Source organism: Ptychodera flava, chromosome 20 (assembly GCF_041260155.1).
Source record: "Ptychodera flava strain L36383 chromosome 20, AS_Pfla_20210202, whole genome shotgun sequence".
NCBI classification, from domain to species: Eukaryota; Metazoa; Hemichordata; class Enteropneusta; family Ptychoderidae; genus Ptychodera; species Ptychodera flava.
In genome coordinates, this window is record NC_091947.1 from 9,560,211 (window position 1) to 9,807,821 (window position 247,611).

The 247,611-nt window shown below is 37.8% G+C and overlaps 9 protein-coding genes across 11 annotated transcripts; 4 read left to right on the forward strand and 5 right to left on the reverse strand.

The window, feature by feature from the left end:
* Window positions 1–2,037: 2,037 nt before the first annotated feature.
* Window positions 2,038–19,323, reverse strand: LOC139119969 (aldo-keto reductase family 1 member B1-like). The gene is made up of 9 exons (XM_070683937.1): window positions 19,196–19,323; window positions 9,646–9,813; window positions 8,629–8,745; window positions 8,249–8,326; window positions 7,769–7,885; window positions 6,922–7,028; window positions 6,280–6,445; window positions 5,384–5,466; window positions 2,038–2,524 (listed from the first exon to the last, which is right to left on the reverse strand). The coding sequence occupies exons 1-9, from the start codon at window positions 19,262–19,264 to the stop codon at window positions 2,482–2,484; spliced, it is 948 nt and encodes a 315-aa protein (XP_070540038.1). The 5' UTR covers window positions 19,265–19,323; the 3' UTR covers window positions 2,038–2,481.
* A 4,807-nt stretch (window positions 19,324–24,130) lies between these two features.
* Window positions 24,131–37,960, forward strand: LOC139119972 (galactocerebrosidase-like). The gene is made up of 15 exons (XM_070683941.1): window positions 24,131–24,317; window positions 25,613–25,681; window positions 26,033–26,185; window positions 26,776–26,940; window positions 28,972–29,138; window positions 30,969–31,086; window positions 31,692–31,854; window positions 32,422–32,562; window positions 32,998–33,086; window positions 33,247–33,336; window positions 34,687–34,828; window positions 35,358–35,532; window positions 36,077–36,234; window positions 36,827–36,903; window positions 37,213–37,960. The coding sequence occupies exons 1-15, from the start codon at window positions 24,171–24,173 to the stop codon at window positions 37,357–37,359; spliced, it is 2,001 nt and encodes a 666-aa protein (XP_070540042.1). The 5' UTR covers window positions 24,131–24,170; the 3' UTR covers window positions 37,360–37,960.
* Window positions 37,961–40,155: 2,195 nt separating this feature from the next.
* On the reverse strand, window positions 40,156–69,262 carry LOC139119970 (protein FAM193A-like). 2 transcript variants are annotated; one of them, XM_070683938.1, is made up of 18 exons: window positions 68,985–69,262; window positions 58,771–58,833; window positions 57,588–57,782; window positions 56,730–56,810; window positions 55,629–55,881; window positions 54,890–55,155; window positions 52,697–52,881; window positions 52,316–52,403; window positions 51,459–51,667; window positions 50,623–50,892; window positions 49,571–50,021; window positions 46,876–47,674; window positions 45,884–46,073; window positions 44,904–45,129; window positions 43,890–44,087; window positions 42,335–43,199; window positions 41,951–42,029; window positions 40,156–41,388 (listed from the first exon to the last, which is right to left on the reverse strand). In XM_070683938.1, exons 1-18 carry the CDS (start codon window positions 69,090–69,092, stop codon window positions 41,292–41,294), a joined length of 4,623 nt encoding a protein of 1,540 aa, XP_070540039.1. In that variant the 5' UTR covers window positions 69,093–69,262; the 3' UTR covers window positions 40,156–41,291. The 2 variants fall into 2 exon arrangements, with proteins under 2 accessions (XP_070540039.1, XP_070540041.1); XM_070683940.1 differs by having other exon boundaries at window positions 50,623–50,790; window positions 68,985–69,243.
* A 5,685-nt stretch (window positions 69,263–74,947) lies between these two features.
* LOC139119973 (uncharacterized) lies at window positions 74,948–92,501 on the reverse strand. Of its 2 annotated transcripts, none has more exons than XM_070683943.1 (5): window positions 92,372–92,501; window positions 85,381–85,712; window positions 83,550–83,699; window positions 82,423–82,494; window positions 74,948–81,001 (listed from the first exon to the last, which is right to left on the reverse strand). In XM_070683943.1, exons 2-5 carry the CDS (start codon window positions 85,685–85,687, stop codon window positions 79,575–79,577), a joined length of 1,956 nt encoding a protein of 651 aa, XP_070540044.1. In that variant the 5' UTR covers window positions 85,688–85,712; window positions 92,372–92,501; the 3' UTR covers window positions 74,948–79,574. The 2 variants fall into 2 exon arrangements, with proteins under 2 accessions (XP_070540044.1, XP_070540043.1); XM_070683942.1 differs by having other exon boundaries at window positions 77,303–81,016; window positions 92,372–92,495.
* A 15,417-nt stretch (window positions 92,502–107,918) lies between these two features.
* On the reverse strand, window positions 107,919–118,466 carry LOC139119974 (NLR family CARD domain-containing protein 3-like). Its single transcript, XM_070683944.1, has 4 exons — window positions 118,051–118,466; window positions 114,353–114,517; window positions 113,839–113,883; window positions 107,919–111,591 (listed from the first exon to the last, which is right to left on the reverse strand). The coding sequence occupies exons 2-4, from the start codon at window positions 114,483–114,485 to the stop codon at window positions 108,569–108,571; spliced, it is 3,201 nt and encodes a 1,066-aa protein (XP_070540045.1). The 5' UTR covers window positions 114,486–114,517; window positions 118,051–118,466; the 3' UTR covers window positions 107,919–108,568.
* Window positions 118,467–120,714: 2,248 nt separating this feature from the next.
* On the forward strand, window positions 120,715–142,339 carry LOC139119975 (E3 ubiquitin-protein ligase RNF4-like). The gene is made up of 6 exons (XM_070683945.1): window positions 120,715–120,906; window positions 127,735–127,879; window positions 128,455–128,550; window positions 131,728–131,890; window positions 135,859–135,970; window positions 136,877–142,339. Exons 1-6 carry the CDS (start codon window positions 120,868–120,870, stop codon window positions 137,024–137,026), a joined length of 705 nt encoding a protein of 234 aa, XP_070540046.1. The 5' UTR covers window positions 120,715–120,867; the 3' UTR covers window positions 137,027–142,339.
* Window positions 142,340–172,679: 30,340 nt separating this feature from the next.
* LOC139119619 (uncharacterized) lies at window positions 172,680–185,773 on the forward strand. Its single transcript, XM_070683463.1, has 7 exons — window positions 172,680–172,785; window positions 174,349–174,634; window positions 180,101–180,174; window positions 180,545–180,821; window positions 183,372–183,442; window positions 184,179–184,464; window positions 185,427–185,773. Exons 1-4 carry the CDS (start codon window positions 172,737–172,739, stop codon window positions 180,733–180,735), a joined length of 600 nt encoding a protein of 199 aa, XP_070539564.1. The 5' UTR covers window positions 172,680–172,736; the 3' UTR covers window positions 180,736–180,821; window positions 183,372–183,442; window positions 184,179–184,464; window positions 185,427–185,773.
* Window positions 185,774–218,922: 33,149 nt separating this feature from the next.
* On the reverse strand, window positions 218,923–224,707 carry LOC139119980 (metabotropic glutamate receptor 2-like). The gene is made up of 2 exons (XM_070683952.1): window positions 222,561–224,707; window positions 218,923–220,390 (listed from the first exon to the last, which is right to left on the reverse strand). The coding sequence occupies exons 1-2, from the start codon at window positions 223,812–223,814 to the stop codon at window positions 219,863–219,865; spliced, it is 1,782 nt and encodes a 593-aa protein (XP_070540053.1). The 5' UTR covers window positions 223,815–224,707; the 3' UTR covers window positions 218,923–219,862.
* A 12,778-nt stretch (window positions 224,708–237,485) lies between these two features.
* Window positions 237,486–243,304, forward strand: LOC139119981 (uncharacterized). Its single transcript, XM_070683953.1, has 3 exons — window positions 237,486–238,995; window positions 240,326–240,592; window positions 242,563–243,304. The coding sequence occupies exons 1-3, from the start codon at window positions 237,900–237,902 to the stop codon at window positions 242,874–242,876; spliced, it is 1,677 nt and encodes a 558-aa protein (XP_070540054.1). The 5' UTR covers window positions 237,486–237,899; the 3' UTR covers window positions 242,877–243,304.
* The last annotated feature ends 4,307 nt before the right edge of the window (window positions 243,305–247,611 follow it).

The window sequence follows — 247,611 nt, forward strand, 5'->3', positions numbered from 1 at the left end:
TCTGGGTATACCTCTTAAATTAAAGAAACCACCATCTGTATTGCGTATGGTTCTAGCGGATCCAGATAAGAGTTTTGTTGTTAACTTCATAGCATTGCAAGTTCGTATGTATATGTATTACTGTGAGTTACTAGTAAATAACCAATTACCAAATGCTACTGGATTCATTTTTACAGCTCAAAAATATACATGAAACAGAAATTAATATTGCAAATAAAGCAAATGATAAACTTTATTTTCATCTGCAAAAATGGTCTTCTCTTATGTTCTACGCAACAAACTGAAGAGTATATTTTTTCTAGATGTACTTCAAGAAATGTATATTCTTTTTAGAATTATTTATCAGTGATGGCTGTTGTTGGTCCCAATAAAAAAGTTAAAATCGTTGCGATACCTGATTCTTTTTGCATCAAAATGTCGACCTATCTCATTTCTCATAGCTAGGGTTGTCCGGCGAATACCTAATCACAAGCGACTGTGATACTAAGGCTATATATATGTAAATTGTGCTGTTCTGATAACATGGTTTTCAAAAATGGGGTAAGTAGATCGGCATGATTTTTTTCCCGAAAATAGTTTTATTTTTAAATATGCGTTTTTCAGGGGTTTAGGGCGGTCAAACACAAGCCACATTTCCAGAAAAATGTATCATACATATAGAAGGAAAAAAACGCAAAAGACATCCTCATTCAAGCAAAAATCAAATGCCAAGTAATGAACGCGTGATTTTACGGGTTTTTTCTTTCTTTTTTTTACTTCCGTGTTTACGTAGCTCCAAAAAGTTTAGGGTCGGCAAGTAATAAATAGGTTAGGTAGGGTTATCGGAACAGCACAATTTTTTTTGTTTAGCCTAACGGACGATATGGCGACTTCTACTTCATATCGGCATGTTCATCACACAATAATCATAAATTTCGGTAAATTTCAATATCCTTCCAAAATTGTCTATTGACACGATCTTCCCAATTGTGAGCAACTGTTAATACGTTATTAGAGCTTTGCTAATAAAGTGCATTTTCATCTGTTCCTGCGATGATTTTGTCAACAAGAATTCCTTTATTACTATATACTTTCTATATGCGATATCGATATAACGACTGTCGATAAATTTCGCATATAGTCACTCATTGACGCGATGATAGCACCAGAAGGGATACTTTTCACGCTATTTGAGCTGTGAGTATGTGTGCCTATCGGGCAACTCCAGCCTTCTTAGAAATCTTTGTCAGCTGTTTGTAACAGTATATAGAGTGCCAATATCAAAGCGATAATCCGAAGGTGTCATCTTTCAGACAGAATGTGTAACTCGGGTAGGTTCACATCACGATATGACCTTACTAATGAGGTGTATTTTTATCATGTCTTTCAGATAGAATGGTTTGGATCGTCGCTATACAATGACCATTCGGAAGCCTATTGTGAGTTATTTTACCAATTCCTCTCCTCTCCCGGTTTGTCCAAATTTGTTTTCATACAGTCGCGTGCCGCTCAAGTTGAAAAATCTACCGATGTAAAATGCAAAAATTGACCCATTGTTTAGGAATTTCTGAACAAAACCAGACTTTAACTACAAGCGTTATGAATTGAAAACTCAAAAAGGTTGTTGATACGGGTCATCCTGGGTCATCCTTTACAAGTCGAACGGCGTCATTCATGTAACAGCCATACGGCCAGCCGGGAGTGGGGGTGGTCTTGACAAGTTTGGGAATATCTCCAGGCTATATAACGTTATTCTTTTGTATATGGAGGTTTCCTACAGCATGGGGGCATTTCCTATGTTATCGACTCATTTGTAGTTTTTTTCGGATAAAAAGTCGACCCAAGTTTAGATTATGTTTCGTAAACGAGCAACCCGTTCGACGGTGTACCAGTATACAGACGATGAGAATAGTCGTAGCTGGATTCAAACAGTTCTCGACTAACAATTTGGAAATATTATTCATAAAAGAAAGGTGACCCGTTTCATTATTAGGTACATACATATTTAGAAAAATGTAAGGGCAGTCACCAAGTCATTAGAGATCAAAAGACAAAGAATTTATGTTTTTTTGAGCATTAGAAGTTTATTTGCATCATTAAAATGAAAATTCTAAACAATTCACTTGGCCTAAAAACACATCAACAATCATGGTACATGATAAAACGCTGTTTATTGTTGATAAAAATGACATCAAGAATGTCCTGTGATTTCATAAAATAATTGAGATTTCCTTGTGCACACAGAAGTGTTCTTATTAGAATGTTTATGTTCCTGGCATATTTATTCAGCTTTACTGTCTTCATATTATCCACAATTTACAGGGTTTTTCCTTTCCATAGTTGTATACTAAGAACCATTGGTGTGAGAGATGAGCAGTCTACCAGACCACAACATATCACAAACTTCCCAAGAGAGTTTCATTACTTTGCATGATTATAAATCACTGAGACTTAATTTCCAATTTTGTCTTGACACTATAAAGACGATTCAGAAAGTTTATTTCACAGCTCACTCTTAAAAGGGTGGTATGGGTGATCGCCGGTCCTGAAATAGAAAATACGGTCAAGGTAAAGATTTTTTGCCGATGATATGGACAAGACAAAGGTTAAGATCATATAGATGATAAAACTCAGCGATGAACGCTTCTGTAAGTTACTATAGAGTTCAGGTCATTTGGAACACCTCTCAGATTCCCATATGAAAACATAAACAGTCATTATGTCAAAGGGCCATTAGGCGCTATCAGCCATAGCAAGAGTGCAAAAAACTTGATAAATTTATGATTATGAATACTGTTGACAAACATTAAATACTTCTGTCATTATTGTACACTTAAAAAAGTACTCTACTGGACTCGAATCTTGAATGATGATCAGTTTCCATGCCAAAGTCGCGTAGTTGTAATACAGACCTATAGACGTTGATGGTATAGATGACACACATAGCATAATACAAGATATAGTGAATGCAGAGGTCCTTTGACAATACAAGTGTATTATCACGGCAGAAGAATTGTTTCAGTATGGCTCATACTTACAGACCCCTCCCTATATACACAGACATTCATCGATAGCAAGCAAAGAAAACTGCCATCTATGCTTGTAGTGCCTTTGCCATTTATCTCTCATACTAGGTGTACACTTATACACGCAGTTAAGATTTCATCACAATTTCAATATATCACACTAAGATAACCCTTACAAACCTGACAACCAAATATGATCAAAGCTGTTAGACAAGTAGATCTGGAGAACAAATTTTTTGACCAAAAATGGAGAAAATTGCCCATAAAAATACAAAATTGCAGATTTCATCATACTTTCAACATATCACATTCAGTTAATCCGTAGGAACCTGTATACGAAATATCAAAGCTATCAGATGAGTAGTTTTTGAAATACAAATTATTTTAACCAAAAATGGCAAAAACTGCCCATAAAATGCAAAATTGTAGATTTCATCTAAATTTGAATGTATGTTTTGATCATCCAAATGAACCTGTATACCAAGTATCAAAGCTATCAGACGAGTAGTTTTTGAGAAACAGTTTTTTAAACTGAAATTGGCAAATTGCCCCAAAAGTACAAAATTGTACATTTCATCGTAATTTGAATGCCATATTTTGATCATCCCTATGAGCCTGTATTATTATACCAAATATCAAAGCTATAAAACAAGTGATTTTTGTGAAAAAAAGTTTGACCGAAAAAGACAAAAATCGCCTTAAAAATACAAATTTGCATATTTCTACAAAATTTGAACAAACCTAAGTTAGGCCATCCCTAGGGACCTGTATACTAAATATCAAAGCTGTCTGACCAGCATTTATGAAGAATATATTTTACCCAAAACGACTTTTTAAAGCTAATTTGCATGTTTTCAACAATGTCAGAAAACGAAAACCAGATAGTTTATCATAATCATATTTTGCATCTACATAACAAATATCAAGTCCGTAAGTACTGCGGTTCTCAAAATATTTGAGTGGACGACATTCTCACAAATTGACATACATACATACATACATACATACATACATACATACATACATACATACCTACCTACCTACCTACCTACATACCTACATACATACATACATACATACATACATACATACATACATACATACATACATACATACATACATACATATATATATGTACATACAGACAGACAGACAGATATACATACATACAGACAGACACCGGAAGGATACCCATCTCAATAGCTTCTCTAGACTATAGTCTATAGTAGCTTGAAAATCATATTTTTGTCATTATTGAACACTTACAAATGTACTCTACAGCTCTCGAATCCAGTATTTATGCCAAATTCACACAGTTGTTTGTAGCACAGACCTTCAGAAATATGGCCAATCATATAGATACACTGCAGCAGCATTGCTCATTAACTTGATGCGCGGTCACAGTACTGCCTCGGCAGATTATTTTCTGTTTAGAGTCTGGCGAGGCAGTACTGTGACCGCTTTCAGTGCAATATGGTACTTGTGTAAGAATATAATAATGACAGAAATATTTAATTTTTATCAAAAGTATTCATAATCATAAATTTATTAACTTTTTTTACACTCTTGTTATGACTGACAATGCCCTATGGCCCTGTGATTATGAAGTGGTGTATGCCTAACTCAATTGCAAGTAGAAGTCATGAAACTGCTGTCAGTCTCTACAAGATGTGAACACCAAGTTCGTATCATATATTCAACAATCGTACAGGTCTCAAGCAATTACACTTGGTCAGACAGGTTCTACATCTTGCAACTATTTTGGATTTGATTGCTTGACCTTGACCATGACCTTGACCATTACTCTAGTCAATCCCCAACGTGGGTAAAGCAAAGAACGTACTATGTTCAAAACGTTCTGGGTCTGACACACTATTAGAGAACGCCTATGCTGGTACAGCTAATATGAGGTGATCTGTACAATTTCCCTTAACCTTGAATAGTGTTTTAAGAACTTTCCACCCCGGATCGCCTAATAGGTCAAAAAATTTCATGAAGTCATTCTTTGACTGACAGCATGATACCTGAATGTTTCACATACGCTTAGTGTATCACAATAGCGGTATTTTTATCCTTGCGAAAGTCTGAGTATGACTGTCTCTTCATTGTGTGTGTAATTTACTCTTTCAATTACTGGATGCAAACTTTGAAGTTTAATCATTTTAGTATTTTACAATTAAACACAACCAAAGTAAACAGTAAACACAAACACTAAAATGTTAATCATCCATTTTGACACAAAGAGAAACTCATTAAACATTTTATAAGCCTCCGTTTCATCTGATCAGTAGGCTCTAAAGAAGAGAACCAATCTATTTTGAACGGTATGGACTCATCACAGAACAGTAAAATACACTATTGGCTAACCCTATACGTACCATTCTATTATACATCCACGGTAGTTACGATTGAACCCAGCGATTGTCTTCATGTCATTATCATTTAGTTCGAAATCAAATACCTGCAATATTAAATCATAAATGTTGTAAAAAAATGAAGCGGAACTTGACATCTTTATAAGGCATCAAAGGCGCCATACAGAATCTATCAGTAAGATTTAGTTATAAATTTATAAAATTGAACTACTCATATCTATGTATCTTGTAATACATTGATTTTAACTTCAATGCAAAATTTCTTTTAATTTTCAACAGAATAGTTAGTTGGCTGATCAACCACAAATTATGCATACAGAACATACTATTGGAGTAAACCAATCAAGACGGAACAATTGATGCCTTGATCAATTCACATGGTAAACACATTCATTTATGAATGAAACTCTCCAGGCTAGCTCACCAGTTTATCAATCAAAAGGTAGATTACACTTTAAGAATGTCTGGCGAGATCCTGAATTAATTCAGACAAGCCACAACAAGCCTTCAGTCAGGCATTATCATGAGACTTGGTGAAACAATGATGTATGACCTTCCAAGCAATAACAAATGGGCCAACGGAAAGTCATGTACATGTATACTGACTGAGTGTGTTTATTAGCAACTCAAATCTCAGTTTTTTTAAACAAATTATTGATGAATTAACTTTCAAACGAACAAATATGAAAATACAGGTATGGACAAAATAACAAGCTGGCTCACAATCGTATCTTTTAAAACATGATATGCAAAGCAAGAGGTAAAGACAACTGAAGATTGAATTGTTCACTAAAAATAACACAGAGAGGCAAACACAAAGAAAACATAAAGGTTCAATATAATTAACAAATAAGCAAAAACATACTAGATAAATGAATTAATAAACACAATTGCTTTACCTGTAGGTTTGCCCTAATCCTTTCTGGTGTGACACTCTTTGGAATTACGACAATTCCCCGTTGTATTTGAAATCTTATAAGAACCTGTGCCACTGATTTGTTGTATTTCTCTCCAATTTCCTTCAACTCAGGCTCATCTAACAAACTGGGATCATCAGGTTTGACCCTGAAGTAATGATAAATGGATATGATACTTAGACTAAATTTGATTGAATGCGGTGGTTGTATAGACTTAATTATCACTTGGCCAAATCAGCCTGTGCTATGGTCTTCATTGTTACTGATCACAGCCATAAGAAATTATAGATCTGACATTGGGTATAAAATTCATTCTGCCACATTGCTGCTGGTTGTTCTGTGGTGATGTGGTGTTGCTGGAGATCAATTATCATTCCGGCATCTTTGCTTTCCGTCACATGAAGAGTAATGTGGCTCGTGTTATCTGTGGCATGCAAATTTTCAACATCCAGAGTTGATTTACTACCTGAGAATGGTTACAACCATTTACTGTTGACGATAATCAGATTTCAAGATAAAGTTTAATGGTATGGTTGCACTGGACCAGTCAATATAGGGATAGGCATCAGATACAAAGAATATGAAATGGAAATCGGTCATACCGTTGTACACCAATTAACTCACCATGGTCTGTTTGGTGAACCAAGGGGGCTATACGCCGTCATGACAATGTTCTTAGACTTGCAATATTCAATCAAACTCTCTTGAGTCAAGTAAGGATGGCATTCAACCTGTCAGTTTGATTGTGAAAGACAAATGACAAATTAAATGCAGTTACAGTGGGCAACATAATAGCTAACAGTCACTTATTAGGTACTAATTCTATCCTTGTGGACACATCTCAAAACAGGACACCTGTCTGTTGCAGACTCGGATTTTGTAGCCAAATTTCCACATTGCATAGAATTTTACATAGATATTAACCCTTGCACCAAAATGAGATGATCCAATCCCATCGTATTCATTGGGAACTGTGGACCTCTGTACTGGCAAGTTGGAAGGTGGAAGGGAGGGGGGGGGGGGGTGAGGTTCCCTTCCCGTTGTAGACACCTTTACCAATCCAGATGGCTTCACTTCAGTTCCAAACCTGCACACTTGTACAAGATTTGACATGCAAGCATTTCATAGCAGTTGAACGTTTCCAATTGAAGGCGCCTTTCTTGATATTACAAACGTGACCTGATCAGAGTTCTTTAATGTAAATATTGACATAAAAACTGGCAGGAGTTGATTTGATGGAGTGACTGTGATTTTATCATGATAACCTTATCTGCTTCTTTGTTAGTCATTTCAAAACTTCTTTGATCTGGACACTGTAGAGTCATATACAACTGAACTTTTCACCTCCTTCTAAGGAGTCCAACCTTCAACAGAATGTATGTACCATTTTGTGGTGAAAGGGTTGAGCTGATATTCATTGACCAGTTTTACACTAATTTCGTTATCACATATTGTACTAAAAATGCCTTACCTGTAGATTGGATACTGAAATTTTTGCAACAGCCAGCACACGATCAATCTGTTCTGTATTGAAATTTGACAAACCAATGGCCTTACAGAGTCCTTCATCGACCAGTTTTTCCATTGCCTGGGATTAAAACATCTGAGTTAAATCGATGCTGAAATTTTCATTTTGTACACTGGGAATGTTATAGCATGCAATTTTCGGAGAATAGAACTTCAAGTTGGTAAAATAGCCATATACAAAACAGTCAATATATTTTGAATTGTTGGTTTTCTTGCTTGGACTTGTCATTTAAAACTTTGGCAAGGGCACTAAAATTCATCCAAATGGGAAAAAAGAAATACCAGACGATTAAATTTGAACAGTGCTATATGGAACCGCCAGAGTATAGATAGATTTGCATTTATGAAAGAGAAATCTAAAAGAGAGCCTAGATTTGAAAAAATTACAAATATACAATATGTAGAACTGACTATGAATACATACCTGCCATGTGTCAATGAAGTCAGTATCAGCATATATAAATTTTCCATTTTCGTCCTTGGGAAACATGTTTTCTCCTCTCTGAAAATAATTACACTTGAATGACAACACGTTGCTTTTACCATTGACAGCAGAATAAAGGTTCTACAGCCGAACAACTTACTGTAACATAATACCAGTTGTTTTTCTTGATGAGATAAAAATTAATGGAACATTGAACAAACATCAAAGGTTCATGAAAACACGTATTGATATATATTTCATAAATGTGAAACGTATATCAAGTATATATTAATCTTTTCTATTTTCAAAATAGCCACTATGAGTAATTTGGTACCTTAGATACAATCAAATTTGTCGTACTAAAACTCTTATGCACTTACAAGGTATGCCATTGGCCAGTGTATCAAGTAGAGATCAAGATAATCCAATTGCAGTGCTTTCAAGGTTTTCTGACAAGCTTTCTTCACATCGTCTGGGTGATGGTCCACATTCCAAAGCTGTATTTGTGTACAAGTGAAAGTGTATACAATTATTAAAATGTACCACTTATGTTGCTCATTCCATTTCAGGAAAAGCGATGCAAACGATCCACTGCTGTGTGAACAAACTGTAAACATATAGCACTACATCCATTTCTTCTAAAAGAAGAATGAACAGTCTGATTGTAAACGTGTTCCAAAATTTGAAGCTTGAACTGACTTGCAATATGTGAATATTTAATTTTGACCTGCTGAATTCATTGAAAGAATGGTACCCATTTTAAATTTTGAACATTGGTAAATTTAAGGTAAAGTTGTTCTTCTTAAGTCACATTTGTATATTTACTCCTCATGTTATTATTCTTTATTACAAAACACAACAGTTCAAAGTTTTTTTTGTGTAAAACTTAAAAACTTCCTTTATTACAATGTGTACAACTTGTGAATGTACAAAATTGAGGAAAACCGTTTTTTACTGCCAAGGCTTGAAGCTCGAATACATGATGTCGAATTTGAATTAAGGCCGTCTAAAGAAAATTCTTTGTTTGCTGACCTTGGATTTTTGAAAAACCTACCAACCAGCCAGGAAAGAAAACAAACACCGAAAAAAACACAAGTGCATTAACATAAGCTCAATTTTTATTTGGTTTCTTTTGGAAAATAATATTTTTATTTGTAACAGTGTTGGCATTGTGTTTGATTTCTTAATTTTCTCTGAAAACCCACCAGCACGCGGATGGCAAACAAAGGATTGTATTTAAAGCGCCCAAGTGAATTTGTAGCAATATATCAATAGCAAGAAATTTTTAAGCAGGATGTTACCGGTAAGATCACTCCTTGGTGTACGACATTTTTATAAAGAATTAGTTGGCTGACAAATATGTAGATATTACAAAACTTAGGTAGACATTACGATACCTTGCTAGTAATAAACAAATCTTCTCGTTTCACTGTTCCCTGACTTAACACTTCATGAAGTGCCATTCCAACTTCTTCTTCATTGCCATATGCGTGTGCGCAGTCAATATGCCTGTATCCAGTTTCAATGGCAAACTTTACAGCATTCTTCACTTCACCTGGCTTGGACTGAAAATAATCAAATTACAAGAAAATGAGAGAAAGAGTTACATTTCTTGAAATGACTTGTAACCCTTAAACTTTGACATCCAGGGTACATATTTTTAGGACATACTATACACTGTTTGCCTGGGAACGTTATTTGCTTGACGTCTAATATGTACTCATACAAAGCAGTTGTGTTGACCTTTGGCATCAAATGTCACATGGTGAACACATTTCTGTACAATTTATATGAATTTCGGTTCTGTGTTTTTATGAATCAGATTAATATTGACATTCTAGGAATACTGGCATCACTCAAATTGCCAAACACGTTATTTTCACTTGAGCCTTTTTCGAAAGCATAGTTTGCAAAGAAATAAAGCCAAATTCTAAGTTTTCATTATTTGACAACTTTTGCATTTTTAAAAATTTTGAAATTGGTTTGAATGTACATTTTGTATTCACTGACAACTTTCTATTGTGTAAGTTCTCTTTGGAACCCTTTGTTGAACATGCAACCATTTCTGTTACAAATTATATATTTACTCTAATACAGCTAAATACTGATTATAAAATACAAATTATAAGTTTGCTATAAAGTTAATGTCTTGTACCTTAGTACCAGAAATATATTCTTTCACATGTAAATGGAAAGCTAAGTTGAGTGTATGTGTGGTGAGGAAAGAGCTGGGTCTTCCTTTGCTAAAATATATAAATATATGGAGGTAAAAATGACCGCAGGTAAATAAAAGCTTATCCCGTGAACATATTTAATTCAAAACTCAGCACATATGACAGATTCAGTGTAATTTTGATACTTATCATGCCACTTCCCTCTTTTGCGGAGGGACAATGATTATGCATACTGTGACATCTGAGTTGTCCATGGCAGGAAAATCTGTGACTTTGTCGAAACAAGTCAGCTGACAAGTCATCGTTGATGACACAGTCCCCACTTGTTAATGGGTACTTTAATTACAAGTCGTCGGAGAGGATAGAGTCCTCTTCATTAATTAGGACTGTGATAAAAATACTTTGATACAGATGGCGCTCAATGGCCAAGAATGAGTTTCATGGTGATGAAAACATAAAACCAATGTAGGCCATCATCCTAAAGGTCATAAAATGAGTCAACTAGGAATTAATCAACAGGATGTTGCAAAACATTTTTGCATCCTATCATAACACTGATAGATTATCACTGGTACCATATTTCATAAAGTTTGATGCAGTGCTTCTGGACATTCACCCTAAAAACAAAAATTCATCATGTAAATGCAAATTAGCAATTAATTTAAATGATACTGCTAAGTGTCATTGAGATCAACATCTGTACCAAGTTTCATCAAATTTGATGCAGTATTTGTGGACATATCACTCTAATTAGGAAAGTTCATTACATATGCAATTACAAATTAATTTACATGACACTGATAAATGTCTTTATTCACTGTTAAAGCAATGTGAGCTTAACATCTGTACCAAGTTTCATGAAATTTGATGCAATATTTCTTGACATATTAGCCTAATTACGAAAATTCAATAATTGACATGATACTGCTACATGTCGTGAAACAAATTGATGTGCATATGTATGACGTAGGTCAATGTCCTTGTACCAACTTTGAATGATATTGGTGGAAATGTGTCTGAGTTATGGCTCTGTACATCAAAGAAAAACGTAACTAAATGGCCACCAGGCAGCCATATTGCATTGGATTGTGAAACCGATTGGCATGCATATTTATCACATAGGTCAATGTCCTTGTGCCAACTTTGAATAAAATTGGTTGATAAATGTCTGAATTATGGCTGCAAAAATCGTAACATAATGGCCACCATGCAGCAAATGTATTAGATTTCACCTTAAAAAAATCGGAGTGCATATGTATGGCATAAGTCAATGTCCTTGTACCATTTTGAATAGAACCGGTTGATGATATGTCTCTGAGTTTAGGGAGTTTACTGAAAATTTGAATCCATTAATTACCAGTTTTTGATCCCATAATCTTTCTAAGCAAGGTGAATGAAGCGAAACAAAAACAAATTTTGAAAATCCGTCAAAGAGTATTTAGCTCACGTGTTCACACGCGTGAGCATATGTCGCAGCGATGTCTGTCTGTCTGTCTGTCTGTCTGTCTGTCTGTTTGTCTGTCTGTCTGTCTGTCTGTCTGTGTGCTCGACATCTCAAAAACTGCTTATCAGATCAGAATCAAATCTCGTACATTGATTCAGTTTGCCTATGGCAAGAACTGATTAGTTGTTGGTGGGTGTGGCTTGCTTACTTTTTGCTCATTTGTTAGAAAAAAACGGATATATGTTGACAACGACTGCACACAATTTGATGAGATTTGCTACAAAAGTTGATCACTGACGATATGATGACTTTCACTTCATCTCGGCATGTTCATTACACAATAATGATAAATTTCCGCAAATTTCAACTAATATTATTATCATATCTTTGAGATATAAGCTTAATCATTAGGATCGTCGCTATGCAATGACCACTTGGAAGACTATATTGTGATTTATTTTCCCCTTCCTCTCCCCGCCCGGTTTCTCCTATTTTTTTCATACTTTCGCTTGCCGCATAGGTTGAAAAATCCAGCGATATAAAACTTCAAAAATTTGCCCATTTTTAGAAATTTCTAGTAAAAACCAGACTTTAATTACAAGCGTTAAGAATTCAAAACAACCTTTACAAGTCGAATGGCGTCATTCGTGACGGCCATACGGCCGGCGGGGGGATGGGGGTCTTGACAAGTTTAAGGATATCTCCAGGCTATATACCGTTATTCTTTGGTATATGGAGGTTTACAAAAGCATGAGGACATTTGCCATGTTACCGACCCAAATGTAGGTTTTTTCGGATAAAAAGTCGACCCATGTTTAGGTTATTTTTGGTAAACAAGCGACCAATCGACAGTACATACCCGTACACATACTAGAGAATAATCCCCTCCCCAATATTACACATGAGCTGGGATCAATGAACGCAAGGAACAACAATATCTGCGCAGCATATGTTGTAGTTTTAGAGTTTTTTGAGCACTTTATATGTTGTATATCTAGATACGTTCACTGCCGAAAGAAAGAATTTTGGTAAACTTGTTCGTAATTAGATAATTTATTCAGGTATGTAAGCGGTCTGAAATCACCAAAGTGCGCCGGCAGTCTGCGCCGGCGCATTTCAAACTGCGCCCCCATTTTGCGCCGGTATATTGCGCCGCCCAAACTGCGCCCTTACTCTGCGCCAAAACACTTTCTCCAAGTGTCACAACATCGAGTAGTCGCACTTGCGTAGCAGGACGCTTTAGCAGTGTAGACTGTAGATATTAATATTCGTGCCCTAAAAAATGCAGCTCGAAAAATGACGTGAATTTGTTTTGGGACTACGCACATACGTACGTGGACCAATGGAGGTAGTTAGCGGACGGTACCATAAGTTACTTCTCAAACAGGAGCTTGCAGTAAAGAATTTTCTTTCAATAAGGTGTGAAAATATATCTTTCGCCAGTAAGATTTTCGACATGTTTTCAGAATGGAGTCTCGGAGGTACGAGACCATGTTATGTTTGTATGGGACGGATTACACTCACTTGGCGGTATCGTGAAAGGACATGGCTTCAGCAGCAGTCAAAATTTGTGAATTTTGCATCGCCATTAAAGGCCAGGGACTTGATACCCGGGATCAAGTTAATCCCTTTCACCTTTGACATTCACGGACGGGATCGAATGTTTATGTCTGTGTAAATTACGGTCACGATTAGTGTGCACTGGAGGTTGTACACAGGCCAATGTGTTGACATGCAAACAACAAATTATACGACACTGAATATAACGGCAAGACCAGTATACATGTACAGAGAAACAACGTTTCATGAAGCCCACAATGCTTGTAGCAATAACAGGTGTACTTCAACAGAAATGACAAAGGTACAGTCAATCCACGACGCCGCTGCAACTGGCGTTACAGTATTACGTTCCGAATTCGGCTTACCCGGGGCTCTGGCTGCAACTGTACAATTATTGCAGCTAAACGATAGCATAGATGTCGTGCCATTGCCAAGATACTCTGCTATTTCCGATCGTTTCGTCTACAGAACTACTAAAAACTCTCTCAATTCGAAAAGAAAAAATAATTATAGTTTGAAATCGGTGCATTAATTTATATTTATAAAAATAATAAAATGTGACATCACCGATCATCAGAAACGTGGTGTTGAAGAACATATATTTTTTGAACAGAAGACTACGGCGACCATTTTCTGTAAGTATACATGTAATCTAACTTTAGCAAACTTGCGAGTCAAACATCCGAAGAGTAACGTCAATATTTTTGGTTTGTTCCACTCATGTTATAAAATAAGTCAAATTTCGGGAAAATATCTGTACATTTTCGATATCTGTGCAGCGCAAATGTGTAAACCGACCCTGCATTTATCCATCCTAAAGACCATGATCAGTTCGCGACTGCATAAACACCCTCCCCTCCCCCTTCTCTCTCTCCCCCCCCCAAAAAAAAAAGTTTAACCATTTGATGTTTTATTTTGCCGACATTTATTTAACGGTTCACGATCACCGCTCAATGTTGATGTCGATTTGATTTACGAAGTTTCTTCGTAACTAGAGACATGTCACGGTCTGGAGCTAGTTTTCACTATAAAAACATTCTGTAAACGTTTTTGCTTCCGAATGGAGGTGACAGGTGACTTCGTGCGTAAAATATTGAATGGCAATATGAATTTCCCCGTTAAGAAAGTCTATGACTTTCAAACTAGTCGTACAAACAACAATAAACATGGCGGAGCGACGATACCGACGTATTTTTTTCCTCGACCTCTGATGAGAGCGACTAGCTCGCTGAAATTTTCCAACTGGTATTGGTAAGTATTTGGCTTTTCCTCGTGTGCTTGGTTATGTACACGTAAACTAATTATACAAAAGTTGTATTCACTGTAAATCAATAAGCCTTTCGAACACGAAAGATATTCGGATATCTGAACCTCAACATCGGTTACGCAGCTCGAAAGTTATCATCCGAAACAGGACAGGAACATTGGTCAAAGCCGGATTTCGTATGGTATGATAGTTATGGAAACAGGCGGCTCATTGTTAGAAAGCATGCAATGCATGATGCTCCCTAGCTTGGTCCTTGGATTGTTGTTGCCTTCCGTCTCGCTCCTATACACCGTCAATTGTCTAACAATCAGAGGGTTCAGTCACATGTGTCTTCAAATTTTGATACATTAATTCTACCAATCATCAAGCACGGAACACATCAAAAAACAATGGTCGCGGCTACGGGTTCAAGGACGTTCACAAGGAGAAATTGTCGCAGAATTGTTATGACTAGCTTTATGGAGAATATTGGCGATCAGCGTATGGTCGCACATCGAACCGACAAGTGTACGCCAAGACAAAAATATGATGTCCGAAGTTTAGTTTTGTTTTATTTAACTGAGTCATCGCCTTTGTTATCGCCTAAACATCCTCGGGTTTTGTTTTTTTTTTTTCGGGCAGACTGCAACATGAATATCTTCCCAATGCATAGAGTGCGGCCGTTCATGCAATCATAGACTCATGTGCTTTGGCAAACGGGCCAAGTTTTTGTACGTTGGTTAGAAACTAATGACAATATAGGTGAAGATGTTACATTAGTCAAATTAGGACAGAGTATTGAAGATTAAATTACTTTCATCGATCGACAAAGAAGAGAAAGAATGAGTCGGTGAATATCGAATCATAGACGGGAGAATCGAGGGTTTATGATCAATTGGGAACGAACATATTGCGATTAATTGACTAACACAACCAGAAAGGAAATTTTATTCAACTTTGAAAAAAAGTCACCGCCTTTCGTTGGCATAGGATTCCATGGCAATGGACCAACACATGATGTCGTTTGGGTCCTCAAAAATCTTCTAAAAACGGCACGACGATAATAACTAAAATGAATGAACAATTAAAAGCCCGTATTTAAATGACACGATATCAGTTGTCGTTTCAGTTTTTTTCCTTTCTGTTAGATGTTTTAGAAATCAAACGGGAAATGCCATATTCTCGGTGCTCCGATTGATCCATCCATTGAGGTAAATTTCACTTCAATGATCCGCCCATGGATGTAAAAAAATAGATGATCCGCCTCAGTAAATATCTGAAGTTTCTACAGGAAACCGCGTCCGTTCACGGATCTTTTTTCGTCTTTCATTTTAGTTTCAAGTTGTTTTATAGGGTAAGGAAGCTAGAAATCCATCAAAACATCGCTCCAGGGTCTATGATCAAAAGTATGAGCGTGTTTTGTCATCAGCTGTCAGCAGGTCGTTTTCCAAACCGCGACAGGGACTCGGAAACCCGCCATAGTGTCACAGGACGCTAGACCTAAATTGTATGTAATTGTGTGCTATCGTTTGGTCAGTTTCAAGGTTAATGGACTCTGAATAACCCAATCACGGTTGTGACTCCCGTTTTTGACATAACTACCGGTATAAATACCCGTCGGGATTGAGTGTCCATGGCGTCCCCTTTCACTTCGACCAGCACTTTGAATCAGTCTGTGAATCGTACGTCCCAGCCCGATCAATCTCTTGCTGATTTTTAAAACCTGGTAAATAAAGTTCTTCGTAGTCAGATATAATATTCTATTCTCCATTATGTAAAGATGAATGTCTCATTCATATTTTATTTAGACGAATATATCAACTTCTTGGTGTTTAGAAATAAGTGTGTTGCAATAATTTCCATCGGGGACTTCAATGATGAATTCACTCAGCGGTTCGCTCATGATACACAGCACTGTACTTCCATGGAGATTGTATCGCTGTTTTAGCAATCACTTTGATCGTAAGTTTTCATTCGACCAAAGTGATGAAATAAATGCTGACAAGCACTAACTATGTACAGACCGAGTTCACTTCACATTCTCACTATCGCTCGCACTTTCAAAGTGAGCACGTACACTTCAAGCCCTCACATTCGCTCTCCTAACCTTGGCCCCACACTTTTCGATTTCCGGTACCCTTACATACCTTACGTCAGGAATTCAGTCACAAGAACGGCCGCATTTGCTGTTTGCACGTTAAATAAGTCTCAGACCCGGTCTCAAATTCACTCGCAAATGTACATCACAAAGCGAAATTGGAGTCTCAAGTTCAGTCGCAAACGTGATCGTACTTTGACTCTTCTATGAACTGAGAGTCTCAGAATCAGTCGCATTCCTTATCATTTGGGGTCGTCAGGAGTTGGAAGTAGCAATTATTGGGCGATTCAAAGGTCGCAGAATTAGAGCAAGAATTACGGTCCACGAGGTTCCGATCAAACAAGGAAAGTATGGAGTGTCCGGTTTACGGCTGCACCGCCTATTCAGACACTGAGACAGCTAGGACACTCTCGCCATATACTGAGTATAGAGTTACCCTGCGAAACGTATAATAGCAGAGATATTTGGCCATCGAAATAGTTTGAGAGTAAAATTTAGCGTCTTTTTTAACTGTGAAAGTATTTACCGACAAGGTTCGGGTGGAAACTACAACAGATTCAAAGGTCGATTTACGATGCAAATGACACTCGACTGGCCGCCGAGTTACCTTCCCTCTCGGGTGATGTTATTTCATACTTCACATACGTGTCGGAAAAATTACTCCCATCCTCCGCATTTTAGCGACACATTTCACCATATTCCCCACGAAAAACATGAATATTTCTTTGAAATCGCCTGACTAAACCAAAATAGAATATACCGTGCTTGACATTGAAACTTCGCAATGGCGCGGCGCAGAGTAAGGGCGCAGTTTGGGCGGCGCAATATACCGGCGCAAAATGGGGGCGCAGTTTGAAATGCGCCGGCGCAGTTTGCAGGCGCACTTTGGTGATTTCAGACCACTTACATAGCTCATTTATTGGCACAAAATATTACAGTGGGTGTGTTTAAGACTGATGATGATGATGATGACGACGGCGACGACAACAACAACAACGTTGATGACGATGATGATGACGATGATGATGATGATGATGACGACGACGACGACGATGACGATGACGATGATGATGATGATGACGACGACGACGACAACAACAACAACGTTGATGACGACGACGATGATGATGATGATGATGACGACGACGACGATGATGATGATGATGATGATGATGACGACGACGACGACGACGATGATGATCGATGATGATGATGACGACGACGACGACGACAATGATGATGATGATGATGATTACTGTCATTTCCTTTTCTCTAAGTGGCTACCTATAAACCAAGCGTAAAAAGCCCTGGCTATTGCGTGCATCGTCGTGGTATCCCTGTAGTGACAAAACTCAAAACTACAATCTCTTAGGTACCACCTTTGTGGGATGTGCGACTTGGCTATGCCTGGTATCTTTGTCGTAAAATAATACCCCCTTTGGCCTTCCACTAACATTCGGGTGCTTTTTAAAGTTTTCTCACACGGCTGAGCATTCATTTCATCTCCTAAGTGAGCCTCGATCATTTAAGTTTGGGTCTTTGTTTTAGAGTTAAGAGTCCAAACTGATTGACAACCATGCATGTGACCTCATTGTACTAGAAACTCAAGCGGCCTTGGTCATACTGTAGTGTATTGTAAGGTTAAGGCCGCTTGTTGAGTTGCTAAGATCATGAAGATAGAGGTTGGTTCATAGCGGAGATCGCACCAGTGAGCGAGGCACAAGTCCTGACAAGTGTCTTTAGCAACAGTCGTCTGTGGTAAGGTCAGTAAGGTACATCACGGACGGCCCCCCGTGGCCTAGGAAAGATAATTTTTGCAACTTTGAGGTGACCTTCCGTCATGTACTGAACCAAAAGCGACCGTACTCAAGTCCATCATTTGAAACGATATAATCAACTTCGCCTGCGCCGGTTGATCAGAGACAAGGTCACTGAGTGACTTTCCGGGAGGGCTACAAACTTGCAACATCGAACTTTTCTCTGGTTCTTCACGATATCGAACTTATGTAAGTTTGAAAACTACAAAGTGAATGTAAGGGGAACCCTGATAACTTGGCTGACTTGACCGTCAACCTCCGACCCACCGGCGGGACACCATGGTGACCAATACTGAAAAAGTTTATGGTAGGCAATAAAGGTCACGGTGTAAAAGATCACTGCTCTTATATGATGTAGTACGGACTTTACACATGGCTTTTTTTAACAGACCACTGAACAAACTTCTTGCTGACACGATATCCGAAATATAGGTATTTGTGCGCTAACGGAAAGTTTTAAATGAGCAAATGTACCAACCAATGAATTCTGGAATCTTCTATTAATCGCCCTCAGTTCGGGGCAACCAGGTGTACAACGTAGGAAAAGTGTAAAATTTGATTAAAAACATTAGATTGCCTTGGGATAAGACTGAAATAGTTGTCCTTACCAGCCAGGTACCCAGGCCAAAACCTGGGATTTCGATGCCTCCTGCGAGCTTGTACATTGGCCATGCCATTTTGAGTTTAGACCAGGCCTACTAAACCGTTAGTCACAGATATGAACATCAGCTGTTACAGAGGGGGTTCAAAGTACGAAGCGTGTTAAAGGTCTACTTACACACAGGTCGAAGGTTAGGGCCAGAAAAAAACCGTTTCTCTGATCTTTTCAGCGAGCTAATAGAATCTACCAGGGTGTTGGTGTTTTTCACTGTAAAGAACCAATAAGTTTTCCGCTTTGAATAAGAGGTCAATATTTTCAGACCAATATCTTAGGAAGGTTCGATACTTTTATACATCGAGTTTCTGAAGAACAGCAGCCATCAAGTTAAGCCTTCCAATATCTGAATAATGCCGTCAATATCTAAATGACCGCCTGTCGGGGTCACTGAATGGAAATTTGCGTGAATAAAGGTATAGTCATAATTCTGTAATGATTATTGATAGTTTATGACCGGTATGTTTTGTGTAGCCCTCTCAAAAACTTGTTGATAAATAAATTGTTCAATAAACGTATTCTTATTAGATGTCTGTAAAAATCATGCCAAACAATAGGAACTGGTTCACCCTTTGTCCTGTCATGCTGAATTTTTAATAGAACTAAAGAAAATTGGCAGAATATATTCTATAAGATCTGATTTGTGTAATTGCTTCGCAAAGTGTTAGCAGATTCTCGAAAATTCTCTCATGGCCACTTCAAAATAATGAAATGATTAGCCAGATAGTATTGGAAAACCAGATATGAACTGTAAATGCTCATGTGTTTCATTGTATATTGCAGTTATGTGTAAATTTGATCCTTTGACACATGTTTGCAACTTCATTGAAAGTATTATGATCATCATAATGAACAATATTCACCACAGATTAAACTCTATAGGTCATTAAGTATTCAAATACGCAATCAGCTGAAATAGAAATAATTACTTTCTTTGACTGCTGTCATTGTATCACCACTTTATATAGCAAGTGTAATTGCCTTTGGTCAAGTCCTTCAAACTATATATTCCAAACTTTGAAAGCTCATTACATATGCAAACTATTAATTAGCTGACATGAAAACTTAAGTGCGAAATGACTTTCAATATTTGTATAACCTGGTATAATCATCAATATACATAGCATGTTATGCCAACTTTGATCAAATAAATCCAAGTATATATCCCTAATTAGGAAAGTTCATTAAATACACAAATTAGGAATTGGCTGAAGCAAAAATGCTTAACGCCTTTCAATAATGTTAGCCTACATAATAGTATCTTTAATGTATATAGAAAGTTCCATCAATTTTGGTCATGTAAATTCAAATATATATCCCTAATTTCAAAAATTCATTAAATATTCAAATTAGGAGCTGGATGAAGTAAAATGCTTAATGACTTTCAGTAACGTCGTATCATAGTATCTTTAATGTACATAGCAAGTTTCGTCAACTTTGGTCTAGTCAATACAGATAAATATCTCTGACTATGAAAGTTCATTAAATATGCAAATAAGGAATTGGCTAAAGTTCAAATGCTTAATGACTTTCAATAATGTTCTATCATAGTATCTTTAATGTACATAGCCAGTTTCGTCAACTTTGGTCTCGTCAATTCAGATAAATACCCCTAATTAGGAAAGTTCATAAAATATGCAAATTAGGCATTGGCTGAAGTAAAAATGCTAAATGACATTTTATAATGTTATAGTATCTTTAATGTACATAGCAAGTTTCATCAATTTTGGTCTTGTAAATTCAAATATATATCCTTACTTTCAAAAGGTCATTAAATATGCAAATTAGGATTTGGATGAAGTAAAAATTCTTAATGATTTTCAATAATGTTTAATCATAGTATCCTCAATATGCATACCAAGTTTCGTCAATTTTGATCAAGTAAATTCAGATATATACGCCTAATTAGGAAATTTCATTAAATATGCAAATTAGTAATTATCTTTCACATCAGCCCTTTAATAACTTTCATAGCTGATATATCTTGATGTGATCAACATTTGTAGCAAATCTCATCAAATTTCGTGCAATCGTTCTCAATGTATATCCGTTTTTTCTAAAATCATTAATTATGCAAATGAGCAAAAAGTAAGCAAGCCACACCCACCAAAAACTAATCAGTTCTTACCATTTGCAAACTGAATCTATGTACCAGATTTGATTCTGATCTGATGAGCCGTTTTTGAGATATTGAGCCCACAGACAGACAGACAGACAGACAGACAGACAGACAGACATCGCTGCGACATATGCTCACGTGTGTCAACACGTGAGCAAAAAACGTCATAATAAGCAAATGTCTCCTATTTTAGGCTCGTTAGAACACTATTGAAAATGTACGCACATGTACCTGGCTGTAGCCTAAGCCTTAGGCATAAAAATATTCAAGTTGTTTGTTTCCGTTGCGCCCCTTATTTTGGTGTGACTAAAAAAAGCAAGAATTGACAAAATCTTGCGTGATTTATTAAAATGTGAAAAAAGGGTTTATGATCTGAAGGTTTTCAATAGGGTAGGTCGGGTTACCCGTAGAGTCTCCAAAAAACTGTTCTACGGGATAAGCTTACCTGACAGCAAGTATATATTTTAGTAGTATTTGCAGCGATATATATATATATTGGACGTAGCATATAAAAAAGCATGGCGGTACCTCCATGGAAAGAAACCTCAGACAAACATGCTGTAAGGGACCGAGAGCACAATTAACTGCAGGGGGGGGGGGTGCGGAAGAGAAAATGGGGGGGGGGCACGAAAAAATGAGTGTTCTTGGGGTGGGCCATTAAAATTCCAGGGAAGGTAAGGGGTGGGCCACCAAAATTTTTTAGAATATTTTTCAGCATTTTTGTTCCTTGTTGAAGCTGGAGTTCCTTGTTAAACTTCTTTTGGCATGTTGAAATACCAAGTCTTAAACCTCACAATGCAGTTGTTATGTGTAAAATGAGCAATATTATTATTGAAAAATGACTTGAGCTTGTTAGACTAACTTGGAGATGAGCAGTGAACACTGTCATCATTAAAATTAATTCATGTCTAAATCAATGCTTCAGCACTGAATGAACTTGTAGATTGTTCATAAGGTATTTGGTAATTTCATCATTCTTTGAGATTAAAATAGCACAACACAATACTGAAAAGTACCTGTATGTGTTACAAGTAGTAAAGCTTGAACATATGTTATTTTGTTTGTTTATTATTTATATATGTATTTGTTTAGTATTTATTTCAAGAATGCAAGAATGTTGTTTCACTAAAGTATATATTAAAAGTTATAAGGATTATATATATGTGTACAACTTTGTACCTATGTAATCTGTCTTTTTTTGGGAGGGGGGGCCACAAAAATTTTGTTGCCGGTGATGGGGGGGGGGGGGCACTAAAATTTTTTCTGGTGTTAGGGGGGCCTGTAAAAAATATGCACCACATATTTTCTCTTCCGCCCCCCCCCCCCCCCCGTTAATTGTGCTCGTTCCCTAAATTGTATGCAGTAGGTTGTCCATGGATGTAAAAAATAGAAGGATACAGGACAGCCCTATAATCCCTTTCACACCTATTGTTATTTCTTTGTCTACGCTGGTCTTTGAAGTTGTGGCATGGTTGCCGCGATCAGGACGGCTCAGACACACCCACTTCACTCACGATATCGTGTACATCAAATTATTGTTGCCAAATTCATAAAAAAACTTTTCAAACTTGTGAAATTGCTTGTGCTGAATGCCCAGACTGAACAGACCTCAAACAAACCAAAGACTGAGAAAATCGACGCATATTTGACCAAGTTATGACTATTCTTTTGAACCGACTCGGATAAAGTCCTCATGTTGTAAAATCACTCTCACTTACAAAGGATCGAGCCGCGGAGTCTGATTTTTTTTTAATTAAGAGGTTAAAGGTATGAACTCTTTAGAAATGTTTGTCCTAAGTGCTGGTTCGCCTGGCCGTTGAAGTTATCGTATTCTAAAGTTGGGCTACAATTGCGGTACGCCGATAATTTGTCCCCATAGGATTGCATGCAAATGCGTTCGTCGTTCTTGACATGTTTCACCCATTGAAGTCACGTTTCTAGACGTTCAGAGACATCGCTGAAAAAACTGTTACGCCAAAAATATAGTCTTATATATAAACTTTCCTGTCTGGTCATGTTTGGCGGTCTGAGTGCCTGGCCGAAAATTCCCTGGTGATTTTTTCGCCGAAGTTCATTGCGTCGCGTCACCATTCTGCACGGGTTGAGGCATTGTTCGAGAAGGGGAAAGGTTATTACACATGCGCAGTTCTTGTTGTACCGTGTTTACGTGAGACAGAAAGTGAGCCAGGAGCTATGTATTCGATTGTTTTCCTCCTAGACGAGCCGCTTATCATCGTTAAGATAGAAAAAGGTTGTAGTATTGCTACAACAACATTACTGGCACGAAAGACGCTATTTTTACGCTGTCTGTGGTAATGCACGAAAAGACTCGACGTTTACCGACGACAACCCGAAGGCACGCTATGAATAAAATAACACGCTAATCCCGTTACGGGATTACGAGATAACGAATCGGCGGCAACTATCCCTTGAACAAAGGATCAAAGGACTGTCCTGTATCCTTCTATTTTTTACATCCATGGTTGTCCGGACAAATCGTGAAAACGGAACAGGCGGCGTAAAAAATAAGGCTTAGGCCTAAGCTTAGCCTTTGCACAAAACTCATCGGACTCAGTAAATTTGGCCCCTTTTGCATTGCGCCTCCTATGATTTTAAAACAATAGCAAAATGACAGCTATAGCTGACACTTCAGCTTGAAATTGCCACCCTCCACTCACCCTCCTCGCACACTATGCACTACTCCCACCCTTCTGACCCCGTACACCACCCTTTTCCCGTCTTTGAGCATATCACATGAGCAGGTCCATTTGTCACATGACTGCACACATGACCTCGACCATTAACCAACATGGCTGAGCTGAATGTCTGCAGCAAGACACTTCTCGGAGTTTTCCTTCGAGTCCTTCTACTACAGGCAACGTTTGCGTACGACATCGACGATTCGAAGGGACTTGGAAGGGTTTTTGACGGAATAGGAGGGATCAGTGGTGGAGGTGTAAGTGATAGTCATCTATGCAATCTTCTCGACTGCATATCTGCATGGACATTTTTCCATTCGTGTATGTACGGTACAGCAGACGATAAAATGAAAACACGTACACAGTGTGGCCATATCGGCGGATTTATTTTTCGAATTTGGTGTTAGCAGGTACTGAATTAACAAAACTACGTTTATGTGATAAAATTACTACAGCTTACATTTGCTCATCACATTTCTAGTGGTACTACGAGAGAGAGCTATTTGGACTTTGACTTGACATTTAACTGGACGAGTCTGAGGTACAGGTGGTTGGGGGCGTAACTGTTTTATGTGTAACATAACTCGCAAATATGTGTGACGAAAGTCTCTTTTAGTACAAATATGAACATTTCATTTGCAACATTTTAATAAAAGTCATTTGTGTTCTGAACACACTACAGGGGCTATCACTGTTTATATTGAGTTAAAAATGGATGATATTTGTTTTTTGTATTATTTGTTGTTTCCGTATTGTTTTCATTGTGAGTACTTGTAATGAAATTCCGTAAGGGTACCTTTGACCTTCAGCTTATTCCAATAGAATGTAATATGTTTTTCATCGACACTACCTAAAGCCAACTCTGACCATACACCCATATATGTAGGATTAGATGTGGTAGATTCCTGTTAGAGATACCCCATTGTTGATCGTAGGGACAGGGCCTGAAGGAGCCCTTGCCTATTTTAGCTAGTTATAAGTATTAAATAGTCCTTCCCTGATACCATTTTTTTGAAAATACTATCTGTCCCTGCACTCAAGGTCCTTATACACTAGATGCATTTGATTGTACTTAATACCCTTCTCTATACTTAGAAGTGTTAGTGAGACGCAAGTTAAACTGCATGCTACATACTCATTGTACTTCCTGTGCACAGATATAAAACCCTATTTATAATTGATTGGTTTAAAAGTGCAGTGAAGAAATCAGGCATTGATATTCCATATCTTTTTTTTTTATCTCTGGTCACCTATTTAAACTTGAGCATGCAGGAAAACTGTAATTTTCACATTGTGTCAAGAGGCCACTTTGAACATTTGTATATTCACGGTGTTGGTATTGGTAAAATTGTCAATGGACTTACACACTATTACCAATCATGTAGCCTATACATACACACTATTCATATTTTTTCCTGCAAATGAAAATTGAAATGACTTGATAACAACAATGCGGTAATAACGTGAGTCTCTCATGGTGAGCTGACGTTTGAGACATGGATGGGCCTGTCAGTGATCATATTCAGAACTCAATTTCTATTATTCATTCTAGGCTACTTCGAGGTTGCTTGTGAATTATTCTGAGCCATACAGGTCACAAATTTTGGACTATCTCTTCAAGGTGAGTAGGAAAGTCATGTTTCTCAGTGTAAAACATGATATTAATATTGTTAAGGTAGTATGCACCTCGAAAGTGAAATACTTAAACTTTTGCTCAAACTTTCCCCAATGAAACTTCCAACCATTTTCTTACCAAATCAAGAATAAAAATCAGGTGTCACTGTGCAAATTTTTGATCTAAAATTTTGGACTATCTCTTCAAGATATAAAGTAGTAAAATCGTTTTTCTTGGTTTAAAGCATGATAAAATGGCAATCTAGAAAAGCTAAGTTTACCGCATTTATATCAGAAAAGAGTCACAACAATAGGCAAACATTATGGATAATGTGATGGGTTGATTTTCTGTTTTTAGCCAAACTTTGGTGCATCATTGCACATTCTGAAGGTTGAGATTGGAGGAGATGCACAGAGTACAGACGGCACAGAGACTTCTCACATGCACACCGCTGATGACGAAAACTACCAACGTGGATATGAATGGTGGTTAATGAAAGAAGCCAAAAAGGTAATGGGCATGTTATTCATTACTGAAAGATTCGACGTTCTAGGGCGCTCTGTACGCTTCCCCCTCTTATGTACAGAGCGCCCTCAAGCGATGGAACTTTCAGTCTAGTTATTCATCAGTAATATTAGAATAAGTATGGTCACACTATTGTCATTGTAAATTCTGAATGAAGCAGGCTATCAATGATTATTTGAATATGCTGCAGATTTTGATGGTCCTTTTAATTGTTGGCTTTCTCGAATATTATTAGCAGAACTCACTCAGGTTTTAGGCAAGCACAATATAGCACAGTTTAGTATAAATCATAGTCAATGTGTCTAAATCTAATCATAGTTGTCTGAGAATGCCATGCCCTGTTCTGTTTCCAGAAACCTGAAAAAAGAAAATGGGAGACCAAATATGGTTTGACTAAGAAGTGGTTTGACCTTATAAAATACCAGTACCCATAGTTGTAGCAGATGATTATAAGTGTTACAACAGTCAGCCATGGTACTAAATGTCAAGCATACAGGTATCAGAGATTTGAATAGGGATCATAAAGCAGTATCACATTCTTCATGCTTATATTTCTTTGTATTTCTATCACCCAGCGGAATCCTGATATTAAACTGTATGGACTGCCATGGGCTTTCCCAGCCTGGATAGGCAATGGTACAACATCGCCATATCACAATCCACAGCTTACAGCAACCTATGTCACAAAATGGATATTAGGTGCCAAAACACACCACAACTTAACAATAGATTATGTAGGGGTAAGTGTCTCACAAAAACCCAGATACTTCATCAGACATACCGGTAGATGACGTGTTTGACCCACTTCAAAAAATATGATCTCACTTCAACAGGGTCTATGGCTTGATTTGAAAGTCCTCTGTCATAGCAAAGTACCTTGAACATACAATGTACTTGGTAACTCACAGATCATAGAGAAACAACTGCATCGTATTTAACACTTGATTCTTGTTTTTACCTTTTAACACACAACCTGCATTGCTGGATTTCCATCATAAATATCAATCCATAAAGCCTGAATCATGTTATACCAAAAGTTAAAATATGCAGCATTTTGACAAAGCAACATGTTACCATAACAATGTTAATTTTCAAGATCACAATATTTTCAAGATTTCAAATTTTAAAGTCAGCATCTCATCTATTTGATTTAAGAGTACCTTTCTACAGACTAGTCCTCATATTTTAGACCTGTTCCAACCAAATTATGCCATAACTGCCGCTGTGCTGCAAGACCCCTTTTGGCTAATAGACGTGATTGAAAACAGTGTGAGTTTGTGTCGATACAACAGTAAAGAAATCAACAGATACAAATGATATCTACATGTATATAATTTTTTTGTCGTATTTTCTCTTGACTTGGCTCACTCCCACATCATTGGTCATATTACCATTTATTCTTTCTTCAAAACCTCATACCTCTACATCCTTGGCAACACAACAGAACTACTGAATACAATAGAGCTATTCTCTGGCATAGTAGCGGAAGGAATTAAACTTCACAATGTCTCAAAAATAATGAATGTGAAGAGTTGATTATAGGGCCAGAAGCTGTAAATTTTAATGATTTTTTAGATAATTTTTGGTTTTCATGTTAACTACAGTTTCTTGTTATACTTTCTGAAGCAGGTTGAGATCCACAGTTTTCAGTTTGTTAACTCAGCCTGTACATATGTAAACTGCATTTTTATTGTCGACAAATGAATGCTGGTCAGGACTGGAATTAAAATGTATACAATTGCAGTGCATTCTACATGTACAGATGCTGCATTGACATGCTAAATAGTAGGTATCGTAACATACTTGTAGAAGTTGAGCAAGAAATTGCAACTGACATACAAAACAAAATAATGACCAAAAAATCATCAAAATTACAGCTACTGGCCGTTCCATGCGAATCCATTGCCTCCATTTCACTTTGGCCCAATAATATCATGCCTAGTTTCAAAATTTAAAATTTTTCATTTCATAATGTGCACAGGAGAAGTCTTTTTTTTGGGAACTAATGACCTTGTGTTTCAGATTTTCAATGAGCGGGACTATAATGTAACATACATAGAAGTGCTGAGACAGGTTTTAGATGCCAGTGGTCTACAGCATACCAAGATAGTGGCCGCCGATGGAAATGGCAAACATGGATGGGACATAACAAGTGACATCTTGAAATATCCCAAATTAGCTAGTGTTGTTGAAAAAATTGGGTATGTCAAAAATTCCCAAAGTCTTGCCTTCTCTTTTACTCTTCACTTGCTCAAAGTAAATAGAAAAAAACAAAAATTGATAGGTTAATATTTCTCTATCAGAGAAGTGGGCTTAGAGAGTCCTCAGACAACTTCCCTATCTCTCACCTCAGCTTGTGATTCATGTTTGCTTTTACCATGCACAGTTCAGCACCATTATTTCAGGAAATATATCCCATAATGCTCCTCTCAAAGCTCTGTGATTGCAAATTACAACTATTAACATATCCAAACTTCACATTAGTCAGAAAAGTATAATTTGCTGTTTCAATCATTCTTCAAATATGTAAACAAAAAGAAAATGATGATCCGAAGATGACCAGGATATCTGAATCACATTTCAGAATATGAACATGGTGAAATTTTAAATGTAAAACATGGTGAAAGTTGGCATGTTGTCACATTGCTGTGATGATGTCACATTGCTATGGCAACAACCAGTCACTATCTTTGCATGCACCCAGAACTCCAAATACCAGAAAAGATATTTTCACCACAATGACTGAAATGGAATAATTACATTAATTTCAGATTTGGAATGAGAGATTGTATGATATTCCGTACATCATGACACTGAGAAAAACTTTAGATCAGAATGGCTTTCAAGATGTGAAAATTGTAGCTTCAGATGCAGGATGGGGAATTGTGGTTGATCTCAATAAACAACCAGATTTTAATAAAACAGTTGATTATGTTGGGTGAGTACATACAATAAGTCAGTTCTAACATAAAAATCAAAATGATTCAGTGACTGCATTGGTGCAGGGTAACCTCACATTTAGGAATTGGAATATTTTTCTAGCCAGCAAATGCCTCAACCCTAAAGCATATTGAAAATAAAACATTGAAGTAACTATTTGATAAGGTACATATGTAAAGGCATTAAATTAATTAAACATTGTCTACACTTTCATTCAGCTCTGGTTCTTGTACAATATGGTCCTTCAGGTTCCAAATTTTTGCAATGTAGCTTTCTTTGATGACACTACGATGAAGATGAGATGACGTTGCACTGAATTGCTTTCACTTGCCAAGTTGGGTAATGTGAACACAGAAAAGGGTTTAGCAAGCAGGGCAGAGGTTTTTAACAATTTTCAGTATATGTTATCTAAAATAAAAAATTCAGGAGTTGATCTGTGACAGTAATATTGATATGTCATGTAAAGTGCAGCTTTTGGCATTGTGCAAATACGGAAGCATTTATCATGTTTAAGCAAAGAATTGTACATCAAGAGAGCACAACTGTTGCGTAATAAATAATGAGTGTTTTAAGTTGTTATTGATGAATTCTAATACTACTGGTGGTGTTGCATGATTTAAACACTTTATCCATAGGTTTCTGCCTTTGGCTTTTAACCCACAATAATTTATGATGTGTTCAGAGCAAACTATGGTGCCAGGTTAAGTTCATGTAAAAGTGAATGAAATCAAATATGTAGTGTAGTCTACCAAGTTAAATTCAAATTCCACTCTCTGTAAAGTTGAGAGCAGGATCTGGTAGTGTAGCAATTTATATGCTATTGCTGAATGTAATGAAATCATTCATGATACCTATTTACGCTGTGGCTTGTCACATTAAAACGTTAAATGTTATGGGCTAGATCATAATGGTGGAAAGCATGCATAGGAAAATTGGCTTAATTTTGTAACTTTGGTAACAATATAACACTTTAAATGTTGCACTTATTTGTCAGGTTTTATCACCATCATCACAGTTCCCCATCATCTCACTGCATGGTTTGCATTGGTCACATCTTTAAAGCCTCGGTGAAATTATGACATCAAACACAGACACTGGTTTTAGAATCATGCAAATTTCAAAGACGCTTTTTGGACTATTATTAATGCACATGATGCACTCTTACAGCAGTGATTGTGTGTATGACCAGTCAGTGATACATCTGCCATGCATTCATTGTAAACTATATATCTACTGTTGCCTTGTATGGGGACATCTGTTCTCTCAACCAAGTTAGTGCAGAGATCATGTAAGTTATAGCTCATCTGGAGGATATGGCACACTACACTTACAGTCAGTCTTAAAACGATGTCAGATTCACTGTCAAAGTGTTTTAGTAACGACCGGTATAGTACCAAAAAAGGCAACCGTAGTGTGCTTTGTGAATTACCAACCAGCTGATCTGGATAACTTCTTTGCCCTCTGTTAGCTTCTGTACTTTTTCATCAAATTTAAAATTACAAGTCACATGTGACTTTTATTCTGCACTTGAATTCCTTCCAGCAAAATATCGATATGTCACGTGTACGACAGTTTTTGGCATTGTGCAAATATGGAGGCATTTGTCATGTTTAAGCAAATAAATTGTACATCAAGAGAGCACAACTGTTGCGTTCTGTAAAGATGATGACAAAACTGGTGAAAGTTAAAGCTTCTTTGATCTGAAAACACTGTAACAAACACTCAGTGTTTTTTCCTTTTTTCTTCACTTTTATGAAGCCTACAAAGTTGTTGATTATCTGTTAAAGAGAGATATCAAGATTTTCTATTTGATGTTTCATTCTGACAGTGCACATTACCCTGGTACCAAGACCGTAGCTGATGCGTTGAAAACCAACAAACCACTGTGGGCTTCAGAAGACTACAGTACATTCAATGATAACACCGGTGGAGGCTGCTGGGCCAGAGTAAGTGACTGGTCAACACATTTTGTCAAGTTTTGAACTCACAGGAAATTGGTTTAACCTTTTTGGAGTTCAGTGTGTTTGTGTGAAAAACTTCTGTATCATATAGTCGACATCATCACCTTAAAGGTAGTGTGTACAGGGTCTGCTGGATCATGAAAAAATACAGTGAGATTTGAGCAATTTCATGATGGTGAATGGTTATCACATACCAAAACAGAATATACCTCACCAATAATGCACAACAGGTATGCACTTGGAGAATAATGGCTGTTCCAGAAAGATTACAAAAATAAGATGTAAAAACCATTGGTGGAAAAGTGTCAAATATGATCAATTTAGAATGATCAAATGTACCTTAGTCTTGAAGTAATGTACAGAAATCAGTCATTATACGATTTACATTTGAAAAAAAAATCACAATTTATAGTTGTGTAGAGTTTCATAAATATAATAAAAATAAGGCAGCCATGATTTCTAATTGCAGAATATCAGTGAATGTCATCTTTTTGAGAAAGAATCATAATCAGAATGCAAAATACAAATTATTGAAAACTTCTATTTTGGAGGTCTTCTTCTTCACCAGTTTCACATTTTCTCATTTACAGATTCTGAACCAGAACTACGTGAATGGTCACATGACAAGTACCATCTCATGGAATCTTATAGCCAGTTACTACGACGACCTGTCGTACAAACGTGACGGTTTGATGACTGCAGTCGAACCCTGGAGTGGTCACTATGAAGTCGCTAGTCCCATATTCCTTTCAGGTATGGGAGAGTTTTGTCTATTACATCATGAAGTTTGAATTTCCTGTACATTACACCAGACATGACACCATACATTGCTTGTTTGTTTGATTCATCTACTCTGGGTTCTCAAATTCGCTTTTGTTCATTTCCTTGCTAAAAATCATCAATGTTGTAGTGTTATTCAATTTACCGTACAATATATCATGATCTTCTTTGTCAATAAACTAATAACTTGTAAACAAGGAGGGCTGTGTTTATCTGTATATGTACAAAATATGCTCTATATTCAAAAAGCTAAAAACTTTGCAAACTTTGTCAAATATCAAAGATTGCAACAACTTTTAACCAAACCATCAATTTGTTAAATAGGATGTGTATGATTCTTCAATCAAAATGTCTAGCACAACGTACTAATAAGTCTGAGTTTTTGCAATTATTTTCATTAGCAGCCATCAATACATTGACTAATGTCAAATTAGAATTATGCGATCTCTGGGTTTTTACAATCAGTGGCATGTTTACATTAATCACAAACTTGCAACTCTTCCATAACAGCCTTAACCTTTTTTCCACATTTCCCTGCAGCTCACACTACACAATTTGTATTTCCCGGATGGACATATTTCCAACATGGTGCTGGTGTTGGCCATCTTGACAAAGGTGGCAGCTACGTTGCTCTTACTGGTGATAGCAAAATGCTTACAATCATCATTGAAACTATGGTTAGTTGTCCAGTAATCATATGGTCTTGTGTAACTATTTTTTCTGTTTAAGACTTTATAATTCCTTCCTTTAAGCCCCAAAGGAGAGGTGAAAGTTATTTATAATCAAGTTCATACCTATTGTCTTTAGTTTGGTCATCATATGTTCAACATTTCCTTAGTTAAAAATTTATTTTGATGATATGCAAAACACACATGGTGGATAAGATTTTCTTGCGAAGAAATCAGAGTTTCAGTTTTCTTTCAAACACAGTACAACTGTAGGGTTAATTTTTTTGTGTATCTTCAGTTTTTGCTTACATTATTTAAAAGAAATTTCCAAAACTTTAAATATGTAGCATAACAAAGGCACCTTCAATATCAGTACTGATCATGAATATACAACCGGTACTGTAGTTGAAAATCTGTCATTTTCTGTCTCTCTTCCCCTCTCATCTAGACCATGATCACAGTGTTTGTATTCGTCCAGCACTTCCCAAGTACACTGTTGAGAAACAGAATGCATCGTTCAAGCTCCAAGGATCCTATGTAAGTAACCTATAGTGACATTTAAGACTCATCACCTCAACAATCGCCCCAAAAAACTCTTATCTCTCATCCTTGCATGCACTGATCCAGACAGATTTTTTGGCCTTTGCTTTTTGATGGTGTTGAAAATTTCATTATTTTTTAAATCCCCACTCAACAGAGGAATATCACTGAACTGTATGTGTGGCATTCTAAACTTGGATTTCAAGGTGCACCGACGACTTTATTTGAGAAACTAGAAAATATAAAGGTAAGACAACAATCACATAAAATCTCACCAGTTCTGATGTGGTGCAATGCTAAAAATCTGTCAGATTAGAAATTATATGTACAACTTCCATAGTCTGAACTCATGTCCATATATTAAATAGTCACCATACTACTTTTGGGGTATGGCCATGTCACTGGTCGGTTTTGAAGTCTTGTAAACCTAAATATACCAAGATATTTGAATGATATTTGTCAGTTATTGCACAGACCCTTGGTGGGTTATTCAGCTCTGGGACTATTCGCCCCATAAACGAGTGTACATAAGCGGGAAACAACCCGAGTCAGGAAATGAAATGGCTATAAAAACCACGCCATGTCACATTCCGTGTCCGATTTCACTGTGAAAATTAGCAAGTTCATTTATCATGTAACCGTCGATCGTTCCCTATCATTCTCAAAATTCATACCTGGTACTTAATTTGCTTCAAAAACGCTCGTTTCGTGTGATTTTCGGCCAAATTCGACAGACACGTCGCTAAAACATAAGCGTGAGCAACATTCCGGTCACCTCACAGTGGACGTTGGGCACCTCCACTTTACTGACGTTAGCGCCGCGTACCCATGAGGGGTGACTGGAAGGTTGTTCATGCCTTATGTTTTGGCGACGTGTCTTCTGAACTCGGCCGAAAATCACACGAAAATTCATATCTGATACTTCATCTGCTTACAAAATGCTAGTTTCCTGTGATTTTCGGCCGAGTTCGAGAGACACCTCGCCAAAACATAAGCGTGAGCAACATTCCAGTCATCCCTCATGGGTAGGCGGCGCCAACATCAGTAAAGTGGAGGTACCCAAGAGGTGCCCGGAATGTTGCTCACGCTTATGTTTTGACGATGTGTCCGTCGAATTCGGCCGAAAATCACACGAAACGAGTGTTTGTGAAGCAAATTAAGTACCAGGTATGAATTTGAGAATGATAGGGAACGATCGACGGTTACATGATAGATGAACTTGCTAATTTTCACAGTGAAATCGGACACGGAATGTGACATGGCGTGCTTTTTATCGCCATTCTGTTTCCAGACTTGGGTTGTTTCTCGCTTCTGTACACTCGTCTATGGGGCGAATAGTCCCAGAGCTGATAGCCCACCAAAGGACTGTGGTTATTGGTAGATTTTTGATCCTTGGGGAAAATTCGTGATGGAATGATGATACAATGAGTGAAGTAATTAGTATAGCACATTGAATCAATGTATACAGTAGATGGTTTCACGACACATTTTTTCCTGGTTTTCCCATTCATCCACTCTGTTGTGATTGTATAATCGCTAATATTAGCTGTGAATTCTTAGTGTCATATGTTCTTGTAACTATCAATGCCTTGTACAGGTTGTGAATGGACAGTTTAGCATACAGTTAGATCTGGATGAAGTGTACACATTGACAACCATGGCAACAGGCAATAAAGGTCATTATCCAGATTCTCCCAAATCTGAGCCATTCCCATTTCCCTATCAGGATGATTTTGAAGGTGAGTCAGAAACTTCCCAAAACGCTACATATTCCGTTCATGGACCACTAAATGATGTTGATGGTATGCTTTTTATCATGAGTGTAAAACAATTTCCAAAGATATTTTTATCTTTCACACAAATAATTCACAACCAAGGTCCAGTTGATCCTGAGTTCCCTGAATTTTCCAGAGAGAACATTCAAATAAACTCATGTCAAGGTGACAGGCACTGAATTGTTTCAGGCTGGGAAACTTTTCTCATGACTACAACACTAGCTGAGAACTTTTGATGTTTAAATTTGACCCGAGCTCTACAAGATTCATGTTTCATTAACGTAGCTTTATACATATGGCTAAGTCAGTTCAGACAGATATAGAAATAAATTTAAAATACAGTGCAGATATCAGACAAGTTATTAGAATGGCACAATACATATATGTTTATTTGGTGAACATGATTTCAGAGTCAAGTTTATTCAAGTTGTTGCTGAAAAATTCCAATTGTGTCTTTACTTTTGTAAACTTCAATTTCGTCATTGTGTCACAGGGTATGCTGAATTCAGTGAGGCGTCATACTTTGCTGATCAGTCTGGTGTCTTTGAAATCCACCAAACCAATGACGTTGAACATGGCAAAGTGATGAGACAGATGGTTCCACAGAGACCGATAGTCTGGTGTAATGATTCTGATCATCCGACGTCAGTCATTGGGAACCACAATTGGTGAGTTCATCAATCTTCTAGCTTCTCCTTGAATGTGTTTATGAGTGTGTAAAAATGTTAAAATGACAGAATATTGCAAAACAAGACACGATCAATTGTATTGAGTAAATTGTCAGCAAAAAAAGCAATGTTATAATAAATCAAATAGGACTACTGTAAATTTGAGTTGCAATTGCTCTGTGATGCATGTGTTAGGAAAGTGAGAAGACAATTTTGATATGTCTTGACATTGTTTGGTGATCCTCAAATTCCATCAGTTACCAACAGTTTCTAGTGTTTAAATATGGCATGTAACACCACAGGGGAAGGCGCATTTACTTAAGTTGATATATTTCCTACTGCAAATGATTTGATGCCTTCGTACTGTATAGTTAACTATTGTGACAATAATTATTTCAGATATTTGAGGTAAAGGCATAGGATGAATATCCTTACCTGTGGCCAAGTAAGCCTTAGTTTTGACCTGTGGATCTATCTTTAGGTTGCAACACAAGTGATGGAGTTGACTTACGACGATCTTATCATGTAATTTTTGTTTGATCAGGACCAATGTGAATGTGTCCAGTGATGTATTTCTGGAAGATGGTTCAGGTGGCATACTTCTCGCTGCAAGGGTCTCCCTGGGAAGTTGTAAACTTCGACAGGCAGTCGGAGTGTTTCTTTGGATTTCACCAGGAGAATTTGAAGTCACAGCGGACCACGGTAAGCCGCTACTTGACATTTCACCCAAGATTTCACCTCAGTACTTCATTATAAAACAAATGCTTTCCCATATTGGATGTTTTGACCCTTGCACAGGTTACCAGGGGTTAAAGGTCAAGCAGTCACAGATATTCAAGTACTCTCTAAGTACCTACAAGTATGCAAGAATTTTCTGGCATGCATAGCCAGATGTACTGTTCAAAGGTCTACATATGAAAGATATTCTGCTTTGATGAATGAATGACTATTGTGAGGTTGCGTTTTTCTTTCCACATGCTGCAAACTTATGGCAAGTTTCACTCAAGAACTTCAAGAAGTGAGAAACATTTAGTACAGTTTTAAAGCTCACTCATTGATAGTGACCGTATCAGGGGGTAAATCAAACTTTTCAGACAGTAGTTAGTTTACATTGGAGAAACTGACAAAAGAATGCACAATACTTGAGATACTTTTGAATTTATAACCAGCTTGAGTCCTTTCAAAATACGGTATTCATAGCAATCATTGACAGACATGGACATATGTCACAAACTGTACCTTGCAATGGTATACATAGTTATACTGAGAACGTACCATGTACCTACCATTTCAGAACGCTGGATTAAAATCCATAAAGGTAACTGTGACATGCAAGCACAGAAGTGGTACAGAGTGTCACTATATGTGAAAGTAAGCATCTTCTTTCCTTTCAATAACATTGTCCTTCCCTCAGCGCATCATTCTTGAAATTGAGTCTTTTTGAATCACTCTCCATGTCAAAAGAATAATCAGTGGTTGTGTGGAAAAGTTAATATCCAGAGTTTCAACAAGGACGTCTGTGAGTAACTCGCGGAATTTCTCTATATGACAATCATGCTCTTAACTAGTCAGAAGGTACATAGTTTTTCCATTGTTGTGCATATAAATGTTGCTCTGTTGTTAGCCCTGTAGATTGGGTTGCAAGATATTCCTAACAAATGTCTGCTGTTTGATTGACAGGACAAGAAGGCCGTCGGAACCCTGAATGGTGAACAGTTGTTTGATGTGACTTTAGCTGATGGGTCTGGCAAAGGGTGGATTGGCATCGGCACCACAACTCACAACTATGCCCAGTTTGATAACTTCAATATTGACCCCGCCAAATAAAGCATTCCAATAGGGTGATACGATATTCATTGTGTAAAGCCTAGCTGAGAAATTTTGTGAGAAAAAAAGTTGAATAAGTTGCACAGTGATATATTCCAAGGTCAACAAGATGTGAAGTCTTGTTGTTTATTGACCTTAATATTGAGGAAGACGCTGTATATTTGCATGGCAGTCTGATAATACTTTTTATAAGGTTATCATGGTGAAAATTAAGAATATTAATTTCCTGTTATATATTTGAATAAATATGAGTACAACAGCTGTGCTTCCATTGACCAAATGATCTTTCAATCACCTATTAAAACTTATCATGCATACAGCTGCCAAGTATTATTGATGTATGTGTCATTAAAGCAAATCAGAGATTTTAACATTAAAACTATCAAGTCGGATATTTAATAGATAATTTAAGTGTTTTTCTGTAGAAAAATTATGTCTAGAATCATACTTTTCTTATCTAGGTGGCTGCATTTTTTTAGCCAAAGCATAATTTAAGGACTGTACTGCTTGTACCAGATACATTGTTGCAATGTTGGAGAGAAATGTCAGGATTTATAGCAGACCAATTCAATTTTTCTAGAATTATAATATTATAAAATTATACCCATGTTTCTTTGATACTTACAGTTTTTTGTTTACAAAGGGCCTTTGAGTGAATGTATGAATGTTGTAATCATTGCAGACTTCATGACACGCAGCATTCTGGTACCATAGAAGCCTACTTATTCAACAAGTTCCAGTTTTTTCATTTTCTTTCGTTTGATAAAATTTTCATGAAACTTTATATTTAGGACAATCTAGATACGTATCCTTGAAAAGCTAGGACAGTGGGGTGGGGAAATTCATCAACTACAGCCAGGGGAGTCGATTGGTTACTTTTCAGATGCCGAACAAGTATGAGATTTATGTAACTCTTTCTGTTCCTTTGTCTGGCAATGGTATGTGATCCACCAATGTGTGCAGATAAATAGGAATAATGTGATCACGGCAGAATTTTCCATTATTCTTGCCTGCTACACTCACATGTTTTAGTTGAACTTTCGATGACGTCCTCAAATGTGCAATATTTTCATAATTTTCTAGAATATTTTGAGACATTCACAGACGAATGACTTCGGCAATTCATTTCACAAAGAAATCTGATCATGTAATGCCGCATCATGTTCAAATGCTGATCATACCCTAGATAAGTACCACACATAATCTGAGATATGATATTCTGTGCCACATGTACTTTTTGAATGAGACATGGATTGATACTTTGCCAATGCAAAAAGTGCCACAGCATTTTGTGGAGAGTATTTTTGTACCACGTCATATCTTAGAATAAATCATTATCATTTATCAATGGCCATTGTTTCATATTTCTCATGTAAATATCTTCTGGGAATTATTGTGTTCATGATCAGAAATACTTGAAGCTTTCAACAATTTATAGTCATGGCTGCTTGGTTGTATGCAATATCTTCTTTTTTTAACAGAGCGGGTCTTTTTCTACTCTGCCACTTGTTCCAGGTTTAATCATAGTTTTTCTACATGTTTACCACATGTTTAATGATGGTTTAATGACACACCAAATGCAATGATACAGTGGAAGGAGAAGACCCCTCAACTGTCTATGGTTAATCCGTGGGAAAGTAGAAAAGTAAGTGAAAAAGTTGGGATTTTAATGTGGATAAAAGACACCATAAAACAAATTTGATTCTCATTACAAACGTCACTTTCACAGTGACCTTGTTGGACAAATCTTGTGAAAACTAAATTTAAATGTGACCAACAGAAAAAGGGGGGACAGGCAACATTTCCATTTTGTAGAACAGAGCAAAATTCCAGACGGATCAGTTCTGTGCCAGTGCAATGGAAAGTGCGCCCTCATCGGTGAATTACTTCCACTGTTAGACAACCAGTGACCTGAATACATGTGGGAAGAGGCATACATTTCCTTTGACACTCATTCTTTCAATGACATTGGTTGGATTGTTGTTTACTCTGCCACCAAGAGGCTGTAGTTCAAACATATTCCTTTGTAATACAGTAAGTTTTCAACATGGCTAGTTACTCTGAGGTTTGAAATTGCTCTTGAGTGTTGCATTATGGAAAAAGCAAAGGTCTCTGTAATAGGGTATTCAATAAAGGAATTCTGGTTGTGCAAAGTCAATACTCCGCGACCTTTGACCAGACAGCAGAAATATTGACATGGTAATCTTTTTATCTAGAATGTTTGTGCATGTTTGTATTTGATAAATCTTTCTCTGTGACTAGTCTTCAGCGGTGAATACATTTTCAAGATGAGAGAATTGTACCAGTCTTCACAAAACCGTGCAATCAACTGATCTACCAGTTCTCATTAGCAATGATGATTTTCACTATACAGCAAATTGGCATATACTGTATGGGAAGCTTCCTCTGCCAATTCTTCAAGTAGGAGATGCTATGGATGATGATCAACATACCATTACTACAAAGAGGGACTACACACGTATTTCAGAGTCATATTATCAAGTATTTGAATCATGATATTTGCCACGCTATGCCCTATCTATTCAACATCTTCTCAACATTTTGTTGAAAATAATTTGAAACAAAACAAGAAAACCCAGAAATGACAGAAAAAATGATTAGCTACATGTTCCTTCAAACCCTCTTTATCCATTAGTATTGTATTCAATTGTTTTTGACATGTGGGCTTGCAGCTGTTGAGGAAAGGATTGGGCATTGCTACTTTGACTACAGGTGGATGTACATACGATATCCAAGTTTGCACAGCATAAATAATTTACACATGAACGGCCTCCATCATATGAAATAGCACTTTTATTTGCATATTATTATAAATGTAAACATCAAGATTCATGGCAACATTGTGGTGATACACATTGCGTTTATACGTCAGTCTGATGTTAAAACACAGCAAACATAAGTTCTGTTGCAACACCCAGACAACTACAGCCATTTTTTGCAAAAAATAACTGATCCACTTGACTCTCACTGCGTTGGCGAAAAAACCCACAGAAAAGAATAACAAGACAAACTGAACTGAGGTTTTTTTTGACATAATGCCAACTACCATTGCCAACCTAAGCAATCTGATTTTATTTGCTTTTTTGCAGCCAGTTTCAACCCTTTCACCACTGTGGTGTGGTATAGCCCCATTGTTTCCAGAAGAGAGGTTGGACCAATGTACATCAATATGGGGGTGAAAGGGTTTACATGTATGTGTCCGACAAGGCTCCCTTCTTTGCCTGCGGGAAACACCTACCTCTGTACGACCACCAATTGGAGTATAGTTTTTTTTTCCTAGTAAAAGAAGTTTTATCTCGATGCATTTTCTTCAACAGTCTCGTCATATGTTCAGTTACATAGCCACAGTATGTTGAAATTCCCCTTCTCACACTTAACAGCAAGATTACAAAATAAGTCACTGAACTCGTTTAGCGTTTATTATAGATTACTACCACTTTTGAGAAAAAACAGGAACAGTCAAGACATTACTTCACTGCATTTGAATCTTTGATGTGTTATTAAGATGCTTAAAATAAAATTTATTATTTCGCACAACTAATTGTACAGTCTACATTTAGCACCTCATTAATGCTTAGGCACTCTAAAATCGAAAGAGAATTCTCCAACAAAACTAACGCGATAATTTTTTTCATCATCCCATTTTCGATGTGATTCTAGATATTGCAAGGGAACATGGACTAATTATAAACACAGCAAGCTCTGCAATCATTTGGTTATAATCAAACTCCCAACACAAGGCTTTCCACACTAGCTTTAATTTTTTGATAATCATTTTATGTACGTTCCCTGCGGCCAAATATATTGTTAAAATATTTTTGTCAAAATCCATGATAGAAGTCAATTTTTTTCTAAACAGATTTCTTTTTTAGCAAGCTAACTTGGTTCCCTGTGCTGTATGAAGTGGTGAGTTAGTGAGCGTGGACTGAATTTTTCTTCAAAGTGATGTCTTTGATGCTGAAGGTGACTTTCTCCTTGTGTTTTGGTGGTTGTGAATCCATGCAGAACCTGTGGATTGGAAAAAAGATAAATATAAGAGATATTTATCCAGCAATTATCTAGAATCTGTGACACATTGTGTACTGCTTTCTCGCTTCAAACTACGTTTTAGAGTGCGTTTGCACAAGGAAAGGAATCTATGCATATATGTGCTGATCAGTGCATACTGCACACGACTCTACACATAGGAAGTGTACGTATGGCAAAACAGAAGTATACGTATGGCAAAACCTGGCCATTGATAAGTATTGATGACACAAGTTGATCTTGAAAAGTGGAAGGGCTTACAGTATGGTATGAACTGGCAAAACTTTTTAACCGTTGTATTGGGTAACCTAGACGGCAAAGATGACGTAGTGTAGTGTGAATATGGATAACAGTTGGATGTGTGTTTCAGGGCTTGCAGTAGAATAAGTGCTTTGGAGTGGAAGGCTTTTTCAACTGTTGCATGTAGCATAACAGATGACAGCAATCTGGTCATATGCAGACTGGGCATTGTAGACACTGTTTGGTCTTGTAGTTATGAAACTGTGGCATTATGCTGTGAACTTTCCACCAGATCACTACTTACTTCTTAAACTCTTCAATCTCCCTCTCAAAATCATCCATCTCGGTGTTATCACTGTTTTCTCTCGGCATAAAAATCTCATCTGCAATGCCCAAACAAAGAGAACGGACCTGATTTAAAGACATCTGAAATATTTGCTACGATACTCAGCATGCAGTCTGATTGACTGTATCACAGTACGTTACTTTTACATGATAAATGAAGCAGTCAAACTAGATTCAGTATGTATTGATCACAATTTGCAATATTTACAGGATATTTATTCACATAGGAAGGTTTCTCCTATTGAAACTGGCACCCTTTCCCTATTCTTGGCTGTCAGTAGGAAAGGCATATAGGTATTTGCTCAAAATGGAGATATGTTCAAGAAGCTGTGCGAGGCATTACCAATTGAACTGCTGAGTTTATCCTTCTTGTTCTTCTTTCGTCGTTTCCCGATGGTGGTACCATTCATCATTGCATTATGTTGATCCATGCCGGAGTCAAAACTGGTACTGGTCCGTGGGCTGGTTGACTGTCTCTGTTTGCTTTGCCTGGGGCTTTGTTGAGGCGACTGAAATTTCTGACTACCATTCTGTACACTGCTGGGGTTGGTCTTTTTCTGGTTGGTCTTCCCGCCGCTGCTTTCAACACTGCTGTTGATGTCGCTGTCAATGCTTGACATTTCCGATGAGTTTCTCAGTGGCATTTTGTCTCTCTTTTTCTGTTTCTTTGACTGCTGCGGAGGAGGAGATGGGGTTGGAAGGGGATGCATCTGCTTCACTCGCTGACTGTTCACCTGCTGTGGTTGCTCTGCTGCCATTGCCATGGAGGGCTGCAGCAATGGCCGACTTGGAGTCTCTTGCTGTGACACCCGTGTATTATCCTGCAGCTGGGCTCTCTTTTGAGTAGATGGCGCCTGCACGCCGTTTTGCTTCTGTTGCTGCTGTGGTCTCACCTGCTGCTGTGGCTGCGCTTTCATCTGCTGCTGTTGCCTGTTGTTGCTCACATTCACATCCTTGGTTTTCTCATTGATTTTCTCTTCAAGGCAGATTCTCTTCTGTTCGTTCACTTTCTGATTGGAACTTGGCTGTTTCTTGCTCCTTGCGTTAGCCTGTTCAACCCTCCGTTCTTCCGAATATTTCTTTGCTTGTTGCATGTCTCTATTTTCCTTTTGCTGTTTTTCCTTCATCTTCTGCTGTTTTTCCATCTCTCTAAGTCTTTGTAACTCCTTCTGTCTTTCCTGTTCCATCCTTCTTGCCTTTTCTTCTGCCTGCATGAAAGCCAATGGGTAGAGAATACAGACATTGTGAGGTATTCTTTCATAATGCTACACTGTTTGCAGGATGAGAACACTAACAGCCTAATACTTACTTCAGCAGTATAGAGTCTGCTGCCATACACACTTACCAACATACAGACATCAAGCTGGTGGAAAAAATAACCTCATGTCCTGTATTGCCACACATATATCTGGCATACTTACACGTGGCAAATAGGTACACAAAATGAATCAATGGATTAGATTACACTGAATAGTGTATCTGTACACTATCCTGCCTAGATACATCTAATTATAGTGTTAGCTTCAACTGTCTTCGACATTCGGTATTCAGTCACCAGAAAATTATCTTAGAGTTGGTTATCCCTGGACAAAATTATCAGAATTTGAATGTGTCTAGTTTGCCTGTTCCCCTTGTGGATAATTGTATTTTCATACAGCATAAGTCTTCCATTTCACATAGATGTCTTGAAAATACACAAATGTAGATTAAAAGGACAGATAAACTATGGTCCTTTAACTCACACGGATTCATATTACTTTTGAAGACTAAGTTACAACATTGCCAAACATAACACCATTGAGTTTGATGTGTACAAGTCATGATGAAACAGGACACACTGGATTAAAATATTTCCAGCACTGTACAGATTAGCTGATTATTACGTGATGGATCTTTACCTTGCGCTGTTTCTGTCTAAGTCTTTTAGCAGCTTTTGCACTGAGCGGCTTCTCCTCAGCCCGTGTGCTGACGTTGCTCTCCTCATTGCTGGGCTTGGTGGCGCCGTTGATGTATTTCAGCAGCTCGTCCACTCCTCGTTTATCCTCGGGAGGGTCTGTGCTTCTGTGATTGTGTGGCAAAGGTTGGTCCTTGGGTTGCTGCAATGATGAGTAAAACAAGCACAAGATTGGTCACATGTCAACACTGCTAACACATTCTTCACCCTTTGAGTGCTAAAATTTTTCCCACCAAAAATTTAGTGCAACATTTTACCAATTCTTACAAATTTTTCTGCAATTGGATAAAATGGACACAACTTGCCATTGGCTACAGTTTTTGATCAAAATTTTGGGAAAATTTTGAAAAAAAAAATTGTCTGGAACTGAACAAATTGCCTGCATTATATTTTATAAAGGCGACAAAAATCAACTTTGGCACTCAAAAGGTTATCTGATATTTCAAATGTCCACTCTATACATATGCTGCATGTATCTCGTCTGTTCAACTGAAAATAATTGGCTGTTACGTTTTTTCTCTTTGGACGCAAAGTATTTGCTGTAACTAACAAAGCATTGTTTGTTTATTGATGAAGATCTGAATGCCTTAACATGTAATATTACAAGGAATTTTGTAAAGTTTTGCACTTCCTTGTATTGGGTAGAATGTATTGAATAGTCCAACACAGAACTAATATTTCGTATGCAAATAAACAGAAAGTTTGAAATTCTGTATTAAAAATAATATCCGTAGTTAACTCAATTTAAAATAATTATAACAGTTATCTATGATTTTAAGAATAGCTCCACTTTTGGTAAGGTTAAAAGAAAATTCAAAATACATGTACCGTACAGGCACTTGGAAGAACATTGTGTTCCATCTGAACAATCTCAACAACTAAAATTATCATCCAACAGCAAAGACTGTGATGAAATGAGATTGGACGACTCATGAAATAAGACAGCAAGAAAATATACCTTTCGTTGTTTCAACCTCAATCGTAGCTTGTCTCTAATTTCAGTGTAATTCTTGCTGGTAGGTGCAACTGGTGGTCCTCCGTGTCCAAAGAACTCACAGTAACAACAGTCGCAGAACTTGCCGTCCTTTTCTTTACCCGATGTGCTTGAAGTACAGTTGCTTTTTTCTGAACAGCTATCATCATCGTCAATGTCAAAATGACGATTACTTTCGCTCTCCGCATCACTACAATTACAACAGGTGATTTACATTAACAATATGTGAATATCATTTCATTGAGTGAACTGTCAAATACATTTATTCTAAAATTTGAACGTTTCATTTTGTTTCCAATGACATGGGTTCAAATGAAGTTTAGAATAGCAATGGCATCTGTGCATAAATTATGTTCCAGGAAGTTCAAACTACAAATTTAAAGTAAAGCCTGCAACACAAGAGAGAAATTAGCTGAGCAAATTTCATTCCAGGCTGTTTTGCTCAGCTAGTTTACTCTTGTGTGTGGTTGATTATTCGCGAGTTTTTGTCCTCTCGAGCAGTTGACAAGATATCCAACGTGCTTGATATTTTTTCCCTCGTGAGGCAAATTCCTCACCGTGTGTGCCTGACAATGTGATTTTCCTTGCATCTTTTTAACTAAAGCATGTGATGGCTGCTGTACTCATTAGAAAGATAGGCCAGTCTGGAGCAGTCATATTTTACTGTCACGTGATCTCCATACACGCGCTTTAGTGAAAAAGATGTGATGAAAATCACATTGTCGGCGCACACGGTAAGGAATTTGCCTTGTGAGGTAAAAAATATAAAACACATTGGATATCTTGCTCAACTGCTCATGAGGACAAACACTCACTAAAAATCGACTGCACATGAGTGTAAACTAGCTGAGCAAACAGCCTTGAATGAAATTTTGCTCAGCTAATTTCTCTCGTGTGCAGCAGGCTCAACTGAAAAGCACAACAACAAAGGGTTTACAACTCACCTGGACATGTTAGACGATGTCACGCCACTGCCACACAATCCGGTGTTTGGATCAATCATTCCAGGGGAGGGTCGGGCCGACAGCTTGGAATGACCATGTACACATCCTTGGTGCTGGTGAGAATGTTGATGCTGATGTTGGTGCTGGTGTTGATGCTGATGGATGTGTTGATGCTGATGTTGATGACCACCTGTCAATCAAATCAATGGTCAGATTAATTGTCAGGATATCTTTTGTCGTCCTGTTACCAAATCATTAACTCGGTTCTGGCAATTTCACAGTCATTGAGTGAGACTTTACTTTCACACAAAACATCAAACTTTACTTACAAGCATGTGAACTCATGCCAAGAATAAACTTTTGGTTTTTGCAGTACAAAGATGAACGGGCAAAATCTCTTTTCTGTATATTATGAACTCTACTACAGGAAATAAATCTGAAGTTATGTTAATTTAATATCTGCACACTCATGGCATCCATGATCATCAAGTTGTGGATTATGCCTGGTTGATGCCAATAGGAATGTTGTTTTGTTTGAAAATAAAACCAATGATGCAAACGGTGAATTCATAATTATTTAGAATTTGTAACAAGTAACAAAGATATTATTGTGATTGGTCGAGACGTGAAAATGACTGTGCTGTATTTGTGATATAGCACAGTTGAAACATAAGTGAGCTCTCTGCTACAGAAAAATTCTTTTGGCGTTTCACTCCAGAATTTCAACATATTGTGGTGAAATTACAGCAATAAACCACCTCAGCAATAGAGGTATACCGCTCTGTTTTGACCAGTTCACTCCCTATGTACTTGCAATTATACATGTCGTGATTTGGTCAATTTATTGTGGTGCTATCTCCGGTGGTTTTTTGCGTAAATACAATGTTCTTGCAACAAGTAATCTCAAGCCACAAAGTAGATCCATAATCCATCAATCATGTATATGTGCACAGTTATTACAGGAAAACTCTCTTTTATTCACTTCCAATTACCTGTATTTCCTGAATGTCTGGTCTCTTCCTGTTGTTTGGCGTGATTAATTGCAGCTTGTCTAAGTAGCTCGGGGGTCAGCTTGTTGGGTAGTCTATCGTGCTGATGGAGTAAGGACTGCTGGGGGTTTAGACTGTGAGTAAACTGGTTGTGTCTAACGCAGTAGTCAAAGTGAACTCCGCTCTCTCCTTTACCTGAAGATTGGTTGAGAACCATCCGATGTCTGTCGGGACAGTTTTCTCCGCACTGGCTTGATTTCTTCTCTCCATTCAGGCTATCCTTATGCTGCTGCTGTTGTGGTTGTTGTTTGTGCTGTTGAACAGTCGGTGTTTTATTTACACTTTGCCCGTCTTTCCCATTTGGAACACTGACCTTGGGTTGTGCTGTTGTCGTAGGATGGACAAACTGCTTCTCTACCTCCGCTTCTCTGTCGCCACTGACTTTCCTTGCATTAAGAGCTATCTTGGCATTCTCGTAGGCATTATTGTCCCACTCACCATACGCATGGTAGATGTGTTCATGCAATGCCTCCTGGGAAGTGAGATCCATGCTCAGCATGGGCAGGTTGATGGCTGTGGTGGTGCTGAGGTTCTGCGATGAAGTAGATGAGTAGAGGTGAGGGTGGATCAGAGACCGGATGGAACTGGGACTGTGCTGCGCGTGCAAGTGGGCTGCGGTTGGATTATGCAAGTGTGAGTAAAGGGAATAGGACGACAGTTTTGGAGTTGTGGCTGCTTCTTGTAAGGCTTCGGCGCAGAAATGACATTCACATGGCTTCTCGGTCTTTTCATTCTTGGCATCCTGAGAGGAGGAAAGAAATTTACATCGTACAAGTCAGAGTATTTTTTCATATGTAAAGCTAATCGGTACGTAGTGTCTGAGAATGTTTTCAACTTTTGACATTTGTGTACCATATTTGCACATAACGGGGAACATTTAAATTACCATTGCAATATTTATTGCTTGCGTTTGTCAAAAGAAATTGCAGTGATGCATTATCCCGTCAAAAAAACTTGAACTATGTATATAAAAAATACCGTCAAGGACAGTGTGCTCACATTCAGTTTGAACTGGTCCATTCAAGAAATATTTAAACCAGAAAAACAAGAATGACAAAAGCAAATAAGGTCTGCAACTTAGGCACTGGAGGTCATCGTATGCATATCAACTTCTATAGCAATGGGACAAGCAGGTCCTTAATACATAAGCAATTGTCAACAAAACAAATTAGCCAGAGAAGGCTTGACAAAAAGAAAAGGTTGGAAGAGTGGGAAAAAATAAAGAGTGGGAAAAAAATATACAAGGGACGTGGTAAAAAGTAATGCTACCTCATCAATCTTCTAGACCCTACCCCCTCCTGAATATCAAATGTTCGACCCCTTGGTTGACCATGTTTACATAAGGCCAGATGGCAGGAAATGTATTTACAACTTAAGGATTTTTTTAATTAATGCTATGAGTGCTATCATTTGAATGTAAACAGCATTAAAATTAGTTACAGATAGTGAAATGCATTCCACTGTGGGGGTGATTATGACATCTGGAATTATGCTGGATCCAAATTTCTCATCAGTTCTTGTGTGTCTTACATCGAAAAGTTGCAAAAATTGATCCGCAATGAAAAAATTTACCTCAGCTTTGTTTTCTGGATCAAATTTTACTACAAATTGATACCAAATATGACAAAATTATGTTCACAGCCTTCAAAGCTGTCTCACAACATATCCTGGGTTGGTGTAAGTCATTTAAGGTCACAAACTAAGAAAATTACCTAAAATATAAAAATTTGGGGGTTTCCCAACACTTTGAGCAGAAAATTTATCTAATAATATCCCTCTGGACTTTTGTACCCAATTACAAAGCTATCAGACAAGTAATTTTGAGAACAAGTTTTCTTGACCAAAAATGACAAAATTGTCTAAAAAATACAAATTTGTATATTTCAGGACAACTTCCACATATCTAACTATTGTCATCCCTTGACATCTGGACACCAAATATAAAAGCTGTCTGTCCAGGGGCTTTAAAAAGAAAATATTTTTTAAGATTTTTTGACCAAAAATGACAAAATTGCCCCAAAACAGTAATTTTTCCAATTTTGTTGTAATTTCAGCAATTACAAGGGTAACACCCTTGCAAACATCCAACCAAAATTTGAGAGCAACTGGGCTGGTGGTTAAGGGGAAGAATGTTTACTTAAAATGAGAAAAATAACCAAAATATTCAGCAAAAATACAAAATTCAAGATAAATTTTCACAAATTTTCAAAGCAATCAAACCAACGGTTCTTGAGTTATTAATTCTTCACCATTTTCACATTTTGTAAGCTCATTTGCATAATTTTGGCAATGCAAATTTCGTTTGAACAAAATCCCATCTATAGCCCAGCATGCATCAACACACCAAATACCAAGCTTAAAAGTGCAGCGGTTCGCGAGTTTTTGATGTTGACGGACATACTATACGTACACACATACATACATACATACATACATACAGACGTCACCAACTTCAGCTTATATGATAACCTAACATTGGTATACCAAATGTGAGCTAAAAATGATACACAGGGGAAAGTGACTATTAACATGCTTGCTAAGCCTTATTTGTTTAATTTTCACTGTGCAAGTATGTGAAAAACATGTGCTCATACCCAGGGGTAAAAATAATTGTCATAGGTGTATAATGGAAGCTTACATTTGTGTCAGTTGCCTTTTCCAAACTCAAGCTTTCATCTCTTGTACATGTCTCACATTCACAGCCGTCTTCTTCTTCCTCTTCTTCTTCCTCGTCATCTTCATCATCCTCATCCTCATCATCCTCATCATCTCCATCATCCTCTTCATCATCTTCCTCTTCATCCTCACACTCGTCATCATCTTCGTCGTCGTCCTCATCATCTTCATCTTCATCGTCGTCATCCTCATCGTCATCAATGTCAACATCGTCATCTGCTTCATTGTGCATTTCCTCTGCTGACTTGAGTGTTCCGTTGGCTTGTTTCTGCACGTCATCCTGGCACTGTCCCATATTCTCCTTGGACGAGTGGTAACACTGGTTGCTCTGATCCGACAAAGCATCATCCGAGTCTAAGCCGTCTATCTTGTTTTCATCATCTCCTGAGAAATGGCCGTTTGGTGAACTCATTCTACAAGAGACATTCGGGAGAAGGCGATGGAGATATTCATAATGGGGTCGGTAAAAATAATTTTTTGCAGAATCCAAGTGGCACATCATTGACCCTACAGAGCTCTCCGTGGCGCAAGAAAAGTTGTAGCCACAGGTAGTGAGACAAACAAAGATTTCAACAAAGTCTTAGATTAATCCTTTTTTTTTGTTGAACATCTCTTATGTAGTCATGACACTCCTGAAAATGTGATAACTCAAAGTTCAACACAACTACAACAAGTAAGGGTAATTTTGATACCTCAAACATTCAATTAGGATTCTTGAGAGGCTGTCTACAGATGACTTATCAAATCAAATTGAACTTGAGGAAAACACTTTGATCTACATGCTCATCAAAAGTGTGCATACTCGTGATCTGGCAATCATTCTGTAGTCCCATAGGAGGGAAATGATTAAACTATGAGGCTACAAAATTCTTGCCGACAAGGAGGCTCAATTTTAATATATGGATTCAACAGGAAACAGGGATGAAGGTGTTATAACTAGGTGATGGAAAATGGCTTGAAGAGCAATGTGTATCAGATGTAGATATTGAGAGTCAAGACAAGAGTGATACTTACCCTGATGTAGTGAGATCATTCCTGGAAAATATCGGAATCATGTCATCCGACCCTCGAGGAGAAGAACACTCTGATGATGTAGATGATGAGATATCTGGCGGATTGATGGACAAGTGATGTAGCGCCTCTAGTGATGTGATGTGGGAATTGGAATCCAAGTTAACGGCACTATGGAGATTGTGGGTTGGAACAGTAAGATCGTTACACAGGTCTGGACTTATCAAACCACAGGTTATCATGTGTGATATACTGCATTCATCACATGGGCACCTTTATGAATGATGAAAAAGAAGGACATATCTGTATTGAGTGCAAGTCTATAGGTATTGTCAGAAAAACAGATTTACAGATTTAACCTCCGCGCAACAAACCCTAGATAATCTGAGAGACTGTGCATGATCAACATTGGTTGTTAAAAATGAACAGAGTTTAATAACATTGGAGTCAGTTTTAATTCAAATAAAAAGTAAAAAGACCAAGTTTATCAAATGCAGAAAGACATCTTGACTTCATGTTGTTCATGCCAGGGTACAACCTTTTTGGGAGAAAATATCTACTGTGGATAATGCGCAAAATCTGGACAGACTGAAGCATGGTACATTATAAAACCAAAGCACCAAAGCACAAATTTTGGATTTACTTGTTCACTTGTTCATCGGCTTGGGTCACTCTACTTCAAAAGTCATCTTCACAGAGGTCTGTATCAGTTGTCAATTTGCTTCATGACTACTTTTGGTAAGCGGCACAACATAAATTACTTCAACCTCTAAAATATTCTATTTCTCATAAACATAGATCTTTACTGCAAGGAATCAACAAATATTTTATTTATTCACCTTTTCCGTTTACACGTTGAGCAATGAAGATCACTCTCTGATGGTTTCTCTCCGTCAAGGAGCTGACCCCAAAGTGCACTGAAATCTGGACAGTTAGTTGGTTTATTTCCTGAACTTTTCTGACTGACTTGAGCCTCTAATGCTCTCCTCTGAGCTTTGAAAAATTCCCAATCTTCCTTCAGCATGCGTTGTTTTGCTTTCAGAGTAGCCTGGAATGATTGAAATTGTCCAAAGAATTGTGAGCTATTTCTTGAAAAAAAACCGAGTGTACTGTGTGAAGATCAAATCTGCAGCTACTGTGTCCTGCTTCTGTTGATTACCAGATAAGTTAGCTATGAAAAGTCTTAATAATCACAAAGACAAAAAAATACAATTTACAACTTTAATTCTGTGAAATTACCAAACAGAATACACAACAAGTAATGTGGTATTAATAACTCATAAATGTTTAGATCTGTTAATGGCAGTACAATATTGAGTGGGCGAAAGTTTCTAAACTACCTGCTTATAATAACTCGTAAGTATGTAAATAGCAGAAATGTAATACATTCCTACAACTCCTTAAGACAAATCCAATTTTTAACATCTCGAGTGAAAAGTAACATGACAGATTTCTGCTCTGCCACTACGGCTTGTAAAACATTACCAAAACTCCACTTATTGTTGCATGACAAGGTTGGACTATTATTTCACTAGAAATGGCGACGAGAGAAGGGTTTTATGTAACTTTCATGCGATGGGTGTCATCAAAATCACAAAATATTAGGTATCTGGATCATTATCGGCAAAGGGATGGGTATTAAACCATGAATTCTCAAAGTAAAAATTTGGACCATAAAGCCACGGAGTGAACTAACCTGTTCCTCATGGAACATTTCCATGAGTTGTTGACAGTCTCTCCAATCAACAGATACGCTGGACATCTCAGTATCAAACTTTGTATACCTGTGAAATAATAAGTGTTGAAGTTTTAATAAGTAAACAGTCTTTAATATAAAATAGTTGTATGAAAGCCCCATATGTGCGGATTTAGCAAGATTTAACGACCGGCAAAAATATGTGACATTCGACATCAGCTCTGCGTGTTTCTTACTTCCAAAACAAATTTGAGCTCCTTGCTGCTGGCCATCATATTGTGGTTGTAACAAAAAGTTATGGCTGTACCAAGTCAAAGAGATATGGAGTGATCCAAAGAACATCTTTTGAAGGTAACAATCAAGGACAAGAGTTTGTCTCACCTGTGGTAGAGGTTTGGATAAGTGTCTTGATAGTAGCAGTCTCTTGAATTTTCCTTAGGTCGTAATTGTTCCATCAACATGGGTAAACTGTTCTGTACCAGAGGATCGGTGTACACTATACTTTGGAAAAGGTGTTTGTTGTGGAACTCCCACGTAAGGTTGAATTTTGACAGATGCTCAGTTTCCTGGTCAGAAAAATGAATTTTTTAATGTACAGTAGCTAATATTAGTAAAACTGCATGAAATTTATTCCTACATGATAATGAATACTTGTTATCTCGGTCACTTTCTTGGGATCATAGCCGATATCCTACAAACAAACATTTTGTTTCAAAACACACTTGCAAAGTAAAACAGTGGAGTTAAATCACTGCACAGAGGTTAGAAGACAGAATGTTGGTTGACAGGGTAAAAACCACAACCAATAAAATTCACAAGATGGTGAATGGGAAAAGGGATAACCAACAAGAATGGGAAGTTCACAGCATAGGGTGCTACGCAATGCCTCACTGGGTAAAAACCAATGACTGTACATGTAAGTTGAAAAGTGTTAAGTGTAAATTGATAGCTGAAAGTTCATTAGAGTGATGTATTCAAAACAAGGAAGTCAAATGCAACAAAGGAATAATGGCATGAGATCTTAACCCTTTAAACTTATACGGTCACCTGTAATCTAAATATGCCCATATATGGTTAAAAGGGCGTTCCTTGGTATTCAAAATGCTCATGTGAGGGCGCTGTTTTTAAAAAGTGGCCACCCGCTTAAAATCTGTGATTGGTTAGATTTTCTCTTACCATGATACCTGTGGCAAAATTGGAACAGGTGGCAGTATACCTTTCAGCTCTAAAGTCAATTTTTGTTGCCTTTATTAAATATACCCTGGCCATATTTCAGATTTTTGCCAAAATTTTGATAAACAGTTGTAGCCAATGCTATGTGATGTCCAATAGGTCCAAAGTAAATATTACAGGAAAATTCATAAAAAATTGGCAACATGCTGCACTAAAACTTTTGGTATGAAAAATTACATACTCAAAGGGTTAAAACTTTTCAGACGGCAATATTTGTGACTTTGCAGTCCGGTTGTTCTGTATATACACTCATCTAAAACACTGACTGTTACTCTTAAATAGAATTGTACATCAATGTGAACAATTTGCCTTCTGCTATATATCTTATCTGGAATGTGGTTCTTCAAGTAGCAGTTCAAAGGTAAACAACATGACAAAGCACAAAAAACTGGCACAACCGGTGATACAAGCAAATAGATGCTCTTTCCAAGGCCTCCCCTACTCCTACAATTACTTCCTGCTGCTCACCATAGTATCTTTTAAATAGAACGATCCTATCAATGTAATTAACAAAATTACAACAAATAAATTCATCTAACTACCACTGTATTCTACAAACAGTGAAATACACACTTGATGGTTGGTAAAGCTTCAAGAACATTTTCCAAACAGCAAATTTAAAAATAAATGTTTTCACTATTTCCTTTGGTGACTTATGCCTACACCACAACCATTACTTTGGTTTTTTTACCAACAAAACCACCTACAAATTTCCCTCCATCACAATGGATAGTATTTTTTACCTTCAGGAAATAGTTATGGGATTACAGGAAATAAATTTCCTGCCTTTGTTGGCATCTCAGCTCTAATATTTGAGCTTTAATTGCAGCACTTTGGGGAAACACTGCTTGCACTTACTCCAAGCCACGAGTGGAAGACGTTAACAATAGCAGTGTTTATGTCTGAAGGCCTTTTATTTCAATCCATTGTAGCCTCTGGATCAGAGTCAACATAATTACACAAACAGACCACACTGTTTGAACTGGCATTCTTGTTCTGCAGGTTCAACATTATTTGTAAGAGGCTTTTTTGTGTACCAAGGTATTTTCATAAACAAATATTTGGGTACTTCTCGAAAAACTGATCATTTTATTAAAATGTAGAATTTCAGAGATGGAGACGTAAATACTGACTCACAAATGAGTTAATCTCAAATATTGTGAATTATCCTCATGCAAATATAAATATCTAAGCATGCCCTCGGCAAATTTGTGCTGCTCTAGTGGGCATACACATTACTTATTTATGTGAAGTGTTACTTGATGACAACGTTTTACATGGCATAACTTTAGTGATGATTCCAAAACCAACAAGAGGAATAAAGACTGTGACTGTACTCACCAACTCAGTAAGTATCTTGGCCAGTGCCCGAGACGCTGAACACAGAGCTCCGTATTCTTCCAATACCATACTAACAAACTGCTTTGCCTGCTGTAGTGTCTTGTGCCCAGATGACAGCTGTTTTAGTAGCCGGACCTTCATCTCAATAATGTACTCACGGCCCTGCGACTCTAACCTTTGGAAAAGCTGGTGAGGATCACGCATGCATAGTTTGTGAACTAGCTCCTTTTGGCGTTCGACATCAAGTTTTGAGCCGGCATCTTCATCTGTTGAGGGTCGGATAAAGGAATGTATTGTGTTATCATGTGTACCTATGAAACATCATAAAGTAGAGTCAAGGACACTGCTAACCTGCTCACCCTCAGTCCCTGTAAACAGATCCACATCACCATTGATGACTATGGGTTTGGCCCTAACCATCACTGTGAATGGGTGACATGTAAATCTAAAATACCATTGCTATTAAAAACTGGCCACTGCAGCAACAGCTGTATATGTTACCCCTTGATTTTTGCTCAGTATCAAGGAGCAGAAATGAACTTCTATGTGCCATGTATACTCTCTTTCTGAACTACTTGATCTTGTATGAAGCAAATATGTGAACTGTACATCTGGAGTCAATGATTTCACACTGGCAGACAGTCATGCACCATTCCGATGCAAAGGGAGTACCATTGACTGTTTCCAGACAGTGGCAGTCAAACGTTGACAGTTTTTGGAAACTATGCACACAACCTACCAGCTAATGCAGTACCAGCTTCCCTGTAGACACATCTGACAGCATGACGGAGTTCAATCCAGCAAGATTGTAGCTGCTGAGTTTCTCTCTCATGATCTGCTGCTATCTGTCTCCGTTCAGTACATGCTTCACAGTTACAGACAGAGCCATTTTGGGTAGCTTGATCCACACTGATTCCACTATCCAAGGCCGTCTCCATGTCTTGGACCGTACTGAGTAGCGGAAGGGGAGGCTGAAGCAGCAAGTCCTGGGTCTACGTTTTTGGAGATAAAAGATTCAAATATCAAGAAACTGTGGATTTGCAACCTCAATGAGATCACAAAATCTGATAACCTGATGCCAAAAGATAGAATGTCCTTCCCTGTCGACAGCACACTTCAAAATAGGTCACATGATATTTCCTGTCAAGGATACTGGTCAGGGATAAAGGTCGTCTGCCCTGAAGTCAGGTGTACTCATGTCAAACAGGGTATTTTACTGTTTTCATTGGGAAGTGCAATGAACAAGTACAGAACAAAAGGCTCGCGGTTGAAAGTAGTTGGTCCTGAACAGTTTGCATTTCTGTACGATACACAAAGGTCAATGGTCTTCAAGGGCACTTGAATCAATCCCCTATAAATTTGGATTTACTAATTTAAGCACCATCGGATCTTTTTCACAGCTGTGTTTTCAATATTTGTCAAATATGCTACACTATATCAGGCAGGGTTTAATCACTTTTACAGTCAATTTGACAAAATACTCTTCATGATATTCAACATGGCAACTATATACCTAATTTATATTTGACGACAGCCAATTCTCTCCATGTCCTCAAATGTTACATGGGTGGCCAATTACCATATAAATAGGAATCACCTTTCTGTCCTATTCCAAAGCCAAATTTACAATATTCCCTTCTTTAAAATCCACCTTTTTGTTTAGCCATGAATACATAAATAGACTGCCCCCAACAACGATGAGGCAGTCCATCTCTTGAAGTCGATTGTGGACAGCAATGGTAATGTCAGCCTGACTGGACAAAGGCAATTCTTTGATTTTCACTGTGGAAGTATCAGGGATTTTGCATGGCAAGACTGACGTGATGACAACAAAGCTTACCAAAAGTGATGGCTGTGATGCCGCTTTCTTTTCTTCATCTTCAACAGTACGTCGGCAGTCTGGACACACCCACAATGGAAGCTGTCGTGATGTCACATGATATTAGCATCTATATCTTTACTACAACACAGTATGAATCAAACAATTTCTTTTTTTTTTTGTGGAAAACAAGTTGCATTTGCCGAGATCAAGAGTCACAAATTTACTTATCTGTATCCCAAATGTGATCAATTGAAGAGGATTAATCAGTAAACAATTATCTAGTTAAATTAAGTCCAGAGGAGTAGTCTCTTAACAATTATATTTATGAAGTTACACAAGTCCAAAGTATGGCTAATATTGATGAACTTTCTATCCAAAGTATGTGAAAGGAATTGTATTTGATTTAATAAGTCTTCCATTCAATGTCAGTCAATAATTTGAATACAGAACTTCATGTATGAAATATAAGAGTCACACTACATGTTGTCGGTTGAATTTGAATTTTATGCAATATCTTTGATGTGTCACAAAGAGAAAACAGGTGTTCAACAAGCTTCCATTCAATAAAAAGTGGATTAACCCTTCAATGGATACACATTGTTCTTACCAAGAAAGTTTCATGAGGAAAATGGAAAATACTTTAAGTGGTATTTTTTAAGTGGAGATGGACAGATCAGAAAACAAGGCTTGTAACATTTATTGGTTGGTTTGAGATTATCCATGCAAATCTGCTTTCAAGAATTATTTCCATTCACAGAAGCAAGATTTCGCCTCACTAGTAATGAAGGACACAATATAGGTGACAGAGGTAGGGCAAAGGTGGGGCAAGATATCCTGATTGATCAGTATTCCTGAAGACACTGACAGATTACTGACCTGAGCAATAGTGTGCGCTGCACCAGCAGGTGACTTAGTATTCGTGGAGTTTGTTGACGTCTGAGTACCAGTTTTACTGTTATTCTCAGAGTCTTTGGATGTCTTGTTTGGTGGATCTGGCCTTTCACATCGACACAGCAGACAACGTTCACCGTCCAAATATGGTGTGCTGGTCTTAGGCATTTGAGTCAATGGCTGTGTGAAAAGAAAAATGCATTAATGCTTTGCCCCATTGACACTTTAGCCCTGTAAACACTCCATCATGTACTGTTGTGTTTGACTCCACACACACACACACTGAGATAGGATTGAAGTAATGAGGGCCTAGGCAGAATGTGCTGCTGTGGACAGATATGTAATGAAGTAGATGTTGACAATTTCAACAAATGCAAGTTGCTAAACTACAGCTTGGGTGGTTTCACTTTGATAGCCTAACAGAAAGTGTGGCGTGAACTTTTTTTGATGAAATGCCAATATTTCATGTTATTTTCATAGTGTGTACATAGCATGTCACCACGACAGTACATACGTATCAATTCTTAGTAATTTAGGTCCAGCGATGAAATGCTTGAGCAACTCAACATTTTCTCTCAACACTTTAAACAGGATTGGTTGAAAGTTTCCTACAGTAAAAGTTTGACATAAGTTTAACACTTTTACTTTGTATTACCATAAATCAGGGCTGTCTTTGATCAAAGAAAGTACCATTCAATTTCAGCTGTAAGTTACTTCAATTGCACATCCTACGATACAATGGATAAGCCACACTGGTGCAATTATTAATCAGTTTCACCCTTTAACCATCATGGTTTGGCCCAGTGCCAGTGTTTTCTATAGCAAAGAGGGATCACCACACACGGAAATGGGGTGATAAGGCTAAAAATTCACATCTGACTGTACAGTGAAAACACCTTATCATCTTAGCAGGAAGAAGTTTCATATATTATTCCAAATTTTATGACGTGAGTTTTCCTGAAGGAAGATACATGCACTTATGAAAGTTTACTCTGATTTCCTGGCAATTTTGATTTCCCCAGACTTTGCCATGACAGATATCTCATCCTTGATGTTCCTTGTTATCTTCCCTGTCTGAAGGCTATCAGGCAGAGAATGCCGGAAGTACATGCCATATGAATCTCTGACACGTGTATTTTACACTTGCTCTACCGTTAGCACAACTCACCTCTGGAATATTGTCCAAATCCAGGTCAGACTTACTGCTTGCTGGAATCTGCAAAGAAATATTCTGAGAAGAGAGAATGCAAGTAAATAACTATGTATTAATTCATGAACAAAGATGATTATCTTTCCCTGAACTAGCTTGACTTATCAGCAAAACTGCCGCAGACTTTTGTGGAATATATAATTGATCAGACTGGTAGATAGATAATATCATGCCACCAAACAGTAGAATATCGCTTTTGTCTGTTTGGCATCATCTATCCGTTCAAATGTCATCATGTCTTATGGTAATCTTAGCTGGAGGAGAAAGTATTTACATACTCTTAGACCAGTCAAGTGAGCAGATGTCCATGTTCTTTTTTTCAGAAGTCTAAAAACATAGTATTGGTGATACTTTTATCAATGTGTAAGTTGTTATACAACAGTACACACCAAAAAAATGGTTTTCTTTATCATGTAATATCTGAAAGGATATCATTAATGTTTCTCTTAATTCTTTCATAAGCACAGCAAAAATGGCGTGCAAAATAATTACTTTTCCCCAAACAGTACATTTACAAACAAGTGCACTTGACATACATGTAGAGAAAATTAGAAATCATTTTCATTTACTTCCAGCACTTGTGAACAAGTACATTGCTACTTTACATACATGTACATGTACACTTGAATGTGATGATTTAAATTGACAGGAATAGCAACAGACTGGAGATTATGTATGAATGGTTAAAGGTCAAGAAACCAGGCCACATTATTCTAGATTTCAAATTCGACACGTTGGCAGTTCAGTCAGTGACAAGTAAAACTGATATCATACATACAAATGCATGTCATGAAGATTTGGAATGAGTCAGTCTGAAATGCTACACAATGGCAGATGGCCATATGAAGAGTAGGTGACTCAGATTTACCAAGCTCTATCTATGCTGATCAAAAATTCATAGAACTGTCACTGTCAGATCTCAGGTTACAGCTCATAAACAGTGAATGTTTGAGAAATGATGTTTAAAATGCAATGTACCCATAGACATGTATGCACAGGATATGAAAGTATCGGTGTTGCGTACAAGTAAGGCACATACAATGTACTGCAACTGCAGTTAGAGAAAACACTCGTGTTGTGCATTTACATGCACACCACAGAAAAGGAACAACACAGCAAATACGTACATACACACTGTAGCTGTATGCACAGGTATTTCATTGATTTTCTCTTCAATAAATGACAACAATCAGGATTGAGTTGAGCTCAAATTAATACCATATTTCTGGCGTGTTTTGTAAAAAAATACCTGGTCCAGTGTATTTATTTTCGGAAACAAGATGTTATCCAGCATCTACGCCAGTCAAGAAAACAAATCTTACAACCTTGTTATTTGCTCTATTCAAGCACACAAACCTTAGCAGTAGAACCTCCACTGCTGTATGGCAGAAATTCAAATGGTATGAAAGACTACATTCTGTCACACAAATCTTGTCTTAAGATTTTGGAAGAAGACCACAGTAAACTAAAGTGACAGTTAAAACAAAATTACATGTACAGATTCAACGCATTTAACTGAAACATGCAACGTGATGAACATGAACCTTGCAACGATCTTGTACAGATATGCTGAGTGTCCTATTACTGTCAACAAAGATAAAAATGTATGTATTTATATAAGTCAAACATCTCTGAATTTTCTTTCGAAAAGTCATAAATTGATTATCACATTCCATTTTGTTAATGGAATGATGAATATCTCTTCTGGTATAATGGCTTTCTAATGTCAAATCTAAGACTGTAGTCAAAGTTATCAGAGAATTGCAACCCAGAGCTCGTAATATATAAACTCATGCAATTTTCTTTTAAATTGTGTTAAATTAATTATATGCCAATCCATTTCTCAAATTGCATTAATTTATGAATGCTACTTCTGGTAACGGCTTTCTAGATACAAATCTAATCCTATTATCAAAGAATTGTAACCAAGAGCCAGTAAACCCTTTCTTCTCTGTGAGAGGGTGATAGTATGTATTCAAATTCACGCAATCAAGACATGGACGTTAAGTTTTATTCTTTCAATGTTCTATCATCATAATAATTAGATATTAACCTTCATGAGCAAATTTTTCTTCATAAATTCAAGCCTCCCTGCTTCAAGGACAGTCCTGAAGGGTTTGAACTTATTCAGGGACTTCCTGCGACCTACAAATTAGACTTCTCCAATGAGTAATATTTTTATCAAATAATGGATGATGAGTCTATGGAAAGTGATGGGATTTCACATCTGTGCTAACAATTATCATGCCCTAAAATTGACATATTTCATATAGAAAATTTAAAACTGTCATGAGATAGCTCTACTAATGTAACATGAAATCTATCCCCATGTTTCATATTTATATCAGCATCTGGCAGAGGAATGTTACAACAGCTATCTGCATTTGAAACATTATCAGTCTAACCAGAGAAGAGAAACAACGCCAGCAATGCACTAGTGTTATTATTGTATAGTAAACAGAATGAATTATCATCACAGAAATAACTCGCAGCAAACATACACGTATTGTTTTTGAGGGTGCATGGCTGAAAACATACCCATGAATATCACCATAAAAGTGATATTGCTTGCCATGCTGAGAAAAGTAATCACATTCAAACAGACAATCATTCTGAGCAGTATGGGGTAAATGGTTCATCAATTTGTTTTTTCCACATGGTAGAACTAAAATCCTATTATGTAATTCCTGTCAAGTAAATGCAACATGGCCAACAATGCTGCACAGTCAAGATGTATGAACCTCTACCAGTCTGGTACATGTACCAATGCATGTAAATCAATGTGATTTACTCACAGTACATCAAAGTAAGTAAATGATAAGTTTATAATCTGGATTAGGAACACTGAAATGATGAGTGATATTGACATGACAGAATAGCACTCATTCAACAATTTTGCTACAGTTGGGAAACAAATAAATCATTGGATTTACACATTTTGTACTGTATTATTTCAGTTGTTTCCATACATGACTATACATGTACATGTATGTATGCATCTGACATGGGGAAAACCTTGGTACCATTTACCATGTTTACTTATGCATTTGTCTAAAATATTTCCGCACTTGAAATGGATTTCAGGTACTATATCCCACACACAAATGTTTGACAAACACTTGATGTGAAATTTTATTTTTCCTGACACTTATATTTGTTATCTGAAATGGTGCATTCTATGCAAAAGGAAAAAATCTACACTGTACACAATTCTGTAATATTCAATATGTAAAATCGGTGTACATATAAACTATACATTTTCATTGATCATAGCTCATTTAGTTTATACATCACTTTTTCTCTAGCTTTCGTATTTCCCCTATGAAGAATTACTGATTTACCTCTATGGGTTGAAACCTAGTCGATCAGTTAGTCCTAGTCATGTCAGTTGTACATATAGTATTCAACATGTGGTGTAAGATTACAATTCTATTTGACTCTACTTGATTTTTTCAGCTAGTAAGTCAGGTTTGTCTACTTACAATGTTGCAGTCAGAAGCTATGGCGCGCTCACCACACATGTTCATGTAAGGTAAAGCACCTCAAACAGGGTATTTGTACTTTGAAAGAAATTGAAATCCCAGGTCTGAAAAATAATCTTTGAATTTTACATTTCCTTTTACACAGTAATACTATAGATTTGAACAGTTCAACTTCTCTTTAATGTCGTAGAATCACAATGTCAGACAAGGAATGAAAAGCTAATATTAAACCTGTTTGAAACACATTGGGTCCAGTTAACCCTTTATTCAGCAAAGTTCATAGGTCACTGACACCATCAGGTCAAGTTGGCTAAAACCAGTGAGACATGACATGTCCCATTTGTTGCATTTGAACAAAGACTCAAACAGTTGAGGTTCTTGAAAACATACATATTGTAATCATGATTTTTACTGAAACCACTCAAAATAGGTGAAACTATTATAGGTTTTGGCTCAATACCACTATTTTACTGATTTTGCACATGGGGAAAATCAGGCTGTGTAAGAAAATTCCTACATGAAAAGGTATCAAACTGCCATCAGACTGCAAATATTTCTGAAAAGACAAACTACAAGTGGAAATTTCTTGGCATAAGGGGAGAACCATTTGATTTCTGGGGGGGTATGGAGGAAGAGGGTATGGGAGCAAATTTTTTTTTCCTGTCAGAGTGACAGCAATTTTTTTTTTCTACTGTCAGACCTGCATCAATTTTTTTTTTCCAAATGGAGTAGCAGTGCAAATTTTTTTTTATTGGTCATCAAGTTTGTAATGTGTTGTATATAAGGGAGCCGTCATTATTGACGGCCTGAAACTCCGAAATTTCGAGTGACCCTCCCCCCCTTCACCAACCATGATGAATTTAAGTAACCTCCCTCTCTAACTCTGAAATTTTGACCATTCCCCACTTAGAAAAGTTAAATACCAATACATGTAATTACAGCAACAGTAAAGACCTTTCAAATCTTGATGTACCCTGCTAGACTATCATCAGTTATCTCATGATGGTTCAAAAAAGGTGAACACATCAAAATGAAATTCAAAGTCACAATAAAATAAAAATATAAAAGATCACGCAGTATCTAACCATATAGTATATTGTTTAATTTGGATGGATATTATGACAGGGTTTTCACTAGGATATCTGACGGGGCAGAATTTGAAAGTACAGGGGGAGAACATGAGAGAGGCTTAGGGGGAAGTGTCACAGGGGCTTTCCCCTATCTTACATGGAATTTTTTAAGATATTGATGTGTGCAATGGTGCAGTCTGGTGCAATCTGAGAGTTTTTTTAATTTGTTTACTAAGTGAAACTATTAGAATACCCCAAGGGGGGAGAGCACGAGAGGGGGGTTCCCCCTCTCGTATTGGAAATTTTGAGAAATTGATGTGTTTAATGGTGCAATCTGAGAGGAGTTTCAGTTTATTTTGCACTCGGTAAAACTGTTTTGAAAATGACATTGAACACTGATATTTTTTACATTTTTTTGCACGATCAGTTTTTGAGTCACAATATTCAACTACCAAACAATGACAATACAATTTGTGAAAAACAGTTCTGTTTGCCAGAGACTGAAGACAAATGAATATACAGGAACGAAAATCTGTGACCTTCTTGTGTCATTTCTCCAGCTGCCAGCTTCTAATGAAAAGCCTGAATATGGTATGTTTGCGATCCGGTGTTTGTGGTCAGAAAAACAAGGCTCACACATTGTATTTCATCATATTTGTTGTTCCTCAATTTTTTACATCTTTCTAACAAATTCATATTGAGAAAATAATATTGGTTTTAACACTAGTTTATTGACTCCTGTCTTGTGTTTTAAATTTTCACAATTTACAGAAGTCAAATAGTCCCCTTTAGATAGTGCCTATGCTATTGAGATATGGCAACAGAAATCCTGAAATATGATTTCTTGGGTCAGAAAATGGAAGGAAAACATTGAGTGTACTGAGGTGTAAAGTAGACCTATGTAGTGCATGCTTATATCATAAGTGCTGGGAAAAGAAACATAAGAATTGCTTGTGGTAAAACATTTGCGCCGCGCCGGCAAAGAATACATGAGAATAAGGTTTCCAAATTTTGCTTATTTCTGGTGCATTGTGACAATTTTTTTTTCTCTTCTGTCTGTTATGACAATTTTTTTTTTCTCAGGCCATGACAGGATCAATTTTTTTTTTCTTCTCTCTCACCTGGTGACAATTTTTTTTTTCTCAAAATCCTCCATATCCCCCCCAGAAATCAAATGGTTCTCCCATAATGGGAATGTTATGATGTAACACCGTAGACGTAACCAGAGTACTGAAATCAAGGTCACTAGGCTAAAGGTTTCTGACTGGCGCTGAAATACTGTTCTCATGTTTATTTACACGCAAATAGAGTAGTACTCAGGTCAAAGGTCTTGCACTACCTAGACCTCTAACAGAAAACTATTATCAAAGAGTCAGAGATCACAGTAAGTGTGGAATTAGCATTACAGAGGTTTTTGACTGGCTTTGAAGATGGAAATACCACAACACCAATCTTGTTGCATCATATCTGTACTACAGTTTCCTGTTGATCATCTCACCTAACACCCATATAAATGACAGCATTGGTATCCTCCCAACAAAGACTGACATAAATTTTCAATCTGTCACTTTAATTTTCCTTGTCAAGCATGAAGGCAACACAGGAATATTTGATTGTCAAGGAAAAGTTTTAATTAAAGCAGGAAGAGTTCTAATTATAGTGATCTCTACAAATCTGTGAGTTTTTTCTTCACTGTCCCTTACATGTTAATGAATCATAATAACATCTCTTATTGATGGCTATATCGCTATTTTAACATGAGTGGAGTAATTTTGACATTGTGCACATGTGGAAAGCTATCAGTCTCAAGTAAAATGACTTATGGAGATATATTGGATATGCCATTAAAAATGACCATTTACGTTAATTACAGAGTTGAACATTTTTTGCCTTGGGATGTCCCCACAGGTCAACTCAATTACATACTTGATTCTGTAAGCCGCCCCATTCGAATGTTATCATTTTTCACAGGAGAATTCGCCTAGACAGTTGGTCATGGAATATCCATCATACATGTATACATGTACTGAAATACCACTTGCACATATGTTGAGCTGTTCATAGACTCTAAACACACCCATTTTCAATTTCCTTTAGCAAACCACACACAGAAATCAACTTACAGCATCATTGTGTAAATGTAAGAAAGTCACCAACAGAGGGTACCACACAAATTACTGTTGAACACAATTATCATGATACATAAAATCAATGCAAGTTTATTTTCTCCTGTGACTTTTTCACTGAATTTCTCTCCCAAGGTCCGTTTTTCACTGAATTTCTCTCCCCAGGGTCCAGCTTTGCATATTTCCTATTTGAAAATGTGACTTTCATTAGGTGGGTTATACAACAACCTAATGATTTTATGGAGTTTGCAACTCCTACACCATAATTAGCTCTAATCTGCCATTCACTGTTGTATTGATTTATATCATGCACATTGTGTCAAGGTGAATAGATTTAGGGTGAACTTCTTAATCTGTATGAGTCAGACTTTTTTAATAAAATAAAATTATATCTCCAATATTTTGAGTGTAAATGTAAAGAATATGAATGTGTGTAATGGCATTGGCAGATCATACAGCTTACTGGTAATTTCTGTTGTAATCAACAAAGTCTTACAACCGACGTTGATTTGTTTCAGGATTTGAAATAAATATTTGTATTCTTCTATATGAAATTATAGTATCACACATAACCTTTCTCCTGTTTTTGAAGTGTGGAACAACTTTCATTCATTTCAAAATAAATTGTTTTCCATGTTTTGCTTGAAGTAAAACAATGCCACAGCTAAGGAGGACCTGAGTAACATCTTGACTTCCTGTACAAAAATGTGAACGAAAGGAGCCATGCTATTCCTCACTTCACATCCTTTGTAAATTTACATCACTTTTGCGACGATGAAAAGGTAAACAGTATTCCTTGCACTTTTTTATGAAAAGCGGCTTTCACCAGATGTGCAACGAGGAATCAGTCTGAATGAAATGGTGAGATAAATGGTAAACTTACTTCAATTCAATCTCCTTAGAATATATCAACAAAGCAGAATTGATAACTTATACTGTACATGACTAAATCTACTTGCTGTAGATAAATCCTTGGTCAGCCCAAGAGAGTCACAGGAATATAAATCCTTGGTCAGCCCAAGAGAGTCACAGGAATATAAATCCTTGATCAGCCAAAGAAAGTCACAAGAATCTTTGGGATAAAAATGCTGTTAGTACAAGACAGTAGGTGTGTTAGTATTCATTTATGCAAATTGTATTAATAAACATTGTTTTGGTATTAAAATTCTATGCAAATGATCTTTATCAATGCAGAATATTCATGTACCTCGCATTGTATACAAAAATGACTAAATTTTGATCATTTTGATGAAACTTTTAACCACAAAGGTCTGGTATATCCTTATTGGTTTTACTCTGGAAGATTGGATTTGTAAACAACAAAATGGGCATGAAAAGTTCAGAGCTGTGTGTTGATGGCATCTATTTGGAGAACCTAATGTCAATGAAGCCCTACATTCCTGCCTGTCATGACCTGCTCCCTGCACTTGTTTGACTTTTCAGAAACATTTTACTGGACTAAATCAAAGGTCTCAAGATTTCTCTCAGGTGTGTGATTGTATAAGTTGTTGACTCCAAATCAGACTTCTGGATTTATCAAACCATTGGAAGATAAGTTTTTCAAGACAAATTTTGAAGATATGTAAGAGACTATTGCTGACTTCAATATTATTTTCATTTTCCCATCCTTCAAAATATGTTGAAAGGCCCTGCCAACATAAATTATCTCATACCAGTATCATAATGTTATTGTTGACAAATTACTACACTAAAATTTACTTGTCAACAATAACATTGGAAATTGCACAGGTACAGGATTTGTTTTCAGGTTTAACTCCAGGCATTTCAACTCTGCTTTGGGAGTCAAGTCAGAGCAGTAGTTTATATAAAATACTGGAAAAAATATCAATAGTTACAGTGATGAAGCTTAAGTGATGTGGATTAATTGATTAGACAGAAGGGATGTAAAATTTTATGAACTTTTCATGTCTTTGAAAACATATCTGCTGCATTGCAAGGCAAACGGTGGGATGTCTGGAACAGAGTAGTTTGGAGAGGTACCATAATTGGCAGCATACATGAGATACCCTTTTTATTTCCTTAATTTTTGAAAGTCTTCCCAGAGTGATGTCATGTGAATTTTTGGTGTAATTATTGACAGTGGAGATAAATATCGGGAATACAGGGTGCTTGAAAATGTTGTCATTTAAATTAAAAAAGAGAGTCGATTATTGCTCCGGCCCATATTGGTTGTATAAAGTAAACCACTAAAAGCACAACAAAGGTGCTGGCACACCTAGATTGAATCAATACCACATAATGCAATTGTAACCACTTTTATTTCAGTGACGATTGAGTCACAGTTAGCCCATAAAGGTGTGTTACAAAGCAGACACCTGATGAGACCACACTGGAAGAAGTGGGGGAAAACTTTGTGACAATCAATCACCATTCTCTGGCAAAGTTCCCAAACAGATGCATACTTCATGCACCTGTTTGAGGAAAAATGCTCTGCAAAGACATCCCATCCTGAAATAATTTTATAGGGAGAAGAGATATACATATATCCCCTTGGGGATAAATGAGCCATACTGTATAATGTTTTAAATATCTAACTATTATAACTATTATACAGCATAATTAAATAATTAATAATATTACATACTGTTCTCTCTGAAACTTGCAGCAATCAAGTCATTTTCCCCTGCTTGACAGAATAAATCAGGGTTTTCCCCAAGTTGACTTTTTTCAAAAGTCAATCATATCTCAAAATATTTAAAATTTTAAGTTCAACACTGCAGATAAAAGTGGTGCATATTTCTTATTTAAAAAACAAAACATTAACTGTACTAATGGCCATTGAATGGAAGACATATAATAAGAACAACTTAAATATAATATGACTGTAACGTCATAAGTATTGGCCCAAACTGGTACTTGTGAACTACATGTATAATCTCTTGGGAACATTACAAACAGGTTATCATTTCCTTTAGTTAAATCCCTGACCGTATGAACATTTAAAAATACAAAACGACACTAAAATCTGGCTAGACAAAATATTTCCCTATCCTGGGATCTTTATTTTAGGGAGCCTTCTACAATTTGACAATTAGGGCTTCCTTGCATGGAAAACTATGTCAGTACAACTTGGTCATTGAGGGAATCTTTGTTTACGAAGAATCACTGAACAAAACAGACGCATTTACAGCAGCTGAAATCGTGCCAATTGGGATAGTTTGGTGGAAAGAGGTTACAACTTACATTTTGAATCTCTTGTGTGAGTGTGAAATTTAACCAGTACCGGTGCAACACAAACCAAAACTTCCTGACACTTCATCCAGATTGAAACGCCACTCGGCTCTGTGTTATGTTAGGGTCATGCCATGGGACGTCTACGTAATTATATATTCAACTCTACTGTGTGTTCAGGAAGAAGGCCCCTTGCTCCATTTTGCCGCTCAAATTTAGAGTCTCCACCAACCTACCAGTTTAATTTCTTCTACAAATCAAAGCTATTGCTGTAAATCAAACCTTTGAGACGACATACGTACCTCACAATCGTGAAGAACTTGGTGTTTTTGTTGCTGGCGACTTCCTTTGCTGCCTCCACCCCGCTTATTCTTCCTCCTTCTGCCTCGTTTACCGTCACTCGAACTCATTGCTATCGCTATTTTATCGCGTCAGAGTGTAAGAGATATCTTTCGGTTACCTTCCTATGTTCTCCAAATGGCCGAATAACCCTTGTCTGAACCTAAACGCGTTAAATTTCAGACCGATGTCGAAATATTTCAAAATCCAACATGGCGTAGGTAAATACTTTTCCCACAATGCATTCCACGTTCAGTGCCGAGGGCGCTGTACCGTGCCACTCACCAGTCGCGCAGTCATTTGCCAGCTTGCATTCACCTGACAAGTTTTATCAGGTAGTATGATCGTTCTCTCGTTCATACCGCGGCGTATGGCATTCACAGAGAAACAGCATATTAATCAGACACAGAGAGTATCTGTACCACAAAATAGTATACTTAACTGTTGCGATGACGATTACTTCCACTGAAATAAGTCTATAGCCATAGACTATATGGTAGTACTGCGCTTCCAATGCACACAACTTCGCCGGGGAAAGAAGTGGACATGTGAGCTACAGAACTGCATGCGGCAATATTACAGCCATGTTAACTAGTCTAAGCACGGTTTTGTGGAGGGACCGTGGTCTAAGGAGCGCTGCGCTGCAGCGCCTTTATTTTTAGGCCAATAGTCAGGGTCAAATTCCTTCATAAAGTGCGCAAAATATACTTCAAAGTTCAATACACCAAATCTGAAGGATGCTTTCCTGTTGGAAGAGGTGTAAAATAACGGAAGAATCATTTTTTTTGTATTTCCGGACTAGAAAAAAATATTTATATAAGGAGGCAAACTTACTGGCCCTTTGTATTACCCAGAGTCATTAATCCAACATTCTCAGTAGCAGCAAATCAAATTGTATTAAAAGTTTAAGGTATTTCTGAACACTTCTTGGATAGATTTGACACAAAAATCGAAATTTACCCCACTCTATCAGTTAAGATTGAAAGAATGTTGGATAAACGACTCTGGGTAAGAATACAAAGGGCAAAGTTTGCCTCCTTATATAAATACTTTTGCACATAGCAACAGTCTAGTCTATCTCTCCAAACATATGCTATACCTATACACAGTCCCTCCGTGTGTGGAGGGACCTTCGCCTATAAAACCAGTCTTAAATGCTTTGGCAATTAATGTTCCTGACGAGCAGCATTTGATGCTACCATTTGAAAGTCTGGCGATATCAAACTGCGCCACACTATGATTCAGACTAAAGTGCATGCAAAAGATATTGGCATTACTGATTCTTCTTCCTCCAAGGAATATTCTTTTCTTTAACCTTATGGTGCCACAGTGTCTATGATAATGCACAAAGCCTTTCGTTTTGCCATTCATTCATTCATTCATTCATTCATTCTTTATTTGTCATGTAATAGTTACATGAAATTTTGTGTACATTGGCAGAAGACAAAAAGAAAAAAAATTAATATAATGCATAAAGACTAAATATACTTATAATTACCTATACATACATTTACACAGACACGCATCAGGTTACAACTGATTCAATAGACTGATTGACCTTGGTACAAAGCTATACTTAAATCTATTTGTACGAGAACGTGGAACCCTAAGGCGACGACCACTTGGAAGGTATTCGTATTCTGTATGGAGTGGATGATTCGGATCTTTCAATATTTTCTTTGCCATCTTAATAACTTTATCTTTGTATACCTCTGAGTTCTGCGCAAGTTCATCCCGGTTGTCATCAAGCAGCTTTTTACAGATTTTTGTAGGGCGATTGAGGTCTTCTTTGAGATGATTTGATAGCAGATCGTAGAAAGCGGTGCTAGCATAGTTAATAATAGATGATATTGTTGAGTTGAAAAAAAGAGCAATTACACTTGAACTTACATTTAACTTTCTCATCGATCTTACATAATACATTCGTTTGTTTACCTTTCTCAGTTGATTTTCTACATGTTGTGAGAATGACAGTTTACAGTCGATCATACAGCCTAAGTATGGATATGCTGACACTCTCTCTACCGTCATATTATTTATCACAACTGACTGTTTTTCATTTTGTTTCCTTCTAAAGTCCAGAACAAGCTCTTTCGTCTTTGACACATTAAGATCTAAGTAGTTGTCATTACACCAGGTGTTAACAAAGTCGATACACTCCAAATATTCCTGATCGTCATCGCTCGAAATAAACCCCACAACCCCTGTGTCATCTGCATACTTCTCAATCATTGCCCCATCAGTGTCCCAAGCTAGATCATTTGTATACAAAACAAAAAGAACAGGTGACAACACACAGCCCTGAGGTGCTCCTGTATTAATTGGAATTGTAGTTGATGTTTCAAAGCTGGTGCAGACATACTGAGACCTACCAGTCAGGTAATCTAAAATCCAAAGTTGTAAACGGTTAGGAACATTGAAAACATTCAATTTGTTGAGCATTAGGTGGGGTTGTATCGTATTGAATGCTGACGAATAGTCAATGAACAAGACTCTAACTGTATTTGACGATTTAGCATCTAAATGCTTAATTGCACGATGAACTAGTGTGCAGATTGCATCGTCAGTCAAGCGGCCAAATATGTACGCAAATTGCAGAGGATCGAAATGGTTCTGTATATATGGCATAAGCAATTCTAAACCAACTCATTCTAAACATTTGGAGATAATAGACGTTCAAGTGACAGGACGGAAATCATTGTCTACCCGTGGTAGTTGTTTTTTTGGGACTGGTATTATCTCCCCGACTTTCCACGGTGAAGGAAAAATACCTGTAGATAAGGACAACTCAAACACATAATGAAGGATATAAAGTAGACTATCTTTGCAGTGTTTAAGGAGCCTACCACTGATTTTGTCTGGACCAGGTGCTTTATTCTCTCTGATTCTACTTAAAGCTTTACGAACAAGGCTCTCAGAGAGCGTGAAGTCGTCCTGCAAAGAACTTTGTAAACTTCCTCTTATGTTTCGGTGTTCATGACTAAAATCTACACGATCAAAACGAGCATAGAATCTGTTCAGACGGTCTGCCGCACCTGGTTCGGACAAGATAACCTGATTTTTACATTTCTTGTCCATACCTGTAAGAACTTTACGCCTTTCCAGGCTTGTTTAGAATCATTTGTTCTGAAAAGATCTTCAACTTTATTTTTTTCCCGTTTAGCTTTACGTATTTTCCTGTTCAACTGAACCTGTTTTCTGATGATAATCTTCTTTGCCAAATGAATTTTGCTTATCAAGTATTGCCCGTCTTAGATCTGGTGTGACCCATGGCTTATTATTTGGAAAACATTTGACATGTTTAGTCTGAAAATTCAAATTACTACAGAAACTTACGTAAGAAGTGACAACGTCAACTAAAATACTCACATCACCTGCAGCATCCGCAATAAATAAATTCCAATCCGTTAACTCGAAACACGCATTCATTTTGTCAATACCCGACTCATCCATAATCACTTTCAAATTTTACCAGTTTTGTGGAGTGACCATGGTTTTACATATGTATAAGGGTTTGGAAAACTTCATCGAAAACATCCAAATTTAATATTGCATAATAAGTTAAACTTTCGTACACAAAGTAAAAGTGAAGACGAATGTGTGATTTGAGGATTGTACACATTTGTTAAAATGGTATAAAAACCATATGCTTTTATGCTACACTCAGGATAGTAAACAGAACATGCACATACACTGCACTGCAAAGGTAGGACTGTCAAATGCGCTGTATATTGTTCCATGTTACCCTTCGCCACCAAGTGAAAATGCTCAAAATTCTTTCTTCTTTATTGCCATGCGGTTCCTCAGGACATACACATCTACACGTGTTCAAGTGGTACAAAGCACAGGCATTTGACTCAATGCAAGCAAACCATCACTGATGCAACCAGTAAGATATTATTATTCTTAGTGGTTGTATCAGTTATGGTTTGCTTGCATTGACGTCTCATCTCAACCCCTGGGTCTACCTGTACACCAAATACTATGATAGTAGGTGTGGCAGTTTGGGAGCTTTTGTATGTGATGGACATACATCCGCATATACATACACACATAGATGCATTCAGACATACAGACGCCACCGACTTACCACATGAACTTTTTGGTATTTATACACATACCAAATATGAGCTACAAATTGCCTTAATAATACAAATTTGCATATTTCTGCACAATTTTAACAAATCTGAAATAGATCATCCCTAAAAAATATATTTTTTAAAGATTTTTTGACCAAAAATGACAAAAAATGCCTTAAAAATACAAATATACAAAGTTCACAATGATTTGAACAAATCTGACTGAATTCGACAGTCACCCTAAGTAAACTGCATATCAAATTTCAAAGCAATCTGACATGTGGTTTCAGAGAAGATTTTTTTACCATAAACAGCAAAAAATGCCCTAAAAATACAAATATGCAAATTTCACCATAATTTGAACAAACTTAAGTGAGGTCACCCTAAGTGAACTGCATATCAAATTTCAAAGCAATTGGACTTGCGGTTTCAGAGAAGAAAGCAATTGTTGACAGATGATGGACAGACGATGGATGGACGACGACAATGATGACGACGTAAAATCAGCATATTTGATAAACTCTATGCCGCTGACAGCGGAGCTAAAAAGTCAACTCTAGCAGGGTCAACTTTTGTGAAATTTACACAGTGTGTTCTCAAAGGGAGGTGATCGTCGGAACTCTGCTCAAAGGTTGCCAGGGACCCCTAACACCAATGTAAATACTGTATCTAGGGTACATTGGCGATCACGTGACTTATAAATGGCGAAAATAGCTTTTCTGGGGTAAGTGATCACAAAGCTAGCAAATATGTAAAAATAATCCTTGGTGAACGTCTCCTTGAAGTACTATATGACAAAACCACGTTGTTTGGCTATCAAGTTGTTACATTTTGAATTTATAGAGTCATTTAAATTTTGCTTATCATGACTTTAATCACATTTTATGAATGTCAGTCTTTCAACCCCTGCAATTTAAGAACGAGAATAAATAATGCCAAATGAAATTGTGGGGTTTTCCAACAGATACTTAAATTTCAAATGAGATATCAAATTGACTCAATTTTTATCAAGATATCAAAAATCAAGTTCTTGACTTAATTTTAATCATTAATACCAAAACTGAGGTTTTCTACCCCAAATATCTACCCCTTCATCCTTTGAGTAAACACTATTGATTCTGCTTTGTGAAAATATTTAGTATGAGAGGGTTTTGATGTCATCTTTCATGAGAAATATTGCTTTGAAGAAAAGTGTTAGTTATGTGCAACACTACCTTTAATCACCATGTTATCACAACAAAATAAGAAAATCTTATAAAAATCTTACAGTTCACTTATTTTAACATAATCTGAAAAAGTAATAGTAACAATGTACTGCCATTCAAAGGAACCTTCATGCCAAATTTGAAAGGGAATGGGAAGTGGTTCTTGTTAAGACATTTTACAAAAAATAAAAAATTCTAAAAATTATTACTATGTTCATTTCATTCTGATTTTAATATGTATGAGAAAATCTGTTTGGACCTGCTAAATTTCGATCAGCAGGGTTGACTTTCTTGAGCAAATATTTTTATTCCTAAAAACTGAAGTGAAGAAAAAATCTGCAAAAAATAGAAAACTGAAGATATTTTTAAAAAAAATTTCAAAAAAATTTTGCCATTTTCAACTTTTTTTCACCTCATTTGCATATTTTTGGCATGACCATGTTCATTTGGACAATTCACATCTCAACACTCTGAGGCACCTTCACAACAAATACTAAGATGGTAGGTGCTGCAGTTGGAAATTTTTGATATGGATAGACAGATGTACATACAGGCGACAAACATTTTCTAGCCAATGTGCAAATAAGCTTCCACAGCTATTTATACATATGGCAGAATAGAAGGTAAAACACAATCATCATATTTGAACCCATAAGATACTTTCTTTATTGGTATAGCTAGAGCAAAATGTTGAACTTTCAGGCCTCGCTACAAGTATTCCATTCTCAAGTTCTGCATAAAATGGAGTAAAAACATCACTTGTGCTAAGTCTATATATAGGAGCATAAGCAATGCTATGAAAATTTATGATAAAGCTTGTTTTTAGTAGAAAAATATAAATAGCTCTTTTATAGAAAATTGACATCTTGGAAACTCGTTTTTGTCAAAATGAATGGTGGGTGTTTAAAAGTTTGATGCTTGCTTCTTTGCAATCTGCAGTTCATCTATGTTACCTATGAGTTGGATGAACTCTATCTCAGACCACTTTAAAGTATGATTGTATTACCTTTGTCTTAAAGAACTTGACTGAAATACCGGAGAAGTCTTTATCAACCAAAAAATTGTCATATTTTTAGATTCATACCTGTTGGCTCAAATATTTTCCTCAAACATCTACCACTGCTCAACTTCAGCTTATGCTAAACCTGCCTTATTTGCATATAACACAAACTGAAATGCTCAGTATCTATTTAGCCACTCTTTACAGCATACACAATGCAACAACACCCGACTGTCCCAACAGTATTTGATAATGAATCACTAAAACTGTAAACTGCTTCTGATTTACTCACACTTTGACAGAAACTTAAATTGAAATTGTTATTCCTGTTGATCTGTAAAGTAGATGTTCAGACTGCACCATTTCTTCAGTCAGAAAACTACCAGCCACAAAGTCACCATTGTACATCTAAGTAAGCGGCATACATGACCCCTACTCATCATAAGTAAGATAATCAGACCTCATGTATCATTTAGCGTTCATGATTGGCTAAGACTCACATGATATTGAAAAGAAATTGATATAGCATGGCTGGGAAGATACAACCATGTTGTATTTGGTGATGCAGCAAGCTATTGTTTTTTGGCAACTGTGCCTCATTTGTGGGCACAACAAATTATCATATACTGGTTATGTGGTAATTACTGTCAAATGCATGCTTCAAAACTGTGTGTGGAGTTGATGTGAGCTACATTAGATAAAATTTTAACACAATTTTACAGAGAGTACATAAGACTAGCTACAAACAATATTGCAATGTCTAAATTTCAATAAATTATTTAACCATCAAAATTCAGACTCTTGACTCTGCTCTGACTAAGTCTATACATAGGTACAGACACAGAAATGTTTGTTTTGTGTAAAATTAAAAATTAATATTAATAACACATGATGCAAAGGCAAGATCAGGATTTTTTAACCTGCCCTTGCAACATTAATACTGATTATAGTCTTAACTTTGCCTTGGACATTCTGTTTGAGCACAATACATTGAGCAGGTGACAAATCCATATTTTTGTCTTTGCAGTCATGTGTCATTTTTGAAATATCATGCTACCATATGGACTTTAAAAAATCACTGTCTAAAAATAGGACAATTCACACAATCTACATCCTTCATGTACTGGCTCTTATCAAAATTCTCTTTCATCTTACTACATGTGCTTAGCAAATACACGGTTGACTTAGCCTTTACACTTGGGCAATGTTGATGTTTGTCCTAAGCGATAACAGTTTGCAAACAACAAAAGTCGGTCATAAACTTGATGACCTTGTAAGCTGTATTGCACAGATACATTTGGTTTATATATGCCATTTTTGTGAATGCCCATGATTACTCTAAGAGTATGGCTTCTTGGTGTTGAAACATGAAAAATTACACTTACTACAGTTCATTTTTCAAAAAGTCTCAGAGACATCACCTGTATGTCACAAACTTTGAAAAAGAGATTCACAAAGCAAATCTGTATTTCAATCTTACCAGCCTTTTCCATTTGTAACTTACTAGTACTTTGAAGTGAGTACCAGTCATCTTAACTTGTGCAAAGATTGCATAATTATAAAAGTCAATTGTAAGAAAGAAAATCTTCTTTTCCTTTTTACAGTATTTGAGATTTGATATAATTGCACATCAAAAGTTACACTGAAATAAATTCAAATGAAAACAAGTCCTATGTTTCTAGTGACTTACAAAAACTAATCTAATCTAATCATTAAGAATGAAAAACAAAATATTTCATTACAAATTATTATTTCAATACAGGAATTACATTCCATAAATATATATATGAATGTATGTAAAGATATAAAACACCATTTATTTAGAAAATAATCTGGAAAAATAAAATTTGGACATGGATTGTTTTTACATCCAGAAACCATCAAATGGCAATAACAGACAATGTACATCTATTAAAAGTAAATTATATTATATACAATTTGAATTTACATACTTTTAACCAAGCACCCTGCACAGAATATTTTCATTTTTTCATTTGAAATTTATGTTTTCACAAAGTGTTCCTTACTGTACAATTTTTTTTGTATATTTTTCAAAGTAGTATCATAAATGTATTGCCTCATTTTCATGAGGCACACCTGGCATATCCACTGTTTGTAATAAGAGTAGCATGCACCGTTAGGTATAATTAATCCCACAGAAGGCATTAATTGTAGGAGAGCCACTCATGTTTTAATGGACCATCATCATAACCTTTGATTGTGCTGTTGCGTTGGTTTGGAGGGAAAACCTATAAGAGTGTATTTGGTCAAAATACTTTCTTTCTAGGTTTGTAAAACCTGAAAATTCAAGTGTCTAAACTATCCTAGAACAAGCTTTGTTTTTCAATTTTACCAAAATGAAACTTCTCAGTTGTATCAATACACCTGAGTAATCATAATTACAGTGCTTCTGATACTTGATAGATATAAGAATGGTTGTACAAACAGCTGGATAAAGCGCAGTATGTTTTTAAGTGGTATCATGAATGTATGGGTACATTTTGTTCATACAAGTGAAACATAAAGCATGTGTACCAGCATGAGTTGTGTCTTCTTTGGTTGAGTTCATTTAACACACAGAGCATGTAACCAGACGTTTGGTTAATTGCATTCAAATTAAAAACTATCAGAAGTACAGCAATAGGTCATAAACACGTCTTTTCAATTAGAATCAATGTGCTCTTCCAATGAGATGCAATCCAAAGTTGATTGGTTGGGGCTATGTCCTCAAGACTTTGTCTGAGGATCTCTTCCAAGTGCAATCATCATCCATTATTAGGCGATGTGGTTGGGATGCAGTACAGTGGGATTCAACCGTTAAATTCCTGCATTTGACCTTCAAAGATTGCAACCTGTCAGTGACTTGTCTGGTTGTTTCATCATTCTCACGCAATTCAGATTCTTTCAAGGCTGTCCCATAAGGTGGTGCCTTCACAATTTCCCCTTCTAACCTGAGACTTAGACTTTCCCCTCTGTCTGTCCAAGTTTCAATCTCATCAACAAACTCAGAAATGAACTCAACTTGGAATGGGTTACCATGGAGAATTACTGTCTTAACTTGTGGGTTATCTTTGATCCCTCTCAACAAAGCTATTGTCTCACCTGACCTGAACTCTCCCTTTAAGAAGACTTTATTCAGATTTGGGGATGGATATCCAGCAAATGCTTCGCCTAACTCTTTCAGGAAGCTGGCGTAGAACGTCTTCCAGATTAACTTCACAGAGCTCAGCTTGCTACTCTTGATAAAATCAACAATGTGCAACTGATGAGCAATGGGCAAGCAGGTGAAAGTGAATTTGAGCGTCTGCAATGAAAGATTGTCAGACAGAGCATCAATGAGTATTTCCATATGACTGTCAGATGCAGCATGCTCAACTGAGCCTGGTGGCAAAGTTGTCAATGACAGGGCAAACTTGGATAGGTTGCGAGATCTGACAATATCACACAGAATTTTCATTCCATCCGCACTGATTTGACCTGATCCGTTGAAGAGACCTGACACAGACAGAGAAACCAGCTCAGGATGGTTCAAAATGGCTAATTTCAGTTCATCAGAGTTAGGACAATCATTGAAGAAACAATCTGTCAAGATAAGAGACGTCAAAGTTTTGTTTTGCTTCAGAGCTTCTGCAAAGGCTTTCACAAAGTTTCCAACTGCCTGCCTCTTTGGACAGATTTCCTGCCCATGATCACCTGCAGCTTTGCTCTGCTGAGCTATTTTGCAGCTTAGAGGGCACTGCTTCACAAAGACTGCAAATAATCTTAGAGTGTCCAGTCTTTGATTTTGCAATACCAGAGGAATTGCCAATATGGCTTTCTCTTCCATGCTATCAAGATAGGCCTCGATACTCAACTTTTTCATACTTCTATTCATAGCAATAGCTTCAATTATCTGGCGACAACTATTGGAAGACAGTGAGGTCAAGCAGAGGTCTAGTTCCTCCAGCCATTTGCAATTCTGCAGGGCTTCACTGAATCTTTGCAGCACACAGTCCCCAACTTCTTCAAAATTTGACAGCAGTAGGGACTGAATGACTCCATGGCATTTATCCTTCCTGCAATGATCAGATTCAAGCATGTAGGACAGCGCCACCACAGTGTGGTCGGCTAGGTCCTGCCGGAAGACATTCAAAAACACTCGCTTTTGTTCAGACAGACTACTTACAATAGAATGTGTGTAGTTGTGAGGAGATTTACTCTGTGCAAGACATCTGCACACTAGCAGAATGCATCTGTAGGCACACTCTCTTGGAGCATTTTCATTCTCCATCAGTGCTTTGTATTGCCGACCAAATGCATCAAAGAATGGAGCTGCTTGATCTCCCAGCAAACCTGCAAGGAAAACACAGACATTTTCCATACTTTGTCGGAATTCTTGACTTTTCCCACAAACCAACACTTATCGTACGTATCATCATCATCAACTTCCTTGACATACATGGCAGCCAACAGTTGTTGAAACATAATATGGGTAAAGGAATAGATCAGGCCTTCTTCTGAATGTCCTAAAACTTTCACCAAAAATCCAAGACCTACAACATCTTTGACAGTAACTGAACCCTCAATTCTCTCATCCTTTAATTCTTTTACTATGTCATCCTCGCTGAAAGTGAGCTTGCCAGCTCTTGTGCCTTTCCAAGCAAGGGAATAGTTGACAAAACATCTCTGTTTGAGTTGTGTTTCAGACACATCATGAGTTTGACGATATTTTCTCATGGAAAGATCAAAGATATTCTTGAAAAGTTCAGTTTCAGTGGCAGGCTTGGACTCGTCTTCCTTATATTTCCAATGAACACACATAAGAAGACAAAAGAGGGGATTGGACATAATGCAACGCAAATTGCAGTTTGACTGCAGCTGCTCTTGTAGCCCTTTAGCTTTGCCTTGATCTTTTTGGAAGAACAATTGAATATACTGACTCACGTCTCCTTCAACAAAGTCACACACTCCATAATATTTCTGACATCTTATGACAGGAAGATTTTGGGCTGTGAATATGGCATGTGTTTTGACAAGGTACTCTCGGTTAATGAACTTACTGAGGGCATGGTCTGTGCTTGGCACCTCATCTAAAGCATCAAATATGAAACAAACCTTCTCCTGATTTTCCTGGACCCATTTCTCTAATTCTGTTCTGTCAATGCCAAGGATATTTGCGTCTGGAAGCAACTGATCAAATACAGCACCCATAATTGACATACCACTTTCAATGCGCTTCCCCTCTAAATAGAATACAAGGTAAAACTTCTTCAATTTATTACTTGTATCCTTTGTGTCTGTGTCTGTCTGCCTGTCAGATTCTTTACTCCAAATGTGCACAATATTCTGGGAGAAAGTTGTTTTACCCTGACCAGACCCACCATAAATGACAATTCTCTGATCTGTACTGAGATCTAACTGATCCTGGGGGATGTCTACCTGTTTGCATATGGCTTTGTTTACATCTCTAAATTTAAGTGAAACATATACATTCATCTCTAACTCATGTTTCTGGTACAACGTCACTGCGGTGTATTTCTCAAAGCGGATTCTGTACACTTCTTTGAGATGTCGTCTGCATTTCCGAATGGATGGCAGAACTGTGGTGGCGGTCCTGGATGGTTCTTCACTACCAGGCTCGGCTACTGACTCCTGTATACTCTGTCTCTCCTTTGACGTATATGTAATACATGTAGGTGGTTGGGATTCTGGAATTCCTTTGGGAAATGAATCTGTATGAATTGTAAGATGAAAGAAGAGATCTGGTGTCTTGAATGTAAATATTAGTTCCAAAGGACAAATGAACATTTTTTGACCACAATTCATCAACACATACTTTTGTCGGAATTCAAAATCTGATTGACATCACCCATTGGAACAATAAACTCAGTTTGAAAGCCAACTTTTCAAATCCATAGAAATCTATTTGTTCTATGTATTATTATTTTTGTATATTGCCCAAATTTAAAATTACATCAAACGAAATTTTATGCCAGCCTGTTAATTGCTGCATACTTTTTAAAGTCAAGATTGACTTTAACCATTACAGTGCTGCAAGCAAATGAAAGACATTAGATCAAGACAAACTGTCTCAGTGTCAAAACAAAGCAACAAGTTTTCAATATGAGTTGGATTTTGTCAACTTTAATCAAGTCAATCCACGTATATCACTAATTAGGGAAGTTTGTTACTGGACAGGTTTTTTATCAACTTATGTCTGGGCAAATTGACTACCTGTGCAGCGAAGCGAAGAGCGAAGTACTAAATTCACATAAACAACCAGTGTCAACAACCACTCAAAGAGAGAACCAGGGATTGACCACTGCTGCTTTAAATACAGAAAGTTGTGATTAGCTGATCCAGAAATGATAAAAAACGTTTACGTATGTTATATCATAGTATCTCCAACGCATTCAGCAATTTTTATCAACTTTAGTTGTGGCAATCCTGGGATATCTGCAAATAGGAAATTTTGTTAAATATGCCATATAGTAAGTAACTGTTCTCAAAATACTGAATGACTTTATCGATGTTATATAATGGTATCTGCAATGTGCATAGCAAAATCTATCACCTTGGTTGGGGTAATCCTAATGTATATCCAAAACTTGGAAAGTAAAGAAATATGCAAATTTTTCATTCACTTTGTAATATCTTTCACTGATGATAGATATATCCTTGTGTGATAAACATTTACAGCAAATATCATGAAATTTTGTGCAGCTGTTTTCAAAGTGTGCCAATTTTTTAAAATAATCAATTATGCAAATTAGCAATTTTTTTAATATAATCGATTATGCAAATAAGCAAATATATGCGAATCCCACCCATTAAAATCTAATCAATTCTTTCACTTCCCAAACAGAATCAATGAAATGAGTGTGATTTATTTCAGAGAAGTCAATCGAGAGACATGTCAAAAGATACGCAGAGACACACAAACAGACAGACATCTGCCGGATAATACATGTAGCTTGTGTGTGTGGACATGTGATTAAAAAAATTGTATAAGTAATGGGCTAGCATTGATGTGAACAAGTAGCAGTATGGTACACTAAGTATTTGCATGGTGGTAACAAAAATTTGCATAAAGTTGGGGAGAACAAAAGTTAGTGATACCTATGAACTTCTGTTTTACCTGTTGCACTGCGAGAGGGACATTTTGTGGACTGGCCAGAGGCTTTGATATCTTCAATAGGAAACATAAGACCTGTGGGTTATATAAATAAAAGATATTAGCAAAACAAACTCTCATATTCCTGAAAATTCATTACAAGGTAGTATCAAAATGTCAATAATTTTATTTATAGCGTATGGTGACAACATTTGTTTACATTCGTGTTATTCATCTTTCATATTTGAGCAATGATGCAATTTTAATAACATAATTATATCATGGCCATGCTCACGTCCATAGCCTACGTAAGTGACTGTATTTTTTGATACTTTTCCAGTATGTTTGTTCGTCTTGTCAATCACACTTTGTCTCTTTATGCAGGTACCTAAAGGCATGTTGAACTACAGCTTGAAAATGTGCCAGGTATGGATGCACTGCTACTGGTGAAAGTGCAATGTATTTCATCATACCCTTTGTCCAGAACCTCTCCTTAGTTGCAGTTTATTGGTGCCGCTAAAACCTATGTCTAGCACCATGCACTTGATTTTTGTTAAAGCAATAAAACTGCTCATTTGACTGTGAAAGGCGCTTAACAGCTATCAAGTCAGGCAATGAAATGACAAGATGAGTTATCATCCATTTCAGAGCTCAGTGGGTGGTTCCTCTTGCCTGAATATGCTGTCAATAAATTCAACTATATAGTATGATTGGTTCCAACAAGATTTTGTGGCAGAACCGATATTCAACACTGTGCCTCCACTTTTGTGGTTAGGGTCTGAGACAGCAGAGACCATGGTTAGGGTCTGAGACGACGGAGACCCATATATGACTTAACCTCTCCATCTAACTGTACTCATGCACACACATGCTATGGTCATGCATAAAAAGCATTTATGAAGTTGTGAAAGAAGCTAAGTAATGCAACTATCAAAACTCAGATGAATGAAGTTTCCCTTGTTGGAGGGCAATTTTATTTGTGCAAGGTTTTCAAATCTTCAATTCTTAATATGGTTTTCAAATTTCATCAGATACATTTTGGTCTAGTTTAGGCAAACTTTAGGACAATCGGCTAATATTAGTGAAAGAGTCCTTGGAAATTGACTTGAAAGCACTACAATAACAAATATTTAGCAAACATGTGTACACACCTGTATCATCACCTTGCTCCTGTTGTTGTGGGATGTTTTGAGTTGGACCAGCATGAAGAGTACTGTAGTTACCAAGCTGCATGGCACTCACAGGTCCATGAAAATGTATGAACTGTGTTGGAGATTGTACGTGACACTTACATGTACATTCTGTAAAGGTATATTTGAAAATTGTTTCACTCATACAGAATCAAATGTATTTATATCCCTTCTGAAAAACAATAGTAAGAGTGAATGCTAGATATTAAAACAGGAAAAGTCTGCTGCTTCAAAAATTGATTTTGTTGTAAAAACACTGTATCTGAAAAAAATTTCATTAATGTTTGACATCAAACATACTATACCAAATCAAATGCTTGTAAAGTCATTTCACTGGTAACATATACTAAAAGCTCATGAAGGTAAATTTATCATCATTTTATGTATTCATAGTCAAGCCATATGTCTACAAGAGTTAGAAAATCACGGAACAGACTACACTTGACTTGAAGGAGACCAACTCTGATGTCAAGTCCTCCATATGTTTGAGAAGACCTTTCATTTCCTCACTATCACAATTTAAATCTCCAGAACAGATCTGATGATCAATACCAGGCTATCAAAGCCACCTTGTTTGGCCCATTTGGAATACAGAGCAGAACAGATGCTCAGCCTTGATGATGTATCAAAATGAAAACTGTACAGTGTGATGATTGACAATGTACTGTATGTACGTGACACTGTAACACACAGTTGTAGTGGAATATCTCACAAACTTTTCCTCAGTATTTCATGAGTATTTCTCCATTTCATGAGCAATTTTTGTTGCATGCTTGTCAACATTGCTGATGGAACCTTTAGTTTACTTGTTGACTGCATGTAGATCCAATAGTAAAACAGTCAAAAACATATATCTACAGCAAATGGACACACTTAAAGAGGCAGTTCTTAATCTATGGTTCTCATATTATTTATTGTTGACATTGAGTATTTACAGTGTTAGCCTATGTTTTCCTTTGAATTATTTATCATGTTGGACAATTTGCATTTAGATAAAGCTGATAAATGACCTGCTTCTTAAATCCCGGCTCGAAAGGCCTGGGATCGGGATTAACTATGGTGTTAAGAAGATCATGAGGTGTTTCTGTCTTTTGTTCTTCTTTGAAATTGCAATCGTTATATAAATATGTAGCTAGATTTCTGGAATAAGTCTGCAACAGGCTCTAAGTGCTAGATCATTTGCTTTACAGATATGCCATACATGTATTTCTTCACCAGCCTGCTATAAAAGGCCTGAATTAAATTTCACTGAAAGAAAGTGATAAATACAAACAATGCAGAAGAACTTATCTTTTAAAGGATTTTAAAAAAAATGGCAAAAGTTGAAGTGGTGGCAAAAGACCAATTTATTTGTCTCACCAACCAAATTATTATTGAATGGTCATCCAAAAGTTACCTTAATAAGATTTGTAAGGATTCCTACAATTCCGTGTATGAAATTGTGTGACAAGACAATACATTACACACACAAATACAGATTATGATTATACAGACCCTGATGATGACATTGGCATGTTGTCGTTGCTTAATCAAGCACAAAGTGCTTACTGATGTATCTAAGCTGTGCATTCAGAATTTATGCTGACATATACTAATTCCGTTCACCAGAGAGAGAGACCGGTTACTATCATCGATCAGGGTTATATCATTCTGACTATTCTGATTCCGATGATGATTTCCCGAGGTCCAGACGCCGATATTCAACGTCTAGGCGTTTTGAACGGGACCACGACTTGAGCGGGGCGTTGCACGCCATAGCGGAGTCACTATCAGTTACTACATGATTTCTCACCTCCAGGAACTGAAGAAACTGATTCACCACTATTCTGTTGACTATCCTGTTGTATATATGGATGCATTTTGCTCTCGGGGTAAGTGCCAAACTGATGAGCGCTGGTCAATGAGTTGTCTTCCACAGACACATCTGAGCTGATGGTAAAGCTTGCTGAATGCCCAGGTTGTTGAGTATCTTTCACAGATTTCACTGGAGGAACTGTCATAAAATTTTCATGTGACCCATCTCCTACAGGTTTTGTTCCATGACTGGCTGTTTCAGTTTGTTTAGCTTTCAATTTAGTGTCTTCTTGTTTTGTTTCCATGTTGTCTTACAGCACAGGAATTTGTCTGCAAGAGTAATATTTGTCCAAAAGTTACATCATGCACATGCATATATTAACACCTATATTCCTATTTGATTGCTTGTGCTTTTTCTGCAACTGTTGAAAATCAAGATTGATACATACTGTATATAATACTTTGAACCCTTTTCCTGTCAAGTCCATATTCACCACAAGGTCAAGATGGTTAAAATTAATGAAACACAATATATTCCATATGGTGTATTTTAACATAATACTGTACATTTGAAAGCTGTTGAAAACATAATACTGTAAACTTGATTTTTTTGGACTAAAGATGCTATAACAGACCAAGCCAAGTGGGTGAAAATACGTCATGTTTTGGCTCAATACCGCTTTTTACTGACTTGGCTGATGGGGAAGTGATACTGTCTGGCAGGAAAAGGGTGACTGGAAATGGGACACCCAATTTGCAAATTACCAAGCTGTATTGCAAGGCATATTGCTATTTCCCTTTGTAATTAGCGAGCGACTTTGTTAACTTGTCAGCGACAACGTTTTTCATTTCAGTCAGCTGCAGTCTCGACACTTTGTGCAAGCAGGGGGTATGTTGCCATAAAGCTTATCTGGGTTTGAATAATTCCGTATAGGGGTGGCTACTTGTTGCTTCATGGGATTCAAAATGAATAAAGATAATAATAATATATGGAATAATATCGTACAGTGGAGCCAAAGTAAACCACTCAATAAAGATATTTCATCAAGCTACATTTGGTTTCATTTCAACAAAATCTCCATCATGTTCATGAACTGCAAGTGTTGTGTTATGAATGGTTTCTTCCAAATAGAACAGCCAATGATTAGATATGACTTTTTGGTGGCAAAACTTCAGAGGCCAATGATCAGTCAAAACGATGTGTCTCACGCAGACAGTGTGTCTTGGGAAATTGAAAACAACTGCACTGATCTTCACATACTAACAAGACACTGTGATAAGGTCAAAATATTACAAGAAAATTTGTTTGGTCTGCAGACGATAAATTACAGTGACACCAGTTTTTTCCTTTGATTATGGTATAGATAGGACAAGTTGTCTGAGTAAGACTTGTGCATAGTAATGTTATCTCAATCTTCACCACAGGGTGCCAATCATAAACTCTCATTTATAACCCTTCGTAGAGCAGGTTTTTCCTTTGTTCAAACAGAATTTCTGACTGTATCAAGTTTACTTAATCAACAGTAAAGTGGTCTCCAAAGTCGGCAGTGTCTCTACAGTTCAAAGTTACATGTATTAGCTGAAATGATCACTTCTCCTGGAACTCGTTTATGTTGTTTGGGTGTAAACTGAAACCACTAATGAGGCAAGACAAAGACTCTCCACATGACTACACCCCACTCAGAAGGGCACTAGCTGCACTATTTGGAAGAAACCACTCATTTACAACACATGAAATCGACACGAACAAAATGGGATTTTATTGAAATTCAGAGAACAGTAAATGAGACCACAAGTGTAGATTGAAAAATTTCTTTATTTAGTAGTGTAGTGTATTATATCAACACGAATATCATAATTATCTTTATTCATTTTGAATCCCATGAAGCAACAAGCAACCACCCCTATACTGAATTACTCAAACCCAGATAAGCTTTATGGCAACATACCCCCTACATGCACAGAGTGTCTGCAGCTGACTGAAATGTAAAACGATATCGCTGACAAGTTAACAAAGTCGCTCGCTAATTACCAAGTGAATTCACTATATGGCCAGCAATACAGCTGGGTAATTTGCTAATTAGGTGTCCCATTTCCAGTCGCCTCCGCTGTAAAGGCAGAGCCTCCCTTATAAGGGCGCAGAGCTATGGAGCGTTCGTTGTGTAGGCCTAGGTGGACACCAAACAGGCAACACACGGGCACATGCTCCAGAAAATGCAACTTTTTGATTTTTTCTGGCCGCAAAAACACAGACAGACTGCGAAGCGATCAGCGCAAAGCTGCTGCCGATCAAACTCTGTGGTTACATTCAAATTCTAATGCGACTTGAAGACAATTTTTTAGGAAATTTGAGCGTTGGTGGTGGGGAATCAATGACCGTTGGTGATTTGAACCGACCGACAATCTGTTTGCACGATTAGCAAACAGCGCCAAAAGGTTGAGATCAGTTTGTGTAATTAATGTTATAGAAATCAAACATCATACTGGCCAAGTGTTTGACTGGGAGGAGAACTCCACTAATGCGAAAACCTGGGATTGAAAATTGTGGCTTTAAACCAATGCATTATACCCAGGACAATGTTTTTACCTTGTATGTACATGTACATTAGTAATTAATCTCCCTATAGCGTATAGTAATATACTTAATTTTACATTGAAGAAATGTTCTGTAAATCATTAGACAACACAAGCTTCAAAGATGATGCTCAAACCTTGACCAAACAGCATGTTTTTGTGAGGTACATTTTTAGAAGTCATCTAACTCTTGCATACACTTAATGTCCACACGTACAAAACTGAGCTATTTAAATTTATTTATTGTTTTGTGATAAACAAATCTTTGTTTAGTGTTAAAAAATGCAGAAGGGCTTAAAGTCAAGGGTTACTACATGGCCCACAATGACAATTGACACATATGAAAGGAAGAATGAAATCTTGGCGAGAGAAAAATAGCAGATGATATTGAAACTTTGTTTCCATAAAAATGAAGTACAGTATAGAAAAAGATGAAAAAAATATACAATGGTTTTAAAAAGTAGCCTCTGAAATTTTACTGATTACGGTATTGCACAATATCAAACACGGCCACATAACCACAGATCATCTCACTACTACCTTCATCCGTACACTTTATATATCACCAAGTTAAAATGGAAATCGCGAAAATTGCACAATCGTTGCCGACGATGATAAATTGAGGAGAAATGTCGTACATGCTTGAATGTTGTAGCTCATGGCACGGTCCCTTTTGTGGAGGGACCGTGCTCACGAAGATAGAAGCGAGATTGTCTGCTACTTCCATTGGTCATAGTTAGCACTTGCTGCAGTACAGTAGCTCCAGGTTTTGCCTGGGTATTTGGGTCGGACGGCAAAACCAGAGCTACAGATCCAACCATCCAAGAGAGAGTGCAGGTGCCGAACGTCTGGACGTTCGGCGCGCCTTGCAAAGTTATTCGGCGAATCCGGCGTTCTTCTCCTTACCGGTTTACCTTCTAATACTATTTTGCACCTACCCGCTCAAGGATGTCTCGCTATTTATCCAAAGTACTGCCGTTCGGCAGGTTTTGTGTGCCGATCGCGGGTTACTCACTGAATGGGACGCCATGTTTGAAAGGGATGACGTCACAGTCTCGCACATCCACGTTCCTATCCTATTAGCATAACAATGCACACATTTACGTTGTACGTGTACGCTGCAGCGCTGCGCTGCACTGGTTCTTTCAGTTTCATAACTACTGACCGGCCGAACTCCGAAATGAAGACGATTGATATTATATGATAATTTTTTATGAACAAAATTACAGAGAAATGTTATAATGTGTAAATACGTACGTGCATGTTATTCATGAAAGTGATTGTAAATGATTATTTGATCAAGCTATTAAAGCCACAATACAAACGACAGCATCGACGAAACAGCAAAAGCAGGCGGAAAACGAAAAGCAAACAAGGTTTTCATAAAAGTGAGGGAAGTTGCCAAGAACAAGGTAAGCTACTTTTCAAAGGCAAAAAAATAAAGTCATCTGTTGTTTCCTAAGTGGTGTTGTGTGTGATATTTCTTATTGATGTCCGAGGAGGCAAGAACGAAACCCTCCGACAACCTTTGTATGCGATCAAGAAATCGAAATTGTCTCTAAGTGTACCCACCTTTGGTTGAATACTTTGTAAAAAAATTAAATGGGATTTAAACACTGATGCTATCTTGAAGGAAGGGCGACAGCGATTGTATTTTTAAGGAAACTGCTTTCCTTCAGGTTTGATAGATAAATCTTATCCATTACAGTGAAAGCGTTGTTTCATTCTCGCTCATCTGTTGGCTTCATCTGACAATCAAAGACATTCATATAACTTCACAGAATTTTATCACTTACCTTAAAATTAGAATATCAAGAGAAGTCTGTCACTTTATGATCAGCTAGTACATAGGAAAAGCCCGATCAATTGTTAACTGTAGTAATAATATTCTGTCATATTCATCATATTCTGTTCGGAGCGACCCTCCGGTCGGCGTTTTACACTCGGGAACCTGCTTGCAGGTTAAACCGGCGCAAGTTTTTATTCATTTCCTCCATTACTTTGCGGCTTTTAAATGATTTGTAAACTGTTTCATGTGTATGTTTTTGGTCACCGCTCTGTATCTATGTACTTTTTGTATATTTAATATTTTGATGTATTGTGTTTTATTCGCACTTTTTTATTGCCCATGTTTAGGATGAATAAAGCTGTACTGAGTTGAATTGAACTGAATAAAACCAAAACCCGACGGCCTTTTTCAAGGCCACCACGTCATATTAAAAGCGAACTACCGTTGAATAAACCCATTGTCCATCACCGCACACAAGACGACGTAAAGACCAACACAAACAGAAAATTTCAACAATGGAAAAAAACTGAAGTTTCTCAAACGAAGAATGAAAAAAAAAATAAACAACGTATTAAACGACCGAAACACGTAAAAGCTAATGGAAGATTAAACAAAAACAAGAAAAACAAAAAAAACTTTAATATAGGAAGAGGCATAGCAATTATGAATACGAAAGATTACATTCTAAGAAAATAATAATGTAAACCACCGTCCCTCCATTGAGGGACGGTGTGTAAACCAACGCAGCGCGACTTAAGTACACGATGGATATGGGGACAAAATTATGAGGAGGTAACTTACAGTTTCCCCGATCCCGTAACGAAAATAATACGTTCATACTCTTGTATACAAATAACGGAATGATCGGACACTCTATTATCAAAACGTTCCCAAGTTACTTGTTGTTCCAGTCAAGCATATCAAATCCTGGTATTTTTTTCTATATTTTTTTTATTCAACGGACAATACAGTATAAACAAATCTGTGAATGGAACGTGGGCTCACCAGCAGCCTCAACAGAAATAGCTGGCATAAGATTCCGTGAAACGGAGAAAATTATGTTAAATCTCCACTCTGGTCAAATATTCAGACACGACATTTCCATGGTTTACGCTGGAAAGGGCCATGTACCTTACTTCAAATTCACATTTGAACATTCTATCGACAAAATCTCGTACCTTGACTCAGTGGTCGGAGATATGACCGAGAAAGAAGGCCCGACATTTTTTAATGAATTTTGCTTCAGTGTATTTCATTTGTTTAACTTCGTTTTATTGATACGCGGAGTTTTATTTCCCGAAAATTAAGTCCTCGCGTAACTTTCCATTGCACAAAATTAAATGCTTGTCCGCATTTTCCGCAAAAACTGCAACAGCGACCAGGCGAGCATGCATCAATAAAAATTGTTATAATTTCAGGCAGCAGTGTGCGATATCGCGTGTGCAGCTATATTTAGTAACAATGAAGTTACATTTATTTCCTTTCTATTATGTACATAAAAGCAACTATGTAAGAGATGCACTACCGAGCCGTCCGGTATTTATTTCGTTTAATTTTTACTTGAGTTTTGTTTAATTTTTATTTTATTTGTTTAGCTTCGTTTTAATTATACACGTACAAAGAGTTTTAATTCCCGAACATGAAGTCAATCTGGCGTAACTTTTTTACATAGCGCAGCAAATATCCGATGGCGTTTTGTTGATATCGCTACAATAATGCTAATAGGATAGGAAAGTGGATCTTCATTTCGGAGTTCGGCCGGTCAGTAGTTATGAAAACTGAAAGAACCAGTGCAGCGCAGCGCTGCAGCGTACACGTACAACGTAAATGTGTGCATTGTTATGCTAATAGGATAGGAACGTGGATGTGCGAGACTGTGACGTCATCCCTTTCAAACATGGCGTCCCACTCAGTGAGTAACCCGCGATCGGCACACAAAAACCTGCCGAACGGCAGTACTTTGGATAAATAGCGAGACATCCTTGAGCGGGTAGTGCAAATAGTATTAGAAGGTAAACCGGTAAGGAGAAGAACGCCGGATTCGCCGAATAACTTTGCAAGGCGCCGAACGTCCAGACGTTCGGCACCTGCACTCTCTCTGGATGGTTGGATCTGTAGCTCTGGTTTTGCCGTCCGACCCAAATACCCAGGCAAAACCTCGAGCTACTGTACTGCAGCAAGTTAGCACCAGCTATATATGCTTCTGCACAAATGGCAGGGCTGTATGTTACCGCCCTTCCATGTACAGTTCGTACATATTGCTGAGTCATGGTTTACTCACGATCCCTTTGTAATTGTGCAGGGTTTACTACACGAGAGCTACACCTGCATTTGCACTCGGCTCAGTCACCGTCATTGCCTTCTCTTTTCCTATTCCCCTGGCCGTGCATGGGTTGACCCGAACGCCTGGGATAACACAGTTAGACCTTAGTACGGTAGGGGTATTGAGATAGAGATGCTAAGCTCATAATTTCTGCAAAAACTCATTCGCCGAACGCCGTATAACTATAAGCGGAAGTTGTGTGACAAAAATTGCCGATCTCGCCGACCGATCGACATGCTGCGATGAATAAGAGTCGAAATGAACTCGAAATCAGACGTACATGACGTAACAGTTCTGTCTTACCTGTGACCGATAGCTTGCACGCACGAGAGCGTGCCTATCAGTTAGCGTACATCATACATGATAGATCAAACTTGCTGACTTGGTTAAAAGTTGGGAAACTAAATTTACGTTTGTAACTATTTTTAATTCTAACCTTTAACCCGAATGGGATCAGCTTATTACTAGTGAAATGATGAGTAGGAAGCATATGAAGGAGGGACAGATAGAAGCGAGGCTCAAAGATACTTCACATATATGTAAGATACATTTTCATAAAATCGACAGTTACTTTCAATTATCTACATTGATGTTCTGTGAAATCTTTCTACTTTCAACCCCGCTGTCGGAAACGTGCCAATCTGTGCACGACGGGGCTGCTCTCGCGCGGTACACTCGGTTTTACTTGTGTACGAAATGGTATCTGCGCGCTGCGGTCTGGTTGTTTATTTCTAGCTATTCACGACATTTCATCGTATTCTCGCGAGATTTTCCACCGAGACGTAAAATATTTTTTTCTTGACTTTATCCAGGTCTGAATCCCGCGTATTTATACTTGTTAAATGAATGAGTGTCTTCCAAATTGACACACCGAAGCCTCTTCATGTACCTTGCAAAATATTGTCCTCTGAGATGAGTGGGGTAAGTAAATGACCAGAATCACAGTCGCTTGGTGGGCTGTTCAGCTCTGGGACTATTCGACCGTACCAGAATGGGTACTTCTTTTCTTTCCGTGGTCATGATACATCGAGAGAGTACGTATAGTATTACACTGAAGGCTACAAAAGAAAAGTAAGGGCTCGAAATTAGCGGTAGTCCCGCGTCCGCAGACTACCAACTTTTTCCTTGGGCTACCAAAACCCATGAAATGGTAGCCCACACGGACTATCAAAGCCTTGGACATGAAATTACTTAATGGGCGAGATGACCGACGCTCATACAGTCAACCCAGCTGGACACAGAAAGGCCAGACTATGACTTTGTTATGCAAATTAAAAGGCGACAGTGCAGTCGAATTTATTATGACAAATGTTCAATAAAATATCATTGTAAGAACTGATGTACAGGCTCGGGAAATGATGGCCAATGGAAATTCATTTTCATAGTTGTTTAATCACAATATATCAATCACAAATGAACACACAATTATTCAAACTGCAAAGAAAAAGCTGTCGGGCCATCCATAAATTACGCTTTCCGAAGTGTACGAGATCATCCCATGATAGCCAATCCATTTTAGCCATGTTGTGTTTACACGTGAAAAGTCGTTGTCATGGTGAACATAAAAATTTGCATTTAAACTCTGCGTATTTGTGAATAGGTCGTAAAACTTTGAGGCATCACTGTTGTCCACCACACATGGTATATACCATGAAAATTCACTTCCTGGATAGAATCATGAAAAATAAATCTTTCATTGTATAGATATAAATAAAATATCCTTTACAAACAAACTCTTCATTCATGCATGGGCTACCAGAACTTGTCACTGGGCTACCAACTTCAGAAAATGGTAACCCACTGGGACTACCAGGGAAAAAGTTAATTTCGAGCCCTGAAAGTGTGTATTATCTCAACCTCCAGGATATTACTAGATGTTATATGTCAAGAATCTAGATGTGATGAAGTTATTATCAGTATGCTATTATAATCATATTTCTTTATGTCTACACATTAGAGTGCGAAAAGAAAGTTCATATTTTCGCTTTCAACAGTAACGGTACTACATCTACACCCCTGGCCCCTGTACTTTCTGATTCTGAATGCCCTAGCCCTGCCGCGTACAGGTCTGTGTGTTCCCGGCGTTATACGGCCTCCAGAAATGATGCGATTAACTTCTCCTCTAACGTCCAAAACCGCTCGTTTTCTGAACATAACGTACTCGAAAAGTTGTTTACCCATAGAGATCACCATTTTGAATCTCGCCAGTTATCTCCATAGACCGTTGCAGGGCTGTGGTGGAGGCCGTATAACGCCGTGCACACAGACCTGTACGCAGGGCTATGAATGCCCATGCACTTATCATGCTACACAACAGGCCCTAAAAATGCATATTAAATTGCACTTTCTGTTGAAGGGAATACCCCATGTCCTCTTATATCCTCTCAATATTTTTCTTTTGAATTAATTATTCTGTAAAATTTCCATATAGTAAAACAGTCATGGAACAGTACAATATCAGAAAGAATGTGAACTAGAAAATAGTTAAAGTACAGTTAATGAGTTATGTTATGTGTATGATCATACAGTATTAGTAATATAACAGGTAATCCTCCAAGTAGGGTGGCCAAAGTTAAGCTAAAATGTTGCGACATTATACGCAACTCACGCACACTGAAAGTGAAATTTGATTTTCGTGAAATTTTAACGCCATTTTTTCTGAAAATAAGTAGCTCAGTTACTGAAAAAATGGATATTTCCAATTAAAATCGATGTATGAGGCAGGTTTCATTAAAAAACTGAAGAAAAAACGATAAAAAAATAGTGTTTTCCTCTCCAAAAATGCCACTTTGTACTGACCGGCCACAGCGCTCGAGCGGTCGCCGCTCATGGCACGCACTTCCGAATCAGTCAATACCTATTTCGCTACGGAACTGCTTTCGGGCCCTGTGCACGCTGTCATAGAACTGTGAAACTGGCCAGGAAGTGGCAGACCATCCCATTACATGTAGTGGTGAGTTTTTGTTATTTTGGAGTTTTTGTTATATTCTGGGAATTTTAGCCAGCAAACACGAGGTAAAGTGAGTACGGTAAATTCGGTGTAGATTTTTCCCATTTAGATACATATTTTTGCCATAAAACTTGTAGCATGCTCTTTTTAAACATCATTCCAACATTTCTGTGAAATATGACGAAAATCTGTCCACGAGCACAAGTACGAATCATAAAAAACAAAATCGTGTTCATTCATAGACCTCAGTACAGTGTGACTCAAGATGGCGGCGGAAGGCAGTCACACTGACACACCATTGACAGCCTGCCTGAGGCTGAAGTTAGGGACAGCTATTTCTTACAATTCATGGCTGAAAATGAACTGCATTAAAAGACAATTGGCAGTTTAAATTGATTTGTTAGAATTGAGTGTTATTAAAAATATTGTGACAAAATTTCATTGTATTGTGAGCTCTAGTTTTTAAGTTATGTGAATTCAAAATTCATAAAAACATAAAAATCCATCCATTTTTCAATGGTACGGTGCCGCCGCAATTTTGACTAAGTCAGACAAAATATTTTCAATTTTCAACACTCACAGCTTCAAAATCCAAGACTGTGCATCAGTCAAATCTTGATTTTTCTGTAATATTGGGTAAATCTGTGCACAAGACACATAGTTTAATGATTCCATGTGAAGTAAATAAAAAATTATGGGTTGCCAAACTTGAAGGAATCGGCATTCATTGAAATAATTTTAAAATTTGCCGAAAATTGTCCGCGAAAAAATGGCATTTTTTATTGCTTTAAAAATTCATAACTTTTGATTGGATACAGCTATTTGCATAATTTTTTTTTTTTTTTCTTCAACTTCACTGCTGATAAAAGTATGACTGTAGCCTCTGGAGGAACTTTGTTTTTTGTTGAGTTTCTATTAAAGTCAACAAATATTGGTTCTTATTGAGGTTTTCAGTCACATACATCAATCACACGATGCATACATGCCCTGGAAAAGAATGTTCAAGGTTTCATCAACGTAATCAATGTGTAAGTCAATACTATCATTGTATCTTAACATGAACAAATGAGGTGACAAATATCGGTCATAACTGCAGTAGGTAACATTAGCAAATTTTTCGTGAAATATCACTCTGTGTCATTTACTCAAAAATAACATTAGTCTTAAGAGATCCTATACCCTTAACCTAGTACAGACACTCTCTACTTCTGACTGCTGGCATCATTATTCTCTGATGTAGGTGAACTATATATGTTATTTAAGCAATAAAGCACACCCAGCGATGGTATACCACGAGATTTTGACCATTTCATGACATATAGGCATGAACGATAACGAGTGCATATATGAAGTGAACTGGTCAAATCGAGTGGTATACCATCGCTTGGTGTGATTTATTGCTATTCTATCATAACAGTATATTGAAATTCTGGTGTGGAACGTCATAAATGGAGTTTTGCTCAAGCTGAGAGCTTGTGCATATGCAAGCTATGGTATATGCGCCAATATACCTTGTTCTTTTCGTGTCTCGACCAATCAGATCGCTGCATTTGCACCATCAATATACTGGTATGATATAATGTGAATTATATTACACCAGTGTATTGATTGAACAGATAGAGCGATCTTATTAGTTCCAGAGACCAGCTCTGGAACAGTTAGTTTTTGCTCACTTTCCTTCTTTCTTTCTTTCTTTTTCCATTTCCGGTATTACTACCATAGAACATGCTATACACAAATTTTACCTTCATTACCCAGAATGCATTGCGACACGCTTATGACGTCATCGCTCAGCTCGGACGGGTTTCACGGGCATTTCTTGTTTGTTTATTTATTTATTTTTATTTTGCATTGCACAAATATCATATTGCGTTCAGCTATTAATAATTCTAGCTTTCTTTCGCTTTGTTTTTTGTTGCTTTTTAATTTTTATTTTTCTCTAAATACTCGCCGTACGTGGCTATACTGTTACGTCATACGCCTTCCATATGGTTTAGACTGGTCTTGGCGGACATGTTGAATTTTTGCTTTGCGATGATTCAAGCATAGCGACCGTGCGTCATCTTTCAAGAGCTTAGATATTGTGACGTTTCGGAGAGCGATCGCATTTTGAAGATGGGTTTTATAACTTTATTATAAGTTTGCCGAAGATATTTGTATACATATATGAGGCTTTAACAGGGTTCTCCCCAACCCAAAACAGCGTCGCGGCCGCCCGCGATGCTATCGTTCAAGCCCGCGACGCTTTCGATCTCACCCGACGCTATCATTGTTACCCGCGACGCTATGAGGTTCAGCGGCAAAATGTTCACAGCTAGCTACCAGCTAACCAGTGAGGAGTCCCTAGAAGGCCCAGCTATTAAGCTTTTCAGGCTATTATCCGTTTTTAGCTGCTAAGAGCCGTTCTTAGCTAGCTATTAGCTAGCTACCAGCTAACCAGTGAGCATTCCATAGAAGGCCCAGCTATTCAGCTATTCTAGCTATTATCAGTTTTTAGCCGTTAATAGCCGTTCTTAGCTAGCTATTAGCTAGCTAGCAGCTAACCAGTGGATGACTTGTGTAGAACCCAGAAAGTACTATAAAGTTTTGTGGTTGTAATAAAAGTAAAATGTGTAACTGATCCGAGCGCAAATAATTATTTACAAATATTTTTGTATTTAGTCATGTTTTATTTCAATCGTTCATGGCAGTTTTAAATATAAAGAATGTATCCGAATTTTTGTAGAACCATGGAGGTCTCTTTCTACTTAGAAATAATATGTGACCTCGAAAAATGTGAAATAGCAGTAGTCATTTGGATAATTTTTTGTAATAAATAGAAATTGGCTGTAAATAGGACAGGTAAATACTGTGGCTATACTGTTACGTCATACGCTTTCCATATGGTTTAGACTGGTCTTGGCGGACATGTTAAATTTTTGCTTTGCGATGATTCAAGCATAGCGACCGTGCGTCATCGTCCGAGAGCTTAGATATTGTGACGTTTCGGAGAGCGATCGCATTTTGAAGACGGGTTTTATATCTTTATTATAAGTTTTGCCGAAGATATTTGTATACATATACGAGGCTTTAACAGGGTTCTCGCCAGCCCAAAACAGCGTCGCGGACCGCGACGCTATCGTTCAAGCCCGCGACGCTTTCGATCTTACCCGACGCTATCATTGTTACCCGCGACGCTATGAGGTTCAGCGGCAAAATGTTCACAGCTAGCTACCAGCTAACCAGTGAGGAGTCCCTAGAAGGCCCAGCTATTAAGCTTTTCAGGCTATTATCCGTTTTTAGCTGCTAAGAGCCGTTCTTAGCTAGCTATTAGCTAGCTACCAGCTAACCATGAGCATTCCATAGAAGGCCCAGCTATTCAGCTATTCTAGCTATTATCAGTTTTTAGCCGTTAATAGCCGTTCTTTGCTAGCTATTAGCTAGCTAGCAGCTAACCAGTGGATGACTTGTGTAGAACCCAGAAAGTACTATAAAGTTTTGTGGTTGTAATAAAAGTAAATGTGTAACTGATCCGAGCGCAAATAATTATTTTCAAATATTTTTGTATTTAGTCATTTTTTATTTCAATCGTTCATGGTAGTTTTAAATATAAAGAATGTATCCGAAACTTTGTAGAACCATGGAGGTTTCTTTCTACCTAGAAAATAATATGTGACCTCGAAAAATGTGAAATAGCAATAGTCATTTGGATAATTTTTTGTAATAAATAGAAATTGGCTGTAAATAGGACAGGTAAAAAATGCAAATTGAACTTCCAATGGAAAGATATCGTAAGAAATACAACAGCTGTCACTGTTCTTCATAAAACTGCAAGTCTAGCGTCCCAAAGATTTTGTGCACATCATATAGAATTGAATTTTTATGAAAATCATACAAGACATACAGATCTCTGAAGCGTTTTGAAAATTTTTATGATGAGTGTCGTTTATTTGTCAACAGACGATAACATAGTTTATATTTCGAAGGTGTGACGACATTCCCCACGGCACGGTTCATTCAAGACTCGCTACTCAGCTAACCAGTGGATGACCTTTGTAGAACCTAGAAATTACTATCGGGTTTTGTGTTGGAAATGAAATTAAAATGAGTAACTGACCTGAGAGCTGCTAAATATATCGGCCAATGGCTAAAAAGTATTATCACTAAATAGCTTCTAAATATCGCGTGCTACAGCTATAAATTATCTTAGCTCATTGGCTGCTAAATAGCTCAAATTAAGCTATTTTGGCAATCCAGCAATCCCGCATCTTTATGCGCACCGGCATGCGTTGGCAGCATGTAAAAGCAACTCAACTTTCCAAGATCAAACGGTCAGTATCTTGTGAAAACAGCGACATAGCAATGAAAATTGTTTTAGTCAGTGGTAAAAATTCTTAACAGATGAAGCGTAATAATTGCTTTAAATCAAATGAAAATGCATGTGAAGAGATTGAAAACCCAGATTGCGTGCGTGAATTAAAATACTGTAAACAATGGCGGATATGACATCAGAGTGGGACACTTCTATTTTGGTACCGGGGGTGAGCAGGGTCAGAGAACCCTGATAAACGTACTGAAAAAAACGTAGTATTTTCCTAGCGATGCTGTCACGGGAACTTCGATGTCTCATTGTTTTACATCTTTTAATAGTTTCTTTGATCTGAGCAGTTTTACCAACTGTAACGGTATATTTGTTGATTGTCCGGAGATGAGTGGGTAGCCATGTGGCCTCGGTTTTCAAGTTCAACGGCCTAGGTCCGATGTCTCCCCTCGTCTGATATACATTTCCGTGCGTTGTCGCCCCCGTATGTATCTGTTGCGTTTTTACCGTACATGTAGGCATTTGTAATCTGTGTACTGTAATTCCCTGGACTGCCTTGCTTTTAGTTGTATTCTGTTGTTGTATCAGCCCTCACTATAGGTACGTGCTTGCATATTAAAATCCCAAGCACTCTTTCATTCTGCACCAATCTTCGTCACACACTCTCTTTTCTTCCGCTGCTCTGGTCTCTGGAACTTCGCTTTTGCTTGCAAATGCTTTCTAGTTGCTTTTGATTTTATCTCAATGTCAATATACTGTTATGATATAATAGCAATAAATAACACCCAGTAACGGTATACCAATTGATTTTGACCAGTTCCCTTTATATCTTATGTATGCACACACTAATATTGCTCATGCATATATGTCCTGAACTGGTCAAAATCTCTTGGTATACCATCGCTGGGTGTCCTTTATTGCCCAAATAGCATTAAAGCACACCCAGACACGGTACACCACACGATTTTGATAGTTAATTAAGGGAAAGCAACTCCACACATCGTTCATATTTTGGTTGTTTGCATTTTGTGTATGATACAGGGCTCGAAATACTTCTTTTCAACCACCTGTCCACTGGACAAGTCAAAATAAAAAGTACCTGTCCCAGTGAGAAAGTACCTGTCCAAAATGGCATAATTTATTCTAAGAAACTATACTAGTTTCAATTCAATTCAACAAACTCATGCCTGTATCATATGCAAACTGTGCGTAACAGCGCCCTCGGTGTCGAGATAGCTCTGAGAATCTCCCAATCCAAGATACCGGTATTTAAGACGTGACCTTAGATAAATCAATATGGCTGCCTCCTGTAAACAGTGATTAGATATTATCGAACTTCTTTTTACTTTTTTCTGACAGCTAATAATGATTTTCAAAATTGTAAAAGGTATATAAAAGGTATATAAATTTAAACTTATGAATATTTGCTGTAGTCAATAGGTTGAAATACTGGTTGCAGGCTGAAAAAACCTACCTGTCCACTTGGACAAGTACTTTTCAAAACTACTTGTCCCAGGCCAAATTTCACTTGTCCGGGACAGGCAGACAGGTATTATTTCGAGCCCTGTGATATTGTGTATAATATAAGTGTATATCATGTTTGGCTTAGCAACATTTTACATAAAACACCCAAACATGATATACAGCTGTACACCTACATTATACACAATATCATACACAAAACGCAAACAACCCAAATATGAACAATGTGCGGAGTGCTTTCCCTTTACTACCTCTAACCATGCAGAGATTGATAAACAAACAAAACACAATGTTAACATTGCCAAGTATTGTCACAGTTATAGCAGTGGAATATATTAATGGTCTCATTCTCACTTTAAATTTGTTAGTTACTTACCTACATCAATATCATTACTCTCATTCCTTGTTTCATCTTCATTTTTGACGGTCTTGATAACTTTCCTGAGATTCCTGAGAAAATAATAAATCATCAAAAACAAGCGATGCATGTAACTGATTCAGATGAGGGCGCACACACAAATGTACTCGTTTATAAACTGCACTGCGACACTTGCATCCTATCATGATTATCCTTAGAATGCTTGGAAAGAAAATATAAAATTGTTTATGTGATACAGTATTTGATATTTACAATGCTTTTTCGTTCTAAGTAAGTCGGCGATGGGCTCGGGGTATAAATTACCACGGATGAAAAAGAAAGAAAGTATTGTAACTATTGTCGGTTTATTGATGGAATCACAACCAAATGTCAAGACATTACAACACGACTCACTCCGCTAACAACAATCTTTCCACATCTAAGTGAATCACAATGTTAAACATTTTAGATGTATTTGTAACCTTGTGAATCTCGTATAGCGGCCATGTGTCGCTTGTTTTTTTTCATGTGTAGAATAATGTTACCCACATAAAAATAAAAATACTGTAACCCTTGACCCCCGACTCCGTATAATTACTATTCTAATGTTAATTAGGATGGTTCATTCATGAAAATCATAACAAAAGTCAAGATAGTACAGTACTCGCAACAAACTATCATTATCCAACAGAATCACCTTGATAAACCTTTTTTGTATGTAACTTTAACCCTTGTGAATGCATTCGTCGTGCCACTCACCAGTCGCGCAGCAGTCATGTGCCTGTGATGTGAGTGCTCTTGGTAGCCATGGTCGGCCAGCGCATATTGCATATAGCACTTTTACATATAATCATATACAGAACATATCTATACAAAAATATTGTACTGAACTGTTGCAATGAAGATTACTTACATGTAAATAGGTCATAGCCATGGTTGCTGCATTTCCGTAGCCCATATTCCCCGATGAGTAGGGTGGGAGTCCCCGAGGAAAGTTGTGGGCTGCGGAACTCCAGGGCGGAACTATGGCATAAAACATATGATGAATAACAAACAATCCTTTTTGTTGTTTCCAGAAAATAGCCAGCAAACCATTATATAAACATACCTCTGAACGCTTTGAAGTGAAAAAGGTTTGACATATATGTCAAAATTGATGCCATGCTTTCAGTTACGGAGCATTCGTTTGTTGATTATTTTATTTATTTTTTTTTTTTGGGGGGGGGGGGGGGGGGGGTGGGGGGGTCGTGGAACTTTAAGCGACAATGAGATGCAAAAAGGCGACCCCCCTCCAAATGAATTTACAAAATTTGACTCCCCCATTCATCAATTGAACATGTGACTCCCCCCCCCCAAAAAAAAAAAAAAATAAAAAAATCATCAGATTTGATTCATTAACCCTTTGCACCCTATAGCCCTGGGGTTAAAAATTGGGCCCTTCAAAAGTGTTTGCATGAAAAAGAGTGGTTCTCCACAATTTTCACACACAAAATAACGGCGACCCTCCCCAGATGTCAAAGTACATACCAATAATATCTTAATTAACATATAATTTCTCATTTGACCTTTGAAGTTTCAAAGTCCCTCTTAAACTTTACAAGTAATCACGGGTGAAATTCGAATATCATATGTTTTTCACATCTGCTCTTTCAAACATAATATTCTCATCACAGACATTTATATCTATTGTCAAACATTTGTAAAAACACGCATTTAGCTAGTTTTGTATTGTAAAAAATTTATTCATAATTTCCTCACAGACCACAGTGTATGGTGTATAAACATTTCGGTGAAACTCAAAAATCACATTCCGCACCCACACATCCACCATTAGCCACGCTAGTTTTATCAGGTACATTAATATCAATTATCAAGAGTCAATAAATACACAGATTTAGCTACTTTTGTAATAAAAAAATTATTCATAGTTTCCTCATAGACTACAATGTATAGTGAATCAACATTTCGGCGATTTTCTGAAATCAAATTTTTCTGTCATAACTCCATACAAACCTTTGTAAAATTTGACTCCCCCTCACCCCCGACCAAATCATTGATTGTACAATTTGACCCCCCTAAATAAGGGTTTCCTTAAAGTCAAATCCCCCATTCAAGACGCATTAAGACGGAAAGAAAATCATACACTTGGACACTTTGTGCGGAATGGACCATGATTGGATTGAAGGGACAGAAGCTGTAACTTGTGGCAAGTTTTTCAGTATTCTGTTCTGTATGTCAACTATCGTGTCTGACCCTAATCGGTTTGCCATGCTGAAATTTTGAGTATTCTTTTTGTCAACAAAGCTTGTATGTGTGTATAGTGATCACTGTTTATTTTGAGTATTCTTTTTGTCAAACGACTTGTATGTGTGTAGTGATCATTGTTCATTGTTAACAAATTAATTCTAGTCCGGACTTGAATACAATGTTCAACAATAACAATGTAGATTATACTCATATAGGTTGTGTTGATATGTTAAATACTTGGCATTAAATTACAGTTTATGGATTCAATGCAGAAAGTGTAGGAAAACCACAAAACAAAAGTTCTGAAAAAATAGCCAAAAACAGCTTTAGCTTTAATGAATCATGTTAATAACGTTAATGGTAGAACTTAAGCAACAAATGAAATGCAAAAAAGTGACCTTCTCCAAATTAATTTCTAAAATTTGACTCCCCCATTTATCAATTGTAAGATGTGACCCCCCAAAAAAATCTTCAGATTTAATTCATTAACCCTTTGCATGGCCTGTCAATTAGTAAGTTTGCCTCCCTTTTTGCACATATATCAGATCTCTCGAACTCTCTTTCTCAGAATGGCAATACAGGTGCAACTGTTATACCTATAAAACCAGTCTTTCTTCCAGTATTGAAGTTCCAAATTTTGCTGGAAGTATTTGTTGCCACTATTGACAGTCTGGCCTCTGAGGGGTTACGAAGTACTTTGCACTGCCACCCTACATTTGTGTTCTGGAAGAAAAGATTCAAACTGACAAGCAAGCAAAAGACATCACTAGTGCTACCAATTTCTCCAACTTTCTCAGAAGAAAATTATAATTTCTTTTCGAACTGCTTTATTTTGCACCAAGCTTTTCTTTACACACTTCTCTTAGGGTTTCTTTGATTGAAACTTGTCAAAGATTTAACATTGTAGACAGCAGAATAAAAAATTACGACAATAAAGCATTTGTTTACACACAGAATAATAGTAAACTACACATACGAGTGATTTGTAGAATACATAATTATGTAAAAGCACTGACATATTCAGGATGGAACGCATCACACTGCAGTTGAATGACTACATGTACTTAAATGGGCTGCATTTGCCCTGCACCACCAAGTACAAATACTCACAATTCTTTCTTTTTTCTTCTTTTTGCCATGTGATTCCAAAAAGCAAGCATGCGAATTCAAGTTGTCTTTATATCGAAAAATTTTTCCAAAAAATTTTAATATATGGTGTAGAAGGATGTATGACAAAACAAAGATAAATCACCCTGAAGGTTCTCAAAAGCTTGAATACAAAACACAAGACTGGATCGATCCACAAAACTTATGCCAGTGATGTTCAGTGTCCTCTTTATTTGTTTAAAACAGAAGCCTATATGGATATAACAGAAATCTAAATAATGGTCACATGGAACGAGTAACTTGCATAATGCACATACACAATAGTCTTGGTTACCCAGACTGCACTTAGGGGCTGCCATCGGCCAGATGATAGCTCCCAGCTGCAGTCTGGGCAACCAAGACTACACACACAAAAATAAAAATGTATTAATCCCTAATTAACAGATGAAAATACATAAAATTTAAGCAATTGCATCATGATGGCTATGATACAACAAGGTAAGGGCAATGCATGCAATACATAAATTCCATTACAAACAAATGAGTCAAACCATACATTTCCCAGAGATCAGAGTTTCATATATCCTTTGTGTCAGGCAGTTGGCAAAGATACACTACAAGTGCATTCAATTTATTTGCCTGTAATGGTAAAATCTAATTATACACCATAACAACCTACTCTGACTTATGGATGTCAAATGCAAATTGAAAACACTAAAAATTTTACGAAACTTGCCACATGCAGCATTAAAATTGAAGACAAACAATCAAGTTACATGCTTTAAGCTATTCACCACATTTAGTTACTTGCTTTATTTTAAATACAGCACAAAATGTTGGACTTTCTGAACTCAGTAAAACAAATCATTCTAACTTTACGCTCTGTATAAAATGCAGCAAAGGCATTACATGAACTAAATGTATGCCTACAGCAGCATAAAGCAACACTATTATAAGTTATGATATTGCTTGTTCCAGTAGAAAAATAGAAATCATTCTTACATGAAAAAGTAACATCTTTGGAAGTACAATATTGTGCGTGCAAAAATGAGAGGTGGGGGTTAGGAAAATGTTACACTTGCTTCTTTGCAATCTGCAGTTTATCTATGTTACCTATGAGTTGATAAACTCTCATCTTGGACAATATATAAAAAACATGATCATATTGCGCCTGCATTACAATTATCAGTCAAAAAACTCCTTATTGCTTGAAGCAACCATAATTTCTCACTGGGTGCTCTAGCTAAACTTGAATGCCTATTTGCATAAGTATTTACAGCTGATATATTTGGCACACAAAATTAGGTAATTACCCAGCAACTTAGCTGAGCAGTTTGCTATATACTGTGGTGTTTACTTGAACAAGAGTGTGTTTTATTGCCTGAAGACTTACAAGGTGGCCACCAAACCCCGGTGGCAGCTCCTCCACTGTGTAAACTGACATGCCTATACGGGAAAGTTTTAAAAGGGGCAATAAAATATTGTACATAGTCAAACATGATATGTTGTAGTCATTTTGTGTCCTGTCTGTACTTTGGTATTTGAATTATAACTAAAACAAAGTGTGTTTTACACTCTTCAATATTTTATTGCCCCTTTCAAAACTCACCCATGGAGGGGTACTGGTCGAAAATGGTTTGTTCCAGTATAGGTATTACATCAGTTTGGTAGATTCTTTATCAGTCTTCAGACAATAAAACCGACTACTGTTCATTTAGATAAATGCCAGGGCATACAGCAAACCTGCTCAGCTATGGTAATTACCTAATTTGGTGTGATAAATATACCCGTGTCAGTTGTAGCAATTATGCATAACAAAACCAGTTACAGTAATGGCTGACTCAGCCTCTCAACCTGAATGGGGCATGATAATATTTTTTTTTCCAGAATAATAAGAATTCACAATTACCCAGTCAAATTTATAATGCATTTGTAGTTAAATGATTTTTCCCTGTACATTTTGATTTAAATATCATTTTCCAAATGCCCATTAGTACCCTGTACATGGATAGTTGGTTTTCAAACATCAAGACTAAACTTTTTAATACTATTGTTGTTTTCTTGCATAGTTTGAAAGATGTCACTGTAGATAGCAAACTTCAAACAAATATCAGTTATGGTTGAAACAGCCTCTCAAATTCAATTGGGGCATGATGATATATTTTCTCCCAAAAGATGACAATTCACAATTACCTAGTCAATTTTAATCATCATGACCTTGCAGTTCAAATTATCTTTCATAGGTACATTTTGATTTTGATATCATTTTTCAAATGCCCTTTAGTACTTTGTATATGGATAGTTGGTTTTGAAACACCAAGATTGTACTTTTTAATACCATTGTTCGTTGTCATAGTTTTAAAGATGTCAATGTCAATAACAAACATTTAAACAAAATTAATTTTGGTAAAAAAGGAGTTGAATTCTATCAGTCGTTCACAGTTCTGACTTGCTGAATTAGCAGTTTGAAGTATGTACACGGTGGTCTTAAATTGTGCAAAAGACAGCATAAGAAAATATTATCAATGAGTTGTTATTTTTCCATTTCTTTTTTAAACCTGATTTACAAGTAAATACAAAGATATATATAATGAAATCACACACTGAAATTTACCCATGATAAGTTCATCTCAAAGTTTTACATTTTACAGAATAGAACTTTTTGATTTATAAAAATATTCAAAGTACATCTTTTCCTAATCATTAAGAATGAAATCAGAAAATTTTTTTTACTAATTATTAGTAAAAAATAGTCATTTCACACACACACACACACACACACACACACACGTGTATGAGTGTGAAATGTAATGACTATTTACACACACACATATACATATATATAGAGAGAGATATATATTACCGTTTATCTACATATAATCCTTACATTGGAGTTGCTTGGATATGGATTAAGTTTTTACATACAGAAACCATGACATATGGCAATATAAGAAATTATATCATACCAGTATATTGATGCCGTAAATACAGCGATCTGATTGGTCGAGACGCGAAAAGAACTGTGGTATATTGGCGATATACCACGGCTGGCATAATCGCAAGCTCTCAGCTTGAGCAAAAATCCGTTTTTGACGTTCCACGCCAGAATTTCAATATACTGTTATGATATAATAGCAATAAAGCATACCAAGCGACGGTATACCACAAGATTTTGACCAGTTCACGACATATATGCACTCGCTATTGCTCGTGCATATATGTCGTGAACTGGTCAAAATCTGGTGGTATACTGTCGCTCGGTGTGCTTTATTGCTTAAATATATACGCCTTATAACAGTAAACTGTATTATGGACAATTTGAATTTACAAAATGTTAACACTGTACCCATTTCATGAAAAAATAATCCTGATATTAGTAAAAATGGAGTACACAATAACAATCCACTTGGGATACTGGAGTGTGATGGATTTATTAATAATAAAAGAAATGTGCGTTTAACCTTTAAAAGGATTTAATGACCTAACACATTTCTGAAAGTTTTCCCTCCCAACCAAACCAGCAATGCTATAAAAGTTTGACTTTGAAACAGAATACACACAAGCTATAATGGTGGCTTTCAAAAATGTTAAAGGCCCATTTATGATCAATGTTTACTCTCCGGGTACTGGTCGCTATAGTATATGCCACAGTTGTTTACAGAAAGAGTAAATACAAAGGTGTCCCTTGAAAAAAATTTCAGCTAAGACTACGACACTAAAAATATGTTGCAAAAAATTGCACTTGAAAGTATGGAACCCTTTGGGCAAACATAAATTTCAAATAAAAATGAATGGGACAGGTGAAAATGTAAAGAATGCATGACTATGAGCTGTTTGTTTTGTTAGGCAGTGATCCACTGTTGAGCTCCCCCAAAAACACAAACCGTGCCACCAGATTTTTAATTATTTACAAGCAAACCGTTGGTGCTGCAGTCATGGGTCACGAATGTAGGCTTTCAATTGGTAAACATTTGTGCAAAGCCTGCCCTTGCCAATCCCAGTGCCTGGTATATCAGTGTGCTGTTCAAATAACTATCCAAAGTTGATTGGTCAGGGCTATGTCCTCCAGATATCTGAAGACGTATCCCAAGTACAATCATTATCCATTATTATGAGTTGTGGCTGGGATGCAGTACATTGGGATTCTATTGTTACATTCCTACAACTGGGCTCAAATGATTGCAACCTTTCAGTGACCTGTTCCGTTGTCTCATCATTTTCATACAATTCAGATTCTTCCAAGGGTCTTCCATAAGGTGGTGTCTTCACAATTTCTCCTTCTAACATGAGACAGAGACTTTCCCTCCTATCAGTCCAAGTTTCAATTTCATCAACAAACTCAGAAATGAACTCAACTTGGAATGGATTCCCATGGAGAATTACTCTTTCAATTTGTGGATTATCTTTGATCCCTTTCAACAGAGTTCTTGTTGCACCTGACCTGAACTCCCCTTTCAGCTTCAAGAAGACTCTTTTTTTCGAGTCAGGGGCTGGATATTCAGCAAATGCCTCACCTAACCTTTTCAGGAAGCTGGGATAGAACGTCTTCCAGATTAATTTTACAGAATTCAGTTGGCTACACTTGATAAAATCAACAATGAGCAACTGATGAGCAACTGACAAGCAGGTGAATGTGAACTTGAGTTTCTGCAATGACGAACTGTCAGAGAGGGCATCCAGAAGTGTTTCAACTTGGCTGTTGGACTGAGAATACTCAGCTGCACTTGGTGATAAAGTTGTCAAGGACAAGGTAAACTTGGATAGTTTGCGAGATCTGACAATATCAGAGAGTATTTTCATTCCATCCGCACTGATTTGACCTGATCCGTTGAAGAGACCTGACACAGACAGGGAAACCAGCTCAGGATGGTTCAAAATGGCTAATTTCAGTTCATCAGAGTTAGGACAATCATTGAAGAAACAATCTGTCAAGATAAGAGACTTCAATGTTCTGTTTTGCTTCAGAGCTTCTGCAAAGGCTTTTACAAAGTTTCCAACTGCCTGCCTCTTTCGACAGATTTCCTGCCCATGATCACCTGCAGCTTTGCTCTGCCGAGCAACTTTGCAGCTTAGGGGGCACTGCTTCACAAAAACTGCAAATAATCTCAGAGCTTCAAGTTTTTTAATATGTAGTACCCTAGGAATGGCCAATATAGCTTCCTCTTCCATGCTGTCAAGATAGACCTCGATACTCAAATTCTTCACACTTCTATTCAGAGCTACAGCTTCTATTATCTGGCGACAACTACCGGAAGACAGTGAGGTCAAGCAGAGATCAAGTTCCTCCAGCCATTTGCAGTTCTTCAGGGCTTTACAAAATCTTTTCAGGACAAAGTCCCCAACGTCTTCAAAGTTTGAAAGCAGTAGGGACTGAATAACTCCATGGCATTTATTCTTTCTACAATGATCGGATTCAAGCATGTAGGACAGCGCCACCAAAGTGTGGTCGGCTAGGTCCTGCCGGAAGACATTCAAAAACACTCGCTTTTGTTCAGACAGACTACTAACGATAGAATGTGTGTAGTTGTGAGGAGATTTACTCTGTGCCAGACATCTACACACTAGCAGGATGCACCTGTAGGCACATTCTATTGGGGCATTTTCATTCTCCATCAGTGCTTTGTATTGCCGACCAAATGCATCAAAGAATGGAGCTGCTAGATCTCCCAGCAAACCTGCAAGGAAAACACAGACATTTTCCATGCTTTGTCGGCTTTCGTGTGATTTCCCGCGGGACCAACACTCATCATATGTACCATTCTTGTTGACTTCCTTGACATACATGGCGGCCAACAGTTGCCGAAACATGCTATGAGTGAAGGAATAAATAAGGCCTTCTTTGGAATGTCCAACAATTGTCACCAAAAACCCAAGACCAACTACATCCCCAACAGTAACATTGTCCTCAATTCCCTCTTCCTCTAGCTCACATGTAATTTCCTTCTCCGTGAAAGTCAGCTTGCCTTCTCTTGTACCTTTCCATGCAAGGGAATAGTTGACAAAACATCTCTGTTTGAGTTGTGTTTTAGAGATACTGTGAGTTTTACTGTATTTTGTTAAGGATAAATCAAAGATATCCTTGAAAAGTTCAGTTTCAGTGGCAGGCTTGAACTTGTCTTCATTATATTTCCAATGAACACACATAAGAAGACAAAATAGGGGATTGGACATAATGCAACGCAAATTGCAGTTTGACTGCAGCTGCTCTTGTAGCCCTTTAGCTTTGCCTTGATCTTTTTGGAAGAATAATCTAATGTACTCACTCACATCGTCTCCAACAAAGTTACACACTCCATAATATTTCCGACATTTTATGACAGGAAGATTTTGGGCTGTGAATATGGCATGTGTTTTGACAAGGTACTCAAGGTTAATGAACTTACTGAGGGCATGGTCTGTGCTTGGCACCTCATCTAAAGCATCAAATATGAAACAAACCTTCTCCTGATTTTCCTGGATCCAATGCTCTAACTCTACTCTTCCAATGCCAATGATTTCAGCCCTTGGAAGCAACTGATCAAACACAGCATCTATAATTGACATCCCACTACCAATTCGTTTACCCTCTAAATAGAACACAAGGTCAAATTTACTCAACTTATTACACTTACTTTCTGTTTCTGTCTGCTTGTTAAACTCTTTACTCCAGATGTACACAATATGCTGACAGAAAGTTGTTTTACCCTGACCAGACCCACCATAAATGACAATTCTCTGATCTGTACTGAGATCTAACTGATCTTGGGGGATGTCTACCTGTTTGTGTATGGCTTTGTTTACATCTCTAAATCTCAGTGGAACATAAACATTCATCTCTAACTCATGTTTCTGGTACAATGTCACTGCGGTGTATTTCTCAAACCGTATGCTGTACACTTCTTCAAGATGTCGTCTACAAACTTTTGAAATGCATGATGGTATGCCATCTTCTGCTGAAGCTGAAGAGGGGGCAGTCTTTGATGATCTAGTGATACCAGGCCCAGCTTCTAACTCCTGGATACTTCTTACTGTTCTCTCCTTGGAAGTGACTGGTTGTTGGGACTCTGGAACTCCTACTTTTGATGGTGAATCTGTGTGAACTGTTGGATGAAATCAAGCACATCCTGTATTGAGTGTAATTGTTGCAAATACATCAAGGGTCAAAATGAGGGGGTTTTACTACAAATAGTAAAATCTTAAATAAATCTATGTGCTCACATTCGGTTTGAATTGGTCGATCCAAGAAAAATTTTAAACCAGAAAAACAAGAAATGACAAAAGCAAATAAGGTCTGTATCTTAGGTACTGGAGGTCATCTTTAGGAACATGCATACCAACTTCTATAGCAATGGGACAAGCAGATCCTAAATACATATTAAGCAAATGTCAATAAAAAAAATCAGCTAGAGAAGGCTTGACAAAAAGAAAAGGAGGGAGAGTGGGGGGAAAAAAAAAGAGTGGGAAAAAAACGATCTGGTAAAAAAGTAATGCTACCTCATCAATCTTTTAGACCCTACCCCCTCCTGAATATCATATGTTCCACCCCTTGGTATTGACCATGTTTACAATGGCCAGATGGCAGGAAATGTATTTACAACCTTGAGCATTTTTTGATTAATGCTATGAGTTCTATCATTCGAATGTAAACAGCACTTAAGCTAGTGACATATAGTGAAATGCCTTCCACTGTAGATGGTGATTACAACATCTGGAATTATCCTGGATCCAAATTTCTTATCAGTTCTTGTGTGTCTTACATTCAAAAGTTGCAAAACTTGGTCCCCAATGAAAAAATTGACCTCAGTTTTATTTTCTGGATCAAATTTTACTACAAATTGATACCAAATATGACAAAATTATGTTCACAGCCTTCAAAACTGTCTCACAACATATCCTGGGTTGGTGTACATGTAGATCATTTAAGGTCACAAACTGAGAAAATTACCTTAAATATACAAATTTGGGGTTTCCCAACACTTTGAGCAGCAAATTTATCTAATGATATCCCTCAGTACTTTTATACCAAATCACAAAGCTATCAGACAAGTAATTTTGAGAACAAGTTTTCCTGATCAAAAATGACAAAATTGTCTTAAAAAATACAAATTTGTATATTTCAGGACAATTTCCACACATCTAATTATTGTCATCCCTGGACATCTGCATACCAAATATAAAAGCTGTCTGTCCCGAGGCTTTAAAAAGAAAATATTTTTTAAGATTTTTTGACCAAAAATGACAAAAATTGCCCCAAATCAGTAATTTTTCCAATTTTGTCATAATTTCAACAATTTAGAAGGGTAACACCCTTGCAAACATCCAACCCAAATTTGAGAGCAATTGGGCCGGTGGTTTCAGAGAAGAAGAATTTTTAATATAAAGTCAGAAAAATAACCAAAAAATTCAGCAAAAATACAAAATTCAAGATATCTTCACAGTATTCATAAAACTGTTATAAGGTTCACCTAAGGTACTTGCACAAAATTTTCAAAGCAATCAAAACAGCGGTTTTTGAGTTATTAATTCTTGACCATTTTCACAGTTAAGCTCATTTGCATAATTTTGGCGATGCAAACTTCATTTGAACAAATTCCCATCTATAGCCCAGGATGCATCCACACACCAAATACCAAGCTAAAAAGTGCAGTGCTTCGCGAGTTTTTGATGTTGACAGACATACAATAGCGTATACACATACATACATACATACGTACTTATGTACATACATACGTACACATACATACAGACGCCGCCGACTTCAGCTTATATGATATCCTCACATTGGTATACCAAATGTGAGCTAAAAACTACAATATAACATAATTTTGCAACATTTTCAGGAAATTTTGAATGACATTCTCCATTGAGATCTATAAACTTTATGTAAAAGCACAATGAGCAGCATCTGAGAAGGAGCAATATTGCTGAATGATGTTTGCATGATGGACAACATCAGTCACTAGAGATGAAGCAAAAACCAACTTAGAAAACTGAAGATATTACTATATGAACAAAGCTACATAAATTATATCTGGGGTATCCATAATAAAATTCAAGCACTCAGACTGGTAATTCCTGAGGTTTTGTTTTTTACTGTTTTTTGTTTAACATATTTTTTTTACTTCAACAAGATCATATTTCAACCTGTTATAAATAATCTACAAATACTTTGGTGATACACAGGTTAAGTTTTCTTAAAGTTATTGGACTCTGTATGAGTATTTCCTGACAAATTTTGTATTTGAGAAAGAAACAAAGAACAGACACTCAGCACTTGCACAGTTATAATCAATTTATGAATAAATACACAAAAGAAATAAATACTTGATTGCATGAAGAATACTTACCATAGTGGCTGGTAAGTGGACTTCCTTCAAACCTAAACACAAGACCTGTGGGATAGGACAAATAAAAGTATTTGTGAAACTGAATGTTTTACATTCTAAAAATGTGTATGTCAATGTGTACATTTGTTGCATGTAGTGGCAACACTTGCATACTATACACTGATGTTACTTGTCTTTTCTATTTCAAGAAATAATATCTATTGAAACAACATATTCACACCATACCAAGCTAAAATTTAAAGCCAAAGTGCTTTGAGACTTTTTCAGTATTTTTGTTTGCGGTTACAATTTCACAGCTTCTATGTGTACACTCAGGGTGCAATATTATTATTGTTCTACATTTACATCAAAAAATATACCACTATGTAAGTTGTGTTAAAATGCTGAAGACATGGTACTTACATGTAAAAATGCTTGTATCTTTGTATAGGAGGATGCTTTTCATGGGCAAAAACCAACTTGAAACAATGCCTTATGGCAAATTATTTTTAGAAAATGCAAAAACTACACTAACCTTCATCATCATGTTCCTCAAGTTGTGGTGATGAGGTTTGTTCTGAAACTGAGCTGTTACCTACATGAAGAGTACTGTGATCACCAACTGCCATACCGCTCACAGATCCATGGATAATGATTGGTCCTACCATTTGTACGGTGTGTCTACGATTGAAACTGCTTTCTGTAATGATATCACAAAAATTTGATTCAGTTATGCACACTTATGTGTACACCTATTCCTTTTCAATGAGGCTAGACTAAAATGTGAACACTGGATAAACAATCAACATTCTTTGCCCTGAAATTATAATCCATAAGTTGTTTTCTCTTGTGGAATAAGAACTATCAATCCTTAACACACAAAACCCTCTTGCTTAAACATAGTCAGACTATAATTAGAGCAGGACCATTTGATTTCTGACGATGGAGGATTTTCGGAAAAATAAAGTCGTCGGCAGGTGAAGGAGAAAAAATTACTCGATCTAGTAATGGCTTGAGAAAAGAAAATTGTTCCAACAGACGAGAGTAATAAAAATTGTTGCTAAGGCTAAAAAAAACTGATTTGTTTCTGGTCATCACACGCATCATTTCAAGTGTGCACGTCAACTCTTTTTTTTTCCTGTTTTTCATTTGACTCTATGGAAAAAAAAGGGGAAAATGTATCAAATTCCACCAAAAATAAAAAAAAATTGAAAAAAAATTGCATCACGGCATCATTTTTGCCACATGTCAATGAGCAGAGACAAACCTATTTTTTTTTTGGCCTAATGTGATGAAATCAACATCAAGAAAATCTAATTCTCTCTTATACAATACAGGATTCTGAGCACATGAATATTCCACAATGATAAAGAACATTAGCTTTAAATTTCAATACCAAAACAATGCTCATTAATATAATTTGCATAAATTAATACTAATATGTCCTGTATCTTGCATTCACAGATTCTCTCATATTTTCTAGAGGTGCACTGCCTATGGTAGTGCAAATCCTATGTTTTCGCCAATATTTCAGAAACAACAGTTTGATTTAAATTCATTGCACACAATTTTTTCTGTAATTATGTTATAGCTTTATCAATACCACTGAATTTGTGACATCATTCCCCAAGATTATCACTTACTGATAATGTATCTGCTTATCCAGCATTGGAGCCCAATAGGTTTTCTACATCTACAAATTCACTGGCATTGCCAAAGCTATAAAGTTATAGCAATAATGTACCCCCTCACGGCCCATAATGGACTAAAGCAAACTTTGCACTCCATAATGTACTCGACTTCATCTTGTACATTGTCGTGCAAAGTTTGCTTTTGCCAATTACGGGCCTGGAGGGGTACAGAGTTGAACAAGAGACATGAAGTTAGAATTATGAATTGCATATTAAAAAACTGTTACTGATAAAAAGAAATTGCTTTGCTTCTGGCATATGGAAAAATGATATTATGCAGGACTTAAGAAAAAAGGGGTCACAATGACAAAAATGACTGCTATCGTACCCATTTCCTTCACCCCAGAAACCAAATGGTTCTCCCCTTATCATGATGGCCACCCACCATATTATTGTCATGGTGTAAATAAAATTAAAAATCAAATGATCAATTTTATCTTCAAAAAGAAATGAAAATACTGTCAATGTCAGTTAAGTTTCTTCAATGACGATATATGTCAATGTACATTCAGTTATACCTCTGTGTGAAAGAAGTATTAAATTTAATCATTAGAATTGGTTTTTTGCTCCCAAAAATGTACTTTGCTTACTCCAGGCAAAAAAACTGAATACTGGTAAACACTTTGTAAAAATCTTGGACATGATAATGATACAATCTTTTCTTTTGGACCCATTTCTTCAAGCGACCCCCCCCCCCCCCCCCCCCCCACAAATCAACTGATTTACTTGTTAGTATGTAAGATGTAGTGAATGCTTACATTATCACCAAGCCAAATAGCTTACTGACAACAGTTTGATGCACTGTTTGCACTGCGAGGTGATAACAAGCCTGATGCTACTCTCTATGACCCTGAATGCCTCAAATGCGGATGGCAGTAGTTTGACTACAACAATAAAAGTTTACACAGAAGCAACTTAACAGAAGGTAGTTGACTAAGACTAATTCTAATATAGTTTTCTCAGTACAATTGTATCTGATGTAAAAAATTATGTGTTTCTGTCAGTCAGAACAGAAAAAGTGCAAAGGCACCTGAAAATCAATAACAATAAAAGCTAGTATAGCCGATCTAATTATGTTCTGATGACATTTTGACAAACACAAATTTCAACATATGGCTTCATGATAACCAACCTTTTTTATCCCATTTGATGTAGATACAAAGAATTAGATGTGCATGCATTTCATGAAATGATAATGCATGTCTTGTTCTGAAATCCAATAAATATCAGGCTTCTACTGAGTTAGATACAGAGACAGATGAAAGTAGACCAAAGGTATACTGAAAATTCAACACAATGTTCATGCACAATTGACCAATATATTACAAAAAATCTAGCTCTCCAGCACTTTTAAGTCAGTGTGGAGATACGTGTAGATATGCACATAAATTAATAATGATATGCATCCACATGAAAAGATTGAGGCCTCATTTAAAACAGCTAAAGTGGGTACTTCAGCCCATCAAAAGCCAAACTCTTAAACGCTCCTCTTTGAACACATTAGGACATCAAGCAGGAACAAAAATGCATAGGAACTATCAGTATAACATCATACCAGATAATTTGACAAAATCAATCAATATACTTGCATCCCACAACTTAAAGTTTGTGGCACTCTCTCATTTTATGTGACCTCGCTGCCAATTACAGTTGACCAAAATTTAAAATATTATAATCGCCCCTATATTTTACATATGTAAATTTAATTACCATTTGAACAAATTTGAATGAGACCATCTATAGAAAGCTTCAAAGAATATTTCAGAGCTACTACACAAGCAGTTTCAGAGAAGAACCTGTCCAAACAAAATAGGGAAAAACATCTCAATAATTTAGCTCTGCAGATTTTATAATCATTTTGAATAAATTAAAATATAGGCATCCTGAGGAATCTATAAATCAAATTTGAAAGCTTTCAAATAGCAGCTTATAATTCCCATCATGCAATCAACAGGTAAAATTGACTCCATCAAAGTAAAGATAACTGTTCTAGGCTGATGATCTTTGAAAATTCAAATTAGCAATCCTTCTCCCTGGAGTCTTTTCAGGAAAATGCATCTTTTCTGTATATTGAACTTTGAAATTTCATTGCTTTCTGCCTTTTACTTTTAAAGTTTGTCAGTATCCTGTTAAGCAATCATCAACATTGGTAATTTGTAACACCAACTAATGGAAGAGATTACAGTAGGCAATTAGCAAGGGGGGAACAATTTGCGTAGAGTTCTGGCTTGCATGCATGGAAACGTTTACATTTTATATACATGTAATATGATGTACCTATCATGATCAATCCTATAATATTCTGTTTAACAGAAATGACTGGGATTGGCTGAAAGTCTAGTATCAGTAAATAAATGGTTAGTAACTGTCAGAACATAAGACAATGATTTGCCTGATCACATTTCATAGTCTCGATCAAAAGTGTGTTACCTACAAAAACATGCATTTTGCTGTCAGTGTCCACTGTACCGTATATTATGCTTACTGCTATAAAATTCTATAAAATTCTTCATTGGTTATTGTCTCTATCTATATTTCTCACCTTCAGATTTTGGAAGTGATTGCCCAGTATTTGTGAACTAGGCTGTGGTGTATGAGAGTGCATCATAGGGTAGGATCCAACCAAGTGAGCTCTCTCTAATGACTGTATGGTTTCTTCCACAGGTGTTGTAATGCTGTCATAACTTGGAGAATGCATGACGCGTTCAGTTCCTTTCACTTGAGGAACAAAGTCTGGGTTTTTTTCTTTGTGTTTTGTCTGTGCATCACCTTCTGCTGAGAGTTCAGTCTGGCATTTGCCAGTTATTCCTTCCTCTCGTTTTGTTGACATCATTAATTTGTAGTGCAGGAAATCATAGATCTGAGACTACAGGCGTGACGTACCAGAAGTCACATCATGGACATGGACATGTACTTGTATATTCCTACAACTCGTTAGCTGCTTGACAATTTTCTTTTCTGTAACCGTTAAAAAATCGTGATTGAATATAATTATACTTTAATGGACAAATTGTTCAACCGTTGTAGTAAGAGTTTTATTCTTGCAGTATACATTTGTCGTTTTCTTTATTTGTATGTCTCTTTTCCGTCTTCTATATGTAATATATGTATGCCAGAAAGGAAGTATAACAAATAAATAAATGAATAAATAAATAAATAAAACAAATATATCTACAATGTTTTACTATAAATATCAATCCTCACTTATGCTTATAGCATAGACTTCATCGTAAATAGCAGAAACGTTCTCTAAATCTTACGTGTATAAACACAACCACCACTGGCACCAGCTTCAAATGTGATACTCAAACTACAATTTTTTTTTCTTGTTTTGTCTTGATGGTATGATATGTCTCAAATTTGAGAAACGATTGGAAATACACCCGTGGCCACTTTAGTGTTGATTAAGCCTGTCTGGTGCAAGCAGAAATTCTGCTTGTATAAACGAAACAAAGTGGTGGTCGGTGTAATAAATGTAAGGTTCACTATCGGCACCCCACTGTTAGGATTGAGATAACGTTCTACTAAAATGTCTCGCCTGCCCAATTCAAATCGATCGCAACACTGCACTGTAGACACGCTGTAAGTCTGCACTCCGACAATGAACATCAATAACAACGGTCGCGAATATCATACGGGAAAATCCTTCAGTAAGGACGTGGGCAGCTTGATTGTTCAAAATATAAGACATTGTGGTGGTAATTTGGCATCTCGCGAGGTACCACGAGGAGCTACAAAAAACAAGCAAGCGACCGATAAGCGTGCAGGGAGCCAAAAAGTTTGGAAGAGATATACATGTATCAGGACAGGTTCCCTTCAACCGTGATGAGAAAAGTGTCGTTCATGGTTACACACATTTGAATACATGTACATGTAAAACGCTACCCCGACTGTACTTTACTCTTACCTTTCCGTACCAAGTGAAATTGGAGTAAATTTATTCACGGTTTGTAGGAAAGAAACATGGCTTAGTGCAAGTGAATGTTTATTTCGAAAGTTTTGCAGTCAAGACGGGCGATGTCTGTAATTTAATTGCTAACATTTTCAAAGTGGCATTTTCTCAATTCCCGCGTCTGAACAAAGTCTGAACACGACACTTACGATACACGCTATAGTATCGTTGGTATTCATTCACTGCAATATTGAAATCGGCACAAAATGTGTGATGTTCTGTAACACTGACTGCATTTGAAACACATGAGTTTTAGCAGAAACTAAATACTGATCGGGCAAATGCTGTGGTCAACATCATGTGTATACAGTGTATTTTATAATCACTCGGTAATTTCAGGCTAATCGGCGTGTCCATGGGGTACCGATACTAGGATCATATCACCACTAAAGTAACCGTTTTATCACCCTTCTGCAGACAGAATTTCTGCTTGCACCAGACAGGCTTGATCAACACTAAAGTGGCCACGGGTGTATTGTACGATCAGCATTGACAAAAGTTTGATAGATCAAGTTTACCGCCATGGTGGCTCAGAAGTACCATGGAGGTCTTTTTTTCTTACCTCCATGGTAATTGGAAGTATGAAGGTACACGACATATATTGACCACAGGCGCGTGAAATGTTCAGTGTAGAGTAACGTAACAGGAAGATTGGCAACTCAAAGCGCCTGTGGGAGGTACAAGCGAGATAGCGACACATAAAATAAATTCAACAAAACCAGCTATTTTAGTAAATTATGCTCAGAGTCAAAACAGTCACTAGTGCAATGCGCGTATGCGGAAGTACTGGCGCTGATGATGTAGTAATCATCAGCGTAATCTGCAAAACTGAACTCGAAATCCTTATATAAATGTTAACTCTATGACTTACCTGTAGCTGTAATCGAAAGTATGGGAGACGCGCGACAGCTGCCTTTTGGTAAGCTAAAATATCAGATTGTAAACTTGCAGAGTTGCACATTTGTAAAGTTTGGAAATACCACCGTCCTATTTTTAAAATGTAACCTTTGACCCGAAATGGATCAGCTATATTCAGGCAGAATGATGACAAAGCAACTTCAAAGATGCTCCACATCCGTAAGATACATTTTCACACGGTCCGGACCGTTATTTTTATTGACTCTTTGATTTCTTTCAAATACCTATATTCCCTTTTTATGATATTTCTCTGCCTTCATCCCCACTGTCGAAAACGTACCAAAAGGAAACTTGACTTACCTGTGTAAGAAATAGAATCTGCGGTTAGCCATATTGTTTATTCCTCGCTATTTCACGCTCTGTTTCCATGTTCTCGTGAGACTCCGCCGAGACGTAAAATAATTTTTCCTTAGCCAGATCTGAATCCCGCGTATTTACACTAGTTGAATGAATGAGTGTCTTCCAAATTGACACACCGCAGCCTTCTTCATGTACCTTGCAAAAATATTGTCCTCTGAGATGAGTGGGGTAAGTAAATGACCAGAATGTGTACTTCTTTCTTTTCGTGGTCATGATCACCAATATCGAGAGTACCTAACCCTACACTCGTACACTGCAGCTGCAGGCTGCATAAGTAAAGTGTGAATCTCAACCTCAAGAAACTAGATGTAGGTCACGAATCTAAATGTGATAAACTTAGTATCAGTATGCTATTAATGTCATATTTTCTTAATGTCTATACGTTAGAGTTGGAAAGGAACGTAATATTTTCGCTTTCAACACCCCTGTACTCTGTACTATAGCTTTGTTATAATATTTTCGCTTTCAACACCCCTGTACTCTGTACTATAGCTTTGTTATTCCACAGACAAGCAGTGTGGTTATTTTGACTCTGAAGGCCTTTGCTCTTATATTATACAAGAGGCCCTAAAAATGGCATCTACTTATACTTTCTGTTCTAGGGAACAGCCTACATCCTCTTATGTCCGTTCAATATCTTTCTTCTTGAATTAATTATTCTGTAAAATTTCCATATTGTAAAACAGTTGTGTAACAGTAAAATATCAGAAAGAATTTGAACGAGAAAACAGTTGAATAAGGACAGTTATGTTATGAGTATGATTATACAATATTTAGCAATGTAACAGGTCATGCTCCAAGCGCAATAAGTGTAAGTCCACATACATGCAGTACGTACGTACGTACGTACATTACCTACGTATGTACATACATGACATACACACATACATGCATATAGAGTAGGAGGGGTCCAGACACTTCGCACCAAAACCAGTTCGCCCCACACAACTTCGTCCCAAAACCATTTCGTACCAAAACCACCTCGTCCCAAGTACTACTTCGCCCCACCCCACTTCGCCCCAAGTACCACATCGTACTGAAAACCACTTCGCCCAAAGTATAGTACCGTCAACTCGTCCTGAAACAACGATGTTACGACGTATCATAAGGTTGTTTTTACCTGCAACTTGGAAGCATTAATGTGTTAGGACATTTTGGCTACCACGAACCATTTATTGTTGCATGAAACCATAAACGATAGAATAAGAAAAAAGAAACGCGCAAATGCTACAACTCAGGTGCCGTGCGCGGAATTGCACGATGTCAATTTCGCGAAATGCGTACACTTTCAAGATTTCAGTCCCAGGATGACAGGAAGGTGGTTATTTTCAGCTTTACCAGTTAGCGATAAGTTTCGGGCAAAGTGGTTTGGGGGACATGACTTTTGGGGCGAAGTGGTTTTGGTACGAGGTTGTTTTGGTGCGAAGTGGTTTTGGTGCGAAATGGTATGGGACGAGATGGTATGGTGCGAAGTGGTTTTGGTGCGAAGTGTCAGGGAACCAGAGTAGGATAGGTGAAAGTGTACATGTGCTGTGTAAATTTATACATATAATATAGTGTACATAGATAAGGGCTAGAACATAGGTGCACTGCACCTCCGATCCAACCAATGAACTGGCTAGGGACTGTCATTTAGTGCAATGAAAGAAGGGGGATAGTACTGGGGAAGGTATTGTATAGAGTGATATGTATGTACACTTTCATTTTGACAGCGGGATCCAGACACTTCGCACAAAAACCAGTTCGCCCCACACAACTTCGTCCCCAAACCATTTCGTACCAAAACCACCTCGTCCCAAGTACTACCTCGTCCAGCACCACTTCGCCCCAAGTACCTCGTACTAAAATCACTTCGCCCAAAGTATAGTACCATCAACTCGTCCTAAAACAACGATGCCATGATGTATCATATAATCTTGTTTTTACCAGCAACTTGGAAGCATTAATGTTTCAGGAAATTTTGCCACCACGAACCATTTATTCTTGCTTGAAACCATAAAGGGTGAAATTACAAAAAAGAAACATGTAAACTACTCAATGCTACAACTCAGGTGCCGTGCGCGGAAATTGCAGTTCTCGAAATGTGTACACTTTCAAGATTTCAGTCCCAGGATCATAGAAAGGTGATGAAAACTTCGATGACAATGGTTGGTTATTTTCAGCTTTACCGGTTGGCGATAAGTTTTGGGCAAAGTCACATTGTTTTGGGGACAAAATGGTTTGGGGCGACGTGACTTTTGGAGCGAAGTGGTTTTGGTACAAGGTTGTTTTGGTGCAAAGTGATTTTGGTGCAAAAGGGTATGGGACGAGATGATATGGTGCGAAGTGGTTTTGGTGCGAAGTGTCTGGGAACCTTGACAGCATTTTAACAACTGAAGAAATGCATTCTTATGAACCTTTCCAAGTCATTGCAGCTGGTGAAATTAACTAGCTGCTTGGTGCCTAATACATCCATATGCATTCAGAAAAAAATGTTGTAGAGTTTTGAAGAAGTAAACTTGAGTGATTATAGCAAAAATATCTTGTGTAATATATGAGTATTGCTTTCAATGTAACATGATCAGGTGATCTCTAAGTACAGTCAGAAACATTCCAGGACTCAGATTGCTAGTCCTTTCTGTCAATTTTGCAGAGTTTGTCTGTGAATTGACCTGACAATATAGCCCACAAGGGAGAAACCTACGAAAATGCAAGAATTGATAGTGTTTTGCCAACTTTCATGTCATGAAGTAGTATTCTTGAGATAATCGGTTGATAGTTATTCAACCACATGCTCTGCTGTACTGTACAAAGCAATAAAAATTAACCTTTGTAACCATAATTTGTAGCTCCTGTAGTTTCTGAGTTCAAAAAAGTCTGCAATTTTAAGAGTTTTTCTGGAAATTCAAAACATTTCAGACCTTTGACCACTGCAAAGGGGCCACATATGGCAAAGGGTACAGTGAGAAATCGGAAGACTGTATACAGACATGCATGTGGTACTTGTCATAATAATAGCTTTGAAATGTGATTGAAATGACATGATGGGTTACTGGGACTGATCTGAGCCTGATATAGAAATGTCCTATATAGAATAAATTCTCAGTGGACTGTAATAAAGACGAATATTCATCTCATCAAGTCAACCAACTGACTGTTATCATCATTGAAGATTCAATCTAATTAGAATCAGATGCAGAGATGAGGACTTTTCTGCTCTTGGTTTTCTTAGGCCATTTCAGACTACATATGCAGCTGTGATGAGAATAGCTATGAATTATGCACAGGTGGCAGAGGTGACTTTTGTACATCTGATTGATGCAGAATAGAAGTTTAGTACCGTTTGTGACAATTTTTTTTAAGTTTCCAGAGAATTAATTGCATTGTGAAAGCTAGTCAAATTGTTGACTGAAAGCGCTAGGTTTGACTCATGTGAATATTATGTGCAGCCTTGATGAGTTATCATTCTGTTACGGGTGGAATTCTTTCTTAGAGAAAATTTATGAAGTTCATTTTTTCAACAGTTCAAGGCTAGACAACATTTCTGGGTTAAAGAAACCAAGTCTGTGTTTTGTCAAATTAATTTGGTTATTTTTTGTTTTTGTCGTATGTGAGAAGTTTTTTGTGTTCTTCTTCTCATTGACACATACTGAATTATCAATCATCACGGCTGTACTCACACATGGCGTATCCATATAACATGTAAATATGCTGATGACATAATTTTTTTATGCACCATTAATTATACTTTTTTCATATGTACAAGCAGGGAAGGAGTAGAATATAGTGAGCAGAACAATTTGAATAGTTGCTCACATGAAACAAAAAATAAGTGAAATAATTTGAAAAGATAGAACGTTCGTCCCTTTCACAGAACCTTGAATTAGAGTGTACTGACAGCTTGCCCTTTGATTTCCAGCTGGAATTGAAATCTGAACTGAACTGTAAATTTGAATACGAAAATAGTCCATTGGAAACAAGCATGTACTAAGTAACATGACTCATAAAACCAGGACAGGGTAACATTGAAAATATTTAAATTAATTTTTTATGAATACGTATCTTTCGCAGTGTTCTCCCTGAATAAGGTAACAGGGGCGTGGCGCCCTCTTGTAAATTCCGAGCGCCCCCTTGCCAGAAATGAAAAAGATTTATTTTTTTGAAAAATAAAACAAAATGTACAGGGGAAAAAAGTTGACAGTGATTTACAAGCAAAATGCAAGCGTGAGCGTCGATCCTGCATGCTGCAGACGTAATTCTCATCGATCTTGCAAATCTCGCGAGTTTGTGATGTCATCCGAGATCATAAGCCCATGTGCAACTCATTGATGGCAGCCATATTTGCATTACACTTGCCGTTACGTTAGCCACGGTCCCTCCCACAGGTTATCGTAACGTTGCTTGGATAGTCGTTCAAGGCGCGCGGGCAGCCCCAGGTCGCCGTTTACTTGGAAAAAAAGAAAGGTCAGACATCGATTTCAGACAAGCAGCTTAATTGGACTTCGCATTGTGGGTAAGTTAGTTCGAATTCAGTATGGCGGATACAGGTCAAGTGTGCGGAATCCCCAGGAAGTGAATATTGCCAAATTTCGGCACATGTAACGTTTCTAGGCCGGCCATACTGGAGCAATAAACATTTGAAGGTATTTGTGATAGTCGAGGATCATTTATTTGACGCCAGATTGTTTCCTTTGTTTCTTTCTGGCTGCTTGTCTGAAATCGATGTCTGACCTTTCTTTTTTTTCCAAGTAAACGGCGACCTGCGGCCGCCCGCCTCGAACGACTATCCAAGCACAGTCCCTTGGTGGGCTATTCAGCTCTGGGACTATTCGCCCCATAGACGAGTGTACAGAAGCGAGAAACAACCCAAGTCTGGAAATGAAATGGCTATTTCGTATAGGGATTGTGCCACCATGTCATCTTCGACCTTCGATTTTACCGTGAAAAGTAGCAAGTTCATCTATCATGTAACCGTCGACCGTTCCCTATCATTCTCAAAATTCATACCTGGTACTTGATTTGCTTCACAAACGCTCGTTTCGTGTGATTTTCGGCCGAATTCGACGGACACGTCGCTAAAACATAAGCGTGAGCAACATTCCGGTCACCTCACAGTGAACGTTGGGCACCTCCACTTTACTGACGTTAGCGCCGCGTACCCATGAGGGGTGACTGGAAGGTTGTTCATGCCTTATGTTTTGGCGAGGTGTCTTCTGAACTCGGCCGAAAATCACACGAAAATTCATACCTGATACTTCATCTGCTTACAAAATGCTCATTTCGTGTGATTTTCGGCCGAGTTCAAGAGACACCTCGCCAAAACATAAGCGTGAGCAACATTCCAGTCATCCCTCATGGATAGGCGGCGCCAACATCAGTAAAGTGGAGGTACCCAAGAGGTGACCGGAATGTTGCTCACGCTTATGTTTTGACGATGTGTCCGTCAAATTCGGCCGAAAATCACACGAAACGAGCGTTTTTGAAGCAAATTAAGTACCAGGTATGAATTTTGAGAATGATAGGGAACGATCGACGGTTACATGATAGATGAACTTGCTAATTTTCACAGTGAAATCGGACACGGAATGTGACATGGCGTGGTTTTTATAGCCATTCTGTTTCCAGACTTTAGGTGTTTCTCGCTTCTGTACACTCGTCTATGGGTCGAATAGTCCCAGAGCTGAATAGCCCACCAAGAGACTGTGATCCAAGCAACATTACGATAACCTGTGGTCCCTCCATAGGGACCGTGCATTAGGTAACCGAATAGCTGAGTAAATATGCCTAGGGAGCTTGAGGGTACCCAAGGACAGCAGAGTACTCTGAAGTTTTTATAGGAGGTTAGAATTTCGCTTGTGTATTCCTTCCCAAGCAAAACGACCTATGTTTAGGTTTGGTCGGACGTGTACATATCAGGCTGAGAACACGTAAGCTTAAGTGTTATGGTGATAATTTTGACATAGATGAATAAATGTATGTCTGTCGCTATGTTTTCGTTTTCAAAAAATGCAACCTTCATTGAAATCAGTGAACTGGAATAAAAGTTATGGAACACTGTCTCAGATTTCTTTTCCTTTGAGTTTTTATACCAAAAAAATCTGAAAAAGTACTCCCCAGAGTGCCACCAAATAACACCATTTTAATCTCTGTTTTTCAAAAGCTCCAACGGCAGGAGGGGGGACACCCCCCTCCTAACCTCCCCCCACGACCGCTTACGCAGTCGCTTGTGGTGCTTTGCAGCACATCTTCGCCCTCTTGTAAAAAAATCCTGGGGAGAACACTGTTTCGCTAAACATGTGCAACAGTCTTGTAGTTTTATTACAAAAAATTCTCAAATATGCAAAATCCTCATGATAACAGTTATGTATCAGTCATCCTGCCATAGTTGACAGAAATATACATGTATGTCACATAGTCACAGCACAGACATAATTATACATGTGTGACATAAAGTCACAGCACAGACATATATACATGTGTGTCACAGAATCACAGCACAGACATACATGAGTGTCACAGAATCACAGCACAGACATATATACATTGTGTAACATTGAGTCACAGCACAGACTACAATGTGGCTGAAGATAAATTTGATATGAAAAAGTTGTTAGTATCACAAGACTGGTCTTTTACACTTATTTATGATTTTATTATTTATTTATTTTAATAGGTAAATCAATGGGCCAGAGGCCCATTTATAGTCACCATAAAAATAATTTTATCTGAAGTTTTATTCAAAAGCATTAATAGTCCCATTTAAAGATTTCGAAGAAATGAGCATTCGCTTTAGCCAGAGCTTTTTTGCTCTACAAACTTTTGCAAAATCACGCGTGAGCAGCTGATGTCAAAGAGTCACAAAGAGGCCTATAGTTTATGACAATGTGCAATGAGATGCCTCTCAAATTGTTCGCCATTAACAAATATCATCAGATATGCATCAGTAGACAATATTGTGTAATTCTGACATGTCCAGTATCTTGTACTCAACACCTTGTATTTTGTTATCACCGGCAGCTATTAGGCAAGAGGCGCCATAACCGACAACCATCTTCTCCCAGCAGTGGAGGAAACAGTAGATATGGCAACTCATCAAGGAGAGCAAATCGTACAACCAATCAAACTATAGAGGAGCCTGTAGACATTGATGAAATAGACGACGGTATATATGTTGCAATATGTTTTATTCTGAAGCAATTGTTCTTACCATGTTATCAGTTGAATAAGTCTCAGACTTACCTACTACACAGAGTCATATGCAAAGTTTTGCATAATTGTTAATCAATTGATTTAGTTGTACAAAATGTTACTTTTCACAACAAGTAATATACGATGACATCTTCAGTTACCCAAACCAAGTGCATAGAGGATTACTTTGGTACTCATCAGTGTCAGTGAAAAGTTACAGTTAGGATATATCTGCAACATAACCATCTTTTATACCATGGCATACTCAAATTTTCATTTCCCTCATTTGCCAAATTATCTCATCTTTGAAGACTGACTGAAGCTGTCACTTGCCAAACCTGTATCAATGAACAAATGCTGCCGTCACTTCTTACGTAAAAGTTTCACACACATAACTCATCATAACTTAAAACACCCACAGTTACCATGCTTTGATAGGAAAAAAACATCTATATCTTTCATCAGCCAGAGTCTCTCACAATGTAGCAAAGGCAAACTCAGAATTTTGATGGACAATTTTCATCTATTGTATTATTTATTTGTGGACAGACCCTCATCCAGCAATAGTAGATTTGACGCAAGTTGAAGACACAGAGATTGTAGATTTAACGAGTAGTGACAGCCCTGTAGTTTATTTGGACAATGGTAAGTCATCTAATAGATCAGATACATAATCTGCCTTACCTTTAAGCAAATGTGTAGTCATTACTATTTGCCAAGTGCATGCACAAAAGTTATCATATCTGTTCATCTAAAAATTTGTTTGAAAACTATATTTAGTTTCGCCATACATAAGGTTTCATCCTGTCTTATGTGTATGTACATGGTACAGGGTTCGAAATACCCGGTGGTCATGCGTCAAAAGACCACCAATTATCTAATTTGGACCACCAGATTCTATTTTTGGTGGTCAATCTTGACCACCAAGTTTTTGGAGCAGTGTTTCATCTAGGCTACGCGATTGCGCGATTCCCCCTCTTTGGTGTGCTGCGCGCCGCCAAGTGTACGTAGAGGGGCGACCCATCGCGCACTGCACTGAGCTGGCTGGAATGGCATATCCAAATATCATGGGTGTCACACTTCGATGCTTTTGACCCATTATCGGCACCTGTTAATACTTTGGCAACAGGCATTGTATAGTGTAGCAAGAACATTTACATGAAAGGAACTAATTTTAGTTCGATTTTGATACTTTTTGTACTTTCCGTAGCTGATTTTGCATATGAAAGCATGTCAGCCCATTGAGAGTTACGTTCACAAAAGTTCATTGCCCTTGTCTCATTATCTCTGTACGATCGAGAACAGGAGACAAACTGAAGTTTTTGTGCATAGTATGAATGTCCGTAACACTATGAAAATAATTCTGGTAGCAAAATTTGACTCTGAAATTTGACTTTACTGTTACAGAAACGTTTTCAGTTCAGTGAATGGCATTGGCACTGTGACGTGACGGGATTGCATGCAATGAGAGTCACAAGCAAGCTGTAGTGTCAATGGGCCCGGTTTTTGAATTCAGTGAACAAACATTTTTCGGGCAAATAAACCCTAAAGTTAACTGTTGATGACAACCAACATTTCTGTTTGTTATTTTCCCACTGTAAAATGACTGACAAAAAGCAATTGGAGCGAATCTGACATCGAGAAACTCCACATTCAAAACACGGCAGACAGAGACCTCCTAAGTTGTTCGTTTTAACTTTACTGAGTCTGCGCACAAGACTACAAGACCAGCTAGGTCACTAGAAAAATACAGCTAACAGGTTTGTATAGGGCAATCTTGATCCAAACTCTGCTGTGGTTAGGGATGATATAAGCACAGTAAAAACGTGACAAACAAATATATATTATTTTTTCAGAAGATAGGAAAGCATTCCTTTATAACTACTAAAGATTTTTCTTGCTTTGTGTAAGTACACACAGTTCAGTTAAAAATGAAAAAAAATCTCTTGAAGGTTATGTACAGTGGAAATGGCTAGCTGTTAACAAACATACAGAATATTGTAGCATACAAATTACGCTACGTTTTCCAGGAATATTAATGCTTACGAATATTAATGAGCCATCCGCCACTCTTCTTAGCTCTACATACATTCACAACAGAGATACTCAAATTTGTTGACTTTTGAAAACATCTTATATAGGATGGTGTTTGCAGCCAGCAGCTTGGATTGTGTAAGCAAGTGATTTATGGTTTGTAGTATGTGTATCACAAGTGACATCATTGCAACATTAAAAGTTACCTGTAAAGCCGTGGTTATATGTTTTAGTTAAATCCCCCCCAAAATTTTAAAATCCCCCTCAAAAATTCCTGCAGAGGGGGACCAGTCCCCCCCCCCCCCGGTGTAGCATCCTAGATGAAACACTGTTGGAGGTCACAATAGTGCACTGCAGAGCTGTAAATCTTACATGCCTCTCACAGTTTATTGCTAGGAGTATCCAGAAACAATATATTGTCCTCAGAGATAGATATTTTAGCAGTTACTAGTACACGTCTTGTCTGTTCAATCACAGTCCCTCCACTGTGGTTCAATGTCAGTCCTTCAACCCCACTCCACTACTCAACTGAGTGTTCCTTTAAATAGATAATGTCTCTCTTTGTTTTACTGTTTACTGCTATGATTATTGTGATAAAATCTGCAAACGTTGAATAACATCTCCTAGCAAATTTCGTCTATAGTCATTAAAGTGACACATACAAAACTTCATAATAGTCCAAAAAAATGCAATAATTGTCATGTTATACAAGCAGTAATTGTCATTTCTTTATTACACAGTAATTCTGTCAAAACTTAAAATCTGTAACTCAAGTCCTTTGCATATAACCAGTCTCAGTCAGTCACTCATGCAGTAGTCAAGTTGATCTGTAAATGACTGAAAATTTTCCAGTGGATTTACTGGGCATCCACATTATCATGTAAACCAACTTAACATGTGTAGCAGCATGGTGAAATGGTTCCAAAACAGCATGTACAGCCCACTATTCACCCCCATGGAACCCAACCTCCACAAGAATTACACTCTGATATTACTAATTTTTGGACCACCAAATTTGCAATTGACCACCAAAATTTGAATCTGGTGGTCAAACTTGACCACCAAACAAAAAATTAATTTCGAACCCTGTGGTATATACAAGTATGTGTGCCATGAAAAGTGTCTATATATTCATGATTGTACTTGCAGTTTCAAGTTAATAATTATATAGTGCATGTATATCATTATGCCAGCATGAGTGTACATACATATAACTTGTATTTGTAGAGAATGAGTATGTTTGGTAGGAGGAATCCGGCAAAATTTACATACCCGTGTAAGACCAGGCCTTGTATTGTTTTCCTCAGGCACACAATATGTATTATATGTTATTGTGCCCAAGAGCAGGTGACAATTTGCCCAACGCCAGGAGAGCAAATTGTCTCCTGCTGCGAGGGCACATATACCCATATATTCAGGCAATAATATTTTTATTATATGCCTCTTCACAGTTTATGCTATATGATCTGTAGTTACATGCAGGGCATTATCGACCAGCATCAAACAGATTTTAACAGAACTCAAAATAGCAGTGTACACATGGATATTTTACATGTAGCGTTACAAGTCTACTTTAACGTCGAAAACGTCAAGGGCTTCACTAGACCAGGTAACCATGGAAACCGGTCAATACATCGTTCACATGGCCCGCTAACATCCCAGATGTTCCTATTCACATCAATGCACTGATTTGCATTCACATCAAGGCATGTAATAAATGGTGTGAGAGCCTTTATCTCAATAATCAGCTTTTCATCTCAGAAGATCGAGTTCATTTTTTCACGACAGTTTCAGATGCTAGAAGAAGACACCAGCGTGCAATGCGACCATCTCAAAGAGTCAACCAATTACATAATAGTGTCATAGAATGTAGTAGTGATGAAGATGACAGCAATGATGAAAACGATATCCAAGTGCTTCCAGTTCTAAACATTGCAACTCACACCAAGAGGTGAGCACTGATTTCCATCTTCTCAAGAAAACAGTAATCTGACAAAGTTTGGTAGTTTGCGCATTTTTATTAGCCATAAAAGCAACTGCAAAGTGGCTGAATTACAGATTTACAGATTATGGTAAACTCTGTGGATGAAAAATATTAACAAAATACCTTATAAGCTCTCCAATAATCAAAACATCAGTGACAACATGAATTCAAGCCTTTCATGTGTTATCTACTTGTAAGCGTAATTTGTTTGAAAAATCTTACTATCTACTAATACTTGATTTTCTGATTAATCATCTAGATTTATGTAGTGTATTAATGAGTATTTTGGAATATGCAAATCAGCTGAGTTGTCATCATCACTGGGGGAAATTCATCTCCCTGAAATCATGCACTGTGAGAATGGTTCATGCAATATCTCAAAGGAGTATTCTCTAACAGTTTACTTTTGATGGCAGTTGTGTGCACTGAGTGTAATTTTAACACCAAATTGTAGCAACTATGTAGAAACAGACAATGGCGTAGAGGGGAGGGCACAAGTTTATCAATCATTGTTTGTAAAATAACACCATGCTTACAGACATTCTCCGTAATTGTTAAAATTATCTTCTTGAGACAAGTTTAACCTTTTCCTGCCAGACAATATAACTCCCCCATCTACCAAGTCAGTAAGAAGTGGCATTGAGCCAAAACCATACATATTTTCACCCATTTGGCTTGGTATGTTACAGCAATTTTATATATAGTCCTTGAAAATCTTATTTCTAGTAGCTATGTTTCCAGGGCCTCCAAATGTTCAATTTGTTTTGTTCAAATGCAACATATAGGACATGTTGTGCTTCACTAGCTTTAACCAACTTGACCTAATGGTGACATGTGAACTTGGCAAGATAAGGTTTAAAGCCGCACTTTTCAATCCCTGGTTCTCGCATTAGTGGAGTTCTCCTCCCAGTCAAACACTTGGCCAGTACAATGTTTGATTTCTATAACATTAATTACACAAACTGATCTCAACCTTTTGTCACATTTTGCTAATCCTGCAGACAGAGTTTATGCAAGCTTTCGATTGACGGTCGGTTCAACTTGCCAACGGTCATTGATTCCTCACCAAAACGCTCGAATTTCCTACAAAATTGTCTTCCAGTCGCGCTAGACTTTGAATATAACCACAGAGTTCGATCGGCAGCAACTTCGCGCTGACCGCTTGGCAGTCTGTCTGCATTATTACGACCGGGGAAAACTAAAAAGTGGCATTTTCTGGAGCGTGAGCCCGCGTGTTGCCTGTTTGGTGTCCACTTACACAATGAACGCCGCCATACCTTGGCGTCCTTTTAAAGGGAGGCTCCGCCTTTAAGGTAGCGACTCAGGTTCATTGTCACTTATTTTCAATCCTCATTTTCACAAAGAAGACGTGGTCACTTTTTTTATCTGCTCGGTCCCCGAAGAGTTCAGAAAATTTGTTAGTTTTTTAAAAACAGTGCGCATACGGCTGTTTTACTCAAAAACACGTGTTTTTTAGTTTTTTTACTCAAAAAAGTGTAAGTACAAATCTCCAATCGGCCTTGGTGATCTGTTTGCGGCAATCTACGGCTGGGTATACTGGGCAAAAAACTGTGTCCCGGATTTTTGAAATTCGCTTTTGTTTTCGCACAATGCACCTTCAAAGTGTCAACTTGACGTTATTTGCATAAATTATCGGCCTTTGTTCACGTTTGTCAGGATATCTTCACTTCCAGGCCCTTTATCGGAAATCTGAGACACGTTCTTTCAGATATACCGGGGGGTATTCATTCACTGTCCACAGGTGAAAAATCAGGCTAGTCTGTCCAGGCGCCGCTAACTTATACTTATTTGAATAATGTACGCACTGCCAAAAACGGAACTGAGAAAATCGACGATTTGTGTAAACGACCTATGCGTCACACATTGTGACCAAGAAGTCCGACTCGCGCACTATTTTCTGCGAATTTTCTTACACCAGGACTAAGTTGAAATATTTAGAGTCAGTTTTGGGAATTTTGAATATGTTTAGGATTGCAGATCGTGTGAAAATGGAAAGAAATTATACACTGAACTGGCAAATGCTTAGTGCCAGCAGAGGGTGGTATTTACACAACAAACACAGAGGGGTACTTAGCGATTTAATCCATTTTGGAACGTTTAACTAGTAGATTAACTGTATACTGTTGTCTCAACGGTTACAATCTGGTTACCAGAGTTCACAGTCAAGACGAAGACGTCGAAACTTGCGTAAAAAAGTCTATCCGATCGAGACTTATGTGCTGTCGTCGCGCGATCGCGTCGGGCATTCACTTGTTCTTGACTCAAGTTATCTACTTCCTGTCTCGCGATCGGCAATTTATGCATGTTCTTTGTGAAAAGTGATTGTCAAGTTCATGTTAGCGCCGACACTGTGCGAACGGGACGTCACTTGCTAGTTTTCCTACATCAAGATGAGACCATGGAGGTAGTAGATGAGACGAACACATGTAATTCTTGACAACATAAAATGTCTGTCGTATTTTCTTAGCTTTTGCACCGCACTGCAAACTTGTCGCCCTTCGTTACGACGGGAGAGATTGACTCGTGTTATTTTTTCAAACTTTATTTATATGTGTTCTTGTACCGATTTTATCAAACTAATAATAATCATGCCGTAGCGTAGAACAATGCAGGCTGTCATCGACATACGCGTGTTCCGAGAGACAGAGTATCGACTAGTCTACAGTGGAGTCACTCGACTTGCGCAATACCAGCGCACACATCATTATTTCGGAGATTTTTACTTTTAGTCAAACTTTCGATGACTGACCTCATATAGCAAAAATTGTTAGTTTCAGCACTTCTAGAAGTTGAGCCGGGTTTGTTTTACGTTCAGTGTTGAGGTCCAGCTAGCAGCTGTGGAGTCTGCCGGTAATTGATAAGTTTAGACAACACGCACACAAGAATCATTTGTGAACCCTCGCAATTTACGTTTGACGTAATTTAATTTTTGGGGTTATATTTAAAGAAAGAAAAGGCATGAAATAAAAAAAATATTTGCATTTCGTTTCGAAAAATTAGTAGATCGGTAAACTTGCTCTTGTGAATCTACATTATGTGTGTATGAACTCCTGCACTGGCTTGGAAAACTGCTTGACATAAATGTCGCGTGATGTCGGGTACGGTGTCGTTCAAGGTTTCTCAGCAGACACGAAAAGACTGCACGATAGAAAACTCGAGTTTAAAAATATAAAAGAACACGATACTAACACCAAGCATGTACAGCAGGAGTGATAAAATTATCGCAACTAACAGAAGTTTCATCTCGCTCAGGCTAATTTTTGGACTCGGGTATGTAATCAGCATAGCCTAATATGTTCGAAAACCAGCGTGTCAAATACTTTCATGGTTGTTGAACTGAGCACGTCTCCGTTATCGTCTGCGTCCTCGGCCAAATCTGACTCTTCACTGCTTTCTTGATCGTTATTGCAGGGGTTATGAGCCAAAGTCGGACTGTTTTACATTTAAATCGACCTTTGCGCATGTTGCCGTCTTTTTCAGGTCCGCTTTTGTGGACCTCGCTTGCTTTTTCGACGGTACGGAGCGCGAGCGCCGGCTTTGGTCTGCTCGACGTGTTTGCCGTATAGTACCAATACATGCGGAGTTCAAAACGCTGAGCCTAACGTTGAAGCTAGCGCATGCGCACTATACCGCAAAGCCTATACATAATCTCTGCGTGTTTATCAAAGATATCGTGGTCGGTAATCCGCGACCATTAAGACAAAAGGGAAATAATGGCACGCGGTGTAGCTGATAGTTTGCCATTTTAGTAATATTTCAGGAATTTCCCGGTACGATGTGACCCAACACCTTTCCCCAAAAGAAAGACCACGTGTCAGTGGTTCGAAATTTGAAATAAAAAAAAAAATTGCTAAAATTGACCTTTGAACCTGAGTCGCATCGTTAAAGTTTCTAATGCTAAATTTTACTTGTAGATCTGATAACCATGCTGCTTCAACCAGTACTGGGACATCAAGTAGTAGTGCAGACGCATTGTCTCCTAAAAGAGTCATCACCTGTCCTATATGCATGGATGATGAAAAACAGGTATACAATGAAGCCTTTCTCTCTATTCAGTCTGGGTCATTTACAGAATTGGGGACACTATACCATAATATGTTTTTCGTATCATTAGCCAACCAGCAGCCAGCACGCCATCAGTAAAAATTGTATTTCCTTGCAACCTCATGTGCATCCATGATTACGTACGCCGTAGTGTGTTAAATTCTATCTTGCTATAGTCTCCTCTGCTACACCATTCACATAACTTTTCAGTGTATTGTTGTAGATCTGTGTCAAAGATATTGTCAGTTGTGAAAGAGGGGTTTTGCCAAAACACTTGGCATTGCACATTTCATAGGAATACGGATGTCGTTTGTGAAATAACAATTAATCGCGCCGTATTCTGTCATAATATCAAACAGTTGTGTGGCCACTCTCTCAACACACATTTTCAAAATCATGTACCATTTCTAGTCTGCATCGGATAACCACAACTGAGGTATCATTTTAAAGCTCTGACATCGCTCTTACATCTAGCAAAATGCCATACGCGTACCTACACAAATAACTTGAAAACAGTATTTCTAATAGAGATGACGAATATCTACAAAATGATTCGCGGTACTTGAGAGAAATCGATGAACTAGCGGTAGACATGAATTGTAAATATCTCGGCTATTTTTTTAGATTCACCTACTCTATAAAAGGAATTGAGGTGCTCCAAAAACTGGCACTAAAAGGGCAAACCCTTTTACAACAGTGGCATGGTCCAATTCTATTGTTTCCCTTGGCATAGTTTGACCTTTATGCAGCGATATAGGGGCGAAGAAGGGGGTTACAGTTCTCGAACATTCTGCTAAAAGACAGTCATGTATAGTAAGCAGTGAACCACTATGATTCTACACATCAGTTTTTAACAACAAACTTCTCTCATCTTTTTGTTGTTTGCAGATAAAAGCCAACAAGCGACAGCTGATGTCAACTGTATGTGGTCACATATTCTGTAATAAATGTATACGTGGTGCGGTGCAGACACAACACAAGTGCCCTACATGTAGAAAGAAACTTTCAATGCGCCAGTTTCACCCTATTTTTTTATAAGGGTTCAAAATTTAGGGGGATGAATGCACACTTCAGGGAACAGATAACTATTTGAATGAAATTCAACTCTTCATGAAATTTTGCCATGTAGCCTTCATAACATCCTTTGGCAAAAAAAACCCCAAAGGATTGTTGAAATTTCCATGAAAACTGAAATTTACAACTTTCTAAGGCCGCCACTTTCGGTTTCATGGTGGTAAAATTCAAGAGATCTTTGCTGCTGTCTAGAAAAGAGAAAGTTGTGACTTCAAATGCTTTTTTGTCATAAAATTGAAGGGTGTGCCTGAAGTTTGTGTTTAACAAATTTCTTATTTTGTGGTTTTTCCAGAAGCGTTGGATGACAACCGACAAAATTTTGATAGCTGTGTCAAAAGTGTGTATGAGATTTTTATATTTCTGAGTACAATGAGACACATTGCAAAACAAACAAAATATTTGATGAATGACAGTTCTAACAGGTGTGGAAACTGTTCCTTTGTATCTGTGTCGGGGTAAAACAATGGTGAACTTCCGATCCACCAAGAAAGGAAACTTTAAAAGAAGGAGTTGGAACTGTTATGAAGTGTATGTGATTGAAAATAGGTTCATCGTATAGTACCTTGTATAGTGACCTGCGTATGTATTTATTGTTCATTAGATACTTATACTGTAATGACATTCAGCTATGCATTTGGAGATGAATATGTGATACAAACCAGTAAAAGACCAGCAAGCCATGTCTGAGAGAAGTGAATTGGATTGTAGCTTTAAATTCTCTGTGAGAATTGTCCTGTATATCTTTCTTTCTACATTCATTGTGCACACAGATTGGTTCTCAGTAAACCATTGGCAAGCAGAGCTTGCTGAGTTTAGGGTATTCTGATCTATAACCATGCAAACCTGATTCTCTGTCTGTCACCACATCTCCATATATATGCCATTTTATCAAGGTGTTGCTGACTGTGTTCAGAGTTTGAAATTTTTTCTTCACCCTCAGCTTTTCTCCCAGTCAGACAGGACTCCCTAACCCTGTGAAAATCAGACAGGATTCCCTAACCCTGTGAAAATCAGACAGGACTCCCTAACCCTTTGAAAATCAGACAGGGCTCCCTAACCCTGGCAAAATACATTTCAAACATTGCTGGGGAAGTTTGCATGCGTTTGCATGTACCAACTGGAAGTAATGTGATATATTTCGATGTATAGATCAAATTTTGCACTAAGAGTGCCCTTATTTATGAAACGAATTTATAAATTTAGTTTGTAAAAGTTTATTAATATACCCTAAATTTGTCATAGATAGAATATAGATAAATTAGAATGTGATTATGTGTCCACCAATGGTAGCATTATTGTTTTCCTGTCATGTGTTATCTATGCAGTCTGCATGGTTTTCTCTAAGTACAGATGTAGCCATTATTCAATTTAAACATAATGGAGCGATCCGTGATTCATTTTCAACATAATGGGACGATGCTTGACTTACAACCAATCAGAATTGATGGGGTAGGAAACATGGAATTTACCTCAGATGATATTCTGATTTGGGACTTGGTTTGAGTCCAGTGATTTTCATGTGGCTCTCCCAAACTTTGCCAATAAGGCTTGTATGTCAAAAGAACAAACTGTATCTTTCCCCATTAGAAATGTTGAGATAAATAGTAGATACTATTCTAGTGAAGTCCTAAAACATTCTAACACCCTTTTAAAACTCGTTTTATTGTTCAGTGATATAAATTTTATTTACATGTGTTTACAATTATTGCTGATATTCTCTAAAAAGTAAAGTTTTATATCATCTCAAAGTTTATTTGCAAATGTATGCTTAAAACACAGTGCTGTGTAATGTTTTGTTCATGTGTTTTCGTCAAACGCAAGTTTGTTTCATATGTGTGCTTGATGAACAGTGCTGTGTATGAATGTGGTTCAGTCAGGTTCCCGCTAACCTTGAACATTGTTTCCAACCAGTGGTCTTTCTGCAGTAACAGTCGGAGGCATTACAATTAGATGGAGGAAAATACAGCCCTGGCTCACCAGAATGGGCATTAATTAACCCATCAACAGGGTTTTGCATCAAATTCACAAAACAAAATATGTGTGGTCTAACATGTTGTCAACATTTCCTCAGCGGTTAGTAGTACTCAGTTTATCATTGAAAATACAAGGTGATATCAGCATTACATGCAAGATAGTGGGAAGATTTCAAAGTACAGCACTGTGCCCATTGATGTACAAGTAAAGTGTATGTTAAACTTGTGATTCTTATGCAAATTGTATGCAAATCAGCCATCACTTTCAAATTTCAATCCATAGAGATTGCTGCAGATCATTTATAATGGTGGCCTTCATTTATTCAGTAGCTGTATTTCAACTCAAACTCTGCTAGGCTTTTAACGTTAGCAGGGGGAAAAACAATCTTCTGTTCCCCTATCCGTTAGCAAACAGTGAGATCTGAAACACAAAGGAGATGTGTACAAAACTTTGACTAATGGAAATATTTAAGCAATAAAGCACATTCAGAGATGGTATAACACGAGATTTTGACCAGTTCACGACATATATGCATGAGCAATAGCGAGTGCATACATGAAGTGAACTGGTCAAAATCTCGTGATATACCGTCGCTGGGTGTGATTCATTGCTATTACATCATAACAGTATATCGAAATTCTGGCCTGGAACATCAAAAACGGATTTTTGCTCGAGGTGAGAGCTTGTGGGTATGCCAGCCATGGTATATCTCCAATACACCACGGTTCTTTTCACGTCTCGACCAATCAGATCGCTGTATTTGCGCCATCAATATACTGGTATGATATAAGTATGATATAATACATATTAGAAAGTAGCCTGTACTCAGCACTCTCAGACTAAATGTTTTGAATTTCCTTTACCCAATTGTGTCTAATGTGTTGCAGTTTGACCATATTATTTTGATTGACTGTGCTTACTCCGCACAAAAGATTTGATCAGTTCAGAGATGCATACTTAAATAAGGAGTCATTAAAGTTGTTCTATGGAACAAGGCTTCAGGTCACCATGGATTGGAGTCTACATACTGACATGAATATATAGCCTTGTTGACACAGCAGGATGTTTTTTAAAAAATTTGAATTCTATTCTTGTATACAGTATAAGTAGCTCTGGGAAACTTGTATCAAAGAGAAACTTTCCTTTAAAGATGAAAATACCTGAAGATTGAAATTTAAATCTGGAAAAGCTGCATGTTTGTAAATGTCAAAAATTCACCATTGAAACATGAGAAAATGAATGGGTTATTTATGAGCCTGTTTGATTAAGATCTAGACTTATATACGTTTTCTCCTTATCTATCTGAAACAAACTATATTATTCTCTAGAATTTCAGACTTTATAGTCTGACGGTATTCCTGCACCAAGATATTTGAGGTTTGGTGTGAATTTTGTTTGTTTTCAATCCCTCAAGCCGAAAGTTTATACATCAATCCATGCCACTTTATTCTGTAGTAGGGTGGCCTGAAAACATCCTCAAACACTTTGATATTGCTCTCTTTACAATTTGAAATGATTGGCCATTCTGACGATGAATCTTAACACTGTAATTCTGACTTGCTGCACTGATTTTGAAAACATAAATGGTAATTTTGAAAGAATGAAAGTCATTCTTTCATGAAATCTGATTTCTGCTCATTTCAGTAACAAAAGCTTTTGTTTTATTTCATTTGCCTATATGGCAGTGTTTTTTCTCTCATTTAAATATCAATGTCATGAAATCATCAAACACAACTTGAATATTACAACATAGACACATTTTTTTTACCATCTAAATTTACAAATATTTAGCCTTTGTCATATAGCCCAGACTGTATTTACACAATTGCAACTTAAATTCAAATCAATTACAAACTTTCCTCAAATACTTGACAGTGTAGAATCTGTTTTGAAGATACATGAATATTTGTTTGTTTTTCTTTTGTACGAAACTTCTTTTACATTTTTCATGAGAATTGTACCTGTAGTGGATTTTGTACTTAATATGACACGTGATACCTCCCTGACAAATATACACCTGATCACCGTCACTGGCAGGTTCTAATGACCCCTCCCTCCTCTGGTGGAGATTTGTCTCAGTTGAAAGTGATTTCTATCAGTTTTGAACACAGCCACTACAGAAGTTTACAGATCTGTCAGATACAGTGATCAGATCTTGTTTACCCTATGATTCTGAGAACATAAAATCTTGATCTGGCTGTACTGATTCAAACTCCAAACACTGAAAATAAGTGGGCCACACCATCTGTAAATTGATCATGAGATGAACAAAGCCATTGACTGATACCATGGCCCCGCTTCCCATCACGCATGGTCTAAAAGCATACCTTGCCAAATTCAAGACATCTTGATGTAGATAGGTATCAGCTGATTTCAACCTAACAAATAACTTAATGCTGTACTTTCATATTCAGAAATACTATTTTATGCCACCAACTCTTTGCATTTCACTAAATGGCCCAGTAGCTTTAACTTTTGAGGTTTTTTCACTATTTTTGTTTTGTATGTCAATTGTACGTTCTTGTGCTACTTCTCAAATAATGTTGCAACACTCACTATTTGTCTTGTCAAAACAGTGTTTATGCACTGTAATTGTTACATTGGAATTCTAGTGTGATCCAGAATGTCAATAATAAAATGCAGTTTACACATGAACTGGCTGAATTGAAAAGCTAAATACCATGTATCTGAACATGCTTTGTAAAGGAGAACAAGAAACTGTAATTGACATTATACTCAAAAACTGAAAAAATTATCAACGGTTACAGCTACTAGCCACTACTACTTCTTTCTGGACTCTAGATTGTGTTTTCACCAGAATGTGTGTGGTATCTGAACATATTTGAACTTCCTGTCTGCTTGACACACAATGAAATGTCAAACCAACCATCAAAAGTGATTGTTGTCCCAGCACAATTTTCAAACACTATGAATTGTCAGATTTTTATATTCAGGTGTGTTTTCCTGGAGCCGCACACTTTTCAATCTCATCTGTATTTGTTTATGACTGACAGCAGGGATACATTGTTTCTCACATTATTATTGGTTGAGAAAGCCACTATTGACAAGGTAACAATTTTTCTCAGCCACTCACAAATCAATTCACTTATTTTCAATTATTCATAATAGTCAACAAGAACAAGTTATTTCCTTGATAATTTGCATGTAGATTAAAATTCTAAAGCACAGACACTGCCAGTTTGGTGTAATTTATAAAATTATAAATAGATTTTATTTTATGCATTTAAATTTGTAACCTTGTGTAGTGTATTTAGTGGAAATTAAACTTCATTGTATTTTCAATATTTGTACACTGCCATTTATCTGTTCAGACAGAACATCTCTGGGACAGTTACCTTTCTGTAAACTGAGAGTAAAACGTTCTTGCTGGCATCAAAGCAGATATTTATCCAATACAGGCAAAGTACAGACGTGGTATAGGAGCAGCAGAAAGCTGATATGCATAGTGAATCCTCCTTTTTACTGATAACACTGGTGAATATAACACTTTGAATGTCAAATTTAGTTTTTGTCACCTTCATAAATTACAACCCTGTCAATTTTTTTTTTCAGATTTTTTCCCAAAATTTTGATTGAAAACTAGCCAATGAAAAGTGATGTCCATTTGTTCCAAAATTAAAAAAAAATTACAGAAAAAAGTCAAAACTTGCAAAATCTTAGTGGGAAAAAATTAATGCACTTATTCCCTCACCATCATAGCATTCACTCTGCTTTCCATCAATGTTTTACCCATTGCTCATGATACACATTGACACTGTATATGTACACATGTAAAGTATACACAAATGCAAACACCAAGCCTTCATTTTCATGTTACCATAACTTTTGCTTTAATTGTACCTGCTTGCTAACGCTGTCCATGATCTGTAAGACTAGTCGCATCAAATATTTCCTCCAAGATAGTTGATGCTCAAGGATTACAAAATGACACTTATGAATTGATAGTCTATTTTGTCTTTTGAGGTCAGGGAAAATCTATATCAAAACTGAATAAGGGACTGGTCAGTTTCTTCGGCCTGGGGGGGGGGCCGGTGGATTATTTTTTGCCGACGTCAAAAAGTGGCTGACCCCCCCCTATTCCAAATTTTGAAAACAGGGTGACCCCCCCTATTCCAAATTTCGAAAACAGGGTGAACCCAACCCCCCACCCCCCCCCCCCCCCCCCCCCGCACGCGACAACTGTAATATGTTATAATATAATACTGTAATATATATATATATATATATATATATATATATATATATATATATATATATATATATATATATATATATATATATATATATATATATATTATATATATATATATGTTTATATTTTACATACATTTATATTTTAAGTCATTCTGTGTTTTAATGAAATTGTTGGCATGTCAGTTGTAAGATGGGAATTGCAAAGTGTCAATCTTAAAGTTTGAATACAGTACATTTTGAATGAGCTGTGAATGTATCTCACACTTTCTATGCTTAACCAGATGTCCTGAACTGTAGTACAGAAATGGATGTCAATCATTAATATCAAACAGGAAAAAGCAGTAAATCAAAAATTTGATGGGTGTTAAGACTTGCCAGCCATCCAATTAAATCTCCTGAGGAACAATAGAGAGGCATTTTAGCCAAATCTGATGTGTGCAGAGTCTGAGATGACCTTTTCTTGTAACATTGATATTTGTGCATGTTGCTTTCTCATACTGAATTCTCATAGAGAGAACAGAAAAGTATCAGGAATTTGTCATGCTTTTCATATGAAATGCAAATTTCATAATAGTACACTTTCACTTAGCAAACATCAAGATATCTCTGGCATATATCTCTGAATTATTAAAGTATGGCGCCCGAAGGGCGCGGAGAAAATATGAAACATCCTGATATCTCTGATATATATGTCTTGTATATTAAAGTCATGCACAGGAAGGGTGTGCTGAAAAATGTCTGATATATTAAAGTAATGCGCTTGAAGAGCACGCTGAAAAATATTGAACATACATATATCTCTGATATATGTATGCCTGATAGGTTAAAGTTGGGCGTGCTGAAAAATATGTCTGATTATTAAAGTTACGCGCCCGAAGGGCGCGCGAAAAATGCAACTGGATGTAATTTGTGGCTGACACGATGCATTTTAGGCAATGATGAGCCTGTGTCGAAATTCAAAAACACACTGACCCCCCCCTATTGGGCATTTCAAAAACATGGTGACCCCCCCCTATCACCAAAGTCAAAAACAGGTGTGAACCCCCCACCCAGGCCGAAGAAACTGACCAGTCCCTAAGTTTCCCATATGGCAAATTCTAAGATTAATGGTTCATTTGTCACTCTTAGCGCCCTCTACAGGTAGCATTATCTTATGTGAGGCGGAGACGTCAGCGCACGGGGCATGCACAACGTCCAACGATTGGCCCGCTCGCGTATGCATTGATAACGTTGAATATTTCGGGTGAATGTTTGGTTTTTGTTTGCGAGTATTGTAAAAAAATCGTATTGAGTTCACCAAGAGGCTATTTTAATGAAACATACGATAGTAAGCATCGACATCAATGGTATTTTTATTACAGGCTACCACAGTATGAAAAACTCTGATTTAATGACAATCAAACCTTTTCCGAATAGTATTCGATCTAGTAACGGTTAACCTTGCAGCACTGAACTTTATCCATTGACTTAACGACCAAACTATCTTTTCGATGCCCATCAACAGTAGTCTGAATTTGGAAGTTTGAAATCGAATTTCTCATAGTTTTGGAGATCACGTGGACTCAAAAATAAAGCTCCACAACATTCAACGAACACAAGAAGATTATTTTTTTCGGACAACTTAATTCAAGTTTTCACCTGAGCTGTGTACAAAGTTTAGAAAAGACAACAGTATAAGTTTGTTTTCTATCAAGTCTCAATATAATCTTAAGAGTGGAGAAAAAGTTGAGAGTCGTCTTGCGTGCATATATCAAAAAGGGAACCCGTAGCTTTCATAATATTGATAGTGTTTTTGTTCTAGAGAACAACGCTGACGGATTTTCTTCCTTTCCTGATCTAAAATATGATGAGATGCATATTTAACCATTATATTACATAATGTTACTGTTGTGAAGTGAATGCTATCCCAAAAATTCTTGTAGGCAATATTACATTTTATCCATACCATACAGAACTCATTGACAAGATAAACGATAAACATTTGGCTATGATTCTTAACAACTGGCCATGGTAAAAAAAGTAGACAACACATCAAATGTTAATGGCTGATAGAATTTTCAGTAAATTTTGGTACTACTTTGTCTGTCTGTCTGTTTATCTGTCCATGCATGAAAAAAATTATGCATTTGAGAATCCCGATGGTGGCACGCCCAGGTTGGCCGGGTACCCATGCTTGTTCCGTAAAATTTCAAATTACCCCTCATCTAGATTTTTCACAAAAAAGACACCTCTATTTTGAGATGTATGGGAGAAAATAATACCAAAAACGCCCCCTTATTTGCAACATCTAGCGGAGGGAGAGAAAACTTCAAAATACAGTTAGTGCGGCCATTTTACATCAATGTAGTCTATTGTTGTTGTCTGCACTGGCTTACCTTCATCACAGTCTGAAGCAAATGATAAGTCTTTGGGGAAAGAGTCTACATGATGACGTCATTATTAAGACAATATCATTTTCAAATTAGCTCTGCCAAGACTGTACATCAAAGAATACACCAGCTTTTACAGGGATACTTCAATCATTTACTGACCCATTGTTGGAAAAGTACCGCTTTTTCTTGTTTTCACCGTCCGTGATGATGAACAAAAGACGCCCCCTTTCGGGTGATTTTGGATGGACACCAATTTTACCTGAGTATGAGTGTGTACCACCACCACGTTCAGAATCCATTAATTGCGCAAGTAAATGTGAACTATGCAAGTAATAACCAATAATCACTGAACTCGCCTGATGATACATAAAACATACTGTGTGTCATGTAACTTTTTTACGTGAAAGCATTCATCTCGGCCAGAATATTCAAACAGTACGCTTTATAACAGTGTAATAGCCTCGACATATATATTCAAAAGCCTGTCAGAACTGCCGAACGTGTGACCTGAGCTACGTAGTGATAGTGATACAGAATTGAAAAATTAATAGCAACTGTAGCAGATACTCTGAACTTTCTTGCAGAACTCTATGACTGTGGACTTGGTTATAGTGCTATTAATACAGCACGTTCAGCATTATCTACGTTTATTGTGTTTGAAAACAACATTCAGTTCAGTTCTCACCCTCTTGTTGTTAGATTTTTAAAGGGTGTTTTTCAAGAGAGACCAGCACTACCCAGATATAATGTAACTTGGGATGTTGGTATTGTGTAAAACTTGTTGCGACGTTGGTCGCCAATTAAATATTTATCGTTAAAGAGGTTAACTTTAAAGTTAGTGATGTTGTTGGCATTGTTATCTGCTCAAAGAAGTCAAACTTTACACTTGCTGGATATACATAGCATGGTTTTGCATCTTCAAGATTGCTGATCTGATCAAACAGTCTAAACCCAACCGCCATTTGGGTACGTTAACATTTCCTGCATATCCCCCTGACAGGCGATTATGTGTGGTGACAGTATTAAAAGGGAATATGTTTCGCACATTAGCTATGCGTAAGAATGAAACAATTCTGTTCATTAGTTATGTTGGAAAACATGCAAAGGTATCAAGTGCTACAATAGTAAGGTGGACAAAAACTGTTTTAGCTGCAGCGGGACTGGATATGAGCCCATTTAAAGTTCACAGTGTTAGAGCTGCAAGTACCAGCGCTGCAGCATATTCATTGTCAGTCACTAATATCCTGAAATCAGGAGGTTGGGCCAGTGAACAGACTTTTGCAAAATTTTACAAGTGACCAATTGTCACCCAAAATCTTGGGAAAGAAATACTTCATAACTTCATAAAGTAATACAGCTTAGTTGAGTTGGAAAGGCAGAATTGTTGATTGAAAGATCTTGAGCAAATGAAGTTTGTTCTCTAGACTATTTGTGGTTTCTGTTTACCATAATTAAGGCTCATGGATACAACTCTGAACATCTCGTGTGACTTGAGCTACGTAGTGATAGCGATACAGACTTGAAAAATTAAACGAGACTTACCTTAAGTCGAAGTTTGATTGTAATTTTATTAAGCTATCACGTAGTAGCTCAAAAGGTCACACGTCCACCCAAAGGGCATTTTGTGGTGTATTTGATACTTGATGTCGGCCATTTTTAAATATCTTACATGTATGAATAGCGATAATATTTACATTTCTATGTCAGTATTTTTGATTTTTAGAGATTAATTTTCTGATGCCAAAGATATTAATTGTAATTGCGTTGAATATAAAAAAATTGTAGACCTTTTTCCATTTCATCGGTAAACTACCAAAAAAGTAGTGGGGTCCCACTTACCCCAACTAAAGTGGGACAGTCTGTAACAATGAGTTGGTTGTATCAGTTGCGGATTATTACTTGATCACATATCTCTAATTATAAGATTATTGCATTGACCCTACGTAGCTTGAATATTTGTTTCGAACACGTGACAATAATAATTATATATTGTCTTTCTCTTGATTAACCACGGCAAGTTCATTGCGGAACTGGAGAAAGGGAAGAAAGAATAGAAATGGAGATCAGGCAGAAGGAATTCAGAAAAAAAAGGGAGAGAAGAGAAAAAAAGGCAGAAACAGAAGGAAAAGGAGGAAAAGTTGCTTAAGAAAAGACTACTTGAAATGGAGAAACTCAACATATAAGAGAACGTATCTGTCACAAAGTGACAGTCGACTGGACGTGCTGGTAAAAGCAGGTCACTCAACAACAGGAACATGGGCAAAATACTGATGAAAAAGACCAAACCTGTACCCAATCCAAAATCAAATCTGGACTCAGTACAAATAAATGTATTGTGGACACGGCAAAGGTGTTATTAAGGGACCGTTTAGTTTTTATGGGCGGGGGGCCCGGCAAAATCCAGGGGGCGTCATCGTAATTTTGGAATCCGCGAAGGGGGGAGGTCATCGCTTTTTCACTGGTAGGAAAGGGGGGTCACCACATTTTCAAAAACATAATACCTGCAATTAAGTTCAATTTATGCAATGGCCATGATCGACCCTCTTTACCGGCGGGCCGCCTTCGGTGGCCCACTACAATAAATTGACTTTATGTAATGGTCCATGACCCTCTTAATGGGCAGACGCCTTTGGCGGCCCACTTTAATTAGGTTTACTTCATGCAGTGCCCATGATCGACTGTCTTTACCGGCGGGCCGTCTTCGGCGGCCCAATACAATAAATTGACTTCATGTATTGGCCCATGACCCTCTTTAAGTTGACTTTTCGTAATGGCCCATGACATTCTTAACCAACGGGCCGCCTTCAGCGCCCCTATCCAGTAAAGTTTACTTTATGCAATGGCCATGATCGACCCTCTTTACCGGCGGGCCACCTTTGGTGGCCCATGAGAATAAAGTTGACTTTACATAATGGCCCATGACCCTCTTAACCGCAGGGCTACCTTTGGCGAACCACTCCAATAAAGTTTACTTTATACAATGTCCATGGACATAACTTGTCTATAGAAATGAAGTTAAAAATTGCCTTACAGTTGTCCTAATTAACAGACGTTTGCATGGATGTGGCTGGGAAGTTTGTGCACTGGCATCTCTGCTACACGAATAAAGTACCGGAGTTCAAATCCAAACCGTGCGGGTAAATTTGACATATGGGTTTTGGTAATTTTTCAGCCGGGGGGGGGGGGGGTCATCAAATTTTTTCGTCTGACAAAGGGGGGGGGTCATCTTTTTTTCACGAAAAATGCAGGGGGGGTCTATATTTTTTGGAACACCGGCGACAAGATTTTGCCGCCCCCCCCCCCGCCGAAAAAACTGAACGGTCCCTAAGATGATACTAGTGATGATGAAGACTGGTGCATGGCGATGTAGAAAATGTCCCAAATGGTTTCATGAAACTTGTACTGGAGTGTTCGGGGAATACAAACTGGAACAGTTTTGCTGCACTGATCATAGGGAGGGCAGTAAACACACTGAACGAGTGAAAACACACACAATTAAAATTGTCAGTTATCATTAGGTGATGACAAACGCTCCTTTGCATAAGTGAAAATACATATACTATGTTTGTGTTTTATGTATAGTTTTGTGAGGGTGTAATTTCTCGAAATGGTTAGGCCTATAATGATTCCGGGTCATTATGTGGATAAGAATTTCAAACGGCAGATTTTGTCAGATTTTGTAGCTAACTTATTGGAATATTTACAGTTTCCTATTAAAATAGTTCGGTTGTGCTCAATTCGGTAATTCAGTGCGCTTGAACCCTCCAAGCTTTCAAGCTGATTTATCTTTCGAATGTTGGCAAATGACAGATTGAGCCCCTTGCAAACTTAAATTCTATTGTCACAACTTAGCTCGGTTATTGAACCAATCCTTTATGAGATTGGGGATTTGGCTGAGCGGTTTTGTCTATGGCTTCTCCGCTAGGTGACTGGGTACCGTACCTTATGAGTTCTAGCCCGATTGAAACCACCATATACTATGTTAAATTTCGATTGAAAATATTGGTATCATTATAGAGTAGGCCTAACATATGAAATGCCAGTTTAGTTGTTTCACGGGGGAAAAAAGAAAACATTTATCCAGGTCATTTTTGTCTTGTTGTCAATAAAGTTTCCATAAAGTTATATCTATTAATTTTGGGTTCATGTTTCTATTATAAGTGTAGTTTTTACTTATTACACATGAAGGAAAAAGGCACTTTACTGCCTTTAAAACTTCAAATAAAATTGTCCCACTTATCCTCAACATGATTGGGTAAGTAGGACGTTTTCCTATTTCATCAAAATCGTTGTTATATTAATACGGTGAATTTTTTTTTCTTGAGCAGTAGACAATAAATATACATGATAATTATATTTCAAATCACTTTTGACAGTTATCGATAAAATATCAAGCAAAAAATGCTTAAGTGTTCCACTTGCCCAACTTTCCTACACTATAAAGTATAACGTTCTGCAGGAATATTTTTTCTGTTCAAGGAGATCTTTAGTCGCAACCGCATCAGCCATCGCGCCCCCTAATTTTGCTAATCGAATGAGATTTGGCCGGCTTGGATCACCTACTTCCATTTTCAGAAATTACAAGAGATCGTTAGAAATCCAATCGTATAAAGTCCCGCTATCATAATACCATCATACATGAACGAGAACGAGAGTCACTTCGCGTTGTGGCAGCTCGCAAACATGGCTCCCCGAAAACTTTAATTTTCTCACTGAAAAGCTGTACTTAACTAGACCAAACGGACTTAACAGCAGTTTTGGAGAATCAAAGCTCTTACTGAGCGTTCTGGACGTGATGAGAAGCTTGAACTTACGCCTGCAGGTAGACTGACAATATGGCGACTGGCAAGGCACAGCCACGTGTGACAATTGAAAGACACAACACAGCGACACAGAAGTTGCAGAGAGTGATACGAATGATGAAAAACGTACGAGAAAAGCAACAAAAAGAGATTATTTCGTATACTCTCTTGCAAATGAAAAGTTCGACGACAAACTAGATAAACGAAGAGGCAGAAACATATAGTCTGGTGCCGAAACACAAAACCCAAAAATTTCGGCCCCACAATGGTTCTCAGTGGTTTCTGTATCTTCAAAGCCTACTGAATCAGGATCTGCATGATGCCACCCTGGCATCCTTGGGCATTTTAATATATTCAAGATGGCCGCCAAGATGGCTGCCAAAACATGTAAATGGTAATATCTCAGCTCTATGAAATGTTATCAAAGTGATTTTGGTGTCATTTACCAAGTAAACAGGGCTAAGGAATTCATGTCTTTCATTGCCCAACATGTGCAACTCTTAATTTGCATAAAAATCCAAGATGGCTGCCAAAATCGCCTCCAAAACAGGTAAAATGCCATATCTCAGCTTCACGAGAAGCCGTTGGAGTCATTGTGGTCTCCTTTGCTAGGTAAATGGGGTTAAAGAACTCTATCTTTCATTGCCTGATATGTACAACCCTTAATTTGCATAAAAGGCCAAGATGGCTACCGAAACGACATCAAAAAACGGGTAAAATATATCTCAGCTCAATGAGAAGCTGTTGGAATCATTTTGGTCACCTTTGCCAGGTATATTGGGTCAAGCAATTCATATCTTTCATTGGCTGACATGTACAACCCTTAATTTGCATAACAATTTGCATAAAATCCAAATACCTGTTTCCGTGTGTAAGGAGTCATATCTCAATACACTACAATGTATGCCACTGATTTTGGTGTCTTTCGGCATGTTTTATGGGTCAAACATTTGTATCGTTTGTTATATTTACTATAAAATCAACCATGGAAATCTGAAATTGATACTTACAACCCAAGATAGTTGCTAATCAGGTTTCCACAACAAATATCAAGGTATATCTTAGCTGAGATTGCATATTAGAGACTAATACATTAAGGGTTCAAGGCTGAAGGATAAGTTTCTTTCGTTATATTAAATGTGAAATATTTCATTGAAAGCCAAAATGACCACCCAATATCAACTATGGCCACACAAATGGTTGTAACAAAAATAGTTAGTCGTATCTTAACCAACCAAGCATTCTTGAGACCTATTTTGTTGTGTTTGTTCTGGGTTTCCATTGCTTGTTTTCTGAACTGGAAAAAATCTTACTTATAATGGAAGGATTTTATCCCACAATACCGCTATAATGGTTTCCTAAAACATTACACCGTATCTTAATTTATCCAGCATCTTTGACACAAGGTTGTGTGTGTTTTGGTCTGTTTGAGAGGTCATGGGATTTACATTTCCATCTACATAAATTGTCAAACCATCCATTTAAATTAAATGATAATGAACTGTATCTTTCCATACAACATCAATTGTAATTTTATCATTTGCCAATCAACCACAATAAATGAGCTTCAATTATTCGAGGCGAATTTGCTGAGAATGCATTCGCACTTGCATAAAAGTGACTTGTTTGGTCATCTTTGAGCCAACCTGAGTCATCTGTCTTGTTTATCTTTGCACCAACTTAGTCACTCAGATCATTTTCTGGAGGATCATTAATATTTCTGCCCTTTAAATATATGACCGCATGTGGGTGTAGCAGAGACCTTCTATGAATACCTTTATCATTGCAGGCATGGTTTTCTGATTTTACAATGAAGCTACTTGTCTTTTGCCACTTTTGACAACCAGTTTTAACGTCATCCGTCAGACGTTGTACATTAAGCTTTACAACCGTCATGCTGCAAACAAGTCTCTAGTTTCTGCTATAGTGTCATTCATAGGCAGCAGAAATACCAACTTCTTGCGTTTGACACAATTCAGAGCACTTTGAGCAGTTTAATTGCATTACAAACACCAATATTAGTATGGTGTGAGTTGCATCTTTACCAATAAAGCATTCTCAAGACCTATTTTGATGAAACTTTTGTGTCTTTTGATACATTTGAAAAATCAATTGCATATAAACTGTACAATCCAACATATATCAAAAGTGAAGTGAAAACATCATCTATGCCCTAAAAAGAGTCGCAAAACAGGCATGTAGCCTTAACTTATATTATCATTGATCATCTTTGAGATTGATTCTTAATCTTTGGCCGCATTTTAGGTATCAAGGAACACATTTTTCCCATTATATAAACTGTTTACGTACCATTTATCACTTGGTGGCACGTTTTATAATACTTATCTGTAACAATGTACCAAAATACTCATTTACAAGTTTTCGACCAGAACTGTAAGATTCGGTAAGATTCTGGCACAACATCATCTTCATCGCTTTTGTTATTAGCAGGGCCATTTATATTGACAGTTGCTTGCTATACTATACTGCCAGAAAAATACAAATGTCACAGCCAGTTGAAGAGCTCCTGTAACTTCCTGTGGAATATGGAGGGTCACCTGTACATCCATTAGGAATGAATTTATGCACATCTGAGAGAGCTGGTAAGCCTTGACTAAAAGTTAAAGTGAAAAGCGATTTGTCTGATTCATTTTTCAGCCAACCAAAGTCACGAAATCCGTTTGACACCTTGGATCTTTGTTCACTATACCGTTCCTTATTTATATATATATCAAGTTAAGTGAAGTAAAGTAAGCCCTTATTGAAGTCGTATCCCAATTGGGATCTTGATCATAAAGTACAATAAAGGTTTTGCAAAATCAACAACAAACGAGTATTAAAAAAGATATTTATATAAATCTGAATATCTATATGCGTATATTACATGTTAATCAACATTTTACTTTTTTCATTTTTCTTGTCCAAGTTATATATGTGTGTGCCAGTTGTTATGCTCGTTATTTTTAGAAGCTGTTTAAGTGTGTTGCGGCTCAAATGGCTAGCATCTAGCCCACTGCACCATAACAAGACAAAACAAGGGCACCTAGCAGTTGTAGCTCTTTGTCTGCATACATTTTTGGTTGTTGGTATGTTTCTTTTCATAGTCTAATAAAAGCTTGTACTTGTCATTAAAACAGTACAGGTTAGTCTGCAATGTGTTTTTGGTTTCATTCCGAGACACAAGGAAAATTGCACATGCTCATCAGTATAGAACTTTTATGTCAGGTAGTGGATTAGAACTAGTGAAAAAGATTGCTTTTGGAGGAGCAAGGTGTAAATATGTTTAATTATAAAAACAACAACAATCCAATTAAATATTGGGTATACGTCATTGTACTGCAATTAAACTGTTCAAAGTACTTTGGATGGGTGTCAAGCGCAAACATTGGTATTCTCGATGCCCCTGCGGATGACCGTTTTGCAGAAACTATAAAATTGTTTGCAGCATGATGGTTGCGAAGTTTAGGGTAGAACTTCAGCAGAGGGATAACATGACAGTATCTTTACTGTCAAAAAAGAATAATATAACTCATGTAAATGGATGGTTTGACAATTTATATGAGTGGAAATTTGAAATCCATGACCTCTCAGACGGACCAAACACATACAACCTTGTGTCAAAGATGCTGGATAAATTAAGATATGATGTGATGTTTTAGGAAACCATTATAGCTGCAATGCGGGATAAAATCCCTCCATTAAAAGTAAGATTTTTCCAGTGCAGAAAACAAGCAATGAAAACCCTGAGACCAATAAAACCTGACCAAAAACAACAAAATAGGTCTCAAGAATGCTTGGTTGGTTAAGATACGACTAAATATTTTTGTTACATCCATTTGTGTGGCCATAGTTGATATTAGGTGATCATTTTGGCTTTCAATGAAATATTTTACATTTAATATAACGAAAGAAACTTATCCTTCAGCCTTGAACCCTTAATGTATTAGTCTCTAGGGTGCAATTTCAGCTAAGACATACCTTTATATATGTTGTGGAAACAAGATTAGCAGCCATCTTGGATTGTAAGAATCAATTTCAGATTTTCATGGTCGATTTTATAGCAAATATAACAAACGATACAATTTTCGACCCATAAAACATACCGAAAGACACCAAAATCAGTGGCATACTTGTAGTGTATTTAGATATGACTCCTTACACACTGAAACAGGTATTTGGATTTTTATGCAAATTTTTATGCAAATTAAGGGTTGTACATGTCAGCCAATGAAAGATATGAATTGTTTGACCCAATATATCTGGCAAAGGTGACCAAAATGACTCCAACAGCTTCTCATTGAGCTGAGATATGATATTTTACCTGTTTTTTGATGTCGTTTTGGCATCCATCTTGGCTTTTTATGCAAATTAAGGGTTGTACATATCAGGCAATGAAAGATATGAGTTCCTTGACCCCATTTACCTGGCAAAGGAGACCACAATGACTCCAACAGCTTCTCATGGAGCTGAGATATGGCATTTTACCTGTTTTGGAGGTGATTTTGGCAGCCATCTTGGATTTTTATGCAGATTAAAGGTTGCACATGTTGGGCAATGAAAGACATGAATTCCTTAGCCCTGTTTACCTAGTAAATGACACCAAAATCACTTTGATAACTTTTCATAGAGCTGAGATATTACCGTTTACATGTTTTGGCAGCCATCTTGGCGGCCATCTTGAATATATTAAAATGCCCAAGGATGCCAGGGTGGCATCATGCAGATCCTGATTCAGTAGGCTTTGAAGATACAGAAACCACTGAGAACCATTGTGGGGCCGAAATTTTTGGGTTCGACCAAAAATCAGGGTTTCGGCACCAGACTAATAATGCCTCATGGAAATGACTCAGTAGTACAATATCGCAGTACGCATACAGGTAACGCCCAGATCGATGATATTTGTTTTAGAACGAAACAAGATCGTCCGCCAAAATGAATAGAAGAAGCCAAACAAGCATACGATTGAGACTTTGAACAAAACAACAACGTTCACGTTGTATGATGCGAGGTACCAGGTGGAATACAAATGAAATGGACTGACAGTGATGCAAACAATCGTCATGATAATTATATTGCCCTAAATAAAGCGATTACTGTTTGTTTTTATACCTCATCTGGAATCATCTTCAAACAAGGTTGTTATATCCAAAAGTGGGCTTCAACGGAATTTCCAAAGCTTCGTGAAAAAGTCAACAAATTAATCAGTGATGGCAGTGATGCATCTAAGCCATGTGCAAAGGAAGTGAAGGAGGCTGATAGCGGTACAGTTGACAGAGAAGAACAAACAGTGACTGAAATGAAAACTCCATCACCCATCCAAAATTAATATCCATCATGCACCACACTATCAGCTGAATATGAAACAGTAACACAAAATGAACCTGACAATTAGGTTGACAATACGGATGATGATAATACTTGCATCATGACACCATTTAGCAGTTCTGACAAGGTTGAAATGCACATGCGTCATGAAACCATTTAGCAGCTCTCATCCTGATTCCACTCCATCCAGACAGATGTTCCTGCGCAAAGCAAAACGGCCAGTATGCAAAGGAACAGTCATTTATGAGTGCCATCGAGGAAATCGAAACAATGTGCGATTATTAAATGAAAAGATCGAAGATTTTGAACAGAGTGAATTTGATAACAGAACATTACTAAAAAAAAACAAAAACTAGTAGCTGAACAGCTGAAACATCCTGTAGACGACATGCAGGAACTGAAATTAGTAAGTGATAAGATAAACAGTAAACTTGGTAATACAAATAAAGAACTCACAAATTTGAAAGCAAATATGCTTAAAATACAAGAATAACAACACAAGATAATCAGAATGTTGTTACAGATTGTGGATAATTCTGTTACTGTGTTACCTTCGACAACAGATCAATGCACGCAGACTAAAGATATCTCAATCTGCGCAGTACCACAAAAAGTTGACAAAGAAAGTCAACTCGATCATGGAGATAAACGTAACTTTGATTCACAAAGAGGGCGTGATAATGATGTTGCAAATGAAAATCATGCAGAGAAACGTCCACTTAATATTAAAGCAAGATGTTTTGAGCTTATTCCAGTGAGAAATTATTATGAGGTGTTATTAAAACTGAGTGATGATGATACCAGTTGTACTACTGCTTCAAGCAGTAATGTTTCACCAAATGATGTACATATAAATATGGGTAATATGGGTAAGAAATCACATTTATCCACGTCAAACAACAAAAACAGAGGTAATGTTGACTTTAAGCCTAATAAAGACACAGAGTCAACAATCAAAGGTGGTATAAACACTGTAATTTGTGGAGGCTCAACTGTAAAAGTTTTGATAGTCATAAATTTTCTACAAGTAGAAAAACCTTTATTTTCAAGATGAATGGTAAAGGTATCAATGATGCAACCAGATTCATTTCAGAATCAAAATTCAAAGATCCTAAACATATTGTATTTGAAGAAGGGTCTAATGGTATTGCTAATGGAAAATCACCTGATGGATGTGTTTCAGAATATGACCATCTGATTGATGTGACAAAAAAGAAATACAACTGTGATGTGCACATGTGTGATATCCTGCCGAGAATTAGATATACCACCATTAATGAGAGAATCACAAATTCGAATGAAAGATTAATGAAGTTGTCACAAATATATGAAAATATCCACATCATTAAACTGAATTTCACAGATGATTTCAAACAAGAGCTCATGAGTGACAGAGTTCATCCAAATGAACAAGGAACTAAAACAATGGTAAGACAAATAAAGAAAATGACATACAATGCTTTAACGTGTATTTTTGTCAACCACAAATTGCAAAATATGTGCAGAGGTGTTAACAATGTTCGAAACTCTAGTTATTCATATGTACCAAAGATTGTTGATAAGAAATGTGTTTTGAAGTTTACAAGTTGGAACGTTCATGGAAATGGAGAGACGAAAGTTTTTTATGAGAGTTTTACTATTAATGTTAGAAATGTGACTTTATTACTCTTTCAGAGATAAAAAGTTGTGAAGATTCAAATATAAACATACCCGGTTTCAAACACTTTCATTCATACAGAAAACAAAAACACAAAAAGGCACCTCATGATTCAGGAGGTATTGTATTTTATTTTAAAACTGAATACTCAAAAGGTGTTTCCTGTGGAAAAAGCTGTTCTGATGATTTAATTTGGGCTCGTCTTGATAAAAAATTCTTTGGTCTTGAGAAAGATATTTACGTTGGATCAGTGTACATTAGCCCTGAAAATTCTAGCATTTATCAATGGAAAAATGAAAATATGTTTGATATTCTGGAAAACGACATAGAGAAATTGACTCAAAAAGGTAATGTATTATTGTTGGGAGATTTCAATGCAAGGACTGGCTCCTTAGAGGGCTAGCGCTACTGCCAGGATGAAAATACTGAACATTTATATACACAAGTGTCTTGTCCAATTTATAAATCAAGGAAAAGACAATCACATGACAACCGTACAAATTATTTTGGTCAAAAACTCGTTGATTTATGAGTAGTATCAGATTATGTATATTTTGAATTGAAGATGTCTTCGTGACCTCACTGGTAAATTTACATGCTTTCAAACGAATGGTAGCAGTGTGGTAGACTACTCCAATGTTAGTAGTTCCCTTTTTAATGGTGTTTCATGTTTTTATATTAAACCACTTGACATTCTTTTTATCAGATCATTGTCAAATCTCATTTCATTTAAGAGTTAAGAAACTGAATACAGAGTAAAATTAAACCATCACCAGATATGAAAGCACAATTAAGAAAAAATATGTTGAATATATTTGGAAATCTGATTCAACAGACAAATTTAGAGAAACCCTGCAACACAAAGAAACTAAATCGTTTATAGATACCTTTGATGAAACAATTAAAATAAGAGATAAAACTAATACAGCAGTTTTAAACAATTTATTTGATAAGGCCACCGAAGACATTACAAATATTTTTCATTCTGCAACAAGCAAATCCCTTAAACTTCAAGTAAAACAAAAAAATCATAGAAAGAAAATAAATTAAAGTTGGTAGGATAATGATTGTTCAAAAATTAAAAATGAGTTGAAAAAGTTATCGAACCGGCTTTGTCAAAAGCCTTTTAATTTACATGTGAGAGAGGAATGTCTGACAAAACAGAAAATTTATAAAAGAATAGTGAGAAGAAGAGAATTAAGCGAAAACATTCTAGCAAGGTTACAGAATTTAAACAAATCTGAAAGAAATGAATCCTGGAATCTATTGAAAATACTACAAAATAAACAAAAACAGGATAACTCACAGTTAATTGATGCAGATATTGGTTAAATCATTTAAAAAATTGTCCTCTTCAACATATGAAAGAAATCCTTTACATTCTGAAATAGATAACTTGGAATTAAAAAATCAAATAATAATGATCTTGACTATGCCATAACTTCTACTGAACTACATCAGGCCCTTTATAAATTAAAAAGTCCCCAGGTACAGATAGAATAACAAATGAAATGATCAAATGCAGTCGTCACATACTTGAACCACAATTATTACAGTATTTTAATCTTATTTATGTAGTGGTCACTTCCCAAACCAATGGAGTATAGGTGTCATTTGTCCAATCCATAAATCAGGAGATAAAACTGACCCCAATAACTACAGAGGAATAACCCTTTTAAGTTGTCTTAGCAAACTGTTCACCTTACTTTTGCAGCAAAGACTGTGATTACAGACTATACGGTCGCGTATCAGACTTTCCGTGAGCTGTCCAAACTCACATGACTTCGCTTTTACCTTCAAATCTGTGACGTATTGATCAATACTTTCCGAAGAAGATTACAGTAATTTTGAAACTTCTCCATGAGAACATCCAATTTCATGTTATCACCCTCATTAGATTTTCGACTCATGTTTAGTCGCTATAAAGTAAAGCTTGTGTCATACTTTGGTAACAAAGTGAACAGCTGTGGTAAAACATGCATGAATTGCAAATATGGTGACAAGAATTACAAGCTGGAGTTTGTAGTTGTTGACTGAGATGTCCAGCCAGTGTTGAGGTTGAAAGCATGTCTAACCATTGGATTAATACAGCGAGTAATGACCAAAAATAACGATTACCCAGTCCTTGATGAGTATAAAAATGTTTTTACGGGCCTTGGATATTTGGAAAGAAAGCACCACATCGAGCTGGATCAGAACATAGGACCGGTGATACACCCACCAAGGAAAGTGCATGTAGTACTTAGAGAAAAAATCAGAGAGGAACTAGAAAGCATTTGCAAGCAAAAGCGAAGTTCCACAGACCAGAGCAGCGGAGAAACAAGAGAATGTGTGACAAAGATAGGTGCAGAATGAAAGAGTGCTTTGGAATTTAATATCAAGCACGTAGCCTACCTATAGTTAGGGCTGATAGCAGTAAACACCAATACAACTTAAAGCAAGGCAGTCCGGGGAATTACAGTACACAGATTACAAATGCCTACATGTACGGTAAAAACGCAACAGATACATATGGGGGCGACAACGCACAGCTCCGCTGACCTACGCAAAAATCAATCGCTTGACGGGTAGCGCTGAGTTGTTGCCATAAAGAGGCGCGTAGTTTACGATGATGATCAGACGAGAGGAAACATCGGACCTAGGCCGTTGAAATTGAAAACCGAGGCCACATGCATTTTCATTTGATTAAAAGCACAGACTAAAACAATTTTCATTGCTATGTCGCTGTTTTCACAAGATACTGACCGTTTGATCTTGGAAAGTTGAGTTGCTTTTACGTGCAGCCAACGCATGCCGTTGCGGTGCCAGTTCACTATGAATGCCTAGCTCTGCATGGCAGGGCGCCGGGCTGTGTGTTACACAGTCGTTTGGAGCACAGGCGCACGACGTCTTTTGAAATCACTTTTGTGTAATTTAATGTTGAAACATGCATTTTATTAAATCTGTGCAAACGGAAATCGTGCGGGCAGCTATTGAGACATTCAGTGAACAGTGCCCGTGCACGGCTGTGGCCGCTCAGCTCTACTGTTATCGTTACTAACTTTAAACGGCGAATTTTAAAATCACTTGTCTACAATTTTAATGTTGAAACATGCATTTTATTGATAACTGTACGAACGGAAATCATGCAGGCAGCTTTTGAGACATACAGTGAGCAGCGCCCAAAACACGGCTGTGGCCGCTCGGCTGTCTTGTATACATTACTCTAAAGGTACGAAAACTACTGGAAAATAATTTTTAAATTAGACAAAATTAACGGTCATTTGGCCATCCTCGAGATTCAAACTTCAATTTAATCAAGGGAATACTTACACAAATCGATCGATCGGCCTCCTAACTTGTACAGTCAACATCGGCCCTATCTACGGCTGATAATTAGCGCAATGTTTTTTTACGGACAAGTCCCATGCCAGCGCCATTTTCAAAGTGTGCAGCTTGAAGTTGACGCATGCGCATACTTTCCTTTTAAACCAATACGTCATTGTTATTCATACTGATATGGGAGCCTTCAAAATGGCGGTGTCAAAGGAGTTGTCCGGAGGTAAAATTTAGCGACTTACCAGCAATTACATGGCCCGGTGCAGTTTTTGTGTTTCAAGAACCCAGTCGATCGATTTAGTACCACGCATGCGACAAACAGAGAAGTTTGAATCCCCAGGGTTGCCAACAACGTTTTATTTTACGGATTTTATTAATTATTTTCCCAATAGTTTCGTACCTTTAGGGTAATGTGTACAAGATAGCCGAGCTGCCACAGCCGTGTTCTGGGCGCTGCTCACAGTATGTCTCAAAAGCTGTCCGCATGATTTCTGTTTGCACAGTTGTTAATAAAATGCAAGTTTCACCATTCAATTACAGACAAGTGATTTTAAAATTCGTCGTGCGCCTATGGTTTGGAGAGCTATTCAGCGCTGGGACTATTCGCCCCATAGACGAGTATACAGTACAGAAGCGAGAAATTTCTCGCTTCTGTATACTCGTCTATGGGGCGAATAGTCCCAGCGCTGAATAGCTCTCCAAACGACTGTGGTGTTACCGGCGTTAAACGGCCTCCCGACACAGCCCGCAGACTGATATAGAAAAACCGCTGGTGGCTCCTCAGAAATACGGCGGGCAGTTTCTCCGCCAAAACAGCCGATTTTGAATCCAAATTTTGCATTGATCTTCGTTTTCGAGCACACCCACCTCGCCTAGGTACACGATGTGCCAGCCGTGCTTGTAAACTTAGGGTAGGCCTACATTTCTCTCTCTATGCGAGCGAAGCGATCGTATGCCGCCGCCATTTTTAATCTCATTCAACCATGAGCATTCGGGCGAAACAGTATAGCGCCACGTATGGCGAGTATTTAGAGAAAAAAAAATCAAAAAGCAACAAAAACAAAGCGAAAGAAAGCTAGAATTATTAATAGCTGAACGCAATATGATAGTTGAGCAATCCAAATAAAAAATAATTAAATAAACAAACAAGAAATGCCCGTAAATCCCGTCCGAGCTGAGCGATGACGTCATAAGCGTGACGCAATGCATTCTGGGTAATTAAGGTAAAATTTGTGTGTAGCATGTTCTATGGTAGTAATACCGGAAATAGAGAAAGAAAGAAAGAAAGAAAGACAGAAAGAAGTGAGCAAAAACTAACAGTTCCAGAGCTGGTCTCTGGAACTAATTAAACAGGATGGAAAACCTAGATGTCATCGAGAAAGTGGATGAGCCAAGCACGTGGGTCAATTTAGGGACTGGTCAGTTTCTTCGGCCTGGGGGGGGGGGGCCGGTGGATTATTTTTGCCGACGTCAAAAAAGTGGCTACCCCCCCTATTCCAAATTTTGAAAACAGGGTGACCCCCCTATCCCAAATTTCGAAAACAGGGTGAACCCCCCCCAAACACGACAAATGTAAAACAAAAGGTGGACATAAATTATATATATATATATAATATATATATATATATATATATATATATATATATATATATATTATATATATATATATTTTATATATTTTTTTTATATTTTACATACTTTTATATTTTAACAGTCTTTCTGTGTTTTAATGAATTGTTGACATGTCAGTTGTAACAAAATTTCAAAGTGTCAATCTTATAGTTTGAAACATCAAGATATCTCAGCAAACATCAAGATATCTCTGGCATATATCTCTGATTTATTAAAGTATGGCGCCCGAAGGGCGCCGAGAAAAATATGAACATCCTGATATCTCTGATATATATGTCTTGTATGTTAAAGTCATGCACAGGAAGGGCGTGCTGAAAAAAGTCTGATATATTAAGTAATTGCGCTCAAAGAGCACGCTGAAAATATTGAGCATACAGATATCTCTGATATATGTATGCCTGATATGTTAAAGTTTGGCGTGCTGAAAAATATGTCTGATTATTAAAGTTATGCGCCCGAAGGGCGCGCCGAAAAACGCAACTGAATGATGAAATTTGTGGCTGACACGATGCATTTTAGGCAATGATGAGCCTGTGTCGAAATTCAAAAACACACTGACCCCCCCTATTGGGCATTTCAAAAACATGGTGACCCCCCCTATCACCAAAATCAAAAACAGATGAACCCCCCCCCCCCCCATGAATCCACCGGCCCCCCAGGCTGAAGAAACTGACCAGTCCCTTAATGGTCACTGTCATAAAACCAAAGAAGAAAATTCGAATCTGCATGGACCCGAAAGACCTCAACAGAGCCATCAAACAAGAACACCATCCGATGCCAACAATTGAAGAAGTTGTTTCAAGAATACCAAAAGCCAAAATGTTTGCAGTACTTGATGCAAGTAGTGGATTTTGGCAAATCCAATTGGATGATGAAAGCAATAAACTCTGCACCTTCAATGCACCTTTCGGTCGTTATAGATTTAAACGTCTACCATTTGGCATATCATCAGCACCTGAAGTTTTCCAGAAGATTGTCTCACAGATAATGGATGGTATAGATGGTATCGATAACATATGCGATGATATACTAGTCACTGGTGAACGTGATGAAGATCATGATTGAAACTTACGTAACGTACTACAGAGAGCAAGAGAGAAAACCTGAAATTAAATGCAAAGAAGTGCAAGGTGAGAATGACAGAACTACAGTACATTGGTCATCTACTGACAAAGGATGGTTTAAAACCAGATCCTACCAAAGTTGAAACAATACAAAATATGGCTTACCCTGAAGGCAAACCAGCACTTCAGAGATTCATTGGTATGGTCACATACCTGGCAAATTTCATACCAAATCTCTTTGAAAAGAACGTTGAATGGCACTGGGACCAGCAACACAGAGACAGTTTCAACAAATTGAAGAAACTTGTGAGTGAAGTTCCTGTGTTGAAGTACTATGATGTATCACAGCCAGTGACCCTTTCAGTCGATGCCAGTTCAGAAGGCTTGGGTGCAGTCCTACTTCAAGATGGCCACCCAGTGGCATATGCGTCTCGACCATTAACAGAGACACAAAAGAGATATGCCCGGATTGAAAAAGAAATATTGGCAATAGTGTTTGGATGAGAGCGATTCCATCAGTACATCTGCGGAAAGGTAGTAGCTGTGGAAAGTGATCACAAGCCGTTAGAATCTATAGTCAAGAAACCCCTGTACCAAGCTTCACTGAGATTGCAGAAAATGATGCTAAAACTGCAAAACTACGATCTCCAAGTACAGTACAAGCCTGTAAAGAAATGTATTTGGCCGATACATTGAGTACATCTTATCTGCCTGAGAAATATGATGAGCTAGAAGAACTTGAAGTTGCCATGATACTTCCTATGTCAGAAAGTAAGTTACAGCAGTTGAAGATGGAGACTGAAAATGATGTAACATTACAGAAGTTGAAGTCAGTAATTCAACGGGGATGGCCTGAGAGGAGATCTGAAACCTCAAAAGAAATACAAGAATACTGGAATTACAGAGATGAATTGTCCGTATATATGATGACATTCTCTATAAAGGAGAGAAAGTTGTAATACCACCGTCAATGAGGCCAGAAATGATGACAAAGATCCACGATGCACATCTTGGAATCGAAAAGTGCAGAAAAAGAGCAAGAGATGTACTGTTTTGGCCAAACATGAACAGAGAAATAGAAGATACAGTAGCCAAGCGTTACATATGTAATGAGTACAGAGCTGAAAATCAGAAAGAACCACTTCAACCACATGAAGTACCAGACCGTCCGAGGTCCAAAGCGGCAGCTGATCTGTTTCAGTTAGACAATGATCAGTATTTTGTCTTGGTTGATTATTATTCAGGTTTCTTTGAAGTTACCAAACTTACGTCAATGAAGAGTACCACAATTATCCAGCATTGTAAAGCACAGTTTGCCAGATAGGGCATACCAGAATGTATTCATGACAAATAATGGCCCACAGTTTGAAAACAAGGATTTTGTCAAGTTTGCAGATGCCTATGGATTTCAACACTTGACATCAAGTCCTAGATATCCTAAATCTCATGGCATGGCAGAGAATGCAGTGAAAAGTGCAAAATCACTTCTGAAGAAAGCCAAGCGGAACAACAAGGATCCATATATAGCTTCACTGGATCATAGAAACACACCATGTTATAGCCAACTTGCATCACCAGCACAGAGAGTAGGAGAACGAAAACACTCCTTCCAACCATCGAGATTTTGCTGAAGCCAAAACATGTCGTAAAAATAAAGCCAAACTTGGAAACATTAAAACGTAGGCAGGAGTATTATCACGACCAACATGCCAAAGACCTGCCTAGTCTGTCAAATAATGACTTTGTGAGGATGAAAACCACCAAAGGTTGGAAACCAGCAGTTGTACAGTCCAGAGCAAACACACCAAAGTCATACAGACTATATGTTGACACTTAATGTGGCAAGAACTGACTGTGGAATTCATTGAAAGGAATTTTGTTTCGCCACAAAATACACTTATAACACACACACATGCACACATACAACACAAAACATGTCTCATGTGTTTTAAAAAGTTTGATTGGCATTGAACATTCTGAACACTTGAACAATCAGAATTCCGAACTGATTCATTGTTTGGTGTATACCAAGTTAAATGTGCTGGATATATCAAAGACAGTGTTGACTAGTTCATGTTTGATGTTTTATGACTTTTTTGCTGAAAAAGGGAGATGTAACATATTGGGATGTTGTTCATATGTCTGGCATCATCCACACGCATGCGCAGTACTCTTAATAATAAAGTGTGTTCTCTCCGCCATCACTGAGTAGCGTGAATATTACAGGTTCTAATTTAGCATTTTCAATTGATATCATTTCCTTCTCATGTCGCATCATTCGCGGGGCTTGTACAGCTCCCGTGGCTCTTTGTGATCGACTGACATCGTAAGCTTTAATGTAGGTCAGTGTGTACGCACAGGGTGCTGTGCCACGTCAACTCGAAATGACTTCAGAGTCCTAAGAGTTATTTACATAACAATAGTTTTGCATAACGATCAATTCAAAGTTGAGACAGCTGAGCCATACTATTTAATTGAATATAACATTTCATATCATTTTGGGATTATTCGTCCTAAACAAAGGTTGCAGTCGCAAACACCTCTGGGGAGAGATTCTAAAAAAAGGTCGCAGATTTTTTTTACGTGCCCAACTCACGATGCGCTCGAGCCCCCTTTCCTGACTTGCTTTAATTTTGAAGTCCCCCTCATAAGAAGGCAAAATGAGGCCTATATAGTGCTTCGTCCAAAAATATCAAATCATAATATATGGGAGTCTATTGGGCAAACTATTAACATTTTTCCCATTAAAAATAAGCTATATCTCTAAATTTATATGTGTTTGATAATTCATGGAAATGTACTTTGCTTGACGTTGCAGGTAAAAGTGCATGTGTCTACAGAAGATTTTATTTTTGGACTTCATCCATTATGTTGAATCAGTATGCATGGTAGTCTATGAGAAAACTACATTTTCTCCAATGTAAAACTAGTGTCATCTGTGCATATATAGACGCTGAATAATTGACATATAACCGACTGCACTTGATTAGAAAAGGGTGGTTACAAGTGCATATGTGTACAAGAAATTTGATTTTAGAATTTCACTGAAAATGTTGATTCACTGAACAACTGTACACAAAGCAAAACTACCACAAATTTGGCCAAACCTTGTAGATAAAATTGGCAATCAATATACATTTCATTTCAATCAGAGAAAGTTTTGTTTCGAGCCCCTCTTTAAGTCCCCAAGTCTTTTAAGTGCCCCTAAATTTACCCTGGATATTTCCAAGTCCCCTCGTTCTATGAATTTCCCCCACTCCAGAGGTGTTTGTGAATGCAGCCTTACAGCAGAAATCACATTTAAGGCCAAGAAAAATAAAAAGTTTGTTTCTCATCCTCGCGCACGCCAACCTTTTTTCTGCTCATGAGGAAATAAAATGATAAAACCCGCAAAAATACGCGACGATAGTGCATTACACAATGCTGTATAAAACAGAACGGTAAACAAAATAACTGACACTAACATTCGATTCAGAACTGTACTCATATGTCACTGTTATATTAAGCAGTTAAAATTGTGCATTGTTGCAAACCACGGAACTGTAGCTAAAAATACTACAGCAACACTGCTGTGCAGTTATCTCTGCATGCATTCCTATGTTGTTTTCATGGTTTTTGCGCGTTCTTGTTTGTTTGCAGAATGTTAACTCACTGGCAAAAAACACACTTTTACAGACTGATTGTGCAGCATGCGGTGAAAAAAATCAAAGTTCAGTGTACAGAGGAAAGACACGTTCTTACAAATTAAAATCAGTTTGGAATTTATTCATATTCATCAACAAAAAAAACAACCTTCATTGTACCCGTTCTCAGATATCATTCACTGTCATGCCAGGGTTGCTGGGAAAGCCAAGACAAGAATTTGAAGAAATTGACACAACATGTAGGGCCGGGCTACTTCATGTTTTCACTGTACGTAACCTCGATTTGGGCATTTCAATTGCGTCTTTTCTGCAAGAAAGTTGAATATGTGACAGTGCACAACTGACAAAATTTCACATTGAAGAGACTTGTACACTTCAACATGGTGAAAAGTTACGCTTTTGGTGGCTGAAGTAACCGCAGCCATTGCAAGTTTAACATACATTTTAGGACGCCGTATTAGCATGTGTCAAAATTACAAGAAAGGCTCGGAAAGGGGGCATTCAGACAAGCGTTTTCTGCGGTGCCCATTTTCGAGTCCCTCGAATGCCGTGCCTTGACCTCGTGACTTCGCGTCGAATACACGCGGTTCGAAAGCCAGATGTACGTACGGTAAGGTAGAATTTTGTTCCTGGAGCTACTACATCGATTTTGTGATCTAAATGCCGTACCAGTACGACCATTGTCACCAGGAAGCGTTCGCGTGTATCAATCATCATGTGGACAAGAGCGAGAACAGCAGCAAGACTGCGACAGGTCGCCCAAAACATGTCGAGGGGATCCTGGGCCCGGGGAGGTATGGCTGTGTTTACATCAGCCAGGACTGAATGCCGACACAGCCGCTTTTCATACGAAAGTAATTGTAAATAAAAAAAGTAAAAGTACTGCATCTCATGTATGTGTGACTCTATGATTACAAACGTCAGGAGATATCGAACTTATTCCTAAAAAAGTTCACGTAGTGACTATTGACTGGCTCTCTGCGAGACCGAAGGCAGGTTTGTGCATGGCCAAGAAAAATAAAAAGTTTGTTTCTCATCCTCGCGCGCGTCAATTCAGACCCGCCGCGTCAACCTTTTTTCTGCTCATGGGGATAAAATGAAAAAAGCAAAATCTCAAAATTACGCGATGATAATGCATAACACAGTGCTGTATAAAACAGAACTGTAAACAAAACAACTGACACTAACATTCCATTCAGAACTGTACACATATATCACCGTCAAAACTGTGCATTGCTGCACTAAAAAGTCAACCACAAAACTGTTGCTATACAAAAATATTAAAGCAACACTGCTGTGCATCTATCTCTGCATGCATTCCTATGTTGTTTTCATGTTCTTCTTTGTTGAAGACTAAAAAAAATTAAGAGAAAAATAACAAACTTTTTATTTTTCTTGGCCTAACATAATCATGCACGGCGCTGTCAGCAAAGAAGTTTCATACTGTCGACGTCATCTGTTCCCTTCCGCTCGACTAAGTCTCCCCCCTCCCTAAAAAATTAATAAACGCTGTGCTTTATGGACACGTATCAAGAAAAACCTGCGAAAGCGTAGCTGATCACTCCATTGCCTATGTACAGCTGAGCCGCCCGGCCCGCGGCCCCGATAAATGCAGGCGATCAGTGTGCCCGATATTTACACCATGTCAATTTTAATTCATCTCTTCCAGAAAATTTAGCTTGACATTTCTTCACAGTCACATAGTTTTAAAAGTGCCAAACTAGATTTGAAGGTTTTTTGACGCCAAACTAAGACTTTGAAGCGAGAAAACTACTTGGGTTTTATGCTAACGTGACCCAAAGCCGGTTCCAATTCCAGCTGCAGCTGTGGATCGGAATGATGTGTGAAAACTTTAAACGATGGACAATTTTCAGCTGGATTGCTACTACAGGTAAGTACAAACACCTTGGTGACTTTTTCGACGACTTAGTTTCCTTTTACTTCTCTTTTCTGTTTTCGAAGCATTCGGATTTAAGCTGTTCCGTGATTCCAAGAGTCAAAGTATTGCCCAGGCAACGTGTGAAGCCAACGGAATGACTCTGGCTATCGACACGAGTAGGCACACACATGCGGCGATATTATCACTGCTTGACAACAACGGATATGGAAGCACGGATGTCTGGATCAACGACAACCAGTATGGTAGTAGATGGGTCACCAGCGATGGAGATGAATTGACATGCTATCTTCCATGGCAAGATGGAGAGCCAAATGGTAGCGGCACTTGTCTTCAACTATGATAAATGTCTTTTCTGTATTATACTATGTGACTGTGTTCTTCGGAAAGGTATTACAACACGCCAAGTCTGGAGGCATAATATTAATATTTTATTTTCTCGTTACAACAGTTCGTTTTTAAACTGATCGCAAATATTAATGGTACCCAGTGTTTTCTCTGCATGTTCACTGAAAGGGGCAATTTCTGCCCCATTCATCAAAATTAGAGGGCAGATTTGACATTTTAGGGGCAGAAATAACAGCAAATGCACAAATCACTACACTACGCGCTTGGGTCACCATTATATGGGCGTATTTGCTTGCTAAGTTTTGTGCGCGATTTTCGGGCTTTCAGTAACTTTTAAAGGGCAGAAAGTAGTTCGAAATGCGGTATTTGCGCAATTGCGCAGTCGAGAGAGAAAACCCTGCTGTACCTTGAACAAAAGGGAGTAGCCAAATGGCCATACATTGACAAAAGTCACTAGAAAGCTTCGGTGATGACAATGCAAGTTTGAACATTTACTGTATTTTAACGGGTAACACGATTGGAACTAATTTGGAATAATTGGATTATGAAGGAATGCCTGTTTAATCTGTAAATGTCAGCTTATCTGCTTTTCCTTTTAAGTTACACACTTGTTATTATAAATAATTTGTAATATTGCTACATTCAGCTAAAGGGCACCTAACAGTTTAGAGAAATTTGAAAAAAAATGAAGATCCAATTATATCCCAAATTAGTTCCAATCGTGTTGCTTGTAACTTCGTTTTGAATATCTGTAGTCTCGTCGGGGGGAATGTTGAAACTCGTTTGTTTATATTGCGAATTATATTGTTGCTTTGTCAATACCAGTGAATTTTGTGACGTCATCCCCACTGATTATTACTGATAATGTATCCGATTATTCGGCATTGCGGCCCCACAGCGAGCAAACAATGCAAGGATTTTGTTTGTAAACGAACAAAGGACTGGGCATTTAAAAGCTACAGGGGGGTTGCTCAAAATGTGGAGAGAAAGAAGGGGGGTTACTCAATTTTTGGTGCAAAATGAATGGAAACTGTCAGATTGCACCATTTAACATATCAATTTCTCTAATTTTCGATGCGAGAGGGGGAACACCCCCCTCTCGCGCTCTCCCTTTGGTGTTCTGACTGTATTGCGTAGTAAAAAATACAAATTGAAAACACCTCTCATATTGCACCAGACTACACCATTTCACATATCAATTTCTCAAATCTTTCCGTGCAAGAAAGGGTAAAACCTCCTCTGACACTTTCCCCGTCAGCCCCCCCCCCCTAGCCCCCCCCCCCCTGTACTTTCAAATTCTGCCCTGTCAGATATTTTAGTGAAAACCTTGTCATGATATCCATCCAAAGTAAACAATACTATTTGATTTGATACTGGAATAGCTTGAGCTTTTATATCTACATTTTATAGTGACTTTGAATTTTCTTTTGCTGGTTTCATCTTTTTCAACTGCCATGAGATACGAGCAGGGTACACCACTGGGATATACAAGATCTTTAAGCTTACTATTGCTGTTTTTGGTAAATAATTTTACAAATACATGTCTTGATATTTAACTTTTCTAAGTGGGGGAGTGTCAGTCAATTTTTTTGTGCCAGAGTGGGAGGATTATTCAAATTAATCAGGGTTTGCAGGGGGGTTACTCGAAATTTAAGAGTTTCCAAAGAAATTCCTCCGCCCCCGGGCCGTAAGCTTAAATAATGACGGCTCCCTATACGATTCATCAAATATTTTGAGTCTTCCCGCATGCACTTGTCGTGGTGTCGTTCAAATTTTTGTGTACAGATTTTGAACGAGGTAGTTCATGATGAGAAGTAATAACGAGGTGGGATGGTAACTCATGTCTTCGTTCACATTTTGGTAGCGTGTGTTGTGTGTACAGCAGTGCACAAATGTGTTCGACTGTGTGGCGGGCTCGTCATTGACGGTCAACAAGAGTTCGGCTCCTGTTCTCCGCCGAAGTCCCGATCGTTAAAACCTACAGGCCTGTAAATCCTGAAGAGCATCTATGTAATGCCAGTAGGCGTTGTCGTCTTCGGTGTCGATGGCATTCTCTGTTGCACTGATGTCACTCATGAAATTATCACTGTAACCATGGCCAACGCACTAAGGGACCGTCGATAATAAAAGCTGACGCACGACAAACGTAATTCTTTCGTTTGGGTAAAAGCTCATTTCGTTTTGTGTGCGTCAAAATCGCATAAGGATTTTCTATTGTTTTCGAAGTGCGATTTTGCAGTGAGAACACAAAACTACCTTCGCGTTCATCGAGAACAGAATGACCACAAAATACGGAGACAGAAAAGACAACGAAAAGACATGAATGTGAAATAAAAACTTGTTCGCTTTTTCAACTTGAAACATGTATGTGAAACATTTTCCTACGTGCGAAATACATTAAAATATTGTGTCTTAAAAAGTGAAACGTGTAAAGTGGAGCTTTATTTATTAATGTGCCCTTCCGGTATTTTTTCATGGGCGTGCGGATCGGAGAGGTACGTGTGGGTTTGTCAGAAATGGCATCATGATACAAAATTGATTTCGCATAAGAACTTCCGTTTTGAGGGGGGGAGGGAGGGGGTTTCAAGTAAAACGAGGGAATTACATTTCTTGTGCGTCAGCTTTTATTATCGACGGCCCCTAAGTCGTCATCATCGCGCGGTCTATTAGTGACGTCACAGCTACTAACGTCAAAACGGGGCGAGCTCGGCAATTTTCGGAAAATGTCGCCATGATTTAAGTCACAACGTGTAACTTTTCCCGTGTTTTCGTCAAAATAACACAATACTAACTGTCTAAAAACTACTCAAATAAGCTTCAGTTTGTGTGTACATGTTTGTTTTATTAATGCCAATTTCATCGACAACCAGAACTAGAGAATAGGCCTCAAGTCAAACGAAAAAAGTCTCAAAATATGGCGGGACTTACACTTCAAACTTTTTTTTTCATTATACAAGTCTTATCTGTGTCGAGTGTGTGCCTATTACTTTGCCCTAGCTATCTCTGTATAGTATTTAAAAGAAAACGGTCCATATCTGTTAATTGCCTTCCCTAATCCCCTTCATTAATTTGTTCGGGGCTTATCGCCCTGACCAAATAACTCGCTAGCAGCTCATAAGGTAGTTGACGGAAAGGGGTGAAACTCCGTCTACTACCTTATGAACTCCTAACGAGTTAGTTTTGATTTTTGCGTAGGAGTGGAAATCATGCTCTGGCTGGCGAGCATGTTCTAGCATGAAAATCGAAGAAGGACTTCATGGCGCATGTGTAATAACGCAAATGCCATCCTGATGTGGAATCTCGTTATTGGCTGTATGTGCTCCACGCATCTTTTATGTTACATTGCCAAAAGCAGATAAATTGGAATCAGAAAGACGGCCGATTACACAGTTTGAAAATCGTCGGAAAATTGAACAGCTTTTCATCATGAAGATGTTGGTGATTACGACAGTTCTTATACTCCTCTATGAAACAGGTGAGTTTATCTCTGATCGTTTTTTGTATGATCAGGTAGTCACCTGTCTTATGAGAATTTACAGGTATAAGACTAATAGAATCTCATACCCCAAGGACGTGGGATCAGAAATCTGATCCCAGGTCCTTGATGTGTGCGATTCTTTTTCTCACATGACAACAAAATGCGTTAAATTCACACTGGAAACATTGAATGTTTAACTGTATCGGCGACTATCCTACTTCGTGGCAATCCAGTAAGCTTATTCCGTGTCATTAACGCCCACTACGTGGCGAGTTCCAGTGCCGACTTCAACTTCTGCTCCGGACAAGAAGTTCCACAAAAATAGCTTTATGTTCAAAGTGGCCTATGTTAGCCAGTTAGTTTGAAAATTCGACCGTGTTTTGTGAGCCTGTCACGGGGGCCTATCACCAACGATGTACAACATTATCCAAAATTGACAACGCTCATGGCCGTCTGCCCGCGTACTCTGACCTGCTTACTTTGTAGTTCCAGTGCATGTGTTACTCATCGTGCCATTGGATAATATTTTGCGCGTGGAACGAAAGGCTGTTTATCATCCAATCAGAGCTTCCGTAATGTATACTACAGAGTGTGGGACGATTTCTAGAGTGTGGGATCGATTTTTCCCACACCGTCGATCCCACACTCCCAGTGGCCAGGAATGTGAAAATATAAGATCACATAGTTGTGAACATAACTTATGTGAGAGTGTCGAGAGTCGAGAGTCAGGTACAGTTACATTTGCATAAAATAGTTTAAATCAAACTCTGACTGTATTGTTCTCAAAAGTGAAAGCTTTCAACTTTAAAGGTATACAGTCACCTGTCATCTAAATATGCCCATATATGGTCGAAAGGGCGTTCCTTCCTATTCAAAATGCCCATATGAGGGCGCTGTTTTTAAAAAGCGGCCACCCGCTAAAAATATGTGATTGGTTAGATTTTCTCTTTCCATGGTAACTGTGGCAAAATTAGAACAGATGACAGTATACCTTTATCGGGATATGGAAAGTCAACAGCCATCAAATGCTAGTGGCGCAACAGAGTAATAGCTCATAGGAAGGGGATTATCTTTCCATAAAGAGAGCCACACTTTGAAGCTTTGAAGATACAACATCTCTCGCACGCTTGCAAGTTTTTGCTATATATTTCAAAATATCTCCTCTTTAAGAACGAAGCTTTCATTTCGTACAAATTAGCGCAACAAGGAAATTTTGTAATTTCGAACAAACAATAAAAAGGAAGGTCTAAATTACGTGTTCAACAGAAACAAATCACACAAAATGACAATAGTTTTAGAATTGGATACTTCTATATTGTGTATCAAAACGTAATTAATGTCATTCTGATACATACATGTTGTAGTCAGATAGAAGTCAAAGTATTTTTTTGATGTGAACTCGTCTTTCGCTTAACGATTTACATCAGCCTTCCCAATCTATCTGTTGTTTACTCATTCATCCATTCATTCATTTGTTCATTCTCGTTTTCCTCTCCTTTCTTTTTTCCTCTTTATCCTTCTGTCTGTCTGTCTGTCTGTCTGTCTGTTCCTTGCATGAAGCGTTTGGCAGCCTGGTGCTCCACAGCATGCCGCTCAGCCATGATGCCGCGCAGGCGTCATGTGAAGCAAATGGCATGTCTCTGGTCGTCGATTCGAGTTTGGACGTACATGGGGCGATATTGTCGCTGCTGAATAGCAATGGATTATTATATAATACGGATATTTGGATCAACGGCGAGCAAGATTCCAGTGGTACATGGATTGACAACAATGGAAATGCCTTGGGGCCTTTTCAGCCATGGCAACAAGGACAACCAAGTGGTAGTGGTGCTTGTCTACAGCTCTGGTAATTGAGTCAACATTTACAGTATTTTTTCCTCTCACTCAACCGAGTCAGACTCTTTCTTTAAACAGGCAAGCTACTTGTCAAGCCCTTAAATATGAGAGCTTACAACTAGTAGCGAGTACACTTTTTACAGGGTTTCAATTGAGACATATTATGTGTTTGAGTTTACAACTAATGGTGAATACAGTACTCCTTTTTACAGGCATTGAATTGATACATTTTACACACAAAGAAGGAATTCGATAGGAAAAACAGTTTGCATAAATAGAAAGAGAAAAATAATATGTTTAGGGACTGGACGTAAATTAGCAGGGGGGGAGGGCCGGGGGATTTCGTAAGAGAGTGACCAAAATTTATGACCCTCCCCCAAAGCAAGGCTGAAAAATTTATGACCCCCCCCAAAGCAAGGCTGAAAAATTTGTGACCCTCCCCCACTTTCAAAAAAAATAGAATATTACAAATTGATCAAATCTTCAACGATCAAAAATTGAGGTGGGGATTTACAACACAGGGCAATATAGATGGATACAGGCAAGGGAAGTCTGCAAATTTTTTATTTGCTTCTGCTTGTGACAAGAACAAGTCTAGATATGGATGTCAACCTTACCTAAGAATACTTTCAACGACATGGTGTCAGTCCCATTTGACCAGCATGGTTTAAAACTAATCTTGTAGAAAGAATCTCGATAATTCTATGCTACAGATTTTTCAGTACTTTTAATAAAAGGAAAACCCTGATTTCTCTGCCTACACAATATGCATTTTGATTGTTATGATAATAGTTTAATATACTGTTTAACTCTTACACTGTTAAACCTTTTTAACCCTTTCACCACCATGGTTTGGCCCAATCCCTACAAGTTATCAATGGTGAGTGTGGGCCTGTTTACAGGGAATTGGGGTGAACAGGTTAACTTAGTAAACCAATCACCAGATAAAGGAGTACTGGTATTCTTGTTTCCAGTGTGGTATGGGTGGATTGTTCTGGGGAACACCATAGGATAAACTCTATGATTAAATTAATTCATTGTTTGATTTTCTGCACAAGTTTGATAAAATGCTCTATTTTCCAATTTTCAGCACACTTGTAAATGTGGAACAAACCACAAAAACAGTTTAGACTTCACTGAACACAAAAAAATGACACCACTGCTCAAGTGTCATCAAGCTAGGCTGACAAACTGAATCAATACAGAGCATATCATGCTAAAATACAGCAGCTAATACGAAAAATTCTGAAATCTTATGAATTTATATAACTCTGACCTGCAAAGTAAACCAAAAACCAACATCATGTCCATACACCATTGTTTCAAATTACAGTGACTGACAGGCAAAACTAACAAAACAGCAAACATGGAATTTAGCCATTTTCATTGGCCATTAAAAGGACAAAGTCACTCATTTTTGACAAAATTTGGGTCATTTTAATTTCCGTTGAATATACATGCTTTACTGCTGCTCACTGAAATGGGCTTAATTGCAATCTCTTGTTGTCACAGGTCAACTCATATGCATGCATGGATATAACATGTGGTCACTTAATAATTTAATTCAAAGTATGTACCAAAAATTGTCACAGTAAATTTCACATGTTAATGTGTCTTATAAAAAGTGAGAATTGAATTGCAATAACCTGAGAGTGAGCATATTTCAGTGAGAATAATCTATCAAAAGAAATTTAATGGCAAAATAATGTCAATAATGAGCAACTTTGTCCCTTTAACTTGGTACATATCTAGTAGAGATTCTTTTAATTCAAGTGTCAAGCAGCATGACCATTGCAGTTGCACTGTTGGAGTATTCAAATGGTGGCAATGAATATTTTTATAATTGGTGCATTGACAAAATAGTACTGTAAAATATATATGTTGACAAAAAGAGCTTTGTTCAAAGTATATAATATTAGCCATTTCTGAACAGGGATGTAAGATTACACCACTATGTGAACTCACAAATATTTCCAATATGAAAGTGCAGTCCTCTGCTGAGTGCCGAATCATGTACCGGTATGTACACCATGGAGGTAGACACCAGCGTAGTAGCATTATGTGAAAAAGGTGAAGTCTTGTACTAGATGACCACTAAACAAGATTGGCAGTCCGCTTGTTTCAAAGCTATTTAAAAATTTTCTTCTGGGCCTATTTCACATCATATTTGACCCTCTGCACTTGACCTGCAAGCTTGGTACGTACTACATGTATTGTGGAAAATGACAGTAATTTCAACGTCATTTTAAGTCAGAGATTCGTCATGTAAGTCATTAATTTCACTCAATTATTTCTGTCCGTTCTTCCTGACTGTCAAAATTGATTGAGGTCTAAGTATTGAAAGTACTTAATTAAATGATGATTTTCACAAATATTTTTCACTTACGACTTGACTAAATTGTCACTACTTCCAAGTGTGACATGTGAACATCATTCTAAAGATATTCAAATACCTTCAACGCATACAAGTTTGTTCACAAGTTTCGCGCTGTACCAAGAAGTTCTCTGGACGTACACTGTACATTTTAGCCTATCATTTTCAGGAAATAAAGGTCTGTATGTTTAAATGATTGACTTATTGGCTTATGAAAAATATATTTGGATCAGAAGGATGTTGATATTGCAATTCACAAGTCTCGGTGTTGTTTTCCCAAGCAGGAGCGTATCAGTATGCAGGGCTGTGTGTTACCAGCGCGCGTTATACGGCCTACTACACACAGGCCGTATAACGCTGGTGACACACAGCCCTGCCATGCAAAGCTAGGAGCTACCACACTCTTTTGGTAGTACCCTGGTATCATATATTGCTTTATGTAGCTGCAGTTCCGAAACTGAAGGGTTTGCCTTTTTTCGAGTTTAAGCTTTTAGATTTTAGGGTTTGATCAAGTTGACGTCCTACCTAAACAGCAGTCCAAATATTGAGGTACAACGGCAATATTGCCCTACGCTAGGAGGATATGTGTACCACCGTCGCTACGCAAATACTATTTACCCCAAAGAGCTCTCTCTCTCTCTACCGGGTGCATAGGCCTTCGCGTTGCGACTGTGGTTGCACCTGTGTGATGAGTATGCCGTTGTTGGAGGCAATCAAAGCAGCCAATAGCTGAATACTCTTACCGTTCTCGTAGGGCTTAGACTGCTACACCAAGTCAATGGCATATATCATGTAAAGTAGGCAGTAAATATGTGCCCTTTCACTATGGCTTTGAACTGCAGATGTGGAATGTTATGATTCAACAGACTGTCCAATAATTCCAGTAATGAATGCCCAAATTGGCTCATAATGGAATAGAGCACACTTATACTCCATTAAGAGTGATTGTGATAAGTAATGCTCTTCAAATGTTTTCTTTTATATTAATGCACATGCATGTGCCTGCCATTTTTTCTAAGGAATTATAATTTAATATTTATCAAAATATCAGTGAAATTCATAATTTTGGAATGTATCACATTGACAATTGAGGGAATACTGGAAACACAATGTGACACTGATCTCAATAACAATGATATGGTCCGACATGTATTGAGCAGTTCAATCTCTACATGGGGAGGAAATATGGGAAAGTACAATGTATGTTTAAAATGTGTTCCTGGTACAGATATAGAACTACATGTGTGCATGACCCCATTATTCACTGGATTTTATAATATTCCTGATAGACCTGTGTAGTCAGAGAACTGAAAATACCTGTACATGTGCTCATTGCACTCATATCAAATCCAGTTTTACAAAATGTACTATTGTGTTCCAGTAGACAATGAGACGTTTTGGTCATGTTGCCCTGTTTGTGGGGAAAGGTCAACAGAAAGGCATAATGCCTATTCAAGCAATAATTTAAGCAAACAATTCAAAGTATCGTCATGGATTGAATGCTATAGTGTGAAATTATGGTGTTTTAACATTGACAATACTTTGTCAATTTTTGTGCCTCGTTTCTTTGCATTTTAAACATATCACAGAAAGCAGCCTAGATAATAGAGGATAGACTGATCCTGATTTGACACAGAAGTGGCAAACACTATTTCATGACCAATCAAGTCTCCATATTCTGAAATGACGTTGGGATATCACCATATTTAATCAAGTTCAATCTGAATACGTGATCAACATGGCTGATTCACTGTATAAATTACCCACATTAAATTTCAACAAATGTCATATATCCTGCCTTCACAACACAAATGAACACTATCCATTCCAAAGATAGTTCCCACGTGATAAAGCCAATATAAACTTGAAAATGCCACAAGTAGACATACCAATCAGATGACTGTACCTAAATATTGAAGTATACTAAAATCACTTTTCTGGAATCAAAAATATTAATTATCACACCAAAGCTTACTCTTAATTTCAAACAATAGTATCTCTAAAAACTAAAATTCATGTACCTATAAAGTGACTGATGCAGGGTGGAGCTTGGCCTTAAACTTTAAAGGGAAGTGACTTATGAAAGAGAGGGAACCTTTGTTGATCAACAAAAAGTGGAATGAGAAATAATATTGTCAAATAGTTATAGGTTCAAGATTGACTACATCAGTGGAACAATGTAAGATATTGTGGTAATATCCAGCAGTGTTTTTGTTAAGGGCGGTACCTAGGTAAATGTTACCGGGGTTCCCCGGTCATTTTACCAGGGTTAGCCTTGGTATATCAGTGCAGTCATACTAGCGGACAACAGAAATTTTACCAGGGTTCTCAATGTTCCCCAATCTTAGCAAAAACACTGTCCAATGTTTATTAACGAAACACACTACATGTACACTGGGCAGCCAGAGTGCCACGGGTTAGCTGAGGAACAATAGATTGGATTTGCTACAAAGTTAATGGCGATAAGAATAACAACAAGAGAGACAATCCTATTTAAGATAATGGTGGGGGAAGAGATACACAGAGAGTTGCGAATGAGCACTTAATAGAAAGTAAGAGGCAGTGTGCGAGTGATGTCATGTGAGCATAATTGTCTATACAAACAATTTGCTTTCTACCTTTAGTGCACCGACAACAAGCCCAAAAATTTGTGACCCTCCCCCTTAGAGGAGCTCAAAAAATTGTGACCCTCCCCAAACAGAGGCTCAAAAATTGTGACCCTCCCCCAAATCCCCCCCGGCCCTCCCCCCTGCTAATTACGTCCAGTCCCTTCCTTCTTCTGAAAAGGTTTTCAACATATGTACAAATATGACCACCGTATAAACATTTTAGATAATTTTCGCAGCGTACTGATATTCAAAAAAGGTAAATTTTAGCATATGCTCCTATGTTTCTTTGTAAAATCCTATAAGATAGTAAAGCAAACAATTTCCCCAAAATGCTTCTCTTACACCGCAGGTTTGCTACATTATATATAAATGCATTCAATCTCAGGGCAGTTAATCTGTGCGGATGACCTATAAATCGGGTTTCGATTGCGAAAACTTAATGTTATTCTGTTCAAAGGCAGAATTAACTTATAAACAATTTGCTTCGTTTAAGGGCTGACGAAGAACATGAATGGGACGACACACCGTGCAGTGTCACCAAACCTTACGTCTGTGGCTATGTATCACGTAAGTATCCTTACGTTTAGAGACACAGTGGCGAATGAACAAAGCAAATACGATGTACACATAGTTTAATTAGTTTTCCGTTGAAACTCAAAACTATAAAAGAAATCGAGAATGCGTACAAACAGTTTTGACCATTCGCGATTATTCAGTTTAAATGAAATACACATTTAATATTACATAAAGGTAATTAAAGCTGAAAATTTCAATCTAGCATTGTTTTGGCGTAATAGGCTTTTGTCAGCGATCTCAACTTATATACCCAAGTATAACATCATTAACGATCTGTCCGTCGTCAACGTCAACTTTGTGTGACGAACGACTTTTTGGACGACTTAGTTTCCTTTTTTACTTCTCTTTCCTGTTTTCGAAGCATTCGGATTTCAGCTGTTCCATGATTCCAAGAGTCAGAGAGATGCCCAGGCAACGTGTGAAGCCAACGGAATGACTCTGGCTATCGACACGAGTAGGCACACACATGCGGCGATATTATCACTACTTGACTACAACGGATATGGAAGCACGGATGTCTGGATCAACAGCAACCAGGATGGTGGTAAATAGATCACCAGCGATGGAGATATACTGACATGCTATCTTCCATGGCAAGATGGAGAGCCAAATGGTAGCGGCACTTGTCTTCAACTATGGTAAATGTCTTTCCTGTATTATACCATGTGTGTTCTTCGGAATCGTATTACAACACGCTAAGTCTGGAGGCATAATATTTTCTCGTTACAACAGTTTGTTTTTAAACTGATCGCAAACATTAATGGTACCCAGTGTTTTCTCTGCATGTACACTGAAGGGGCAATTTCTGCCCCATTCATCAAACTTAGAGGGTAGATTTGACATTTTAGGGGCAGAAACAACAGCAAATTCACAGGTCACTACACTATGATGATGATTTATTTACCCTTTATCAATGTAGATATACATAACTGTTTTTTCAATATAATTCATATATAAGTTACAGGGTAAATAGGAAATGGAAAAATAGCAAAACTGCTAGTCAAAGTCCATTTCCTCAATGAATACAATTATGATTAATCTAATAAACATATATTTGAGGGCGATAGTACATCAATTCTTGTGCAACATGAAATAATTCTCCGTCATGTCTATGGACGCATCTTTTTTATGTGTTTGTCAACATTATTTTGAGGGATTGTCGGAAGGAGCTAAGAGATGGTTTTGATCTAATATCATGTGGTAGGGTGTTCCATAAAATACTTCCTGTGTAAGATATTGCATGTTTGCCCATAGTTGTGTTGATAGTTGGTACAAAAAGATTTCCTGTCTCTTTATGTCGAGTACTATAGCAGTGTGATGGAATGGAACAGTAATTTGAAAAATGATGAGGCAAGGTATCGTTAATTAACTCGTACATAAAGGAACAGACTTGTAAATTGTGAAGTTTGAAAATATCAAGAATGTGTAACTGTCGAAATAAATCGGATGAATGTGCTGTGAAATGACTAAAGGTCATTGCTCTAACTGCCATTTTCTGTGCTAGGTGAATACAAGTCAAATGAGAATGATATGTGGATCCCACGACCTCTAGTCCATATTTTACATGAGGTTGAATGAAAGCTTTGTAAATAAATACAAGAATGTGTTTGGGAAGGTATTTTCTTAGTTTGAAAAGAATGCCAACTTTTTTCCTGACTGTAGATTTTACCTGTTCGATATGTTTTGACCATGTCAGATGCCTGTCAGTAACAACACGTATAAATGATGTGGCTTCCACTTCTTCAATAATCTCACCATTGATACGGAGTGAACCTAGCTGAGTTATTTTTCTCTTATTACTTCTAAAGAAAATATACTTAGTCTTAGCACGATTTACGGTAAGTTTATTAACATTACACCAATCTGTAACTTTTTTGAATTGCAACTCGACATCATGTAGATTTATATTAAAGTAGTTTTCAGGGAATGTGTGGAAAATATTTGTGTCATCAGCGAACAAACGAAAATTGAAGAAGTTGGATGAGCTGGCTATATCATTGATAAATAGTAAAAACAATGTAGGGCCCAAAACTGACCCCTGTGGTACTCCACATTCGATTCTAAGACTTGGTGAAGTGTTATTATTGACAGACACGTATTTGTACCTTTGCTGTAAATAGTTGGTAAACCACTGAAGTGGAATTCCTCGTATACCATAGTATGTTAATTTTTCAAGAAGTATATCGTGATTAATAGTGTCAAAGGCTATGGAGAAGTCGAGAAAAATGCCAAGAGTTACTCTACCCTCATTCATTTGTTTGATTATATAATTTATGAGATTAATTATAGAAAAATTTGTGCTATATTTCTTGCGAAATGCATATTGATGTTCATAAAATACATTGTTTATTTCAAGTAAATTTATCAAGCGAGCGTTGACAATTTTTTCCAGCTCTTTACTTAGTAGAGGCAAAACTGAAATAGGCCGGTAATTACTTGGATTTTCGGTGGACTATGCGCTTGGGTCACATCATATGGGTGTATTTGCTTGCTTACTAAGTTTTGTGCGCGATTTTCGGGCTTTCAGTAACTTTTAAAGGGCAGAAAGTAGTTCGAAATGCGGTATTTGCGCAATTGCGCAGTCGAGAGAGAAAACCCTGCTGTACCTTGAACAAAAGGGAGTAGCCAAATGGCCATACATTGACAAAAGTCACTAGAAAGCTTCGGTGATGACAATGCAAGTTTGAACATTTACTGTATTTTAACGCATAATACGATTGGAACTAATTTGGAATAATTGGATTATGAAGTAATGTCTGTTTAATCTGTAAATGTCAGCTCATCTGCTTCCTTTTCAGTTACATACTTGTTTTTATGAGTAATTTGTAATATTGCAACATTCAGCCATAGGGCACCTAACATTTTTGAGAAATTTGAAAAAAAAATGAAGATCCAATTAGTTCCAATCGTGTTGCATGTGACATCGTTTTGAAATAACATCTATAGTTTCGTCGAGGGGAACGTTGAAACTGGTTTGTTTATATTGCGAATAATACGTTTGGTCGCCGTGTCACATCGTTGAACGGTTTCACACAAGAGTAACATAAAGTCCTTAGTGACTTATTACTAAATTCTCTGTGCCATTCTTACTCCCTGCTTAGGTGGGCATACCATGGCCATTAAAATAACCGCTCATTTATGAAATAAGTCTTATTTACTATCTACTGCATTTCTTTTCTTGTATGCAGGGCTGCAGTGGACCGTAAATGGGATGATACCCCGTGCAGTGACACAAAACCGTTCGTATGTGGACCTAAAGGTACTGTATTTGAATAAATAAGCCAGTCATGTACGTCCCTAGCGGCAAGCATTTGCAATTAAAGGTATACTGTCAAGTGTTTCAATTTTGCCACAGTTACCATGGAAAGAGAAAATCTAACCAGTCACAGATTTTAAGCGGGTGGCCGCTTTTTAAATACAGCGCCCTCACATGGGCATTTTGAATACCGTGGATCGCCCCTTTGACCATATATGGGCATATTTAGATTACCTTTAAAAGAAAATAATGTAGTAGGTTATAGCTGCAACAATATCGTGCTGTAAGTTTTGAGATTACGCTGATAATCTTAATGTTGCTTTGAAGTGAAATTTTCGACAGTTTAAATCCAGCACATAATGACATGAGCAAGGAAATGGTTATTGTGATAACAATATGCATTCTGAAATGAAAAGACGACTGTCATTTAATAACTCATCTTTCAATAAATCGTACAGTGTTTAATGACAGATATTTTCATGGCGTACGCTGGTCAATTAATAGTGCAATGGATGGTAAAGGCTGGACTCATATCCGTGCCCGATATGATAGTCATTACCAATTGAATCCCGTAGTGGTATGTTCAAACTTTTAACACAGTAGCTAACTTATCGTATCGCCACAGTATATTTCTTATAACATGCATCTTTCTGTTTTCCGCAATTTAACCAGACATCATTTTCGAAACAATTGCTAGCTTTTCCCATAAAACATTAACATAGTATAAATTATCAAACAGACTTGGGCTTCCGATTATTCAACGGTAGACGTAATAGGGGCCAAGACGATGCGCAGGTTTCATGTGAAGCACTTGGGATGACGTTGGCGGTTGATACGAGTCCGATCACACATGCCGTAATCGTTGGATTACTTCACGACAGAGGATATACAAACACCGATGTCTGGATCAGTGGTCAGCAAGATGGCAGTGGTACATGGGTCGACAATTATGGAGATGAACTCACATGTTATCTGCCATGGGCTAGTGGACAGCCAAGTGGTAGTGGCCGTTGTCTGCAACTCTGGTGATTATCCTTTCACAAGTATAACAAATTTCTCCACGCAGTTATTGATTTGGGTTTTCCGAACGAGCTAACCATCTTGTATATATTAGTCTGTTGTCCCTTGAAACACAATAACATCATAAGCCTATTGTGTGGAGAAGACCACTCGAACAAATATTGAAACATTTCCTTCGCCGTAAATTCAAATTCTGGACATAAACCGCTGCAGTTCATATTGCCTTCTGTTTAAATCAATCATGTCAATGGAGGGGTAATTACGTTTGTTGATGTGAAGAAAACAGTAATGTCATTTAGTCTAAATAGTCCATATGCTCCTTATCGTAACATTAATGTTGTTTTTCTTCGCATGGTCCATGCGACGGAGAGGTTCCCAAAATTCAGATGATGACATTTCTAGTCACACCGTCAATAACTCAGTAAATCAAGGTCCTACTATTTCAAGTCCGTGAGCAATAAAAAGGCATCTGGCACGGAAATTTGCCAACCTACCTCCTTTCCTTCAGATTTAAACACCGTGTACAGGAGGCAGCAAAGTCTCGAAAATTTTAAAGTGCAAGTAATGTTACATGCAGTGCAATGAAGATTTTGAGAGGTTAGAGGGACAAAGTCGGCCATTTTTCATGAATTTAGTTTGATACGAGACACTATTTATATCGTTTGAAATGTTGAAAGATACTGAATGAATAGGTGACAATGCATATATTCGACCCCGGTTTTAGACACAATAAATGAAACCATCGCGAGAAAGAATAAATGGTCATGACCATTTATTCTTTCTCGCGTTGGTTTGTCTAAAACCAGGGTCGAATATATACATTGTCATCCATTCATTCAGAATCTTTCAACATTTCAAACAATATAAATAGTGTCTTGTATCAAAACTAAATTCATGAAAAATGGCCGACTTTGTCCCTTTAACGTAATTCTCAACATAGTGGATTTGTTTTCTTCTTTCTTCATAGGTATGAAAGAAGACACGACTGGGATGACACGCCGTGCAGTATAATCAAACCATACATATGTGAACCTGCAGAATATTAACTAAACCAATGATACCTTCGGAGAAGATACCCTATAAAATATCAACTTTACCAAAAAGAAAATAAACTCTCTACTTTACCAGTCTTTGTCATGCTTTCAAATTGACAGGTTTACGAGGCGAGGCGACATTCGTAACACAAGCGACTTCCAAGCTGTAAAACAAAAGCGCGGTCATTGTTTGTAATTTTCGAACACTCAGTTTAGAGTTGCTTTGTTACTATATTCACTAAAACAAGAAAGCATTGTGACTGACTGTGTTTCTGTATATCTTTTGGGTTTCTGTTGGTAGTACTCTTTGAAATAAAGGTTAGAAAGTATAAGCATTAAAAACTTGTCTGCTATTTGTTGTAATTTTACGCCTCACTGTTGCCGATTTCAGTATTGTTTTTAACCATTGATAACTTCCATGAGTTTGGCGAAAACCACTTCCCGGCTCCTTTTGTCAATAAATACAGTATAAAACGCCTTGTTGAAAAAAATGTTGATGGAAGTCACAGCTGTGAGAGCATTACAGCTGCCGTTGAGTCTCGCAAAATGTAACTCCGAGCGGTGATCAAAACTGGCGGTGCTGTATATACTCAAACCATACACATACCACCACAGAGGAGAGGAGGAAGAGAGAGAGAGAGAGAGAGAGAGAGAGAGAGAGAGAGAGAGAGAGAGAGAGATTGCTTTGTGCTTTGACGACATTACATTATAGATGGACATAGTGGTGTGTGCCCCACTGGCAGCCTCTACATATTTGAGTTCCTCAGTTTTGTTCTATTTCGTCATCTATAACGACGAACAAGCTTTTCTGTACCCAGTGTGGTCTTCATGAACACCCAGTGTCTCAGTGGTTCTCGGTGGAAATTTCAAAAGTGGCCTCCTTTTGCTGCTTTTGTATGACTTTTCTTGTAAGTTTTTTGCTTGCAAGTGTCTCTACATCCACATCCAGCGCCATAACTCTATTTTTCCTGGACTTGTATTGATATGGTAATCATTATTATGCAGTACAGCAAAAAATCTTCTACACCTGCTTGGGAAGCAACCATCCATTGAGAAGTTACCAGCTGCTGTCTGGAAAGTTATCAAGTCATGTGGTCTGCATGCCAGACCATTGACTCACAGAGGGAAGAGAACAGGTGTTCGCAAGAATCTTCTTTAGGCAGACCAGTTAAACACGGGAATTCTTACACCACCATTAAGAAGCCAAAACTCTGTCCCCCCGTACATGCTGAAAACAAATGCATAAGTACAGTGGTGGACATTTTCAAACGTCAACTTTGTGTGCGCACTAAAAATCCATCAAACCTCATCACTGTGAATAGGGAATCTGTAAGCTCGGAACATTAAGTTTACTATATGGAATGCTCTGTAATTAAGAAGTTAAAATCTATCATACAAAACAAGACTGACGTATTCGTATTGACTGGAACCTTTAGGAAACTGATAATACCATAGCTGCACGGTTTTCATCATCACTATATAACATATATCAGGTACCACGTTCAAAACAGAAAGGTGGAGGTACACTCATAACTAAATATAACGTAACGTTTGCAACAAATAAGAATGCAGCTTTTCAACCTTTTGAAGTCATCGATTGTAACATCATCACTTCATCAACTATGATTCGACTAATTGTTATTTATCGACCACCGAAGGGGAATATCAACAACTTCCTGTGCGAATTCGCCACCTTGTTGGAGACTGTTATTCACTCACAAGGGAGGCTGATTGTTGTCGGCGATTTCAACATCCACGTCGACAACCCCGGTGATACAGATTCTGGAAAGTTCATCGATCTATTGGAATCTATGGGGTTGGTTCAACAGATGATTGGTCCTGCACATTTTAAGGGCCAAACTCTTGATTGGGTTATCACCAGGGAAGATGATCCATGTGTTACCAATATCGAATCGGACTGGCTTCTACCATCAGACCATGCCGCTCTTCACTTTTCTACTTCTTTTACAAAGCCACTCCCTTTGAAAGTCATCATGCAGTTCTTACATTAGTGAATTTCAACAAGGTTGCATTATCACTACATTCTATTCTTTCTGATATGAACAGTTCCCCGACCGATCTTGTTAATGCATACGACAGTGCTCTATCTTCGGTCATTAAAGAAAGAGCACCGGCCATCAACTAGTTATTCTTGAATAACGTTCGCACTCCATAGTTCAATTAAGGATTGATTAAAGCACGACAAGATCTTCGCCTATTGGAAAGGCAATGGAGAAAATCAGGTCTCGTTGTACATGAACAAATCTTTTAAATTATTCCAGACCAAATACACTGCAAATCTTCGTGATGCGCATGCATCCTATTACAATGGACGTAAATTAGCAGGGGGGGAGGGCCGGGGGGATTTGGGGGAGGGTCACAAATTTTTGAGCCTCTGTTTGGGGGAGGGTCACAATTTTTTGAGCTCCTCTAAGGGGGAGGGTCACAAATTTTTGGGCTTGTTGTCGGTGTACTAAAAGTAGAAAGCAAATTGTTTGTATAGACAATTACGCTCACATGACATCACTCGCACACTGCCTCTTACTTTCTATTAAGTGCTCATTCCCAACTCTCTAGGAATCTCTTCCCCACCATTATCTTAAACAGGATTGTCTCTCTTGTTGCTATTCTTATCGCCATTAAGTTTATAGCAAATCCAATCTATTTGTTCCTCAGCTAACCCGTGGCACTGTGGCTGCCCAGTGTACATGTAGTATTGGACAGTGTTTTTGCTATTGGGGAACATTGGGAACCCTGGTAAAATTTTTGTTGTCCGCTAGTATAATTGCACTGATATACCAAGGGTAACCCTGGTAAAATGACTGGGGAACCCCGGTAACATTTACCTAGGTACCGCCCTTAACAAAAACACTGCTGGATATACCACAATATCTTACATTGTTCCACTGATGTAGTCAATCTTGAACCAATAACTACTTGACAATATTATTTCTCATTCCACTTTTTTTGATCAACAAAAGTTCCCTCTCTTTCATAAGCCACTTCCCTTTAAAGTTTAAGGCCAAGCTCCACCCTGCATCAGTCACTTTATAGGTACATGAATTTTAGTTTTTAGAGATACTATTGTTTGAAATTAAGAGCAAGCTTTGGTGTGATAATTAATAATTTTGATTCCAGAAAAGTGATTTTAGTATACTTAAATATTTAGGTACAGTCATCTGATTGGTATGGATACTTGTGGCATTTTCAAGTTGATATTGGCTTTACCACATGGGTACTATCTTTGGAATGGATAATGTTTATTTGTGTTGTGATGGCAGGATATATGACATTTGTTGAAATTTAATTTGGGTAATTTATACAGTGAATCAGCCATGTTGATCACGTATTCAGATTGAACTTGATTAAATATGGTGAAATCCCAATGTCATTTCAAAATATGAAGACTTGATTGGCCATGAAATAGTGTTTGCCACTTCTGTGTCAAATCAGGATCAATCTATCCTCTATTATCTAGGCTGCTTTCTGTGATATGTTTAAAATGCAAAGAAATGAGGCACAAAAAAAATTGACAAAGTATTGTCAATGTTAAAACACCTGGCTTTGAATTGTTTGCTTAAATTATTGCTTGAATAGGCATAGCATTTCTGTTGACCTTTCCCAAGAAACAGGGCAAAATGACTAAAACTTCTCATTGTCTACTGGAACACATAGTACATTTTGTAAAACTGGATTTGATATGAGTGCAATGAGCACATGTACAGGTATTTTCAGTTCTCTGACTACACAGGTCTATCAGGAATATTATAAAATTCAGAGAATTGGGGTCATGCACACATGTAGTTCTATATCTGTACCAGGAAACACATTTTAAACATACATTGTACTTTCCAATATTTCCTCCCCATGTAGAGATTGAACTGCTCAATACATTGAATATGACCATATATCATTGTTGTGGAGATCAGTGTCACATTGTGTTTCCAGTATTCCCTCAATTGTCAATATGAATTTCACTGATATTTTGATAAATGTTAAATTATATTTCCTAAGAAAAAATGGCAGGCACATGCATGTGCATTAATATAAAAGAAAACATTTGAAGAGCATTATTTATCACAATCATTCTTAGTGGAGTATAAGTGTGCTCTATTCCATTATGAGCCAATTTGGGCATTCATTATTGGAATTATTGGACAGTCTGTTGAATCATAACATTCCACATCTGCAGTTCAAAGCCAAAGTGAAAGGGTACATATTTACTGCCTACTTGACATGATATATGCCACATTGACTTATAGTCTAAGCCCTACGAGAATGGTAAGAGTATTCAGCTATTGGCTGCTTTGATTGCCTCCAACAACGGCATACTCATCACACAGGTGCAACCACAGTCGCAACACGAAGGCCTATGTACCCAGAAGAGAGAGCTCTTTTGGGTAAGTAGTCTTTGCGTAGCGACGGTGGTACACATATCCTCCTAGCGTAGGGCAATATTGCCGTTGTACCTCAATATTTGGACTGCTGTTAATGTTTAGGTAGGACGTCAACTTGATCAAACCCTAAATTTAAAAGCTTAAACTCGAAAAAAGGCAAACCCTTCAGTTTCGGAACTGCAGCTACATAAAGCAATATATGATACTAAGGTACTACCAAAAGAGTGTGGTTGCTCCTAGCTTTGCATGGCAGGGCTGTGTGTTACAAGCGTTATACGGCCTGTGGTAGGAGGCCATATAACGCCGGTAACACACAGCCCTGCCGTGCAGAGCTTGGTAGCTCCTGCTTGGGAAAACAACACCAAGACTTGTGAATTGCAATATCAACATCCTTCTGATCCTTAATATATTTTTCATAAGCCAATAAGTCAATCATTTAAACATACAGACCTTTATTTCCTGAAAATGATAGGCTAAAATGTACAGCAGTGTACGTCCAGAGAACTTCTTGGTACAGCGCGAAACTTGTAAACAAACTTGTATGCGTTGAAGGTATTTGAATATTTTTAGAATGATGTTCACAGTCACACTTGTAAGTAGTGACAATTTAGTCAAGTTGTAAGTGAAACATATTTGTGAAAATCATCATTAAATTAAGTACTTTCAATATACTTACACCTCAATCAATTTTGACAGTCAGGAAGAACGGACAGAAATAATTGAGTGAAATTAATGACTTTCATGACGAATCTCTGACTTGACGTTGAAGTTACCGTCATTTTCCAGTATACAATGTACGGACCAAGCTTGCAGGTCAAGTGCATCAAGTATGATGTGAAATAGGCCCAGAAGAAAGTTTTTAAATAGCTTTGAAACAAGCGGACTGCAAATCTTGTTTAGTGGTCATCTAGTACCAAGACTTTAACTTTTTTCACATAATGCTATGCTTGGTGTCTGCCTCCAGGGTGTACAACATACCGGTACATGATTCGGCACTCAGCAGAGGACTGCACTTTCATATTGGAAATATTTGTGAGTTCACATGGTAGTGTAATCATACATCCCTGTTCAGAAATGGCTAATATTATTATACTTTGGACAAAGCTACTTTTGTCAACATTTTACAGTACTATCTTGTCAATGCACCAATTATAAAAATATTCATTGCCACCATTTTAATACTTCAACAGTGCAATGGTCATGCTGCTTGACACTTGAATTAAAAGAATCTGTACTAGATATGTACCAAGTTAAAGGGACAAAATTGCACATTTTTGACATTATTTTGCCATTTAAAATTTCTTTTGATAGATTATTCTCACTGAAATATAATCACTCTCTGGTTATTGCAATTCAATTCTCACTTTTTATAAGGCACATTAACTTGTGAAATTTACTGTGACAATTTTGGTACATACCTTGAATTAAATTATTAACTGACCACATGTTATATCCATGCATGCATATGAGTTGAGCTGTGACAACCAGAGATTGCAATTTAGCCCATTTCAGTGAGCAGCAGAAAAGCATACATTCAACAGAAATTAAAATGACCAAAATTTTGTCAAAAATGAGTGACTTTGTCCCTTTAATGGCCAATGAAAATGGCTAAATTCCATGTTTGCTGTTTTGTTAGTTTTGCCTGTCAGTCACTGTAATTTGAAACAATGGTGTATGGACAAGATGTTGGTTTTGTTGTTTACTTAGCAGGTCAGAGTTACATAAATTCATAAGATTTCAGAATTTTTCAGTATTAGCTGCTGTATTTTAGCATGATATGCTCTGTATTGATTCAGTTTGTCAGCCTTGATTGATGACACTTGAGAAGTGGTGTCATTTTTTGTGTCCAGTGACGTCTTAAAGTGTTTTCTGTGGTTTGTTCCACATTTACAAGTGTGCTGACAAAGTGGAAAATTGAGCATTTCATCAAACTTGTGCAGAAAATCAAACAATGAATTAATTTAATCATAGAGTTTATCCTATAGTGTTCTCCAGAACTATCCACCCATACCAAACTGGAAACAAGAATACCAGTGACAGTACTCCTTTATCTGATGATTGGTTTACTAAGTTTAAACAGTGTAAGAGTTAACAGTATATTAAACCATTATCATAACAATTGAAATGCATATGTGCAGGCAGACAAATCAGGGGTTTCCCTTTTATTGAAAGTACTGAAAAATCTATAGCATAGAATTATCCAGATTTTTTCAACAAGATTAGTTTTACCCATGCTGGTCAAATGTGACTGACACCATGTCATTGAAAGTATTCTTTGGTAAGGCTGACATCCATATCTAGACTTGTTCTTGTCACAAGCAGAAGCAAATAAATAATTTGCAGACATCCCTTGCTGGTATCCATCTATATTGCCTTGTGTTGTAAATCACCAGCTCAATTTTTGAACGTTGAAGATTAGATCAATTTGTAATATTCTATTTTTTTGAAACTGGGGGGGGGGGGTTCACAAATTTTTCAGCCTGCTTTGGGGGAGGGTCATAAATTTTTCAGCCTTGCTTTGGGGGAGGGTCATAAATTTTTGGCCACTCTCTACGAAATCCCCCCGGCCCTCCCCCCCCTGCTAATTTACGTCCAGTCCCTTACCATGACCGAATAATTGGAACAGATACAAAAAGCCTTTTTCGGATCATTGATAACATCACGGGCACGAAAGGCGCACTTGCTTCAGTCTTACCGGACTAGGACCCCACTACTTTAACAGATATCTTTGCAGATTTCTTTCGTCATAAGATTGTTAAGATACGTGAGACCTTGTCCTTTGTCCAACCATCTGACCCCTTTTTCCATGTCAAGCTTCAGTCTGAGTTCTTTTGATTTGATTTCCGTTGACAGTGTCAAAGGTCATATGAGTAAACGATGGTTTCAACCGGGACTCGAACTCACAACGCACGGCACCCAATCACCCAGCGCAGAGGCCAACAGACAAACCGCGCGGCTAAATCCCCAATCTCAAAAAAGATTGGTTCAATACCCGAGCTAAGGAGTAATTTACCTGCAAAAGCATCTGAGCAGGATCCAATACCTACAGTGTGGTCGAAACAGTGTCTGTATCAAGTAGCTCCTGTTATTACACATATAATTAACCGTTCTTTGTCACAGGTGACTTTCCTAGCCGTGTAAATCTGCAATTGTATGACCACTGTTAAAGAACAAGGTCTTGATAAGAATATCTTGAAAAGCTACAGACCAATTTCCATCAATTTCTAAGCTCATTGAAAAGGCAGCTTTACCCCAACTTAATTCATACTTATGTGGTAACAATCTGTATGCCAAATGTCAGTCTGCCTACCGACAGGGACATAGTACAGAAACTGCTCTGATTCGGGTGCAGAATGATGTACTACGTCCACTTGATCGAGGGCATGATGTTATTTTAATTTTCCCTGATCTTTCGGCAGCCTTTGACACCATTGATCATGATATCTTAATACACAGGCTCCGTTGTAGGTTTGAAATTGGTGGCACTGTTTTACAGTGGATTACTTCATACTTGAGAGGTAGGACAATGAGAGTTTGTGTTGGATCAGTGGTGTCAGGGGCCCCATTGGATTGTGGGGTGCCCCAGGGCTCTGTCCTTGGTCCTGTTCTTTCAGTCTTTACACGACACCCCTTGAGGACATTATTACAAGACATGGTTTAGAGTCAATGTTCTATGCTGATGACTCCCAGCTCTATGTTACTTGTTCTCATGTTTCTGCCCCATTTCACTAGTTCGAAAATTGCATCGAGGAGATTCATGAGTGGATGAGTAACAACATGTTGGCACTGAATGACAGTAAGACAGAAGTTATAAGATTTTCCTGAAAGTTTAGCTAGGGGGACGACCACGAACTTGTTTACAGGTTGGCGAAATCAGCATTAATTCCTCTCCTGTAGTTCGTAACCTTGGTGTAATTCTAGATATATCAGCCTCTATGTCAGCCTATGTTAGCAATATTTGCAAATCTGCTTCATTTGTTTTATGGAAAATTGGTAAAAGAAGCAAACTTCTCGATAGTAATTCAACTGAAAAATAAGTTCATGCATTCATTTCATCCAGGCTTGATTATTGGCTTACTTAATTATCAACTCAAGAATTACAACTTGTTCAAAATTGTGCTGCACGTTTGGTCTCATTGACAAAGAAAGCGGATCATATTGAACCTGTAATGAATAGTTTGCACTGGCTTCCTGTTCATAAGCGTTTGGGTTTAACCTTTTATGTTTAACTTACAAAGTTTTACATGACATTGATCCTCTGTATTTGAAAGAACTTTTAAATACCCGTGTTCCTGGTCGCACCCTTCGGTCGACTGCTGAGGGCGCACTGAGTTTGCATCAGCCAATCGGTAAAACCACTTTTTATGGCTTTAGAGCATTTGCTATTTCAGCTCCACGGTTGTTGAATAAGCTTACACTGAGTTCCGCCGTTTTAATGACTATGATGTTTTTAAATCTCATGTTAAAACTTACCTGTTTAAAGAATGTTTTTACTAGTACAATGTATTTTAATTTGTAACTTTTTTACTTTGGCTTGATATGTTCTGCGCCTTGAGATGTTGTTTTTACATGGAAGGCGTTTTAATAAATAAATAAATAAATAATAATAATAATAATAATAATAATAATAATAATAATAATAATAATAATAATAATAAATAATACCACTCCACTCCAGTCCTATAGAATGACAAATTCAACAGGTTAACGGGGTTGTCCAAACTCACCTTTCACCTTTTCATTAGTAGCTACCATGGCAACTCTCTCTCCTCCGTCCTTGACAGTCCTCACAACACCTTTTCATTTCAGAAGAGACATCATCACGAAGAACGTAAACTTCATCATCATTGAGGTATTGCGGAATAAACGTGACACCGGTATAAACCCTGTAGCAGAAAAACACGGACAGTTCCCGCACGAGTACACATGTTGTGAATCGAATAATGTGGAGTTCATGATGGCAACAAAATTGTTAGGTTAAGGACGCTCAAAATCAGACTTCTATACGAAACTGTTTTCCAGCAGTTTAGTTCTGACGAGAGAATTCTATAATAGCAGTGAGGTACTTCAATTACGTGTAACCCTTTCCCACGTCACGATACGTTTATTCGAGATCTTTGATTCATTTGGGTCTGCGAATGTACAGATTATACCGCACACAGTAATCGTGCCCCAATCAGGTTCTCAAAAGAGAAGATCCAGCTGTTTTGAAAAACGGCGATGAAAGCCTTTAACGTTGATTTTTCTCTCACAGGTTTTTCTGTTTTGTTTTTTACTTGGTTTGTTTGTTATTCGGGTTTCGGAGGGCTTGGGAGTTAGGGCTTTTGGGGTTTTTGGCTTTTTTTTATCAAGTTGGTTTAAATTCACTGTCCAAATATTATCTTTCGGATATTTCATTTGAGTCATCTGTAAAAGACTGATAGACATCTTACCCCAAGAAAAAATGATATTTTTCTGGTCCTTGACTCAGGGCAAAAGTCAGGCCATGGGGCACTTTTTCTACCTTTGCTTGAGAGTTTTCATACTTTACAGGTAACTAAACAAGTGACACTGACTGCACAATGCTTTCAAGGGGAAGGTAGTGTCATACCTGCCTCGTCACATAGAGTCTATACTTTTAGTGGTCGGCCACCACGAACTGTACGGATATAGTAGTACTGTGAGGTGTAAACTTTGTCGAAAATACCTTTGAGAGGAACAGAAGACCAGATGCGAAGTTGTCCAGCTAGTGTGGGAGATGACTAGCAACAACATATTTTTATTCTTCTTTATCAGAAATTTACAAACGATAAAGTGCCGATTCAGCAAGACCGGTTGATTCACATCTTGGATGTTTAGATATATTGAAAATTGATATCTGACTTCAGGTACGTCTTGCAGTATTGAACGGAGAATATCTTCACAGGTCATGGCATAACCTCCAGCTTGGAAGTAGCACTTCAATGCATTCCACAACCTGACTAGAGAGATTTGTGATCATTCTTGATGTATATCTACTCAACTCAGTCTATCACTACGCTGTATTGCTTAAGGTAGCACGTGCCTGCAAAATTGAAAGGTTTAAACTTGCAATGGGAAAACTTTAAACCGTTTCCTGTCGCAATTACGGACCGAAATCAGGGTTCAAGGTACAAAATTCGCTACTAGGGAAAGAAATTGCCCAATATAATTCGACACTTGACATTCAGATGGCCGCCATACCTGTGTTAACTCTATGGGAACACGATTGGAACTAATTTGGGATAATTGGATTTTCATATTTTGCAAATTTCTCAAAAGTGTTAGGTGTCATATAGCTGAATTTTGCAATATTGCAAATTACTCATAAAAACAAGTTTGTAATATAAAAAGAAAAGCAGACGAGATTACATTTGTAGATTAAATCAACATTACTTCACCATCCAATTATCCCAAATTAGTTCCAATCGTGTGATGGGGAAAATATTTTTTAACAAAATTACACCGGTAAGGACATGTAATTCATGAGCTTCGTAGTGAGCCCCCACAAGTGATAGATCAAAAACGCATTTAAGAAGAGTCAAAATATCTGTCTCCAGGGCGCATTCTAAAGTCAGTGTAAATCAGCATAAACAAAGTATTGAGAGAAGACAACTTTTACCTGGACAGAGACAATTCTCTGTGATTCCATTACCTTCAAGACGTCTTGCTAACTCGTATGTAAATAGACTTTGGCCAGTTTAGAGTTCTTGTATGCGAGCATCGAGCCATAGGACTTTGGATCAGTGACCATTACATTGTTCACGTCTATGTGAGCAGGCGCACCTTGTCGAAGAAAAGATAAAGAATATCCCTTGCAGCTGTGGTGATTGTATGAGAACTTGACATATTCGTGACAGCGTGCCAAAAGTCACCGGCAACGGGGAAGAAGAAGGTAATTCCTGTTGTCGGTCAGCAAAAGTGTCATGGTACTATAAACTATCGTCATCAATAACTGCTCGATATGCTGGCTTGACTGTTCATTACTCGAACCTCGGAGGTTTTACCTGAGCTGAAAACGTGCAATCGATAACAAAATACAAACTGCAGCTGTGACGGTATCTTTCCCATTGCTACTGTGAGTTCAATATATCCCGCTATGAACAAGCTTGGCCGTATCTTGATTACGTTCTAATAATTACATATTTCAAAAGTAGTACGGTACTCAGTGCTCTTACCAAAAGCTGCGAAAACAACGAAGGTCATGGTTCACTATAACACTGTTGTTGAGGCTGCACACTTATGCATGGATATTACACAAGGTTTCTACAATCTGAAAATGAAGCCGTTACAACGTCTCACACCCTACCTCTATCACCACCCAGTGATTCTGGGTTGTACAATTCTGGTGACGACACTACAATTCTGACATCCTCCCCTCTCTCTGCTGTCTTCTTTAAGTCTTCCAGTAGCAAGTGGGTCAACAGAAAATGACCTAAAGTTTTGACAAATTGGCAATTTGACAAAAAGGGTGCAAACAACCATGAAAGAGGCCTGTAAGTCAGTCTGTTCATTGTAAATGATTTTTACATCATGATAGTTACATTTTATCTCAACAACATATATGAGTTTCAAGGGGTACAGAATTCAGTGTTTCCCTTTCAATTCTACAAGCGCAGCGCACAGATTGGTATGAGTATTTGCAACGGCATGATTGTCAATTTGATTGAAACAACAGCAATAAATTAGTGTTCTTCGATTTTATTAGCAAACAACAACAAAGCAAATAAAGCCAGTTTACTAGGTTCCCTGCGATAGGACATTTACGCGATCCTTCCTAAACGATACCCCCGGGAATAAGGACTTTTACACCCTCGCCCTACCCCCTGACACTTACTGCCGAGATATGTTCCCTCCGCCAGCTGGGAGTATCCGATGGGTACCCGGTCCAGGGGGTGACTATCCTAGAATGTGACCTACATCCCATTTTTTCTAGAATGTAACCAACGTCCTCTACTGTTTCATCCCGCCAAATAATTACAAACTGACTGTTCAACTACTTCAACCGTGCAATTCAACTCAACCACTCACGATAGCGAACTCTTGTGAAGAGATTGTCTTTTGAATATAAAAAGTTACATTTATACCATAGTGAAAAAGGAAGCAGGACGTGCTCACACAAATAACTGAGCTGCACTGTGCTTGCACTTTCAGACTTACCAAGGTGATTGAATCCAAGGGCCATTTCAAAACCGTTCTCTGTTTGCTGGTAACCATTTGCACCAGTTTCTACTCCAGCATTGTTACACAGCACATGCAGAGGTTTCCCAGTGGTGTGGAACTCGTCTACGAAACGGTTAATTGATTCCAATAACCCTAGGTCAAGCTGTGTGAGTGACAACTTGAAGAAAAAATGTGATGTTTTGTTTCTTATGGAACGTGAAAACAATGTTAAATATATATCACATCGCCCTTACGTTTAATTTAAAATTGAAAAATGCAAGTTCTCCTAAAGCAAATGTTATGACCAAAACATAGTGTCAATGACACTTGGCTCCGTTTGGTTCGATGTCGCAGTCTAGAGGGGGATACTTAACTAAGAGTACCCCTGGGAAGATGCATACCAAGTTTCACAGCGATCGGATAAGTGATTTCAGAGAAAATGATTTTTTGACAAAAATTGGGAAAAATTGTCCCCAAAATACAAATATGAAAATTTAACCACAGTTTGAAGACACTCAACTAAGGTTGCCTCTAGGTACATGCATTCTAAGCTTCAAAGCAATCACAATATTGATTCAGAGAAAATGATTATTTGACAAAAATGGGAAAAAATGCCCCGAAATGCAAAATATGAAAATTTCACAAAAATTTGAACATATCTGACAGAAGCCAACCCTACGATCTTGTGTAAAGTAAAGTAAAGTAAAGTAAGCCTTATTGAAATCGTATCCCAGTTGGGATCTTGATCATAAAGTACATAAAGGTTTTGCAAAAACAACAATGAAAGAGTATATATAATATATATATAAATATAAATATCTATACATGAGGTCAACATATTAAAGGTTCATAAATAGTTTACTTTGTCTTTTTCATTTTGTCTTGTCTGAGTTTAAAACATGTATGTATGTATTTTCCCAATTCACATAGTGATGCTTTATCTGTCCTTGAAAAGATGCTTACAAGGTCTTGTGTGCCTCTGAATGCGTTTTTACAAATGTTTAGTTTACTGAAAAAATCATGCCTAATGTCTGTGTATCCTTTGCAATGAAAAAGAAAATGTATCTCATCTTCTACTTGTTTGTTTTGGCAAATTGGGCATGCTCTGTCTATGACATCAAGGTTTCTATATCTACCTGTTTCTATGTGTAGTATGTGTGCACTAATGCGTAACTTGCACAGGGCTGACCTGTGATCTGGGTTTTTTATAATATGAAGGTAGCTTTCGAGAGAGAAATCTTTTTCAACTCTCTGTATGTGCGAAGTTTATTTTTATGGTGCCCTTGTCTGGTATCATCATGAATCAATTCAAATGCACATTTTCAAATAGCTGTTTAAACTTTACATTAAAATTAGTTTTAAACTGTTTGTCATTTTCTATCTTTACATTCATGGCATCTCCAATATTTACGAGCAGCAACGATTGTTTAATTCCTGACACCCAATTATCTGTATGTGCATTGTCCAGTTGACAACCCAGATCATAAGCCTCACGAGTCAGTGTTGTATCTGCTTTCTTACTTATTTTTAACCAATATTTGACCATTTGTGTTATGCTTGAAACAATTAGAGGATATCTACCCAGTTCCATTAAACATGCTATGTTGGATGCTTTGTTATTCACTTTAAGTATGTGCTTGCAAAATTTAATGTGCAACTTTTCAATTGTGTTTGTTAAGTTTGTGAGTATGGTTTTTGCATTTGTGCATATGTCTGCAGTCCATACTTCTGTACAGTATAGCAGAATAGGTTTATCATGGCATCAAACATTTGTAAATGGACCTTAATTGGAATATTTGACTCTGCAAAGAGTAACTGTCTCAATTTAAAACATGCCTTCATAGCTCTGTTTTTCAAATCAATTTGTGCTCTGTTTAGTTTTCCTGTAATATTTAACTTTATGCCAAGGTAAGTATATGTTGACACATTTTCCAACTCATTACCATGTATAGTAAATTTAAATTTGTTGAAAATTTTCCCGATTTGTTGAAAACCATGATTTTTGATTTGAGAATGTTTATGCCTAAATGCCATTTTTCACAATAATGCCCTATTGAATTTATAGCATTCTGTAGCCCCGTAGGTGTCTCAGATAGTAGAAGTAAGTCATCGGCATAAAGTAAACATGATAAGTACTCCGTAATAAAGTTGGTGGGTCATTGGTGACACAATTAAGTGAATCTTTTATGTCATTAATGTATAGGTTAAAAAGCAGTGGGCTTAAGCCGTCACCTTGCCTTATTCCTCTCTCCATGGGAAACTGTTCAGTGAGTCCCTCTTTCACCCTAATGCAACCCTTCGAATTTAAATAAATTGACTTAATGATGTTATAAAATTTCCCTGTGATACCATACTTTATTAGTTTGTGTAGAAGCCCCACATGCCAAATTGAATCAAAGGCTTTCTGAAAGTCTATGAAACAGCCAAAACTATATTTCCCCTTACTCAGATACTTTGTAAGTAATTGTTTTAAAATATATGATCACATGTACTAAACTCTGGCATAAAGCCAATTTGTTCCCTAATTATAAGGTTTTCATTTTTAATATGAGTAATTAGTCTTTGTTTTAGAACTGAAGTAAAAAGTTTACTAATTGTACTTAGCAATGTTATCCCTCTGTAATTTCTCGGGTCATTTTTGTCTCCTTTTTATATATCGGTACAATAATGCCTGTGTTCCATGCATCAGGAAAGTGACCGCTAGCTAAGATTATGTTGAAAAGAGTTTGATTTGTTTAATTAATACATGTCTACTTGCTTTTATCATTTCATTTGTTATTTTATCCATACCTGGGGCTTTCCTGTTCTTTAAAGTACTGATGGCTTTTTGAATTTCTAATTCAGAAATGGGTTTGTCCAAAGCTGAGATCTGTGTTCCCAGCCTCTGTTGATCTATCATGACATTCTCATCTATTAATGGCAAATCTACCTTTGTATTAAGTGCCTTAAAATGACTGTACCACCTTTCTTTTTCAATTGGTGTGTGTTCACTGCTATTATTTTGTGAATCTGATTTCAACTCATTAATCAGCTCCCAGTACTTATTTGGGTTTGATTTCCCCAAGCTGTCTAATTTGTTTAAAATCTGACTTTTAAATTCTCTTCTCTTTGTTTTAACTAGACGTTTATATTGTTTCTTTAAATTGTAGCACGAGCTCCGTAATTCAGTATTATATGGGTCTCTGCTCAACTTAGTTGATAATTTGTAAACATCATTTTTTAAATTACCAAGATCATTGGTATACCACTTTGGTTTCCTAGAGGTGCTTAACTTCTTGCCCTTTTGTTCCTTTTTTTTCCTTATAATGCGTTTATGGAGACTAGCTCCTGCTGTTTGTAGGAATATGTTTGATAACATTGCACAAGCTGTATTAACTGACTGTATTGTGGCATCAAAATTTGTTTTGTTAAAATTATTAATGAGTGATGCAATGTGTGGATTATGTAATGCTTCATAAAAGTAATACCTAGAGTCGCTGTCCCATACAAAAGTAAAATCATTGCTACGTCTATCTTGATTAATTTTTATATTAGTATCTACATTATTTAAGTAGGCGTTAGTTTGTAACTGAAATTCAGTTTGGCAATGATCTGATATAGAAATGTTAAGTGGGTGAACCTTAAAAATAGAATTTTGCTAAATAAGTTAGTACTGACGATACTATAGTCCACAGTACTGCTGCCATGCCTTTGGTGACAGTGAATTTTCCAATACTGTCTCCAATACATCTCCCATTAAGAATTACCATATCGGTGGCCATGCACAGATCTAACATAGATCTTGTGTACCAAGTTCAAAAGCAATGGGACGAGCAGTTTCAGAGAAGACGATTTTTTGACCAAAAACTGAAAAATTGCCCCAAAAATACAACTATAACAATGTCACTACATATTGAATAAATCTAACTAAAGTCACAATAAAGAATCTGCATACCAAGTTTCAACCAAATTTGACCTATGGTTACAGAGTGTCAGCAATTTGCTGGATTTTCGCTTTTTACGTCATTTGCATATTATTGACACTGACATGTTCATTTGAACAAATCACATTTCCACCCCTGGGTGCACCTGCTCACCAATTACTAAGATGGTAGGTGCTTCAGTTTAGGAGTTTTGATGTTGATGGACATACATCCGCACATACATCTATACATCCATCTATACATCCATCTATACATCCATACATACATACATACATACATACATACATACATACATACATACATACATACATACATACATACATACATACATACATACATACATACATACATACATACATACATACATACATACATACATACATACATACATACATACATACATACATACATACATACATACAGACAGACAGACAGACAGACAGACAGACAGACCACACAGACATGCATACAGACATACAGACAAACAGACGCCACCGACTTACCATATAAACTCTCTTTTTATATATACATAAACCAAATGTGAGCTAACAACACAACAAAAAGTAAAGAAGGTCATAAGGAGAATAGTAACACGGATTTAGTGGTAAAAATTAACATTACTTTCTCTTTTCGTTGAAATGTAAAATATGGGACTATGGTTCTTTTTATTTTAAATTTCTTTTTTGTTGCGGAGGGGACTGTTTTAATCGGGGTACATGAATTTTTTTTTCAGTTTTGCATCAGGGTGCTTCATCAGGCAATTTCAGAGTCCGTCTATCTGTGTGCCGGGGTGGGTTTGGTAACAGATGTCGCGTTTAAGCAACAAAAATGTACTACGATCGGTAAAGTATTTCAGTGAAAACACTGGTTGTGGTCTTTTGCGGAACCCCCGAAACAGTAGGTAGAATCATGGCGTTATTGCTGCGTTCTGAGTCATAGGTTCCTATGGGCAGCAAACCAGAGAATTTCCAGACATTGTAACATAGACTTTCTGCGATAAACATTTAAATTTGCGATTATAAGGCACTTTTAATACTATAATTTAGAGGAAAAGCCAAAGCAGTTCGCACTGTTCCTCCCCTAACGATTTGAAGTTATTCTCTTTTCTGTCATCTTTTCCCCACTCCCCACTAGGACAACCGCTCCCCCCTCGAATCTCATATCGTGTTCGTATTGTCTTTGTCACTTCCAAAATATGATACATATTGTTTGCAGGTCACCGAGAAGATGAGATTAGCGGGTTAGCCAGAATTCAGTAACTTTTAATATTCTCCGGACAACTGATTCATTTCAAATATTCTGATCTGATTTGATGCCTATGAGCTGGCATGATGATGACGTTATTGGAGCTGAAACGTTCATTGACAAAGGTAGCATATTGTGGTGAAATTGCACAGGCGCTCGAAACATTTCTAAGTCAGTCATTGTTAGAATACATATCAATCAGTTGTAAGGATGGCATTAACGCTGTAAATATAACGATTCGAAACCAGTGGGTATACGCGTTCCGTAGTCCCCCGGGCCATATACACGAGACTGCGGATGTGTTGAGCATCACTTAGACCTAGAAACGTTTCGAGGGCCTGTGTTGAATACCCTCTGTTTTCTTTACCATGTGTGAAAGACACTTACTTTCATAAACTTAACTTTTGCACTTGGATTCAATTCAACTATCTTTTTCTCCGCTTCTTTTCCATGTGACCAGTGTGCGAAATTAACGTCGGTCCGACGTCCGAGACCGACAGATTTCTCGTCGGGCCGAATGTTTTTAGCAACATGTCGGTCCTTATGACCGACTGAAATTTGGAATAAATGATGAAAATTTTTCCGTCAAGACCTGTAACAGATGCAGATGATGACTGACTTTAATCATATGATTCAGACTTGAATGTCATGCACCTATCAATGTTTTCCACCGTGGGAGTGCGGGGCAACAGGGGATATCGATCGCACATCGTGTCCTGCAGTAGTGGGGAATTCGATCTATGGTACGCCAGACCGGGGGGGGGGGTTGACAATGTCGCAACATAGTATTTTTTTTGTCTTGCGACGTTTTACATTTACGAAGAGTCTAATCCCTCCGATCGACGCGCATAGCCAGATCAGTATGAATTACGTCGGTGCATGCAGAGCTGCAATGGAATGGATTGATTTTGGTGCAACAATGCGATACAATATTATAATAATACTCGTCTAGTGAGTGTAACCCTGGTAATGTTAGCATATCTGTGTCATAAGACAACAACCCCAGTCACACTTCACTAGTTCCACACTTTAAGCGTTCGGAATTTACATGTACACAAATGTACATAATTACAGCCCTTCATTTTATCAACTGATTCCGTTTTCTTTGCTTTGACTTTCCATTGAAGCTTCGAAACATAAACGGTTCATAGAAGAGTTTAAGACAAACCTACTACGGGTACGGTGCTGTTGACTAAACATATTTGGTTTCGAACATGGAGGTATTTTTTTACCTCTATGGTTTTGAACTATGCCCGATATAAGGACTAGATGTTACACGACATCACAATTGTGCTACCTGCGGTCGACAGTCAAGTTCACGTTTCGCTGCGTTTGTTTACGGTGGACCGCTAGAACATCTTGCTTGCTCGTTGGTCTTTAACCAAAGTTCACAAGGCCGACTGCAGTTACCACGATATATCGACGTGATAATAAGTGTACATTTTATAAAACAGAGCGGCCTTATCATTAACAGTTTTGTCGAGTTGCACGATCCGTCGTGTATACTCTCAGAGGCCGAGAGTAGGGCTTCAAATTGTTTCGATGTATACCGTTTTACAACAGGCCGGCAAAATTCACTGTCATCCTTGACTGTAGGCCTAAATGTCGCAAAAAATTACGTCTTTTAAGATTTTACGGTATCATTAACTGATCGTGTCGATGGTTTTCAGCAGTATCGAGTGTTTGTCAAACTTTTCAGAGTCATTTTAATAACTTTAAGCTTTCAAAGGGCGATGAGACCCAGCTAGCAATCGCTCAGGCAAAACGTTTCGATCAGAGAACATGCATTCATTTCCGCGAGTGGCGACATGTGCCATTCATGTTGTCTGCAATTTCTATAATCGAGAAAAAGTTACGATACTTGTTCTTTAATAAAAGTTTAACTTCATCTGTTTCTTCATGAATGCAACAGAGGTCACATTTAGGCACATTTATTTTTGAAAAATATTGAAAGTAATCCATACGTCTTATCAAAATACATACCAAGTATTTTCTCCCTTCTGTTTTACATTACAATAAAAAAGTCGTAGTGATCAAAGTTGGCATACAAAATGTATTCATACATTCCCTTACTCATGACCGTTTTCTGGGTACTAAGTTATTCACCAGTTATTCACTTCTACCACTCGCGTTGGCTAATTTCAGAAGTGATTTTCAGCTCGCCAACCATATTCAAATGACAATATTACATGCCTTGGTGTAGTGTACAATTGTGTACAGCAATGTAGAGAACACCATTCCCCATAGAAAGTCATGAAAGACAAACTTCTCGCTTTCATCATTCACATGTAGCCAGTGCATGAGCCTGTATTCCCTGGCCCCTGGGTGTTTGACATCATTTTGTAGTCCGAGAGTGGGGGATTTGACATGGCTAAAAACAAATGTCTAATTCTCCTGTTAGCCCCATAGTTTCCCCCCCCCCCCCCGTGGTGGAAAACATAGATAAATGTGTGCGCATGACAATGAGGAAGATTAGGTCTGTGATCTTTTTCAGATTCCAGATCATGTAGATGAATGATTCATGAACGAAGAACTTCTAAAATAATACTACAGACTTTAAGCGTTAACTAACACAAATCTCCAATCTTACAAAGATCGCATCCATCTTATCTTTCGTTTGCAGACAGCCATGACATCAGAAGAGGTACCAAGAGTTTGTATAATAACAGGTGCAAATTCTGGCATTGGTTTTGAAGCGGCCAAGCTGATGTCTGAGAAGGGTTATAGAGGTATCCTGGCTTGTCGAAGTGGGTCACATGCAGAGCGCGAAATTAAGAGAAAATAGCTTCAGGTCATGAGGACCTGCACCAAGCCAAAGCTTCAGGTCCTTACAGAAAACTGCCGGTCTTCAATAAATGTCAGTTGTTAACGACCATTAAAGTCAACGAATCCACCAATACTATGCTTTTGAATGTTGTAACATTTAATTTTTCATGTCCTTTTATCAATAGAGTCAGTAAGTATTCACTCCAAAGGACTATTGTTCACATAGATTGCAGAATAGTGTAAATAAATATTCGTTATTCACGATCTTTTATCGAAAGTAAAATATTCAAAGAATTGTGTCAAAATATTCAAAAAATATTTCCAATTCGCAGAACTATCGCTCGATCTTTGTACATGATGCCGCTATATACATTTCTTAATCCTCGGGCAACTTCTGAAGAATTGTGTAACTTCGAGAGATAGATTTTCGACGACGTCGACATTTAAACAAACATCGTTCTTTCAAGTTACATTCAAGTGCACCCATACTGAGCTTGTGTGACGTGCAACGACCTCGGGTATGAACTGTTAGTTGACCTGACGACTGCGAAGAGTATGAAGGGGGCCTAGGGACCGTCTCAGATTATCGCACACGTCACCTACAGCATGGACATTACGTCCGAGCACAGTGGGTGGAGGAATTGTGGTCCGAGCACATAAAAGCGAACGAAATCCGGTCGTTCATATCGCACAATCTCCGCAGAAAGTTCCATGTGCCAAGTTCTGGCGACCGATGGGGAGGGGCTAGAACATAACTCTTTTGACATGGCTATTGTTATGATACCCACACAACCTCATCACGACGTCACGATGATGGCGTCATCGTTGAAACTTAGTGAGCAATGTTTTACTCTACAGAAAAAAATTGTCAAGGATAATTTAACGTTTGGTTCAGTGTAGCACATGATCATTCGGTACGTGCTTCAGAGGAATGTACCATTTTTTGGGTAGGGGCGGCCTTATCAAAGTTTTAAGGATAACTGACTCATGCTGATAGAGACGAGCCGTTAACATACAACAATGTCGTGCTTGGGTAATGATCATCTTGCAAAATGTTATACACATGTTGCAAATGACTATAACTCATTTACTTTATGGATTAATGAAGTAAGGTCCCATACCGTTACATGCTATCGGTAGAAACCCTTTTGTAATGAAATATCAACATAGTAATGGGGTAACACTTGCCTAATATGTCGATAGAATTATCACTATGTGCTACATTTGATAATCTTGTTTATTTTTTTCTGAAATCACAATCGGATGCAGAGTGCCATATAAACACTTTCAATTAAGACATTTTTGGGTTTCATTTTAAGAAGTTGTTGACAACCCCATGTTTCATTTGTAAACGCAGCTCTTGATAAGATAAGAACAATCGAGAACGGGATATTCTATGATGTAATCTAGTATCTTAAGGTACAATCAAACACTGACGGAACCTCAACAAATATTCCCCAAGGAGAGAACGTAACAAGGTGGTGGAGAATCCGGGTATTGATCCCCGGTATGCCTTTCGCAATCTGTCAGTGTTTGATTGTTCTTTATGATAAAGTAAGATTACACCATAGAATATCCCCTTGTCGATTGTTATTATTCAAGTGTTACTGTTACTGTCGTACCTTGGTGAACATGAGCTGAGGTACGAATCTGCGATCGTAATGCTTTCAATAATTGAAGCTGACACACCAAGTTGTCGGTTGTATGAACCACTTCAGATCTTTATTACAAGATGACAGTGTCGTGAGGTTCAAATTCTCGATTTTCATCTAGTCTATAGTTTCTACTAATTATAAGTTTCTCAACTCACATAAACACAAAATTGTCTTAATTATCCAATAAAATCTTTTGGTCATGACATGACAGTGTATCTACCAAACCTCAGTGTACGGCACAGCAAAACTTGACTCAATGACATATATATGGCACAAGCCTAAAACGATCGTACTTTGCATTCTCAGAGACTTTGTTACATAAAATAGATAGCCAAAATAAATTGTTGAGGATTGTAGTTGCTGTTTCTAAGGAATGAAATTCTTCAGATATCATGTACAAATTCTTTTACGCATTGCTCTGTATATTTAGGATACAGTTTGAAGAGCTCTATTTCAGAATCCTTGGGGGGGGGGGTTAAAGCTGAAGTGCAGTAATTTCCTTATCAAATCCTGTTGGGTAAGTGTTACCGTTGTGATAAGATTTAAAATTGGGGTCACTCACCGTATCATAGTAATTGTAAATTGATAAAATGTTGGCACTGAAATGACATGGTATCGAAGTTGCTGGAAACAACAATGCTGGAAACAAATACATGTTGAATATTAGGGGAGAACCGTCCGATTTTGGGGATCGGGTTTCTGTAATGATTTTTTGCTGTGAGCTTATCACATTCCTGCATCTAGTCTTTCACTTCACTGAGCTACATTTCTGCATTTACTTATTCACTGACACCATGCAGATAAGCAATTTAAGTGGCACAATCAAGATTTGATCCTATCAACTTCAGAAAAGGGTTTTTATTTGATTCCAAGGACTGTGATAAAGAAATCAAAGGACGTTTTGATATTTTATTCTGTACATCTTTTGATGGAATATAAGCCCTGGAATAGGAAAACGAAAGATAGATGTAATCTTTGCATTACTGTGGGTTCATTTTCTAAACCATACAGAAGTCTCTCTCATATAGGCTCGGCAGAAATATTTGGAAAAGCAGTCGCAATTTTTTTAAACATCTCTCGCACTCTGTATTGTTTTCTATGGTATTGTAATACTCCCTTTAATTTTGTCTATATGATCTCAAGTTTTCGACGTGTAATGGCAGACTTTTGCAGACTTTCACCGGTCTAGTTCAGCTACGTTTCCAATAAACGTCATCGACTTCAACTTTATGGCATCTCTGCGCAGTTCGAAAGCCCAACGCAAGAGGGATGTAACTCAGTTTTTCAACAAACTGAGTTAGAGGGAATTATAATAAAGGTATTAAAAGCCTGAAACTCTAAAATTCAATTTGTTTGTAGTTAATGGTCGGTAAAGGGTAATGTCATAGAATATATAAAATGTCATAAACGAATGTTATAATTGTGTAATCATTTTTATGTAAATCGAAAGATTAGTAGTTACGTTCTTCTTGCCCTAGCATTTTGAGCAAAGTAGCTATCTCATCATGAGTTAACCTTCTTTATAGGACGTAACTTATCATATGTTACGTCCTTTATGCACAGGTCGCTTTTCTGTTTTTGATGAAATGTTCCTGAATATCATCATCATTATAAGATGCTTTTACAGTTTGATGGTTTTACACTTTTTTTCTAGCAAAACAGACATAGCTATTGAGTTACGTCGTTAGTGTACCGACTTTCTCGTGCAAAAGGGTCGTAACTCATGTTACGTCCCTATATATGGCAACATGAGTTATATTGACCTGTTTTACTCAAAACTTTCACAAAATATGCATTTCACGTCCCGAAAAAAAACACATCAAAAACTTAATTTTGACCAAAACATGAGTTACGTCACTCTTGCACTGGGCCATTGAGTTGCATTCAGTTGGTACCTTTCATAGGAGGTAATTCCCAAAACAAAGTTATCAGCAGTGCAGAAAGAGCAGTAAAATGAAACAAGTACTCTTTTGACTAAGTACAGTTGAAAGAGATCATGTGGCTTGGTGTGTGCAGGTCACGGTTGAAGATCAATTTTCTGTAGTTTTGATGTAAATACTGAAGTTAGCAGAGTTTGGTGTATTTGTCACCCGGGCTGACTCAAAACTGCGTCGACATTTTTTGTGTGGAAATTGGTTAAAATTGATTATGTTTCACATACACTTGCATTTGGCAATAAATTTGTGAAGCTTTATTTTTAAAATTGCTAAATTTATACCCAAACCTACAAAAATTCTGATGTAAATGTCAGATTTTCGCTTTGTCAAACCAATGTCAACACATGATGTTACGCAAATGTGCAACATGTCATCAGCTTCATTCAAGCAAATGGTTACAAAACTGTCTAAAAGAAGAATTCAAAAGACATAGTAGCTATAAAACCAACTTCGCTAGACGAGGGAGACTGCACTTTGCCACCTAACCAAGCTAAGCGGACTGGACGTCGGTATGAAACAGAAAGTGCTGAGAGTAAATAATTGGATCAAATTGCGCAAAAGTGCCTGAAAATAACAATGCGCATTGATTAAAAGAACAGACCAATAACAACGTGATGTTTTGGAGTAAGGCCCTGTACTTGCAATTGTATTTCTCTATTGTAATTATGGAGCTGTGCATAGAGTTATTAATAAACCGAGCAACTGTATGTACTGGACTATACTATGAAATTAGGACTACACACTAGCTAGAGATAAGGATACGAATTAAGCTTTTTTACAAACTGTATAAATTGGAAGCCTGAGCTAGGGTTCATATACTTTGACACGACGCACGGCCATTATAATGAATCTGCGCCAAAAGCCTCTCGGCAAGAAATTACGCCCATCAAAATTATTATATGAATTGAGTAATCCCAATCAGTGTAGTAAACACTTATAGGCGGGTAAGCTATGAACTACCTACTTGCTATTTGTTAACATAAGGACCTAACGACAGTAAATTTAAGGAAAACAGTATTAAATTTGTTACTTGATTTGTCAACGATTTTTGTAAGTTTGTAAACAGATATTACATTGTGTCATTAAAAACTATGTTTCTGAAATATGAAACAGGCTTTTTAACTTCCTAATATCCTTTAATTATCATTGTATTTCAGCCATAAATATTCAGTAGCTGCGCGGAAGATGGTACAAATCTTTGGGTCCGTCTAACTTCTGTCACAATCCTTTGTACCCTTGATTTGGATCACTTTCTCTCAGTTCACGAGCTCAAAAGCTGACCTTTAGCAGTTTCCGTCGCTCCTTGACGATCAGTTAATACCTACCCTATTACATTTAAGAACGCAGGGAAAGCGACATCGGAGCTAATCGTCCGCGGTTCCGCCTCGCTCGCGACTTAACATTAATCCTTGAAACGAGTTCCGACATTTAATTTCCCCTAAGCGTAGAACATGTAAGGCTTGAAGTGCACTCTTTCAAGGCTTGAAAATTTGAATTGGAAGTGAGGTCCATCCAACCTGCGATATTAGAACATCTTCTAACAAGGATTAAAAGGTAGACGAAAAATGAAAAGAAACTGTAGCATGTGTCATAATATGTTCACAAGGAAATATCGGAATACAATATCAGCAAATTTAAATACTGTCATTTTGAATGCAAACGTGGAGGACGACGGAAAACGTCAATATGATCGCGCAGGCAAACACTTAACGTTATTGAAAGTGATATGAACGAGTACTTCTGGTGAGATTGACGCATAGGTTTGAAAATGCTACCGAGCATAAAGGACCTTTGAAATAATTAAGTAATGATATCATGACATTTTGAATGTGTTTTTTTCTTTAGGGTGTGACAACCATCCATTTCATTTGTCCCTTCAAGTATTAAATGTGCCTTTAAGAAGCAAATGCTAAATGACGCGATTAATAAAGAGCTTAGACGACAGTGCAATTTAGGATAATATTACCTATTGCTTTGTGATTAGTCTCATATAGAAGTCATGCCATTAGGACGTGCTACACTTCCCATCGGACAAATGAAGCGATACCCTGTAGGCGATAATCGCATACGATTACTCAGGATATAATTTGATTTCCTAGGGTCGAAAATAAGAGGCGAAATGTTGGATGTGTGGCATATTTGCCCATTTCCAAACTTTTGATGCGTGAGTGAGGCGTCTTTGTAAGATGTGGTATGTAACAAACAGCGAAAAAAACAACATGATGCTTATTTTCTGATTTTCTTATTGTTCTCAAAGACGATTGTCGATGCGAAATAATCAGCTTCTTTACGGCAGACGCCGGCTGAAAGCCGTATCAATGTAGTGAGGAGGGCGGCAAATTATGAAAACTTTAAAAGTCGCTCCAGACAAGCCCATTAGCCAGTGAATCGTCTTCAAATACTTGCTCGGTAAAAATGATGAAGACGAGTCTGATAGAGATAAAATCTTGATTAAAATGTCTTTTATGAAAACATATACTTTTGTGCCATTTTCATATATCTTCAATGACAGTACACGTATTTACAAAGATACAGCGCACTATCTGAGATCAAACACGACACAATCATGGGGCATATATCCTGTTTATGTATATTGTGAAGAGTGAGCAAATTGGTCCCAGTCAAAAGAAAAAGTACAATGATTATACTGTATTGTAAGTTAACGGCGGATATCATGAAGTTTATATTATCCATTCGCCAGTATCGTTATCATTGTGTGTAGGTTTGTCGCACAATATACTAGCGTGCACATGGAGGCATATGACGTTGCAGTCACAGAAAGATTGATATTCGTCCTACAGCGAGTTGAGTAATTATTGGATATGTGAGACGATGCCCTATTATAGACCCATGTTACAGGGCCTGTTCGACACGGTCTAAGCGCTTCTCTGCATGTGTGCCCCTCGGTGCTACTAGAGTTTTGTATCAATGCTGACCTAAAAACGTTCTCTGATATATATTTAGTTCAGCAGCTTTTGTATATTCGAAATATTTAGGATTTGGCTTATATAATTCACGTTCGTCTGTAAAATTGTTTCAATTCAGGCACTGTACACTTTCCCTGCTTTAGCAGCATCAAAATCGCTAAAAACGTGATCCTTGTGATGAATTTCGATTGGCTGGGCCCGATGTACATGATTGTGACACTTTTCTAAGAATCACAAGCTGCAGTCTGCAATAAAAACATACATTTACTGTTCACATTTTATAACCGTTCATGAAAACTTAATGCGAAGGTCACGTTATCGATCATGTCAATCATGATCTTATCTGAGGCAATACTGATTTACAGGTGTGATGGTGGCATGCATGGCAAAGAACTCTTGAATGCATGTATGTATGTATGTATGTATGTATGTATGTATGTATGTATGTATGTATGTATGTAATGTATGTATGTATGTATGTATGTATGTATGCATGTATGTATGTATGTATGTATGTATGTATGTATGTATGTATGTATGTATGTATGTATGTATGTATGTATGTATGTACTGAAAACGGAGGATTAAAAACAGACTTTGAGCAAATACATGTAAAATGCAGTCGCATATTAAGTCTCTCAGTTTTTACACGCCTAATACAATCTTCTTTCTATTCTTGCCTCTACAACACTCTCCCATTTCTTGCTGTCTTCATACGACTTTTGCTGTATTTCCGCCTACATTTGTCGTTCTTTCTTGATCTCTTACCCTCATCCTGTCTCTGCGTCAGATTGTCAATCCACGTCTACGTCTGTCAATCTATATTGGTCCTCTATCAATTAAACCTACACTGTTTTGTCACTTCATATAGCTTTCGCTGCATCTTTCAGAGCGTCTCCACATTCTTGCCTGCTATAGTGCCCCGTCTACCCGCCTTTGCATATATTTTCTCAAATATCTTATCTACCCGCCGATTTTCTGTCTGTCGTGATCTGTCTGTCTGCCATCTGTCCCTGTCTGTTCGTCTGTGTATCTGTCTGTCTCTCTTTCTCTCTCGTGTACGTGTCTTAGTATTTCTTCCTTCTATAATAACGTCATTTATATTGATTGCTGATCCAGTTACAAGAGTTATCTGCACAATCTATCTTCGTTTCTGCTTGAGTAGTATCAATTTACTTAAGAACAGCAATTCATAGTAGAATTGTATAGAGTGTAATTTGTTTCATACATGGAAACTACAATAGTATGAAAAGACCTGCAATTTTAGGGAAATTATCGCCGGCCACAATGCAGAATTTTAAGCTTTACTGGTAATTGTTTTCTCTAAAGCGCGGGATTCGACAATATCACAAAGTCAGAAATAAAGTGGCACCACGGGAATACGTAAAATTGTCTGGTTCTTCCATAAAGATGATTTTGTGATAAAATGACATTACTTTCACAGCACGAAAAATGTAGCGCACTAAGAAGTCTTTGTTCTCCATCTAAAATATGTTTGCAATCGATGAAATAAAAGGAAACGTAACTAAATTAAGGGGAACCGTCGATTACTTTACATTGTCGAATGCTACTGTATTGCATACGAATCTAATATTCACAGATTTGACTAACAGCTCCCGACAGCTCCCGTAATCTCTGTGTAAACAGACTCTTTCCGATCTGAAATATTTCCTGTCAAGCATTTGTATACTTCTTAAAATGCAATTTGGCAAAACTCACAAAGAGAAAAATACTCGGCGAAAACAACCACCAACGGGTGTGATTTAGTTAACCCGGTGCATGCTGCCAGACTGAGTGGAAAAAATATACGTCTGAAGGCAGCAAGGACTAAATAATCTCATTTAACTTCAGGAATAAAATAATTACACAATTTAGCAGATTCTAATTAAAGACTCGAAAGTATGAATCAATGTTGACATACCACATGTATTTACCCTACGACCTAACATCGTAGCCAATACGGTGTAATCTTATGCAAATAAGACTTTGATGTATGCATGCTATCTAAACCACACTCTATGATCAATATGAGGTGCTATGACATTGCTGGATACTGACCTAAATCTCGAGAGAGTCGCTAAAATTTTACCACCTGACAATTACGCACTAGGGGACGATAATTTCATGTCTTTCATTATTCTGTTTACTGCAGTAACCATCCCTTGACAGCCCAACCCCTTGTTTGCATTGAAAGTAAATTAGGCCTCATTAGGAATAAAATCCTACGAAATAATTCATGTCACGACGGCACAAGTTGGAACATATATGTGCAGTGTCGTCTTCATTTGGAAAGAAATTATATGTATCCAGGCAAAAATTATGGGTTTAAGTTAGCAAAATTGTTTTTTCGACTGTAATTCCTCTTGAAATATATTATCGGAGTGTATATCGATCATGAAGTTTCCACTTTTGCTAGGTCGTTGCTGTTTTCCTTATATGGCGACTTGTAACTCACCAGACCAGCAAAGAACAATCAAAGATGGAAACAATACCACCTGTAAATCTGAGTTTTAGTAAAACATCATACACGTATAACATAATGTATGTACAATGTATACATAGTATCACACATATAGGCTCACATTAATCATTTACTATGTTTAAAGAGAGAGAGAGAGAGAGAGAGAGAGAGAGAGAGAGAGAGAGAGAGAGAGAGAGAGAGAGAGAGAGAGAGAGAGAGAGAGAGAGACTGTTCGGCAATACTACATCGAACGCTGTACTCCCCGGAGAAGACACACAAGTTTTGGTCCTGTATAGACTGTGGTATAGACAGAGAAGGTTGTGCAAAGACTGGCTGACGTATTTATTTGTAATGAAAAATAGCTGCTGACGTCGTTACAGACAATGTACAGAATTATCTGATCAGATTACCGGTGACGTAGAACAAAAATAAGAAAATAGGTGCCAAGTGATGCTGATTGTTTTTCCGCTCCCTGAAATTTGTTATCGAAATTCGGTACACTTGCTTTCGAAGTCGTTATGTTATTGCCAACTTGTTGTAAATATTGTTTATATGTAAGTCAATGGCATCTAAGGATCGCCTGAGGTGTACAATTATTATCTTTCCCGATAGCAAACTTTCATTTCGTTGCGGGCGTCTGTTTTACGTGTCAGAATGGCACTATTGCAAAACAAGGCGTTTATCCTGGACTCCTGTAACTTACGAACTAATAATTACTTTATCATTGAGGTAAACATGTGCCAGCCAAAATTTTATTGAAGGTATGCAATCGATAAAATATGTACATCAAAATATGGCACATTTTCCACAATGAAATAGAGGTACAAATCGATATACAAGATCAAATAAAGTCGTTACACAAAAGAAAGCAATTCGACATTATTCGGTACCGAAAACGATTTACATATAAATTCTTAACATTCTTTTTATGTTAGTGTTATAGTACAAGTGATGTCTCGACTTGTGTCTGTTAAAGTCTCCGTTCTATACAAGTTGTCACTGTACGAAATAAATTTCGATCAAAATCAATGAATCAGTAAATAGCGAGGCAAACACGAACTCATCATGAACTGGCAAGGCTTCCGGGTTGTGCAAAAAGTACATTCAAATTGTAAAAAAAACCATAATGATCGCCATTATTACTATAAAATCACATAATTTATACAGCTCTGTTATCTTTCCGCTGGTTTCACCATCCGTAACCTTCACTATTGCTATATTTTTTATGAACTGCTCTTTTCGCAGAAGTCATTAGGGAAAACTTCCTATACCTGTTCGTTATCGTTCACGACCCAACGCGACATTATGTCAGCGGAATTTTATGACAATATATCATCCATGGTTCTTTTTCACGCTGTCTTCTCCGTGCATCCAGTATTCGTGGCAACAAAATGTCCGCCGCCTCTACTATGCTTCTCAATCGATCACTGTCTTGTCTTCATAGGACTACCTGATGAACAGAATCATTTTGTTGCTTCCCTCTACCCATCGTTACACATTATTTGGCCCTCTGCACGCGTTACCGTACATAATTGAAATTTTCTTGAGTATAAACTGTCTGCTATACTTAAAAGGTATACTGTCACCCGTTCCAAATTTTGCCATAGTTACCATGGAAAGAGAAAATCTAACCAATCACAGATTTTAAGCGGGTGGCGTCTTTTTTTAAAACAGCGCCCTCAAACGGGCATTTTGAATACCAAGGAACGTCCCTTTGACCATGTAAGGGCATATCTAGATTTCAGGTGACTGTATAACTTTAAAGTTACCATGGCATTAACGCTATACCAGTTCATCAACACTGCGCGAGAAAACTGTTACTACACTGCCGTTGCCAATCGTCATATTTGCTTTCTTCTTTCGTTCGCTACCGTTATCTGATTTTTTAGTATGAAAAAACTTAAAGGCTACTTTGATACTTACTATGTACATCTTCATTACAAACTAATCCGATGATAAAGTAAAGCTTACAGGTTAATATGCGCGTTCAAGTCATAACCACTACGATGGTGAACAATTTACATAATACAGATCGGAGTTTTGGTTTGAACCATAAGACAGATTGAAGGGCGAGCAGTAGCTGTAGCTTTTGAGTGTTTTTTTCACTATTTTAATGTCAAACTGTTTCTTGTTCTATTCCCAAAGCATGTTGAGATACACCATATTCAGCTTGTCAACTCAGCCTGTACACATGGAAACACCATTGTTAATTTTGGCAAGTGAATTCTGGTACGGAGTAGAATTCAAATGCAAACAACAGTGCATTCTGAATGTATAGATAATGTCTTGACAAGCTAAATAGTATGTGTTTTAACACATTTTGGGGAGTGGGAAAAAAGTTGCACTCAACATACAAAACAAAAACTGAAAAATGTCATAAAATGTTACAGCTTCTGACCCTTCAACGTGCACTCTTACTTGATATATTGACCGCTGTCGTTTGCACGTCAGCTGTGATTTTGCCGGTATCATTTGCAATAATCAGAAGCACGCAGGGTACGCTTTCGACGTAAACATTCTTACAACGGCAAATTTCTCTGCACGTTGATGTAAACTCAAGTGTGGTTATCGTGATTCTACCAATAATGCCGGTCAAAATATGTTCGAAAGCGAGCAAAGTTCCTGCTTGATATAATTTTGAGCGTACACGTATTCCTCCGCCTGAACCCCTCGCTGTTCCAGTTATAGCGAAAAAACTAGGCCCAGGCCAGTTTTTGTTGTAGTGTAACTGGCAGTTTTTGCATGTATTAAAATATTTGTTTGAATTACCTGCTTTTAGTGGTTAGTGCATCAGAGTGCCTTAGGTATTTCGTTCACTTCAAATTTGCTCAAACACGCGGCACTATGAACCCAATCTCACTATCTTCTATATTACTCACATCATCCTTCGTTTTTATGGCTACTGTCGAATATCAAATGGCGTTCAGCAGTTAAACATGTTGCAAGGAATACAACAAAAAATCGTGCGTGACACACAAAATAAATCTCGCTATTTTTCAAGCTATACACATCCCGAAGACTTAACCTTCATTAAAATGTATTAAGATTGGGAACTAAAATATCACGAATTCATCGACACGGCCCCTGGAGGCCACACTTCTATTCTACTCTTATTTTTAAGAGAAAAACATGATCCGCTGATCGCGTACAGAAACTGATCAACTAGTAGCGAGATGGCTGACAATACAAGAAATCATAGACGGGTGACAAGAACGGTTGAACTACAATACCAGGTAGAATACTTGAAACCAAATGACCTGATACGAAAGTGCTTATTCAAAGTAATATTTTTTCCGCGCAAGACTAAGTCTTTCAGTCTACGGTCCGATCGGAAGGTCAACCATTGATCATTGTCGCAAAACATCGCTTGCACGCGGAAATATTAGTGAGTATTGGTTAAAGTGAAGTGTGATAGGTCTCTATAGTATAAAGAGAACACGTATTAAACATAGCTATTAAAATCTCATTTTATATATATATATATATATATATATATATATATATATATATATATATATATATATATATATATATATATATATATAATGTATAAGCCATATAAAGGACAGCTGAAAATATTTACATATTGTAGCATGTGCGCATTTTTATAGGGACGGACAAATTCCGACGAACAGAAAGTTTATCTGGTCACGTCGCCCAACCCAACTCCATGTTTTGATTTCGGAATGTACTGTAAAGAGCGAAGCGTGATGTTATAAGCCATAGCAGAATAATGTTACAGGCAAGAGTGTGTATGATTATATCAATCAGAGATATACAGCTCTCATGTCTTGACATGTCTCTGTGTTCCTTTGCAGGTAACAAAAGATAGTGTGAATCAAAATCACTACGAAATTGTTCAGATTGTTCAGTTGAACTCGAGTTGAAATCAATGAAATAATGAGAGGAAAGTACTACTAGGGAAAGGGTTGAACTGCCATCAACACGATCGAAATAATCTGGAAAAACAGGATCTTTTAATTGTTCAAATTAATCAACAATGTTAGATGCCCTATCGCTGTAAGTTGCAATATTACAAATTACCTATAAAACAATTGCAAAAAAAGAGTAAATGAGCATGAATATGCTGATTAAACCAACATTGCCACAATATCCTATTCTCCCAAATTAGTTCAAATCGTGTTCATCTGACTTAAATCGTAAACGATGTCAGTAAAACCTTTATGGCTTTTATGGTTACTGCGTTTGTTTTGAAGACAGCGTCCGTGGACATGTTTCAATCTTTTAGCACGCCTGTGTGTGCATGTAACTTTGGTACACATGGAAAGAAGGTAATCGGTCATTGACGGTAATAATCGAAAAACAGCGACTCGTACTTTTAACAAGTTAGGACACCAACTAGTTACGTCAGTTTTGATAACAATGCAACGTCATAAAAGATGTCGAAAATGGAAAAAGTCGACGGATCGAAAATTGCTATTTTTTGCTGTTTTCTATTTTTTGAAATAAAACGTGAGAGTTAACAAAAAGTCTACATAAATTGCAAAAAAGATAGCATGCATGCTCTGTGAAATCCTAAAAAAAATAATCTGTCAAATTTTGGAATGCGGAAATATATGTAATTTGAATGTTGGCATTCTGACCATCCCTCAAAGTTCTAATTTGACATCTGCGAGTGAAGTTACATCAATGAATCAACACGGCATTTCCTCTATTTTATTTTTACGGTGTTGCCAAGCTCTCTGGCCATTCTTCAAAGCAAACCCCACAAATTTGTCGACAGTGTCCGACTATACATACTTTAAGTCAATATCATTTCTAAAATGATAACAAGTCAAGTTCTTGTCATCTGATGTCATGACTTTCAGATCAGTCACATGTTTCAAGGGAGTATTAGCCATTAGTATAGAAGTCTCGTACCATTCTGTGTATATTTGCTATTGTACTATAGATTCAGCGCTACTCGAACCAGAATCGGCCCCAAACGCGCGTGATGTACCGGCAGCAGCCGGGTGGAAACTCGATGGCTGGTCCATCGATCGAGCCATGGTCGTCATCGATGGCTTGACTACGTTCTTGACGAAGTATATGGCGTAGAATTTTGGCGCGAAGAGGCAGAGGAGCGTCAGCGAAGAGTTGAGAATCAGAGCCAGGTCGAGAAGTAGGATCTTGGTGGTGGACAGGTGAGTTGTGAAGTAGGTCGGAATGAAAGCCAGCCAGATTACTAAGGTCGTGTACACGCTGAGAGTTATGAACCGGGACTCGTTGTAGTTGTCGGGTACTTTGCGGGTCTTGAAAGCGAAGAAACAGCAAACCAGGATCAGCAGCAAGTTGTACACCAGGGAACTTATCATTTCACCCTGATTCAGATTACAGGTAAGTTCCAGTCGCTTTTCCATCGCCGATGGCATCAGCGGAGTGGCCTCTGGAGGTACGATGGCGATCCAAACGGCGCTCAGGATAATCTAGAGAAATAGAACAAATAACTGCATGGATCAACCTTTGTAATGGATGGTAACGTTATGACTGTACCTAATATGGATGGTCTTTGAGTAGGTTTTATGCACTAGTGAGTTCAGCTTCTCATGCACGATAAATGGCCATTTCCCAATAAAGATCGGCCTATCCTTAATGATTCCTACTAGACAATTTTCTCTTTGCCTTTACTTTTACACTTTCAATATATGTATATATATATATATTTCCTGTACACTGGCCCGCTCGTCTGTTTAAGGTGGGATTTACAGAAGTAGGATGCAAGGTTAAATTAGGGCAGACCATTGACTGCACTTTGACAAGGATAGTTACACTACGTGCTGTCTGTGATACTACAAAGTGTGGATAAAGATATCGGAAGGTGTGTTGTTTAGTCACAAATCATGCTGAGAAAAATACAGAAAAATTGTGTTGCTCGTGTGAGTGACTCTCACATATTGAACGAGACATCCGGCAAGTCCATTACTGTCGCCGCAGTTCAGTGCGGACGACACTGCTACCGATGCCCCATGCCGATATAAGTAATCTGAAACTCCCCTGGCAGTCGACACAAATATTGCGACATGTTCCAATAAATTTGAGCGATTCCAATTATCGAGATGATAGGAAACCTTAATTAAGACCTGTTGTCTAGCAAAAATAAGTAATTCATATTTATACTTTGACGTGGGATATTTTTAATCGTTCTAATTGTTGTTAGAGAACAGCGCTAAACTATAACGATACTGTCTTTCCGTTTGTAATCATTTTCTGTTCAAATTTCACCGTGGTTGTTAACTGTTTTCAGAACAAATAATTAACAAGGACATGTCGACAAAGTGGTGAAATCAAATTTAAGCAAAGAGTTTTTGTAGAGCTCCAGTTGCTAGGCTGAAGCAGGCATTCATCTCACTTCGAACGGAATGCATTCACACGTTCTGAAAGTATAAACACATGTCTACTTATGGAAGACAAGTTTTGGCTCTCAGGGAATAAGCAGTTCCTACAATACGACAAATTGGCGGAAACGTGCCTTTCGGACGTCACCTGATGACGCATATCTCCATTGCGAACGTGCCTCGACGTTCGTGAAGAAACAACGTTTATGCCTGTTCACTGCCATCCCTACACAATGCACGGGTTATCTTTCTATTCACTGGTTTAAAGAGACGACTTATCTATGTTTTGCGATTACGTTGCGGCAAATGTGTCTTTTGAATATCGATGATGTACTCAAATTATGTCGGTAAAAGGTGGCTCTAAACGTACTGACTCTTGGATTATTTACAGATATAGCACATCTCCAACAATATATCGGACTTCTTCAATGATACAAAGTGAAACAAAGAGGACTGTACTGTAGTACAGCAACTGTTTACATGTGGAATTCAGACATACACTTACACCTGCGGCATTGCTGTGTTGTTGTGCAATTCATGATGCGATGTTTGAGATCGCATCTGTCTGATTATACGACGCATCACCCACATGAAATCTACTCCTGGATGCAGGTGCATCTTGCTTGAGTTAAAGTGAAGACCAAAATAAATGATACACTTTGTTTCCAGTGGCAACGAAGATCTATGAATTTCTTAGCAGTCTGTCTGCGCGAGCAAACTGATAACAGCAGATCTGGTAATTTTCGTTGAGCTTGTTAGAACAGTCACCGTTTTTCCTTTGTCGCGAAACCTTTTCTCAAGATTAGCACCAAACTCATGTCGCTCTGCTTTGTGATACGTGTCACCACAGAGAAACATAGACAGTCTATGTTCCTCTGTGGTGTCACGTAAAGCCTGTCGTTGCCTGAGGTTTGTTGATTTTAGAACAGCCGTAATTTTATCCTCAGACATTTATGATAGATATTAGAAATCGTTTCACAGAAACCTTAATTTCCCCTCTGTCAGCAAGGTTTCCCTTTGTCAATCAATCTTTTTTATGGTACCATATTTCAAATTTTGACCCACGTACGCAAGTGTCAAGAATAGGGGCTAACGATAGCGAATCCATACAGAAAAGTACGTAGTCACCCAAACTTCGGTACACCTCATCAGGCTTTCATCACACGCACATACACAGACGGACACACGGACAGACAGACAGACAGACAAAACAAACACACAAACAAACTAACAAACAAATAAAGAAATAAAACATGTTTACCTGCGGGAGAAAGAACAACGTCGTTATAATTAGCTGGGACGTTGCACTCGTTCCTTTGAGAGATTTGACTGACTTGTGGCTACGGGTAAAAATCCTGAAGATTCTGATGGCTTTAGTCAGTGCCGGTGAGTAGATGAGAGTGAAACAAAGCATATACGTGATTCGTACCACACAACAGGTTGGCTTGGAAGGTTTAGCCAATAGAACGAGGGATGTGACGTAGCACATGACCACGCCAACCAATAGGATGGCGCTTAGCTCCCGGCTCGACGCTTTGATGAGAAAGTGTTCTCGGTGGCGAATGTACCCGACTATGGTCAGTACTGACAACAGTAGCCCGACACTACAGAGAGTTGACAGCATTACGGACCTAGGGTCGCTCCACTGTAAATACGTCGCCACAATTGGTTCACATTCCGTCCCGTCGTCGTTCGGCCACTGATGGCGACCGCAGCGTTGACACTCAGTTTTGTTGTTGACCGTGATCTCGTTGTCTTGACAACGGAAGCAACCCCAGCAGCAAGTGTCTAATGTGATGATAGTGTGTTTGGGGGCACATGCTTCGCTACAGACGGACGGCGGCGCGGATCCGTCGCCGCCGTAACCTGAAATCCACTGAATATTCTCTTCGTTGAGAAGTAAGCGCTCTGTGGCCTGGGAATCCCACTCGCCAACTTGTACCAGCTTATGGGAGCCGTTCACGTCCTGCAGATTTCGTAAAATGTACTTGCCGAGGTAGTCGCCGCTCTTTGTGAATTTGATGTGGCCGGTTGTGCCGTCGAAACTTGTATTCAGGAGTTTTTCAAGAATGACATCCATCGACAAATTGGCCAACTTCTCTCGGTAACATGCCACTTCGTCAGGTACATCCGTACTGTTGCATTTCTCCTGCAGGAACGCATGATAAGCATGGGCAAATACGTACACAGCGTCAATGATTGTGGACACGCTGTTAGAATGACTGAAATCGTCGTAGAGTTGATCTAGAATGCACTGGGTTGAATTCGTGCCCTCGCATCTCAGGTACTCAGTCGTCCACGGCGTTTCCGCCCCCGAGAAATTGTCGATGTGGTCCCTTGAATACTGTTCGAAACCAAGCACTGTCGTTGTGGTATATTCGATAAAAAGACCCCCTCTCGCAATGTGTTCGTATGGATAGAAGTTATCGGCCGATCTTCCCCATCCGTCTGTCGTCACAAAGGTGAAATAGTCGTAGTATTGCAGGCGATCGATAGCAGCGAACAAACGTCTCATTGGATTGAGCAGGGAGAAGAGGACGATGACTTTGGCTTTTCCGTTGTTGTGCAGTCTGGTGACGGCGCTTTCGATGTTAGCGTCGCTGGTATACTCCGAGATCACCAACGAGTCGGCGATGCAGATTGAATGGTGGCTGATCTCACGTTTCAGCTCGCCTGCACCGTTGCGACCGTAGCTTTCGTCCGAATTGACGACTGCAACGTAAGTCCAATCGAACCTCAGCAGCAAGTCGATGATCGTCTGCACCTGGAACTTATCCGGAGGGGCTGTGCGCAAGAAATACGGGAATCGAGAGGTGTCGCTGAGCTCATCGCTCGTCGCGGACGGACTAATCTGCGGGGTTTGGTAGATTCCCAAAATTTTACCCGTTGCGATACTGGTGTAGCTCCTTAGCGGGCCAATAACGCCGTGCACAGGGTTCCAGCGCAGCAGCTCAGCCAATCATTGTCAGCGCTTGGATATCCGTCTTCAAGGCGCAGAAGTTTCAAAACTATCGATATTGCCGTGTCTTCATCTGCGCAGTCGTCATAGATCTCGTATCCCATTTCGACTTGTGGGAGCAACTCGTCGTTGCCGTTGATTTCTTCAACGGCGTAAACCACAGAAAGCATTCGTAGGTAGTAGCCGATCAGAGAATACGGAACACAGACGCCTTCGGACGCAGATACCTTCGCATGTTGAACAGACCACCTATTACGATATCACCTGGCTTTCTATAAACATGCCCTTGCTGCGGACCGACGGACGCGACTGATTCAGTCAAAAGAGCGACAATGATGGTCTTAGCGACGATAGAATCCATCATTTGTCTCTCGTCAACTCGGAACCAAGGATGGCAATGATGTGGACTTTCGTTGAGACTACTGTCGCACATATAGCTGTATTTCTGTGTCCCCTAGCTTTCCGTGAAGTATCACAACCGCCTAACTCAGTTAAACTTTGTGTCACTGTGCCAGACGCGATAAAAAGAAAAACCCAGAGTTTGATCCTCAACTCATACTCGGGAAGTGCAGTAACAACGAGTTTGTTATCAGGTAAATTACAGTTTCATATGGTAAGACATGAGATGTAAGAGGGAACCTTCAGGTAAAATTGCTACATTCTGGAATAATCGGTAATGGAAATTCGAACCATGAAGCCTAACAATTGAAGACGGTTATTTACCAACTGTGATTACTTCACAAGTGGGTTACTGAGTTGTGATCTCAATCTTCCCTAGAATCATACACTGCCCGAACCGTACCCTCGATTCTTTGTAGCTTTCAGTACTTTGAAGCAACGCAATTATTATAGAGCAACGTTGTGTACACGAAAATCAAGCCAGATTTTCCAGCGGTGAAAAGACAATTTGTGTTCTCATTATGATGAAAAAAATGTCGTACAGCTTGTGTAGAGCTGCCATATCGTGCCTGTACTAATACTAAGGATAAATTGACTGCTTTTCAAAAAGCAGTCAATTTACATTATGAAGATTCACACAAGCGAATAAATCGAATAAAGAATGTGTTCTGTGTCAAGATTGTCAGCTTCATAACCTGACCAATAAAGAAATACATGACTAGCACAATTCGCGCTGTTCATTCGCTAGCTGCTCTTATTTGTAATAGCGCTACTGTGATTTCGACGAGGGTTAATAGCACTTAGTACGCTATGTACTGGCCATTGGCAGACCAAGGAAAGGGGACGTTTTAAATTTATCGAGCTGTTTTTATCTATCAATGTATGTCAGGCTCGATCCTTGTTCGTGTTTCCCTGTCTGCCAGGGCGTGTACTTCTGTCAGTCTTTCTCATCAATTTAACTGTCTCGTGTGGTATCCTTTAAAATGGAAGTTTAATTTGGTCCTCGCTTTTGAGTTAACGTCAATTAGACGCAACGGCTTAGTACCTTGGTTCATGCGTTCAGAGTAAAAAAAAATGAGTAGAGCTGATTATCCTGATTCCATTAATCGATTTAATGATAACATAGCAAAAATATAGGGGGGAACTGTTTCTCGTCACGGGTTTCCAGCAAGAATGTGTCGACGTGCTTGTTTGTGTCAGCTATTCACTCAATCCGTGCCTATACTGGATAGACGTTTATGCCTGTCTATTTGGCACTTGCTTATGCCTCCTGAGATTCTTCGGACTCACCTGGTGTTTTAGGAAAGCTGTTCTCAATCCCCATGTAAGCGATTTGAAATGTTACACTATACCGTCCAACAGTGTTTCCCTCTAGTACCAACCATAAAAAACTCCGCTGACTCCCTCTTTTTTCCCGTTAAATTATAGGTCTAATTTGCCCCCAATGGGCAGATCAGTCTTCCTGGATCCTGCAGGGTATATTTCAAGTTGTTTCGCTTGGAAAAAATGTTCGCCCGCCCTTTCCAAGCGCTCGCCGATGCGAGGAAAATATTTTCCCACCCGCCAAAGAAACAGCGTGGGAATGCTATTTTTCGGGTTGGCAGTCTTTCTGGAATACAGATCTGATTCAAGAAGACAGGAAAAGCAACTGAGGTGATATATTAAATTGATTCGTCGCTGGTTTGAAACAAACATTTTTACTTTTTGTCTCTCGGTATCAATATATCTCCGAGGGAAATCCATGTTTTTGTCGAGTGTTGCTAGTCGTTATCCATGTTAATTCGTAGTTTGTAAAATTCGATATAATGCCTTCCAGGTAATCCATAATTCACATATAGACACACACAACATCACTACGAAAACAAATACCAATCGTGCATTGTACGGGCTTGTAGAGAAGTTATTTTTCATTTTACACGGCATGGTTGGCATCAAATATGGGGATAGACAATAGGATTACACTTAGAGAAGATTTTCATAACCGAGAAAATCGCTAAAGGTTTCCTTACCATAAGATATCCATCATCATGATAAAGACTGTGACCTTTGTCAGGATGCAAATTATAAGAGACATGGAGATAGACTTTCCTTTGCAGATTAAATGGAAAGATGTCCCTATTCTTTCAATTTTATTAAAAGTAATTTTTAAAACGCTGACACGAGAGTAAAACTGATGTCAGTGATGTTTTGATAAATCTAAGTGCCGAGGGGCGATATGAATTTTATCATGTCTCTCACTTGCGATATGTACACGAAGTTTCATCGTGGTTTTCCTGCAGGGTCTTAAAGATTAAAGATGTCACGGAAATTTTAACAAAGTTTCTCTGTTTTCTCTGAGATTGTGAGCTTTTTGAAAATCTTGTCTCAAAGCCGCAATAACTTATTTCACATATTTTAAAAGTCTCCGTTCGTTACTTTACACTATCTGTAAGTTTTGACTTGCTCTCCAATATTTATCCTTTGTTAGTAAGGTTTAGTTTCTCTTATTCGACTTCTACGATAATGTCAGAATGGATCGTGTCCAACTTTTCAACACAACTTGTATAAATGTTTTATGTGCAATGTTATCATCATTCATATAACTGATCCTCATTACCAAAAAGTCAATTCCTAAGTTGGTGACTTCTGTGCGAGTCCCTGTTGAATCCATAGGATCCTTAGGCAGAAAGATTAGGTGATGAGTTTAGCCAAAACTCACTATACACGCACATGAAATGAAGAGCCCCATCCAACTGACAGGACCGACCACAGTAATTCCGACTGATCCTTTAGCTCAGTTGGTAGAGCATCCGAAATATTCGGGGAGTGTGGGTTCGAGTCACTTTTCATTTCATTTACTACAAAATAATGTTAATCTTTGACAACGTAAACATGATCGGAATAGAATTTAGAAGTCAACAACTGATAACAATGTATACTGTACTAAATGTGCTGTAATCACAAGGCTTACATGATTTAGGGAAAATAAGACAAAAATGATGATAATTTCCAGATCTTTCAACTTATCTGGCGAAATATCGCGTCATACCCTCACTTGGCCATTTCTGTTCAACTGACAAAAGTCGTCCCGCAAAAAAAAATAAAACAGGTAATTTTTGATTTATGTCATGACAATTCTAGACTTAATGCGAAAGATTTATCATCTAGTAGTTTCGTTTGTAATAATAGAAGTTAACTTGAGCTGTGGAGGGACGTCCCACGGTTTGGACATATTATAAGAAATTTATGTGTCTGTTCCCGCAGTTTAATTATCAGGTATATACTTCGCCTAAGGCACTTTTATCTAAAGAAATACGATGTTAGAAATAACGGGGCAATCAAGCTAGTTAAACAAACGGTCACACTGAGGGTCTGACGATGTGACAACGTGTTTGTCTTTACGATAGGGGTCTGTGAAAGGAAACCTGAATTATAAGATTTAAACAATTCCCAAATGGGTACAGGTTTATTTTATATTTATAGCTGTTCAATACTGTTACGATTAACTTTTTATGTAGTAATGCTAACAAGTTATCATACGTTAACGTTTAACCAAGACAACCAGTATACACTTTATCAAGGAAGGATGATGACCAGCTTTTCAAAACCAGAGAAGAGTGATTTCAATTATAAGCTTTTTGGATCTAGGCTACTGAGGAAATGATGCAACTTCAAGTATGATCTGACTTGAAACTATGCTATCAATCAAACTCGTGAAAAATGAAATAAAACTAAAGTTAAACACTCAGGGATATATTTCTAAAAGAACTCCGATAAGCTTTGCAATAGAAATTTTCCGTCATTTTAAATGATACTGTAATTGGGATTAAAAATGCTAAAACGCAAGTGATAAATGCATAGGTAGCAAAGACAATATAAAACCATACTGAGTATGGATAGATGATTGAGTTATGCTTTCTATTTCCTTTAGAAATGAAAGACCTATCAAATCGTAAGAAGAGTCCATCCTGTTCTGAGTCCGGATCACGATTAGGGGAACTTCAGACCACCAGTACGCGTAGATGGAGTAAATATATAGATCAGGCGACACAGGAATTAACGTTGCGCTCGAACTTTATTTCCCCAGGTCAGCTGATGGCTGCCTGGGGCAACTCTTAGCTCCGAGAGCCTGGAGATATGCTCACTCCAAGGCCCCGAAGGTCCGACTCCCAAATTTTACGATACTTTGTCGACAAGAAAACTTGCCAACGCTAGTTTCACAATGATTAATACGTAGTATGCATGAGACATGTCACAACACCATTGTTTTAAATCCAAGCTGTGAAAATATGAAAAGCGATACTTAACAGCTACAGTTCTGATAAAAGTTCGACTACATTGTCTTTCTATTGTCCAACCTTGCGTGAGACATTTCATGCATAATCATAGGAATTCACGAGACACGTGGGTGCCTGGAATGGCGCTGCCATTGAATTTAAACAGAAGAGACTTGAAAATGTAATTTGCCGCCAATTTTGAAGAATTACACCTCCGGTAAATCGTGGGAATTCAAGTCCAAGTGGCGAAATGTTGAAATTTGGCGAATTACTAGAGTGAAGATTTACAGTAACCGGTACTTTCCCACAAAGGCTTGCCCTCAAGCCTTATAAAATGTGTCTCAAATATAGATAGAATACAAAATATTACATTTACACAAAATACACAAGGAAAGTACAGAATTTCAGAAGAACATCAAGTGGAAAGTACAATTTTTTGTTTGTAATTAGAATACGACATCGTTTTTTTGAAAATAATCGAATAATGTATGTGTTGCAGTGCTGATAGCAGATGTATACAAGCTGTATCGGGCAATGTCCGCGGTTATGTTTGTGATCAAAAGTTTCTCCCAGTGAGATCCGTTTCTAGAACAATTTCGATTACCATATTGACGATGTTCAAATTTAAAACTAACTATTCAACTCTCCAACCCTCCCCCCTCCAACCCTTCGTATCGGAGACGTCTTACGCGTAGCACTGCAGCGTCGGTAATTCTCGTAGCTCTATAATTATCTTCACTTAATAAAAAAAACACTCCCAACCCCCAACCAACCCCGCGTAGATGAGGCTTCGTATAAAATAAAGACAAACGAGTATAAATAATTAGATTTCTCTGTTGAACAATACCAATATTTGGAATTAAAGCGAGTCTACTATACTAACTATTTGACCACAAAAACCCTCGAACAATTGTCAAATTCAGTTCGCAGACAAAAGACGCAGTTCCAACGATCATACACAGTTCTCTTGTTCAACTTCGACAAATCTCGAATCTGCTCACCCTTCAAAATGTTGATACTGTTATCTTCTCATGGTTGATCTACCTTGACGTGTTCTTCGCTAGCTTCCTTGGGTTGAATGATTCAGCTTGCCTCTGTAAATATCACCTTCTCCTGTAATTTTTTTCGGTCTGAATTCTGCGTTCTCCATCCTTTATGTCATCCGCGGAATTTCACTCAGGTGTCCGGGAGCGACTCGCTTCTCGCAGTTCTATCGGGAAATTCCATTCAGCTTTGCTGTGAGAGGCTTCGTTTTCTTCGTTTTCGGGGAATCATGCAGCTCAGATATTGGCAGAACGACTCGCTTTGCAGCTCGAGGCTCGACCAAACACCACATTTGGTCGATATTGCAACCGGGTTTTAGTTCTCCACCATATCAAATCGTAAAGAAATGTTCTTGCTGTTCTGAATCAGGATTAAGGGGAACTTCAGACCACAGTACGCGTAGATGGAGTAAATATATAGATCAGGCGACACAGAAATTAACGTTGCGCTCGTGAACTTTATTTCCCCAGGTCAGCTTGATGGCTGCCTGGGGCAAATCTTAGCTCCGAGAGCCTGGAGATATGCTCACTCCAAGGCCCCCAAGGTCCGACTCCCAAATTTACAATACTTTGTCGACAAGAAAACTTGCCAACGCTAGTTTCACAATGATTAATACGTAGTATGCATGAGACATGTCACAACACCATTGTTTTAAATCCAAGCTGTGAAAATATGAAAAGCGATACTTAACAGCTACAGTTCTGATAAAAGTTCGACTACATTGTCTTTCTATTGTCCAACTTGCGTGAGACATTTCATGCATAATCATAGGAATTCACGAGACACGTGGGTGCCTGGAATGGCGCTGCCATTGAATTTAAACAGAAGAGACTTGAAAATGTAATTTCCGCCAATTTAGAAGAATTACACCTCCGGTAAATCGTGGGAATTCAAGTCCAAGTGGCGAAATGTTGAAATTTGGCGAATTACTAGATGAAGATTTACAGTAACCGGTACAAATTATAAAAACATGACATACCTACGCTACTCACAGCCACCTCACGGGCGCGTTGAAGAGAACTTGAAGCAAGCTTTCGGTGAAATGACAAATACACCGAACTTCCATCGAAATACTGTCAATGACTAAAGTTACGTGCTTTACCATATATCTCTATCGTACTATACAGAATTTGGTTCCTGGCGTTCATCCATGATAAGCTTAAATGCTGTGCGGATGCACGTTCTGTTATAGGCTTTAAAAACAAATCGCTGTTGTCATTTTTATGCAAACCATAGACTTTTAGAGAAAACTAAACTTGGCCTTTCTCAAAATTGTATTGTCTATCAGCTAGATTAAACTCATCTTGCATTGATTGGTAGCACAGTGGAATGTTGCGATACCTCTACATGGGCGATGCTGTGAGGTAAAAACATGCGCTTGCAGGAACTTCGAGGTTATGTATGAGATATGAAATCAATTTTTCCCATGTTTGTGAAAAAGTGGTAAAATGTTCAGTTATCTTACATTTCACTGCTCACGGCTATAACGTAAAATTCTGGATCCTATAAGAATTAAGAATTATGATAGATCCATAATTTGTGTTCCGAAGTAGTCACTTGTACGTCTCTGGTAAGCTACTAAATCTGATATCATAATCATTATGATTACAATTTGAGCTAAATGTCTGTCAGTGGAAATGTGTCTCCCTGAGATTTGTGTCCTCCATATATGTTATATGCCTAACATTAAAGAAAAATTCTCATTAACTTCGACAATTAGAAGCTTATGTACAAGATACTGTTACATGTCAACCGGAGATATCTTTCCGAGGGTAATGTTTAAGCTTCATCGACATCGGTGTAGTCGTTCTGGATTTGATCCTTCATATCAAAACGTCATTAAAAGTTAAATCAGTAATTAATCGTCACGACAAATGTCCATCGAGACTGTCATCATGTGACGATCTATTAATTCCCATCCAGATTCATCTTGGCTGATGCGCTTGTCATTGTGAGAACATCTCTAATTTTTCTCAACGGTTGAATATGCAGAGTAACATTAATAGTGTAAACCATAGGCACCAAATACCATAGACCCTGAATGGAACTAACCACTCCTTCGAATTCGAAAAAAGAAAATTAAGTGATTCGAATCCAGTCAGTCGTTCTTGAGATATCGTTCAAACTGACAGGCACACAGACACAGAAACAGACGGACAGAGAGACAGGCAGACACAGATACAGACACAGATACACAGCAAGACTGTAAACAGAGAGAGAGAGAGAGAGAGAGAGAGAGAGAGAGAGAGAGAGAGAGAGAGAGAGAGAGAGAGAGAGAGAGAGCCACTTACATGTGTGAGTCAGTGTGACTCTGATATTTCATATACATATATTAAGACCAGCAGATATTCTTTAAAATTGTTGGCAATTTTAGGTTCTTCTGATTAGTATAAAAAATAAATGTTGGTGGCCACATCCTTCTCTTTACATTCTTCGTTCTTTCCGAATTATAGTACATGTGGTGGGCAAAATTCGTGTTACTATTTTTGCGATGAGGCTTTGTCAAACTTCTCTTTTGGGCGACATAGGTCCTCAGATATATAATTTTTTCCACAAAGTAAGGTTTTTTGACACTTCCAAAAGTCTTGAATATGTTCCCTGTCAGCGTCTTTCGGCGACAATGGAGAAACCCCAGCAGACACTCGCGTCGAAGTTAGCAAGTGAGTCACATCACGTCCACCAATTATCTACGGCAGAGATTGAAATTCTCGGCATGCTGATTTTTTTTGACTGAACAAAGCAGTTTACCAGAGAAGATCTTCCATATCTCTCCGAAGTTGAACCGGCACCCAATTAGGCTAGATTGTGTTGTACTACTTTTAGTTCACAACAAAGTCAAAATTAATCCTAAATCCAAAGCGAATCTACGGAGAAGTACATTGATGAGGAGAAAATAACCGCGAATTGCGATTGTTGGCAGCTGTACTTCGATTTGTCCTTTCTGTTTTGCCTACAGCAATTTAAAAGCTGTGTAATTTGCTTCCCCGGAAGTCTTTCTTCATTAAACGCTCATTATGTGATGCAAGGCTTTATACCGTTGCCGCATTGTCAGAATTGAGTAATAAATCCTCTAACAAAGGGAAATATACTTTCTGTCGTGGAGATTTGGACATAAGGTTCAGTTTTGACTAGTTAATGAGACGGACACGTTTCATATCGAGAATATGATGAAATTCTTATTATTGTCGTAAACATGGTATTTTTTAAAGATAAACCAATTGCTATTTCAGGAACAATTTTAGAAGATATAAAAATTGTCTCATCATTTCCAAATATAATGTCAAACTCTGAATTCGTTTATAGAGCAATAGCAACAAGCCATATGAGAATAAGTTACAATCGCCGAAAGCATTCGCTTCAATCTTTCGACTTTGTCAACTGTGCACACCTGAAGAGAAATGATGTAAATCATCGTCGTAAACTACTGCTGGTCTCTTTACGGCAACAGCTCCTCGCATACCGCTAAGAGTAAATTGATTTTCTTGAGATACTTGGAGTAAAGAGAAAGCTCGGGCTTGCGAGAATGATATCTATATGCCAGTCCTAGGGTTTCCTGGAACGCCGGTACTTTGTTTCACTGTCTCTTTGGAGGCCAATTACAAGTAAAGTAAGCTTTGCACTAAATGAACATCGCGAAACTAATTGGGTACATTAAGTCAAACGCAATGATGGAGACGCAATGTTTCCTACAGAGCCATCTGCATTCACCGATGAAGTTATCACGAATATTGAAATTTGTATTGGGTGTGTGCTCGGTCAGCTTGTGTTTAGTATTATAGGATAATACCAAAAGACGGTCTAACTAATGAGCGAGCCTTTCTTATTTAATTCGTCGAAGTAGCTGTTTATAGGTTTTCTATTGACATTCTGAGAGTTGACAATAAATTCGAATAATACTTATTGTGCACGCATAATATGAAAATGGAACCTCAGAGAATTGCCCATCATTGAGGTTCACGGCCTGTTTTAAGGTAATATGTACTTCGAAAGTAAAAGACTTAAATGAAATGAAACTCTTAAATGAAACTTTCGACCATTCTCTTACCAAAGCCAGACTAAAAACAGTGCGAATTTTGGTACTAGAGAGACAAATTACCTAAGATTTCCCGATTTTTCCAATTCAAAATGGCCGCCATCCTTGTGTTCACTCTATTGGAAAAAATAAAATTTTCGATTTTCAAAAAACTAAGACGGTGAAAACTTTTCTTTCAGCAAGGGCTTTAAAATGAACCCCTACGAGTGGTAGACCAGAAGAGAACTGATGAAATTAGAAATCCTGAATTTCTGTCCCCAAGGCACGTTCTACCTTAACACGCCAGTGGATCGCCTTAATGGCTGATGTCAGAAACTATGATATCATTTACGTTAACTGTCCTGTTTCTAAGACGGGTTTAACCTGTCCACCCTCGATTTTCTATGAACAGTTTCACAAACACGATTGGTAACAATGGGTTCAGGCGAAATCATGACGATGAAAAGGGTTAAATAAAGGTACATTTCTGTCGACCAATATTGTGACATACTTCGAGAACTGATTTTTTGCTACATATTGCTTCAACTGACATAGAGACTCAAATGATACAAATTAAACAAAAGTAATGTTTTAAGAGGATGACCTTTCATCTTAAGGTAGAATGCGCCTCGGAGACAGATATACAGACTGTCAAAGTTTTATGATATTGTTTTGGCCTACCACTTATGGGGACTCATTTTGAAGCTTATGGAGTAAATTTAAGTTTTCAGCTGCTTAGTTTTGTGAAAATCAGGAATCTTATCCCGACCCCACCCCCACCCTAATACAGATAGCACGGGGATGGCGGCCATTTTGAATTTCAGTATCTGTAAACGTTGGGTAATTCGTTCCTCTAGTACTGTACCAAAACTTGCACGATGACCACAGATTTTTATTCTTGATTTTGAAAGAGAATGTTGAAAATTATTTGCTTGAGGAATGTTTCAGCAAAATTTTCAGTCTTTTATTGTCAAGGCGCGAAATGCCTTAAAAAAGAAAAATCATCCCTATATCAAACGTGATGGCAAAAAATGGGGCAAAAATATACACCGACCGTAACATTATAAGTGATAAAAAGTCGAGTCTCCAAAGGCCGGCGAACTCGGCTTAGTGTTTTCAAAGAGCAAAGTTAGTTACTTGAAGGCGTCCAATTTATCTGGAGAAATTGGGTACGTTCCCCGAAATACTGTCTCCTCTTGTCTGTACAATAATTTAAATGTCATACCAATTAGAATGTTTCAAAGTCCTTCCAAAAGATTCAGGCGATTTCGCTTACAGGTCATTTCGAAATAATAAGCGTGTATATTTAAAGAGCTCAGTTGAGCCGATGGCCGCGCAGAGTGAAGTCCATGCCTTATTCGTGACAGTATGGGCAATGACTTATTATAGATAATAACTTGCTAAAAGGTAAGAAGGGCGATCGTATATTTTTTATGTGAACTTCAAGATAAATTCACTTTCGTGGAGAGGGGAGTTCAGGCTAAATATCGAAAACAAGGTTCACTATTGATCTATTTGCGGGGAAGAAAGATCAAGAAATAATAAAATGTTAATTTGAGCATTGATAATTGGATGGGTATAAGGGAGCAAATTATTTGTCTGCCTACAATCGCGTAAATATGGCTCCGCGCTGGTAGTTTTGTATCACGTTCTCGATAATCATTGCCGACTTTCCAATTTTCCGTCTAATTAATTGGCAATGCCTTTCAGCAAAACACAAGATGATGTTGAATAATCCATGAAAAGTCCCCCGATTATCTCGCTCCAGCCTTCTGATCGCAAGAGATGCATCACGATTTTAAATCATTCATGGCCGTTTTTTCAATTTAGCTGACATGCTTCGGACTCATTATATGGGGCAATTATCCGAGAACCTCTCAGCGATGACAAGATGTCATTACTCCATTAGCCTAGCAGAATATGGACGTAAAAAAATCTTCATAGCGTCAGTTAATCTTGTTTGAAAAAATAAAATGGCAAAGCTGACGTTACGGCAAGCTGATTAAATCGTTAGAGAAGAAAAGTTACACATGAGTCATATGAAATCTTCTTGGAACTTTTGTCTTGGCTACACGGACAGAGGCATAAAAAACACTAAGGGATTATACATTGATAAACCCAGTTGCAGTTCAATAACACATAGCGTGCTGAATCATCTGTTCAGAGGCTAGGCTGTATTGGTATACCTGCGTGACATTTGTGTGTGCATTTTTTTCATTATGCATCTATTAAAGTTTCTTGTTTTGATATTCACCGCCGTAGTAAAGCATATTGACGTGTTGAATTGTCTAGTTTAAGGTAGATCGCACCTCCGGGACAGATATTCAGACTCTCAAACTTTTACAATTCTTTTCTGATCCACCACTTGTGGGGGTTCGTTTTAAAGCTCTTGGCATAAGAAAACTTTTTACCGGCTTAGTTTTTCGAAGATCGAAAATTTTATTTTTACTCCATTGAGTTAACACAGGGATGGCGGCCATTTTGAATTTCAAATATCGGTAAATCTCGGCTAATTTGTTTCTCTAGTTCCAAAATTTGCATGGTGACCCCGGATTTTTATTGTTGATTTTGAAAGAGAGTGGTTGAAATATTCTTTGAGGAAAGTTTGAGCAAACGTTTAAGTCTTTCACTTTCGAGGTGCATACTACCTTAAAGCCCTGTTCGCCAGCACATTAATGTAGTACAAATCGTTTGTTAAAATTTAAACAAACGATAACATTACACGTGATTGCACTACAATGTTTGATGTAAGTACAAGTCAAAAGTTATTCAGATGACATGTTTATCGAGACTGTAACCTATAATACACCGACAATGTTTAAATTATATCATATCACAATAGGCATTATAGGCGAGCATTTAGATTGGTTTTATTACCTGTTGGCGACACAACCAAGACCTTCGTGCACCTCAAGTCGGTGAATTTAAAAAAAATAAAATCATTTATAATAGTTTCTCTTGTGTCTCTCCTATTTCGTACAAACCTATCCGGAATTTGGCAGCTCACGCCAGGTTTTCCCAGCGATTGAATGTGTCACGTTTGAGTCTGCGCAGTAGTGAGTTAGTTTCTGCCGGATTCCGGGTGAAACTCCGCTGTATAGCGTTCACCCCACTCATCGCGTTCACCCTACTCATCGCGGCCACTCACGCGCGCGTTTCACATGAAAGCAAAATACAAATCATTGCGTTCACTCCACTCAAACATTCACAAATCACAGACTTGAACCAAGTCAAAACCAAGACCTTCGTGCACCTCAATTTTTTATTTAAAGAAGAATTTTAATAAGAAACTTGGCAGATTTATCTGAAACATGCCTCTCAGACACAAGTTTTGACGGACTATCTTCTTTCATTGCTAGGTGCTCCTTAAATAACCGAAATGGCTGACGGTGTTCGATACAGTAGAAAATAAAACAGAAAAGTTACAATCACGAATGTGGCTATATGGAACGTTAATACGTTTGATGACGTAATAGAAAGGTGTACGATCGACCCCTGACTCCTATTCGCTATAACATGTTCAATTATTTGCCATAGGTGGCAACCAGTCGCTCATGGGTGTACGGTATCGCTGATTAAACAGCTTGGCTGTTTTCCAGGTAAACAATGCCGTGACTAGCGTTGCAGAGATACGTCGTAATAGTTTCATGGCTACGTCAAACCTTTTCAAGACCTCGTCGCGGGCTCAGTTATTGTTCCTGGTCATTGTTGTTCACCGGCGTGCCGGCCGAGCGGACCTCGTTCCTTTTTATGCTTTTATGGCAAGCTCCCAGGGCGACAACAATAGAGTAGCTGGTTCGGATCTGGAAAGTACGTAACCCTGTTCGGTTCAGACAAGGGACTGTAGTCCAGATAAGTCGCTTCAGAGGCGGGTGTGTATTTACAGACATTTCCGAGGAGTTAAAATTTAGAAGCTGTCAGACTGCAAACATGGAGTTTAGGAAATTTCGACAAAGTGGCGAGCTGTCTGACATAACTGTGGTCGTAGACTCCCACCAGTTTCAGCTACACAAGTTTCCCCTGTACGCAAAGTCGGATTTCTTTAAAGCGTTGGTTAGGAGTGCTATGGTCGACAAGGACTTAGTCCACCTCAAGGACTTCCCCGGTGGCGTCAGGGTGTTCTCATTGGTTGCCGACTTTTGCTATAACATGGATATCCAGGTATCTCCGAGGAACGTAGCACAGCTTCGATGTGCTGCCGAGTACCTACAGATGACGTCACCAGGAAATCTGGCATCGCAAACCGAAGAGTACCTTCAGGACGTTCTGTACTCGTCCAAGTTCACGACCTTGGTGCCTGTTGTTGAAGTTTTCAAAGGGTGCTGCGATCTGGGACCCATAGCAGAGCAGATCGACATAACCGGGAAGTGCATTCGAACTCTGGTAGACGCTTGGAAGTTGTCCAACGAAAAAGACACCAGGACAGCGAAAGATGCAATATCAAACACTGTGCTGGACAAACTGATAGAAATTCCGACTTGCTGGTTCCAACAACTGTTAATCACAGCTCGTGACAGAGATGTTCCCAAAAGTACACTGGCCAAGATAGCCGGGAAACATATTTTTAGCCTCATACAAAACCAACTTGAAGTTCCAATTTGCAGTGAAAGTTTGTCGTTTTTATTAGACTCTATCTTTTACGAGCTTCCCACCGCCGTTGAAACATTACAAACAGCAGTCACGACAGACTGGGTGATACACGCACTGAAAATGGCGACTGAAACAGACTGCAAATGTAGGTCCATTTTGTTGGAACTGGCTGGGAAAATGTTGAGAAATTTCTCAATGCGGGAGCTGACACAGCTGTCTCCGGACTTGCTAATGGAAGTTGTACAGTATGCTTGCTCCAGCGTCAACTGCATACCTGAGGTCGTCTGTGAGGTCATAGATAGGTACCTTTACGAGCTGGCCTTGGAAAAGACACTGACCCCCGAAATATTTGTGAAGGTTGCGACGTGTTTGCCTGTTGACTTCCGTGCCAACCACGACCTTTTATTTCAGGTCACCGGAATGTTATTTCAAACAGGTAACTGTAATCTTTGGAAAGTTTTTCCCCCTTTCACTACTTTTATGACACTCTCCAATCATGCGATTACAACATACATGTACAATGCACAAAGATTAACAGAGTTTGTTATTGTTGTAGAAATGTACCGACAGATTCTCTGTCTACATAGTTGTCTTTTCGTTTTTACATTATTTGAGCTTTTCCTTAAAATGTGCCGAACGTTGAACATTTAAACTTTTTCGACGGCAAATATGTTACGGAAGCTCCACGCACACAATTAATTGTCGTTGTTTACAAAAGATTGTGTGCCACGAAATATATATACCCGTGAAAAAAGTTTCCTAATTTGTTTCCAAAGTGCGACGAGAAAAATACTTGTGAGAGGCGGAAAGTCATTAACGTTATTGTACATGCTACACATGACAAGTCAATATTTGTCCAGGCCGCTAATACCAGAGAAGGATTGTGTGAGCTGTGTGAAACCGCTTTGTCCGATTTTCAGGGCGTCGGCGGATACATCGTTAATTTTCATAACATTTGTACACCTGTCGTACATTAACATATTAACCTTTAAAAAAGATATAAATAGGAGACATATCCCAGAAAACCTTGCGAGACCGTAAAGTTATTTGAATAAGGCATGACAATTTTACGAGTGTGATGCCAAAGACTGTCACCTAAGTGTGAAAACTGTAGCAACAAAATATGCCCGCTGTCATAGCAGAGCGTCCTTCACTGTCCCTCGTTCGATATTTGCGCGGTGGACCGATTCAAATGTGGAATTACCTGTCACTTCTTCTTTGGTGAAGTTATCTACATCTTTTTGTATGGACTATTGAATTCTGAAACGTTTTCATCACGTAATGTCATATGTTGCATTTAGGAGGCCACCGTATATTGAATCCGCACGTCTCAAAGTGCGCAAAACATAACATGAATATTTCAAAAATTCTCAATCGGCCGACATATTCAATTGATTCCTCCTTCCCAGGACATTTATCTTTCAATATCAAAGCTCAAAAAGTTGAAACCGAAACTACAGACGGTCTCGCTTCTACTGTCTGTTCTGACACACAGACTATATCAGGTGATTTCCAACTGCTTGTTTACACAGCAATCCTCTGGCTTATGAGGCAAACTTTAATATTACTAAAATTTAATATTACTTGAACTTATCAACCAACGATGGAGTTTACTCGTTCTTAAATCGTTGTACTGATAACGAAAGTTATATCTGAAAAATCGTTAAAATACTAGACTGAGTCATGGGACCTACACTTTTTTGCGAGTATTTGAAAACACGAATGTGAATTTGTGTCTTCCCTTCTCTGTTTTATTCACAATACAGGTGGCAATATGACAGACGCCGAGCGAAGTCGTATCCTTGAAGTGGTTGACTTTCGTCGTCTCAGTGAGGAAACTCTCCGGAGGGCCCACGACGAGGGGCAAGTTCCAATAACTTATATCACCAAAGCGGCCCTTGCCCTGTGCACAAAACTGCGTGCTGCGTTGGAAACGGCTAAGAACACTATCGAACTGCAAGAAGAGCGGTTTCAAATGATGTGCCAGTGCACGAATTTCACGAGCGGGACCTGGATAAAAGATGACGGCGAAGGTGAGTTCAACCCAATCTCGACCGGAGGCCCATCCGGGTACTTGCAGGTTCATTTTTACGTCACAGCGCCGTGAAAAGAAGAAGTTCGGATTTTTCAACCACCAAACCAATATTCAAAATTTCAACATAGGGGCCTACATAAATGACATAACTTTTAGTTCTACCTTTTTCACACAATTTCTGTGTCATTCGCTCTTCTGTGTCGTCTGATCTCTCAATCACCTCGCTCATATACGTTTCACCGACTGACGTCATTACCACGAGATTTTGACCAGTTCACGACATATATGCAAGAGCGATAGCGAGTGCATATATGTCTTGAACTGGTCAAAATCGAGAGGTATACCGTCGCTGGTGTGATTTATTGCTATTATATCATAACAGTATATTGAAATTCTGGCGTTGAACGTCAAAAACGGATTTTTACTCAAACTGAGAGCTCACGCGCATGCTTGCCGTGGTATATCGCCAATATACCATGGTTCTTTTCGCGTCTCGACCAATCAGATCGCTGTATTTGCGCCATCAATGTACTGGTATGATATAAAGAACCCTAGCGACTATTAGGACGTGAGTAAAATACGTATATGACGGTCAGTAAAAGGGCAAATTGCTTATGTCCGTTTTACGAATTTGGTGGACAGTAGTGAAAGGAAGCACAATAACACTATGGTAACGTTAAAATAGCAGTTCAACAGTGCTAAAAGAATGTAGAAAGTGATTTGGACTGTTGTATATGGGTACAGCTACAGTTGCCTAAGTTTACAGCCCAGAATAATCGAGATTAATGATAAAAAGTGGATCAGAATTCCACCTGAGGTATTTTTTATGAGTTGAATGATGAATAATTCACGGGTATCGTGAATAATTCAATTAAAATGTATGAATTTTTTATCATCCCGATTTTATACATTCTAAAATAAGTCTGTGATCTATGAAATATACCCCGCTGTACTTTTTAATCTCCGCAAATTATGTGTATTAAAGTAAAAAACAGGCAAACATGCAAAAAACACCCCTTAAAATAGAGAAATTACGCTTGTGTCTAGATAAATGTAAAGTTTCGAAAAAAAAAGACAAATAAGGTTTAATTTAGCGCTTCTTGTCACCGCTAAGAATGAGAGAGAATATAGGAGCTAGCCTTTGAAGAAAACGAGCGTAGAGAAATTTCCCTTTGAACAAGACTTTGTGCTATCATCAATTGCCATATTCAAACTGGATGTGAGCTGCATAACACTAAAATGATGATGAATAGCGGACTTAAAATACAAATATGAATGGCAATTGCTTTCATGTACCCGTCTATTTTCGAAAACCTCTTTACCCCAATTCACGATTTTCCATGACGGTTTCGCTGCTAATGAGGTGATCTGTGAACGCCTCAGCGAACAGCAAATTGAGATTTACTGCATCGGTCAGTGCACAGTGTGCCCGCTGTAACAATCACACGCACGTGTTCTTAACAATACAAGCCCATCTATGTGATGAGACTGCCTAATTCACCAAGGTGACGCTCGGCTTTGTCAAAGAACAGATTATCTGTGAAATGGAAGTACAAGTGATGCGTTTTAAATGAGATAGGAGCAACGTGATGGAAGTAGTCTTGTAGATGATATTGACTCATTTTCAAGATTGAAAAACAAGCACTTAGTCAGAATATTGAAGTTCAACGCCTATATATGTGTTAATCCAAGCAGGAAAAGCTGTTTGGTTCGTGTTACTGTCAAAAGGCACCGAGCCGATATACAGATCAACTAATCATTTTATATATTCATGAAAATACACAGCTATGTATGTATGTATGTATGTATGTATGTATGTATGTATGTATGTATGTATGTATGTATGTATGTATGTATGTATGTATGTATGTATGTATGTATGTATGTATGTATGTATGTATGTATGTATGTATGTATGTATGTATGTATGTTTGTAACATATATTTTCCCTACGTCTATCTTTTACAGATGTTGTGGATGTACGTCCGCAGTCACGTGACAATTTGGTGCTACAAGTGGCCCATGTGAAGGAAAGCTCCCCGGTTTCCATAGAAATGACTCACGCTCTTGTCGAGAGTAAACTCGCTGTGTGCGCTCTATCGGAGATCACGCAGGGGGACCCGGTCATATATGTGTTCAGTCCCTTCAAGCCACAACTAATAGAAATAGCGTCTACTCTCAATGGCAAAGACGAGTGCTTTACGATCAATAACGTGTACAGAAAGTTGGAGACAGGACAGTCGTTCTGGCCTTATACCCCTAAACGCAAGCTCTCAGTTTGATATGGGCATGGTCACTCAATTTGTTTGATTCTTGAGACCCAAACTATCTGAGTAAATGACAGGATGTAAACTTGTGTGTGCAAATGGCTTGCTCGGTTTTTTTTCAATGTTGTGAAACTGGATTATGAAGATATCATCGCTTTTACCCGTGAGTTGATGACTTGAATGCACAGGCGATTTTGCACATGACGTATTTTTGATACACGTTTCCTCTATGAATAAGTTTTTTTAGCCTACCATTTAAATATACTTTGTCAGACATAGACAGATGTAGTTCACTCAACTATCTATATGTGCAGTTAAATATTTCACGCCGTAGTGAAACTGACAGCCAGAGACTTATCTATCATTCCACTCTGTACACAAAGTTGTTGATATATTTAAAAATGATAAAAATAAACTGGTCACAGTGATAGAATGCGCCTTAAGGCCATAGCCTCCCATTCCATTGATTCGTATGTAAAAATATACAAATTCACCGCTGAAATATCGTCATTTTCTTGGAACGTTCACAGTAAGCCTATCAAAGAAATCAAAATTATAAATGTACCAAAATGTCACATGACAATACTTGATTTATTCTGGCAAAAAATATGTTTTTACAAGGCGAGAGAAAGGATCACTTACACTGCTTTTTTCCAATCATTTTTAATCAAACTATCGTTTCGGATCTTCATCACTGGCGGTATATTCTTGTGACATACTTTAAAAAAAAAGAGGCGAGATTAATACTATGGCGACGAAATATACAGTTGTGAAGAATATTCGTCTCTTCTGTTGTTCCCCATATCCAAGGCGACTTTTATACCATCCCTTATTTATGAATGCACTGTTATATTTTAGTCATTATATATAGGAAAAAGAACACAGGTGTTCCCGTTAGGGAATATCAAGCTAATGTATGGTGTACCATTATCTTGCACATTAATTACATTCTACTTGAGGGGACTCTAGAAGTATAGATGAGAAAACGTTCTCTTGTTTAATTTTTGATGGAGAAGTTTCCAAAAAAATAAACCCGGTTACAGTTAATGGTGGAGAAGCTATTTTTCAAGCAACTATTGTAGTAATGAGTGAAAGACACCATAAAGTCTCATTATAGGAAAGTGTTGCCATATTAAAGCTGATAAAATGTGATAGACGGGCAATCCATATTTAGGCCTAATATCTAAAAGCAGCTGTGTACAATGAAAAATAACTGTGAATGACTGGCTAGATTACAAGAGAAACGTGTCTTGCTTTTTCTGAAAGGGCACCGATTTAACGAAACAGTGCACCTGTTTCTTCGGGTTTGCTTTGTGCAAGTGTAGCGAGGGAGGAAAAAAATGGGAGCAGTTTGGGACAAAAAAGTGTTGCGAAACTATGGTTGACATTGGATTCTACAGCACGAGACTTTATATTATTCATGGAAACTATATATAGCTGTGAAGTGCATGAATCGTTTACAGAGAATTAAGGTGATCGCGGTATGGAGCCAGTGTGTTTCTTTCAAACGGTTTGGTATGAAAAGCAAGTGAAGTTGTATATATAAGGATCGATCATACATCAAGGCGAAAATCGTGATAGTAAATTGCAATATCTTTCAAAAGCGTTTTTTTCAAGAGGCATGGATGTCCTATCTCGAACTAGTTAGCCTGACAGCAGAAGTTGCCCGTATTCATGAAAAATGCGGATTCCTTTTCGACAGCGACTCTGTGAACAAGCTTTGGTTGCAAGCCTTCCGGCATCTGATATCGCAAAAAGTGTTTGCGATTTTTATCTTTGTGCTGCTTTATAATATAGTTCCCACCAACTTAGTAGCCTAGCAACCAAGAGGAAATACGCTGGTATTATCGTCCCGAAATTTCGAGCATCCGATTAAAGTAAAAATCACTCTGATAACTCTGTTTTTCAGAATTAACCTAATGCAACAGACCCACGAGAAACAAGATGTGCCACTTTCTGCTTTTCGGATAGTTCTTTTCATGTAAAACCTTTGACTCCAAGCAAAGGGGTTCATACAATCCGAGGAGCTTGTAACAATACAAATTAGGGGATTGACATTATGTCTCATTGGCAATTACACCTACGATATGATCTAAATGTCACAGGGGCGAAATTTCAAATAATCACTCAAACGAAACGACGATGCCGCTTCGATTTTGGTCTTCGTAGCTCCAGGTTGTTATTTTCCCGACATTTTTCATTGCATTGTGAGTCAGTAAGATATGGAAAGACACACGCATGTGACGGAAAATGGACAGCACCTGAGACTGCAAACAGCAGAAAGATGCAAACAGACCAGAAAGCAACTAAACCACACACAAAGAAACAAGTACATAAATAAATAAATAAATAAATAAATAAATAATAAATAAATAAATAAATAAATAAATAACTGATTTTGTATCGCCATTTCAAGTCACATTTTACTTCGACTTCTGTTGTCTTTCACTGCACATCGATAACCATCATCGTGATAAGACACCGTAAGATGCTAGAATTACACTCAGTAACAGATGGACTTCAAGATATGGATCCAGCCTATGGAGATATCCAGGAGAACGCCATCTGCGATGTGTAGAAATTGAATTTAAAATACCTTTGGACTAGGGAATCGTTTTCGTGTACATCTGGCTTAAGTGCACGCCTGGGACACGAAAGTTTTCAGAATTTTGAATGAGCAGACAGCAGTCGCAGATTCGAAATTTTATTGATACGGCGTTGCCTTCAGCTGACTGTCCCGTTAAGCCATCACAGTCGCCTCATGCATTAAGGCGAAGATATATATTCACATATAATTACCAAAAGAAGTTTGGTATCATATCATCTTCCTCTATGATAAGATGGTCGTTGTATGGATGTGTAAGGTTATACAAGCCTTGATATTAGACAGTGGAGCGGTTGTCTAAGATGTTACAGTTATTATTAATACTCGAAAGAAGTTACGTCATTTCACAGAACTTAATCGGTTAGTTTGTTTTGGACATGCCGTCATTTTTTTAAAGAAAAGTCCAAAGTTTTTTTGACAAAGGTTCCGCATATGACATTTATTCACAAAAATGCCGTGTAATTCAAACGCACTGCTCTTACTTTAGTGTGCGTTGGTTCGGAAACATGTGATAAATTATGATGTCACCTATTCTGCAACTGTTAAAATATGCAAATTGTGGTCACATCACCGGTAACCTCAGTCGTCGATAGTTTGAAAACACTGTGTAAGACAAAAACGTCCTACGGAACTACTCTTTTCTACACGACATGTTCGGGAATCAAATGGCCTTACATCATCATCATCATCATCATCATCATCATCATCATCATCATCATCATCGCTTGACACAATTTTGTATATAATGCACAATTTGTGGCAGATGAATATTCCACATTGATAAAGAATCATTAGCATAAAATTTCAATACCGAAACAATGCTCGTTTATACAATTTGCATAAATTAATACTAATCTGCCTCGCTCTTGCACTAATAGCAATTTTGAATAAAACCATTTTAAGTCATACAATTCATGGTAGATGGGCGTTACTGTCTTTTGATCTGAAGAAATCAGGAAACATTAGAGTGCTACTTTGATAAATGTCCTCGATATGTTCCAGACATCAGCATTTCAATTCAAACACCAATTAAAATAACTAATAATGAGGGGAAGTACAGTATCAAATATCTGCCTCCGAGACGCGCCTTTTCGGCTGTACGAACCATCAATAAAGTTAAGTAGCCACCTAAAGGGGAACAGGGTAATGAGGATATATCTAAATGCATAAGATCGTGCATCTTTGGCGTTACCCCAAGAACATACTGTGCCTTACCATTCGTCCCAAGGATTCATAAGCCCTCAATGCCCACATTTTATATAGTTTACAATGGTACGTGGTAGCAATAATATAACAAATTAATAACAATTATTGGAATACAATAAGTTTTTAGTTTCTTTAAATTGGCGTGAAATGAACCGGAATTATGTATAGATATGTTTTTTCTCAGGCTGATATAGACTTCTGGATACCGAGTGGTATGGCCTTATCGTTCAATAAGTACAAATGGTCTCAATATATAAACAAGAATCACGAAAATTTTCGATATTTTGCTTGTTTTTCAGAGAACAAATAACTTTACCCCTAACATTTTCCCAAATATTTTGTAAACATCCAGTACCTGTTTGTAAAATCTCCATTAATTTTGCACAAAGCTCCATTTAGCGATGATCTTTGACGTATCTTCTGATATTTTTGTACTTTTTGTGAAGTGCAGTTTACAGTCTCAAAATAAAGTCAAAATGCGTTGTGTCCAATTTGTCAACACATTCTGCGTCTGCGTATAAGCTTATCTCGTGTCCAATGTTATTCTAGTCAAGTTAATTTAAGTCCGGATCAGAATTCATTCATCACCAATGACATAGAACGGTACGTAATGTGTTGTATTCACAAGGCCAATACGTTTTATTTCAACATACGTATACATGAAGTAGTGAGGAAAGAAAAAGTGTGCTTATTTTCGAGATGAAAAATAAATGGAATATTATCAAAATTTACAGGTCTTCACCATTTCTCGAGGGTCTATGTCTTCACCCTTTAAATTTTGGTATATTACCGTTACGGTATCTAGGGCGTGGCAAGTTGTCCCACTGGAGTTATAATAAAGACTGGACATTCCGACTTTACAAGTAGGCCTAACACCTTGTCTGAAAATATTTACTATTATTTAAACTCTAATGTTTGTTCGGCAATATTCGTGCACTG

Coding starts and splice junctions, on each gene's coding strand:
- LOC139119973 (XM_070683942.1), bottom strand. CDS start 85,687: ATGGAAACAAAACAAGAAGACACTAAATTGAAAGCTAAACAAACTGAA. Junction 83,700..85,380: donor AGTTTCTTCAGTTCCTGGAG/GTGAGAAATCAT, acceptor ATACCTTTACAG/AATGTACATGTAAGTGTCAC. Junction 81,017..82,422: donor TCCCTCTCGCAGTGCAACAG/GTAAAACAGAAG, acceptor CAATTCATACAG/ATTCATTTCCCAAAGGAATT.
- LOC139119974 (XM_070683944.1), bottom strand. CDS start 114,485: ATGGTAGGACCAATCATTATCCATGGATCTGTGAGCGGTATGGCAGTT. Junction 113,884..114,352: donor TGAGGAACATGATGATGAAG/GTTAGTGTAGTT, acceptor CCTATCCCACAG/GTCTTGTGTTTAGGTTTGAA. Junction 111,592..113,838: donor TCCACTTACCAGCCACTATG/GTAAGTATTCTT, acceptor TTCATCCAACAG/TTCACACAGATTCACCATCA.
- LOC139119969 (XM_070683937.1), bottom strand. CDS start 19,264: ATGGCATGGCCAATGTACAAGCTCGCAGGAGGCATCGAAATCCCAGGT. Junction 9,814..19,195: donor TTGGCCTGGGTACCTGGCTG/GTAAGGACAACT, acceptor GATTATTTTCAG/TCCAAGCCAGGTGAAGTGAA. Junction 7,886..8,248: donor ACTTCATTGACACATGGCAG/GTATGTATTCAT, acceptor TTTTAATCCCAG/GCAATGGAAAAACTGGTCGA.
- LOC139119981 (XM_070683953.1), top strand. CDS start 237,900: ATGGAGTTTAGGAAATTTCGACAAAGTGGCGAGCTGTCTGACATAACT. Junction 238,996..240,325: donor CGGAATGTTATTTCAAACAG/GTAACTGTAATC, acceptor TTCACAATACAG/GTGGCAATATGACAGACGCC. Junction 240,593..242,562: donor GATAAAAGATGACGGCGAAG/GTGAGTTCAACC, acceptor TATCTTTTACAG/ATGTTGTGGATGTACGTCCG.
- LOC139119972 (XM_070683941.1), top strand. CDS start 24,171: ATGGCTGAGCTGAATGTCTGCAGCAAGACACTTCTCGGAGTTTTCCTT. Junction 29,139..30,968: donor AAAACAGTTGATTATGTTGG/GTGAGTACATAC, acceptor TCATTCTGACAG/TGCACATTACCCTGGTACCA. Junction 35,533..36,076: donor GTCATTGGGAACCACAATTG/GTGAGTTCATCA, acceptor TTGTTTGATCAG/GACCAATGTGAATGTGTCCA.
- LOC139119619 (XM_070683463.1), top strand. CDS start 172,737: ATGAAGATGTTGGTGATTACGACAGTTCTTATACTCCTCTATGAAACA. Junction 172,786..174,348: donor TATACTCCTCTATGAAACAG/GTGAGTTTATCT, acceptor CCTTGCATGAAG/CGTTTGGCAGCCTGGTGCTC. Junction 180,175..180,544: donor CGTCTGTGGCTATGTATCAC/GTAAGTATCCTT, acceptor CTGTTTTCGAAG/CATTCGGATTTCAGCTGTTC.
- LOC139119975 (XM_070683945.1), top strand. CDS start 120,868: ATGTACCTTGCAAAAATATTGTCCTCTGAGATGAGTGGG. Junction 120,907..127,734: donor TGTCCTCTGAGATGAGTGGG/GTAAGTAAATGA, acceptor TATCACCGGCAG/CTATTAGGCAAGAGGCGCCA. Junction 135,971..136,876: donor GCATGGATGATGAAAAACAG/GTATACAATGAA, acceptor TGTTGTTTGCAG/ATAAAAGCCAACAAGCGACA.
- LOC139119970 (XM_070683938.1), bottom strand. CDS start 69,092: ATGAGTTCGAGTGACGGTAAACGAGGCAGAAGGAGGAAGAATAAGCGG. Junction 56,811..57,587: donor CAGCGCACACTATTGCTCAG/GTCAGTAATCTG, acceptor ACATCACGACAG/CTTCCATTGTGGGTGTGTCC. Junction 45,130..45,883: donor ACATCGTCTAACATGTCCAG/GTGAGTTGTAAA, acceptor TTGTAATTGTAG/TGATGCGGAGAGCGAAAGTA.
- LOC139119980 (XM_070683952.1), bottom strand. CDS start 223,814: ATGAGACGTTTGTTCGCTGCTATCGATCGCCTGCAATACTACGACTAT. Junction 220,391..222,560: donor CGTTGTTCTTTCTCCCGCAG/GTAAACATGTTT, acceptor CTATTTCTCTAG/ATTATCCTGAGCGCCGTTTG.